Source organism: Taudactylus pleione, unplaced genomic scaffold, assembly GCF_031769625.1.
Source record: "Taudactylus pleione unplaced genomic scaffold, aTauple2 ptg000329l, whole genome shotgun sequence".
NCBI classification, from domain to species: domain Eukaryota; kingdom Metazoa; phylum Chordata; class Amphibia; order Anura; family Myobatrachidae; genus Taudactylus; species Taudactylus pleione.
Genome location: NW_028284730.1, coordinates 7,545,332 through 7,833,689, shown reverse-complemented (window position 1 = coordinate 7,833,689; position 288,358 = coordinate 7,545,332). Strand labels below are relative to the sequence as shown.

Genomic DNA, 288,358 nt, shown 5'->3' with positions numbered 1-288,358 from the left:
GCTGCTGCCTCTTTCAGAGGTGCTCTCCACCCAAGTGCCAAAAAAATTAATCCAATCAATCAATCAATGTGTTGTTTTTTTCTGTGTGTACGCTTTAGCCCCACTTATCACCAGCAACGTAGGTGCACAGAGGTGCTGCCTGTGTCGTTTATCAAGGGGCTGCTACCTCATTAAGGGGTTCTCTCCCCCCCAAGTGCCAAAAAAAAATTAATCCAATCTAACAATCAATGTTTTTTTTTCTGTGTGTGTGCGCATTTGCCCCACTTATCACCAGCAATGTAGCTGCACAGGGGTGCTGCCTGTGTCATTTATCAAGGGGCTGCTGCCTCATTAAGGGGTGCTCTCTCCCCCAAGTGCCCCCCAAAAAATTAATCCAATCAATCAATGTGTTTTTTTTTCTATGTGTGTGTGTGTGTGTGTGTGCACGTTAGCCATGACATCACAAATGCCTCAGCTGAGATTTGCATAAACATTTTCAAAAGGTGAAAATAGAGGATATGGTTTAAAAAATAGAATAAACTAAAGCAGCTAAAACTGCATTCTCTGATTATAGTGTCCCTACTCCCAGTCCCTACCCATGGCCTCTCTACCTGAATTTCAGCGAGTCAGAGGGGCAATTCCATGCAACCGTATTCCACAGTGCAGCTGCTCCTCCTGTAGCCCATGTCAGAAGATGTATAGGGGGTGTGGTGATGATATGGACTAAAATGGAGCTCACATCCACTAAAGTGGACAATGAATCCCCAATCTAACAGGGAACACAGCTGTAATTTATACACAACACAGGATGGGATGACGATATAGGCTTGGGTGATGGTATAATCTTCGGTGATGCATACATCATCCTCCACACAATATTAATTTGTCCCCGCTGAAATCCACCATTACACGTGCCTCTGTAATTTTTCAAGTAATTGACGGTAAAGGTCTTTCTCGTAGAATTTGTAGTTCATTTTGATGGACATCATCTTTTCCACACCTTGGGGAATAGTCTCAGGCAATCACTGACAAGGTTCCCGGCTATGCTGAAAACTATTTCTGAGTACACACTGGAAGGTGGGCAGCTCAAGTAAAGCAAAGGCAGTTTGTGTAAGGGCTTCCAAATTGCCTTTTTCCTGCCAGTAGTTATTTACATCTCTTCAGATCTGTGTGCATTGGGAAGACGAAACAATGTCTTCATCCCTTCTGGGATGAAAATCCACTCTCAGCAGCAGGCATGGCGCTCAAGAATTCTCAGGAAAGACACAATGTAAGACTTAAACCTTAAATCTGAAATGTTGCATTTGCTGCTCTGTTCTGCTTGTCCACATATCTGCTCTGGTTAAGTGGACAGTGAGTACAACGGCAGTTTGAAGGCCACTAAATGTGAGCATGTGGTAAGGAATATAGATTGCAAAAAAATGCCAAAAAATATGGTAGTTGCTCAAATCAGCTAATTGCATAACACAGGTGCTTGTAAAGGGCGGGGTTTACACTGAACACAGAAAAAAGAGATTTGCCCCCAGCACACTGCAGCAAAAACAATACTTAAATCCTACATGATAATAGAGATTTAGAGGTATTAGTTACATACATTTGCAAATATATGAATAAACGCAAGGCCAATCATCAAGGCTCCTCTATACTGGCGTCCGAAAAAAACTCCACATGGCACTATAAGGATCAGCACATCCTCCTAATGCTCATTCCCTTCATGCCTCTACCAAACTGCAAAAAAATATAGTTGCTCAAATCAGCTAATTGCATAACACAGGTGCTTGTAAAGGGCGGGGTTTTCACTGAACACAGAAAAACATCTTTTCTTTACACTTCACTATCACCTTTTTCCCTTTTTCGTGTGATGCCCTGGGCTGGAATTTTTTTGGGGTGCCTTGCTTCTCGGACGTGAACCCCTTAATGTTAGGGATGCCAGTATAGAGGAGCCTTGACGATTGGTCTGGCGCTTATTCATATATTTGCAGATGTATGTAACTAATACCTCTGAATCTCTATTATCATGTAGGATTTAAGTATTGTTTTTGCTGCAGTGTGCTGGGGGGCAAATCTCTTTTTTCTGTGTTCAGTGTAAACCCCGCCCTTTACAAGCACCTGTGTTATGCAATTAGCTGATTTGAGCAACTACCATATTTTTTTGCAGTTTGGTCGAGGCATGAAGGGAGTCAGCATTAGGAGGATGTGCTGATCCTGATAGTGCCATGTGGAGGTTTTTTGGGGTACCGCCAAGGTAAGTTAGCTCTCAGCTTATATATGTACTGTTATCATGCAGTACACCAATTGTAATTATATGACCCAGAGTGGGTGCTACCATTATGTAGCAATAATTATTTTGGGGTGAGCGTTTGGGAGTGGGGCCCCCGGGGGTGTTCTGACTGGACCTTTCTCATGGCATCACAACTTAATTCACATAGAATACTTTTATCACTTCTCTATTTGTTTGTATATTATTTATGTCATTTTAATTCTTTCTCATTTCATTAACACTTACTGATTTATCCTTACACATCTTTTCTTTACACTTCACTATCACCTTTTTTCCCCTTTTCGTGTGATGCCCTGGGGATGGCCCTTGGCTGGAATTTTTTTGGGGTGCCTTGCTTCTTGGACATGAACCCCTTAATGTTAGGGACGCCAGTATAGAGGAGCATTGATGATTGGCCTGGCGCTTATTCATATATTTACAAATGTATGTAACTAATACCTCTAAATCTCTATTATCATGTAGGATTTAAGTATTGTTTTTGCTGCAGTGTGCTGGGGGGCAAATCTCTTTTTTCTGTGTTCAGGGAATATAGATTGCAAGCTCCACTGGGGCAGGGAGTGATGTGAATGGACAAATAAAGCGCTGCGGAATATGTGTGCGCTATATAAATAACTGGTAATAAATAATAAATAACTACTGTATGTTTTTTTAATGTCCCTGTACAGGTTGGGAAATGCTTTTCATGTGGAAGCTTTGCAAAGGATTATTTAACAGTCAATTGTTTTGGAAAGCAGTAGCACTCTTCCTGGTCCCCTTCTGGGATGAAAATCCACTCCTAGCAGCAAAAGCAGGTGCAGGATTCTCAAGAAAGACACAACATAAGACCTTAAGGGGTAAATTTAATTTACTAAAGTGAGAGTTTTTAGAAGTGAGTTTTAGAAGTGATGTTGCTTGCCCATAGCAACCAATCAGATTCTAGCTATTATCTTCAAGAAAGTGCTAGGTAAATCTTAAGTAGAATCTGATCGGTTGCTATGGGCAACATCACTTCTAAAACTCACTTGTAAAAACTCTCACTTTAGTAAATTAAATTTACCCCTTAATCTTAAATCTTGCGCTTGTCCACATATCTGTGCTGGTTAAGTGGCAGTTTGGAGGCCACTAACTAACTGTATTTTTTTTTAATGTCCTTGTATGCTTTTTCATGTGGAAGCTTTGCAAAGTATTATTAAATGGTCAATTGTTTTTTTAAAGCACTACTAGAAGTCTTCCTGGACCCCTTCTGGGATGAGAAAATCCACTACCAGCAGCAGCACTCATGGTGCTCAAAGATTCTTCTGGGGCAAGGACTGATGTGAATGAGTAAAATATATATTTTGAAATGCCTCCACTTCTCCTTCATAAATTTACTTTGGAATAAAAAATTTTTTATTAAATTTACTTTCGATCAACCCTTCCTGTCCCTGCCTTCAACTACATACATACTACAACTCCCTCAGGCCTCTCTTGAATAATAAAAACATTTGTTTCCTGATGTGCCATTTTGGAAGTTGAACTGCCACGTGTTTGTGCTCACCCACTGCTGGCGCTTAGCTTAGTCAGAGAGCTAGCTTGGTGCAAAGTTTGGGCCTAAACTGGATGAAAACAATATAGTGAGCTGTAAGGTGGACAAAATTATTTGGAAATGACTGGAAATAAATGTTATTGAGGTTAAAAATACTGTAGGAACAAAAACAGGTCCATTTTATGTGATTTTAGCTGTTAAAAATCCAGTTCTAAAACCAAAAAACAGAAGGGAGGTTTTGGCAAAACCATTCCAGATCCAAAACCAGGGGAGATACAGATCAAAAACCAAAACACAGGAGTCGACGCACATCTCTAGTATTTGTGCCGCTGCTCTGTTACTTAGTTTACAGCCATGGCCAAAAGTATTGGTTTTCACAAAATTTGCGGCTTCAGCGTTTTTAGACCTTTTTGTCAGATGTTATTGTGGTATACTGAAGTAAAATTACAAGCATTTCATAAGTGTCAAAGGCTTTTATTGACAATTACATTAAGTTTATGCAAAGAGTCAATATTTGCAATGTTGACCCTTCTTTTTCAAGAACTCTGCAATCCGCCCTGGCATGCTGTCAATCAACTTCTGGGCCACATACTGACTGATGGCCACCCATTCTTGCCTAATCAATTGTCATAATTTGTGGGTTTTTGTTTGTCCACCTGCCTCTTGAGGATTGATCACAAGTTCTCAATGGGATTAAGGTCTGGGGAGTTTCCTGGCCATGGACCCAAAATGTCAGTGTTTTGTTTCCCGAGCCACTTAGTTATCACTTTTGCCTTATGGCAAGGTGCTCCATCATGCTGGAAAAGGCATTGTTCCTCACCAAACTGCTCTTGGATGGTTGGGAGAAGTTGCTTTTGGAGGATGTTTTGGTACCATTCTTTAATCATGGTTGTGTTAAATTGTGAGTGAGCCCACTCCCTTGGCTGAGAAGCAACCCCACACATGAATGACACAGGACTGATGGTAGCGCTCACCTTTCCTTCTCCGGACAAGCGTGTTTCCAGATGCCCCAAACAATCTGAAAGGGGATTGATGAGAGAAAGTAACTTTACCCCAGTCCTCAGCAGTCCAATCCCTGTACCTTTTGCAGACTATCAGTCCGTCCCTGATGTTTTTCCTGGCGTGAGGTGGCTTCTTTGCTGCCCTTCTTGACACTAGGCCATCCTCCAAAAGTATTTCCCTCACTGTGCATGAAGAAGCACTCACACCTGCCTGCTGCCATTCCGGAGCAAGCTCTGCACTGGTGGTGCCCCATCCTGCAGCTGAATCAACTTTAGGAGACAGTCCTGGCGCTTGCTGGACGTTCTTGGGCACCCTGAAGCCTTCTTCACAATTATTGAACCTCTCTCCTTGAAGTTCTTGATGATCCGATAATGGTTGTTTTAGGTGCAATCTTACTAGCAGTAATATCCTTGCTTGTAAAGCCCTTTTTGTGCAAAGCAAAGATGACTGCACATGTTTCCTTGCAGGTAACCATGGTTAATAGTAGAAGAACAATGATTTCAAGCTCCACCCTCCTTTTAAAGCTTCCAGTCTGTTACTCTAACTCAATCAGCATTGATTGATCTCCAGCCTTGTCCTCGTCCACACTCTCACCTGTGTTAACCAGAGAATCACTGACATGATGTCAGCTGGTCCTTATGTGGCAGGGCTGAAATGCAGTGGAAATGTTGTTTTTGGGATTAAGGGCCTGATTTAAAGATGGACAGAATTGCACAGCTGCACACAAGTGGCTGTGCAATTCCGTCCATTTAAAATGCAAATGCAGAAGGAGGTGTCACACGATTGCGGTCGATCTTCCATTGCCCAGGCTGCGGGAACTAAAGCTTGCGAGGACAGGAAGTCTGCATGCACCCATGCAGACTCTGGTCTCCTCCCTCCCAGAAAATGGGGACGACACGCTGCCAGGGAACTTCCCCGCTCTGCCTCCCAAACGCCGCAGCCTGTCAATCACTGGGACACGGGCTCGCAGTCGGAGGGCTGCACATGCGCAGTACACCTGCTGTGCATGCGCAGTCCTCCAACCATCGGAGATGTGCACTAACCATCGGGTTAGCGTACATCTCTGAATCAGGTCCTAATTTCATTGTCATGGCAAAGAGGGACTTTGCAATTAATTGCAATTCATCTGATCGCTCTTCATGACATTCTGGAGTATATGCAAATTGCCATCATAAAAACACTGAAGCATCAGACTTTGTGAAAACAAATACTTGTGTCATTCTCAAAACTTTTGGCCATGGCTGTAGACAGCCAGCCTTTGGCCTATGTTGGTGAACAATATTTTGAGCTGTGAGGTGGTCAAAATTGAGTGGAAATGACTGAATATTAATTTATTGAGGTGAATAATACTCTAGGGGGAAAAAAGGCCAAATTATGTGATTTTAGCTTTTTTTTTGTACATTTTTGGAAAAAATCCAAACCAAAACCAGTCATGGGGTTTTGGCAAACCCAAAACCAAACGACGAATTAGAGCCAAAACCAGCAAAAATGGTCAGGCGCACATCTCTAGTCACTCTTTATACACTTGAAAAATATATAAAAGTGCATAGGTAAAGCTGAATACATAAATTGGTACATTGTGCATTAATTAATACATCAGTAAATAATGTATATATGTTATTTTATTATTATGCAGAGAGAATATTAGTCATTCACATCAGCCCCTGCCCATAGGAGCTAAGACTAAATTACCTAAAACCAAGCTTGTCGACACTGCGGTGGCGGGGCTCGGTGGAGATGGATGGGACTGGGGGCGAGATGAGATTACTGGTATTGTGGAGCAGGGGGAGGAGCTATGATGATGCAATTCAACACGAATTATGTCATTGGTGACTTGTACCACCCACTTCACTGGATAGATCTGACGCAGTGCAGATAATGAAAGCCTGGTGCTGATTGGAGGTGCTCCATTCGTTTATAAATGAACAGGAAACTGAGGCCCTGATTCAGAGCCGGACGCTCTGACAGAGCGCCCGCTCTGAATCAGGGCCGGCCTTCTTGATTTTTAGAGCGGCCTCCTGGCCGATCGTATAGCTGTGGGTGACCACCCACAGCTATAGCGAGCGAACAGGAAGATGGTCGCGATGGTCAAGACCATCGCGACCATTGGACTTGCAACGAGACCCTTGTGGTAGGGTCTCGTTGCCGCAAGCCCTAGTGTGCTTTCGGCTCAAACAAAGCCGAAAGCACTCCCACTGACATCACTTGTGATGTCAGTTGGCCGGCCCCAGACGGTAGGCGTTCCCATGGGAACGCCTCCGTCTGGGCAGCCAAGTCCCCGGCACGCCCACCAAAGGGGGCGTGCTGTCACTCAACATCGACAGCACGCCCCCTTTGGTACAAGACCTGGAGCGACGGTGTGCCCATCACTATCCGGGTCTCGTGCATGCGCACAACGGAGTCGGCTCCATCGTGCGCATGCGCACTGGGCCACCATCGACCCACTTGCGAGCACTCAGCGCTCACGAGCAGGTTTGAATCAGGCCATGAGTGTCAGCAATGAGTCTGTCTGCAAGTGATATGTCACCTCTGTGGTGGTGCCTGGTTTCTACTAGGTGCTTCTGGAACCATATGGGTGTAATAGGTAAAAACAGGCAAATGCACAATATGGACTGACAGTGCCACCATCATGAGAACTGCAATCACTATTTTCTATGCGAGGTTGTTCTATGATTGGTTTCTAAGCCATGAGTATTTTATTCAAAGTGGGGCATACATGTGGCTTTGTTTTTACCAGGCATCTGTTATTCTCATTACAAATAATGCATGAGATTGTGGATGGGGGGCAAAATGATAGATTTAGGGAGTAGTTACTCAAATGATTAGAACATCCGCTCTTAATTAGAGATGTGCGGGTCTGGATTTCTGAAATCCGAACACACCCGAGTAGAACCGGGTCAAGGTTCAGATTCACTTTTGTGACCGAGTCCCGGTTTGGATCTGTTACCGCTGCGGAACTCGGATTTAAAAAACGAACTCTGGTTATAGATTTCGACATTTTAGCTGTTTTTATCGATTTTTATCCGAATCCAAAACAAAAAAACTTGAGGGTGGTTTTGCAAAACCAAAACACGAAGATTAATCTGAAACCAAAACACGGGGGTCCGCGCTCATCTCTACTCTAAATATCTAAATAAATCTACTCTAAATATGTCAGAGTATTTTGAATGTAATATTTATGCATCCTAGTCCCCAGCATTGTTATATTGTTAGGATTAGGGAACAGTTATGCATTCAGTTAAAGTCTAACAATTGTGATAAATTCACATCGCTATTGGTAAATATACAGCTGTAATAATGTTTTATCTACAGTAATAGTCACGTCAATCTCTTGTGCCCTGTATAGAAGTTCTTAGGAGTCGATTCAGACCCGGACGCTAAGATGCGCTCTCTCGCAGCCAAAAGGGGCTGGGTATGCAAATTCTGCGATCTCACTGTCTGGTGTAAGGACTCCCTTTATGTTCTTAGAGACTGATGGCAGAGTGAGCGCACGCCGGTATAAAGACGCCCACTTTTCTTTCTTAACACACTTCATCTCCAGGAAGTGTATGATTAATAGGAACCATCGAGAGCCATCGGAGCTGCACGCAGCGCTTGAGGTAGACCCTACCCCGCTGCAAACACTGCGATCACTGCAGGCTGAAATACAACCGAGTGACGCGTACAGTGACGCTTACATGATAATTATGCACACCCATAAAACTCTGTTTTGACGCCCAGACACGCCTGCGTTCGCAGCACCACTCCCCCGTTCACAAGCACCTTCCCCTGTTACCACCCACAAACGGCACTATCTGTCACTCAAAGTAGCGCTGAGCCTTTGTGCTACAAGCGCACGATTCCCAATCGCAGTGACTGATTCGCGCACTGCGATGCATACACAGATGGGCGATAATCGCCCATAGCGTGCGTCCGTAGCTTAGCGACCGGGTCTGAATCTGGCCCTTAGTCCTCCTACATTCTAGCCATATAAATATATATAGGTGATACGTTTCAATGGCTCAAACTACCACTAGAAATAACCACGGCAACAACTACAATAAAATAAAACAATTATGTATAAGGGCGCACTTCTCACATGAAATTCTTTTGTTTGTGCCCCCACTCTCTTTGTTGTGCATGGTAAAATTCAACATACGTTTCTTTTTCTTAATAACCCTTTTCCCAAGAAGAACCATGACTAAGTTCTACAAAAATATGTTATAGAGTTTTTAGCGGGAGAAAACAGGACTGTCCTGGCAAAATTCGGACGAATGGGACCACTAAACTTTACTGCCATGAACGCTGCGGCACAGCTAATCAATATACACACAGCCTGGCTGCTCTTGTAATAAAGAAGGTTAAATATACTAGCCATAGGGCATGTTTTTTAACACTTCTACTAAGCCAGGATTTCCAGTGTTATACGGTTAATAAAAGAGGTGCAGCGCCACTTGCTGGTCATAGTCTGTATTACAGCATATGTCTGACGAACAGCCGACTACAGAGAATGTAACACATGTACTGAGATCTAGGGGTCTATTTACTAAGCCTTGGATGAAAATAAAGTGAACGGAGATAAGGTATCAGCCAATCAGCTCCTCACTGCTATGTCACAGGCTGTATTTGAAAAATGAGAGTTAGGAGCTGGTTGGCTGGTACCTTATCTCTGTCGACTTTATTTATTTCCATCCAAGGCTTAGTAAATAGACCCCTTATTACCGTAATGTAAGTCAGGAATAGCAGTTGATGAACTATAGCTGCAATGCATTATGAAGTGGCGCCTATGATGTGAACAGCGAATGTGTTTTACTATATGATGCCACATTCTACAGCATTCATCATTGTAGTAAATACACCTTCATTATGTTTGGAATACTAAACAAGCAAACACTTGGAAAGCGCTAGACTTAAAGTGAGCCTGTCATAGAGGTGATTTTGTGGCAGAACCGAGCATGGACTTTACCAGGAACTAGTGAAATAATTTGTTCTTATAATTTGTTCCTATGGGGGCTAACAGAATCTTAGGGGAGGGGGACAGGGGGCTGAGAGGGGGAAGGGAGCGGGTAGTGCGAAAATCAGCTGCTGAGACATTGTCCTCCTTTGCAGCACTACTTAGGCAAGGGCATATTTAGGTGGTGGAGAGAGAGGAGATGGCAGGCAGCGGTTGTGGGCAGAGGAGAATTGTTATGAGTGGGGGTGATCACCCCCTGAATCCGCCCCCTTCACAGCATGCATAGTATTTTTTTAACATTATTTTCGAGGGGGCGTGCTTACGACCCCCAGTACCCAGGCACACCTAAACTCTCGAAGGCCCTGGGGTGGGGTAACAGCAAACAGCAAAGCTCTTGCCTAGAATCTCTGTAAAGATACAAAATTAAATCATAGATCTCTGGTGGCCCCCCCCTTCCCCCCAATCTCTACTGGCGTCAAAATCAGACCCTCAGATCTATGGGGGTGATGCAACTTTGGGTCCAAGAAGCAAGCAGCAGATGCTGCCCAGCTGTCTTGTTTGTGTTTAGAACACAAATGGAGCAGCCAGGCAGAATCCACTACCGGCAGCTATTGTGTGTGATGTGCGCATGCGGACAGCCAGCCCAAAACCATTAAGGGTTCTATTCCAGATTGGATTAGAAGTCTCTGACCTAAACATAAACATAGTTACGTAGTCAGACCACCACTAATTTTGGTTCTCAGTCACAACCCCACAAAATAGAACTTTGCCCATGGAGTTGACCAGGTATCGTCCAGTTATGACTCCCCAGGCTCTTGCAGCAAATGTGGATGTCTCTCTGGTTTTGGGTACTTGTGAAGATCCTTGTTCCCTTATCTGTTACTATAATGGGGATGTGATGGCTGAAACGGATACTATCAATCCCACATACCACTCCGTCAAGCTCCTTGATTTGAAAACAGTGTTGGTGGACTTACACTTGTGGATTCAGAATTACTGAACATGAGTGTAATCTTGGTGTTGTCCTGGCTGGTGGCATCTTAAACATCAGTTATCAGCCACAAACAAATCCTCATTCTTTCATCTGAGGAGCATAGTCAGAATCAGTCACTTAATTCCCTCAGAAAATCTGCCTAAAGTCATACATACATGTATCATCACGCCTAGACTACTGCAATGCCCTCTACCTGGGTCTCCTAGCAAAAGATTTGCACCACTTGCAGCTGGTACAAAATGCAGCTGGCAGGCTGTTTACTAACCAGCCCCGTTCCTGCCACATAACATCCATTCCCTTCACTGGCTTACTGACTTTCAAAGCAGCTTCTGATTCCATACTGCCCCACTTGCTTACTGCAGTCTGTAGATGAAGAACTATTAGCAGCACCTAGAATCTCTTAATCATTTGGTAGTTGAGCTTTTAGATTTGCGGCTCCCACTCAGTGAACTCAGGGGATCATTCAGACACGCTCGCGAGCGCAGGACGCTCGCAAGCGGGTCGATGTTACCCCAATGCGCATGCGCACGATGGAGGGAGCTCCGTCGTGCGCATGCGCGAGATCCGGACAGCGACAGCCAAGCTGTCGCTCCGGGTCTCGCACCAAAGGGGGCGTGCTGTCGATGGTGACTGACAGCACGCCCCCTTTGGTGGGCGTGCTGGGGGCATGGCTGCCAGATGGAGGCGTTCCCATGGGAGCGCCTACCGTCTGGGTCCGGCCCCACTGACATCACTAGTGATGTCAGTGGGAGTGATTTTGGCTCTGATAGAGCCAAAATCACTCTAGGGCTTGCGGTCACCGAGACCCTACCGCAGGGTCTCGTCGCAAGCCCGATGGCCGCGATGGTCTTGACCATCGTGACCATCTTTTTGGCCACTCGCATATGCTGTGAGTGGTCACCCACAGCTATGCGAGCGGCCAGGAGGCCGCTCCATTTTTAGGTAGGAGGGCACTGATTAAGAGCGAGCGCTCTGGTCAGAGCGTCCGGCTCTGAATCAGGCCCTCACTTCCTTGCACAGTTCGAGAGGCCTCCACTCTATCCTTCAAAAACAGACTCTAAACTCACCTGATAGTCATGCATTTATCTTTTAGTTCCTAAAAAAAATACAATTCAAATGCCTAGTTCTCTTTTCTGTAAAGCTTAAGCTTATTATGTATCTTATGTTTTTCAATGCAAATATAAAGCACTTTTGGGGAGATGTACTAAGCCTGGTGGGTGATAAATATTATGAAAGAAGAATCCGAAAAGAGAGTTACTGCAACAGTGACATCTGCAGGCAATCAATAGGTACTACTTTATTGGCATATCAATTGCGATGCAGCATTGTAACAATATAGTCTATTCTAAACTATCTTTTGTTCTGATTAAATAAATAGAGAACGATCATCTATATTTTTACAGATAAACAGATGTTTCAGATAATAGCTTTCCAGCCTCTTTAGCTGTCTGAAAGATAGAGTTACACCCAACTAGGCTTTTTATAGCCTTAATTGAAAGCTGCCATGATAAGACAAGGCAAAATTTTGAAACAAAACAGAAAAGGAATATGCCCGTGCTCGGTTTTACCCATATCATACATGGTACCAGCAGCGTGGCAATATTATGGCCATAAATGTATACAAAACAGAAAAACTTTTGCTAACGGCGCTAACAATAATATACTGGAAATGATATGTGTAGCAAATAAAACCAAGGGAATTTTGTCATGACTTGATCAAAGCATTTAAGCCTGCGGCCTGTATCTGGGAGGTGACTACATTTAACTGCAATGTAACGATGTTCTGGGCATATATGTTAGTGTAGGGACCTGCAGAAAAACAAGGGGTCCCTTGACGCTGGGCTGCAGGCTTAAATGCTTTGATCAAATCATGACAAAATCCCCTTGGTTTTATTTGCTACACATATAGATTTGCAGTATATTATTGTTAGCGCCGATAGCAAAAGTTTTTCTGTTTTGTATACACTTCTGGCAATAATATTGCCATACTGCAGGTTCCATGTATGATATGGGTAAAACCGAGCGTGGGCATATTCCTTTTCTGTCTAAAAGATAGACTCTGAAACTCAATGCTAATTACTTCACAGAAGAGTACAGCAAGTTTCATAATAACAGTCAGCAGTGACAATATCCTACAGCCGTTTCCAGGTGAATGCAGGGCTGGATCTGCCCAATTTGTCCGCCCGCAGAATGACCAAATTGGAAACTGATTCTGTTAATTGGCCCAGGAGCCAGTATATATAGCCAGCTATATATATATATACTAGTCACAAATAAGGGTTAAGTTACTTCTAAAAGCTGCCACTTACCAGCATTGTTTATTTTGCTATTAAAAGCATCACTCTTATAAACTCCGGACTTAAACACACTGGGAATCGGCAGCTTAGTAAACCCCATGGATTGAGTGGCAGAACAAGTATCCATTGTTCACATAAGTGGCCTGACAGCTGGACCTATTCAAACTTTACTGAGGCTTGTTAAGCCGGGTACACACTGGGACGATGTCCTTGCGATTTGGCCAAATAGTAACGACATATCGTGCAGTGTGTATGCGCGATATGCGCGCTCCCGCTCGGTACTATGGGAGAGACATCAAGACATCTCTCCCATCACCCACTGCAGGAGCCAGAAGGGGGAGATCATGAGTGAACTCTAGCCTGGCTCTGGCAGTGGGCGCAGCAGCCAATGAGAGTCTGTCTGACTCTCATTGGCTGCTGAAACATGCACATTTCCGCCAGCGCTGGTGGCGATGTGTGTGTAACATGGACTGCACTCACTGCGGTCTGCACTACACTGAGTGACTAGGGCGGGCCTGTACCGTGGCCCGGCAGCGCCACCCCGTGCCACAGCCCTGCCCTAGTTACGCCACTGCTAGTTACATAAGCATCAGGATTACAAAAGAACAAAAATATTTTTTCACATTTGTTTTGATAATAAAATATCATTCACTATTTGGTTTGATTTCATTTAATAGTTTTAACATGGCAAAAGGACCTATTAGCTTTAGACTTCAGGCTGCAATCAGCCAATCATAAGCACATAGCAATTATCATGAGTGTGTCTAAGCACCAGCAGTGTCAGACTGAGGCATGAAGGGCCCACTGGGGTAATGCAGTGATAGACGACCATAGCTAGGGGTGTGGCCAGCCTTCAGAGGGGCATGTGGCCAGCCTCCATACAGGCTTTGCTAACCTTTAGAGAGTTCATGGTCTGTGCCCCTTTAAAAATATATATACAGTATATATAGTACATACTGCTAGTGCATGCATGATAATGTACTAGATTAATAAGCAATGCATTGTATAAAATACACCATAGTGCAGTATAACATTATATATAATGTATAATTCAAGTGCAGTCTGGAACCTGGTCCCTAGAAAAGGGGATGGGCCCACCAGACATTGGGACCCACCAGGGGTTTCCCCTGTACCCCTGTGAACCAGTCCGACCCTGTGCACCAGCCTTCAGGCACCCACATGTGATAAGGCTTCTGACAGGCGTTACTGCATTTCCCAGTGGATCTGCTTTAGTTTGCAGTTACACAAACATGTCCTTCCTGTACCCTAACTAGGCTTCTACACAGCTTCCCTCATCTTTACAGCATCTGAAAACATAAAGGAAACACAACTACCAAATCTGCGTAAGGATGGAGGTGTACGCTCTTTGTGTAGACCCAACTTAGCACGAGCCCCTAGGCAGAGGAGAAGCGAGGGTGGTTCCAGTGGAGCACATGCTCCAGGCGCCTGCTCCGGCCAGGGCGCCGGTGATCAGCCACCCGACGAAGGGCATAAATAGATCAGTGCCTCCAGACAGGGGGCATGGTGTGGGAGCAGAGCTACGCTTGTGGCTCCGCCCTCACCATACCCCTCGTATGGATGCACTGATCTCTTTATGTGCTCAGCTCATCAGCAGGTGATTCCCTCCCCCCCCCCAGTCAAATGGCTGATCTTCGGTGCCCTTCAACAATAAGGAGGGGTGAGTAGATCTGGGTAAGGGGGAATATCTGTGTGTGTAAAGGGAGGGGAGCTTTGTTAGTTAAGTGGAAGAGGTTGGTCTGTGTGAAGAGAGGAAATCTTTGTGATGGGGAGAACTGTATGTGAAGGGGGGGATCTGAGTGAGAAGATCTGAGTGAGGGGGTAGTGCTGTGTGAGAGGGGACTCAGGGGAGGCTGAGTGAGGTGGAGAGCTATGGCAGGGCCTGAATGAGGGGGAAATGTTGTGTGTGTTTGACGGGAGGAGATATGCGTGAGAAGAAGGAAGATCTGACTGAGTGGGGAGAGCTGTGTGAGAAATTTATACACTGTATGTATGTATACATACATTAATATGTAGCCCCCGAGATGGTATTTTGTGTAGGACCCTTAATCCGGCTGTGGGACTGAACAGAAGGGAGGAAGGGTGGATCCACAGGCAATAACAAAGAGGTAGGAGGAGGCAGTCCCCTCCCATCATCACCCCCGGATTGTCCTCTTTTCCACCTACCACCCTGGCCCAGATGCAGAGCCGTAACTAGACTTTTTGGTGCCCTGCGCCAGAAAGAGCATTGCCCCCCCCCCCTCATTTTTCAAAGGGACATAATACAGCCAAAAAACGGGAAATGGCCTCATGGGGAAGGGCCAGGGAAGAGATAGGGGAGGCCAGGTGATGCTGGGGATGAAATAAGAGGAAGCTACAAGTGAGAATTATAATAAACAGAAATTTGACAGGGCCAAACAGTGCCCCCTGACCTGTGGTGCCCTGTGCGATGGCATTGGTGACACTACCCTAGCTACGGCCCTGCCCAGATATAAGCATTCCGGTTTGCACAGAGGAGAGAACATGGCAGCTGTGTCCCTGCTGCTGATGGGAGGCCTGAGCTGGGTGCTGATGCTGAGAGCTTGGGTCATGGCACCCATGACTGGGAGAAGCCTGAGCGGCGAATCTGGTGAGGTCACGTCTGACTGCTCTGACTCCAAATGCCAATAAGGGGCACTAGTATGGCATGTGTATAAGGGACACTACTGTGGCATAATGTGTAAAAGGGACACTACTGTGGCATAACATAAATAAGGGACACTATTGTTAGGCATAATGTGAATAAGGGGCATAATATGAACTGTGGGGAGTACTGTGTAGCATAATGTGAAAAAATAGCAAATTAATGGGCACTGTGTGGCATAACATGCATTGTGGCCATTATTGTGTAATGTAATGTGAATAAGGGGCACTATTGTGGCATAACATGAATAAAAGACACTACTGTGTGGCATAATGTGAATAAGGGGCACTACTGTGTGGCATAACAGGAATTGTGGGCACTACTGTGTAGCTTATTTTTTATTGGTGGAATTACTTTAGTGGGTTGGAATATATCTAGCCATCCATGACCCAGTTTGATACTGCCTCTAATGCTTTTTTTTTTTTCCCTTTAATTTACTCCTACATGCTTGACAGGCCCCCTACCTGGCACATTTTGGGGGTGGGGGCGTGGTAGTACACACATGCTCCAGGCTACATGCCCCTATGAGGTCACTAGACAGCATATACCAGTAGGTCTTGACGCCATGTAGGGCACAGGCGGCACAAATATAGAATATGTTTGATGCCTGCAGCAGAATTCAGGACAGAGCCAAAGCAGGTAATGGGAAATGGTGCAAATTTATGCCTCACTCTGTCTGCAAAAATAATGGATTATAATTATAAATTATAATTATAAAACAAAACTTTCTTGGTTAGCTCACTGATGAAATGTGTAATCATTTTCAGACAGCGGAACGACTAGGCCCTGACCTGGAAGCCATTGTCAGTAGACACACTGATAAGGAGATAAACCGATCAGCTTCATTGCACACACATGTTCTTCTATGTGTTGGCCTGACTTAGCATTTTTATTCTTATTTTCACTTATTTATGCACTGTTTTACTGTTTAACGCTCTATTGGAATGGTTACGCATGTGGAATCCATCATATGTGTTCCACATGTGTTTACAATCACTTTGTGGAATAATAAAATTATGGGATAAAACATTTTGATTTAATGCACAGGAAAAGTAAGCAACAGAGGGCACTTAAATACGCTGTCAGTGACATCTCAAATGTACATTTGTATAGGGCGTTACGTAAGATTTAGTTACCGGTCAGTATGTAAGAGGGCATATTTTAGCGACATTACAGAATTTCATTGTCGGTTTTCTCTGTGCTGGCTGGCTGGGAGTAACTAATTTTATGCTTGTGTGATACATAAATCAACTTTCAGTTATTATATTATGATAAATATAAAGCTCAATAGCCATTACACAGCTAAGTAAAACTTTCAGAACAGATCCCAAAAGACAATACAAATGCTCAAGGTCAAACTGTGGAAAATAAAAAAAAAAAGGTAAGTATTACAAGTAGCCAAAACAGGCAAAATAAAAAGCATTGTATTATTGAGAACCATATGTGGAGAATGATAGGCCAATTAGCAGGGGGTAGAGGCTATATAGTTAATTCCTTCCCCTCTTCCGGTATTGCATCAGTACACTTCTAAAATCTAAATGGTGACTTGGCCTGGAATCGGCAGTGAATGGGTCCGGGGAGAAAAGAAAATAATTTTTTATTACAAGGTCCCTGTTACAGTGACATATTCTGGCAGCAGAGTGAACAGAAACCGCAAAACAAAATATTAAATCTGGAGTAAAGGAAAAAACAAAAACTTTTTTTTCCTGTCAGCTGATGAGTGAACGCAGCTGAAAATGATTTTTCCCAATAAAAAGATGATTATTACTTAAGAAAAAAAAAAAAAAACATCTGTGCTGGACATTGGAGCTGCCAAATAACCCCCCATCTCTCCTTTCCCAACTTGACTCTGTTAGCAACTATGCAAAAACTTTTCAACCAGTCATTGACAAGGCCTCTTACTTAATGGGCAGCATTTATAAAGTACGTACTGTATACCGCAGGGTTACAATAATTATGCCGCAGCTCCCAATGTTATTTCATGTGCCTGTATTATCGGGGGTCTGATCACCTGGCACATCACAGTATCTGAATCAGACAGCTAAAGAATACAGATTGCCGAATAGAAATATGCTAATTAATGAAGTGCTACTCGGAATGTCCTGGATCCTGTACTGCACAGTGACTGGACTGCACGGTGTTTCATATCTCATATTTATGTACAGTATACTCGGATGTACGGCACAGATTCACATGAGAATAAGCCCATTTGAAAGTGACCCCGCTTGGAACCTCAGGAGATAAGGAATTCATTGTTGTACTAACTAAGCATTAAGTATAACACAAACTATGCAAAGTATTAAACTTTCTCCAGAAACCAAATTCTGGAGTGAGATTATTGTGAAGGAACATCCCATTTGAGCCAACAAGTCTCAATGCAGAAATTGGGAGTTTCATTGCCTATTAGTGTGATAATTATAAGCTCGGATACTGTTATTGATGTGCTTACAAAAACAATGCAGACAAAACTCATCTGTGTACACAAACTGATGTTATTTATCCTATGTGGGTGCCATTCTTTGTCAGCTATTTGCTAATTCTTACAACGCTGCTCATGTAGCCAATTTTCCAATTGCAATTAAAAGCCATAACAAGATGGCATAACAACTCCTGAACCGATTTTCATGAAAACTGCATTATTTTGCAGTGGAAACTCCTAGAAATAACCTGCACTTTGTTTCATCTCAATCCGTCAAATTAAAGCTGAGCAATAACAAAAACTAAATTTATTAACATCATCAATGCAAGAGATAGGCTGGTAAGGGGTGAGGTGGAGGGGGGTGTTTTGGGCACATGTTCACTTGAATAGGATAGGTTACATAGCAGTCTGTGCACAGGGCACACAGTGACATTGGTGTGAGTGGTGGGTGAATAGGATAGGCTACATAGCAGTCTGTGCACAGGGCACACAGTGACATTGGTGTGAGTGGTGGGTGAATAGGATAGGTTACATAGCAGTCTGTGCACAGGGCACACAGTGACATTGGTGTGAGTGGTGGGTGAATAGGATAGGCTACATAGCAGTCTGTGCACAGGGCACACAGTGATATTGGTGTGAGTGGTGGGTGTATAGGATAGGCTACATAGCAGTCTGTGCACAGGGCACACAGTGACATTGGTGTGAGTGGTGGGTGAATAGGATAGGTTACATAGCAGTCTGTGCACAGGGCACACAGTGACATAGGTGTGAGTGGTGAGTGAATAGGTTAGGTTACATAGCAGTCTGTGCACGGGGCACACAGTGACATTGGTGTGAGTGGTGGGTGAATAGGATAGGCTACATAGCAGTCTGTGCACAGGGCACACAGTGACATTGGTGTGAGTGGTGGGTGAATAGGATAGGCTCCATAGCAGTCTGTGCACAGGGCACACAGTGACATTGGTGTGAGTGGTGGGTGAATAGGATAGGCTACATAGCAGTCTGTGCACGGGGCACACAGTGACACTGGTGTGAGTGGTGGGTGAATAGGATAGGCTACATAGCAATCTGTGCACGGGTCACACAGTGACATTGGTGTGAGTGGTGGGTGAATAGGATAGGCTACATAGCAGTCTGTGCACAGGGCACACAGTGACATTGGTGTGAGTGGTGGGTGAATAGGATAGGTTACACAGCAGTCTGTGCACAGGGCACACAGTGATATTGGTGTGAGTGGTGGGTGTATAGGATAGGCTACATAGCAGTCTGTGCACAGGGCACACAGTGACATTGGTGTGAGTGGTGGGTGAATAGGATAGGTTACATAGGAGTCTGTGCACAGGGCACACAGTGACATAGGTGTGAGTGGTGAGTGAATAGGTTAGGTTACATAGCAGTCTGTGCACAAGGCACACAGTGACATTGGTGTGAGTGGTGGGTGAATAGGATAGGCTCCATAGCAGTCTGTGCACAGGGCACACAGTGACATTGGTGTGAGTGGTGGGTGTATAGGATAGGCTGCATAGCAGTCTGTGCACAGGGCACACAGTGACATTGGTGTGAGTGGTGGGTGAATAGGTTAGGCTACATAGCAGTCTGTGCACAGGGCACACAGTGACATTGGTGTGAGTGGTGGGTGTATAGGATAGGCTACATAGCAGTCTGTGCACAGGGCACACAGTGACATTGGTGTGAGTGGTGGGTGAATAGGATAGGTTACATAGCAGTCTGTGCACGGGGCACACAGTGACATTGGTGTGAGTGGTGAGTGAATAGGATAGGCTACATAGCAGTCTGTGCACGGGGCACACAGTGACATTGGTGTGAGTGGTGGGTGAATAGGATAGGTTACATAGCAGTCTGTGCACGGGGCACACAGTGACACTGGTGTGAGTGGTGGGTGAATAGGATAGGCTACATAGCAGTCTGTGCACGGGGCACACAGTGACACTGGTGTGAGTGGTGGGTGAATAGGATAGGCTACATAGCAATCTGTGCACGGGTCACACAGTGACATTGGTGTGAGTGGTGGGTGAATAGGATAGGCTACATAGCAGTCTGTGCACAGGGCACACAGTGACATTGGTGTGAGTGGTGGGTGAATAGGATAGGTTACACAGCAGTCTGTGCACAGGGCACACAGTGACATTGGTGTGAGTGGTGGGTGAATAGGATAGGCTACATAGCAGTCTGTGCACAGGGCACACAGTGACATTGGTGTGTGGTGGGTGAATAGAATAGGCTACATAGCAGTCTGTGCACAGGGCACACAGTGACACTGGTGTGAGTGTTGGGTGAATAGGATAGGTTACATCGCAGTCTGTGCACAGGGCACACAGTGACATTGGTGTTAGTGGTGGGTGAATAGGATAGGTTACATCGCAGTCTGTGCACAGGGCACACAGTGACATTGGTATGAGTGGTGGGTGAAGGCGCTGCTGCCACCAGTCTGTATAGCAATGCAGGTCCCATGGGCGACTCCTGCGACAGGGCACCTTAGCGAAATATTCTTACATAGTATACTTAGGGGGAGACGTATCAAAGCTTGGAGAGAGATAAACCTATCAGCTTCTGTCATTTTACAGTCTATTTGTCAAGGGCCAAAAGCCCTAAATGATGTGAAAACAGGTATTTTTCCAAGATTTAGGGCTTTTGCATATTTTTTAAAGCCCCCATGCTGCTGAAGATCGGTTTCACTAGGGCATTCTGCGATGCTTCTCCATTCAATATCACGAACACTGCCGTTGTTCTCCGATCGTGAACACCATCTCAGGTCAGGATGATATTAGCCGGGAGAGCCCGCAGGAAACTAAGGATTTATTATTAAAATAAAGCATTTGCTCGTTTTTTTTTTTTTTTTTTTTTATAATGTTCTCTTTGTTTATTTTTAGTTTTTTTTATTTTTCTAATAAACTCTATTTTTATGTTTGTTATTTTTTCATTGACTCTGGACCAAGAAGCGGGAGTCTGGGATTCCAGTTCCTTTGCTCATGCAGGAATCAGTAAGCTGAATCAGGAAGCAGTCGGGAAGCGAACGGACGAAAATCCCGACCACCGGCTTCTCGACTGTCTAATTCCGGCAAGTGTCTAATGACAGGCGACGAAATCCCGACGCCTGACATTAGACCTACACTGGGAGCCCGACATCCGGCATACCTATCGAAGGTAAGCCGAGCGCGGACAGCCGTGTGGGGGGACTTAGGGTTAGGGGAAGGGGGGTTTAGGGTTAGGCAACCTCGGGGGGAGGTTAGGGTTAGGCACCCTTTAGGCAGCGGGGAAGGGGGGGTTAGGTTTAGGCACTTAGAGGGGGTTAGGGTTAGGCACTTGGGGGGGAGGTTAGGGTTAGGCACCCCTAAGGGAGGGTTAGGGTTAGGGGGGGTTAGGTTAGTAAATAGAAAATATACTGCCGGGATTACGCTGTCAGGATTTGCGGCCGGTGGTAAATCACACCAATCCCAGCTGAATCACGCATGTGATTCTTTACACCAGGCAAGCGGTAAAACTACACCCATCACTGACAGCCAGTGTTCCCGACAATTTGGTAAACAGGTCGGTGGAGGAATTACTAAAATATCATGAACTTGAACAAACTGATAACATTACAGTGTATTATGGTTAGGGCTGCCATATTATACCAGACACGTGCAATTCACATGCCACTTGCTTCTACTTTATGACTACATATAAATACCATCACTATGCAGCCCTGCAGCATATATATATATATATATATATATATATATATATTTGGGGTGAGCGGGTTCGGATTTCTGAAATCCGAACCCCCCCGATCCCCCCCGATCCGTGGCCGATCCGAGTCAGGCTCGACTTTTCCCGCCTGACTCGGATCTGAAATCGAGGCAAAACGTCATCATCCCGCCTTCCTCGCGGGTTTTGGATTCTATATAAGGTACCCGCGTCTGCGCCATTTTCTCACTCGGCTGTGGACAGTGAAGAGGGAGGGTGGGAGTTAGGGCTGGCTGGGCTGTGTAGTGTAGTGTAGTGTAGTGCAGTGCAGTGTTGTGCTGTGCTGCGCTGTGCTGCTGTTGTCCATAGGGGCTGTGTCCACTCCTCCAGTCCAAAGTCCATAGGGGCCGGCTGGACTGTGTTGTGCAGTCAGTTGTCCATAGGGGCTGTGTCCACTCCAAAGTCCTGTGCAGTGTCCCAGTCCTAAAGGGGTCCTGTAGTGTTGTCCAGGGGGTACTCTGTCCATCAGGGCTGCTCCCCCCAAGTGCAAAAAAAATAAATATTTTTTCTGTGTTTGTGAATTGTGTGCACTGTGGCTGCACGTGCATCAACAAAGGAGCAGCGCCAAGCGTGCGCCTGTGTCCCATAAATAAAGGGCCGGCTGGCTTGTCCGTTAAAGGGTGCTGTAACCCCCACAGGGCTCTCCAAACAAAATAAAAAATTATTTTCTGTGTTTGTGAGCGCCTTAGCCGCACGTATATATCAATATAACATAAATGGAGGACCAAACTTTCTCCGATAAAAATAAAATAGGGAAAGATCAAGAACCACTTCCTCCTAGTGCTGAAGCTGCTGCCACTAGTCATGACATAGACGATAACATGCCATCAACGTCGTCTGCCTAGGCCGATGCCCAATGTCATAGTAGAGGGCACATACAATCCCAAATGACAAAGTTCAGGAAAATGACCTTAAAAAAAACATTTAAATCATCTGAGGAGAAACGTAAACTTGCCAATATGCCATTTACGACACGGAGTGGCAAGGAACGGCTAAGGTCTATCCCTATGTTCATTACTAGTGGTTCAGCTTCACATGACGATGGAAGCCCTCATCCTGCTAAAAAAATCAAACGAGTTAAGTTGGCAAAAGCACAGCGAAGAACTGTGCGTTCTAAGAAGATATCACAAATCCCCAAGGAGAGTCCAAGTGTGGTGGCGGTTGCGATGCCTGACCTTCCCAGCACTGGACGGGAAGAGGTGGCTCTTTTCACCATTTGCACGCCCTCTGCAAGTGCTGAAAGGAGCACCCACAGTCCACTTGCTGATATGCAAATTGAAGATGTCACTGTTGAAGTACAACAGGATGAGGATACTGGTGTAGCTGGCGCTGAGGAGGAAGTTGGCGAGGAGGATTCTGATGGTGATGTGGTTTGTTTAAATCAGGCTCCGGGGAGACAGTTGTTGTCTGTGGGATGAAAAAGCCCATCACGGCCATGCCTGGGCAAAAGACCAAACATTCCACCTCTTTGGTCTGGCAATATTTCTATCCAAATCCGGACAACAACTGTCTTGCCATATGTACCATATGTAAAGGTGAAATAAGTAGGGGTAGGCACGTTAACCACCTAGGAACATCCTCCCTTATACGGCACCTGCAGCACGTTCATAAAAAGTTACTGTCAAGTTCAGAAACTTTGGCTAAGACCGTAAGCAGTCCAGGGACACCTAAATCCCGTTGTCCTGTTGTATCCAAGCGCCTGTAAACCACACCGTCAACTCCCTCCTCGTCAATTTCCTCCTTAGACAGGATTGGAAGTAGTCCTGCAGGCCATGTCACTGGCATGACTGACTCTCCTATCCGGGATTCCTCCGGAGGATCCTGCATTGCTACGCCTACTGCTGCCGCTGCTGCTGTTGCTGCTGGGAGTCATTCATCATCCCAGAGAGGAAGTAGGAACACCACTACTTTTACTAAACAATTGACCCTCCAACAGTCCTTAGCGAGGAGGATGAAGTACGACAGCAGTCATCCTGAAGCAAAACGTATAACTGAGGCCTTGACTGCTATGTTGGTGTTAGACGTGCGTCCGGTATCCGCCATTAGTGCAGTGGGATTTAGACAATTGATGGAAGTAGTGTGTCCCCAGTTCCAAATCCCGTCTAGATTCCACTTCACTAGGCAGGCGATACCGAGACTGTACAGAAACATCAGAAAAAGTGTCCTTAGTGTCCTGAAAAATGCGGTTGTACCCAATGTCCACTTAACCACGGACATGTGGACAAGTGGAACAGGGCAGACTAAGGACTATATGACTGTGACAGCCCACTGGGTAGATGTATCACCTTACGCAGCAACAACAGCAGCTTCACCAGTAGCAGCATCTCAGAAATGCCAGCTCGTTCCAAGGCAGGTATCACCGGTTTCAGTAAGAGGCACACTGCCGACAACCTCTTAGAGAAACTGAGGGAAATCATCGCCCAGTGGCTTACCCCACTTAGACTCTCCTGGGGATTCGTGATATCTGACAACGCCACCAATATTGTGCGGGCATTACATCTGGGCAAATTGAAGCACTTCCCATGTTTTGCTCATACAATAAACTTGGTGGTGCAGAATTTTCTGAAAAGAGACAGGGGCATGCAGGAGACGCTTTGGGTGGCCCAAAAAATTTCTGGCCACTTTCGCCATTTAGCGACTGCGTGCCGAAGACTGGTGCGCCAGCAGACACTCTTGAACCTGCCCCGCCATCACCTGAAGCAATAGGTTGTGTTGCGGTGGAACTCAACCCTCTATATGCTTCAGAGGATGGAGGAGCAGCAAAAGGCGGCCAGTCAAGCCTATACATCCACCTATGACATAAGCAAAGGAGGGGGTATGCACCTGACTCAAGCGCAGTGGAGAATGATTTCCGTGTTGTGCAAGGTTCTCCAGCCCTTCGAACTTGCCACACGTGAAGTCAGTTCAGACACTGCCAGCTTGAGTCAGGTCATTCCCCTCATCAGGCTTTGCAGAAGCAGCTGGAGAAAGTGAAGGAGGAGCTAAGACGGAGCGATTCCGCTCAGCATGTGGGACTTGTGGATGAAGCCCTTCATTCGCTTTGCCAGGATTCCAGGGTGGTCAATCTGTTAAAATCAGACCACTACATTTTGGCCACCGTGCTCGATCCTAGGTTTAAAGCCTATGTGGTGTCTCTCTTTCTGGCCGACACAAGCCTGCAGAGGTGCAAAGACCTGCTGGTGAAAACACTGTCAGCTGAAGCGGAACGTGACACATCAACAGCTCCTTCTTCATTTTCTCCCGCAACTGGGGCTGCCAGGAAAAAACTTAGGTATCCTAAGCAACCAGCTGGCGGTGATGCAGGGCAGGCAGGACCAAGTTTGGACATCTGGTCCGGACTGAAGGACCTGGCAACAATTTCTGACATGTCTACTGTCACTGCATATGATACTGTCACCACTGACAGAATGGTGGAGGATTACATTGGTGACAGCATCCAAGTGGGCATGTCAGACAGTCCATACCTGTACTGGCAGGAAAAAGAGGCAATTTGGAGGCCCCTGTACAAACTGGCTCTATTTTACCTGAGTTGCCCCCCCTCCAGTGTGTACTCCGAAAGAGTGTTTAGTGCAGCCGGGAACCTTGTCAGCGAAAGGCATAGGAGGTTGCTTCCACAAAATGTGGAGAAGATGATGTTCATAAAAATGAATGATCAACTCTTCCAGTGAGACCAGCCTCCAGAACTTACAGAGGGACCTGTGGTGGTGGATTCCAGCGGGGACGAGTTAATACTCTGTGAGGATAAGGATGTACACAACACTGCAGAGGATGAGGAAGATGAGGATGACATCTTGCCTCCGTAGAGCAGTTTGTGCAGGGACAGATTAATTGCCAGCTTGTTTTGTGGGGGCCCAAACGAACCAATCATTTCAGCCACAGTCGTGTGGAAGACCCTGGCGCTGAAATTATTGGTTTGTTAAAGTGTGCATGTCCTGTTTATACAACATAAGGGTGGGTGGGTGGGAGGGCCCAAGGACAATTCCATCTTGCACCTCTTTTTTTTCTTTGCATTATGTACTGTTTGGGGCCTAGTTTTTCAAACTGCCATCCTGTCTGCCACTGCAGTGTCACTCCTAGATGGGCCACGTGTTTGTGCCGCCCACTCGTGTCGCGTAGCATAGTCATCCAGCTACCTCGGTGCAACCTTTTGGACATAAAAACACTATTGTGAGGTGTTCAGAATAGACTGGAAATGAATGGAAATTAAGGTTATTGAGGTTAATAATAGCATAGGAGCAGAAAAACTCACAAATTCTGTGATTTTAGCTGTTTTTATGCTTTTTTTCAAAAAAATACAGATCCAAAACACAAAACCCAGAACCCAAAACACGGAAGGGTGGTTTTGGCAAAACCAATCCAGATCCAAAACACGAAGAAAGATCCAGATCCAAAACCAAAACACGAAAGTGGCCGGTGCACACCCCTAATATATATATATATATATATATATATATATATATATATGCAGTGGCGGTTCTAGGGGTGGGCTAACAGGGCAGTCGCCCGGGGCGCTGGTCCCTAGAGGGCGCCACTGAGTCCCCAGAAGGTAAAAAAAAATAATGCCATAATAAAAAAAAAACAGCGCTGGACCCCCCCGCGTTGCCGGGCACCCGCTGATATTTGTTATCAGCGGGCACCCGGCTCCCTCCCTGCAGCGGCAGCCGAAGCTCACTCCAGAGCTCCGGCTCCCGCATAGAGCACTATGGGAGGGATGTCATGATGTCTCTCCCATAGATCCGTGGTGGAGCCGTGGTCGGACCGGACGGCAGCGGACGCAGGAGCGGGGCCTAAGGTAAGTTTTGTGTTTGTATTTTTTATTTTTCAGAAGGGAGGCATGGGGGCATTACTACTGGGGGCATGTCTATAAGGGGGCATTACTACTGGGGGCATGTCTATAAGGGGGCATTACTACTGAGGGTATGTCTATAAGGGGCATTACTACTGGGGTCATGTCTATAGGGGGGCTTTACTACTGGAAGCATGTCTATAAGGGGCATTACTATTGGGGGCATGTCTATAAGGGGCATTACTACAGGGGGCATTACTACTGGGGGCATGTCTATAAGGGGCATGTCTATAGGGGGGCATTACTACTGGGAGCATGTCTATAAGGGGGCATTTCTACTGGGGGCATGTCTATAAGGGGGCATTACTACTGGGGGCATGTCTATAAGGGGCATTACTACTGGAGGCATGTCTATAAGGGGGCATTACTACTGGGAGTATGTCTATAAGGGGTAATTTCTACTGGGGGCATGTCTATAAGGGGGCATTACTACTGGGGACATGTCTATAAGGGGGCATTACTACTGGGGGCACTACTATAGGGGGCACTAATGGGGGCATTACAACTTTGGGCACTACTATAGGGGGCATTCCTACTGTGGGCACTAATATTGGGGACATTATTACTGGGGCACTACTACTGTGGGCATTGTATTAGGGGCACTACTACTCAGTACTGTGGGCCTTGCGTATAAGGGGCACTAATTTGGGCATTGTGTAAAAGGGGCACCACTGTGTGTCATAACATGAATAAGGGACTAATGTGTGGCGTAATTTGAATTGGGGATACTGTATTATAAAGGGAATTACTGTGTGTTGCACAATGTAATACACAGGGCATTACTGCATGTGGCATAATGTGTTATACAGGGCATTACTGCATGTGGCATAATGTGTTATACAGGGCATTACTGCATGTGGCATAATGTGTTATAAAAGCCATTACTGCATGTGGCATAATGTGTTATAAAAGCCATTACTGCATGTGGCATAATGTGTTATAAAAACCATTACTGCATGTGGCATAATGTGTTATACAGGGCATTACTGCGTGTGGCATAATGTGTTATACAGGGCATTACTGCATGTGGCATAATGTGTTATACAGGGCATTACTGCATGTGGCATAATGTGTTATAAAGGCCATTACTGCATGTGGCATAATGTGTTATACAGGGCACTACTGCGTGTGGCATAATGTGTTATACAGGGCATTACTGTGTGTGGCATAATGTGTTATACAGGGCATTACTGCATGTGGCATAATGTGTTTATAAAGGGCACTACTGTGTAAGGCGCATTACTGCACATGGCAATTATTCGTCATGAGGGGAGAGCTTGGGGGAAGCCTAGCACCTTCATAAGTGCTGGGCACGCCCCACAGTGTGATGAATTGGGGGTGTTCCGCAAGGACACGCCCCCTTTCCGGAAGCGCGTGAGCTTTCAGCGCGCGCAGAGAAACGTCATCTAAAAAAAGGTTGTTTTTTTTTAGGGGGGCGCAACTGTGAACTTTCGCCCTGAGCTCCACAATGTGTAGGACCGGTCCTGTATGTATATATAAAACGTGCCTGGTTTTTCATGCTCCCCTGAATTATAACAAATGTCAACTATATTACTCAGCCTTTTCAGGCTAGTAATTAGTACATTACTATTCCAGCCACACTGATCATCTAAAGTACATAAGGCTACAACCGTAACAGAACGAAACCATGGCTATAAATTGTTTTGCGGCATATTCTAATCATGTTAGCTTGTCAGTGTGGTTATAATACCATGCAATGTAGCAATTACTGGCCTAAATTAAAAAATAATAATATATATATATATATATATATATATATATATCTACAGTAGCACAATATATGCCAGACAGATATAATCTGATTTATTTTTTGTATTGTTTTTAAATAAGTTGCTTGCCTTATGTTTGGTCTAAAATGGTGTTGACAGTAGACAAATCTGCTTTAGTATAACTATAAATAAATGTTAATAGTAGTCAGAGATATATTAGTGTGGTGACCCACAAACTGTGTTTGTCTGGTGTACGTACTTCCAGTCATTTTCAATTTATACTGATACAAATTCCTTCGGACGTGTCCACACAGTCTCCATGCCATTTAGAAGTGTCCTGGCTGAGAACGGGAGTATTACGCATCCCAGAATTTGTGACCATTTTGGTATATAGATCAGACATTAGTCTTAACTCCATAAAATGAATTCTAGAATAATTTGCTTTAGATATGATGTTACCATCGTCACGTTCACAAGATTAGCCAGCCGTATCTGCAAACCTGATTACTGCTTTTTTTAATCATAATGTTAACACATATTTAACGCCATATTTTATGATTGTTTTTTAAAATTGTGATAAAAACCAAACATTCTTTATCACGACTATTTGCGGCGATTTGGGAACGCATTTCTGGACTTCATTATTGCCCCTAGGCCGGGACATCTGCTCCGATAAGCAGCTCTCCTGGCGTATACTAAAAGCTAAACTTTTGCAGCTGCCCAGGCAGTGTTACTGCGAGAGCCAGGAGAGACGCGAATTAGGATCTCACTTTGCACTCAGGGAGCTCATTCCATAGGAAGATGGCGTTAGCATTCAGAGTCCGGCTCTGAAAACGTTTAGCTTTAGAGCGTTAAGTAGCACAAACACGTGTGCTCCGATTCTGCCTCCAATGCAGGAGATACGTATCTACAATATCTCCTGCATTATATTCTAATGTTAGTAATGATTCAACCCAGGGGCCTAAAGTGCACAGCGCTCGCAAGTAGCTCGATGTTTCCCCACTGCGCATGCGCCGCGTTCGGTGTGCGCATGCGTGAGCCCCGTCCAGCGACTGAAGTTCAGTCGCTACGGGGCTCGCTACAAGACGGTGTGGCTGTCGATGGTGAGTGACAGCTCGCCCCATTTTGTAGGCGGGTAGGGGGTTGTGGCTGCACAAACGAAGGCGTTCCCTTAGGAACACTTGGCGTTTGTGGGAGGCCCTACTGACATCACTACTGATGTCAGTAGTGGATTTCCTGCTTTATTAGAGCAGGAACTCCACTCGGCCTTGTGGTAGCCGAGACCCTACCACAGGGTCTCGTCGCAAGGCTGATGGTTGCAATTATTGCGACAGCCTCCTGGCCACTCGCACAAGCTGTGGGAGGTCTCCCACAGCTTTGCGAGCGGCCAAAAAAAAAAAAAAACATGCCCACAGACCCTGTGAGCTGCCTGCGGCACCAAGTGGGTCTGAATCAGGGTCTTTGTCCATAGACCCACAGTGCAGAGAATCCATAGTCTCACTCAGTGTATTGCAGGCAGTGATCTCTCCAAGGTCAGTAATATTAAGGCCCCCATACACGGTGCGATTTGCAAACTTTCCAATATCGTTTGCAATTTCCATTGATTCCTGAACTCTCCCGGTCAAACGATATTGTGCCCACCCAAGGAACGATTGTACAAATGACCAAGCGAAATAGATGGGTCGTAAACGATATATATCGTTTGCAGCAAACAACCTCACGATTCATCTGCCAGAATTGTAATAATGGGAGCGCTTAACTAGGGAATATAAAAGGCAGGCGTCATTTTAGGTCTGTGCACCATTCTGCTCTGTGACTAGTGAGGCTTGGTTTATACCTGCTGAACGCTGTACATTGCTATTGTGCTCTGTTTTGTTTTTTACTTGCCTTTAACAAAGTGTGTTCTATACGACATTCTATTCTGTCAGGGCCGGCTCCAGGGGTCGGAGCACCCTGTGCTGGCCCCCTCCAGTGTGCCCTATCTTTGCATGCGGCGAAGCCACGCGTGACCGAAAATGGGTGTGTGGCCTAATTACCATAGGCCCTGCCCCCTATGTGACATTATTAGAGGCGTCTCCTCTTCCAAATAACGTCAGGCTGGGGGGAGTCTCACTAGCTGGGCTTACTCCAGCCCTCTCCCGTCACTGAATGGATGACGCACGCATGTAAAAAATTGAGGTGGCTCCTCATCCACCTCCAGTATGGCTCTGTAGAGAGCCTCTGAGGATGTGGAGAGGTAAGTGGGACGGGGTGTAGGGTGGGATTGGGTTGGACCCATCAGCTGGTAGCTGGGTGACGGGTTTGATTGTGATGTAGAGGGCACAATCCTCTGAACTGACTACACAGTTGCCTGGGGCAGAGTCTTGTCGGTAAGCCTTGTGGTACTGGCCAGTTTTTTTTTTTTTCCCCTTATGACCGTGTCATATATGATCCGCTCAGCGTGTATCTGCTGATCCGGATCCATAGCCTGGAAACTACTGGCAATATGTGTGCCCAGATTATCAAACATGTCCGGGTTTTTTTTGGATGGCCTGCTCGACTTGTTGCAATAGTCCCGATGGCTGTGACTGGGTCTTGCGTCCATAGCATCTTCTTTGGGAAGGAGGCTGACTACATTCCGCCTCACTTTCACTTCTGGCAGACATTTGGGGGCTATAGCTTAGGTCTTGGTTAGGTGTTACAGACTGTTTGAGGAGAGAATAAAAAAACATACATCATGTTTTAATACTGTATATATTATTTTCTTTTTTTTATTCTAGTTCCCGTTAACGGTGGAGGAGGGAAAATCACTGGTGAGGAATTTGATCGGAGGTGGAATTTCCCAAACTGCGGGGAAACAATCGATGGGAAGCACATCCGCATAACCCCACCTGCCAAAAGCGGATCCTGTTATTACAACTACAAGTGATTTTTAGTGTTGTACTCATGGCGGTGGTGAACACCAACTATGAGTTCATCTTTGTGGATATTGGGAAAAATGGCCATGCTTCGGATGGTGAGTCCTTTAAAAATACCCGCTTCTATGAGAGGCTTACCTCCAATAGCCGGAAATTGCCCACAACAGCGGATACGAAGCACGGCCTTAACATTGTGTTTGTGGCTGACAAGGCGTTTGCACTACACGAACACTTGATGAAGCCGTACGCGCAAGGAAAAGCGGATATACAATTACCAGCTATCCAGAGCACGGCGGATTGTGGAGAACACCTTTGGCATCCTGAGTAATCGATTCTGCATATTCCATACCGCCATTAATCTCTGTGTGGAAAAAATTGATTGGGTCGCCTTGCCATACTGTTTCCTGCACAACTTTTTAAGGCACAAAACATCCATCCAACAAAGGACATCAGGCACAGCAATGCCAGATGACCCAAACCAGCCAGAGGAGAACGTCCAAATGCCCTTTGAATCAACACCAGCAAATCTGGAGTCAATGGGGGGCTAAAGAGGTCAGGGAGCAATACCTAGCCTAGTTTAATGGAGTGGAGGCAGTGCCATGGCAGGAGGACGGTCTCCATTGAACAGATATGGACAATTTTGGACTGTCGGACTTGTTGCAAACATTTGGCATAGTGTGTATGCACTGTGTCTGTACCACAAACAAAGAGGACAGTTGATACGCTTCCTGTGTGTCCTCTTCCTGCTCTCCAGGCACATTCTCCACCATTAGAGTTTGTGAAACTCTCTGTGGTTCCTGTTCGTGAATAAATCGAAGCAGGTCAAGGTGCCATAATGTCCTTGTGTAGACGTCTTCTGCCCCTGCTCCTGAAGCCTGCAAGTCCATTTGTTTCTTGTGCTCTTTTAGGTAGACAGTCCTCAGGTTTTGGATTCGGGCATTTACCAATTTCGGACATGCCTCATCGTGATAGGGCAAGCTGTACGTCACTAGGTCGTCTACGACTGCAGCTTTGTTCTGTTTGTTGCTGTAATCTTTTGTTTTTATTTTCCAAAGACATTCATGGCTTCTGTACAGATCCAGAAAGCCAGTAATGAATTGCATCTCTCACACTAGTCATCTCTGTATGAAAACAGAAAAAAAACTGTTTTAATGCACAGATTATTTTAATGTTTTTTTATACTGTTTTTCCTGTTTGAATGTTTTACCTATTTGAATTTTAAAAAATGTTTATATCTTTATTGATTGTTTTCTAAATACAATAAAAAATTATATTTAGTGTTTTAAATTTGTCATTGTTTTTTCATGGCGAATTTATCATCACAATTGAGTGTTTTTTTTATAAAATAATTTTTGGAAAAACTAGCTTGGTGGTACACGAGTTAATAAACATTTGTGGGGCAGTGGGTACATTGGTGGTGCAGTAGTTAATAAACATTGGTGGGGCAGTGGGTACATTGGTGGAGCAGGGGTTAATACACATTTGTGGTAGAGTGGGTACATTGGTGGAGCAATGGTTAATAAACATTGGTGGAGCAGTGGAATATATGGAATACAGGCCCTATGTATATACTCATTAAAAAATAAAGGCAAATCTCCTCGGACGATCCACGCTGCTGCTTCTCTCTCCGTCGTCGTCCACGTCGTCTGGCACAAATGGAGGAGGGGAGTGGCCAGGGAGATTGTCAACAAAGCAACCATCGTACATCGCATCCCTCATCATGCACACACGGAATGATGTGTGTCAAATCGTGAACTATAGGTCAAAATTTTTCTGCAGGTTCAAATGATCAGTGACGAGGAGGTATGACAGTGGGGGTGCGCATCGGCATCGTGATCATCCCCACACACGACACTTTTTACACGATTGGTCGTTCTGATTGATCGAAAACGGCCAAATCGCGTAAAAAAATCACATCGTGTATGGGGGCCTTTAGTGATGCTCAGGGGTAAATTTACCAAGAATCACGTTGGTCCCGATTTGTCCCGTTTTTCAACTTGGATACGATCAATCAAAAACTGACGGTTTTTTTTCGCTTTAAAAATTGGGAATTTACCAAGCTCCCGCTTTTGACATGATAGTTTTGATTGATGGTGTATTTGGTCGATCCTGTCCGTTTTGAAGTCCCGATTTCACTGTCCGAATTTCTCTCCCGAAGAAGCAGGCTGCATATATCAGTGAAATATGTGCAGACTGCTTGTTTATTTTTTTTTTATATTTTATGGATTAATTTTAAGAAAAAAATTGACGTGGGGTCCCCCCCAAAAGCATAACCAGCCCCTGACTTGTCAGCCAGGCCTGGTTCCAAAAATTACAGGGAACAAAACGAGTAGGGTTCCACTGTAATATAAGAACCAGCACCAGGCTGCAGGGGGAAAAAAATGCGTAGGGGTCCCCCGAGATCCTATGGAGACCAGCGTGAGGATCTTTGTTGCAGGTCATTCCTCACAGATTCTACTTGGACAAGTGGACCAACCGGCTGGTACAGGTAAGCATGTGTGATTGATGCATGTGTGTAATAAATCTTTACTAATCACGGTGTGTGTTCTGTCTTTATTTAACTATTTATTTTACAGTGGGGGTACGGGTGCCGGACGCCTGCTGGCACTTGTAAATCCACAAGTGCCAAAAGACAGGCATGCTGGCACCTGTAGTCCCATTGTAAAATACAATAGTTTTCTACTATTCTTCACTTTATTACCCCCGTACCCACCGCTCCAGGGGTGCGAGGAAGAGCCCCGGGCTTCAGACCAAGCCTGGGGTTCAGGACAGGGGGGACCCTTTTTTACGGGGGGTACTCACTTCTCCTGAGATCCCTGGCTTAGCCTGACCGACTTATGGTGAGAATGCTTTGGCCCTGGAGACCTGGTAATAGGGTCTCCAGGCTGTGGCATTACACCCCAGTCGTTTTGGGTCCGATGCTGGATTTAAATATAGGAGAACCCCTACGCATTTTTTCCCCCTATATTTAAAACCAGGACTGGCCCTGCAGCCTGGTGCTGGTTCTTAAATTATGGTGGAACCCTACTCTTTTTGTTCCCTGTAATTTTTGGAACCAGGCCAGGCTGACCAGTCCGGAGCTGGTTAGCCTTTTGGAAGGGGGACCCTACGTAATTTTTTTTAATAAAAATTAACCCTAAAAATGCAGGTTTTTATTAGAAAACATACGCAAATCAGTGTGATTTGTTTAGGGTGGAAGGCAACTCGCAGCTCTGGAAGTGGTGCTTTTAAAACTTCTATTAAGTCCCCGATTTGAGTGTAAAACGTCCGACTTTAGCAAAACGAATAATGGTAAAATCCCAATTTAGGCAGAAATACGTGAAAAGTACTTCTGAATTGATCCGATGGCGATATCATTTCTATTGTTCAAATGGACGAATTTGTGGCATTAAACCACCCGATTTCATCCCCAAAAGATGAAGAAATCACCGACTTTAATGATAGTAAATTCCCGATTTGCAAAAAAGTTATATTTTCACCCGAGAATGCAAATTGGGACCGACACGATTCTTAGTAAATTTACCCCTCATGGTCTAATAGGCCTTGGGATCTCAGGCCTGGCAGTGCAAGAGGCAGGCGGAAATAAAACACATCCTATTCTAGGGAAATGAGAGCTCTTTAAGAAAGAAAAACAGTGTGAGGAAAGCTGTGGGTATATCAGGATACAAATGGGCGGCTGGGGACGTGCATTCCACATGCATTATGTTATATGAGGGGCAGATACCAGAGAGAGCACCTGCAAAGCTTCAATTACATGCTTGTCCTGATCACCAGCATCCCAGTGCAGACATGCCAGGAAGTGCTCATGGTGTATATCAAGCATGCTGCCACGGGAGCAGATATGGAATATATCAAGCCGGGGACTAACGCTCACAACCCCCCGAAACGCAGCCTGACAGAGGCCTGAGAAATGAGTGCTGTGTATAAGTAGGAATATGCCATGATGCAATGTACAGCACTGCTGAGTATCGCAGACTGAAAATCCTGTATGGGGATAATGATTGATAATAAACATGAAGTGCTAGATAGTGATATAAGATCTCTCTATATGAATGATCACGCTGCACTGTATAATGATGCTGAGTATCTCTATACACTGATAGTATCATTATACAGTGCAGTGTGATCATTATCAGTGTATAGAGATACTCAGCATCATTATCCAGAGCAGTGTGATCATTATAAGTGTATAGAGATACTCAGCATCATTATACAGTGCAGCGTGATCATTATCAGTGTATAGAGATACTCAGCATCATTATACAGTGCAGTGTGAGCATTATCAGTGTATGGAGATACTCAGCATCATTATACAGTGCAGCGTGATCATTATCAGTGTATGGAGATACTCAGCATCATTATACAGTGCAGTGTGAGCATTATCAGTGTATAGAGATACTCAGCATCATTATACAGTGCAGCGTGATCATTATCAGTGTATAGATACTCAGCATCATTATACAGTGCAGTGTGATCATTATCAGTGTATAGAGATGCTCAGCATCATTATACAGTGCAGCGTGATCATTATCAGTGTATAGAGATGCTCAGCATCATTATACAGTGCAGCGTGATCATTATCAGTGTATAGAGATACTCAGCATCATTATACAGTGCAGCGTGATCATTATACAGTGCCGTGTGATCATTATCAGTGTATAGAGACTCAGCATCATTATACAGTGCAGTGTGATCATTATCAGTGTATAGAGAGACTCAGCATCATTATCCAGAGCAGTGTGATCATTATCAGTGTATAGAGATACTCAGCATCATTGTACAGTGCAGCATGATCATTATCAGTGTATAGAGATACTCAGCATCATTATCCAGATCAGTGTGATCATTATCAGTGTATAGACTCAGCATCATTATACAGTGCAGTGTGATCATTATCAGTGTATAGAGAGACTCAGCATCATTATCCAGAGCAGTGTGATCATTATCAGTGTATAGAGATACTCAGCATCATTGTACAGTGCAGCATGATCATTATCAGTGTATAGAGATACTCAGCATCATTATCCAGATCAGTGTGATCATTATCAGTGTATAGACTCAGCATCATTATACAGTGCAGTGTGATCATTGAGTATCTATATACACTGATAATGATCACGCTGCACTGTATAATGATGCTGAGTATCTCTATACACTGATAATGATCACACTGCACCATATAATGTTGCTGAGTATCTCTATACACTGATAATGATCAGACTGCACTGTATAATGATGCTGAGTATCTCTATACACTGATAATGATCAGACTGAACTGTATAATGATGCTGAGTCTCTCTATACACTGATAATGATAACGCTGCACTGTATAATGATGCTGAGTATATCTATACACTGATAATGATAACGCTGCACTGTATAATGATGCTGAGTATCTCTATACACTGATAATGATCAGACTGCTCTGTATAATGATGCTGAGTATCTGTACAATAACCAGCAATGAATATTTATGCTGGATGTTATGCTGCTCTTTACATTGATACAATATAAAATTATAATATTGAATATTTATATGCAGTGCATACTACCATAGGATGCACTGCATATATGAGTACTATTACTACTATGAGTACTACCATATGCTATCATCATGTTGCACTGTACAATGATGAGTATTTCTATTCTCCAAATAATTTTACATATTCTTTTAAACCAGGAGACCCCCGTCCCCCAATAGGCAGCACTGTCTCTTTAAGAGTGCTATGTTCAGGTTAATGTTGTAGTGCAGGAGTAGCAGGCTCGTGGATGTGTTACAGAATGTCACGCTTAATTTCCGTCCTGGTGAAGGTCCCTGCAGCCAGCGGGCCAGTTTTGCTTTCTACTATTCCCACAGTCTTTTGTTTTTTTCCCTTGCCTTCTTCCTGAAGGTCACAACGTGGAAAATGAATTACTGCATTTCCCAGGTTTTTGCCAAGAAAGTTAATTTTTCATATAAGATCCCTCTCCCCCTTCTGCGTAGCGTAATTCAGTCATGTTAATTCAACCATGTTACTCAAAGTCAGGAGAAAGTCTGGTCAATGTCATGTTTAAACTTTACCAGCAGGTCTAACATAGTGTTCTCTGTAACGTTATGTGGAGGTAAATGACAAAAAAAGTAGGTAAATATTCCCAAAAATACTTTAGAATAAAGCATTGGTACTCGAACTCTGTCCTCAGGACCCCATACAGGTCACGTTTTCCAGGTTACCCAGCAGGTGCACAGGTGTAGTCATTACTCACTAACCCATTTTAAAATATCCACAGATGGAGCTAATTATTTCACTTGTGATTATGTGAGGAGAACTGGAAAACATGCACTGTTTGGGGTCCTGAGGACTGAGCTTGAGAACCTGTGGATTAAGGCCCCCCATACGGGATGTAGTCCGGAAGCAGACTGTCTAAATGCCGACCGCCGGCTTCCAGACACTGGGACGAATGACTAGGGACGAATGACAGGCGTCTAAATGTAGACGCCTGTCATTTGACTGACGTCGGGAGACCGGCGCCTGGCATCCCGATCGAGCTGATGCCAGGCGCCGCAGCGGACAGCTGCGGGGAGGGAAGGGGGGAGGGTTAGGTTTACAGCTCCCGGGGGGGACTTAGGCACCCCCTCGGGAGGTTAGGCGAGGGGGAGGGAGGGAGGGTTAGGCACCCCCCCAGGGGACTTAGGTTTAGGCAGCGGGGAAGGGGGGGGTTAGGTTTAGGCACTTAGAGGGGTTGTTAGGGTTGGGCACCCTAAAGGAGGGTTAGGGGGTAGAATTAGATTAGCTGATATTTACCATTAGGATGATCGGGGATCAGGATTTCCTCCTTTGGCGGGCAGCCGCATGCGGCCAGCGGTAATACATATCACACCCCATCCATCAGCAATTGATTGCAGCAATCAATTTGCAATCGTTTGAAAAAGGGAAAGATTTTTATACACAATCGATTGCATCAAACGTGCAATTTGCAATCAATTGCTGATGTATAGGGGCCAATAGAGCAATGAAATATAAAAGTTTCCCTCTCTCTAAACCTTCACTTTCCAGGTGGGGTAATCAGGTGACCACCCTCAGGTGAGAGCAGTCGGCACCTGTCAGCTGGAAAAGTTTTAGCTCCTGTCACCTGGTAACACATGACTGTAGGGAGGCAGCGGCCAGGTGACATTTGGGAGGTATATTTCAAAATATGCACAAGTCATAATTTAAGTGTATCTAGCAGAGTTCTCTGCCTCCATATTCCCTATATGATATTAATATAATGATCACAAGTTCGGCCAATGTTAATGCCTCCATCAATATAATTCCACAGCATCCCAAGGTCAATGATAAAATGGGCCACTCTGCCTTTGGGCTATTAAGGTGGGAATCGTTAGTAATCCAGATATATTGATAGCTCCTCTGGTGATTAGAGAAGAAATGGAACATAAAGTAGTTCCTAGGGAATACATATATGTCCATCCTATGTACGATCCCTAAATCTGATTCGTCTGTGGTCACGTGCGGGGAAAGTTTTATAAACATGTCTAAGATCAATTAATGTAACCTTCACCTAAACCAGAGGTTCTCATCTCCATTGCCCAGGTTCCTCCAAATGATCATGTTTTGTGGATTTCTGTCATCACACAGAAGTGGGTTCATATATTTTGTTGGGTAATTATCCCACCTGCTTCCACAGACAGACATCCTCAAAACATGACCTGCTCGGAAAACTTGAGGGTTGAGGTTAAGAACCACTGACCTAAATACTTATACCCCTTTTTCACCAAAATTCCGAGTCTGACCTGGAGTTGGAACAGAGGGCCTGATTCAGACCCGCTCGCAAGCGGGTCGATGGTGGCCGCATGCGCGAGCCCCGGAGCGAGCACAAAAAGCACTTGCTCCGGCACTCGCATCCAAAAGGGGCAGCTGTCGATGTTGGGGCGGGGCGGGGGGGTGGCTGAGCAAACTGAGGCGTTCCTGCAGGAATGCCTCCATTTGTGGGCGCTGCCCTACTGACATCACTCGTGATGTCAGTAGGTGGACTTCCTGCTCTAATAGTGCAGGAAGTCCACTGGGGCTTGCGGCAACGAGACCCTACTGCTAGGGTCTCGTTGCATGCCCGATGGTCGCGATAGTCTTGACCATCGCGACCATCATCATGGACGCTCGCATAAGCTGTGGGTGGTAACCCACAGCTATGCGAGCGGCCAAGAGGCAGCAAAAAAAACACAAAAAAAAAAACACGCCCTGATTCAGAGCGAGCGCTCGCTTTTTGCGAGCAGCTCTGAATCAGGCCCAGAGTACCTATCCGGATCAGACCATGAATTTAGCCAGCGCAGACTCAGGATATTCCCGAGTCGGCGCGGCTCACACCGGAGTCGGTTCTGCATAGACCTGGCTTTCCCGGCGTGAAAGTGGACGCTTGGAGATGATGTCATCTCCAAGCGCCACTGAAGCCGGACCAATCAGCCAGCATGCGGCGCGCTCCAGGTCATCGTGACCCGGAGTGCACTGTTCTCACAGCAGGGTTTCACGGGCTACACCAGTGTTAAACCCTGCTATTGACCTGGGTTGGATTGCCGGGTCACTCGACCCGGCGATCTAACCCTCTCCCCTTTTACACCAGGGAGCTGCCTGGGTTAACCCTGCAATAACCCGGGTTTTAGCTCCGGTGTAAAAATATGAGATATGGTAAGAACTTACCTTTGTTATCTCTAATTCTACGAAATCCATAGGGTTCCACAGGATACCTTGGGGTATAGGTGATGACGTCAGGCATCGGGCACCATAGAGTTAAGCTTTCAGCCTCCCAGGATGCACTAGGGTCCCCCTCCTATACCCCGCCCCCGAGCCAAGGCATCTCAGTTACGTACCAAGCCATAGGCCGGAGGAGGAGAAGGAAGAGAGAAAAAAAAGATCTGGACACACACAAGAATCACATTCTTACCAGAGCGAGACGGAAAAACCGGTGACCAGAGCAAAGCCCATCTGCAGCACAGGTGCGACAGGGCGGGAGTCCTGTGGAACCCTATGGATTTCGTAGAAATAGAGATAACAAAGGTAAGTTCTTACCATATCTCATATTTTCTACATCAGGGTCCATAGGGTATCCACAGGATACCTTGGGGATGTCCCAAAGCAGTATCCTTTAAGGGTGGGGACGCTCCTGTGCTGAAAGGAGAATCCGCCGCCCGAAGGAAGCATCCTGAGAGGCAAAGGTGTCAAACGCGTAATACCTCACAAAGGTATGGATCGAGGACCATGTGGCAGCCTTGCAGATCTGGACTGCAGAGGCACCACGTCGAGCAGCCCACGAAGGACCCACAGACCTAGTGGAATGAGCCCTCACAGAGGAAGGAACCGGAAGGTCTTCATGAAGATAAGCTTCAGAAATGGCCATACGAATCCAGCCTGCCAAAGTTAGCTTTGAAGCAGGCCAACCCTTTTTACGGAAGCCATAGAGGACAAACAAGGCATCCGACTTCCTAAACGAAGAAGTGCGGTCAACATAAATCGTTAAGGCCCGCACAACATCCAAAGTGGCCTCACCCACTGAAAGATCAGGTGAGTTAAAAGCCGGCACAACGATTTCCTCGTTGATGTGAAAACTGGAAACAACTTTAGGAAGGAAACCAGGACGAGTGCGCAGCACCGCCCTGTTCCTATGAAAAATCAGAAAAGGGGGTCCACATGAGAGAGCCCCTAAGTCAGAAACACGTCTGGCCGAAGCAATGGCCAGAAGGAAAATTGTTTTAGCTGTCAGCCATTTGAGGTCCACTGAGCCCAGTGGTTCAAACGGCGGTCCCTGGAGAGCCCTCAGGACCACAGCTAAATCCCAAGGCGCCACCGGTGGAACAAAAGGTGGCTGAATTCTGAGAACACCTTGCATAAAGGTGCGCACATCAGGGATTGCAGCAATCCTACGATGGAACCAGACGGATAGGGCAGACACCTGCACCTTCAGAGACGCAAGGCGAAGCCCATGGTCCAGTCCCGCCTGTAGGAAAGCTAACACTCTAGACAGACGGAACTCCCGAGGAGCATAACCTCTCGGCCGACACCACTGAAAGAACGTATGCCACACACGATGGTATAACCTTGCAGAGGATGGTTTCCGAGCCCTTAGCATTGTTTGCACTACAGAGCTGGAAAGCCCCCTGGACCTTAACAGCCACGCCGTCAAAGACAGCCGAGTTAGGTCCGGGTGAAGACAAGGACCCTGTGACAGGAGGTACGGGTGTAACGGTAACCGCAGAGGAATGTCCACGGACAGTCCCTGGAGGTCTGAGAACCAGTGCCTCCGGGGCCACGCGGGAGCTATCAACAGTAGCGTCCCTCCTTCCTGTTTGAATGTCCGGATTACCCGTGGAAGAAGGGAAAACGGAGGCAACAGATAAGCAAACCGGAAAGTCCACCGGACGGATAGAGCATACACCAGAGACGCCTTTTCGTCTCTTGCGCGAAACCCGTACACCGGCAACTTGTTGATGTCCCGTGAAGCCAAGAGGTCGATCTCTGGAAGACCCCACCTGTCCACCAGAAGTTGAATGTCCTGGTGCAGAGGCCATTCCACCGGATGAACGTCCTGGCGACTGAGAAAGTCCGCCTCCCAGTTTAGGACTCCCGGGATGAATACTGCTGATATGGCCGGGAGATTGCGCTCCGCCCAAACCAGGATTCGGGACACCTCTACGAGAGCCGCCCGACTTCGGGTTCCTCCTTGCCGATTTATGTAGGCCACGGTGGTAGCGTTGTCCGACTGGACCTGCACTGGGTGACCTTGGAGAACCCGATGTGCCTGCTGGAGAGCATTGAAAACCGCACGGAGCTCCTAGATGTTTATTGGAAGCTCTGCTTCCGCCCGAGTCCACTTGCCCTGGAACAAGTGTGGACCTGTGACTGCTCCCCAGCCCCGAAGACTGGCATCCGTTGTCAACAGGACCCTATTCGCCACCCAGAACGGACGACCCTTGTTGAGATGGGTCGTCTGCAACCACCAGGCTAGGGACAGGCGAACCTCCGGAGTGAGCACCATCATCTGGGATTTTAGACTCTGAGGCAGTCCATTCCATTTGGACAGGATCAATTGCTGCAGGTCTGGAGTGAAACTGGGCATATTCCACCATGTCGAATACTGACACCATGGAGCCCAGTAACCTCATCGCCGAGTGCAGAGACACACGGCAATTCTGCAGACAACTGCGCACCCTCAACTGCAAGGCAGAGACCTTTTCCCCCGTCACAAAGATCCTTTGCTGTCCGGAGTCCAATAAGGCTCCGAGGTGCAGAATCCTCTGAGACGGGATCAGGGTGGACTTCTGCCAGTTTATCAACCAGCTGTGCTGTTGCAGTACCGCAATGGTCAGGTCCAAGTGGCGTAGAAGGAGCTCTGGAGATCCTCCCACCAACAGGTCCAAGTACGGCAACATGCGGACTCCCTGCAGCCGTAGGGAAGCCGCCATGACCGCCATCACCTTGGTGAATACACGTGCTGCTGTCGCCAGCCCAAAAGGTAACGCCCGGAACTGAAAGTGGTCGTTGCGGATTGCAAACCTGAGGAACTGTTGATGGCGTAAAAGAATAGGGACATGCAGGTAAGCGTCCTGTATGTCCAACAACACCATGTAATCCCCAGGTTCCAGCGCCAGAATGATGGACCGTAGGGTCTCCATCGGAAACCTTGGCACCCGCAAAGACCTGTTGAGTGCTTTGAGGTTGAGGATCGGACGATACGACCCATTGGGTTTCTGCACCAAAAACAGATTGGAATAGAAACCCTGGCCCCTCTGGGAGAATGGAACAGGCACTATAACTCCAGCCTGGAGCATAGTGTGCAAAACCTTCCGCAGTTCCAAGGCTTTGTTCCGGTCTGATGGAAGACCCGTGGTGAAGAATCGAGACGGGGGCCTGTGCCGAAAGGAGAGGGCGTACCCGTGAGAAACCACCTCGAGAACCCAAATGTCTGTCGTGGTAACCGACCAACACTGGGCGAACTGCAGCAGGTGGCCTCCCACTTTGGGATCCAGCAAAGGGAGGCCCGGACCGTCAGGCCACAGGCTTGTCATCTGGCTTAGGGGCCGGACGTCTGGTACTCTAGGCCTGTTTCCGGGGCTTGGCCGATTTTTTGGGGCCAGCCTGATGGGGAAAAGACTGTGCTTTAGGCCTACCCTGGGCCCTGTAAGGGGGCGGCGCCGGCTGTGTTACAGGGAAGGCGCACTTCCCTGGCATGCATTTAACCCCTGGGACGCCACAGCGCTACCGGCTCAGCCGCGGTCCGCTGTCCCAGGGGGGTAGTGGAAGCGCAGGTTAGGTACCTGGCTCCACGTTGCAGCCAGTCCCCAGGGAGCCCCCTGCCTGGGGACTCTGGACCATGTGTCAGCAGGGTCCCACCGCGGGACCCCGCTGCTTACCTGCTGCCCCCTTGGATCCGGCCATGGTCCCAAACATCTGGGGTCACCACTAGATGTGACCCCAGATGCTTACCAGCATCCCCGGATCAGTACCAGCGGTCTGGTACCGGCGGGGGTGTAGGGAAGACAGCATGGACGTCAGTACTGACTGTCCATGCTGTACATCCAGATGAGCAGCCACAGCTGCTTTGCAGAAAACTTCAGGGGCCATTCTAGCCCCCCTCTAAACGGGTGCATCCGACTCTGTCGGGCACCAAACGAAACTGGGATGCCTTGGCTCGGGGGTGGGGTATAGGAGGGGGACCCTAGTGCATCCTGGGAAGCTGAAAACTTAAAACTCTATGGTACCCGATGCCTGACGTCATCACCTATACCCCAAGGTATCCTGTGGATACCCTATGGACCCTGATGTAGAAAGGGGTATTAGATAGGCCATATGTAACGGGGTAGAGCAATTACAGACAACCCCCTAATTTATCTTGCTCTTTACTCTTTCTTCAACACAATCAGGGGAGGGCAACAGCCCAATCTGATCTATGTTGGAAGATGGTTTCATTGAAATCCATAACTGTAAATGTACCTATTGCTAAATGTACTTCCAATTAGATGCTAGACACATGGATCACAACATGCGTCCGAATTAATTTTGATGCAGAGTTATAAAGTTATAGAACTATAAGTAGATGATGGAAAAAAAAAAAAGTTTATATTAATGCAAAGTACACAGTAAACGTTTACAGCATTACTCTGTTATCGTTATTAAGATAACAGTCTCTGAGAGCAACATTTCCCAGAGATCTGGCGGCAGGGAGCAAGGACTGTGGATTACCATATCTATTATCTTGCTAATGAGAGTCAGGTGTTCCCCCATTATAAACATCCAAACACAGCAGCTCAATAAACAAGGAAACAAACTTACATTTATTTAGCTTATTTTGTGTTACTTGGGGAGAAAATTGATCATTTAATCACCTAATTAGTTGATCACATACTGTTTATGCATATTCTTGAAACTCACGTCAAAGTCAGACATTTACATTGCTGTACATGAGTTTATCCCCGTATCTGTATCATTAATGAGACTCTTTCCAGCTTAGAGTCTCACATCGGAGGGAAATGTTTTTCGAAAGACTGTCCACCCCCCACCTGCAGGCTCGTAAATATGTGTTATTATCTGGTGAAGGGTTATTTTCTGTGTTTTTATTGGCAGGGGAAAGATTTTCAAGCATTAAGAATAAACAAGAGTTAGAAATTGTCAGGCCGCATTCCTTTCCTGAGTTCAAGCCAGCGAGAGAACAGCGCAAGCAGCGGTCTGGGGAATTACTGTGTGTTGCTTTTGGCTGGAGTTTCTCTGGAAGCTTTTTCCATTCCGTCCCTGAGCAGTCAGAAAGGGTTTGTGAAATATGACACAATAAAATCCATTCATTACATCCGCCCCTTCTCGCCCTCTCCAAACAAAAATGGCGGCTGGCTTCCAAGCCTACACAGGGGGGCAGGAAAGTAGGGGTCAGAGGGACGTTGGAAGCGTACCAAAGTTAACACTGGGCTTGTGCATTTGGAGTTAGAATGTTCAGCCTGTCTCCCTCCCCAATGCACTCCATCTTACTTCCACCCTTAGCTCCCCCCCCCCATCTCTCCTCCCAGCCGCTATAAGTAGCTAATTGCTCTGTTCTGCACAACTTAGCAGAACGTTCCATTTCTCATACAAGTTCACTTGTGGGAGTGTCATACATGAAGCTGCAAGGATGTTCCCCAGAGGCCCGGCCTACATCTGATCCTGCTTTAAATTAAGCCCTGAACAGCCCTGCCTGCGCTGTTTCTCTAATGACATGAAGGAAGGCTGTACTACTACCCAACCTATGCAGTGTTGCCTTGTAATGATGCCTTCACATCCCCTCCTGCCTTTAGGATGGGGGGGGGGGGATAGTTGCTGCCCTTGTACAGTTTAACAATTGCTCAACATCTGAGAATCCATTTCCATTGACAGAAAATATTCCATGGCACGCAGCATCTTACAAATACATGCAGTGCCGGTAATCCCTTCCTGTATTTTTATATTAATGTCAATTTTAAACTCATTTTAAGGTGGACTTGTCACTATAAATTAAAAGGATATATCCAGTTAAAAAGGACTTGGCTTTCATTTCAATACCCCTTAATCATTTTCTTTTCTTTTTTTGTCAAACGGCAGCACCTGCAGTTTCTGGAAGCTGCCTGACTGAGGGGTAGAACTTACACCAGGGACCTGAGGAAGCCTCTCTAAGAGTCAGGTAGCCGTTATAATTACAAGAACCTTTTTCTTTGTAATGTGCATATGACACCACAATGATTAAAGCCACGTCTCATCACTTCTGTGTCCTGCTGTACATTGTTATCTCACAGTATGTAACCGGCTTATCACCATTCCCCTCACAATGCAACACTGCTGCTGTCAAGTCTAACACACCCACACTAAACTGCCAGTGCCTCCCCAAAGATCAGCACATCTCCTGAAATACTCTGTACTGGGCAGCAGGAAGACGCAGTGGTTAGCTTTGCTTCACAACAGCAATGGGTTTGATCTCAACCAAGGTTATATCTGTGCAGAGTTTGTATGCCAGCCTCACATTTGGGTGGGTTTTTCCCATGTAGGTTAAGTGAATTCTATAAAAAAAAACTCTGTATGTACAAACACATAGTAGAGAGTATAGATTGTAAGCTCCTCTTGCACAGAGACCGATCTGAATGATGAAATATTCCCCATAAAGCGCGATGACTATATAAATAACTGGTAAATAAATATTGCCATGACCATTCTAATTGGTTGATAGATCATTAAAAAATCACAGCACCCACTAACCTTAATAACAAAGAGGTGGAACAAACTCCAGTCAATGAAGAAACTGCTTATATTAAATAAAAAATAAAAAAAAATCTACCCTTCCTTGTAGCAGTTTCCGAATGTAAACTTTTACTGGGGCGATGGGTCTAATTTTGGAGGGACGTACTCGCCAGTTTACACCCCAGGAAAGAAACCGCAGCAATGGCTGGAATACTTAGTTCTCCCAATTACTAGAGCTTACTCATCAGTCTCATAACTATAGCTTCTTTGCTCCCCCACCCCCATTAGGTAAGACGCCATAACATCACTGTGACTTGCTCCTGATGGTCCTTCTTTACAGCTGCATTTCCTTACAGGCTGATGTCCAGCACGTCTATTGAAAGCCTTGACTAAGCCAAAGATCCCAACATTGAAGAGTGACTGTACCAGAGATAGAAAGATGGCACTTGTGGTCACAAGTGACTAGTACCAGCTGAAAGCAGGCAACCCATGTAACCAGCAGCTGAGTGATGCATACCACTTTGAAGGAGACAAAATACATAACTGGGCGTTGTGCTTATAAAATTTTGTCTTAAAACCACTGTTTCAATGAATACTGCTACCCTCTACATATAACCAAACAAAATCAACAATGAAGAGCTGTTATCCAGATTAATAAAGGTATTCTATATTAATAACAGCTATATATATAAAATGTGGGATGTAGTCACCATTCCGGCGGTCGGGATGCCAGCAATAGGAATCACGGCTCCAGAATCTCAACGGTAAGTATTAGGGTTAGGCTGCGGGAGGTGAGGGATTCTGACTGTTGGGATGCCGCTGTCGGTATTCTGACCACCAGCATCCTGACCACTAGGATCCCATACCCAACTTATAAAATGTATAAACACATGGCAGGTGTAAAGTAGTATACACACAAAAAACCCCAACCACAGAGACTATAAAGAGGCATTCACAGCTGACTGCAGTTTACTAATCCTGCACTCTCTTTTAAACCGCTTTATACTCTCTGTGGTTAGGTTTTTTATGTGTACTGTATATTACTTTACACCTGCAGTATTTTATACATTTTATAAATAGATAGTATAGAAAACATTTTATTGCTCTGGATAACAGCGCTCCATTATTATTGGTTCACTTTGGAGACGGTCTGAAAAGCTGGCTGGTCAAGTGTTAGACTTGCTCCATAAAATCTAAAATCACCCTTGAATGGATTGGCAATTAGTACAATGTTGAGGAAACCTCTCTTAGGTATTTCAAGGTGAACAGCCTCTTGACTGAGCTATCAAGGACTTCTAAAGTCCCTGAAGAAAGAGGTGTTAGCTAGAAATTCTACTGGGAAGGTGTCAGGTTGGATTTATTCGAGGATTCAGCCATGAGACCCTAAGGTCTGGGGGACCTCCCTGCAATGCTGGTTCTCTGAAGGCTTGGGAAGTAAACACTTACCTGCTCAAGCAAGCACCCTGCTAGCCTCCACAAGGAACAGAGAACTGTACTCTGGAGGTTTGACTAACTATGGGATGAGAACACTGAAAACCTATGGGCTTTAGATATGAGAAGCCTTAAGGGGAACTCTTTCCCTCTGATGCATGGAAAATCTATCTAAATTTGGCCCAAAGAGAGACACCTGCAGATAACAGCAGGAACTTTACAATCCTCACTACACTGTGTCCTACCTTCTAGTCCCCAACCCAGAATGCCAGTCAGTAACTGCTGCAATCACTAAAGCTGAACCGTAGCACCCCATGGCCCTAGATCAAAGCTCACACCATCTCGAAGCCTCAAGGAACCAAAGACAAAACTTTGAAACTGGGCCTGACTACACTCCCTTTGCCATTTGCTCAGACATCATATCTGTTTTTGGCCCAAAGTTGTATAGCACCAAAAACATGGGCTAAGGGTGTTCTCAATTCTCCAATCAATGCTAATCAACAGTGTTGCAGCATTTGGACTCAGAATGGTAGTGGTCAGAGATTATAGTGCTCCATTACCTTCTCCGGTGAGAGGGTGAAGAGTTTGCTGCATAGAAAGTACTGTCAGGTCTGGTTTACGCTTAGAAAAATAGGTCTCCCAGACCCTGAAGAACCAGGCACAAGTGACTGCCGACTTTCCAGATTTCGCATCTGTGGCTGGCTAGCACTAGAATACCCGTTATCTACAGGAATCTCAGCCAACAATGACGAGTAAGGCTCCTAGGGGTAAATTTACTAAAGTGAGTTTTAGAAGTGAGTTTTCAAAGTGATGTTGCCAATAGCAACAAATCAGATTCTACTTAACATTTAACTAGCACCTCCTAGAAGAGAATAGCTAGAATATGATTGGTTGCTATGGGCAACATCACTTTTAAAACTCACTTCTAAAAACTCTCACTTTAGTAAATTTACCCCCTAGTCTGATGGGTTTTATTTTTACACCGCTCTGCAGTTGTTACATTAGAAGGGAGCTGCTTCTATAACACAGCAGAGAAACCGAAGAGTGCGGCAAACATTCTCTGTGTGTATTGGTTAAACAGCAGATTAAGTGACTGTAGTCTCAGCTATCTGACCTACAACATATCACAAAGTTTATATGTAATCTGCGCTATAATGTGTGTTACAAAGCTGCTCGGCCAAAAAAATAGCAAATAAGAAGTAAAATGCTGAGCACTAATTAATGCAGCAGGTGTCAGTGGTATAGAGATCAGAAAGAAGAAAAAAAAAGCAGTAAAATAAAACATGCAAGATAAATTAAAAACATTCGGAACAAAAATGCACTTGTAATGTTGAAGCTCTTTTGGTGAAAGTGTGCTCCGGCCAGTTCAGCGCTGTGTAAGGTGACTAGAAGCTCGCCTTAATCTTACCCTGTGTCTAGCGAGGTCTTCAGACCTAAGTCCTGGTCCTCCCCGAGTGATCTTTTCGGCTAGAAGTGTAGCAGCTTCAAGACGCTGCGGCAGTTCCAGATGAAGTCACCCGCCATGCCGAAAACACTTGGCTGTGCTGTAATCCTGGCCTGGCTCATGCTTTAGCGTTCTGTAGGTTTTATTTTATTCATTTCACTGCTTTTTTTCTTTCTTGTTTCTGATCTCTACACCACTGACACCTGCTGCATTAATTAGCGCTCAGCATTTTACCTTCTTATCTACAACATATCACATTAGAAGTGTCCTAAAGATGTGGTGGGAGCTTCACCTGTCTGTAATGGAGGGAGAGGTAATACTTTACTTTGTACTACAGCTAGCAAGGCATTGTCAGGATGACACTGTACATTGTAAACCCAGGTGGTGCTCCAGTCTATGGAGTACTGTTATCACCTGTCGCAGGCCAGAGACCACAATGGGAGCAGTGCTTCTCCACACTATTAAGGATCAAAGAAAACAAATAATAATAGGTGCATAATCACTGACATTTTCAGGACAATTTTTTTTTATTATTATTAAATATGTGCAAGTTTAGAAAACACATGGTTTTGCATGCCACATTGTCTTGGTCGACGGTAGTGGTTAGGTTGGTGAATCAGTGTATAATTGGGATTTCAGATGTCCATCAGTGACAGTAGTTCGCTCTAGTTTTTAAACCCCCTTTCCATTCAAATAACGAGATCTGCATACATTTGCTGAAAGGCAAGTCCACTTACGGAACAGCTAACCCATTAATGATAGATTCATTTTACAGTGTACTTAATATGTTCACTGACAAATAATTAACTAAAAAGCAGATTCAGGTTTCTCTTCAGATTATTGTTAGTTGAAACAGTCAAATCAGACCGGACCACAAGAACCACTGAGGCTCCTTATTGGAGATGCAGTACGGTGCTTTCCCACTAAAACACTGCATGTCTGTGTGAGGTACATTTTTGGTACTAGATTTTTTAAGTTTGTGTGTTCAGTTGCAGTCATGACGGATCACCATCAAATGTGTCCAAGCTGTTCTGACGGCACATCGAGATTGTAGGTCCTCTGTACACAGCAACCATTAGGGACAAAATGGTGATCAACAAGAAGAAGTTGGGATTTGGATGTTTTTTTAAGTTTCCTTAACTAGACTTTAAGGGTCACTTCCCTTAATTAATGCCCCACCTAACATTTTCATTTATTCCCTGGTACGGTCCAACCATCTCTCCTACAAGCATCATTTGGTGACATCAGGAAATGTGACAGCTAGTGGCCTCCAAATATGACATCACTGACAAGGACTGTATGTGCCTCTAAGCAGAGGACCAGATTTACAATGCGGTTACTGAGAAGATTCCTGCTATTACGATACTGTTTATTAGGGTCTTTATTTTGAGAACATTTTAATTAAAAGGACACAATTTATAATTGCATTGATCAGAATTAAAAATACCAAAACCTAGAAACTTTACATTTAAGATGTACCTGTACCACTCTCTCGCTCACACTGAATAATTATATTACTAACAGCAATTCAAAAGACAAAACATTTAATAGAGAAATTGTAGACACACAAAAGACTGCTAAACAGACAAAGATAACTTTGCAAGAGCACAGCTTACACATCTCCCATGTATTATGCTCAGAGCAAAAGAAAACAAATATTACAGAACAGAGAATGTGAATAGGGAACAAAATATACAATGTCTGGTGCTTAATTTAACAATTCCTCCTGGAGAAAGCTGAAACAAATTTGCAGGAAGGAACCATCATACGAGTCATCTACAAACCAGTGTGCTCCTGTTTGGGATCTAACTTGTTACTGTAAGTTACTTGAGACCACAGGTACAAACCACTGCGTGAAACGCTGAGTAACCAGACAGAAGTCCCAGATACAGATTATAGAGTTTCAAGTACGTGGCCATAGTCCACAATATATCTGCAATACCGTCAGGTATAACCCCACTTAAATCATAGGAAGACATACATGTTCTATGTATCTGCAGTAGTGACATTGTGGCTGGTCAGGGCCCCAGCTGGAGTGATGCTGCAGTTTGATCTCCTTCGCTTTGTGTCAAAGAGTGATGCACTGTCTTGTAGGGTGGTGGTACACAGAGTTCTTCTCCGACTTTTCTTGGCTGATATAGGAATATGTTGGCTACTCAGGTTTTCCTTGTTTGGGTTAAGGATGGTGTTTTCCAGCAGCAATTTGGGGATTTCTGTGTGTATTACCACGGAACTTAAGGATTTCCTCCTCGCAGTCACCTCACTGCTCATGTTCTCCTGTACCCAGGACAACCCGACGCCGGAATCTCTGCGCAGCCTCATGCTGCGTCTCACCTTCTTTTCTCTTTGCGTGGACTGTAGAACCTCATCAATGGACAGATATGGGTCATTCATGCAGGAGGCTGGATCATTAACAAGATGTGGCTGCACAGCAGGAAGGTTCTCCATTGGTAAACTCGGCTCGGCGCTTACAGAAAAGATGGTGGATCTGCGACCGTTTCTTGAAGACCTAGATTTTTTGTCATTAGATATGACAGAGGTAGATGAGTGACTTCTGTCTCCTGTGCACAGTTGATTGAGCTTAGGAGACAGAACCAGGAAATTTGGGTCATCAATATTAGTCTTTAAAGTCAGAGAGCCGTGGCCAGCACCGTCTTCTTGCTTTATACTCCCTGATGACGACATTTCTGTGACTTCGGAATGTTCCTCTTCTGAAGTGCTTTTTGACACACGTTTCCGTGTAGTGGAAAGCCTCTTCGAGCTCTGCTTCACAACACGCGAGGTCCTGTTTGTGGTCTTCTCTTCAGACATTGAGTCAAGGCCACATGTCACAAGAGCAAACTTGCATGTCTCATCTTCCATTTCTATGTCGGCAGAAGACGGAGGACATCCATTGCTTACAGTATCAGTCTGTTGGGCCAAATCTGAGACAGCTGGAACTATTGGACCGTGATTTTTTGTAGGTGAATCAGTTTCTTTGACTTTTATGTCCTCCTGTCCTGGACCATTTAGTATATCTGCCACCTGATTGGCTTCTACAACACAAGTAGTTAATTTTTCAGTATCCTCTTCTTCAATCTTCCTAACCACATGATCAGAACACGAGTCCTCCTGCACAAGGCAAATATTATTTACTTGGACTTTACTATTCTTCCGAGGACCTCTGGTCTTTGGGAACTTCTTCTTGAACGGTTTACTTAAAGCTTTACCTGGTGAAGGGGGACAAAACTCTGTATCACATCACACCTTTCACTGTAAAGAGTCTACACAAAACAAGCACCCAATTAATTACAAAGTTTATAATGACATTACAGTATAAAGTAAATAAAATACAGGAGGAAACGTTACCTAGTGTGAGTACAGGTGTGGTGGATATACACTCCGGCAGCTCTGGGATTGGACTCAGCAGCGGTTTTTTGGAGACCATTTCTCGCTCCCCATAGAAAGGTTTCTGCTGAACAGACTTCTTGGGTCTCCCACGGCCCTTCTTGTCTTTTCCACCGGAAGATTTGATCTGTCGGGGTTTTTTTAGGAGGAAGATCACCATCAGTGAAATATCAGATTTCTTTATAATATCCACAACTAGGCGTTAAGCTACAGCAGTGGTTCTCAAATTCAGTCATCAAAGAACCATAACAATCCAGGTTTTAAAGAGATCCAATGCTTGTGCACAGATGGTATGATCCAATTACTAATTAAATCATCTGTGCTTAAGCATGGATATCGCAAACCTGGACTGTTCAGGATATCTTTAATTTGCACACAGAGTTAAGGGTCAATTCTCTTGGCCGTCATATCAGATTGTCACAATGAGGAGCTTGCTAGAAATGCTATCAAGTTAAAAATCTGTTCCAGGCAATTCGGGTCTATGGGCCTGATTCAGACCCACTCGCGAGCGGCTGTCCGCTCGCAAGTGGGTCGATGTTCTGGACTGAGCATGCGCACGACGGAGGGAGCTCCGTCGTGCGCATGCGCCAGACGCGACGAGCGAAGGAAAGTCCTTCGCTCGTTGTGTCTGATCAAAGGGGGCGTGCTGTCGATGTTGATTGGTAGGCGTGCCGGGGGCGTGCCTCCCTGACTGGGGCGTTCCCACGGGAACGCCTCCCGTCAGAAGCCGGCCCACTGACATCACTACTGATGTCAGTGGGAGTGATTTTGGCTCAGATAGAGCCAAAATCATTCCGGAGCTTGCGGTTGAAAACCTCAACCGCAGGCTCCGGCTCGCAGTTTCGATGGTCGCGATGGTCACGACCATCGCGGCCATCAAAATGCACGCTCGTATAGCCTGTGGGTGGTGACCCACAGCTATACGAGCGTCCAGGAGGACGCTCCATTTTCATGGAGGCCGGCCCTCATTCAGAGCGTGCGCTCTGCTCAGAGCGTACGGCTCTGAATGAGGGCCTATATATACACTTTACTTTTAACCAGATAGCCTACATTTCCCACTTAATGAAATAAAATAACAGGCACTTAGTGCAGCAGAGAACATGCAATTTACTGTTTGAATCTAAAATGTCTTGAGCACATAAGGTTTAGTTAATCTATTAATACTGAAGGTGGTTTTTAAGTGAATTTTAAATAGTCATATTTTTCATAAGCAATAAGTTATACTGTTTCAAATATCTTGAACATTGACTGGGTAGTACTGTATAAGGGATTTCTTCATTTTACAAATATTTGATAATCAAAGACTGCTCTGAATAGTCACTTTTATGCAGATAAAAGTGACCAAAAAATAGCAACACCAGAGTACAGTAATAAGCGCTAGGAATAATTGTACAATTGACAATTTAAATGAAAGAAAAGCAAAATGTTCTTTTTAAGATGATGACATCACAAGGATTATATTTTACAAATGCAGATGTCAGCATTTAAGGTATTGAAAAAGTAATGTGTAAGGACTGAGAAGCACTGTACAACCCTCCGCCCTCCCTCCCCACCAACAGATTTTGGTTTTTGGGCTGCTTGGTGGCCACAGTAGCAGCTGAAATGTCCTGAAGCACCATCAGGGAATTGGGTATATGCCCATCTGTGATTTACATGAGGCAAGCATGAAAATGTTAATATGATTTAATGTGCAAAGAAAGTGCAGTTACCCATAGCAAGCTACCTCACTTTATATAATTTAATGACAACACCCTGAATGGTTGAGAGACTGGACCAGAGCACCCCAGAGAACAGCTCTCTCACCCCATACATACTCTCAGGAAACACTTTCATACAACTGATCAGCAGGAACGTACATTCCCGGCTCGTTCTAAAAAGATGGCCGGGAAGTTACGTTTACCAATAGTAATATCAGATAGTGGCTATAAGAGGAGGCCTATAACAAAATAATAATGATATACATTTCATGCATGTCGACATCAGATACGGTATATGTGATTCACAACACCCATGAAGATACCTGCACCTTTTTGGCAATTACAGGCTTCCTGCTCTTTTTGGAAGGGTCTCTGTCTTTTGCCGTCAATGGAGCCTTGCTGGTGTCTGTTGTTTCAGGGCTGGCACAGGAAGGGGTTTCCTCAGAGATGCAGCACTGTAAAAATGCAGAAATTAAAAAGAACTGGTCACATTGGTATATGCCCCCTTCTCAGCTCCTTTACCTATGCAATTAGAGATGAGGTCTCGTCTTTCTAAATATTGACCATCACTGTCAAATTGCCATTCTGCCCTGAAGCATACATGAGATGTAGTCGGCATCCCGGCAGACACAATGCCAGCGGTCAGAATCCTGGCGTCGGAAACCAGATGTCTGCGATCCTGACGGTAAGTATTGGGGTTAGGGGGAGGCTTAGGGTTAGGCAGCAGGGGAAAGGAGGGTGGGGGGACATTTAACTACTGGCATGTATAGGGCATGCCATATCTATATACTACCAGCAGAGGGCATGTCATAGCTATATACTACCGGCAGAGGACATGCCATAGCTATATACTACCGGCAGAGGGCATGCCATAGCTATATACTACTGGTATAAAGGCATGCTATATCTATATGCTACTGGTATAGGGCATGCAATATGGGAATATTTATCTAATGTGCACTTAGCAGGATGCAGGGAAATACTCTGGTCACAGAGGTTAGTAAATAAACAGTTACCTTTTTTCTTTTGGAGCAACGAGTGAGTTTCCCAGCAGCAGGCACAACAACTAGCTCTGGAGTGATGAACGTTTCTAGAAAGACAATTAATGATATCCTAAATTGATTCGGGGACAGTAGAAAACCATAGTAACAACCATTGATCAGCCACCATATAGCTCATTTCTGCCATAGACCAGAATTAGGCACCCCTGAGCCATTGGTGCCATAGACCAGAATTAGGCACCCCTGGGCATCTGTCGGGTTTCTACCAGTCCAGCGTGCTGCACACACAGGAAATTAATAGGTCTCCATTTACCATTTGCAATATCGGTGTCTGATGCAGAGGCAGTTGTATTGATCTCCTCTGCAGATTCATTAGAAAACGGGTTTTCCTCCACAATCGAGCCAGTTCCATGCGTCACATCCATCACTTCCTCGCTAGGGATCATCTCATTCTTATGCCCTGAAAGCAGAGTCTGTTAACTAGAACTTCCTAGCGAGAAAAGCATCAGCCTCATGGTGTCTTATACATGACATACCTGGCAAGGACGATGATACAGGAGAGTCGTGGCTTTGGGCCTCCACTTCCTCGCTAGGGATCGTCTCATTCTTGTGCCCTGAAATCAGAGTCTGTTAACTAGAGTTTCCTAGCAAGAAAAGCATCAGCCTCATGGTGTCTTATACATGACATACCTGGCAAGGACAATGATACAGGAGAGTTGGGGCTTTGGGCCTCCACTTCAAAGCAAAGTGACAGTGGTTGAAGAGTCTCTTCCTGGACCGGAAACACAATAGACACTCTCATAAGAAAATCAAACAAACAGACTTCATATGGTGCACAGAAAGTCTGACCCAAAGGCTTAGGGGACAACTCTGCCTTATTATAGAACCTTTGAAGTTTCCGCAGTTCTTTCACAAATTAGTGAAATGTAAACTACTGGAAATCAAAGAGTGTTGTTTTGCAAACTAGCATTACCCCCATCCACAATCATAGCTCAGACATCAACGTTTATTCAAATAAACCAACAACCCACACATTGGCTATTAGGCATTAATAAAACTGCTCCAATACAATAGAAAAAACAACCCGTCTCATAGGTATTGCTTAACATGCTCCCACAAGTTTAATGTATGACCAAGTGATGCAGAAATCACCGATCTGCGCCAGCTAGGAATTCGCTAACATCGATTCATTATTAAAGTACATTTTATACACGGGCTGATACCTTTAGTGAACTAAGCCTACATTAGAATCCCTGTCCCACCTACACAGGTGAGCTCAAGTGCCAGGGATGTAGTCGGCATCCTGGCAGTCAGAATCCCGGCTCCAAATGCCGAACGCTGATATCCCGAAGGTAAGTACTAGGCTTAAGGATAGGCACTAGGGGGGGATGGTTATGGTTAGGCTCTGGGTAGAGGGGAGGGTTAGGCTGCAGGAAAGGTGGTATAGGGTACTTACCAGCTTACGTCAGGATTCCGACTGTCGGGACTCCGCTGTCTGTATTCTGACCGCGGGCATCCCGACTACCGGGATCCTGTACCCAACCCCACGTGACAGTATCATGGTAACCTGTGTAAGGCACATATTTTTCTGAGACTACTGAAGGCGAGTTACGTTAAGCAGACTGGCATAGCACTCGTTCAGCATTAGTCAAGTGTGTGAAGCAAATTTAGCAAAGTTTTATTTAGAACATTCATAATAACAATAAAGCCATATCGTCAACAAATCCTGTATTTGTCTCCATACGGCAGTGTCGTATATACACCACGAAGGATACAATTTTCTGTAATAGTGGCTTACTAATATTGTGAGTCTTGGACACTGTGTAGATGCCAGCTACCACCACGTTCCTTAATGGGGGGTATCCACTTGGCGATTTAGCCAAGTGATTGCATGATAACGACATCGTTATCGTGCTATCGCTTGCAAATCGTGCATGCATCTTGCATGTTTTGGTCAGAAGCAACCAGCGATGCACGTGCACCCTGGTCGCTTCCGACATCCGACGTCGCCCGTACTATCTCGTCAGGTTCAGCATGTGCGGGGATGAGGGATGTGCCGGGACTGAACGAGTGAACGTTTAGTCGAAGCACATCACTTGCTATACAAATGACAGCACGATTGCAATGTCGCAATCGTGCTGTCGTTTATATATCATCAAGTGGATACCCGCCTTCAGGCTCAGGTTTGGATTATGGGTGGTGAGAAGATAAAATGCAGCAGTCAGTGTATCCAATAGGGATGGTCACTGATCACGCTCTGGAACCTAACCTAATCTAGGACAATCCCAAGAACTCCCACAGAGCTGCACCTATTTCTTCACATAGGAATCTGCAATCACCTCATCTTGGTCATCAAAGTCTGGCTGCAGCAATGGCTGATACGGACTCTGGGCGTCTGCTTCCTGCGCAGCTGGACTGCCGCTATCTGAACTGTGGTGACTGTATGGCGTACTTCCCCGGCGAAGAGGAGTGTTTGCTGGCAGCGTCTTATCAAACACCTCAGGGCTCAGCTGTCTTCCAAATGTCACTCTCTTCTTTTCCTTCACTGAATCAGTAACTGTTTTTTTGAAGTGAACATTTTCCTCTAACTCTAAAACACAATAAAGAAGAAGAAACCTTATGACCATTTTGCGGTGGAGTGTGTCGGTCAGACACAGAACTGTCGAAGCTGGATAATTGGCTGAGACGAGATCAGCTTAAAATTAGATCGTAAAGACGCCATCTTGCGACTGGCCGCAAGATGCCATTTTAGAAAATGAGATCGCAAGACGCCATTTTGCGAATGGCCGCCCAAGCGCCATTTTAGGTAAACTCACACTTAAGTACATATGACGATATTACTATTAGCATCTTGCGATTGCATCTTTCACCATTTCTCATACACACATTAATGCGCACAATTGCGCTGGTAACTAGTTGCATATTAGCGAATGCATAAGATCCTGTATGAAAACGCTGTTTATTAGCTTCATGCGCACGCATCTGCCCCAAGTTAACTAGCGTCTTTATATCAAACCCCAAATACTTACACATTACATATTCACATAAAAGGTCTCATAAGCTTTAAAGTATAAGATTCAAGTTTGTTCATTTATTATAATTGCTGTGAAATAAAGGTTTAATACATGATAAGTATGCCGTGCTTGATATTTATACTGATCGGCACTCTTTCAACAACATTTTGATATCGTCAGTGTGAAGATCGCAACATGCATTCTCAACTTATGGACCGCAGAGACTTAAAGCACCGAAATGTGCATTATATGACCAACTGTTAGGATGTGCGTGAGGCAGGAAACCAGAGACATCCAGTTGTTAGAGGCTGGACTGTGTCTATTTGAATCAACCTGTTAAATGCTCTGCAACAGATGCATCCTCCTTGGGAACCAATGGCATCAGCAACAAGCCTCTCTATTGTGTTGTCTGTTTCTGTGAGAGTATAAACATGTGTGTTGTGACCCCAGTCTGAGTCTTCTTGCTGAATGCTGATAGACGGGGGTTTCTTGCTGAAGCCTACATCTGGCCCAGAACGCTGCGTATGTATAACTGTACTTGGGTCTGTATAATTCTTTGCGCTAAATTGTACTTAGATCATAGCGTGTAACTGACTGTACTTTTACTTGAAATATCACTTTGTGCTTTGGAACCACAGGTTCAAGGTCTGGAGTCTTTATTTACTATATGACTGCATACGCAAAATAGCGTCATCCTTAGAGGTTTATAGGCAGGATATTAGAAGGTATAGGCAGGAGTGTATAGAGGTTCTAATTCAATATCCTTAGAACATATACTGCCGCACTGCCTTATATGTGTGATCTTTTAAAGCAGCAATCACAGGGAAAAAACTGTTTTTTTAGTTTTGAACATAAATCACTGTGGTAGTTTATAAGCCGTATCATGCGACTACCATGGCAACCAGTCACATGAGGTAGTGAGTACAGGGTCTCTCTGAGTTATGTCTTCAGCGTGACCCCCCCCCTCCATCCTGCTCTAACAATACACACACACACGGGGGAATTCAATTGTTTACTCACGCCCGCAGCTCCCATCTAAAGTGATGAGTGCTATTCAATTGTTTGTGCCGCTGGGCTCAAGTATCGCGGACGCCAATTATTTCTGCTGCATCCTCCTGAGGTGGCGAGCTGAAATCCATCCAGTCGTGCTTTTGGGCGTCCAAACTCAACGCGCCCAGTAGATTGCATGAGTATAGTCGCTTTACGCAGCTAATCCTGGTGCATTTGGGCGCAACATAAAGATTAAGTAATGAGCGCACGCAGAACTTGAGTTCATCGGCAAAACAACTTGAATATTGACCGTAGGGTGTCCATCACTTACGGGCGCCCACAAACAAATTAATTCCCCCCAAAGGCAAAATAAAGAGATCTACAACAAAATCAATAACTGTTGGTACAAAATAAAAGTTTAAGGCATTCACCGTAGCAGCATCCAAATTCAATGTATAATCTTCACCTGTGACTTGTATAAGTGGAGTAACATTGGGGACTCATTTCCACCCCATATGTAACATTATTGTTGTTTATTGTGAAGCTGTTCCTGACACTTGATCCACTGCGTATTAAAGTCCTACAGTACAGTATATCGTTACTTGTGCGGCAGTCTTCTGCTATGCCCTATCATCAGAATAACATTACAAAAAGCTATTCACACTGGTGAGTTCAAAACTACTAACCCATTATATACATAAAAAGGCCCCAAAACTTATCACAAACCAATAAACCCACTACCAGGAACAAGAAGACAGCTTTCAACTATACAAAGCTCTACTAATATATGGACACATTTGCAAATATAATGACGTGTTCTAGTCTCTAAGTGCACATCCTCATATTTGTTTTAGGAGTGACACTATCATGTTGTATAATTAGTTTATGATTGGCCAGAACTTTTTGATATGTTGCCATGTAGATATTGATTATTTGATTTTACTGTTGCATCCATTTGCCACAATCTCAACAGCTGTAGGCTTTAAAGTCCAGGGAGCTTTATTACGGAATGAGTGAGAGATGAGAATTCAATAGAAAAAAAAAAAGCACCCGGCCCTCCAGAAGGAGGGCAAAAAGTGCCCTGCCCTCACAGCCTGTGGGTACAGTCTTCACCCGCTGGTCGCAGTGTCCCACGGGTGGAGAAATGTGCAGTGACCCGGTCACCGCCGGAGAGTAGACGCCGGGCGCATGCGCCCGGCATCTATTCTCCCTGTGTGCAGCGCTTGGGGGCTGCCCGGCATGTCTGTACGTGCCGGGCACGCCTCCAAGACTGACGAAAAGGGGAAGCATCTTCTAGACATGCCCCCTTTTCGGGTGCGCACACTAAGGTGCCCTCTCTAGCTCCGGCGCCCTGCCTGCCACTGGAGCTAGAGTGAACAATAATATATATATATATATATATATATATATATATATATATATATATATACATACATACATACATACATACACACACACACACACACACATATACACACACACACAAATGTCCTCACTGACCCATTCACTCTCTCATCCACGCCCAGCAGAAGCCCCTTGACCTAGAAACATGAGATTCAGGGAGTGTATTCCTTTCATGACATAAGCACCCGCTAAGCTGGTATTTTTTCAAGTGCTGCGTGACTGTATACTCGTTGTCTGGGTGGAGTGGCAGCTCCAGAGGTGAGGCTGCAGCATAGTCCAATATTCAAATAGGGGAGCCACACCGACTGCCAGTGATGTTTGGCAGCAGCCACTGCTAAGGATTGAACACTGGGTTTTTTCCATTTGAATACTTCACTTGTTTTGCATTTGGCTTTTTCATTTTCTCGAACATGGCAATTGAGTTTTTGAATGTTAAAAGTGGAGATGGTGGCTCACACCATTGTCCCCATCACAGGAGACAGAGCCTGCCTGTCCCGGTCCCTCTCCTGTATGACACACAGCTAATGGCTAGGGAGCCGCGTGAACTAATTGTGAGGCAGGTGGGGGAAAACTGGGAGGAGTTCTCCATCATGTCCCACAACAGCAGCTAGGAGAACTAAACCAGCTCCGCTGAGTACCTCCTTGACATGTCCCAACCCTTTACTTATGGTAGTTTATAAGAACTGGTGGCGGCTGGGCAAATTTTCGAGTACAGCCACAAACACACTAGACTATGGTGTATCCGCACTTACCAATGTCGGCTACGACACACACTGGACGATATAAACGATAATAGTTATCGTTCATAAAAATTGTCTAGTGTGTATGAGCCATTAGTCTTCGAGGTCAACCGCACTTAACACCAGAGGCAAAGAATAAACTAAGTATAGGAGTTAAGATGGTTGGAAAGGAAATTGAAATATCTAAGGTCTACCCAGGTGAAACCGGGTACATCAGCTAATATATAGTATCTAGCTGATGTATCCAGTTTCACCCAGGTAGACCTTATATATTTACGGTTTCCATTTCAATCTCAACTCCAATAACAGATTAATCCTTCACCTCTATAGTAATGAATCACTGCTATAGTAAGCCATTATCTTCCCTCACCTGTGTACTAACACATTCCACTCCCTCACCTCTGTAGTAACACATTACCCCCGCTCACCTCTGTAGTACCACCTTTCCCTCCCTCACCCGTGTTGTAATAGATTTGACATTCCCCCTCCCTCACATGTGTAGAAATACCATTCCTCCCTCCAACCGGTAGTAACACATTGCCCTCACTCACACCTGTAGTAACTTATCCCCCTCCCTCACCTCTGTGGTAACACATTACCCCCGCTCACGCCTGTAGTTTACACATTTCCCTCCATCTTCCGTGTTGTAACACATTCCTTTCCTTCACTCCGTAGTTAAACTGGGTACACACATAACAATATGTGCGCCCAGCGATGGGCTGACATATCGGGTGGGTGGTACACATTGCACGATCCAGTGCCCGACATGTCGTCACCAGCCGCATCCTGTTGCATGGGGTCGTCAGCCGGATTGTCAGATTGAGCTGCATGTAGGGCCGACCTGACAATACGACTGACGACCAAACGGGAGCACGCATGGGCAGACATATTGCATACACACTAGCGGATTTTGAAGACATGTCGAATCGGCCTAAATATCGTCTAATGTATACCCAGCTTAACACATTTGACATTTCCCTCCCTCACCTGTGTAGTAATACATTTTCATCTCTCACCGTAACACATTCCCTTCCCTCACTATTCAAATAGAGGAGCCACACCAACTGCCAGTGATGTTCGGCAGCAGTTGAGATGACAGTTGGTGTTTGAATTGAACTGTGCTACAGCCACGATGAGACAGTCAGGCAGGACATTACACAGGGGGAGGAAGCTTTTTAGCCCTCTTCACCCCCTTGGGAGTCGAATTTTGAAAACCCCTTCTTAGAGGGCACCTACGGCATGGAAGGAATATACTCCCCGATTTTTAGGTTTCTAGGTCCAGGGCTTTGAGCTGGCCGTTGATGAGTCAGTCAGGACGTTTGATATTATGGGGTCTATTTACTAAGCAGTGTTAGGAGAAGTGAAAAGTGATAAGGTGCCAGCCAATCAGCTCCTAACTGTCATCTCACAGGCTGTGCTTGGAAAATGACATTTGGGAACTGATTGGCTGGCACCTTATCACTTTTCCTAACACTGCTTAGTAAATAGACCCCTACATACAGTATTTCTTAGTGCTGATCTAATCTTTCAGCACTTAGGGGTAGTATTCACTAAGCCTTGGAGAGAGATAAAATGGAGAAAGATAAGTACATATATAATGGAGATAATGCAGTTCCTCACCATTGTCGGAGGATTCTTGTACTGAAAATAACACGCTGCTCTCTTCTACAAACCCATACTGTGGAGACAAAAATATAAATTTAACAGTAGAGATCCCGATGCCAGTCATAATCAGATAGCTAACACAGCCCAACAACAACAAAAAACTGTAGTTGCCAGGGAAAAGTAAACAAATCTAGGGCATTTGGCGTTCCTGAATTAAAAAATGAAAGTAGTTTTTTCGAATTGGCTCTAGTTCTTGAGAAAATGGATACCCTCAAGCAATAGGGGGGACTTAGCCATAATGTGTGCATATGGGATTACATGGGAACATTCCAGGTGTTCACTCAGTGATCATTCTAGAAGATTCCCCCTCTGTATATCAGTGACCAGCACCCAACCAGCTATCAGTTGTCTATTGTGTTTTACTTGTTTCTCTTCCTTGTATCTCAAAAATTAGAGCCGATAGAGCAAAAACGTTGTCATATTTGTAATCAGCACAACAAAGTTACCCCAAAATTGCTGTATATGATTGCCAATAAAATGAGTGTTGATCAATGTAATTATATAAAATAATATATAGTAAAGTTATTGCTAAGACATGACTGCACTAACCGGTTGACATATTTAAGCCTCTGTGGTGCCAGCATCCAGCTCATGCTACAATGAATAGCAATGCTCACTGTTCTATTCTACATATCATAATACCATACATATCAAAAGAGGAATAGCGTATAAATACTGTGACCTCTGGGTTTCCTGCTAACACAATAATACTAGTAAAATTCTGCGTCTGAAATTGACCTGTATAAGTGTATACATGGCCTATTGCTGGGGACTCACCCTGAAATCTCTCCTGGGGGTCTTTTTCAGTACAGGACGGAGGAGTGGGCTGGCTGATCTCTGGGGCTGATCCTGGTACAGAACGCTATCGGACTGCAGAGGACTCCGGAGATCGGCGAACATCACTTTCTTCTTACCGCATCTTGTAGATCTCGGCATGGAGGGGACCTCATCAGTCTGCACGTCTGCTGTGACATAAGCATAGGACACCAATCACATACCATACTGAGCTTTAATTACAGACTCCATGAAGCTGAGCTATGAGGGCCTATGACTCCTATGGTTCTTAATGGCAACTGCGTCCATGGTGAGAGATAGAGGACCCGATTCTGAGCCACACGCAGCAGCACCTATTGGTGGTCACCAGTCTACGACTTTATGCAAATGCCGCTACAAACTCCATCCCTTGTGTACATCAGTTCATTTGAATGTGCAGACGCCCACTTTGAGGGTCTATATATGGGCCATTAGAGCTTTGCAAAACAATGATGCAATAGTGATTCGCCCCGCCGATAAGGGCGGGGGAATAGTAATCATGAATCACATAGACTATGTTAATGAGGTTATACGTCAGCTGAGTGATGTGGAGTGTTATAGACCACTTACCTTTGACCCTACTGATAAATTTAAGAGAGAAATTGATGCTATTATTCAACTAGGTCATGCGAATGGTTGGATTGACGATTATACAGTGTGCTTTCTTAAACAAGATTTTCCCAAGGTACCTTTACTTTACATTTTACCGAAAGTACATAAGTCCCTTACGCAGCCCCTTGGTAGGCCTATTATAAGTTCTCGGGGGTCGCTCTGCCAGAGTTTGTCACAATATGTCGACTATTTACAGCCAGTAGTTCAGAGTACACCTTACTTTATTAAGGATACGTCTGATTTTTTGCAAAAACTATCATCTGTTGGCCAGCCACCAAAAGACTGTTTGCTGGTGACACTTGATGTCACCAGTTTATACACTAATATAACACATGCCGAGGGAATGGAGGCTGTTAGGGAGGTTTTGTCCTCCAGTCCACAGTATGTGGGTCCTCCGATTGAGTTTATTCTTTTATTGAGGGAGATTATTTAGCAAAACAATTATTTTTTGTTTAACAATGCGTTTTATTTACAGCTTAAAGGGACGGCCATGGGGTCAAACATGGCCCCGTCATTTCCTAATATCTTTTTGTATTATTTTGAGAAATTACATATTATGGCCAATCCTTATTTTTCACATTATATTCAATTTTATGTTAGATTTATAGACAATCTTTTCATGCTGTGGACTGGAGGAGAGGAGTCCCTCCAAGAGTTTGTGGAGTGTCTGAATCGGCTACCGGGATCTATTAGATTTACCTATAGATACAGTATAGAGAAACTGGATTACCTGGATGTTTGTCAGAATTACCCAGAGTAATTTCTCTACAGAAATTTTCAGAAAGCCTACAGATAAGAACACTCTTCTGTCAGCAAAGAGTTTTCATCTGTATCCCCTGAAAAGGGGTTTACCATATACTCAACTTATCAGGGTGGTTCGTATCACTTCTGATGCATGTCGTCTACCAGAGGCCCTGGAAAGTATGGGCAATAGGTTTATTGACAGGGGCTACCCGCATAAAGAAGTCAAAGATGCGATAAAGAGATGTCTTACTTTGAACAAAGAGGATCTTCTTAATCCACCACCTATAAGTGATAAAGATATGAGACTAGTTTTCTCGAGTACGTATTCCATCACCTCAGGGATCATTAAAAAAGCCATATTACGCCATTGGCATATAATACATACAGACCCAATTTTGAAGGATGTGTGTAAGCTTACACCTCTGTTCTGCTATAAAAGGAGCAGCAATATGAAAGACAAGATTGTAAGGTCTGATATTGGGGCCAGAAATAAATTCACCAGTAGATTGTTAAATCCACAGATTGGATCCTTTTGGTGTTCGGGTTGTGTTAACTGTCAGCATATGAGGATTGGCAGCGTTATAGTACACCCATCTAAGAGTACTGTCTATCGCCTTAAACACCGAATGTGTTGTGATACGAAATTTGTCCCTGCAATAAGATCTATGTGGGCAAAACCATCCGGATGCTTAAAGAGAGGATAGCGATGCATCGGTCCTCCATTAAGAAAGCCTATGTGAAAATTTAACCCAGTACACCTCCGGTTGCTTGACATTTTGTTACAGAGGGTCATATCATGAGAGATTTTGTCTTCATGCCTATCGATCATGTGCCACCCCTTCGTACAGGAGGCGATAGACATGGACTCTTGCACAGGAATGCAAGTGGATCCATAAACTTGGAACTATGGTTCCCCATGGACTTAATGAGGAGTTTACTTTTGCTCCATTCTTAAATACTTAAAGGCTTGTCTGTATTATAGGTTGATCCCCGTGCCGATTCAGTTTTTTCCTTTTGATGAGTTTATTTTGACTCCTCTAAAACATTGTTGAAATATTAACAAAATATTTAATATTTGTGCTGTGTTCCATGTACTGTGTGTCATCTGTTTGTCCCTTCATTAATGCTTTATTCTTTGTCTAGACTTGCAGCACATTATATATCTGTGTTATCTATACCTGTGTTGATAGATAATTATTGAATAATGTATCAGATATTTATATAGATGTCTTGTATAGAGACACTATAAGTTACTTGTTGTTAATATTTTTTTTGTGTATGTGTATCGGGTCCGCCGGCGTCATTTCCGGCGCAGGGAACCTTTGTGTCTTCCCTTCTGAGTTGCCGTGGAGTGTTGGTTCCACCTGTTGCGCCATTTCCGGTGCGACGGGTGGTGAGACACGTCACGTGCTTCTCTGGAGACGCAGGGATCCCGGTGGCCGGATGGCGCGGCTTGTGATCTGGTACAGGTGAGCTTCATCGGTGGGTGATTGGTAGGGGTATTTAGTGGTGTTTGTGGCACTATAGCTGGACAGTTCCCTGACGAAGGATGCGAAACGGCTGCTGTCAGGACTTATCGGGTTCATGAGCATGGCTCCCCGAGCCCATTGGAGGCTATTTACACTTGAAACTATATGCTAAGTATAGATTTTCATGCTGTCAAAACTAGATTATTAGCTGAGACAAGATCAGTTTAAAATTGAAGCGTGCGTGACGCCATCTTGCAAATGGCAGCTAGACTCCATTTTAGAAACAAGAATCTGCAAGACGCCATTTTATGACCAACGTCATTTCAAGTTACAACTCAAGAGCTAAGAACAGATGGCAATGTTAATCTACCAAGGGCAACTGGAAAAACAAGCTTTCTGAGTAAAAGTAAATAGAAATAGACAATGGGTAGTTTTACATACAAATTGGGAATCCCTGGATGCAGATAAAGTAAAAGTTGTGGCAATTGTAATATAATCCAGGCATTGATATACACAATTGGATTTGTCTGAATCCTAGACAGGATGGCCCCAAATTTCACAGCTTGAAGTAATAATACATTTGCATTCCACACAAGAGTCTAGGAGAACAAAATAGGTTTTTCCCTTTGGACACAGGAAAGGTGGGAGGGTCTGCTGACAGGACATGTAGAACTATCTGGCCCAGAATGCTAAAATGTTAAGAGACAAATGCACTCATCTTCATACACACTTTAAATATGTCTTTATATCAAACCCCGAATACTCACACATTTCATATTCACACATAAGGTTCCATAAGCATCAAAATGAATGATTTAAGTTGGTTATGTTAGTTTAAATGCTGAGAAATAAAGGTTTTTGATAACTAAGGTATTATACATGATAAGCAAGTTGTGTTTGGTCTTGTTCTGATGCATACGCCTTTTACAGCATTCCGGTATTATCGGTGGAGAGATCGCATCATGCAAACTCAAGTTATGGATCGCAGAACCTACAAGCAACAAAATGTTTTAACTGTTGGAATGTACAGAAGGTGTTACTAGAAAGATTCCCCTGCTGTTAGAGGCAGGGAGAGTCTATTTGAAGCCTGTTAAATGTGCTGTAACATATGCTTCTCCTCTGGGAACCAATGACATCAGCAAGAAACTTCCCCATTGTCCTGCTTTAGTCTGAGGGGGATAAAAATGTGTGTCTGGATACTGGTTTTTTAGTCCATGCTGAATGCTGTATGAACTGAAGGTCTCTTACTGATGTCTATCTCCGGGCCCGGAGGCGCAGCGTATGTATACTGTACTTGGGGTCTGTATAATTTCCTTTTGCGCCTAAAGTGTCTCTCTCTCTTTGTGTCTCTCTCTCTGTGTGTCTCTCTCTCTGTGTGTCTCTCTCATTGTATTTATTTGCGCTTATTACACACAGATCATAGCGTGTAACTGACTGTACTTTTACTTGTGCGTTGGAACCACAGATTCCACTCCTGTCTTTATTTGCGGTCAGACTGCGTACGCAAATTAGCGTTAATCTTAGAGGTTTATAGGAAGGATATTTAGAAGGTATAGGCAGGGGTATATAAAGGTTCTGATCCAGTTTCGTTAGTGCTATATGGCTATGTATCCCTGTTGGTGTTTTTTTCATTAAAGAAACCTTTTTTACTGGATGAGCTGGATTTGTCCCTATTTGGCCTTTGTTGCTATTTTCAGATGTTATCCGAGCACCCAATATGTAAATACTCATAGTGATGTGTGCGTCCTTCAAACTTTTTCTAATATAATATATATATATATATACATATATATATATACATATACACACACATACATACATACACACATTATATATACATATACACACACACAGTACGGATTGGAATGCCCTTACACGCCACCACTGGTCGCAACAGAACAGTGGGACATATGGACACTCTCGTGGGTGTAGGCCTCTGCCACTAGGGATCAATTACAATTGGGGGGTTCCATGGACACTGGGTGATGGGAGGTAGAGTTACAACTGGTGCCTATGGACACGGGTGTATGTCTCTAACCTTAATAACACACAATAACCAATTTGTGAGTGCTTTTATGAAGAAAAAAAAAAGGTCAGTGAAGTGGTGAAAGCTGGGAATTTAGGAGACTCACAAGTAAAGTCACGATTGCAAAATACCTTTTGTCATCCAAAACAGTGCATCAAAACTACTAAACATAAAATCATGAGCTGAGAGGTTACAAGAATTACAGTAAAGTTCCTTGGCCCCATGATATTATCAAAGAGAATATTTTGAAGTGGGCAAATGGCAATGTCCTTATCATTGAAGTGAGGATGTGTTCAATATCTTAGGGGGGCAATTCAGTTAGCAACGTAATTTATCATGACTGAAAAAAAGGGGAAACTTTGGGCTATTCAATTAGAGCCCCTTATTCTCGCCTGGTAAATTACCGCATAAACTCATGGACCCATGGGTGGAACATGGTCGCGTCACCTGCTAATAGGCTATTTAACGCAGATTTCTTTTTGTGCCTGCCCCAGTAAGAGCCTGTGGGCTGCCTTTGACTCTAACTTGAATAGCCCCACTGCTTCAATTGAATTCCCCCCCATAGTCTGTTACATTCATACACATGACAGTCTCACCCATGTTAATGCTGATATTATGAACAGCAGCATCCATCGCACAGCTGAGAATAACTCTGTTCTTACCTAACTTTCTGGATACATCAGTCAACAATCCAGAAGCCAGAGAACATTCCGTTTCCGAGACCATCTCTGGCACAGGGTTCTGATGGAGTTTCTATTAATGAAGAACACAGGATATGTAGTAACTCCCATCTCTTACGTTTAATAATCAGCTTCAGTAACAATAGTAGAAGCAAAATGAATTTTTCAAGCATACTTATTTGTGCCACCCAACTCTGTATTACAAATGTATATAAGAACACAGGAATGTACTATTTTATACCTGGAGGGAGGTAAAGAGGGAGGGAACCATCAGCAACTTTTATGATGTCTAAAACTCGCTGTAATATAATCAGCAATTAGATCATCATCATAGAGCAGCTGTGGTTCTGATGCAGCTTTTAGAGTAAAAGGGGCCCATACACTAGCGACGGATTGCCGCTTTCCTGCGATGCGGAAATTCCGGGTTGCAGGAATGGTGAAATCCAACATGTTGTATTTTACAGATTTACCGATCACGATCAAAATATGATCGAGATTTACAAATTGGTGAAATTTAACATGTATAATGTCACCGATCCTCCGATGGACATCGATGGCCGCAGGTCTGCATTTCCAACCCGGGGATCGGCGTTTCCGAACTGATCGCGCAATCTGTCGGTAGGTGTATGGGCGCTATATGCCAATAGAATAGGATATAGACATATGAGAGTGCTGTCAGCACAGCTGGGGTGAATTGGTCAAATTTAGCAGCACATTTGGTGTATAGTGTACATAGCACCCGACTGATCAGAAGCTGCACCTGTCCTAGCAGCCTGAATAGCAAAAAACAGTTTAGCCTTCTGGGACAGACAATTATAGCTTTATATAGACAATATTTGGCCGTTCACATCAGTCCCTGCCCCAGTCTATATTCCCACCACATGCACACACTAGAGTTAATTTATTTCCCCTCAGGGGCTAATTGTATATTTTTGGATTGCCCAAGCAAGCACGGGGAGAATATACAAACTCCACAGGTAGGGCCATGGTGGGAATTGAACCCAGGACCTCAGAACTGTGAGGCAATATTGCCAACCATTACATCATACCTGCCCACTCCCCGCTGACAGTAACTGAGAACAGCCTGGGGGCCGCTAGGCAGGGCTGCATGTTTAGCATTTTGCTAGAACACCTCAGGCACACTCATAGTGACGTTGTACAGTATGTATGCCAGAGATCAATAACAGCAACGTTACAGTGCAACTTTGGCATCTACATAGCAATAGTATTGACATAGTACATACCTGTGTATTCTCCAGTGGCTGTGATGCATAATGTACATGAGATACACTTGAGGTCTCAGGAACTATAGCATCACACACTCTTTTTCTTTTCTCTGGGGGCTGGGAAGTCTCCTCCCAAACATTTTCTGCAGATTATTAATTACACATGAGAAGTTATCAATCTAGATGCAGAGTTCAATCTGGTTTGTGCTTTGTGCACTGCACTTTCAGGATACAAGAAAAATGGATGTAAAGTAGATCAACAGAGGAGATCTTTAAACTACCAACTATCTGGGCTTAAAACAACAAGGGCTATGATTTTATAGCATAGCAGCGATTACATTGCATAGGTAAAATCTTAATAGCTGTTATAAGTTGTTTTAAACTTGTACTATGTTACAAAATGATAGTAAATAAGTGTGGTATACGGACCTCACAATGTTTAGATTTGAGTAGGACCTTTTGCTGTGGGAGGAGGGTTGTTTGTGAGGGGGTGGGGGCTGTATAATGGATGCACACGTTTGTAGTGTAGGCTGCTAGGCCATTTAGGATGCTTGAGTGTTTCGTATAAGTGTTTAGTTCTAAAGTGCCAATATACCGGCGTTAAACAGAAAGTAAACGTACTGCAAACCAATACCACTATAGATTGACTACATTAAAGCCACAAATTGAGTTCACAAAACCTCAACAACAAACACCTGCTGTCTGCATACTCTGGTCACTCTACACTAATCTCCCTGTTTGGACACTGCAAAACTTTTCCACTTCATCTGTAAATACTTGTATTTGTACTTTCAGCCTTTCAAAAACATCTGAATGCGCATCTGAGCCCATGTCGTTTTGCCTTCTATACACTTGATAGTCCTGTCTGAATTTACCACTTAGCATTTTATTATTTACTACTCTTTATTTTTAAACATCCTACATTCTTTACCTACTTTCTACTCCTGCGTCACTGCCTTATTGCACTGCCTCTGTGTCTGCCTCCTCTACCATGCTTTCCTGCCCACCACCTATTTGTACACTTGCCCCCCCCACCCCCCTCCCTATTCCCCAAGTCGGCCACTACGACTCCTCACCCCTGTCCCATACCAATCCTCTTCACCGGGTCTCACCTTCACCCGAGATCCACCCCACCCCCCCTCACACACAACCCAGCCAATCTCATCCCTCCCATTCTCCTGTGCCCTCTGGAATACCAGGTCCATCTGTAATAAACTTAATTTCCTACTCTCGACCTTCTCGCCATCACCGAAACCTGGCTCACCCCTGCTGCCCTCTCCTTCACCCTCTCGGTCAGACCTGACAACTGCCAAAGAGGCGGAGTGGGCATCCTCTGATCCCTCAACTGCGCCTTTTGCATCATCTCACCTTAGCTCTCCCTTTCTTTTTCCACAATCAAGGTCCACCCTATCCGTCTCTTCTACCCCATTAATCTCCATGTTGCGGTTATACATTGTCCCCCAGGATCCTCCTCACAATTCCTCAACAACTTTGCTGCCTGGCTTCCCCAGTTCCTCTTCACTGAGCTCCCCTCTATCATCCTTGGCGACTAACATCCTCATTGACATCACTAATCCTGCATCCATCAATCTTGCTCTTTCCTTGTCCTTTGGACTTTCTCAATGGACCTCCACCCCCACTCACTGTCCTGGCCACTCCCTTGACCTTGTCTCTCCCATCTGTGTGCTCTCTCTGACTTCTCAAACTCTCCCTTCCCCCTTTCTGGCCACCATCTATTCTCCTTCACTCTCTCATCGCCTCCACTCCTCCCCTCGCCCAAAGCCACAGTAATGAGTCACAATCTCGAGACTCGTGACCCTGCTGTCCTGTCCGCCTCACTTGATACTCTCCTCTATCAACCATGGCCGGCCTCCTTCTACGTCGTCACCCTCACCTCCGCACTCGACTCTGTTGCCTACATCTCCACTGTCCCCCCTCCACCGTTCCAAACCACAACCCTGGCACTTCAAACTGACCTGGTTCCTGCAAAAATGCTCGCGCTCAGCCGAGTGCCTCCCTAGGAAACCTCGCTCTCTGGCGGACTTCCTCCACTTCAAGTTAGTCTTCCTACAGCTCGGCCCTCTGGCTCGCCAAGCAATCCTTCTTCCAGTCACTCATCTCCTCTCAGTCCCACAATTCCCACCACCTCTTTGGTACCTTCAACACTCTCCTTCGTCGTTGTCCCCCAACTCCCCTCCCATCCTGCTCTTCTCCCTGTACACTTCTTCCCTGGGAGAACTCATCAGTTCCTTTGGCCTCCAATACAACCTCTATGCCTATGACACGCAACTATACCTCCAATCTGCAGCTAGACTTATCTTCCTCTCTCAAATCTGCCACTCTCCTCCGCCAAAACCTGCAATGGCTCCCATTCCCCTACAGAATCTTCAAACTCCTCAACCTCATATACAAGGCCCCCCTCTAACTCCACTGCTCCCAACATCTCCAACCTCATCTCCTTACATACTCCCTCCCGCACCCTCCGGTTGGCCACTGACTGTTGCCTCTTCTCTACCCTGGTTACTGCATCTCACACATTCGAATCCAAGATTTTGCCTGTGCGGCCCCCCTTCACTGGAATAAGCTCCCTCGCTCTATTAGGCTCTCCCCAACCTTGCATAGCTTCAAATGTGCACTGAAAACCCACCTGTTCATTAATGCGTAACCCTTCCACCATATAACCTTATTACCAGGTCACTCACCCCATCCTCCTACCCTATCCACATACCCAAGCCTCATGTAATCTGTCTGTCTCTCCTCTCCCCTAGATTGTAAACTCCTAGGAGCAGAGTCCTCCTCCCTCCTGTTCTCACAGACCTCTTCTCTAACATCTCAACGACAGCCTTCACCTACTCATTGGTCATTTAGCCCAGTATTCCTCTCGCTCAAAGCCTTTTGTCTCTTCCAGCTGCTCTACTCCTGCTAGTCGTGCTGTCACTATTGGAGACAGGTTCCCCCCTTCGCCAATTACTCCTTCGCTGACACCTTGCTTCCTGGCTTTATTGTGTACTGAGAATTGTGGTACTAACAGTTACTTGTGCTCTGTTTATGTTTCAGTTACTGTATGGTAACTGTCTGTGTACCCTGTACTGTCCTACCGTTGCCCTATGTACGGCGCTGCGGACCACTTGTGGTGGTAGAGGTATGTATGTATGTATGTATATATATATAAATAAAGAAGGCAAATAAGCTGCGGCACCCGGAGACTGGTTTCAAATAAATATATTAAATAGTGTAACAAGATTAAAAAAAAAATATTACACACACACACACATATACATACATACATAAACACACACCTCTATCTCCATTCTACGGGACTTGCTACAAGTATGAAACCATTGGCTAATAGATGCTTCAGTGATCTCACCAGTTCCTTACTGTATGTCTAGGTTGCGTACTTATGAATATTGGAGCAGCCCTGAAAAAGGCCACCCCCACTGAGTGTAGATATCAGGTGCACTCATGCAGGCTAAAATTAAACAGCTTCTGTTGTTGTTTTCCAGCTCACCGTTTTCTTCCCCCTCAGAGAATCCTGGGAAGGGGATTTTTTCTTCCCTCTCCTCAACTGCCTGGAACGCATTTCGAAAGGCAGAGATTTTGTCTCGGAGCACAGAATTCCGCGGAGAAGTGAAGGGGTTTGCCTGGAAGTACACAAAACCCATAATTGTTATCAAGGTTGATCAATAAACCATTTTCGACACTAAAGCCTCCCGTGACAATGGTATATGCCAATGCAATGAGTTCAAGCCTACTGACAAAGGCGGCCCTTTTCTACCACTGCATTATTATAGTAGACGCACAGCAAGTGGGTAGTAGCTTCACACTGGCCAAGTCTTTAAGCACCAAAATCTCTTAGTACCCACTGGTTACAATTTGCTGGATACTGGTAGAATTGTAGTATGGAAAAGATGCAATATATAGAATTCTGATCGGTTGCATTAGTATAAAAATTGTTCATGTCACCCAAATAGTGTCTGTTCCGTTATTGTATAATCCCTTTCTGCAGCATAAAGACCATCTCAGTCTGTGAGGGGGAATATTGATTATAGCCAATCCATTTAATTTCTGCACTATTTGTGGGGAAACTGTAAGCCAATTCATACAATAAAAAGTAATTGGTTTATAAAAGAGGACTTCTGTCTTACCTGGTAAGTCCTTTTTTTTCGAACTTCATAGGGGACACAGACAGAGACCATGCGCATAGGGTGGAGCAGGAGGGGTATACAATCGGGAAACCGGCTGCCTTAATATCCCGGCAAGGGTGTAATGCCAGGCGTCTAGATGCCTGACATTTCCCCGACGCCGGGAGACTGGTGCCAGGCATCCCCATCGAAGGGATGCCGGGCGCTGCGAACGGACAGTCGGCGGGGGGGGGGGGGGGGGGGTCAGTTGGAGGGTTAGGTTTAGGGCACCCACGGGGGACTTAGGGTTAGGCACATATGGCGATATTACTATTAGCATCATGCGATTGCATTTTCACCATTTCTCATACACACATTAATGCGCACAATTGCGCTGTTAACTAGTCGCATATTAGCGAATGCATAAGATCCTGTATGAAACCGCTGTTTATTAGCTCCATGCGCACGCATCTGCCCCAAGTTAACTAGTGTCTTTATATCAAACCCCAAATACTTACACAGTACATATTCACATAAAAGGTCTCATAAGCTTTAAAGTATAAGATTCAAGTTTGTTCATTTATTATAATTGCTGTGAAATAAAGGTTATTTGGTAGCTAAGGTTTAATACATAATAAGTAAGTCATGTTTGATATTATCCTGATCTGCACTCTTTCAACAGCATTCCGGTATCGTTGGTGTGAAGATCGCAACATGCATTCTCAACTTATGGACCGCAGAGACTTAAAGCACTGAAATGTGCATTATATGACCAACTGTTAGGATGTGCATGAGGCAGGAAACCAGAGACAACCAGTTGTTAGAGGCTGGACTGTGTCTATTTGAATCAACCTGTTAAATGCTCTGCAACAGATGCATCCTCCTTGGGAACTAATGGCATCAGCGACAAGCCTCTCTATTGTGTTGTCTGTTTCTGTGAGAGTATAAACATGTGTGTTGTGACCCCAGTCTGAGTCTTCTTGCTGAATGCTGATAGACGGGGGTTTCTTGCTGAAGCCTACATCTGGTCCAGAGCGCTGCGTATGTATAACTGTACTTGGATCTGTATAATTCTTTGCGCTAAATTGTACTTAGATCATAGCATGTAACTGACTGTACTTTTACTTGAAATATCACTTTGTGCTTTGGAACCACAGGTTCAAGGTCTGGAGTCTTTATTTACTAAATGACTGCGTACGCAAAATAGCGTCATCCTTAGAGGTTTATAGGCAGGATATTAGAAGGTATAGGCAGGAGTGTATAGAGGTTCTAATTCAATATCCTTAGTTAGTTTATACTTACCTTAGCGACGATCGGGATTTCCAGCGCTGTCGGGCTTCCGCTGCCGGGAACTCTGCTTTTGTCAGCCAGGCGCTGCCGGGAATCGAACTGCCAACCATGCGGCTGGCGGTATTTCATACAGATTCCGCAGGAGGAGTCCAGGCACCAACCAGTTCAACTTCTTTTCCCAGCAGCACCGGGCTCCTCCCCCCCATACCCCGCCCCCAGCCTCAGGCAGGCTAGTTAAGTTAGCAAGCCAAAGGCAGGAGCGAGGCAGAGCAGAATAAAACTGATCTACACATCCTGGTCCAACACCCCAGAACGCTAAAGGAGGACTGGAAACAGAGTAAAAAAAAAAAAACACTGCCAGCCCGGTCCATCAGGGTGGGCAGTCTGTGTCTCCTATTGAGTTCGAAGAAAAGGACTTAACCAGGTAAGACATAAGTCCTCTTTTCTCTTCAGTCCATAGGGAACACAGGCAGAGACCATGGGACATCTCAAAGCTATCCCATTATGTGAGGGGACGTGCCAGAGCTTCGCTGAGGACCCCTTCGGCCAAAAGGCAGTGAAGGTGCCAAATGAACAGAACCGGACGAAAGTATGGGTGAAGGACCATAGGGCCTCTCTACAAAGCTGCTCAGCCGAGGCACATCTGGCAAGTCACCCAAGAAGTAGCCACCAATCCGGTGAAAAGATCTGACTGTAAAGACTGAACAGGAAGGACTGCCATCGCTGAAGTGTGACCAAACGGAGCAACTGTCTAAGTCCCATGTGGTAACCGGCCTGTCTCGATTACAAAATACGTAGAGGACAGAAACGGGGATCCGTCCCACATAGAACCCGAGCCCTAACCACAAACATACGGAGGGCCAGTACAATCCAAAGAGGCCTCCGCAGAAAAATAGGTGCCTGAAACGCAGGGACCAAACAGTCCTTGGTGATGAGAAACCAAAATGCTATCATAGGAAGGTAGCTTAAGCAAATACAAAGACCAGCCTGCTCCCAGTTAAAAAACCACAATGGGGAGGGACAGGACAACTCACCCCAGAGAAACGCTCGCCGGGCCGACAGCATAGCCAGCAGGAAAGCAGACATCCACGTAAGCCAACGAATGTCAGCAGAGCCCAAGGGCTCAAAAGGGCTATGACTGAAGAGCTTGAAGCACTGACAGTCGAAAGTCGACACCGGCCAGATGAGAACGCAACTCACCTTCAATGCGCCGTGACTGTGGGTTGTAGTTGATGGCAGTCACATTATCGGATTGAGTCTGCACCGGACCATGCTGTAGGAGCAGCAGAGCCAGGCAGAAAGCCCAGAAGATTGTTCGGAGATCCACAAAGTTGATCTGCACTCGGCTCACGGAAGTTGTTCATTAACCCTGGAAGGTTGTACCCAGTGTGGAATCCCAACAGGGGTGACCCCAATCTAAGCGGGACGTCTGGACCACAAGAGGAAGAGCCGAACCTTCCAGGAAAGGTGTGTGACCTGTTCAACAGAGACCATCCTTCATATGAAGAGGCCGGGAGTGAAACTAGGCATACTCCGCCATGACGAATGTGGAGACAAACGAGACCAGAATCTGAATAAGAGTGTATTGACACTCAGCGATGACTAAAAACTTTGTGAATCCTGGCCTATAGGTCCCAAGCTCTTCTGGTGAGAGGAAGACCCGCTAAACCCTGGAATCCACAAGGCCCTCAGATGGTACATCTCCTGTGACGTAGTCCAGGTGGAATACATCCTATTGATGAGCTTTCCGTGGGACTGGAGGAGACCTATTGAGAGACTGATGTGTTCCTTGAGAACATCTGGAAACCATACAAGGATCAGAAGGTTGTTTAGAAAAAGTAGAAACCTGATGCCCCTGCAGCGGAATTGATTAACCACGACTTTCGTGAACAGTTGAAGGGCCCTGGAAAGACCAAATGGCAATGTCTGAAAATGCTCCTCTTGGACCGCAAGCCTGAGGAAACTCTGGTGACTGGGCCAGATAGGAAACTGCAAATAGGCCTCCCGAAAATCCAAGGAGGCAGAGATCCCCCAGAGCCAGTGCCAGAATGATGGATAGACTCCATGCGGACTCGCCAAAAAGCCTTTGAGGATTTCCTGGTGAAAAAAAGAATAGACTGGCAGAAAAGTCCTTGCCTCTCTAAGGGCACTAGGACACGCATGCTGAAGGCCAGCAGGGAGTGAACAGCGTACCCCAGTGTTTCCGCCATGTCTGGACGGGAAAGCCTATGGAAAAAATAGGATTTGGGGCCTTTCCTGAAAGGCTACGGCATAGCCCCAGGAGAGAAAACCTCATCCTCAGGCATCCTACTCGGTCGCCATCCAGGTGATAGAAACCGCAAAAGTCAGCCTCCCACACTGGGACCCCTCTAGGTGGAAGTCTGCCTTATCAAGCGCCAGCCTGTCAGTTTGCCTGGAGATAGGCTAACTGGTAGCCCGGGGTCTTGTAAGAGTAACCCGGAGAAAAGTTGGACCTTGGCCCTTCCCTCCGATGAAAGGAGCGAAAATTAGAAATTTGCGACCTATGTCACAGAAGGGAGGAAGGTCTTACTGGAAGCTGACATAGTGGCTACAATTCTGTACAAAACGGGATCTCCATGAATGACCTGAAAGCGAAGGAGCCCCTAAGGCCTTCCTAAAGGCTCAGTCAGCGCGCCATAAATTAAGCCAGAGAGCTCGCCTTACAGCCACCGAGGATGCGGACATCTGAAAAAGTCAGGACACCATTATTTATTGTTGCCTTTCCTATACAAGAGGCCACCCTCTGACGTTCTAAGCTGACGCAGCTCATTCCAATGGGAAACTTAGCTAAGGCTCTCTGAAGAGCACCCGTCCAACCTCTAATGGCTTCAGCTTTCCAAGCAAAAGTCAGAGCTGGATGCGCAATAGTGCCTGCAGAATAGAAGACTTTAAAGGGAAGTTCCATTGTCCTGTCAGTCGGATACCAAGGGATGCTGTATTTGGACTAGGAAGGGTAGTGTTTTTGACCAGATGGCCCATGTGAACATCCACTGAGGAGGAGGCTCATTATGCCTGGTCCACAGCAAGTAGAGAACTGGGGTTCCCGACTATAGATAGACAGTAATTAGATAGACAATGTCTAGATAGAAACCAGATATTAGACAGTCAATAGTTAGACAAGGATAAAAGTTCAACACGGAAAAAAAAAGTCAGACACACTAAAGTTAGACATGTAAAAAGTTCGACAGATACAAAAGGTCGACAGGGTCAATAGTTCGGCATGAAAATGATCAACACAAAAATTGTCGACAAGTACCACCGGCGTCGGTGGAGCGGCAGTGCAGACGTGATATAGGACTCCTAGCGCTGCTCACTCAAATAAAAATAGTACTATAAAGAAACAATAAAGAAAAGAAACTGGGACTGCAGAGCAGTCTCTAACATGTCTGATACAAAAGAAGGGGGAAGTAATGCGCTAATCTACAATAATCTGATTTGAGTTATTGCAGCTGGGTGTAAACGAGGGCACTACAACTCCTCATTATATATAAGGGGTACACAAAAAAGAGGTGAACATAAAGCGCATATAACAGATTAAAGATATGTAAATGGTGTCTAATACTTCAGTAAATATTAATTATAAAGTCCATAGTTGAGTTGATCCAGAACAACAATTAATAAACAAGTCAAATATAGATGAATTGGTCACCACAATTTAACTTACAGCTAGTGGTAAATGAGATAAATTTGGTATGCGATATGTATTTTAACAATTACCATGAATTGGTCACCACAATAATTGGTGACCAATTCATGGTAATTGTTAAAATACATATCGCATACCAAATTTATCTCATTTACCACTAGCTGTAAGTTAAATTGTGGTGACCAATTCATCTATATTTGACTTGTTTATTAATTGTTGTTCTGGATCAACTCAACTGTGGACTTTATAATTTATATTTACTAAAGTATTAGACACCATTCACATATCTTTAGTCTGATTTATTGAGGCGTTATATATGCGCTGGATGTTCCCCTCTTTTTTGTGTACCCAGTCTCTAACATGTGCCTTGCTCCTGCAGAACACCAAACTGAACTTGCCTGCCTGAGGCTGGGGGCGGGGTATAAGTGGGGGAGGCGCCAGGGCTGCTGGGAGAAGACTTAACTAGCTGGTGCCTGGACTCCTCCTGCTCCACCCTATACCCTTGTTCTCTGCCTGTGTCCCCTACGGACTGCGTAACTTCAATCTGTACCTAAAAGGGACATATTTAATAAAACAACGCAATTACAACCTTTGTCCTTAGTTCAAGTTCACACCACATTCATAATCAATACCCTACAGTCCGTCACTCAACCCTGCCCCCTGAAATGTTAAGGGCTTGATTATATACATATTAACAGCTATATACAAGTCCTTTTTTTTTCTCTCTTTTACACATAATTAATCCTTAATTATCATTATTGTTATCCTTTATGTATATGGCGCCACACGAGGGTCTAGTGCCTTTCAAATTACATAATTATAAAGTTCAAACAGAACAAGAAAAAAAGGGCATGCTGGGCATATACTGACAGATAACATGTGTAGTGTTCCTGCTAGACAGCGGGCAGGGCAGTGTGCTGAGAGGCCGATGTGTGTCGATGGTACGAATGTTTACGCAGAAGAGCGAGATTGGACGCATATATGAGAAAGCAGCAGTGGGCGCCTTTATGCCGGCCGGGCTTTGGCAAGCATTTGTGTATTTTAGCAGCTGCGTTCCATATGGATTCACAAGTAACTTTTCCCTCCTGCGTTGCACTGCTGCCCACGGGTGAGGAAAGCTGTAAGGGCAGGGCGCATTTTGCCCCTTTAAAATTGGGCAGGGTGAGGCGCCCCGCTAAAACAGCCTAGCGGGAACACAACATATGTATCTCACAGCCTGAGACCAGCAGATATCTGGCCATACACTGTAAGATGTTTTATCTGCGCTCCTTCCCTGGGGAGGAGACATTTCCCCGTTCCTCCTCTGAAGGAACATGGGAAATATTCAGGTGTCCAGCCCGAAGCTGACGGCTTGCAGTCCACAAATTATCGGATCTGTTGGACATGCCGGATGATTCAGCATGTCGACAGACGGATAATTTGTGGTCAATTGTGGAAATACATTATACAATTATAATTGTACAGTGTATGTCCAGCATTACAGTACAAGACATTGTAGAACATATGATTCATTGCTGCACATGCAGTAATAATAACTAGAACAGCAGTGCCGGAATCCAAAGAATCTGTGCCATTGTTGGCAATGGGGAGGAGATGATGGTATAAGTGAGAGAGGGAAAAGCACATGAGAGCTTACAATCTATAGGGGACGGGGGTGACAGAGAGAAGAGAGTGTACAGCATAGAGTGGTAGGTTAGGATGTCATTATTATATTGTGTTAGGACATAATTATGAATACATTCGGTGCTTGTTTTTTGTTGTACATTGCCAAGGATGAATGTATCATTTACCATGGGGTCAGGCTCACTCTTCTTCAGGCTTTTCTGCAGCGCGATCTGCCGGATAAGGAAGTTCATTTCAGGTGAACCACGGACACCAATTGTAGATCTGCGACGATATTTTCTCAGGGATTTGGGGGATTTTCCTGCACGTGAAATAAACTAAATCAGACTAACTAGGATTCAGCAAATCAAGATTTCCAATAAGAAGCTTGTGGTATAAAGTTCATTATTGCATACTGGCAGATGACCGACCTCAGCTTAACTGGAAAAAGTGAGCCTAGGGGGTAAATTTAGTAAAGTGTGGGTTTTAGAAGTGATGTTGCCCATAGCAACTAAATTCTAGTTAACATTCATCATTCACCTTCTAGAAGATAAATAGCAAGAATATGATTGGTTGCTATGGGCAACATCTCCACTTCAAAAACCTGCACTTAAGTAAATTTACCCCTAGGTATCTTAAAAAACTAGATGTAATATAAATAGACCGCCCGCTCCTATACTCTGAATAGAGAGAAAATGGCACTGCAGAATATACAATTTATTGTATCACAGACCTGTGAGACAGAACTGGCATGTTTCTTGGCAGGACTTCACCGACTTCTATAAAGACGTTATAATGACTACTAACATAGCTCAGCCACTTCACCTGCTACCAAAGCTGCCTAACCAGCACTAACTTCCTTAAGACTGTTAAAAGACCACAAATAGTTAATATGGCACAATATCCATAAGTCCAAAATGAGATGCAGAGTCAGTAGATCAGCAATCAGCCGGAACCACAGTATCTGAATGGGTGATGTCAAATAACTAAAATAAACCTCTGACAATAAAAGGCTCAGTCCTATAGAAAGAGCTGAACTGGCAGCATTCACAATGAGTTTGGGTTCAAAACAGCACAGGAAAGGCAAAGAAGAGACAAAATACTATCTCCTAAATTCATTCATAGCCTATAAAAAAACTAAATAAAGATAAAAAAGAAAAAAACAGGATTTTGGTACTTACCGATAAATCCCTTTCTCCGATTCCACAGGGGACACTGGAGTTCAAGACAGTGGGGTATAGACGGTGGTAGAGTAGAGCCTGGCACCTTAAATAATTTAGAAGTGTGACTGGCTCCTCCCCCTCTATGCCCCATCAGCCCCAGTTTAAGAACTGAGCCCGAGAAGAGACGGAGGACAACAGGAAAACGAGGAGAAGGAGAAGACCACAGAACGGAACAAGACCGACTGAAGGAGAACAGAGGAAACCACTGCAGGGAATCATGCAGTCACACAACCATAGAAGGAACGAAACAACTGGCAGGTATGCAGCGCTGGGCGGGCGTCCAGTGTCCCCTGTGGAATCGGAGAAAGGGATTTATCGGTAAGTACCAAAATCCTGTTTTCTCCTTCATCCACTAGGGGACACTGGAGTTCAAGACAGTGGGGACGTCCCAAAGCCAACCTCCTGGGTGGGAAGCGCTGAGAACATGCCAACCCTTTGGCCAACCGAACAGGGACCGCCAAGAACCAGAGGTTCAACGGAAAGGCAAGAGCTGAGGATCAAATGTCGTGTGCCAGGAGACAATCAGAACTCCCTGCGGAACAGACACAGAAATACCACAACTTACAGCATAAATAGAATGGAATAAGCGGCTAGCGAGAAAACACCCTCAGGTGAGAAGCATCCTAACGCTGTAAGCTCAGCTGAAAACAGACCAAGCCGGACTGTTGGGAGCAGAGAACTCCAACCCGAATCCATATGAGAAGGGCAGTAACCCGAGAACAAAACTCGAGAAAACCGTACCAGATTCAGAAACAGAAAGCTGCAACAGTCGCAGATAGCAGAATACCAGCACTGTTGGACATAGTCATAAAGATACAAGTAGAACGATACCAATCTACAGAAACAGAGCTGATCCTGTCCACAGACTCCTAACAGAGTATGCAGAGAGGTAAAAGACAAGGCCGAACAGTCACCATAAACCATTCTGGAAGTCCAACTACTACAAAGTTGTAAACCAGCGGAAGGGAGAGACCATAGAAGACTCCGAGTGGAGATCACACTGGGAATGAGGCCGAGGCAGTTTGAGAGGATTGAGATTACAATACCTGTCAGAGGGTCAGACAGCAGAACAACCCATTCTGAAAACAGAGTAGAAAACAGCGACTGAACACCTGCAGTCGAAAAGCAAATCACAGCCACAAACTTCAAAACAACAGACAACTTCCAACATGATGGAAGTGCGTAGGCAGTACCAACCGCTGGCCTGAACATAGGGTGAACAACCAGGATACCCTAGTAGTTATAGAGCACGGATGCAACAGCCACGCAGGAAGCTACCAATATAGGGAAGCATTCCATACCACAAGGCTAGAGCACTAGGACAACCCTGAAGGTACCAGTCAGGTACCCGTCAATGTGATGAAAACATCCACAGAGACTGAACAGGAAATCCACCAGGCCCCCTGCGTAGGACATATTGACTGTCACACTTTAATGTAAAGATGTGCACTAGACCCTCAAAGCGCTTCAGTCCATAATCCCAACAGATCTAGTAGAAGAGTGTCACTAATCTCAATGTTGAAACTATGCACCAGGGAAGCTCTAAAGTGTAGAGCCAACTGATTAAAAAAGCAGATGGCTGCTAGGACCGCAGCTAGGGTGCATAAGGGAGAAAGCGGCTATGCAATGACAGGTTGAGCATTAGTGGGGTAAGCCCGCTTACCTGTGAGCGGCCAAAAGCCCTCTGGACGCTATGTAGAATGTCACTGACCTCTTTCATCTCACAGCAACCTGCCCCGTCAGGTATAGGGAATAGCTTCAGTGGGCTAAGACCCAATGCTCTACAGCACGGACTTCAGTCTGGAGATGTTGCAGTAGAAAACACTGTATAAACTAGCAAAATGTTAGTGGAGGCAGGAAGGTTGTTCAACAGGACTCTATACCTGAGCTTGTTATATTAGGGATGTGTATCCATATAGACATTATACCTATACCACAAAACGGTCTACTAGTTTAAGTATCAGTACATTAACACTTATAATGGAGAAGTGTGTATTACGCCCATCAATCTAATAAAATCCAGGCCTGACCCTGCCTATATCGGCGGGGGCCCTAGGCCTTCATGTAATTTAACAAATGAATCCCTGATTACAGAATAGAACCTGGATTCTCTATGTACAGATAGAATGTACCTAGGGGCCCTTTAGAGACTCATGTTATTGAGATATGTGACAAGACAATAATATGGAGTACCGGAATCTATACTGAGAAGGGTACCTGTACATAGACAGAGTGCATTAGTTATCCCAAGAAAGGAAGGGACATATCTGTAGTGATAACCAATAGGGTTAAAAACCAGGTTTTGCCAATTATTAGAAATTATGCATACAAGTAATGGGAATATATCAGTATATATACACCCGTACATATAGATAAACATAGTTGCATAAGAAGGCCATCTCTTTGAAAGAAAGAGTAGTGCCAACATAGCAAGTTAACTTGTCAGACTCCGGCATCGGGAGATCAGCATGCTATATTTATATATATGTCCTGCTATATCCTGCATTCTCAGTGTCTTATAAGTTTGCTACCAAGTGCAAAGTTAAAATAATCATAGATCACCCTAAAGGGGGGCGCCATAGATAGGGACTAACAAGAAGGAACTATAACCCCAGAAGGATGGAAGTACATATCTTTATATACAAGAAGGCCCCAGTCATGTATAGGGTTCATAATATAAGCAATGTCTATCACTATGTAAGCTGCAGAACATGACTCTAGTCTACAGAGCCACCATTTAATATATATATATATATATATATATATATATATATATATATATATATATATATATATATATATATACACACACACACACATATATATATATATACACACATACACATAGATAAGCTGACAGCTTTGGTAATCGCAGGCGGCTTCCCATCCGTGGAAATATAGGTACGTACACACACCCACATACAAATCCTTAGGGAGAGATGGTGTAAAGCGGAGTTATTGTACCAACTACTGGATGAGGAGAGTCCAGACTTCAATTGCAGAATCCTTCTTTTAAATAAGCTAAGTACCAGACATAAAACTGATAACAGATCCTACCTCTGCCTTATAAGGATAAGAAGCGATATATATATCTCCACATATGCATACCTACATAGTAGTACATAGATTAGTAGGTGCGATAATATTTAAAATTAGAACATGAGCAATACACGTATATGCTCTATAGCAGGGCTTAGTATAAATACATGTGGCTTACCTCAACGCAGGGAGACTGCTCAAGTGTTGCGTGTAGCCATCAGCCTGCTACGGTGTAATGGGCAGGATATTTTATCAGTGTGCTGTCCCAGACTGGTATCGAACCTGGGACCCTTCTGTTACTGGAGTGCTCGCCTTAATCAGTTGAGCTATATATGTGTGCAGAAGAGTAACAATCCACAAACTTAAGGGATTACTGTCCCCAAAAAGTGAGCTGTATTCTAACAGAGCCTCCCCAACATATTAAAAGGGAGACCTGTCCCTTGGGAAAAACCACAGCGCAATCCCCCAATCTAAACAGGGGATAAAGGCCTGCTGTTGTTATTAACACAGCTAAAGAAGTGGCCGTCCCGGCCTCTAATGCTGGGCCACAGGGATGGTAAGCCCAATATGGGATTCTCGTTCCTGAGAATGGATGATTCGGGAGGACCTGACCCAAGGCCTGCCCCCTCAGCCAACGCTGGGTTGAGACCCAACCCAATGGAGAGTTCTCCTCACCCACAGATATCGTTTCAATATTTTTGTATATGTGCTGCCAAAGCGTGCACTGGAACATTGTCAACCTTGCACAGTGTGCTAATTAACCTCTCTGGAATAAGGCTTGTCCATAGACCACCCGATTAGCAGAGTAGAAAAAAGGTATACACTATATATATCTATCTATATCTATCTATATCTATATATATATATCTATACATATACATACACACACACATATATATATATACATACATCCCTATATGGGATTACATATACATCTACATACACACACACACACAACACGTACATTGTAGGCGCTGGGACACGGGGAGCGATCTGCAGAAGTGACAGAGATGACTCTTACACTGCGCTAGGGTAAAGTTATACCGCGCTGTGTGCGCAAAATGTCCATGCTAGCCTGGAGGAGTCCCGGCTAACATAAGCTGTCCCCTCAACAGAACCGCATAAAGCGGAGTCATAGTGCACCTGCTAAGCGCAAGTTTGAGGGAGGGGCAGCAAAAGGCTAGACATATCCATCAGAGCAGCAGGTGTTAGGGCAATGAGCTATACTGCTGTGGAGGGCGCCGAAGCGGCTTAAACACAAGAGCCCCGAAGTAGCTAGCGCCGGAGCTTATACATTAAAGCACCGCCTCAGCAGACTAACAGCTACGCTGTTATAAAACACACACAAGCACAGGGAGAATATACAAACTCCACACAGGGCCATAGTGGGAAACAAACCCATGACCTCAGTGCTGTGAGGCGGCAATGCTAACCATTATACAGTCTGTGCTGCCCTGTTAAATATATACAGGCTGCCTCAGTGCGACTGGCGCTGTACCTACAGTGAGAGCTACAGCGCTTTTCGTAAGTGATAGCGCAGTCAGCCGTCTGTCACTTACCTGACCTACAGTTAACGGAGCTTCAATACACATCTCCCCCTTGTGGGGGGAAGGGCAGGAGACCCGGACTCAGCCGGCGGCGGGACCCTTTTCTTCCCCGAGCAGGAGTGAGTCAGTGCTGTGCTACACAACGGACCCTCTTAATAAAAGGGGGAGTTGTTTATATTGTAAGCTGTCCCCTCTCCTTAAGAGGGAAGCGCGCTCCCTTGCCGGCGCTCTTCCGCGCTGCATACTCTTAAAAGAACACCTCTCCTGCTAAGCAGGAGAGGAGAGCCTCAGCTGATGTCCACTGCTCCAGTGAAATGACTCAGCGCTGTGCTTGCCGGCTATTACTGCTGCGGAGCAATAAGGGGGAGAACCCTTACAAATGGCGCCGCTGTTGCAGGACGCGCCATAAGTGTTTGTTTAGGGCGGGTCTCGACGCCGGGTCCGTGCGCTGATTAAGACAGCGGGACTTAGTAGCCACAGCAGCCCGCCATGTGTGAGGAGGGCAAGCGCGATCGGCGCTGCTAACGAGCTCTCCTATGCAGCAGCGCCGACAGCCGCGTGGTGCCCACAGCGCGGCAGTGAGGAGGAAACCCGACTAAAATAGGCGCCGCTAGATTGCATGACGCGCCTCCAGCAGCCCCAGCGACGACCGGGGCTGTAATTTGCGCCCTCGCTGGTGACCCCCTTGTATCCGAAGTCGGGGAGAGGGTGGTGCGGGGCAGGGGAAAGTCGGGCCCTCCTAACAGTGACAGTGTCACTGAGCCCAGCTATACTTCCACTGCTCCTGCTAATCAGGAGCAGTGGTCATACTTACAGCTGTTGCGGCCGGGAAGCTGGGCTGAGGGGGCGGAGAGGAACCCGGACACATGCCGGTGTCAGCAGTGGCGGGTCTTCTCGGGGTCCGATGACTCCTTTGTGTGTGCCCCCTCCTCAGGGTCACCGGACACAGGCTGCAGTAGCCGTGTGGTGCCCTTCCCGGCGGCTCCCACGTAGCAGGCAGACTGCCACAGCAAGCAGCCTGCCTGTCCTCAGCTGTAACTGTTATAAAAATTAAAAAATATGAAAAAGGCTCTCTCGGGCACATTCTAAAAACTGGGGCTGATGGGGCATAGAGGGGGAGGAGCCAGTCACACTTCTAAATTATTTAAGGTGCCAGGCTCTACTCTACCACCGTCTATACCCCACTGTCTTGAACTCCAGTGTCCCCTAGTGGATGAAGGAGAAAGTATAAAAGCTGAATAGATTTCTCAGTACACAATACAACTGGGAAGGTGAAGGCCATCATTGAAGTGCCAGAGAAGAGGGCTGTGAGACAGTAGGGAGGAGGACCTTGCTCCTAGGAGCTTACAATCTAGGGGAGACAGACAGATGACATGAGGCACGAGTGTGTAGATAGGGACCCGAGTACAGTAAGTAGGCAAGGTAGAGATGGCTGAGGAAGGATGGTGTGGAGAGCGACCTGGTGACACGGTTATGTGGTGATATGTGGTCAATATCCAGACCGTGGGGATTCCGGCGCTCAAAATGCCAGCGCCGGCTTTCCGAAGGTAATTAGGGGGGTTGGGTTAGCATTAGGCACTAGGGGGAGGGTTATGTTGCAGGAAGGGGGAGGTTATGTTTAGGCACTAGGGGGGATGTTAGGGTCAGGCATCGGGGAGCAAGAGTTAGGGTAGGGAGAGGGGGTGGGCTAGAATACAGACCGACAAGTGTCTGTATTCTAACCCTGTTGGGATGCCGGCATCAAGATTCTGACTGACGGCATCCCGTACCCATCCCCTAAGAAACGACCAAAGCCAGTACAGGCACACTGTATTGCACCTCTGGGGAGGGGAGGGGGGTGCGGAACGCGGATAAGTTGAGCCGTGCATTAGATATAAAAAGTCAGACAATTATTATTGGATGCAGTTCTCCCTACAGCATATTCTGTGCAGTAAGATTACATGCTCTCTGCAATAGATCAGCTTTATTTCAATAGTGACCAGGTGGTGGTGCTCTGTCAGGTCTGTTGTAGTGAATGTTGTAGGGGGCACTGATCAATATCCATGTATAGCGATACGTCTCCAGACTACACTATTTAATGACACAGAGCAACACTGTGTGACATCTGCAGAGAATGACTCCCTATAGACAGCGTAACATCTGCAGAGACTGGCTATATGACTGTCTGTATTCTAACTCACGTTAGTAATGAGCACTCACTCTTATACAGTATTACAAACAGGTCTGCAGCTCCCACATGTATCCCTCGGCCACTGTAGCTGGCCACTCAGGGTGCTGAACAGAGTTTCCCAATGAGGCCAAACACGTAGGTGTACAATAGGAAAAAATATCAGATGGCGCTGTCTGACAGCTGCTGGTTCAAGGAGGATGTCACTCTCCTAGCTAATAGAAAACCACAAATAATGAGAGAACCTGCGCTACAGATAACATACATAGACCATAATAAACAAACAATGATGTGAATGTGAATATATCACTAGGCTTAAGTTAATTTAGGAGGTAATTTCACAAATCTCAAGTATATAAAACATAAATATTACCAATAGATAAATGTAAGGCTTGACTGACGGTATAAATATATCATTTAATGTGCATGTTTAATCATGCCAATAAGAACACATTAGTGCACAAATAATTCAATAAAACAGTGTCATACGATTGAAAAATGAATTCATGCAAAATAAAATCAGATGAATAAAAGTCACAAGGGTAGGAATGGGAAAACTCAGTCCATGGGCCAGTAATAATAAGTCAATGGTATTCCTCAAGGGATGGGATCCGGAATAATGTCCAGCTATATTGAAAATAATTACCAACTTGAAGGAGGCAAAGGTCCTGACGAGTAGGTGAAGTACCCACAGATGGTGAGGAACCTGAGACACCGTGGTTGGAGAAATGGAAGAAGCCGGTCCGGAGTCCACAAGCCACGACAAAGTTTCCAATAGTAGAATGGAAACCACATGCGGTGGGGGGCTAGACGCATTTCCCTGCGGTAAACCCGCAGCTTCCTCAATAGCATAACCTATACATATACTAAGTGACTTTTATTCATCTGATTTTATTTTGCATGAATTCATTTTTCAATCGTATGATACTGTTTTATTGAATTATTTGTGCACTAATGTGTTCTTATTGGCATGATTAAACATGCACATTAAATGATATATTTATACCGTCAGTTAAGCCTTACATTTATCTATTGGTAATATTTATGTTTTATATACTTGAGATTTGTGAAATTACCTCTTAAATTAACTTAAGCCTAGTGATATATTCACATTCACATCACTGTTTGTTTATTATGGTCTATGTATGTTATCTGTAGCGCAGGTTCTCTCATTATACGTAGGTGTACAAATTGCACAGACCGTATTTGGAGAACAGTCAGAGTGGGAGGATTCCGTAGGAACCGATTACAATGTTTAATTTCCAGGAAACCGCACATAGGTTGGATCACATTTGCAGCAAATTACCTGCATACTTTAGAAGGCTTTCACTAGATATCCCCAGGTCATCCACAGTGACTGTAGAGAAATCCATTGGCGTAGTACAGGCTTCCAGCTGATCTGAGCTCTCACTGTCTCTCCTGGGTGTGAGAAAGGTCCCAGCTCCAGCTGCGATTCTGGTTGTAGAGCCACTTTCTGGCTGCAAAGAAACAGAAGCCCCAGAAGGATTCCCCAGACCTGCTGATGTGTACGGGTCACTAACATCAGCTGGTGCATCACAGGCGTTGCTGATACTGTCTCTCTCTGGCATAGTCACTTCACTCTTTTCCTCCTTAGCAATATTTTCAAACTCAGCAGGAGCGATATTTTCTTTGGACTCGTCATTGCTGATGTACTTATGATGCAGCCCGCCAGGAGAGATCTGCTGGTTATACGAAACAGGTATCTCCTCTTCTGTTACTACCTGAAATAATTGCTCTTCATCCTGTGGAGCCAATATGGGGATCTCATGCAAAACTTTCCTTGTGGCCATTACCTGTTCACCTAGAACAAGAACAAACATTCACTAAATATATAAATATTCATACAATGAATATGAAAAATATAATTGAAGAAAATACATTCGGTTCATATTATGTCACACACTAGTGCCCACAATTAATATTATGCCACACAGTAGTGCACCCAATTCATGATGTGCCATACAAAATAATTTGTTGAGAAGTTCCCTTTTACCTCAACTGATCAATTTAAAAATAATAATAAAATGTAAGTGCGTTTGTCATGTCGGGCACATTATATTAAAAAAAAAAAAATAATGCTTAGACTGTAATTGGCTAGGTAATGTGTCAGCACTGAGGGCCTGATTCATAGCCGCTCGCGCTGTGTTCGCAAGCTGCCCGATGTTCTTTGTACGCGCATGCTTCGTTCTGTGCGTGCGCGAAGTACACACTGCAATCGCAACCCTCTCGCTTGCCCAGCAAAGGCAGCCCAGGGTAATGAGTGACAGGAGAAGCCGTTTGTGGGTGGTAACAGGGGCAGGACACGAATAACGGGGGGGGTTGGAGATGCGAACGCAGGCGTGCCTGAGTGTTTCAACACCGTTTAAGAGGCATGAATAATTAACATGCAGCGTCAAAGTACACGTCACTTACCTTTTTCAACACTGATTTCCTCGCAATGCTTCCGGTAGAGTAAAGCTACCTTAAGCACTGCATTCACAGCCAATGGTGCTCGATGTACCAATGTTTTAATACACTTCCTGGAGATGATGTGTTGCTTGTGAGTGGCTCTACCTGTGCGATTGGGTGTATGCATACACAAAGTGGCCGCTCGCTAAGACAATGGTGGGCGTGCTTATGCCTTGGCAAGTGATCGCTTCCCGTGGCGTCACTTTGACAAATTTGCATACGCATCTAGCGAGCATATGCAGATAGCGAATGGGTCTGAACCAGGCCCTGAATGCGAAGATATATGTCATCTAATAGAGACTGTGGTAAATGCCTGTTCAATGTGTTACACTATAAAGCATATCATGGCATGACTATGTTCGTGTTCAAAAACGTGACACCCCAACTTCCTATGTTCTGCAATACTGTACAGCAGAGGTGGCCAGACTTTTACATTCGGTAATCTACTTTTAAAGCTAAAAACCTTTCCTGATCTACAGAGTTTAAAATAAGGGGAGTAGCATGCAAAAAGGGGGCGTGCAAGGGACATGGGGTCTATTCTAGCGAAATCACAGAGTTTCCCCAATTCAAATTACGCCACACAGCAGCACAATCTTATCCACATTACACTGCATAGTAGTGTCCCTTATTCACGTTACAACACACAGTAGTGCCCCTTATACACAAAGCCCACTGTAGTAGTGCCTCTTATGCAACGCCCCCTGTAGTAATGCCCTTTATGTAATGTCCCCGTGGGTAGTAGTGCCCCCTGTATTAGAGGCTGTTATGCAATGCCCCCTGTAGTTGTGCCCATTATGCAGTACTCATTGTAGTAGTGCCCCCTGTAGTAGTGCCCTTTATGCAATGCCTCCTGTAGTTGTGCCCATTATGCAGTGCCCCCTCCCAGTGTAGAACAGACCCCTGTGCAGTACTTACCTGACTTCATGCTGGGCACTGCTCCCGCTGTCACTCCCGTTGCCGCTGACTGCAGGATCTAACCAGATCCAGCAGGCGCGCAGGCTCCTCACATCGCGGGTGACGTTATCCGAGCACTGCGTCACTGGGAATGCTGGCCTCTGAAGCGATCAGACAGGTATTGCCAGTTGCTGCAGGCAAGTTGGTTGCGAGCTACCGGTAGATCGCGATCAACGTTTTGGCCAGGCCAGCTCTAGAGATAAGCAGGTGTTGAGGTGGCTCACCTCTTCTTCACAGCAGCATACCCCATAGCCGGCAGAGGAACATGTGTAGTCGCTGCTCCTGGCTTGTGCGGGCAAGGGTTGGAGGATCGCCGCTGGTATTTGAGTGGGAGTTCAATGCTGTTGTGTGACTGAAAAGTAGAGATGGATATCGGAAGCTGATGGTTAACCATCAATTTTCCTGATTCGATTAAATTGCAGGTATTCGATGATTGGCAGCTATCAGATGCAGCTTTCCGGTGTCTATCTGTTGGCTAGCTGAGCCCGGAAGTGGTGCCCGCAGCTCAGATAAAGTGAGCATGCGCAAAGCTCTGAATGCTTCTGCGCATAGTAAAACTATTGATGGTTATACCACTAAATGGTTGCAATGCGATGGTTAGTAGATTTGATGTTGGAAACTCGCAACTATTCAATGCTGGGCTTCTGATGTCAATCTCTACTGGGAAGCACCTCCCAGGGCTCAGTTATGTCTGGGCGTCTGGCCCTTTGCCATGCCCATCTCACCATGTGCGGTGGCTTCCAGACTGTCATTGGTGTCTGAGAGGCCACAGCTCTGAAGTGGTGCATGGCACAGTTCATCAGTCAAAAGAGGGGCAGGGACCCTGCCAAAACAGCCCAGCAGGAACACAACATCTCTCAGTCGCTATGCCACTAGTGGTTCAATGAGAGTAACTAGGTCCTACACAGGAACTGGCACATTAGCTAAGGGGCGTAAAGACAAAACCAGGAGCTCATTCTCTATGAAAAAGCATCTGATTGAGGGCGAAACATGTCAAAGGTTGCTTCCAGACTTACCTGCTTTATGAGCACTTGCTTAATCAGGTGCTGGGCATTGGCCACCACTACTATTGCTGTTGGGAAAGGTGAGCTGCACTTTTATGCAAAGTACCATTGGAGGACATGAGGCAGCTAACACACCGATTACCTACTACCAGTGCACACATCAGCTGAGAAGTGTGTGGTAAAAGGGCCACCTCCAACAGACGGATTTGAGAAAGGCGAGCCCCCGGTGCAGGCCAATTACGACCAGCGGATGGGTCTGCTTTGGAATACAGATTATAAAGACATCTGCTGCACTCATTATTAGGCCGGGAAGAGAAAGCAGCACCACATCGGTGAGGTGACGGAGGATGGACTTTCAGCCTGCAGACTCTCCCAGTGCACTTTTTGCCCGGCACAGGGACATCTGCATCCCAATAGCTCTGATACAGCTTGTCGCTTGGGGGAACTTGGGATAAGTACCTTTTTTGCACATAGATCCAGTGCATCACCTGTCCATCCTGGGACTTGCAGTTCCACAAGGCTGAATTCCTTAAAGTTGATCTTGCAAGCCTCATTTATATTTATATCAATCCAATGAGATTAATGTGAAGTTTTACTATACTATTGAGAGGTTATTAGTTTTTATATGAATACAGATGATATTGTCCATGTTGATTCTTTAGCTACTGTACATTAATATATTTCTATATATTGTGTCTTGGCTTACCTTCCATACCTGGAGTCTACACACTCATTTTTAATCTTGTTATTCGCACTGATCCATTGGACATAGATTGGATGGAATATTGTGGTTGAATTGTGTCACCTATTCAACATTTAGGAACTAGCGGCTTATTAGTTATTACATTTAAAATGATTTATAATATCACATACTGGAGACTTTATAATACCCTTTAATAGCGCCAAGGAATTCTTTGGTTTCTGTATGTCCTGTGTGACTGGATCATACAGCTCACAAAGAACCGCTACAATCTATCTGGACCAATATGCAATGCGTAGCACCCATCCTTGTGCATCACTGCCCACTTCCCTATAGAGTGCAAGTTTACGAGCAGGGTCCTCTTACCGCCATGTCTGTCTGTTATTACCCAGTCTTATTTTATTACTGCTAGTTACCAATTGTAAAGCACAACAGAATATGCTGCGCTATAGAAGTAAATGATATTAATAATGATAGATATAAAATGAATTATCCGCGCTGATTATATATATGTAGCAGCTCAGTTACAGATAATGGTTAATAGAACGAGCGCAGTGAGTGAAAAGGTTCGATTTATGTTTTACTAGCCCTATGTCAGAATGTTGCAAAAAATTAAAATATAAATAAGATACAAATATAATGTTGCAAAAAATTTGAATATGAATACAAATAAAGATAGATACAAGATAGATTAAAAATGTTTAAAAGCACAATAAATGCACAAAAAAAATGAAAAGTAAGGTATATGCTGCATGAGTTATGTTTATAGCCCTTTTGAAGGGTTAAAAGAGAGTCCCGGTCTGTAATGACTCGTCATCCATAGCCGCGAGTGATTACACCAGTCAGACTCACGCCGGAACAATCTCAAAGGCAGCACTATTGAGAAGACCCGCTACACACCACCGGATGCCAGGAGGTGAGACAGGGCCAGTTTAGTAGGGATAGCTCGACCCCCCAGTAATTGCGCTCCGAAGGGGTCTTTACTCTCAGACGATAGACCGGGACTCTCTTTTAACCCTTCAAAAGGGCTATAAACATAATACTCATGCAGCATATACCTTACTTTTCATTTTTTGTGCATGCATTGCGTTTTTAAACATTTTTAACAATCTTGTATCTATCTTTATTTGTATTAATAATGATGCATATAGTACACTGCCCTCTGTATACGACATACTCATGATGCATATAGTACACTGCCCTCTGTATATGACATACTCATAATGCATATAGTACACTGCCCTCTGTATACGACACACACTCATAGATAGATAATAGAGAGATACACAGATGTACCAGAGGCAGCACTAGGTATAGGATAACAAGCGATATGGTAAGAACTTACCTTTGTTATCTCTGTTTCTACGAGGTCCTTAGGGTCCACAGGGCCTTCACCTTGGAGTATAGGTAGGCTGGGCAACCAGTCCGGGCACCACACAGTTAAATTCCTTGAGCCTCCCAGGATGCAGCAGTGTCCCCTCCTATACCCCGCCCCCCCGGCCAAGGCACCTTCAGTTACGTTACCAAGCCAGAGGAGGAGAAAATAGAAAGGAGAAAGTCCGGTACACACAAGAATTCCCTACTACTCAGACAAGAGACACAGAAAACTGGCGACCAGAACAAGACCCTTCTGAAGCACAGGGCGGGTGCCCTCTGTACCCTAAGGATTTCATAGAAAAAGAGATAAAGGTAAGTTCTTACCATATCTCTTGTTTTCTACTTCAGGGTCCTTAGGGCCTTCACCTTGGGGATGTCCCAAAGCAGTACCCTTCAAGGGCAGGGACTCTCCTGTGTAGAAAGGAGAATTAGCCGCCCAAAGGAAGCATCCTGAGAGGCGAAGGTATCTAAAGCATAATACCTCACAAAGTTCTGAACCGTAGACCACGTGGCCGCCTTACATAACTGAACAGCCGAGGTGCCACGCCGAGCTGCCCACGAGGGACTTCGTAGAATGAGCAGTGACCGAGGGCGGAACAGGAATGCCCTCATGAACATAGGCCTCGGAAATCGCCAAACAAATCCAACGGGCCAAAGTTTGCTTATTGGCCGGCCAACCTTTTTTGCGAAAACCGTATAACACAAACAAACAATCCGATTTCCGGAAAGAACAGGTGCGCTCCACATAAATGCAAAGAGTGCGAGCCACATCCAACGTGGCCTCACCCGCAGACAAACCAGGAGAGTGAAAGGCCGGGACAATGATCTCCTCAATGTGGAAACTGGATACCACCTTATGGAGAAAACCAGGGCGAGTCCTAAGAACCGCCCTATCTTGATGAAAAATAAAATAAGGGGGGGATGAAAGAGCCCCCGAATCCGTCACTCTTCTGGCAGATGCAAAAGCCAGAAGAAAAAAAGACTTTAGCCATAAGCCATTTGAGGTCCACTGAGCCCAGTGGTTCAAATGGGGGACCCTGAAGAGCCTACAGCACCACCGCCAAAGGGGGGCTGAATGCAAAGAACCCCTTGTATAAAGGTGCGGACATCAGCCAGAGGAGCAATCCAACGCTGAAACCACACCGACAAGGCAGACACCTGCACCTTCAAAGAAGCAAGGCGCAGACCCTTATCCAAGATCGAGATTCTGCGATCCCGCAGGCAGGTGCGAATCCTTGCCTGTAACACGGAGATCTTTTCCTCCGTCAGAAAGATCCGCTGTTGCAGAGTGCCCAGTAGAGCTCCGAGATGAAGCATCCTCTGAGATGGTGTTAGGGGTCGTCCAGTTGATCAACCATCCGTGATTCTGCAACACTTGTATAGTTAGTTGCAGGAGATGGTGAAGTACCTCTGGAGATCCTGCCAGAAGTAGCAGATTGTCCAGGTAAGGTAGGAGGCGTACCCCCTGCAGGCGCAGGTGTGCCGCCGTTAACGCCATGACCTTGGTAAACACCATCGGGGCTGTAGAAAGGCCAAACGGTAAAGACAAACTGATAATGCTACCGCAAATCGGAGAAAGTGCTGATGAGAGACCGCTATTGGGACATGAAGGTAGGCATCCTGGATGTCCAGAGACACCATACAGTCCCCAGGTTCCATAGCCAAGATAATGGAACGCAGGGTCTCCATTGTGAACAGAGACACCCTCAAATATTTGTTCAGAGCCTTCAAGTTGAGGATAGGATTGTATGATCCATTCGGTTTTTGCACCAGGAAGAGCTTGGAGTAATAACCCATCCCCCTCTGGGGTAGCGGGACCGGCACAATAACCTCCTCCTGGAGCATGGATTGTACAATCTTGTGAATTTCCAGAGCCTTCTCTGGATTTGAATGAAGATCCGTGGAAAAAAATTGATGGGGAGGTCTTTTCCGAAAGGAGAGGGCATACCCGTGAGAGACGACTTCCCTTACCCAAGTGTCCGAGGTGGTCTGAGACCAACACTGAGCGAACTGAAGAAGTCGGCCTCCCACCTTGGGGTCCCCCAAGAGGAGGCCCGCCCCATCAGGCTGTGGGCTTGTCGTCAGGCTTGGTAGTCGGATGTCTGGTGCTCAAAGCCGGTTTCCTAGGCTTAGAGGGATTCTTGCGCCCTGATGAACTCCAGAAGGATTGGGCCTTTGACTTATCCAGAAGCGGATAGGACCGAAAGGACGACGCCCCTGACCCCGAGGTGGACGGAGCCGAAGGCAAGCATGCAGAATTTGTCGCTGCCAGCGTGTCCACAATCTTATCCAGAGCCGGCCCAAACAGTACCTGTCCATTGTACGGAAGACATTCCAGGCCCCTCTTGGAATCCGCATCTGCTCTGCAAGATCTGAGCCACAAGGAGCGACGCGCAGACACCGCTGCCGTAGAAATCCTGGAATTAAGTAAACTTACATCCAATGCTGCCTCATTTATATAAGTAGCCGAATCACTGAGGTTGCCTATCAGAATGATCTGCTTGCTGGTAGCCCCGGAAGAAAGAGGCTTCCAAGGCATCGGCCCATTTTTCCATGGCCCTAGCAACCCAGCGCACTGCCATTGCAGGTCTGGCGACCCCTCCAGCGAGAGAATAAATAGATTTCAGACATACCTCCACCTTGCGGTCCGTAGGATCCTTTAGAGAAGACATCGACGGCGTAGGCAGAGTCGCACTCTTCACTAACAGTGTCACGTGGGAATCCACCTGAGGAGACTCCCATTTTGAAAAATAATTGTCAGCAAAAGGGTATGCAGAAGCCAAACATTTTTGCGGCTGAAACCTTTTACCAGGAGCCTTCCACGCTTCCTCTAGGTGATGAACTAACTGACCAGATAAAGGAAACACAGCATTAGTGTTCTTAACACTCTTGAAACAAGCATGCGTAAGCTCAGTATCTGCAGAAGTCTTGTCCTCAATCACGATGATCTCCTGGACCGCCCGTATAAGTCCCGGGATATATATAGACGACTTAGCTTTAGTCTCCCTGGCGGGAGCTTCAGTGTCAGACAAATATAGGATTTCCCCATCATCTGAGGTAACATCATCCTCGTCATACTGAGGCTAGGATGACAATAATGGCCTTTTCGCGTGCATGAGCGGGGATTCCTCCGTGAGGAAATTAACAGCCTTAGGAAAATTGTCCACCCAACTAGGGGCAGGGGACACCTGAGGTGCAGGTAACAGCTGACTCTGTCCCACTACCATCTGACCTGGGCTCCCCTGAGAAGGGCCCGGTACCATCGGCTGCTGTGTGAACCCCATAGAGGGGTACACAAGTGGAGTCGATAGCCGTCCTGCCAGGATAGACACAGCTTGAGCCAGGTTTTTCGTCCAAGGAGGCTCTTGCGGCAAACAGGCCTGAGAAGGGCTAAGAAGCATACATGTAGTACATAGGCCCCCTCTCTCTGCCTCTTCCTCCCCAATACTGCTGCCTTACATCTAATGCAAGAATATAAGGCAGGTGCAGCAAGCTGCACAGGTTCGTCATCACCTGACATGATAAACGGTAAATAGACACAATGTATGCGACACCAAACACAGACTTGGTCTAAACACAATATATCCCACCCCTAACTATGAGGGTCAATTTTCTGGGAGAGGAAAAACAGGGATAGCTAAAATGGCTGACAGTAATAGAAAAGAGACACATCCAGCAGCACTCAGCAGACAGTGTCTATCAGCGCTTCTAGTCAACTATCCAGGCACTGGACCTGGTAGGACCGCGCTGTTACCTGCACCTCTCAGTCCAGAGGGAGAGGTATGCAGGAGGGGGACCTGGCTCCACCGCTGTCTGAAGCTCTTGGTCTTAAAATGGCCACCGGAGCTCAGTCAAGAGGAGGAGCCCAGCAAAGAGTGCACTTCTGGCGCTCAGCAGCGGGGGAGGAGCTGTCTGTAAACAGGGAAAGCATCCTCCCCCGGCCTGCAATTAACCCCTTGCGTGGAACACCCGACTCCGTCCGAGCACCGACGAAACTGAAGGTGCCTTGGCCAGGGTATAGGAGGGGAGCCTGCTGCATCCTGGGAGGCTCAAGGAATTTAACTGTGTGGTGCCCGGACTGGATGCCCAGCCTACCTATACCCCAAGGTGAAGGCCCTGTGGACCCTAAGGACCCTGAAGTAGAAATATATACAAATAGAGATATACAGATATACCAGTATAATCAGAGGCCGCACTATGTATAGGATATATATACCAGTACAACCAGAGGCCGCACTATGTATAGGATAGATAGAGATAGATAGATATATAGCGTTCCCGCTAGGCTGTTTTAGCGGGGCGCGGCGCCCTACCTTCCTTCTGGAGGGCAAAAAGCACCCTGCCCTAACAGCCTGCAGGAGCCGTTCTCACCCGCGGGACACAGTGTCCCGCGGATGGACAAACATGCGGTGATCCGGTCACCACCGGAGAATAGACGCCGGGCGCATGCGCCCGGCATCTATTCTCCCTTTCTGCAGTGCTTGGGGGCTGCCCGGCATGTCCGTAAGCACCGGGCACGCCCCCAAGTATGACGAAAAGGGGACGCGTCTTATAGACACGCCCCCTTTTCATAACCACGCCCCCTTTTCGGGCGCGCGCACAAGATTGCCCTCTCTAGCTCCGGCGCCATGCCTATATATATATTAGTGTTCACTCCGGTGGCAGGCAGGGCGCGGGAGCTAGATAGGGCAACCATGTGTGCGCGTCCGAATAGGGGGCGTGGTCACGAAAAGGGGGCATGTTTACAAGACGCATCCCTTTTTTGTCATACTTGGGGGCGTTCCCGGCACTTACGGACACGCCGGTAAGCCCCCAAGCGCTGCAGGAAGAGAGAATAGATGCCGGGCGCATGCGCACGGCGTCTATTCTCTGGCGGTGACCGGGTCACCGCACATTTTTCCACCCGCGGGACACTGCGTCCCGCGGGTGAAGATGGGCACCCGCAGGCAGTGAGGGCAGGGTGCTTTTTGCCCTCTAGAAGGAGGGCAGGGCGCCGCGCCCCGCTAAAACAGCCTAGCGGGAACGCTACATATACATACACACAGGTTGAGTCTCCCATATCCAAATATTCCGGATTACGGAATATTTTTAGTATGACTGAGAAAGTGAAAGTTTTGCTTTCTGATGGTTCAATGTACACAAAATCATTAAAATACAGTATACAATAACCTTTAGGCTGTGTGTATAAGGTGTATATGAAACATAAGTAAGTTTCATGTATGTACACAAACTTTTTTTGATGCTCAAAATTATTAAAAATATTGTATAAAAAGACCTGCAGGCTGGGTGTATAAGGTGTATATAACACATAATTGCATTCTGTGTTTAGATTTCGGTCCCATACCCAAGGTATTTCATTATAGTATGCAAATATTCCAAAATACGGAATATTCCGATATCCAAAACACCCCTGGTCCCAAGCATTTTGGATATGGGAAACTCAACATACATACATATATACCAGTATAACCAGAGACCGCACTATGCATTGGATAGATATATATATATATACACACACACATACACACACACACAGTCAGGTCCATAAATATTGGGACATTGACAGAATTTTCATATTTTGGCCTCTATTCACCACCACAATGGCTTTGAAATGAAACAAACAAGATGTACTTTAACTGCAAACTTTCAGATTTAATTTGAGGGTAATTACATCCAAATCAGGTGAACGGTGTAGGAATTACAACGGTTTCTATATGTGCCTCCCACTTTTTAAGGGGCCAAAAGTAATGGGACAAACTAAACAATCCTAAATCTAACTTTCACTTTTTAATACTTTGTTGCAAATCCTTTGCAGGCAATTACAGCCTGAAGTCTGGAACGCATAGACATCACCAGACGCTGGGTTTCATCCCTGGTGATGCTCTGCCAGGCCTCTACTGCAAATGTCTTCAGTTCCTACTTGTTCTTGGTGCATCCCTTCAGTTTTGTCTTCATCAAGTGAAATGCACGCTCAATCGGATTCAGGTCAGGGGATTGACTTGGCCATTGCATAACATTCCACTTTCTAGCCTTAAAAAACTCTTTGGTTGCTTTTGCAGTATGCTTCGGGTCATTGTCCATCTGCACTATGAAGCACTGTCCAATGAGTTCTGAAGCATTTGACTGAATATGAGCATATAATATTGCCCGAAACACTTCAGAATTCATTCTGCTGCTTTTGTCAGCAGTCACATCATCAATAAATACAAGGGAACCAGTTCCATTGGCAGCCATACATGCCCACGCCATGACACTACCACCACCATGCTTCACTGATGAGGTGGTATGTTTTGGATCATGAGCAGTTCCTTTCCTTCTCTTCTCATCACTCTGGTACAAGTTGATCTTTGTCTCATCTGTCAATAGGATGTTGTTCCAGAACTGTAATGGCTTTTTTAGATGTTGTTTGGCAAACTCTAATCTGGTCTTCCTGTTTTTGTGGCTCACATCTTGGTTTACATCTTGTGGTGAACCCTCTATATTCACTCTTGTGAAGTCTTCTCTTGATTGTTGACTTTGACACATATACATCTACCTCCTGGAGAGTGTTCTTGATTTGGCCAACTGTTGTGAAGGGGTTTTTCTTCACCAGGGAAATAATTCTTCTGTCATCCACCACAGTTGTTTTCCGTGGTCTTCCGGGTCTTTTGGTGTTGCTGAGCTCTCCGGTGCATTCTTTCTTTTTATGAATGTTCTAAACAGTTGATTTGGCCACACCTAATGTTTTTACTATGTCTCTGATGGGTTTGTTTTGATTTTTCAGCCTAATGATGGCTTGCTTCACTGATAGTGACAGCTCTTTGGATCTCTTTTGGATTACTTTTGGCCCCTTAAAAGTGGGAGGCACATATTGAAACTGTTGTAATTCCTACACCGTTCACCCGATTTGGATATAATCACCCTCTGAAATCTGAAAGTCTGCAGTTTTAAGCACATCTTGTTTGTTTCATTTCAAAACCATTGTGGTGGTGAATAGAGGCCCAAATCTGAAAATTCTGTCAATGTCCCAATATTTATGGACCTAACTCTGTGTGTGTGTGTGTGTGTGTGTGTGTGTGTGTGTGTGTGTGTGTGTGTGTGTGTGTGTGTGTGTGTGTGTATGTATATATATATATATACACACACACATACATACATACCAGTACAGCCAGAGGCCGCACTATGTATAGGATAAAAAACAAGAGTAATATGGTAAGAACTTACCTTTGTTACCTCTGTTTCTACGAAGTCCATAGGGTCCACAGGGTTGACCTTGGGGTATAGCTGAATCTGGATCCACGGGCACCACGCAGTTAAAGCTTTCACTGCTCCCAGGATGCACTTGGGTCCGTCCTCTATACCCCTCCCCCGAGCCACAGGCACCTCAGGTGGTAAGCAGCCAAGGCCGGAGGAGGAGACTAAACAGAGAGAAGGAAGACTGGAACACACAAGAAACCATACTCACAGAAATGGGAGACGGAAAACCGGTGACCAGCCACATAGCCCATTTGAAGCCAGGTGCGTCAGTGCGGGCGCCCCGTGGACCCTGTGGACTTCGTAGAAACAGAGATAACAAAAGGTAAGTTCTTACCATATCTCTTGTTTTCTACTTCAGGGTCCATAGGGGTCCACAGGGTTGACCTTGGGGTTGTCCCAAAGCAGTTCAACTAAGGGCGGGGACGCTCCTGAGCAGAAAGGAGAATCCTGCGCCCGAAGGATGCATCCTGAGAGGCAAAGGTGTCAAACGCATAAAACCTCAAAAATGTCTGAATTGAAGACCAAGTGGCTGCCTTGCACAGCTGAACAGCGGAGGCACCACGTCTAGCAGCCCAAGAAGGACCCACAGACCGAGTGGAATGAGCCTTAACAGAGGCCGGAACAGGTAAACGTTCCTGTAAGCCTAGCGGGAACGCTATTATAGTTTTAGCGGGGCGCGGCGCCCTGCCCTCCTTCTGGAGGGCAAAAAGCAGCCTGCCCTCCAGGTGGAGGGCAAAAAGCGCCCTGCCCTAACAGCCTGCGGGACCCGGCATCTATTCTCCCTTTCTGCAGCGCTTGGGGGCTGCCCGGCATGTCCGTAAGCGCCGGGCACGCTCCCAAGTATGACGAAAAGGGGACGCTTCTTATAGACACGCCCCCTTTTCATAACCACGCCCCCTTTTCGGGCGGGCGCGCGCCTTGGTCGCGCGCACAAAATTGCCCTCTCTAGCTCCGGCGCCCTGCCTGCCCACGGAGCTAGAGGGAACACTATATAAGCCTCCCTAATAACAGAACAAAGCCAACGGGCTAATGTTTGTTTGTTGGCAGGCCAACCCCTCTTATGAAAACCAAAGAGGCAAACAAGGAATCGGACTTTCTTACAGAAGCCGTCCGATCAACATAAACTCTGAGAGCACGGACAACGTCCAACGAAGCCTCACCAGCTGTAAGATCAGGAGATTGAAAAGCTGGTACCACAAGTTCCTGATTGATGTGGAACTTAGAGACTACTTTAGGCAAAAACTCAGGACGAGTGAAGCACAGCCCTGTCCTGGTGAAAAATTAGGAAAGGGGGACTACAGGAAAGTGCCCCCAACTCGGATATCCTCCTGGCCGAAGCAATTGCCAGGAGAAACACAGTTTTCAGTGTTAACCACTTGAGGTCAACGGACTCAAGAGGCTCAAAGGGAGGTCCCTGCAGGACCCGAAGAACCACCGCCAAGTCCCATGGAGCCACTGGAGGCACAAAGGGAGGTTGAATTCTAAGAACACCTTTTAAAAAGGTGTGATCATCAGGCAGTGTAGCGATCCGACGTTGGAACCATACAGACAGAGCCGATACATGAACCTTCAGGGAAGCAAGACGTAAGCCCAGGTCAAGACCTGACTGCAGAAATGCCAAAATCCTAGAAACCCTGAACACCTGCGGATCAAAGTTTCTGGACTCACACCACTGAAAGTAAGTGTGCCACACTCTGTGGTAAATCCGTGCAGAGGCAGGCTTACGCGCTACCACTGTGGTAGCGTTGTCCGATTGCACTTGAACTGCTCTTCCGTGAAGAACAGTGCCTGACGACAGTAGAGCACGGTACACTGTCCGCAGCTCTAGAACGTTTATGGGAAGGACGGCTTCCTCCGCCAACCAACGGCCCTGAAGAGACAACGAGCCGGTCACTGCCCCCCAACCCCGGAGACTGGCATCTGTCGTAAGCAGAACCCAGTCCGGGATCCAAAAGGGGCGACCCTGGATGAGATGAGCTGACTGAAGCCACCACGCCAGAGACCGGCGCACATCCGGGGACAAGACCAGCATCTGAGAACGGATCCGGTGAGATAACCCGTTCCACTCTGAAAGAATCTGCCCCTGCAGGGGCCTGGAATGGAACTGGGCAAACTCCACCATGTCGAATGTCGACACCATGGACCCCAGGACTCTCATTGCCGAATGGACCGACACCCTGCCACTGCTCAGGCAACTGTGTATCCTCAGTTGTAGGGAAGATACCTTTTCCGGAGTCAAGAAAATCCTTTGTTGACAAGAATCCAGAAGTGCTCCCAGATGGACCATCCGTTGTGATGGGATCAGAGATGACTTCTTCCAATTTATCAACCACCCGTGTGCTTGAAGACAAGCAATGGTCAGGTGGAGATGTCGAAGAAGCACCTCTGGGGAGCTTGCCAGCAGCAGAAGATCGTCCAGGTACGGCAGCAGCCGTATACCCTGACCCCGAAGGTGGGCAGCCATAACTGCCATCACCTTGGTGAACACCCTCGGAGCCGTGGAAAGGCCGAAAGGCAACGCCCGAAACTGGTAGTAATGGTCCAGGATAGCAAACCTCAGATACCGCTGATGTGCCGGTGCTATGGGCACATGGAGATAGGCGTCCTGGATATCGAGGGAGACCATGTAATCCCCGGGTTCCATCGCCAGAATGATGGAACGTAACGTTTCCATCCTGAACTTGGGAACTCTGAGGTATGTGTTCAGAGACTTCAAATTCAGGGTAGGGCGATGAGAACCATTGGGTTTCTGCACCAGAAACAGAGTAGAATAATACCCCGTCCCGTGCTGAGACTGCGGAACGGGAACAATGACCCCTGCTTGTAGCAAGGATTCTATAGCTACCTGAATCTGGACAGCTATGGTCTTGTCCAGAGAAGGACTCGTGCAGAAAAACAGGTGGGGCGGCCTGAACTGAAAAGACAGTGCGTACCCCTGAGAGACTACTTCTCGAACCCAGGCATCCGTGGTGGTATTGCGCCAACACTGGGCGAATTGGAAAAGTCAGCCTCCCACTCTGGGGTCCCCCAGAGAGAGGCCCGTCCCATCAAGCAGCAGGTTATCCTCCTGCTTGGAAGAAGGGTCGCCGAGCACTCCATGCCTGCTTCTTGGGCTTGGGTGCAGCGTTGGTCACCGAATGTCTTGGGAAGGACTGACCCTTGGCCTTACCCTGAACCCGAAAGGACCGAAAAGCAGAGCTCCTCACTTTAGCCAGCGCAGAGGCGGAAGGGAGGAAAGCCGACTTGGACTTAGCCAAGGTATCAACTATCTTGTCCAAATCTGGACCAAATAGCAATTCTCCATTAAAAGGCAAGGCCTCTAGACCCTTTTTAGAGTCTGCATCAGCCCTCCAGGGCCTCAGGCACAGGGACCGCCGAGCAGACAGTTGCAGCCGAAACCCTAGAAGTTAGCAGGCTGGCATCCAAAGACGCTTCCCCAATATAGGAAGCCGCATCCCTCATCTGTCCCACTATCTCTGGATATCTGGAGCATCGTCAGTAAAGGTATCCTCCAAGGCATTGGCACAGTTCTCAATGGCTTTAGCCACCCTGGGACGGGCGAGCCACCGCCCCGGAAAGAGTAAATGGACTTCAGACAAGTCTCCACCTTCCTGTCCGTGGGATCCTTTAAAGAGGAAATAGACGGCAATGGCAGCGTGGCGCTTTTGATCAAGCGGCTGACGTGCGAATCCACCGCCGGCGGAGTCTCCCATTTCCTGCAATGAGCTTCAGGAAAAGGATAATTTGACGCCAACCTCTTCTGAGGCAGAAACCTCTTACTGGGTAATTGCCAGGCCGCCGCCATATGATCCGTTAATTGATCAGACAGGGGAAACACATTCGAAGTTACCTTGGCTTTTTTAAAATTAGGGAACTTCGACCTAGGAGCCGGCGCATCATCCTCTATATGGAGGATAGCCCGCACCGCCCTAACTAATGCTGGAACATTAATGGAGAACTTAGCCTCCACCTCCTGCCCCATGGCATCAGAGTCAGAGTCCTCATGGATCTCTCCGTCATCTGAGGACACTTCCGAGTCCGACAACTGCGCAGCCAGTGAACTCACGACAGGACGATTGGACGTCCTTGGTGGCACATCACTTTGCAACATCGACTGAAACGCCGAGGATGAGACCGCCAGACTCCGTACAGAGCTGGAGAGAACATCCACCCAAGGTGGAGGAGCCGTCTGAGGAAAACTCTGAAAAGGCACCACAGACTGCTGCATCACAGGAGGAGACTGGACATACACAGGCAGTCCAGAATAAGGACCCACAGTCTGGGCCCCGGGGGGAGACTGCAATATTTGCGGAATACCCGGGGAACAGGGGATGGTGGGCTGGGGCAACGCCCTAGAAGGGTCCGTTGATGGGACCGATAACCGGTCCGCAATGGACGCCAGCACCTGTGAAAACATCGCCCAAGGAGGGTCCTGTGATACAGGGGGTTTAGAGGGGCCCGGTACCAGCTAGCACCGCCCGCACAGACCATCCTGAGATAAATCCTCCCCATCAATTCCAGCAGCACAGCGTCTGCAGGAAAACAACACAGGAGCCACGGAGTGCTCAGTCCCCTCATCAGACATGATACCGTAAATACACAAAAAATACGTATCACCAGAGGAATAACGGTGTTAACGCCCACGCACTCACCAGTATGCAACACAAACAGCCCAGATATGGTACTGTGTAGCACACAACAGTATGCGACTGACCCTGCAAATACGTGATTTATATAAGTGAGGGTATCAGAAAAACGCCCTTCCCCCACACACCTGCCGGGCCGTAGGAGAAGGAAAGGGATAGGTATAAGCTGACAGTAAGTAGAAATAAGTCACAGACAGGCAGCACTAGCAATAGTCACATACAATGCAGAAAAGTTATACTCACGGCACCTTCCGCTACAATCAACCACCCAGATTCAGTGTCTGGGAGGGCTATAGCGCTGTGTACACTGTCCTTTAGCAGGGGAGAGGTACGCAGGGGAGAGGTACACAGGGGGACCGGTCCACTTGATACCGCCTGGGAGTCTGCGATGCCTGCCAGTAAAGATGGCCGCCGGAGACCTCAGAGGAGGAGTGGCCGAGAGATAAGAGCAGCTCAGCGACGCCAGACTGCGTGTTGAAAGGCGCGCTGAGCTGAGGAGCCGCTAGACAGGGAAGGCTGCCTCCCCTGGCTAGCATTTAACCCCTGGGTTGCCGGTCCCGCTTCCAGCCTTTCACCCTGGTGGTCTAGCAGACACGCGGGGTATTCCTCTATAGAGGGGGAGCCCGCCGCCGCTGCTAGCGCCTCCGGTCTGTCCCCAGAGACCGGAGGCTTCTGACTGCATAGAAAGTATCCGCGGGCCGCCGCACATGGCGACCCACGGCTTACCTTATCCCCGGCGATCCGGCAGCAATCACAGGGAGTCCCCAGAGCCCGGCTAGTACAGACTCTGGGGTCCCACCGCGATCCCCAGATCTGTACTGGCGTCGCGGCGCCAGCGGGGAGGAGCGGCAGAGTGGACGTCCTAAAGGACAGTCTGATGCTGCCGCTCTGATAGTGTAAAAAAAAAAAAAAGAAGTAAAAAAATTAAAAATTTTCTCTTTAAAATAAAGCTATGGGGCTGTTCCTGCAGCCCCACTGCGACAGGGTGACCAGACCGGCCGGGCACCAACTAAAACTGAGGTGCCTGTGGCTCGGGGGCGGGGTATAGAGGAGGACGGACCCAAGTGCATCCTGGGAGCAGTGAAAGCCTTAACTGCATGGTGCCCGTGGATCCAGATCCAGCTATACCCCAAGGTCAACCCTGTGGACCCTGAAGTAGAAATACATATGTACCAGTACAACCAGAGGCTGCACTATGTATAGGATATATATATATATATATATATATATATATATATATACACTGTCAATTTATCTTTATACCACTGTAGTATCTACCATTGTTTCACACATATACCTTTTATTTTTTTTTATATATTCATACTTTATACTAATTCTCAAGTCTTGCTACTTTAACAGCTCTATACTCCTTATTTGGTTATAATATACTATTGTAGTTGTGCCTTTACATCTTCCAGCACTGTTCTTCCTTTTATCTGATTTTGACCTGTACTGCTCCCTCATCTCACACTCATTACTACTACTGACTTTTTCCCCAACTGCCTCATCTACACGATGTCTCTTCTCTTATACTCCTCCCTCACTCAGCTTCTACATTATTTTCTCCTCTACCACCAGTTTTCACCTCTTTTCTCCATCCATAGTCCCCTCTACGTTCTCCCCCTCCTGTCTCTTCATCACATATAAGTCTCTCAACTGCATCTCCTACAACTCCAGTATTATTCACTACTCTTCCACCATGGTCCTGCTGCACCACCACTAAACCCTGCACCCTCTCTTTTCTCCAAGTTACCTATCCTCCCCCCCCCCCCCCACACCACACTAAACCTCCACCTTACCCACCACCTGCTGTCACCCTTCCTCATTCAGAAGCCAGCCACATAACCCCACACTCCTTATCCCCCTTCTCTAGATCAATATCACCTCCACACTACATCAACCCTAATAATCTCATTCTCCTCTTAACTCTGTCCCTCTCTCCTGTTCCCTCTGGAAAGCCAGTTTTGTCTATAATAAACTGGTTTCCGTTCATGAGCACTTCATCTGCAATGCCTTGATTCTTCTTGCCATCACCAAATCCTGGATATAACCTTTCTGACACCACTGCTGCTGCAAAATTCCTCCATCACTTGGCTTCCTGGCTCTTAATCTTCAAATGGGCCCTCAAGACCCATTTCTTCCTCAATGCTTTCCAGCGCTCATCCACCACTCTATGCTCCCCATCTGTGTCACCCCTGTTTGTCTGACCCTCCCCTCAGAATGTAAGCTCTTGCGAGCAGGGCCCTCTTTCCTCACATGCTTCTTCTTGCCTTACTTTTCCAATGGCACCTAAAACTTGGTTACTGACACCCTGCTGCTTAACTAGGTCTTATGCAGCATTGTTTATAAATCATGTCCTGCATTGTCTGTACTGTTATTAACTGTCTTGTGTGCTCATTTGTTTCTGTACTTTGTAAGGCGCTGCGGAACCCTTGTGGCGCCATATAAATAAAATATGAGATATGGTAAGAACTTACCCTTGTTATCTCTATTTCTACGAAGTCCATAGGGTTCCACAGGATACCTTGGGTATAGGTGTGACGTCAGTCGCAGGGCACCAAAGAGTTAAGCTTTCAGCCTCCCAGGATGCACTAGGTCCCCCTCCTATACCCCGCCCCCGGGCCAAGGCACCTCAGTTAGTTACCAAGCCATAGGCCGGAGGAGGAGAAGGAAGAGAGAGAACAAAGATCTGGACACATACAAGAATCACATTCTCACCAGAGGGAGACGGAAAACTGGTGACCAGAGCAAAGCCCATCTGCAGCACAGGTGCGACAGGGCGGGAGTCCTGTGGAACCCTATGGACTTCGTAGAAATAGAGATAACAAGGGTAAGTTCTTACCATATCTCATATTTTCTACTTCAGGGTCCATAGGGTATCCACAGGATACCTTGGGGATGTCCCAAAGCAGTATCCTTTAAGGGTGGGGACGCTCCTGTGCAGAAAGGAGAATCCGCCGCCCGAAGGAAGCATCCTGAGAGGCGAAGGTGTCAAACCTGTAATACCTCACGAAGGTATGGACAGAAGACCACGTAGCAGCCTTGCAGATCTGAACTGCCGAGGCACCACGTCGAGCTGCCCACGAAGGACCCACAGACCTAGTGGAATGAGCCTTCAGAGAAGGAGGGACCGGTAAGCCTTCATGAAGATAAGCTTCAGAAATAGCCATACGGATCCAGGCTGCCAAAGTTTGCTTTGAAGCAGGCCAACCCTTTTTACGGAAGCCATAGAGGACAAACAAAGTGTCCGACTTCCTAAACGAAGAAGTGCGGTCAACATAAGTCCTTAAGGCCCGCACAACATCCAAAGAGGCCTCACCCACGGAAAGACCCGGTGAGTTAAAGGCCGGAACAACTATTTCCTCGTTAACATGAAACTGGGAAACAACTTTGGGAAGAAACTCGGGCCGAGTGCGGAGCACTGCCCTGTTCCCATGAAAAACCAAGAAAGGGGGTCTACAAGAAAGAGCCCCTAACTCAGAAACACGTCTGGCTGAAGCAACGGCCAGAAGGAAAACAGTCTTAGCTGTTAGCCATTTAATATCCACTGAGCCCAGTGGTTCAAACGGCGGTCCTTGGAGAGCCCTCAGGACCACAGCCAAATCCCAAGGCGCCACAGGTGGAACAAAGGGCGGCTGAATACGGAGAACACCTTGCATAAAGGTGCGCACATCCGGGATTGTAGCAATCCTACGGTGAAACCAGACAGATAGGGCCGAAACCTGTACCTTCAAAGAAGCAAGGCAGAGCTGGAAAACCCCCGGGACCTCAGCATGGCCGTCTCAACAGCCACGCCGTCAAAGACAGCCGAGTCAGGTCCGGGTGAAGACAAGGACCCTGAGACAGAAGGTCCGGTCGTAGCGGCAACCGCAGAGGACTGTCCACGGACAGACCCTGAAGGTCTGAGAACCAGTGCCGTCTGGGCCACGCGGGAGCTATCAACAGGAGCGTCCCTCCTTCCTGTTTGAATTTCCGGATTACCCGTGGAAGAAGGGAGACCGGAGGGAACAGGTATGAGAACCTGAACGTCCACCGGACGGACAGAGCATCCACCAGAGACGCCCCTTCGTCTCTTGTGCGAGACCCGTACACCGGCAACTTGTTGTTGTTGTGCCGGGACGCCATGAGGTCGATTTCTGGAAGACCCCACCTGTCCACCAGTAGTTGAAAAACGTCCGGGTGCAGGGACCATTCCCCCGGATGAACGTCCTGGCGACTTAGAAAGTCCGCCTCCCAATTTAGCACTCCCGGGATGAAGACCGCTGATATGGCCGGAAGATTGCGCTCCGCCCAAACCAGGATCCGAGAGACCTCTACGAGAGCCGCCCGACTGCGAGTTCCTCCTTGCCTGTTTATGTAGGCCACGGTGGTAGCATTGTCCGACTGGACCTGCACCGGGTGACCCTGGAGAAACCGCTGTGCCTGCAGGAGAGCATTGAAGACCGCACGGAGTTCCAAGATATTTATTGGAAGCTCCGCTTCTGTCGGCGTCCACCTGCCCTGGAACAAGTGTGGACCCGAAACTGCTCCCCAGCCCCGAAGACTGGCGTCCGTTGTCAACAGGACCCAATTTGGAACCCAGAACGGACGTCCCTTGTTGAGGTGGGTCGTCTTTAACCACCACGCAAGGGACAGGCGAACCTCCGGGGTGAGCACAATCGTCTGGAACTTCAGAGACTGAGGCAGCCCGTTCCACTTGGACAGGATCAGGTGCTGCAGAGGTCTGGAGTGAAACTGGGCGTATTCCACCATGTCGAACACCGACACCATGGAGCCCAGTAACCTCATCGCCGAGTGTAAGGACACCCGGCGGCTGTGCAGACAACTGCGCACCCTTGACTGTAAAGCAGAGATCTTGTCCTCCGTCACGAAGATCCTTTGCTGTCCCGAGTCCAATAAGGCTCCAAGATGCAGAATCCTCCGAGACGGGAATAGTGTGGACTTCTGCCAGTTGATTAGCCAGCCGTGCCGTTGCAGCAGTGCAATGGTCAGGTCCAAGTGGTGTAACAGGAGCTCTGGAGATCCTGCCACCAATAACAGGTCGTCCAAGTACGGCAACATGCGGACTCCTTGCAGCCGCAGAGAAGCCGCCATGACCGCCATCACCTTGGTGAAAACACGTGGTGCTGTTGCCAGGCCAAAAGGTAACGCCCGAAACTGGAAGTGGTTGCTGCGGATTGCAAACCGAAGGAACTCTTGATGGCGCAAAAGAATAGGGACATGCAGGTAAGCATCCTGTATGTCCAATGACACCATGTAGTCCCCAGCGCCAGAATGATGGACCGTAGGGTCTCCATCCGAAACTTCGGGACCTGCAAAGACTTGTTGAGTGCTTTGAGGTTGAGAATCGGACGATATGACCCATTGGGTTTCTGTACCAAAAATAGATTTGAATAGAAACCCTGGCCCCTCTGGGAGAATGGAACAGGCACTATAACTCCAGCCTGGAGCATAGTGTGCAATACCTTCCGCAGCTCCGTAGCCTTGTTCCGGTCTGATGGTAGACCCGTGGTGAAGAATCGAGCCGGGGGTCTGTGCCGGGAGGAGAGGGCGTACCCGTGGGAGACCACCTCCAGAACCCAAGTGTCTGTCGTAGTGAACGACCAACACCGGGAGAACTGCAGCAGGCGGCCTCCCACCCTGGGATCCCCCAAGGGGAGACCCGGACCGTCAGGCCGCAGGCTTGTCATCTGGCTTGGGGGCCGGACGTCTGGTACTCCATGCTTGTTTCCGGGGCTTGACCGATTTCTTAGGGCCAGCCTGTCGAGGAAACGACTGTGGTTTGGGCCTGCCCTGGGCCCTAGATGACCGAAAGGACGATGGTCCAGAACCAGAAGGAGCAGCGGCCGACGGGAGACAAGCAGATTTGGCTGCCGCCAGCGTGGCAACAATCTTATCCAGATCAGGACCGAAGAGAACTTCTCCGGTAAACGGCAACGCTTCCAGACCTTTCTTGGAATCTGCGTCCGCCTTCCAGGATCGCAGCCACAAGGTGCGACGAGCAGCTACCGCTGCTGAAGAAATTCTAGACACCAGAGTACTAATGTCTAGAGCCGCCTCGTTGATGTAGGTGGCCGAATCACGGAGATTGCCAATCAACTCCGCCTGTTCGGCCGGACAGTCGGATTCAAAAGCAGCCTCTAATGAATCCGCCCAGCGCTCCATCGCTCTGGCAACCCAGCAAATGGCCATAGCCGGCCGTGCTGCCCCCCCTGCAAGGGAATAAGCGGACTTCAGGCAGATTTCTACCTTGCGGTCCGTAGCATCCTTAAGGGAGGACATGGATGGCATCGGCAATGTGGCACTACGGACAAGACGGGTCACGTGAGAATACACCTGTGGAGGGGATTCCCACTTAGCAAAATAATTATCCGCGAACGGATAAGCCACCGCCAGGCGTCTCTGCGGCTGGTATCTTTTGCCAGGTTGTTTCCACGCCTCCTCTAAATGGTCCACCAACTGACCCGAAAGAGGAAAGACTGTGGCATCGCCCTTCACATCTTTGAAAAAGGCATACTTAGATTTAGCCGCTGGGGGAACTTCGTCCTCAATCACCAAGGCTGTGCGGACCGCCCGAATAAGACCAGGAATATATACTTTGGACTTAGCATCAGCGTCCTTAGTATGGAGAGGTTCCTGATCGTAAGGATCCAGAATCTCCCCATCATCAGACGTCCCTTCGTCATCCTCATAAGGAGCGGACAGAGACACCACCGGCCTTTTATGAGGCCACATCACAGACTCCCCTTGCAACACATCCGACAAGTGCTGTACAGAACTCGTCAGGGAGTTAACCCACGCTGGCTCCTGAGAACCCGGGAGCGGGGAAATAGGGAGACTGTGGGGTACCACCAATTGTCGTGGGAACCCCTGCATGGGTGACGACACCACAGACTGCTGGGACAAACCCATCGGAGTAAACGCGGGCTGCAGAGCTAACTGGCCCACTAAAGCTGTTAACGCCTGAGCGAAACAAGCCCAGGGCGGCTCCTGTAGCGGTGCTGTAACCGTAATAGGCCGCGCCATGGACAAACACTGCCGGCAAAGGCCCTCCGCGCTACCCTCCCCCTCCGCTAACGGTACTTTGCACGTGGTACACTGTAGCCGGAGGGGAAAATCACTTTCAGACATGATGGCACCACGTATGTGACCTCTCTCACCAATTAAGTATTAAATAGGCGAGAGACCACCCTGCAGCACAGCACCGCAAGGGCTTTAGCAGAAAGAACAGGGACAGTAATAAAGCTGACAGTTTAGAGAAGAAAAGTTACAGGCAGCGCTAGCACAGTCACATACAATGCAGAGAAATAACAATTCCTGCACTAACAGCGCTGATCACTCAACTACACAGACACAGGGCCTGGTAGGACACAGCGCTGCATACACAGACCTGAGCCACAGCGGAGGAGAGGTATGCGGGGGGACCCAGACCACGATGCTTCCTTCCAGACTTCCAGCAGCGTTCACCATGCGTTGCAGAGAAGATGGCCGCCGAGGAGCAGAGGGAAGCTGGCCTGGGGGAGGAGCGCTGACACAGGACCAGTCAGCACAGTGCAGAGAGGGCTGTGTGCAGCGGGCTGTGAGACAGGGAAGGCGCGCTCCCCTGGCATGCATTTAACCCCTGGGACGCCGCAGCGCTACCGCTCTGCTGCGGTCCGCTGTCCCAGGGGGTAGTGGAAAGCGCAGGTTCAGTACCTGGCTCCACGCTGCAGCCAGTCCCCAGGGAGCCCCCTGCCTGGGGACTCAGGACCATGTGACCAGCGGGGACCCACCGCGGGACCCCGCTGCTTACCTTTGTCCCCCTTGGATCCGGCCATGGTCCGGAACATCTGGGGTCACCGCTAGCTGTGACCCCAGATGCTCACCAGCATCCCCGGATCGGTACCGGCGGGGGTGTAGGGAAGACAACATGGACGTCAGGACTGACTGTCCATGCTGTACATCCAGATGTGCAGCCACAGCTGCACTGAAGAAAGCTTCAGGGGCTCTTCTAGCCCCCACTCCGACAGGTGCACCCGACGCCGGCCGGGCACCAAACTAAACAGAGGTGCCTTGGCCCGGGGGCGGGGTATAGGAGGGGGACCTAGTGCATCCTGGGAGGCTGAAAGCTTAACTCTTTGGTGCCCTGCGACTGACGTCACACCTATACCCAAGGTATCCTGTGGATACCCTATGGACCCTGAAGTAGAAAGGATAATAATAATACATATATACCAATACAACCAGAGGCTGCACTATGTATAGGATATATATACCAGTACAACCAGAGGCCGCACTATGTATAGGATATATATATAGAAATAATACATAAGTACCAGTATAACCAGAGGCCGCACTATGTATAGGGTATATATAGAGATATACCAGTATAACCAGAGACCGCACTATGTATAGGATATATATAGAAATAATACAGATGTACCAGTATAACCAGAAGCCGCACTATGTATAGGGTATATAGAGATAATACATAAGTACCAGTATAACCAGAGACCGCACTATGTATAGAAATAATACAGATGTACCAGTATAACCAGAAGCCGCACTATGTATAGGGTATATTTAGAGATATACCAGTATAACCAGAGACCGCACTATGTATAGGGTATATAGAGATAATACATAAGTACCAGTATAACCAGAGGCCGCACTATGTATAGGATATATATAGAAATAATACAGCTGTACCAGTATAACCAGAGGCCGCACTATGTATAGGGTATATAGAGATAATACATAAGTACCAGTATAACCAGAGGCCGCACTATGTATAGGATATATATAGAAATAATACAGCTGTACCAGTATAACCAGAGGCCGCACTATGTATAGGATATATATAGAAATAATACAGCTGTACCAGTATAACCAGAGGCCGCACTATGTATAGGATATATATAGAAATAATACAGCTGTACCAGTATAACCAGAGGCCGCACTATGTATAGGATATATATAGAAATAATACAGCTGTACCAGTATAACCAGAGACCGCACTATGTATAGGATATATATAGAAATAATACAGATGTACCAGTATAACCAGAAGCCGCACTATGTATAGGGTATATTTAGAGATATACCAGTATAACCAGAGACCGCACTATGTATAGGGTATATAGAGATAATACATAAGTACCAGTATAACCAGAGGCCGCACTATGTATAGGATATATATAGAAATAATACAGCTGTACCAGTATAACCAGAGGCCGCACTATGTATAGGGTATATAGAGATAATACATAAGTACCAGTATAACCAGAGACCGCACTATGTATAGGATATATATAGAAATAATACAGCTGTACCAGTATAACCAGAGGCCGCACTATGTATAGGATATATATAGAAATAATACAGCTGTACCAGTATAACCAGAGGCCGCACTATGTATAGGATATATATAGAAATAATACAGCTGTACCAGTATAACCAGAGGCCGCACTATGTATAGGATATATATAGAAATAATACAGCTGTACCAGTATAACCAGAGGCCGCACTATGTATAGGATATATATAGAAATAATACAGCTGTACCAGTATAACCAGAGGCCGCACTATGTATAGGGTATATTTAGAGATATACCAGTATAACCAGAGACCGCACTATGTATAGGGTATATAGAGATAATACATAAGTACCAGTATAACCAGAGGCCGCACTATGTATAGGATATATATAGAAATAATACAGCTGTACCAGTATAACCAGAGGCCGCACTATGTATAGGGTATATAGAGATAATACATAAGTACCAGTATAACCAGAGACCGCACTATGTATAGGATATATATAGAAATAATACAGCTGTACCAGTATAACCAGAGGCCGCACTATGTATAGGATATATATAGAAATAATACAGCTGTACCAGTATAACCAGAGGCCGCACTATGTATAGGATATATATAGAAATAATACAGCTGTACCAGTATAACCAGAGGCCGCACTATGTATAGGATATATATAGAAATAATACAGCTGTACCAGTATAACCAGAGGCCGCACTATGTATAGGGTATATAGAGATAATACATAAGTACCAGTATAACCAGAGGCCGCACTATGTATAGGATATATATAGAAATAATACAGCTGTACCAGTATAACCAGAGGCCGCACTATGTATAGGATATATATAGAAATAATACAGCTGTACCAGTATAACCAGAGGCCGCACTATGTATAGGGTATATAGAGATAATACATAAGTACCAGTATAACCAGAGACCGCACTATGTATAGGATATATATAGAAATAATACAGCTGTACCAGTATAACCAGAGGCCGCACTATGTATAGGATATATATAGAAATAATACAGCTGTACCAGTATAACCAGAGGCCGCACTATGTATAGGATATATATAGAAATAATACAGCTGTACCAGTATAACCAGAGGCCGCACTATGTATAGGGTATATAGAGATAATACATAAGTACCAGTATAACCAGAGGCCGCACTATGTATAGGATATATATAGAAATAATACAGCTGTACCAGTATAACCAGAGGCCGCACTATGTATAGGATATATATAGAAATAATACAGCTGTACCAGTATAACCAGAGGCCGCACTATGTATAGGATATATATAGAAATAATACAGCTGTACCAGTATAACCAGAGGCCGCACTATGTATAGGATATATATAGAAATAATACAGCTGTACCAGTATAACCAGAGGCCGCACTATGTATAGGATATATATAGAAATAATACAGATGTACCAGTATAACCAGAAGCCGCACTATGTATAGGGTATATTTAGAGATATACCAGTATAACCAGAGACCGCACTATGTATAGGGTATATAGAGATAATACATAAGTACCAGTATAACCAGAGGCCGCACTATGTATAGGATATATATAGAAATAATACAGCTGTACCAGTATAACCAGAGGCCGCACTATGTATAGGGTATATAGAGATAATACATAAGTACCAGTATAACCAGAGGCCGCACTATGTATAGGATATATATAGAAATAATACAGCTGTACCAGTATAACCAGAGGCCGCACTATGTATAGGATATATATATAGAAATAATACAGCTGTACCAGTATAACCAGAGGCCGCACTATGTATAGGATATATATATAGAAATAATACAGCTGTACCAGTATAACCAGAGGCCGCACTATGTATAGGATATATATAGAAATAATACAGCTGTACCAGTATAACCAAAGGCCGCACTATGGATAGGATATATATAGAAATAATACAGCTGTACCAGTATAACCAGAGGCCGCACTATGTATAGGATATATATATATATAGAAATAAAACAGCTGGACCAGTATAACCAGAGACCGCACTATGTATAGGATATATATAGAAATAATACAGATGTACCAGTATAACCAAAGGCCGCACTATGTATAGGATATATATAGAAATAATACAGCTGTACCAGTATAACCAGAGGCCGCACTATGGATAGGATATATATAGAAATAATACAGATGTACCAGTATAACCAGAGGCCGCACTATGTATAGGATATATATATATATATATATATATATATATATATATATATATAGAAATAATACAGATGTACCAGTATAACCAGAGGCCACACTATGCATAGGATATATATATATATTATAGAAATAATACAGATGTACCAGTATAACCAGAGGCCGCACTATGTATAGGATATATATATATATATATATATATATATATATATATAAATAATACAGATGTACCAGTATAACCAGAGGCCGCACTATGTATAGGATATATATAGAAATAATACAGCTGTACCAGTATAACCAGAGGCCGCACTATGTATAGGATATATATATATAGAAATAAAACAGCTGGACCAGTATAACCAGAGGCCGCACTATGGATAGGATATATATAGAAATAATACAGATGTACCAGTATAACCAGAGGCCGCACTATGTATAGGATATATATATATATATATATATATATATATATATATATAGAAATAATACAGATGTACCAGTATAACCAGAGGCCACACTATGCATAGGATATATATATATATATATATATAGAAATAATACAGATGTACCAGTATAACCAGAGGCCGCACTATGTATAGGATATATATATATATATATATATATATATATATATATATATATATATATATATATATATATATATATAAATAATACAGATGTACCAGTATAACCAGAGGCCGCACTATGTATAGGATATATATATATATATATATATATATATATATATATATATATATAGAAATAATACAGATGTACCAGTATAACCAGAGGCCACACTATGCATAGGATATATATATATATATATATATATATATATATATATATATATATATATATATAGAAATAATACAGATGTACCAGTATAACCAGAGGCCGCACTATGTATAGGATATATATATATATATATATATATATATATATATATAAATAATACAGATGTACCAGTATAACCAGAGGCCGCACGACGCTCTCACCTTCTTCCCAGAAGCAAATTCAAATCTGCCGCCGCGCCGTGTGCCCAGATAGATTCCTCCGCCGACACTTAAAATAGTTCCGCGTCAGTCGCCAGTTACTGGGACATAGCACTTTGCTCCAACCGGTGACCCTGGTTCATGGAGCAGGCACGAAGGGCAGAACATACACCAGGTCCGGTACAGGACCAGCAGCGCGGCGTGACAGGAGATAGTCTGCGGACGGATACCCATAGGACTAACGGTTACAAAGTTTTTTTTCATTGCTGCCAGTTGGCGATACATGGCGCATGCGCAATCAGCGACTGTGTACCATAGACGCCATATTTCTTGTGGGCACATGAAATGTGAATTCTACTATATGCTTGAAAGCAGCTAGCTCCACTTCCGTAGATTGGACCATGACGTCAACAGTCAGTGTCCAACGTCATTCCCTACCATTCAAGTGGGCATAGAGGGGGAATATAACCATGTGGCGAGTCTATCCTATTTTACATATAATAACTATACTAGTAATAATGTAGTAGTTACTTACGTTATCGCAAACTGAATACTTGGGGTAACAGTTCTCGAGGATTGTTGTAGCTATATTTTCTCCACTGTTTTTCCTGCTGACTGTCACTGTAAACTAAGTAAACCAAGAGTGAGGATCTCAGACAGCCAGAATGAAACATGGAGCCTCTGAATGCAGTGTGCCATTTTCCAATATGGCGTTTGTTAGTAACGAATGCCAGGCTGTCAATGATGTGTTACAGTTCTCGCCCCTCCAGACAGCTTTCCATCCTCACCCAATCGGCTTCTGGGTGGTGGTTCCTGGCTCCTCCCCCTCTCTGTCACGTTGTTGCTCAGCTCCCTGCTCTCTTCCGGGTTAGCGGGGCAGGTAGACGGGGAGCTGCCCGGACCTGTCACCTGCTGGGGGGAGAGCCGAGTATGAGGAGGGTGACCCTGTTCGTGAGGGGGAGCCCCCGGCTCGGCAAGGTGAGTGGCCGCCACAGTGACCTCAGTACAGCAGGAGAACGGAGGGGGTTGCAGAGTAATATTATTCCCTGCCCTGCCCCCCGCTGCCTACAGTGTGCCCCCAGTGTCTGCTGCCCTCTCCGTGTGCCCCAGTGCCTGCTGCTCTCTCCGTGTGCCACTGTGTCCTTCCCGTGTGCCTGGTGTTCTTCCTGTGTGCCCCAGCGCCACCGTGTCCTTCCAATGTGCCCCAGTGCCTGGTGTTCTTCCAGTGTGCCCCAGTGTCACTGTGCCCTTCCAATGTTCCCCAGTCCCTCCGTGCCCTTCTCGTGTGCCCCAGTGCCTACTGCCCCTCCCGTGTTCTTTAGTGCCCTGTGTCCCTCCCGTGTACCCACCCTACCCTGTTCCTTCTGTGTGCCTTAGTACCCCCTACCCATCTGGTGTGCTCTCCTGCCGTATGCCCTAGTGCCCCTTTCTTGTGCCCCCCTTCCCCCTTGTGTATATGTGTTGTTTTATTTGTTAGTTTTTTTGCTGTTTCCTATCTGTTTATAGTAAGCACTGACTGTATTGTCATGTTGCTAGTGTTCTATATGTGTACATTGAGCTTTGCTTTGTAAGCATTTGTTTCTGTATGACGTGTCTTCTAACAATTATATGTCCATCTTTGGCCACTTAAAATGTCACAGGGTATTAAAGTATCCTATACGTTTGTCTTTTTGCGTCTTTTTTGTGTAATTTGTACTAGACATCAAGCACATGCTTTAATTTGTAACGTCCGTCCTGCTTCTATCGTAACTTGTCTCTATAACGTGCCTTATTCAGTATAATCACCTGTGACCACTTCATCTCTCGATGGCAGGTTGTCTCACTGCATGGATCAGCAATCTCAGATCTTCTGTCCCTCGCCAGCACAAAGTTAGGAATCCGCGCAACAAGTGTATACAATGATAGAGGAGGACAGATTGACGATATCGCCCTGATCAGGTATTAAAGGCCCTGGCCTAGAACTATAATGGGAGGCCGGCTCATGTCATCATTTTACCACATAAGTCCTACTCTTTTATTTAATTACTGGTAGAATCCATTTTTGTGTAGCGCCGTGGTGCTTGCATGCCTCGCACACACACACATTAAGGGGCTCATTTATCATTGTATATTTGAGGTTTAATCCCCGAAAACAGGTGTTTACCCCAGATGTATGAAGGAGGGGCCGCAGCAGATGTCTCCGATACCTGCTGTGATCCCTCCATTCCCGCTGACAGCCGTTTCCCCCATAGGTTTCTATGGGAGGGTGCGATGCTGCCAAATTGACCAACTTCCGGAATGTCGTCACAAAGCTTACCCTGCAGTGTAGAGTACTATGAGGTCTATGTGCTAAGCCTTGGACAGAGAAAAAGTGGATGGAGATAAAGCACCAACCAATCAGCTCCTGTCATTTTTCAGACACACCCTGTAAAGTGACTGTTAGGAGCTGATTTGTTGGTGCTTTACCTCCATTCACTTTTTCTCTCTCCAACAAATCAGCTCATAACTGTCACTTTACAGGGTGTGTTTGAAAAATGACAGGAGCTGATTGGTTGGTACTTTGGGGTCTGTTTACTAAGCAGTGTTAGGAGACAGAGTGAAAAGTGATAAGAAAGTGATAAGGTGCCAGCCAATCAGCTCCCAACTGTCATTTTTCAAACACAGCCTGTGAGATGACAGTTGGGAGCTGATTGGCTGGCACCTTATCACTTTCTTATCACTTTTCACTCTGTCTCCTAACACTGCTTAGTAAATAGACCCCTATGTATTTAATGAGTTTTCCCACAGACACCCATTTTATTTTACTGTGTGTTAATGCTGCTCTGAGATCGGCCTGGAACGGCTCCCTGCAGCCAGTCAAGAGTTTAAGGGGCAGTGCCGGCCCAGGGTGCACTGCATCCCTGTTACGGCACTGATTGTTCAGACTTTTCATTTTTTAGTGATGTGTACATAGGCTGGTGCATAGCATCTATTTGTGGGTTTTATATTCTATTTCATGGTGTCATTTAATGTATATAATTTTGTTTATACCTTGTTTGTCCCAGAGATGATGATGTTTTGTACGTGTGTGATGGGGAGCCTTGCACAGGTGAGTGGATGTACCCGTTCTTCAGTGTACTGTAGCATTAGAATTCTGTTACTATTCTTTTCAATATAGATCTAAACATAAAATGTTTACATTATATATCAGTATTAACTGAAATGTAACAACATTCCTTGGATGTTAGAACTTATTTATTTTTTATTTATTTTGTAAATTCTTTAAAAAAAAAAAAAAATCATGATCGTGGCAGCGTTCAAAGAACAGCCCACATCTCAAGACACTGATTTGAATCAATAAATACATAATTTTATTTGTGAGACTCTTTAAATGAATTTGGTTAGAATTTTTAAATAAAAACTGTTTTAGGGTACTCTGTTTTTTTTTTTGTTGTTGTTTTTTTGAGCTTATAAAGTCTCATGTAGATGCAAATGGTACAAAAGAAAAAAATTACCATGATTGTACTATTTTTTTTTTTTAGCAATTAATACCGCTCCGCCCCCTCCCCCAATAAATTTGTTTCCCACCTGTACTTCCTTATTTTTTAAATTTTTATTTTGATACCTGTTGAGTAGTTTATGCTAGGGTAAGACATAGGGGCTAGCAGTGAGGATGGGTTCATTGTTGTTAGGATATGTGATTGGTGTGATGATCTTACTGAAAGTGCATAGCTCTGTGAGGACAGTATAGTATGTTACCTGAGGGTGATGATGTGGAATTATTGGCTACAGACCACATGGTAGTGCTCCTAACTAAGCATGAATTTAGGGAGTTTTCTCTGGCATCCAGTGACTGCGTGGTAGTACAAAAAAAAAAAATGAAAGTTATGCAATAGATACTAAAACTTTATGCTTACCTGACATGTCAGGGGTTTTTTGTATATTTTTTTTCCTCCTTTCCTGGTGTGTCTGTGTTTTTGTTTTGTTTTTTTGTTTGTTTTTTTTCCTCCTAATTGGAGGCAGCCTCACATTAAATGTATGTGTTCAGAATTACATAATGTAAAACGTTAAGGGGCTTCTGACCCAGCACCTGTTATCATGGAGGTTCTGAAATCCGGAAAGTAAATAATTGCTGTTGCTAGGTTATGATATCCTACTCAGACATGATCACCAAGTGTCTAGTCACTGAGAGGAGCACTGCTAAACAGGGGAGGGGGCAGCTTTTTAATGTGTTTTAGTAGATTTTAGGCACAGTGCTCTGATTTACAGAGAAAACCCATGTCCGGGAAAGCATAACTCCTGAGCAGACAGTGAATAGATCCAGTGTGTCTGGTTTATTGAAGTGACCAGTCTGCTTGGAATATTGTTGACTTTCCCTCATGCTTGATCTCCTTCCAGATGATCAGAACGAGCCGATGATCACAGAGCAGCTGACTGGGGGTCACACAGACTGGCTGACGCTGAATGTGGGGGGACGATATTTCACTACTACACGGTAAGGGGTGCAGCAAAGTAAAGTGGGTTTGCTAGAACGCCTCTGGATGCGGAAAGGAGGGAATTGCTGACTATATAATAGCGAAAGACCTAAGTGTATGTAAGTGGGTCAAATAAATCAATGGGGAATTGGAGACATTTGGAATTAGATCGGACGCCTCTGAATTAGTATGATAGTTCGCTGAATTTTGTTACCATGGTCTTTTTCTGTTTCATGTGTCTCTGTAGGTCCACGCTTGTCAGCAAAGAGCCCGACAGCATGCTGTCACACATGTTCAGTGATAGAGGTTTGTTGTGAATAAGTGGGAACTGAAGAAGGGTGAGGGGGTAAATGGGGACCGCTATTTTGTTAGTATAACTCCAAACTTCTCCTTTCCTTTAGTATTTCTGCATTGAAATTCTTCTACTATTCTCTTTTTCTCCCTCTTACACGCACTGTCATTTTCAGCCCATTGAGACCTATCCCACCCTAATGTTGTCACCACAAATACATCCTGTGACATCTGACATACTCTACTGCTAAGCAATGCCTGCAGGCTGTCGTGTTGTGAAAGTGTTATCATCATATGTGGATATGACTGAGAGCAGAGCTTTGTGAGGAGATAATGACATTGCAATACATAGAATAAAAATGACTCTGAAGCCAAGCTCAATGATGTATACTCTTAGCTATATAGAAGCTAGGAAATGACTGCAGCATGAAAACTATTATATGTTCATTTCTCATCAGAGGACACAAATGACTGATAAAGACATAATAGAGCTACTGTGCTATTTAAGTCTGATTCTGCAAGACGTGCTCCTTTGTAAGTCTCCCTGAATACACATAATTACATAGAATTCCTGATCTTTTGGTTGTCAGATGCCTGGGGCAATAAGAGGGACCATAGAGGAGCATTTCTCATAGACCGCAGCCCCGAATACTTTGAGCCGATTTTGAACTATCTCCGCCACGGCCAGCTCATCGTCAATGACGGAGTCAATTTGTTGGGTAAGCGGTTTGGGGTAACTCCCTTCAGTTTAGTTTGTATCCGTGGCTTTCATAAGGCGAATCTAACCAGGGATTTGGTTTCTAGGAATCTTGGAGGAAGCCAAGTTCTTTGGTATAGATTCCCTGATTGAACATCTGGAGTTGGCTATAAAGGTGAGCATGGTGGATCCATTTAATATACTTATATAGAGCTTTTTTTTTAAGTATGTGGAAGTCCCTGGGATTGTTGTATAACATTTATGTATTTACTTCTGCTTTTGTATTTTAGAATTCGCAGCCTGCAGAGGACCACTCCCCTATTTCTCGGAAAGAGTTTATACGGTTCCTTCTTGCCACCCCAACCAAATCAGAGCTTCGTTGTCAGGTAAGGAGTAAGAGGAGATCATCTAGAAATGGGTAAAATTGGTGACCGCATAAATGTACAGCACTGCGTGATAGGCCAGTGCTTTAAAAAAAAGTATTCTTTGTAGAAATACTATACAATTTGTCATTCTAATTTAAACTTCTTCACAGTTTTCCAATCACCCGCTTCACCAGCGGCATCTCCTACCCTCTTAGATGAGAGGGGCTAGCGCAGTAGGAAACCACCCTGGCCTGGTCCCGGTGCCTGCTGCGTATTCGATCCGACAGGCGCCGGGACCTGCACATGCACATATCACCGGCTTCCAAAGGGCTGTATCGTCTGCAGCCCCAAGGAGCCGGATAGGGCTGGCGGAAAGGAAGCCTCTCTCTGCTTTAAGCAGCCCGGACTGCCAGTCCCAGGGGGAGGAGACACCTCCCCCTGAGTCTGCCTGTTGTTTATTTGACTGGCAGGTAGCGCTTCCAATGGGAAGCCACTGCCAGTCACAGTATAGCCACTGACTACACTGAGGTGGTGGATGTTACTGGAGGGGCCGCAGCCCCTATGGAAAATCCGCCACTGGTCTTCACCTAGATTGGTGGTGCAATTGTTTGTGTTATAGGGCCGTATTCGATTTTAATGCATCCGCGATAATTTATCGCACTTTTATAGTGAGAAACGGGAGAAAAGTTTTCTGCATCACAGACCTGGAGAGAAAAAAATGCAAAATCCCTATTTTTGCCTAAAATTGTGTGTATTTTTTTCAGAACCCTTTAAACTCCCCCCTAATGATAAATGACCACAACAAATTTTTTGTAAAAACCATTAAAAAAAAGCCTGCTGCGAACACGTGCGATGTTTAAAACACTTGTCGCATCCATACGGCCCCCCGAAAAACCAGACCCAATACGTTTTTTGACAAAGTACAAAACTTACTAAATATTTTTGTGGTAACTTATCATTAAGGGGGGGTGTCCATAGGGTTCTGAAATAAATCGCCACATTTTTAGGCAAAAATAGGGATTTAGCTATAAAAGTGAGATAAAAATCGGCCGATATTATCAACGCTAATTGAATACGGCTAATAGTCATCAATCACCCTCTACTCATTGATTAACTGTATTCTTCTGGAACATAAGTGCTCTAACCAGACTTCAGTCCGAGGTGTGGCTACATACCCTCCTGGTCATTGCAGGGGGCATGGTTACACCTCCCCTGCACTCCCGGGCCCTTTAAGAGGTCGGGGTAATATGTACCCGTTCACCACAACTCCCGGTGCCCCTGATTTGTAATAGAAAGGTTATTATTATACAGTTACTGTACTTGTATAGCACCAGCAGATTCCTTTGCGCTTTACAATTGAGATAAAAAAAAGTAATAAAACAAGTAGTAAGAGAGGTAAGAGGGTCCTGCTCGCAATCTTACAATCTATAGAGTTGTTTTGTTTTAAATAAATGCTACTGCACCCCCAACCAGGGGGAGCACATCCTGTTTGTCTCATCCAAATATTGAGAGATGAGTATGTAATGTTCATATTGCAGGACATTATGTAGCTTCTGTAAAAGAGTTAATATAATTCTCTAGATTAGAAAACTCCAGTTTATCATACAGTCGCCATGGGTGTATATATAATGGGTGCAGGATGCGCAGTGCACATGGGCCCCTGGGTCTAGGAGGACACAGTACTCCCTACACCCATAGATGATACTATGCCCAGCAGCACAGAGATCACCAGAGACCTGCTCATGCACAGCAGAGAAATCACCGTGCAAATGGCGCCTATGGCATTTCACTGGAGATTGGCGCATGCGCAATAGAACCTGGCACAGTGCCAGAGTCTACTCAGCGCATGTGCTGGCAAGAGAACGGGGGAGCGCGTGGAGATGGCATACCACCCCCCTCCTCTCTTGAACCATCCCTGATAATTGCTGTGGTTGGAGTAAGTAATGTAAAGCAATCAAAGGCGACACTGTGGACCAGGAACAATGTCGAATAATACCCAGAATGTTGGTTTTTAATGGGACTCACTGCACATTACTTGACTTGTTCAGATTGTGCTAGATGACTTCACTAGAATTGCCTAGAGTGGAAGTTTCTGACGGTAAACATAGTGGCTGTTTCATACTTCCAACTTGCCTATCTGAGCCAACCTATCTGTTCCTTATCTGGTTCTTCTTACCAGAGCTTACAATGGTAAATATAGTGTTCATTCTAGCACCCTGCACCTGACGACACAACCCGTGCAGTTCCTCTTTCCTGCCTGGGGTGTTGCTCTCTGCTGTGGTGCTTCTAGCACACTTTGGTATGTATCTTTTTGGATCAGCAGAGTGTGCTAGAAGCACCAGAGCTGAGAGAGGCACCCCAGACAGGAAAGAGAATAGCACGGGTTCTGACAGATGCAGGGTGCTAGAATGAACACTAAAATACTTGTTTGGAGGATTGTCCAAATTGCCTGAAAGCCTTTCCTGCTGCTGTGTGAGCTGCAGTGTTTTGTGTTGTATGTATATTTTTTGACAATGTGATCGACTCGGGGGACAGCTAGAGCACAAGTACTTTGTCTACCTATGTATGTAGTTCTGAATCTGTTGCCTGTTTACTCTGCAGGGCCTGAATTTTAGCGGAACTGATCTCTCCCGTCTGGACCTGCGGTATATAAACTTCAAGATGGCGAATTTGAGTAACTGCAACCTGGTTCAAGCCAACCTCTGTGGAGCTTGCCTGGAGCGGGCAGACCTGTCTGGGTCTGTACTGGATGTAAGGACATGTGTCTGTTCCTATAGAACTTGGCAGTGTAGTGGGTGTTGCATAAGTGGGGAGGATTGTCCCTTGTAGAGGGGTGGGTGTGTGTGTGTGTGTGTGTGTGTGTGTGTGTGTGTGTGTGTGTGTGTGTCTGGCTCTTCAGCTGTTGTGGGGCTTTTTGTTTCTGCAGAGCTACAGGGATGCCTGCCCTCTGCTCTAGATCAAGGAAGGTAACCTGGCAAATAAGCAGCAGCTGGAAATCTCATGATACTGTACATTATTGCAATGGGTTTTGTTGTGCAGGGCGCTAATCTACAAGGGGTGAAGATGCTCTGCTCCAATGCAGAAGGAGCCTCATTGAAAGGCTGCAACTTTGAGGACCCATCTGGCCTGAAAGCAAACCTGGAAGGTTAGCACCCAAGCATATGTATAAAGAAGCATGGTTGCAGAGAAAACAGATGCCCCTATCTAGTGTCTGCATTTAATAATTCTAATTAGTGTTTGAGCCATTCTAGGATTCTCATTTTACTCTTTGCCTCTATCAGGAGCTAATCTGAAAGGCGTTGACTTGGAGGGCAGTCAGATGACTGGGATAAACCTACGGGTGGCAACCCTGAAAAATGCCAAGTTGAAGAACTGTAACCTGCGTGGTGCCACCTTAGCGGGAACAGACTTAGAGGTAACATGGCCGGCACAGTATCTTTTGAGCGGAGATTAAGGGAGTTATTCAGTGAGTGGCAATGGCCGCAAGGTGCTGACATAGCGGCGCACAGGAAAATCTGTTATATTAGCGCTGATGTGCGCAACTGCACATGGCAACCTCACATTGTTGCTGATTGAGTATCCCCTAAAAAAGTGCGTATAAATTTACACGGATACCCCTCTGTTTGGACAATAAGGTAGTCGCTGATTTCCTGATATGCGTCTTCTTCTTCTCATTCTGTACTAGAACTGTGATCTCTCCGGGTGTGATCTCCAGGAAGCCAATCTGCGGGGATCTAATGTAAAGGGCGCAATATTTGAAGAGATGCTGACTCCACTACACATGTCGCAGAGCGTCAGATAGACTTTTACCATATATATCATTGAGCGCCTGAGCCTCTGACTGCCGGTGTACTGGAAATACCCAGCCCATTCCCTATACTGTTGGGGCAGTTCTATTTAATCTCTATGCCGTAATCATTTAGTTTACTCTCACTGACCTCCTGTGATTGGGCGACACGTGTAGCGTGCTAAACGCTCCAAAGACCTGCTTCCTCCATACAGAGTAAATGGATCTTGGAGAGTTTCTTTGCAACTTCCGTATTGTAGCAGGAACAACATATTTGTGCAACAGCAGCACATCTGTCCGTCTCAGTCTTATTATTGCAGATGTTAGGCAGATAGACCCTGTCCATCATCAGCAGATGGTAGCGTTTAAATTCTGCTTCTTTTTCTATTGGCTGTTAAGCAGTCACCTGAGCTGCAGTATTTTGTTTTCTAGACCATTCTGAGGTTTGCAAAGTACGTATACACACTGCATGCAAACTTGTACTCTATGCACCTACAGCTCAAATTGTGTAGCACAAAATGTATAAGATTACGAGGGGAGCTCTATGGTTCTAGGCTGAACCGAGTTCAAGTATAATATGGAACCTCTATAGAAAGATTGATTTTGAAGTTCTACAACCATGTAGCATATCTGTGGGAAGACAAGTCCCAACATATTTGTATTGTCCCCCTGACCTGCGGTCCCTGGCGTACATTGCACTGCACCTACAGCCGGTCTGGGGTTACCGAGTGCCTTATAGCATCTATCATAGCTGCTCCTGCAGTTATTTTTCAGTTATGCAAAATGACAATATAAAGTGCTGAACTGTTATCTGTCTATATACAATAAATATTTTTTTTAATTATTTCATTGTTTGGTTTTATGTCTATTCTCTTTCTTATAGATCTGTCCAATCTTTTTATGCTTCTGTTGGATCTGTTTAGTTGTATTTCCTCTCTGGATGACAGGATGCTGTGTGACTGCTAAATGTAGTATATCTGTCATGTGGTCCTGAGCTGTCCGTGGTGGGGGAGGCCGGAATATAACATAACTGGCCTTGTGTGATGTCTACAACAGCAGCGCTCTGTAACAAAACAAGTGGACTTAGACTGAAAGGTGATCACTGTGGGCCAGATTTAGCAAAGCTTGGAGAGAGAGAAAGTACCAAGCAATAAGCTCCTAACATTTTACAGGCTATGAGCCGTATTCAATTAGTTTTGCATCGGCGAGAAAGTTTCGCCTGCCTGACTTTTCGCTGCCTTCGCATGTTTTGGACATGAAAACTTTTTGTGTGCGCTCCCGATGTATTCAATTGTCAAACAGGATAAAATGGGACCCGGCGAATGTGAAACAGGCGAAAAGTGCAGGATGAATGGGGGGAATCCCTCTGTACCCCAGAAAAAGTTGGGCTGACTTCGGAAATCATTATGGTAGTTTACTGTTAGCCCTAATTGAACTAGTTAGAGTATTTAAGTGGTGGTAATTGCCCTAAACAGACACACTTTTTAAAATTTTGCCCCAAATTTCAAAGGTGTTTTTTGGGGTGTTCCTGGATTTTTTTTTTAACTTCTTCTTTGGGTGAATTGTCGATTGGGGGGTGTACCAAGGGTTTTGAGTGGTGTCCCAACATCTGCACCCTAAAATATTGATTTTGCACTTTTTTTTCACCTGCTATTCTGTGGAGAAAAAAGTATCACCTATTTCAGTGCCTTGACTTTTCGTATAGGCGAAAACGGAGTGGAATTGAATACAGAGAAAATAAAAATAGGCTAAATTTTCGCCAAAAAAAACAACAGCTTTTTACTTTGAATTGAATACGGCCCTATGTTTGAAAAATAACAGGAGCGGATTGGCTGGTACTTTATCTGTCTCCATGCTTTGATAAATCTGAGCCTACAGTGCATCCGGAAAGTATTCACAGCGCGTCACTTTATCCACATTGTTCTGTTACAGCCTTATTTCTAAATAGAATAAATTCATTTTTGTCCTCAAAATTCTACACACAATACCCCACAATGACAATGTGTAAAAAGTTTTTGTTTTGTTTTTTTAGATTTTTGCAAATGTAATAAAAAAAAAACACTAAGAAATCACATGTACATAAGTATTCACGGCCTTTGCCATGAAGCTCAAAATTGAGCTCAGGTGCATCCTATTTCCACTGATCATCCTTGAGATGTTCCTACAGCTTAATTGGAGTCCACCTGTGAAAAATTCAGTTGATTGGACATGATTTTGAAAGGCATACACCTGTCTATATAAGGTCCCACACTTGACAGTGCATGTCAGAGCACAAACCAAGCATGGTCCAAGGAATTGTCTGTAGACCTCCAAGACAGGATTGTCTCGAGGCACAAATCTGGTGAAGGGTACAGAAAACTATCTGCTGCTTTGAAGGTCCCAATGAGCACAGTGGGCTCCATCATCCGTAAATGAAAGAAGTTCGGAACCACCAGGACTCTTCCTAGAGTTGGCTGTCCATTTAAACTGAGCGATTGGGGGAGAAGGGCCCTAGTCAGGGAGGTGACCAAGAACTCGGTCACTCTGTCAGAGCTACAGCATTCGTCTGTGGAAAGAGGAGAACGCTCCAGAAGGACAACCATCTCTGCAGCAATCCACCAATCAGGCCTGTATGGTAGAGTGGCCAGACAGAAGCCACTCCTTAGTAAAAAGCACATGGCAGCCTGTCTGGAGTTTGCCAAAATGCACCTGAAGGACTCTCAGACCATGAGAGACAAAGATTGAATGCCAGGTGTTCTGTTTGGAGGAAACCAGGCACCGGTCATCACCAGGCCAATTCCATCCCTACAGTGAAGCATGGTGGTGGCAGCATCATGCTGTGGGGATGTTTTTCAGCGGCAGGAACTGGGAGACTAGTCAGGATAGAGGGAAAGATGAATGCAGCAATGTACAGAGACATCCTGGATGAAAACCTGCTCCAGAGCGCACTTGACTGCTCATCTTTCAGCAGGACAACGACCCTAAGCACACAGCCAAGATATCAAAGGAGTGGCTTCAGGACAAGTCTGTGAATGTCCTTGAGTGGCCCAGTCAGAGCCCAGACTTGAATCCAATTGAACATTTCTGGAGAGATCTGAAAATGGCTGTGCACCGACGTTTCCCATCCAACCTGATGGAGCTTGAGAGGTGCTGCAAAAGAGGAATGGGCAAAACTGCCCAAAGAGAGGTGTGCCAATCTTGTGGCATCATATTCAAAAAGACTTGAGGTTATAATTGCTGCCAAACGTGAATCAACAAACTATTGAGCAAAGGCTATGAATACTTATGTACATGTGATTTCTTAGTTGTTTTTTTTTTTTAATTAAATTTGCAAAAATCTCAAAAAAACTTTTTACACGTTGTCATTATGGGGTATTGTGTGTAGAATTTTGAGGACAAAAATGAATTTATTCCATTTTGGAATAAGGCTGTAACATAACAAAATGTGGAAAAAGTGACGCGCTGTGAATACTTTCTGGATGCACTGTATAGCCTAAAAAAGAAACTGTGACTACACCATGCTACACATGACACCTGTGAAACCCACCTAATGTCCCTTGAACTAGGCATACATGAACAAATTGACAACAGTAGAGTTGCTGTGTCGGTGAGAAGTGCACTTTATACATCAAAACTTCATTGTGACACTTCTGCTATGTAAAACTGTCCCTCACTCTCCATAAATGGCGGCCTAGCAACAGGTCTACTAATGTTATTGTATAGTGTTGATCGCATTTCATGTTTAGGTCGAGATACATGAAACATCGCACTCGGGAAGCGCTGCATCCCGCCGGTCTTCGCATGCATGCCAGTATTAGTAACGCCGGTATGCATGACAATCACCACAAAGGACCGCTCTCTCTCTTTATGATGGAGGGACTTCCGGGTCTATCTGCGCTGCGGGGGGTTGCTGGGAGGGATCCGATTGGATCCCTCTCGCAGCATTCTGCGGAAAGCGGCCTATAGGCTTTTATGGGACATCGCCGTCAGTAAGATGGCGTTACGCATCACAGCCAAGGCCCTGATTGCATCACATTCCGGGGCTTGGAGCATATGAGAAATGCATTTCTCACCTTGCTGCATCCCGCCCTTAGAGTTTTACTATTATTTTAGATTTATTATTATACCCGCTGAATAGATCTTGTACACACAATATTTTATGAAATTGAGCACTGTGAGTCAATTTTATTTGTTTATCGAGTCAATCAAATAATTTATTATTTACAATACACTATACAGAGATTTAATGACAAGATTCCTCCAGAGTATATGCCTAGAAGTCAGCCATCCACACACACAGCCTGTGTAATTCATGTGTTGCTTATTAAAGGGACTGATCTGGCAGCCTTGGTGCCCTGTCCAGCTTTCTCCCACTTACTTACCTTATCTCCTTGAGTTCTGATTCTTCTCCCCTGGCAGACGCTGCTCCTCATGGCCCTGCGGCTCCACCGACCTCTCCCTCCAGCGGCGTGGCATGACGTCTCGCGTGCCAAATCCGAATTAAAGTTTATTGAACACAGGTTGGTGGAGCCGGCTCCTCTGCTCGTTCTACTTAATGGGGACCTGGTCGGCAGCGGTGGCCGTAGCAGCCAGCGGGCCCCCCTCTATTGCTCAAGGGGGTAGTGCTGAGCTGCGGGCGGTGCAGCGGCGGTAGGAGTGCCCCCCCCCTCCCGTTCTGCCAGTCTGAGCATGGGACTCGTCCGGGCAGCCCCCCCCCCTTGATGGCAGCCCTGCCTACCAAGGACTGATAAACGTATTGTCAGCACTTAAGATATCAGTGGTCAACCACCCTCTAATAGCCTGCGATACGCAGATATTTTATTATCAGAAAATTTCTGATCACGTATCAATTTATAAAGATATTTTACAGTCATATATATTTTTTTTTTTTTCCACAACACTTTTGTACATGTACCTTTAGAGAGTTTTCTACCCACTTACGGCAATGCTTTGCTGAACAGAGCAGACACTATAAGAAGCTGTCCATTGATATTTCATGTTGCTAATATAAGGGCATAGGGAGTGATAGCTACAGGGCATAATCTCCCAGGAAATTATATTATCGTAAGAATATGTACACTGTATTATTTATTATTTCACATGTTCTTGTCCCCCAGCAGGGTTTAATATCTTAACATAAATGTGGTCACTGCCTAATGGTATGTAGGGAAAAAAAACAAACAAACTTATGATTGGATGTCTGGCTAGTTAATAGCTGGACAGCGAATCAGAAGCAATTATTTGTTTTAATTGATTTTCAAAATATAGATGGGGGAGGAGGAGGGCTGGGTAATACAGAGAGAAACCATCACAGGGAAAGGAGATATATATGAAGGAAATGCCTCCGCTATATCTATAACATTTTACTTACTACTGTATAACATATGAATGCAACCAGATGAATGTAATATATACAAGTCTCTTCCCAAATATCATGCCCTTACCTCAGTGGAGCCAGACTAAAAACAGACATTGGTCTGAAGGAAAAGTAAGAATCGTATGTAAGTCTGAGGTAGGGGGAGGAGTGAGTGTTCATCACTACATCTACTGTATGTAAAGTATCCTCCATTCCTCTGGTGGTATATTTGTGTCAACTGAACCACTTAATGAGTGGGGGGAGGCAGCGTAGGGGTACCCCATTGTTTCTGCCTGAAAGCGGCATTGGACCTTTTACAGCAAACACTGTGTTCAGCATCGTTTGTTACTATAGTTGAGCTATGGCTGCTTTTGCAGGTTTTAGAATTTGACCAAAAATATATTTGTGCGGTATGTGTGACAATGATAATATCAGCTGGGCACCGGTGTAACTGGCTATTTCCCATCTGTAAGATAAGACACAGCAAATCAGGAACTTGGGGGGGTGGGGTGGTGGCTTGATTGTGTCTTAACTTGAAGCTAATAGTCGTACAGCTAATAATTACCTATTTTTTTTTTAAATCTATTAATTTATTGGATGGCTAGGGCTTTTCATAACAAGTTGGGGTATATTTACTAAAGTAAAGCTGGCCACACACTAGAACAATTTACATCCAACCAGCCAACTTGTTGATTGGTTGGAATGAAAATCTGGTAAGGAATGAGAGTAAATGATGATCAACAATTTGCTTGTAAATGCCAGAAAACAGATGAAAATGACGTCAGACAAGTTTGTTAAATGTTTGATCTAAACAATTTGTTCAAACAACAGTTTTTATCCATTTTCCGGCGTTTGGGAGCAAATTGCTGATTGTCATTTGCTTTCATTCCTTACCAGATTTTCATTCCAACCAATCAACAAGTTGGCTGGTTGGATGTAAGTTGGTCTAGTGTGTGGCCAGCTTAAGAGTTTTTAGAAGTGGAGATGTTACCCATAGCAACCGATTTAGATTCTATTTAAAATGTATCTAGCACCTTCTAGAAGATAATAGCTAGAATCTGATTGGTTGCTATAGGCAACAGCTCCACTTCTAAAAACCTGCACTTTAGTAAATATACCCCCTTGTGTCCATTAAAGGTGAGAGTTTTTTCCTCCACTTCCCATTGCATTGCTTCTGATAAAGCAAGAGACTGGACAAGTAATAATTTAGGGACTTTCCATTATTTTTCTCTTTTCATTTTACAGAACTGGGGACACTACTTTTTTAACTTTATGAAAATGCTTGCACAATTGTATAACTGTTTATTATAATGGGGCTCTAATATAGTTCTTTATAAAGTGGGCAGTACTTAATATACTATAAGAGAGCAAAAGATGATTATTAATTTTAAACAGGGCACAACATTTTTTACTATTACCCTTGTGCCCACAGCCCACGAGTACAAGGAAGGGCCCAATGCTAGTCCGTACAGGTCACGTCATCTATAGGTGAGGGGGAAATGCTGCACCTTTGTTGCGCCCGAACCCCTCAAGGACCGAACTCAATGCTGAATAGTACAGACCCATTATTGATGGAAGGTGGTGAGCCCACTCAAACTACTGGCGATGTCCGACCTTTAAACCCACAGCACCTTCCCTCCACTGGATAATACTGCGATTTGCTGCAAATATCATAGGCTAATTAATTACATTTCCCCCAAGGCTCAGCCGACGGAAAAGGTGGATTTTGTCAATATTAAAGAGGAAAAAGTGGCAGCATTTATTCTGTATCTGACTGTATAGCTGTGGAGAAAGGGCAGGAGAAGTCTGACATCACACATAGGTAATGTGCTTTGGTGACAGGATAAAGGATTATTCCAGACAAAGACACTGGAGGGGAGTAGTGGAGCAGGTGTTGGAGAAAATCCAAGGAGCACAGTATTACATGTGATACATATTAGCTGTCAAAGCACCATCAGGGAACAGGAGAGTGGAGGAAGGAAGGAAAGCATTGGGAGAGCATGTAAGGCAGTGTTGGCTAACCTTGACACTCCAGCTGTTATGGAACTACATAACCCAGCATGCACTGCTACAGTTTTGCTATTAGGGCATGCTAAAACTATGGCAGGGCATGCTGGGATATATAGTTTCACAACAGCTGGAGTGTCAAGGTTAGCCAACGCTGATGTAAGGTGTAGGAACAAGAACAGACAGGGTATTGGGAGGGAATAGCTAGGCATGACCTAGGGCAGGTGGGTATAGGGATGAAGATGTCACCAGAAGCAAGAAGGAGAGGAAGAGGGAGGGAAAGCAGTGTGATTCTGATTAGATGTAAAAATGATTAGAAAGCAGTGTTTAATTACATGGAATTCAGGTTGTCAAACAATTGTGTGATGTATAAGCACAGGGAAATGTCTGTGTAGGAGAGACAAAGAGCAGGTGGGGTGCGCTGCTTCGTGCCGCTCGGGCCGGTGCTGCTTGCGGTGGCTGCTTGGAGATGATGTCATCTCCAAGCGCCACTGAAGCCGGCCAATCAACGGCATGCGGCGCGACCTGGGTCATCATGAGCCGGGCCGCGCCGTTTACATTGCAGGGTGAAACGGGAACAACCCGTGCTCAACCCTGCAATCAAGCAGGGTCGGATCCCCAGGTCACTGGATCCGGGTTGATCTGTTTACACCGACTAAAATCCCGGGGTTATGCGCGTTCACATGCATCAACCCGTGATATTTCAGTCGATGTAAAAGGGGTATAAGTGAGCAGCTAAAGTGTGCAGTGTAAATGGGCGTAACTGAGTGGCAAAAGTGTGTTTGTACCAGGGGCGTTTCTAGAGAAGAGGGGGTCCGTGTGCAGTCTCCGACACGGGCCCCCTCCTCTCCGTCTGGCAGCCCGCTGCGCACTGAGTGGTGCGCGGCCTGTGCCGCACTTATAGACTCTGGGCACTAGAGTGTGCCCAGCGTCTATAGCGCATACTCAGGTCACCGGGAAAATGGCCACGGTGGGTACGCACATCGTATAGAGCAGTGGTTCTCAAACTCTGTCCTCAGGACCCACACAGGTCACATTTTCCGGGTCACCCAGCAGCTGCACAGGTGTAGTCATTACTCACTGACACATTTTAGATCCACAGGTGGATCTAATTATTTCACTTGTGATTCTGTAAGGAGACCTGGAAAACATGCACTGTTTGGGGTCCTGAGGACCGAGTTTGAGAACCTGTGGTATAGTGTGTACCCAGATTCAGTTAGGGCAGTGTTTCCCAGTTTCAGTCTTCAGGGACCTCTAATACTGGATACACGCTGGACGATATATCATTCATACAGCCGCCAAACCATATATAGTTCTGAGCATTTGCTCTTGTGTACACAAGGTATATTTGTGAATGACATTTCCACAGATCTATTGTATCGGCCATTCAACACGGCAAATATGGTATATCTGAAATAAATTTGGTTAACATCTGCATGTGTGTACAGACGAACGACCAACCCATATGCTGACCACAGGAACCAACGGCAATGATATCACAACTGAGCCGGGTTATTTAAATGCCCACCCAGTTGTGATGTCTGGCCAGATATCTCGTGCGGCTGATTGGTAAGTCTGTATGGTTACCAAAATCGTACGGTTGGCCAAGTATGTACCCCACATAACAGTGCATGTTTTACAGATCGCCTTGTTGGATCCCAGGTGTTTTCATTACTGGCTGACATTTTAAAAGATCCACAGGTGGTGATAATTATTTTCTTTGTGTTGCTGAGGAGATTTGTAAAACATGCACTGTTTAAGGTTCCCGAGCACTCTTGGGAGACACTGAGTTAGGCATATCGACGGAATTGCGGGACGTACTGAGTTGTGTGCAGCGCCGTAATTAGACATTTTGGTGCCCTGTGCCAGAGAGAGCATTGCACCCCCCCATTTCTCATAGGGACATAAGAGAGTGCACCTGGAAAACGGCCATGGCATCATGGGGAAGGGCGAGGAAGAGATAGGGGAGGACTGAAGATGCCGGGGATAAAAGAAGAGGAAGCTACAATTGATAATGATACTAAACAGGAAAACTGTCAGGCCCAAACAGCGCCCCCTGCCCTGCAGTGCCCTGTGCCATTGCACTGGTCGTGCTACCCTAATTACGGCCCTGGTTGTGCGTATGCAAAGATACTTCTGATTTCAGGCGCGATTCTTACACCTAGAATCGGGCTGGTGCACCCTGATAATGATAGTGGCTGTCTAGTCCCATGCACACAAGCCAGTATAATTATAGGCAACTCTAATCAGACCCGACATCCGTTGTAGGGGGGCCAATCCTGCCTCATTTTTTCAAACCCACGATTCGAGATTGAAAAAATCTCATGCCAGCAGCCCACAGCACACAGACTCCGCGGGGAGGGGCTCTACAAGGAGGCGGGCTGGTGTGTGGCTGTGCAACATGACCTCTATGACATCACATGCAGCCGCACAGCCGTAGGAGGCCCTAGGGGCAGTGGGTCTCATTCAGAGCCGCTTGTAAGCGGCCGCTCGTTCGTTCCGAGCGATGTTCGCACAACTGCGCATGCGTACGGTTTGTAATACGCATGCGCGAACCAGTCAGTGCGGCCAGAAATCGTGTGCTCGCAATATAGCGAATGCCTGCTAATTTGAGTGACAGAGGGAGGTGTTTGTGGGTGGTAACAGGGGAAGCTGCTTGAAAACGGTGAGTGGAAATCAGAATGCAGGCGTGCTTAAAGGTCAAAACGGGCGTTTTAAGGGTGTGCATAATTAATACAGCCGCGTCATTGCCCACGTCACTTGGTTGTTTTATAGTCAGAACTGCTCGCAAGATTGCGGTAGGAAAAACCAACCACAAGATTAGCGAGCAGTTCATTCGCCGTTCGATTAATCTAATAAATAGCGGACATGACGTATGATGCGAGCGGCCAGGGGGCGTTTTTTCCAAAATTACGACCGCAAGTTTTGTTCGCTCGTTCAGACATGGAGGCGTCAACATACCGCAAAGAGCGAACGGTTCATTTGAATAGCCACCCCCTTTTTCAGAACGAGCGAGCGCAAATAACGTCCGGCTCTGAATCAGACCCAGTGTCTGAAGTGACGGAACTAGTGTTGTGCGCCACCCCCGGGCTGAAGACAAGCCATGCCAAGCCACGCAGTTCAGTCCCGGGATTGAAATCCAGCCATTTTTTACCGTGAATCCCAGGATCCTGCCAATCCCGATCCCGGGATTAGCTTCCCTAATCTGTAGTACGTTCCTCAAATCCTTTTTTCACACAGAATGAGAATGGTTAATAAATTCATGACTGGTGGAGAAAAAAAACAACATGACACCACTTGCAAAGCTTTAAATGGAGTTCCCTGCTGCTGTAGAATTAAACCAGATTACACAGCAGGAACTCTGAATTTACAGTGTCAACGTGTTCTCATCTCTGTGTGAGCTGTGTTTGTCCTGCTGTATAAATAGGAGACAGTCAGAGATGCTGCCACCCGGCCAAACCTGACAGACGTGCAGCCCGTCCACCACATGAACAGGTAACCGCATGCTCTCTCAATTGGACAAAGAGGGACACGTAAGATTTGTTCTAGACAAACACTTTTTATGTGTTCATAGACATTGGCATATACCTCAGCGCACCCTGTACTTGTAATAATAATATGCTGTGACTTATGACACTTCTCATCAAACTCCACCAAGCAAACAACATGTAATGAAATAGCAAGCGGATGACTGAGCCATTAGACGTGCTCTCTTCCCTCTTGTCTTAGTCATTTCAGCCACTTGGTGAGTTGGCTACTCTGGTAGCATCGTGTAAATGGCCCCAAAATGAAATTGATAAGATGATTATTCAGCATATGGGCTGAAGATGAGCAGTGTCTGCTTGGTCCCTGATATGTGTTGCTAAAGTAGAAGGTGACTCTGGCTCATTTATCAATAATCACATAATGCAATCTGGGCGCAATATTAGCGCCCAAAATCGCATTGCAGTATGTGATAATACCGACAGACTGTATCAAATACCACATGCAGGGACAAGGGCACCGTATCAGCGGTCTCTTCACTCCTCCATCGGGACTCCTGCACATGTGCAGTCTACTGATCATGCATGTGCGGTGGCCATTGCCAGGGAGGGTTCTAGAGGTAAATTTTGAGAAGAGTAGCCTATAGGCTAGAGGTTCCCAAACAGTTCATGTTTTAATTAGTAACTCGGTCAATTTGATTTAGCCACCTGTGCTCAACCATGGATCTCTCTAAAACCTGAACTTTTGGCGTGCCTTGAGGACTGCGTTTGGGAACCTCTGCTATAGGCTACAGCGCTAACACCACCAGTCTTTAGATCCGATATCCGAACTTGCGATAAAACCCAAATTGGGACTCCGTTCTACTCGGAACCCCAAAGTGATCCAAGCCGGGACTCTGTTCAACTCGGAACCCTAAAAGTATCGGCTGATCTGCTGCATAATTGTTTAGGTGTGTATGCAGGAGCGTTAGCCGATAAATGGCTTGAACCGCTCCTGCAAACAGTTGGAATGGGAGGTCGCATCTTATGAGCAGTGTTATTTTAAGATGACCGAACTGCCGATCCATTGAAGAATATACACAGTGAGCTAGAAATAGCTCTGTGTGTAAAGGATAATTGCCCTGAGGATCGGAGTGTTTATCTGACCTGCTGAGTGATCAGCATAGTGTGTACCAGGCTTAAACTGCTCATAAAATGTGACCTCCATATTCTAGAGTTTGCCTGAGCAGATTACGGAATATATCAGCTAACGCTCCTGCACACACACCTATATAATTATCGGCCTGATCAGCTGATACCAGGTATCCAGCCCGAAAATGGTATAGGTGTGTACCTAACTTTACCCAAACTTGACAGCTAGCTGTAATGCTGAAAAGGTAGGGAAAATGTCGGGACACGAAGCAGAACTGCTGGTACACTCCTCCGATTGAATAGTAATGTACTTTGAGGTCTTTAAATAGAAAAATATGGCCAATCAGGGGCATAACTAGAACTTTGTGGGCCCACAGCAAAATTTTGAAGGCCCCCCCACCGACTCGGGTTTACACCAGTGTGGGTACCCCAACCACTGGGATGCCAGTTACATCCCATATGTATTCTATATACATACATTATATATATAATATATTATATACATACATGGATTTATGTACAGTATATACATGTGTATATTATATATATATATATATAATGTGTGTGTGTGTGTGTGTGTAAAAAAGGGGGAGAAAAAGCAAGCGCCTGATAGTCTAGTAGTAAAGATAACCATTCAGAATTGTGTTTGTCTCCAATATATATGTGTACCCTGTATACGCTTGTTATGTAAGCGTCTCATGTAACATTTGCGCCAAACACGAGACTCCGCGTCTAGAAGTTTCACTCCTGTAACACCTCTGTCCCGGACTCAATGTATGTCACATATACAATATTCTGGCACCTGAAGCTACTGAAGAGGATAATCCAGACACCTACGTTCAGTCCCATGAGCAGAGAGCTTGACTTTCAGAAATTCACTCTTTTCCTGCCCCCTGCTTTATACAGCCGGTAATATCAACCTTATAAAGGGGGACGGGGGCCGCGATGACAGGACGCGTCGGCACGCCCCCGCTCCGCCTACTTAAACCGCCCTCATCCTCCCTGCTGCATCGACTTGGCAGCCACCTCCCGGAGGGGGTTAACAAAATGTCGGTAAGTATGATTTGGCACCTTTTTAAAACCCCCAGTTTCCATTTTTTAGGGTCCAGGAGTATTTCCCAAATTTTTCATGCACTAGATTGCTTTTTGTAACAGAGTTCACTTTTGCAAACTTGCATCTAATTAGCTGCAAAGGGGGCCAGTTGCTGTTGCAACGGCGTAGAAACAAGGGCAACAGTACTTCCAACCCACAATTCCTCCAGCAGAATTTAGATAAATCTGGCCAAATTTAATGTAATTTAGCTGGAGAATGACAAAATCATGTATAAGTTTAAACATAATTTTGGAATGATTTTATACATTTGGCCAGTTTAAAGATATTTGTAAACAACCCAATCCATTTCTCGCCAGTAAGGGAGATTTGAAGTTCTGTCTCCCATTTAATTTGAATCTCTAAGCTCTTGTCTTCCATAGAGGATAGACAGAGATACAGCTTTTATGATTCAATGAAAAGAGTTTGGAAGTTATATAGGAAGGAGGGTCTGACAATTCGCAGATTTGGAAGATATCAAATCTCTAATTTGAAGATATTTGTAAAAGTCGTTGGTGGCAGGGGCAGAAGTATGGGAGACAATGGAGGCGCCTGCCGCCGGGCGCCAGCACTGAAGGGGCACCTCCTCCATCACCCACAATATGGTCACCCCATTTAGGGCTGTAAATATGGAAGATAGGGGGGCACTAAATGATAACTTGCCTCCGGGCATCTGGCAACGCCACTGGTTGGTGGGTAGGAAATATTGTTCCCGAAGCTGGAGGAACGACTTAAGATGTTGGTTGCTATATAGATTCTGGCCTGTCATTATGCCACGCTATGACCAAGTATATAAAGATACATTGGGAATTAATTTAGAGCCGCTAATATAGAAATGAAAGAGGTTGGGAGAGAGACCTCGCCATAGAGTTAAATCATCTTGTCCCAAACCACTAGAGAATCTGATATACTCTTCAGTCTAAGGGATTAAGGGGGTCTACTTTGGGAGTCCGCCTATAAAAGATCTGTTAAGGGAAAAGGCACACAAATGGAGCACTCAATATAGGGTAGTCTACTCAAGGTAGAGGGCAATCCAATCTCTTAGTTGGGCTAGAAGGTAAGCATGTTGATAAAGTTAAAGATTAGGAGCAGCCAAACCACCCTTTACATCTAAATAAGCAAACCCTAAACATTCTGGGTCTCTTGCCTTTCCAGAGAAAAGATGACAGCAGAAAATTTAGTTATTAAACTAACAGGAATTAAATAGGGTATAGTCATGAAGAGATTTCAGGAGTAACATAGGGCCTGATTCAGAGCCGGTCGCTATTTGCGCTCGCTCGTCCAGAAAATAGGGGTGGCTATTCAAATGAACCGTTCGCTGTTTGCGGTCTGTTCACGCCTCTAGGTCTGAATGAGCGAACAAACTACGCCCCCTGTCCGCTCGCATCCTACGTCATGTCCGCTATTTATTAGATTAATCGAGTACATCGAACAGGGTATGAGCTGCTCGCTATTCTTGTGGTTGGTTTTTGCTACCACAATTTTGCGAGCAGTTCTGGCTATAATATAACCCCGTGACGTGGTCAATGACGCTGCTGTTTTAAATATGCACACCCATAAAACGCCCGCTTTGACCTTTAAGCACGCCTGCGATCGGATCTCCACTCCCCGTTTTCAAGCACCTTCCCCTGTTACCACCCACATACGCCTCATCCTGTCACTCAAATTAGCAGGCATTCGCTATTTTGCGAGCACATGCATTTCGGCCACACTGACTGGTTCGCGCATGCGTATAACGATCCGTACGCATGCGCAGTTGGGCAAACATTGCTCGGAGCGAACGAGCTGCCACTTACGAGTGGCTCTGAATCAGGCCCATAATTTTTTACTGAAGCCGTATGTCCTAACCAAGAAATCTCATAGTTGGCCCAGTTCTTAGTGAGAGTAATAAATTGTAGGAGTAATGATTGGTAATTACAGGGTATGGTGTCCTGTAGCTGTGCAAGTAACTGTATACCCAGGTATTTGAGGCGGGAAGTCATAATGATATTGTTTCCGAAGAGTGTGTAAAGAATTCTGATCTATACCATACGCTAAAGCTTCAGTTTTTTAATTTATAGTAAGAAACTGCTGAGTATTCACCAAGATTATCATGGAGAACAGCTAAAGAAGAATTGAGTTTTGTTACCAATAAGAGGACATCAACAGCAAATAAACAGATTTTATGCGTAAAAGTGTCAATAGAGAGACCCTGAAGGGAATTAGAGGCTCTAATTTTTTTCTGTTAAGGGTTCTATGGCTAATGCGAATATTAAGGGGTACCATTAGATATGTTAAAGGAACCTGGACAAAAACCCATTACTGAAAATATGAGCCGAGTAGTTATTATATAATGTTAGAATCATCTTTAGGAACAATCTGCTAAAACCAAATCTGCCAAGGACCCTAGCCATATATAACCAGTGCAATCTATCAAAAGCTTTCTCTGCATCGAGAGAGAGTAAGGCCATCGGCACAGGGATAAGAGCTTCTAAAAGGTTAAATACTCTTCTGGTGTTGTCAGGTGCCTGTCGTCGCATGACAACCCCAACTTGATCCTGAGAGATCAGACCAGGGAGGAGATGGTTCAACCCATTGGCCATTATGTCTGGTTTCAGGATTGTAATTATCTGGGCCTCCAACATTTCTTTTGGAAATTAGTTATGAGATACATTATTAAGAGTTTGGTCAATAGAGGGACGAGGTGGCACAGCTCCAGACTAAAGGCGGGTATCCACTACCCAACAGTGAAAAGACTCAACGATATCATTATTGTTCAGTCATTCACTACACTGCAGGGTTCCCACACTGAACGATGTCGTTCAGTGCAGGCACAATCGATCATCTGCAAACATGCTGAACCTGACAATATCGTCAGGTTGACCAGCATGTTTGCACGATGATAGATGTCTAAAAGACCACATTTTCAAACGATGTTCAAACAATTATCGAATGATTATCGTTATCGATATCGCTAATTTTAATCGTCTAGTGGATAGGCACCTTAATGGTGCTTGGTTAGACCAAGATATAGGTAATTTGCTAATACTGTAAATATTCTTGAGGGACCATTTATCTGACAATACTAAATCAATACTAGAGTAAGATCTATGAACTGAGTAATAACAGGTATAATCACGTACACCAAGGTTTATTTGCCCTTCTGCTCCACTGGAGGTTTCTGTCCTCCCTGAGCTCGCCTTAGGACACCTGCGTTACGATTTGACAAGTGTACCGCACCAGTTTCTTTTATGTTTCTTTTTGTCAGTATGTTTTCTATCTATCCTTGTTTTATCTAAAAGCAAAAACAATACTCTATTTAAACTTGAATTGGCGATAATGATTGGAGGACAGAGATAGAACTTGTTTCACTGCTGAGATTGTTAAAATCGCTTATATACAGTATAGTCTTGCCCTGCTCTGCATGTAGAAGAGTCTCCAGCTGAATAATGTAGGGGTGGAAATGGCTATAAGACTGGGAACACCTTCCAAAATGAACTTTTTTCACTGCCACCATCTTTTAAATAATCTGTCCTTAAAAATTAAATCTTGTTTTCCACCGGACACACATTCCTGTGTCCGGCAATGCTGGTCTCCTTAGCACATGTGGGACCCAGCGATCCATTGAGAAGCTATGTTTTGGGTTTATTGTCCCAAATATTTTGCTATGGGGAATAGCATTTGAATGGAATGTCTCTACTGGTAGAGATCATATTCTGCCAATAACTGTGAGAAGGCAGAGGCTAAGGAACGAGCTGCAGACTGGGCCAGTGCAATGTTGAACCTACCAATGAGAAATAAAGCACAGGTATTGTTAATATTAACAATAAGAATAGCTATGTCACCTTTTTTATAGGGACCACTGGAAGCACAACAGGTTGGAAATCGGTGGTTTGTAACAGGGGGGAAGTGCAGAGGGAAATGAGACTCTTGTATTGCTACAATATCTACTCAATTGTTCAGCAAAATATTTCAGAGTGACACGTCTTTTATTGGGTGAATTAAGGCCCTTAACATTAATACTTAAAAACTTAACCATGACGGTATGTCAAAAAAGATATGAAAGCCATCCGGAATATCCCAAAGTAGAAAAACCATAGTGCCCGCGTGTATGCATAGGTATTACAAATAAAAAATAGGGAGCAAAAAGTGAAGAACAACTGGGGAAAGAACAAAAATAGCATCCATTAGGGAGCTAGAAATGTTGTCACTAGGAAATCATGACTAAATAGTAATGGGGGTAGGACTTGGGATTGAACCATCCCAGCACCCCACATAGCAAGTCATATAATATAACAGTTGGCTATAATAAACATATACAGTAATAAAACAGAGATATTTGACCACATAAGGGTATGGAGCAGTGAGACTAAAAAACACAAAAAACTATAATTATAGTCTTGAACCACTGCCTCTGACTAATCCTATTGGAGCAGGAGACAAATATTAATCAGTGTAAAGAACAGATAGAACTCTGGAAATATATTCTATAAAGAGAATAAAGAGCTAGCCTCACTCATGAAACTCAAGATATAGAACACACTAAAGGTGTGCACTGTGTACATACTTGGCGATTAGGAAAGACAGTACGATTACGACATCGTAATCGTTCAGTCGTTCCTGATCCCCTGTAGTGCCTAAACTGAACGATCAGTCGTTCAGTGTAGGCACCCTCCATCATTTCAGAACATGGCCAATCTCTCGTTATAGGCAGATTGGGCTGCATGTTCAGACGATGGACAATGTCGGGAATGACCAGCGGGAGCGCGCATCGGGCGCATGGCACCGGGTGGCTGGTCAGCTGAGTAAGCCTCAGATTACTCAGGCTGGCCAGCTTGCAAGCCCAGCAGACTGCATATGTAAACACTTTCCCTGGGCTGGCCACTCACGGAAAATGGGGCACACACCCTGTTTCCGGGAACGCCGGCTGCACCTGCCCCTTCATTGCCTCTGCTTGTCAGTCAAGTAGAGGCATTCAAGGGTTTGCGTTGCGTCTTAGCAGGACCCATTCTGCACACTCGCAGAATGGGTCCTATGCACACACAGATTCTCGATAATCGGGAATCTACATTGAGCAGTGCACTTGTGTGTACTGCTGAATCAGGCCCTTAGACATAAATATTATTACCTGAAATGTTATTACATGAAAGCCTGTGTACAGCTATATGTCCAGGTTTTTAAGATGGCGCCCACAGAGCCTGCAGATTGCATGGAGCCGGAGGGAGCCAGGAGTCTGTGAGACAGCCGCCGGGAACCAAGTCTGGCAGCGGAGTTCCAGTGCGGGTGGACCATCTACATACATTTTTTTTTTTTTTTTTTAGTTCCACCTTAAATGCTTTCTCTGGGGCCTTAGGACCCTCTTTATCACAATCCCCATTTTTAATGCGAATGTGCTAAAAAAAAAAAATGTGCCTACATTCACAATCTAAATATAAATATTTCCACGCCAATTTAGCAATAATCTCTTGCCGGGAGACAGGCTCCAACAAGAGCTTACGCTATCACTTTGCTTCCCTGGGTCCTACGCAGCTAATGACATGCGCAACTGTCGGCCAGCACATGCATCATCGGGAGCCTATGGAGGGGGAACTGGAGGATACAGTAGCCCAGAGACTAGCGCCATCTTCAGATGGCGTTAGTAGTCGGGGCCAAGCTCCGGAATGCAATGCAAAGCATTCTGGAGCTTGGTAAATCCTACTGCATAGCAACCCCATAGAATCTTATGGGAGCTGTTTTGTGGTTGGAAATCGTGGGAGATAGTGGAGATAGCTGCTGCCGTCCCTCTATGTTAAATGGTGGGGATCCTTAATATTTGTGGTACCAACCCTAAAACTGCTGTTTTTGGGGAATATACCTCCAATATTGATTAATAGATATGCCCCTTAAACTGACAATCACAGAGACTGGTTAGACAAGTGTTGAGCAGGGCGAGAGCAGATTACAGACAATGCAACCTGCAGAACACAGAAACCCCTGTCCAAATATAGAATTACTGATCCTCCACTGTGTCATATGTAAAACGTTTTCTGTGGAAACCTACATAACAGATAAAAATGCAGATAGTCTTGTTATATTTCACTGATGTTATCTCACCCAGGTATCAAATATCCAGTATATTCATAGTTTCATACACACAGGGTAAGATTTTCAGTGTATAGTAATGGAGAGTATTGGGATGTATCAGGGAAGGGGAAGGACCTCTCAGTATACAGAACATTGCGAATGATTCAGCAGAGGACGGAATTGCAGCAATTCCATCCGGCTAAAATGCAAATGCAACATCAGGCGTCTGACACGTCCTTGCTGCATCTGCAGTCTCAGCACTACGACCTAGGTCTCACCATTGCAACCATCTTGGCTGCCCCTTTGGCCAGGCTGTGTAAGCTGAAGCTTACTGCAGCCTGGCCGGGTCCTGGCAGCCTGCAGGGCTAGGAAGTCTGCGTCTATGGATGCACTCTGGCCTTGGCACTTCCGTAAAGTGGGGGCGAAGCTTCCGTGTCCTGAAAAGCAGATCGTCCTCGCCACCCCACACCGCCCCGCAAACGCCTCTGCCTGTCAATCAGGCAGAGGAATATGGGGCCTGCATTCGTCCAGTCACGGAGCTTGTATAATACACAGTGCACACAGTTGGCTAAGTCCAGTCACGGAGCTTGTATAATATACACACAGTGGGCTAAGCCAAGTCACGGAGTTTGTATAATACACTCAGTGGGCTAAGCCCAGTCACGGAGCTTGTATAATATAAATAATACACTCAGTGGGCTAAGTCCAGTCACGGAGCTTGTATAATACACACAGTGGGCTAAGCCCAGTCACGGAGCTTGTATAATACACACAGTGGGCTAAGCCCAGTCACGGAGCTTGTATAATACACTCAGTGGGCTAAGTCCAGTCACGGAGCTTGTATAATACACAGTGCACACAGTTGGCTAAGTCCAGTCACGGAGCTTGTATAATACACACAGTGGGCTAAGCCAAGTCACGGAGCTTGTATAATATAAATAATACACTCAGTGGGCTAAGTCCAGTCACGGAGCTTGTATAATATAAATAATACACTCAGTGGGCTAAGTCCAGTCACGGAGCTTGTATAATACACAGTGCACACAGTTGGCTAAGTCCAGTCACGGAGCTTGTATAATATACACACAGTGGGCTAAGCCCAGTCACGGAGCACACAGTGGCAAGAAGTAGAACTACTCTCTCTAACTAATCTAACTCTAATCTCGCTTTTCCCCTCTCTATCACTACCTAACTAAGCGTGACTGTTCCGTCTGGATACAGTCACGCGAAATGGCGCCGACAGCCAGGCGCTGCGCCTTTTATAGAGGCCAAACGTCACCCGTCTCTCGCGAAGTCTCGTGAGAATCCAATGCCGGACGGGTGACGTTCGGCCTCGAGGTGGAATCCGAGTCAGGCGGGAACACCCGAACTTGCGTTCGGGTGGACTCGGATTCCACCTGTTCGGAGCGGTTCGGATTCCTCAGAATCCGAACCGCTCATCACTAGTTATTTGTTGAACAGGCTCATTGGAAATAGTGGTCTAAGGGGCCTATTTATCAAATCGTCATGAATAGACCCATTTGATATTGTGCCACTCCCAATAGATCCTTATTAGACCAATTTCGGAAACAAAAACGCAACCAAACAAAAATAATAATGCAGAACAGAGGGCCTGAGTCAGCAAGGAGTGCTATTCTGCTTATACGCACGCAATGCAGTTTCTAATATCAGCGGAGATATATAGAAGTTTGCATTCGCATTGCAGTCGCAGCCTGACATAAAGACGCCACTTCCCCTTACTCACATCTGTATACTTTGTCAACATAGCGAAACAATCGGTAACATCGAGTAACATCGGACCCATGTGCACAATTAAGGCAGGTCAGACCTCACTAAGGAATTGCTTACTTCAGCGCACGCTATGAAGCCTCGGGCTGCGTGTGGTATCACAGTGGATAATTTATGCACGCCCATGCAACGGCGTTGAAATGCACTGGCACGCCTGCGTCTTCGCCAACCATCCCCCGTTACCACCCACAAACAGCACTTCCTGTCGATCATTCTGCCATGGGTCTGCGTAGCCTCTGCGATCACAGTCCCGATCGCAGCATCTGGTTCGCGCACTGCGATTCGTATGCATGCACAGTGTAAATGAATTGGCCAAAAGCGTGCGTATAAGCAACTGCGTTCCTTGCTGAATCAGGTCCAGAGACTGCGGTCCCATCTGCACATAATGTGTCTCAGGCTTCCAGTTCAGAGTCAATAAAAAGCTAATATATAACAGAAAAATAAATATATTGTTAGAATTTTTTTTTATATTTATTATATTATTATTTACTAATGGTGACAACGCTTTATTGTGCTAACAGCATTTTCTCCTACATTGCTCCTTACAATTGCCATCTTGAATTGGTGATAATGCCTTTTGGGGATCCTAGATGGCCATCAACTTAATGTCTCTCAAACAATCTGTGCTATGCCCTAGCGTTAGTGAAGGTGTGCATTGCAAGGGCTCGGATGGCCCCTCGGGGTCCTATCCTTGGCGACTGGGTTATACTGGTGAATATACTGTCGCACCCAAGAAATTTATATATACGAAATAGTAGCAATCTCCTTGTCTCCCTGAAGAGTATAGTAATCCCCATGATTGCATATTATCCCCATTATGAAGCTGATATATACCGTGCATCCAGAAAGTATTCACAGTGCGTCACTTTTTCCACATTTTGTTATGTTACAGCCTTATTCCAAAATGGAATAAATTCATTTTTCTCCTCAAAATTCTACACACAATACCCCATAATGACAACGTGTAAAACGTTTTTTTTTAGATTTTTGCAAATTTAATAAAAAAAAAAAAAAAACTAAGAAATCACATGTACATAAGTATTCACAGCCTTTTGATCAATACTTTGTTGAGGCACTTCTGGCAGCAATAACAGCCTCAAGTGTTTTTGAATATGATGCCACAAGCTTGGCACACCTATCATTGGGCAGTTTTGCCCATTCCTCTTTGCAGCACCTCTCAAGCTCCATCAGGTTGGATGGGAAGTATCGGTGCACAGCCATTTTCAGATCTCTCCAGAGATGTTCAATTGGATTCAAGTCTGGGCTCTGGCTGGGCCACTCAAGAACATCACAGAATTGTCCTGAAGCCACTCCTTTGATATCTTGGCTGTGTGCTTAGGGTTGTTGTCCTGATGAAAGATTAACCGTCACCCCAGTCTGAGGTCAAGAGCGCTCTGGAGCAGGTTTCCATCCAGGATGTCTCTGTACATTGCTACATTAATCTTTCCCTCTATCCTGACAAGTCTCCCAATTCCTGCCGCTGAAAAACATCCCCACAGCATGATGCTGCCACCACCATGCTTCACTGTAGGGATGGTATTGGCCTGGTGATGAGCGGTGCCTGGTTTCCTCCAAACAGAACGCCTGGCATTCACGCCAAAGAGTTCAATCTTTGTCTCTCATGGTCTGAGAGTCCTTCAGGTGCATTTTTTGCAAACTCCAGTTGGGCAGCCTTGTGCTTTTTACTAAGGAGTGGCTCCCATCTATCCACTCTACCATACAGGATTGATTGCTGCAGAGATGGTTGTCCTTCTGGAAGGTTCTCGTCTCTCCACAGAGGAATGCTGTAGCTCTGACAGAGTGACCATCGGGTTCTTAGTCACCTCCCTGACTAGGGCCCTTCTCCCCCATTCGCTGAGTTTAGACGGACAGCCAACTCTAGGAAGAGTCCTGGTGGTTCCGAACTTCTATCATTTACGGATGATGGAGGTCGCTGTGCTCATTGGGACCTTCAAAGCTGCAGATATTTTTCTGTACCCTTCCCCAGATTTGTGCCTCGAGACAATCCTGTCTCGGAGGTCTACAGACAATTCTTTGGACTTCATGCTTGGTTTGTGCTCTGACATGCACTGTCAAGTGTGGGACCTTATATAGACAGGTGTATGCCTTTCAAAATCATGTCCAATCAACTGAATTTACCACAGGTGGACTCCAATTAAGCTGCAGGAACATCTCAAGGATGATCAGTGGAAACAGGATGCACCTGAGCTCAATTTTGAGCTTCATTGCAAAGTCCATGAATACTTATGTACATGTAATTTCTTAGTGTTTTTTTTTTTTTATTAAACTTGCAAAAATCTCAAAAAAACTTTTTACACGTTGTCATAACGGGGTATTGTGTGTAGAATTTTTGGCATGAGTGAGATAATGAAACCATTGATTTTTGATGGTTCAATGTACACAAACTTTGTCTAAAGCACAAATTAATAAAAATATTGTATAAAATGACCTGCAGGCTGTGTGTATAAGGTGTATATAACACATAAATGCATTCTGTGTGTATATTAGGGTCCCATTCTCAAGATATTTCATTATGATATGCAATTATTCCAAAAAACGGAATATTCCATTATTCAAAATACCCCTGGTCCCAAGCATTTTGGATATGGGAGACTCAACCTGTACATCCAAATTTGATCATTAGTATCATTGCCCTGCATTGGATATAAGGTAGAATGATCCCTATGGTTACAGGCGTTTTCTGAAAAGTATCGCTGTGTTTTCATGAACAAGTAGATCTTATTTACATTTGAGACTTATTTTCATTTGTATGTAATTCCGTTTATGACACGCCTCTGTATCAGTACACGCCCACTTTACCACCGCGCTTATAGGAGCTGCTTTCACAATCTCCCTGAAATGCTTTTTCAAAAGTAGGCAAGTATGTCTTGAGCATGTCTGGGGGCCCTGGATAGACTCCCCATATAGCTCTGCATCTGCATCTATAATATAATACATCTGCGAGCCCGTCCACCGCTGGTCCTCTAATAATATCCTATAATGTTGCTCACTAGATATTCCGGTTCTTTAAATTACTCCTGTTTAGATCTACGTGTTTTTTTCTTCCTTTGTTCTATTGCACTCTTTATATGCGGACATTGGGCCTGATTCAGCACAGGAGGGAATTGCAAAGCTGCACACAAGCAGCTTTGCAATTACGTCCTTGCAATTATGGTAATGCAGCTGGAGGCGTCTTTACTTTACTTACATTACTCATCCCTTTTACGTCCAAGGACGCAGCATCGGATAATCTGCAATCACATCGGCCAGCTGAGTGAAGCACGGGGTCACGCAAACCGCCACTGCAGATACAACAAAGAGGCCAGGAAATCTCCATCAACCAATAGAGATCCTGGCCTAATCCATCCCCCCCAATGGCGACAACTAACCTCTGGTTCGAAAAACTGAGGCTGTCGCCGCCCCCTCCCGCCTATGAAATGGCAGCAGACTGTCAATCACTGACAGACTGCTGCCGGACTGCGTGCGAACATGCAGGACCCATACTGCACATGTGCAATACAGATGCGACTCCTGCGCAGATTCCCGACCGTTGGGAATCTGCATTCAGCAATGCACTGCTGAATAAGGTCCATTGTTTTTTCCCTGTCATTTCTTGTAATCCTCCTACTATTTTGTCATATATATTGTATATTCATTCAATGTCTTGCAACAGTTTCTTTTATGTTTCTTTTTGTCAGTATGTTTTCTATCCTTTTTTTTTTATCTAAAAGCAAAATCAATACTCTATTTAAACTTGAATTGGCGATAATGATTGGAGGACAGCGGTAGTACTTGTTTCACTGCTGAGATTGTTAAAATCGCTGATATACAGTATAGTGTTCCCCTGCTCTGCATGTAGAAGAGTCTCCAGCTGAGTAATGTAGGGGTGGAAATGGCTATAAGACTGGGAACACCTTCCAGAATTAACTTTTTTCACTGCCACCATCTTTTAAATAATCTGTCCTTAAAATTAAATCTTGTTTTCCACCAGACACACATTCCTGTGTCCGGCAATGCTGGTCTCCTCAGCACATGTGGGACTCAGCGATGCATTGGGAAGCTATGTTTTGGCTTTATTGTCCCAAATAGTTTGCTATAGGGAATAGCGTTTGAATGGAATGTATCTACTGGTAGGTTTTCGATTGCTTATGACTACAACTGTCCCCGTATGTTTGTGGGTATTAGAGATCATAAGCTCCACTATGGCACCTACTGTTGGAGTAGCACATGATCATATGTTTCATTTTCAACTAGGGCCATATCTGTGTGGAGTATGCTTGAACCCTCATTTGTCAGGTCGCTAGCTATTGTAGTCAGTTGCTTCAGGTGCTGTCAAGAGAGCTGAATGTCTGTGAGCGGTTGAGGCTACACTGTATGCCTGTCCAGCAGCCACTGAGAGCTCCGAGGGGGCAGGGCCATACTGTATGCCTGTCCACAGCCACTGAGAGCTCTGAGGGGTGGGGCCACACTGTATGCCTGTCAAGCATCCACTGAGAGCTCCAATGGGGAGGGGGCCACACTATGCCTGTCCAGCAGTCACTGAAAGCTCTGAGGGTTTGGGGCCACATTGCATGACTGTCCAGCAGCCACTGACAGCTCTCAGGGGGTGGAGCCACACTGTATTCCTATTCAACAGTCACCGAGAGCTCTGAGGGGGTGGGGCCACACTGTATGCCTGTCCAGCAACCACTGAGAGCTGTGAGGGGGGTGGGGCCTCCCCTTATTTTTACTCTGCAACTGTGGAGAAAGAATTTAGGCTGATTATTTTATAGATAGAGGTGTGCACCGGCCACTTTTCATGTTTTGGTTTTGGATCTGGATCTTTCTTCGTGTTTTGGATCTGGATTGGTTTTGCCAAAACCACCCTTCCGTGTTTTGGATCTGTATTTTTTTGAAAAAAAGCATAAAAACAGCTAAAATCACAGAATTTGTGGGTTTTTCTGCTCCTATGCTATTATTAACCTCAATAACCTTAATTTCCACTCATTTCCAGTCTATTCTGAACACCTCACACCTCACGATAGTGTTTTTATGTCCAAAAGGTTGCACCGAGGTAGCTGGATGACTATGCTACGCGACACGAGTGGGCGGCACAAACACGTGGCCCATCTAGGAGTGACACTGCAGTGGCAGACAGGATGGCAGTTTGAAAAACTAGGCCCCAAACAGTACATAATGCAAAGAAAAAAAAGAGGTGCAAGATGGAATTGTCCTTGGGCCCTCCCACCCACCCTTATGTTGTATAAACAGGACATGCACACTTTAACAAACCAATCATTTCAGCGCCAGGGTCTGCCACACGACTGTGGCTGAAATGATTGGTTCGTTTGGGCCCCCACAAAACAAGCTGGCAATTAATCTGTCCCTGCACAAACTGGCTCTACGGAGGCAAGATGTCGTCCTCATCCTCCTCATTCACCGATTCCTCACCCTCTTCAGTGTTGTGTACATCCTCATCCTCACAGAGTATTAATTCGTCCCCGCTGGAATCCACCACCACAGGTCCCTCTGTACGTTCTGGAGGCTGGTCTCCCTGGAAGAGTTGATAATTCATTTTTATGAACCTCATCTTCTCCACATTTTGTGAAAGCAACCTCCTACGCCTTTCGCTGACAAGGTTCCCGGTTGCACTAAACACTCTTTCGTAGTACACACTGGAGGGGGGGCAACTCAGGTAAAATAGAGCCAGTTTGTACAGGGGCCTCCAAATTGCCTCTTTTTCCTGCCAGTACAGGTACGGACTGTCTGACATGCCTACTTGGATGCTGTCGCCGATGTAATCCTTTAACAGACAGATGCACGCTTGTCGCAGCTGCTTTGAGGATGCAGGTGCGGCTACTGCGCATACATTTCACACACAAACATAGAAAAAAAGAAGATTATTTTATTTTGGTTGGAGCGCACTTTGGGGGTTACACCACCCTTTAACAGACAGACGCACGCTTGTCGCTGCTGCTTTGAGGATGCAGGTGCGGCTACTGCGCATACATTTCACACACAAACATAGAAAAAAAGAAGATTATTTTATTTTGGTTGGAGCGCACTTTGGGGGTTACACCACCCTTTAACAGACAGACGCACGCTTGTCGCTGCTGCTTTGAGGATGCAGATGCGGCTACAGCCCACACAATTCACAAAGACAGAAAAAAAAGGAGAATTTTTTATTTTTTGTGGAGCGCACTTTGAGGGTTACACCACCCTTTAACTGACAAGCCAGCTGGCCCTTTACTTATGACACAGGCGCATGCTTGGCTCTGCTCCTTGGCGCTGCTCCTTTGTTGATGTACGTGCAGCCACAGTGCCAGTGGCGTAAGTTCATCCCAGACGCCCGGAGGCAAGTTATCATTTAGTGACCCCCCTATCCCCCATATTTACAGCCCTAAATGGGGTGAATATATTGTGGGTGATGGAGGAGGTGCCCCTTCAGGGCTGGTGCCCGGCGGCAGGCGCCTCCATTGTCTCCCATACTTCTGCCCCTGCACAGTGCACACAATTCACAAACACAGAAAATAATTCCTCCACCATTCTGTCAGTGGTGACAGTATCATATGCAGTGACAGTAGACATGTCAGAAATTGTTGGCACGTCCTTCAGTCCGGACCAGATGTCCAAACCGGCCTTTGACTTATGACACAGGCGCACGCTTGGCGCTGCTGCTGTGTTGATGCACGTGCGGCTACTGCGCATACATTTCGCACACAAACACAGAAAAAAATAAATTGTTTATTTTTTGTGGAGTGCACCACCCTTTAACAGACTTATGGGACACAGGCGCACGCTTGGCGCTGCTCCTTTGTTGATGCACGTGCAGCCACAGTGCACACAATTCACAAACACAGAAAATATTTTTTTATTTTGTTTGGAGTGCACTTTGGGGGTTACAGCACCCTTTAATGGTCAAGCCAGCTGGCCCTTTAATTATGACACAGGCGCACGCTTGGCGCTACTTTGTTGATGCACGTGCGGCTACTGCGCACACAATTCACAAACACAAAAAAATATATTTTTTTATTTTTTTTGGAGTGCACTTTGGGGGTTACAGCACCCTTTAACAGACAAGCCAGCTGGCCCTTTACTTATGGGACACAGGTGCACGCTTGGCGCTAATTTGTTGATGCACGTGCGGCTACTGCACACACAATTCACAAACACAGAAAAAATATATATTATTTGGAGTGCACTTTGGGAGTTACAGCACCCTTTAACGGACGAGCCAGCCGGCCCTTTACTTATGACACAGGCGCACGCTTGGCGCTACTTTGTTGATGCACGTGCGTCTACTGCGCACACAATTCACAAACACAGAAAAAATATTATTTTTTTTTTCACTTGGGGGGAGCACCCCTGATGGCCAGAGCACCCCCTGGACAACACTACAGCACCCCTTTAGGACTGGGACACTGCACAGGACTTTGGAGTGGACACAGCCCCTATGGACAACTGACTGCACAACACAGTCCAGCCAGCCCCTATGGACTTTGGAGGAGTGGACACAGCCCCTATGGACAACAGCAGCACAGCGCAGCACAGCACAGCACTACACTACACTACACAGCCCAGCCAGCCCTAACTCCCACCCTCCCTCTTCACTGTCCACAGCCGAGTGCGAAAATGGCGCCGACGCGGGTACCTTATATAGATTCCAAAATCCGCGAGACCCGGAATGCGGGATGATGACGTTTTACCTCGATTTCAGATCCGAGTCAGGCGGGAAAAGTCGAGCCTGACTCGAATCGGCCTTGGATCGGGGGGGTTCGGATTTCAGAAGTCCGAACCCGCTCACCCCTAATTATAGATGTTAAAATATAAAGCATTTTGTCGTTAGTTTTCTTCTGTTATTGCAATAGTTGTACTACTGCGATATTTGATGATTTGCTCCGAGAATCCGCAAGTCTTACCATCGATGTTCACCCCTTGAACTATAAGGAACAGCTGGAGATGGGGTTTTTTCGCACTGTAATAAATAGAGCCCTTTCTCTAGTACATTATTTCCTGTTGCACAGAATGTGACACTGGAATTTCCCATCATTGTTTACATGTTAGCCCAGTCCATACTTGTGTAGGCAAATACTAACACATCATCTATTTGGGATTTTTCTGACTCCTTAAACTCTCATTGAAAAGCCAGCACAAGAAAGCACCTTCTTGTGAGTTTGTAAAGATGGTGACTTTACGTATAGCTCAGTGCTGAGCTATCCAGTCTCGATGGGGCCAGTTTACAGGTGCATATATGGGAGTTTCTTGGTCATTGAGTAGCTCTACTATGTGATACACATCCCAGGTTAATAGAGCACAAACCGTGAAACCTCGTCTAGTGGTCCAATCAATTAAGAGAGAAAATCCAGACAACACATGACCAGACACTTGCACTATAATTCATTATCTATAAATCATGTGTGTTAGAAAGCAGTGCGCTCCTGCACTGTCTCCTCGCTATGCATATATGCTGGGCACTAGGGCCCAGTGTCTGCAGGGAGGTCCATCCTCAAACCTGATGTTCTACTGTATATACGACTGCAGTCATCTTAGTATTGCGTGTAAGTGACATGGAGGGAGACAGAAATCTCTCCCAGTGTATACCCACATAAGGCTGTGTCAACGGGATGACGGCACTTGGGATACCAATGGTCAGAGGGCCTGATTCAGAGGCGCACGCTATTTGCGTGCACTCGCTCTGAATCAGGGTGTCTCCATTTATTTTATTCCGGCCTCCATGCCACTCGCACAGCTGTGGGTGACCACCCACAGCTTGTGCGAGCGGCCTGGCGATGGTCGCGATTATCGCGACCATCGACATTGCAAGGAGACCCTTGTGGTAGGGTCTCAGTACTCGCAATGCCTAGTGGACTTCCAGCTCTAATAGAGCCGGAAGTCCACTACTGACATCACGAGCGATGTCAGTAGGGCCACCCACAAATGGCAGGCGTTCCTTCGGGAACGCCTCCGTTTGTTCAGCCACCCCCCCTACCCACCTACAAAATGGGGCGAGCTGTCAATCAACATCGACAGCGGCCCCGTTTTGCTGCGAGTGCGCACTAGACCACCATCGACCCACGTTCGTGAGCGGGTCTGAATCAGGCCCAGAATCTAGATGCAGGCATCCCAACAGAGTTAGGTTACCGACACCTGTTGGTAGGTACCCTAACCCTCCCCCTCACCTCCCTCCTCAGTGCCTGAACCTAAACCTCACCCTCCCTCTAACCCTGCTAGTTACCTTCGGGATTCCAGCGGTCAGGATGCCCGTGGTTGGAATATTGACCGCATCCCGTTTAAGAATCCTGCAAGCAGAATACACTCATCGGCTGATGATCTGTATAGTACCCTATTCCACTCCATTACCAGTGTGCATATAACAGCAAGTACAACTGTAGCCGTTATCTACCAATTAACCAATACCACTGGTTACAGTATGAACAGCCCAGTTACTTAGTTTGAGTCATCCGCTGGTAGTATCAACACCTGCCCATACAACATCCTCTCCCTTTCCTCTCATTTAAAAAACATCCTAGAAATGCACTATTTTGTTAAAGTGTAGCAGACTATCCCTAACTCATTATTGTTTTCCTCTCTGACCCCTCCATGATGTATCCTTCCCTTTCCCCTTAGTAGGTAAGCTCATACGGTCAGGGCCTTCTTGTCATCCCCCTAGCATGTTACCAGTGCTCCGCTCTCTTTTCTTCTACTCTCCTTCAGTGCAAGCACCCTGCTAGCCCGATGCAGGGGCCATGGGACAGGGACAGTGCCTCCACCACGGCTATGGGCCCTAGGCATACTTGCCAACTCTCCCTCATTGTCGGGGAGACTCCTTGAAATAGTAGCAATCTCCCTGTCTCCCTGAAGAGTCTAGCAATCTCCCTCATTTCATCCTTACCCCCATTATGAAGCTGTTATTTTAAGAAACAGAGATATATACATTCTAATGGGATCATTAGTGTAATTTCCTTGCATTGGTTATTATAAGGCACAATGATCCCTATGAATTTCTGTAAAGTATCAGTGTGTTTTCATCAACAAATAGATCTTACTAACTGCTTTTGGGCTGGGTTTACATTTGGATGTAAGTCAGGTTTAGGACACGCCTCTCAGATTTATCAGTACACGTCCACTGTAACACGCGCTCATAGGTGCTGCTTTCACAATCTCCCTGAAATGTTTTTTCAAAAGTAGGCAAGTATGGCCCTGGGTGACGGCACCACTCGCACACCCCTGGTTATGGCCCTGGTAGTAAGGATTGTTTTTACTATGGTTTGCACTACAGCTCGTGTTACAATAGTTGTTGTATATTATTCTCTGTTACTTTGCGACACCTTATAAATAAAAGTTAATAATAAAAACTGCGGCAGGCCTCCTGCTTTGGTCACATTACAGTGCAGGAATGTGGGGTGAGTACTCCAAACTGCAGGGATTACCGACATATAATTTTTGTTGTCCTGCTAGTTGGGGGAGAAGTCAGGAATTAAATAATTTGTGATTAGATATACTTACTGTGTTCCCATTGCCTGTATACATTGCGGGAGGCATACAAAATGGCGGCCTCCATTGTGCGCAGGCAACACTTAAAGTAGCACCACATTTACTAACAAGAACCTCATATATGCAGCCGGGGCTGGATAAATAATAACATTACAGTATATTAATACATATATCCTGGTTTCACGTTTCAGGATGAATCGCTGTACAGCAACCAGTCTGCTCATTGGCATTGTACTTCTATTATCTGATCACGTCAGTCACGCTCAGCACTGGTCCCATGGGCCATGGCCAGGAGGAAAGAGGGACATTGAGAGTCTTCAGGACACCTATTCAGAGGTAATAAAACATAGGTTGTACAGGGTTATGTATTATGTGTTACAGTGGCCCTACCTCCCTGCGTAAAACCAAATACAGAACTCTTTGAGTAATCATAATTGAACTATTTCCCTGTACAGCTGTTAACTGTCCATACTGTACTTAGAAGACAACCTCTGAGTCCTCAGCAGAGATTTTTTGTTAAGTGTGAAAAATGGACTCAAAGGATCTGTTTTTGCAAATATGACCATTGTCCTATCCCTAATCATACATTAGATGAGCTCTCTAACACCACATATCACTGACCTGGTATCTCTCTCTCTGCCAAGCCTCTATCTTCAGCAAGAGCATGAATCCCTCTTCAGCCACATAGCATTACATACCCTAAGTCACTGGGCTGTACTGACCAGCATGAATAGCTTTCCAAACTTGTCAGGTTATAAAATTGAAGTGGGGCAGATGGCTGTTGTGGCTGTGGGATCAGGCATATGCAAGGGAGATTCAAACCTGTATATTATAACTGGAGATGTGCGCCAACCCCCATGTTTTGGTTTTAGATCCGGATTCATCTTCGTGATTTGGTTCTGTATTTTTTTAAAATAAAATATATATTTTTTTAAAAACAGCTGAAATTACGTCATTTTGACCTGTTAGCATGCAATACAAAACCTGGCTTAGGTTTTTGAATCCGAGTTCCAAACTGCAGGAAGATCCAAATGGGACTCTGTTCAACTCGGTACCCCAAAGTGATTCCAAACGCTGTTCTAGTTGGAACCCCTAAATTCGGTTGTTGTCTGTTCTCTGAGAATCGGATCCGCACATAACTAATTAGAACTACGTAGGTTCAGTGAACATATGGTTTTCCCAGTTTGTCTGGTGGGATGTAGAGGTGTATATCTCCTGGACACACGCCTCTATTTGACTTTTGGGTTAGCCAGTCAGCCAGCTCTATCTTGTTTTCTTTCATCTTAGGCCTCTGAGGATGAATCAGCAGGTGCAGGTTACATAATAACTGCAAAATACATGTAGTGCAGATATAGCAGGTGTAGTTTTGTACAGTTACCTCTCTCAATGAAAATAAATGAGGTAGAACTTTATTTGCATCTCCCTACTTTGCACTCCTGCACAGTTCACTAAAGTTTATTTAGACAGTACAGTTACTTGACACAAGAGCTGACATTTTCAAGCAGTCGGACTGCCACCCTAGCACCCAAACCGTTCCGGTTGCCTTAGCTTATTCATTTCCACATTCCTGACTCTCAGCATCATCTCTAGCTTCTCTCTCTCTCTTTGCTTTCTGGAGGCTCCTTCTCAGAATTTAGATACACTCGATCAGTGGCAGCATCTCTGTAGCCCAGGCTGAGGGTAACACAACTGTAAGGTTTAGCATCAATCAACTGAAAGTGTCCAGAAACTCAAATATTAGTCCATCACAGGCTCATTTCTGTCCAAGCCATGTGCAGCTACAGTAGATATTTTTTTTCCTCTTTTAAATGCACCAGCGTCATCATTTCTAAACACTTGTCTCCCACGAACACTTAAATACCTCTCAAATCAGCAAACATGCCCACAGATCACTTGGGGCATAGCATGATCACAGATCACTTGGGGCATAGCATGACCACAGATCACATGGAGCACAACATGACTAGCATTACATTCATGATAGGATTGTAGTATGTGAAGGTCTATTTAAAAAGGGGTTGGGTACAGGATGCCAGTGGTCGGGATGCCGGCGGTCACATATGGATAGAGGCATCCCGACAGTCAGAATTCCAACCCAACTAGGTAAGAACCCTAAGCCCTTACCCTCCTCCCTTGCAGCCTAAACCTAATGGGGCTGTGTTCATGCCATATGGATCGAGTGATGGAAAGCGTAGGGTGAGCCATTGTAGCCTATTGGCTACAACATCCGAAGGATCCCTCTCCGATAGGGTCTACTAGCGCATGCGCATCACATCAGCTGGGTCAGAGTCTGGATATTACAGAGCTGTTCTGACAAGATGTTGATGCAGAATTCTGGCGGACTTAATAGTCCATGATGAAATCTGTTAATGTTGACATAATGTGCGGGATGTACTAAGCATCGCAGCTGCGATGCTGTACATTCCGCCACTTATCGGGTACATATCGATATTAGTTACGCCAGTATGTACAGATATGTCCTCTTGCATCTTTGCTCCATATGCCATGTAGCTCGCCATGCTAGTTGCGCCCTACCATGGAGATGTATCTCACAGTATGCTGCAGTAAAGCGCAACAAAACATGCTGAAGCACTGGAAAAGCCAGAGTGTGTAATACAACTTTCTGTCCACCAGTTTACTGATTAGCTGAAAGAAACGGTCATTACACCAGTGGTTCTCAGACTCGGTCCTCAGGACCCCACACAGGTCACGTTTTGCAGGTCACCCAGCAGGTGCACAGGTGTATTCATTACTCACTGACAAATTTTAAAAGGTCCACAGGTGGAGCTAATTATTTCACTTGATTCAGTGTGGAGACATGGAAAACATGCACCGTTTGGGGTCCTGAGGACCGAGTTTGAGAAACTGTGCATTACACTATTCAGTAGTACTGGACTGTGTTTTGTCATGAATGAAGGATTAAATAAAGACACAGCAATTCAAGTTCAATATTCTTAAAGAACTCTACCGAACTCAATACATTGCTCCCAACTACCCATCACCTGGCATTTCTATGCTACTGTATGCCACCCAACTGCATTTTATGCTAAACCGCTATTGACATTGTACAGTATTGTACACTTTACCTGCTATAAAGTCACACATCACATCACATACACAACAGGTGTGGCTCTTGATACGGCTGGCATGTATGGTCGAGTGGTTAAGGAGAGCGCCTTACTGAGTGGGCACTTCAGGTTCGAAGCCCGGAAAGGAACAAAGTCATTTTGAACATTGGTATTTTTTTTTTTTTTTTTTTAATCTTCACTATTAAAAATAAATCATTTGGTTTGTGAGTTCTGTCATTTATAAAAATACCTATCTGTGTTGGCCAGAAGATGCACAACTAGCATTAAATAAATACAGAGCAATTCCAGTTCAATACTCAAGGAACTCTGATTAAATCAATATATTGCTCTCAGCTTTCCACCACCTGGCATTTCTATGCTACTCCATTAGGAATGCGAAAAGTAGCCCATAGGCTTCTATTGCATAACGCCATCTAAAGATGGCATTACCCACCAGGTCCAAGCTTGATACATATGAGAAATGCGGACAAACCCCCATAAACTGCATTTTTGGGGGGTTTGACCGCATTTTTGCCCATAGTACTTCCTGCCCAATAACTGCTATCGTTAATGTTTGAGCGTGCTAAGAAAAATTATTTAAAATGTTGCTTGGTGCATGATGCCATATATTCTGTAAACATATCATAACCATTACATTAATGATTGATGTGATATCCGCAATTTCACTGAATGAGTTTGTGAAATTAAGCTATAATTGTTTATTCATAGGTGCCAAATGAAGTTTCCTTATTCACAGAACCACAACGCCCCGAGTGCTCCATCCCACAGAGCAGGCTCAGCCTTATGAAAGGGGCTTTGGTGAGTGAGTCATTACGGACAGTAACTTTTATTTATCTTGTACTTGGCATAATTTACCTGGCAATTGAGAGTGGTGTGAGGTTATGACTTTATACAGTCCTATAATTATAACACATAAGAGGCGGGCTGTCATGACCATAATATCACCACGTCTTGCCATTATGTGTATTTTATTCAGCCTGTCCTATTGCAAAAAGAAAATGGGCAGGATACAGCAACGTGAGAAATGCGGTCAAACCCCCGAAAATACAGGTTTGAGCGCTTTTCTCATATGCAACCAGTCCCGCAATGGCTTGGATACAGTGGGTAACGCCATCTTCAGATGACCTTACTCTATGGAAGCCTATGGACCTATTCGAAGAGTGCTGTGAGAGGGATCCAATCTGATCCCTCTCATCAAGCCCCTCTGAATGCGCAGAATTACACCAGGAGGACTTCTGAGTCATAGACCCGGAAGACCGTCATTCGCAAAGACAGCGCTTACCCGGAGAGCCGTCCTTTGTGATTTTGTTCATGCATACAGTCGTAATTAACGCCGGCATACATGCAAAGAGTGTGTGATGGGTCAAGCGTCCCGCCCAATGAGACAACTCTGAGACCGTGGTTACCGGATGCCTCCAATCCCTTCCGCCGTCACATACAGAAATGTCCTCATTAACAGAATTACACACCTCCCACAAGACTGGCATGGTCATCTTCTGACATAATTGCTTGGCTAATAAACTGGGATTATCATAGACAAGCAACATATGACGTTTTAATTCCTCAAGGTGTACAATACTATCTCCGTATTCAATTAGATCCGCAAAAAAGTATCGATGATTGCGACTTTTCACCAGGTGGAAACCTCTCTCCTTATTCAATTCCATCCGCTTTTCGCGTACGCAAAAACGCAATGCAATGTAATAGGCGAAAAAGATTCGCCTCTGAATAGGTGGAGAAAAAAGTGCAAAAGCTATTTTGGGGTGCAAACGTGGGGAAACCACTCAGCACCCTTGGGACAGCCCCCCAAAGGATAACTGAATAAAAAAAAAAAAACAGTAAAAAAGTGAACAACCCAAATAAGCACTTTGAAAATGGACGCGAAAAAGTGCAAAGTGGGGGTACAAACTTAAAAACTAGCGAAATAGACTTTTGTGGGGTCTGCAAGTATGGATGAGGTGTTTTTTTTTTTATTGCAGGTGCTTGCTGAATGTGTGTTTTTTAAAACTTTACTTTAGTGACTTTAAACCATGCTAGCACCCATTTTCATGTACCCCAAATTTGACAGGACTACTTATTTTCACCAAAAAAACTGCTTAATGCCATTCTTCACCACTTGTGCAAAGATGCTAATTAGAAGAAATTGACACACCTTAAGTACCCCAAATAGCTTTATTAGGGCTATTCGGGGGCATGTACATTGATCCCCAATGTTAGTGCATCTTTTAGGGGGTGTAAAGTAGATTTCCCCAACTCTGACAGCACTTCTCGCCTGGTTTGCTTCCCCCGGGTTGCGTTTTCACGTCTTCTGGAATTGAATACGGTGAATCGCGGGTACGCACACAATAATTTTCACAGCTAAAATACGTGATGTGGGCGAAAAGTCCGGCATGCAAAACTTTATCGTGTACGCAAAACTAATTGAATACGTGCCAATGTCAATAGCGGTTTAGAGTGTATTGGGGCTGGGTGGCATACAGGAACTTAGAGGAGAAGGGAGGGGGAAAGTGTGGAGCAATACATAACGTTGAGCAGAGTATTGAATCTGAAATTATCTGTTTTTATGAAAAACGTCCTGTACATCTTCACCACAGGCTTTTTTACATACTGTAAGGCCAGTTTGCTGTGCGGTACGGACGGCCTTGTGAGGTGTACAATACAATGTCTATAGTGGTTTAGCGTAAAATGCAGCTGGGTGGCATACAGTAGCATAGACATGACAGGTGATAGGAAGTTGGGAGCAATGTATTTAGTTCGGCAGAGTTCTTAAGAATATTGAACTTGAATTGCTCTGTCTTTATTTAATACAGGGCATGTGTCTCTAAGCCAACGCTGGTAACTCTTTATTTAATCCTGTATTCATGACAAAACACAGTTCAGTACTACTGTATAGTGTAATGAATGACAGGTTGCGTCAGCCAATCAGCAGATGGCACTTCAAAAGCATAATTGGCTATTTGACGCATGCACTGTGCAGTTTAGGAAAAGCGACATCTGGTGGACAGAAAGTTGTATTACACACTCCAGCTTTTCCAGCGCTTCAGTACGTTACGTTGCGCCTTACTGCAGCATGATGCGACTTAGAACACTAAGCAGCGGCATGGAAGGGCAAGACTAGCATGGCACGCTACATGGCGTAAGGAGCAAAGATGTTGCAGGACACATCTATATTAGTATTCAGACTCTAGTAAAACACACCGTATAAAGGGTTGGGTACAGGATCCTACCGACAGAATTTTGTGTTATAATCCTTACCCTAACCCTCATCCTCCTCTTTGTTGCATCATTTACTATCTCTCTCTTTATATATCAATGCAGTCCTCTAATTTCAATGTGCTTCTGCTGATCGGAGGAGCTTAGACCATGCCCATTTTGTCAGAGGAATTTTGACACTCCATATGTAATATGTATGTAACTCAATGCTGGTACTCTCATTGGTAAATAAAATGTGGTGATTTTCCGGTTGGAAACATACCTAAAATTACCGGAAAGGTCAGCCTTGGGATCTGAGCAGAGGATAGGATTGGATACATAATGGGGGGGTTTAATGAAGCCCTGATGGGCTGCTGTGCGCATTTCATGAATACAGTAGATGATACAGAAAACATCATTTATATTTGCTGGCACATAAGCAATGATTAGTACCAGTGACTACCTCCTATGGAGATACATCACAAAACGATCCCCGCCTGCATAATGGGAAATGTTAATAGTAAGAGATCAAACTGAATACAATAAATGTTTAGACAACTTTGAGGCGGAAGGTCCAGCTGTGAACAGTTCCATAATTACTCAGTACATACAAATCTCTGGATTACCAGCATAGAAAGCATTAACATAAAGGCGATATTTCCAGGACACAGATAGCTGTGGGACTCATGTCATTTTGTGTATTACAGATGAGCTGGCTGGAAGAAAATAATGGCAGAAAGAAGATATGAAGAGATCAAACAGCTTCTGTGACTGTCGCAGTTTAATCAATAAATCACAAGATGAGATCACAGTGTGTCCTGTCATATTTACCTGCTGAGTACTAGACTGGCTGGCCTGATGTATACTTTATATTATTACCACCTCAGAGAACCATGTTATTCTCCAAGTTACTCCTGAGATGAGCTCTTTGTGCTGTGTCATTTAACCAATTAAAAAAAAAAAAAAAATGTGTATATATCTCTCTCTCTCTCAAATGTAACCTCCTTTCTGCTGGACTGTAAGCACCAATGGGGCAGGGACTGATGTGAATGGGACATTTTCTCTGTACAGTGGTGTGTCATTGCTAACACATATAAAGACATTACAATAATCCACTAGGAACCAATGACATCACTGAGGCATGAAGTACAATGGGTCATTTTCAAGCTGAATCCAGCAGTATTCAATTAGGTTACCAAAATTCTAATAATGTAAGACAATACCACAATAACAAATGAAATAAAAAAAAAACAACTAAATTTATACTCCGCTTCGGGGAAGAATCGAATGGTACCAATTATCAAAATACAACTTTTCATAACTTTGGACCAGCAGAAAGGCTGGGTACACACGTAAAGATTATCTGTCCAACCATCCAACTAGTTGATTGGTTGGATTGAAAATCTGGTAAGGTATGAAAGCAAATGACAATCAGAAATTTGCTCCCACAGCTGGAAATTGGACAAAAACTGTTGTTTGAACGAATTGTTTAGATCAAACATTTAACAAACTTGTCTGACGACCATTTTCATCTGTTTTCTGGCATTTAGGAGCAAATTGCTGATCATCAGTTACTCCCATACGTTACCAGATTTTCATTCCAACCAATCAACTAGTTGGATGGTTGGACAGAAAATCTTTACGTGTACCCAGCCTAAGTTCTTGGCACTGTAACATATCCAATAAAGTTATACCTTTTAGTTATTCCTAAAATTCCATGACCGAGAGTGCCCTATGGGGAATTTTCTTTTGGTTTTGAAGCTTTTCAAACCCAACTAGCTGCAGTTCTTGTCTCTGCCAATGTAAGCCGTAGAGCTCACTTTATACAGTCAGATCACCACACAAATAAAATCAGGTCAAACAATAAACTGAATACTCAACAACAAACATGTTACTCAATAGAACTACAAAAAATCCAAAGACATATTTTATTATTTATTATTTAACCTGATTAATTATAATGCATTTGCTGGAGAGTATGAGACACAATAACACAATAGACAAACACACAATGTACAACTTAAATTCAGCTACAGTATCTGACCAGTCACAGGCAAACTACACCAAATAGACTAATGCACACACAGCAGGGTTATAGCTTGTTTAACTGTAACTCTGATTAGGTAGTGAAATGTATTATTTAACCCTATATTGCCATATTGTTTTTAAGAAACATTTACAGAAACTAGAATGCAGCCACTTGTATTTTGCAGTCACTACCACACAGGTTTGTCTGCCTAATGGGCATAAAGACCCCCCTTTTCCCCCCTCCCACATTCTGAGGAAAGGGGTGACCTCCTGTAGCCAGGGAGAGACCACACCCTTTCCTCAATTAAGACCAGCTAAGGTATAAAAACCTGGTAAGTTTAGTTTGTCAGTGGTAATGTGAGAGAGAGGATGCACCTTTAGCAGCTCTCTCTATGCTGGGCAATTTGAACCATGCTGGAAATACTCTGCTCGTTTCAACTGCTGTTTTATGTAAGCTGAACTATTGTACCTGAACTGTTGTTTGCCTTTGTGTAAGAAGCCATTACACTGGCTCCGCCTTTTCAGTCTGGAATAAAAGCTTACTTGTTTGCAACATCTCAGTCTCCCATTGGTCGCCCGGGACTTACCATCTACAAAGACCCTTGTGGATTGCCGGCCCAGATATAAATTTGGGCATGGAGTTTAGAGGTCTCTTCAATTTACAGACTACTTTCGCCTTAGGTGCACCTTCTTCACCGTTTTTTCTCCCAATATTCTGCTTGTTTTAGCATCATAAAGGTCTTAGACGATGATGACTGAGGGAGTACAATGCATCAGGAATGTCTGCATTACTTTTTTGTTGTCATTATGATTGTTGCACCTAAAAATGCTCTTTGCAATATGAAGTGCGCCTAGACACACATCCAACTGCTATTCCATAAACTGGGGCAACTCTGCATTGTCTACATCCTCTCTCCTCAGTGATGTCACCGACTCCTAGCGGACAGGCTGAATTCTCACTCATTTAGTTTCAGCCTATATTATAGCCTCTCGTAAATATTAATATTACCTCACAGATATCACTAGTTTCTAATAAATGAATAGGGCCCATGGTCATGAATATATATTGAAATCCCAAAATGACTTTACACGTCACTGTGTCCTCACATACCCAACCTCAGTACGCCATGTGGCGCGAGAACCCTGCTGCAATTGAGCTGCTAGGTCCAGTGTGCGCTTAGCGTTTTTCATGTCTCTTTTTTGCAAATGGAATGCGACAATCTGCTTCCTGAGACCGCACTGATTAATTTGATAGGTGACACTTGTATATGTGTGTGTGACTTAAGGGGAGATTTCTCAAAGTTTGAAGAGAAAGTACCAATCAGCTCCTGACATTTTTTAATCACAGCCTGTAAAATGGCAGGCAGAAGATGATTGGTTAGTATTTTATCTCTCTCGATTTCATTTCTCTCCAAGCTTTGATAAATCTCCCTCTTAAATCGCGTATCCACTAGACGATAAATTGGATGATTTGAGTGGTAACGATATTGTTCATCGTCCGTAATATCGTTCAGTGTGTATGCCATCAACGACCAGCGATGCGCGCTCCCGCTGGTCATTGACATCTTTCATCGCCCGTACGTGCAGGGTAACCTGACAATATCGTTAGGTTCTGCAAGTACGGGCATGAGGGAGGGTGACGTCACTGAACGATATTGTGAACTATATCGTTCAGTGTGGCTGTTTGTTGGTACCGCAGCAATAGTGTATGAGGGCACATCTGTAACTGGCTCTTTATGAAATACACAATTCCTGTCGTTTATGTCACAGCTTTCTAATATCTATCTATCCTTCCATCCATCCGAAATACTGGTAGTAAACTTACTGGGAGCTGTTCTCACTATAATCTCTATGCATGCAACTGTATTTCACATCCTTGTCCACTAGGTGGAGTTTCATTTCCAGCCGTTTGAAAATCAGCCTTTTATATTTTTTTTCAAAGATCCAACAGTCTTCACAATGAGAAACCCAGAACAGTGCCTAATACTGTATATATGCCGATGAGACAGAAACCACCTGTGTGTACAGATCACTTTCCGTTTGCTTTTATTCTCATAAAAAGGCAAACGGACACTATAAAAAGGGGTAGATGTACTGTACCAAACTTTGGCGAGAGGTACAGTGGAGATAGAAAGTACCAACCAATCAGCTCCTGTCATTTAACAGGCTGTGTTTGAAAAAATGAGGTGCTAATTGGAAGATACTTTTTATTTCTCTCCACTTTCTCTCTCTCTCCAAGGTTTGATACACCTCCCCCTCTGTTCTATGAAGAGGGCGGCCAAATAGCAACTGGCAAAACATTTTTACATTATTTTTTTAAACACTGGCTAAATTCATGTAAGCGGCTGAGTGAGGCTAAAACTCATTGTTCTAAGTCAGTCCATCCCCATTGGGTTTCTTCCCTGCGCTGCGGTAATGTTACCCAGGCCGCTTCTTGTTCCATTTCTGAGTTTGCTGCATTTCATCACTATAAGATTCACTGAATTATCTCTTGGGTACATATCAAATGCTTACAACGCAGAACCCATCAATGCTGACACTGAACAACTTGAGTTCAGGTTCTGCAGGGAGCGTACGGCACAGGCACTAATGCCATGATAAATAATAACAAAGTTTTCTTTCAGCAGATTTCAATTATCACAAATATTTCCCTTAGGAAGTAAAATATGAACACACCAGAGGCGTAACTAGGGTCTTTGGAGCCCAGGGCACTTTGAAGATCGGCGCCCCCCACACACAGGAATATATATATATGTGCGCCAAAAGAATGGGTATGGTCAGGATGCAATATGGGAGGACTGCCGGGGAGGGGCTGTGCACTTCTGCTGCACTCCCCCTACAGTCAGTCCAGCCAGCACCAGCAGGCACACTTCCCTGCTCATTAAAGTAACATCAACAATTTTGGTCCAGGCACAATGGTGGTGGCGGGGGGAGGGCGGTGCGGGTACGATGCCCTGGCCAGCGGCGCCCCCCTCTGCTGGGCATGCCACGGCACATGCCCCGCTCGACATCCCCCCTAGGTTATGCCACTGGAACTCACGCGCACACACTGCAAATGTAAATTTAAATGATGGACAATTATACAGCATACACTGTTCAATAATCTGTCCTTTCATGTAAGAGGTTACAAATGTATATATAATATCTATGTATTTATTATAAATAATTTTTATAGCACACACATATTCCACAGTGCTTTACAGAGAATATTTGGCGCTAAGGTGCTAAGTTCGAATCCTAGGTATGACTGTATTTTAGATTAATAAGAATGTGAAGTAGCTTCATATAGTTAGAATTCAAAGCCTTCCCTTGTAATAGCAGATGGCTCCATTGGTAAGCTGTCTGACTGCAAAGCGTGAAGTGACAGGTTTGAGTCCCAACTACGACTGCATTTTGAAATGTGAATATGACTGAAGGGGAGGAGATGTGATCAGACGCAGAGGAGATGCTGGGACTCACAGAGCAGGAAGCTACATATATATACCTTACACGCTCCCCTCTGCTGGGCCTACCACAGCGCCCAGGGCACGTGCCCTGCTCTCGCAACTGCTGGCAAGCAGTGTTGTACGGGACCTGGCTACTCACTCACGCCAACATATCGCGCTGCATGGAGTATTAATGCTAGATGAGCAATATCTTCTTAATGGAAAATGTCTATGAGGGCTGTAAAATGTGCTTCTCACCAAGGCGAGTGCCCGGAGGAAGAGTTGGTGTTGAGCTGTAGCACACATGCCTGGTATTTGGATGTATCATCCTCCCCTTGTGCAGCACACTCTACACCCCGTCATTTCTGAAGCAATGATACTTTGTATGTAAGCAATGCAGCAGGTCCGGAGCTCACTGTACATAAAGGCCACAGTGATTTCAACCTGTTGATACATTCATTTCCCACCTATGCTGTGTAGATGGACCAACCACAGCCAGTACTACTTCTATGCTAACCTAGGAGGCCGACTAGGTCATCATGGTTAATGGGAAAGTCTAAGACATTGAGGGGGAGATGTATCAAGCATTGAGAGGTAAAATAGAGTAGTTGCCCCAAGCAACCAATCACCCTTCTTACGGTCAAGTTCAAAGACTGTGCTAGATAAATGACAGTTAAAAGCTAATTGGTTGCTTTGGGCAACTTCTCTACTTTATCTCTCTCCAGGGTTTGATACATCTCCCCCTGAGAGAGTGACAATGTCTTTATGGAGGGATAGCAACATGTTTGTAATGGGCTGGGAGTGCTACGCTGCGCTATATCATCACAGACCAGCGGCACACTGGACCCCGGCCCCACTCTACACAAGGTAGAAATAAAATAAATCAGGTCATCGGGAGGCCAATGGTACGTGTGTGTCCGGCCCCTGACAACAGCCCTTTAACATATAGGATAATAAATAACAAACTGCATACAGTGAAACACACACAACCATAACATAGGTAGAATGTAATACAATAGAATATGCAAAGACGCTTAGATTATTTCATTAACGCTTTCTCCTTTTAGTGTTTTTCTTTAATTGAAATTTCCAAGACCAGCTATGATGTGTCAGTCTTATGCCAAATATGGCGGCACCCACTTTTATTTGTTATCAATGCAAATATATATTTATATTAAATGTACAAATAAATTACAGCATATTTGTTTTACTCTCCATTCAATGGAGAAATAGAGCGTAAATGATCTCTTTTGAGGAGTGATCTGGGAGAGGAGTACAAAATACAGAAAAACTATGGGAGGTTCTAGACTGAATTGATTTAAAGAGCCATTGACAACCTGAAATATAAGTTGATACGGTATTAAAAGGCCTCAAGTGACAGTTTACATACTATAGGGGAGATATATCAAACCTTCAAGAGATAAAGTGGAGAAGTTGCCCATAGCAACCATTCAGCTTATACTTATCCCTTATCTAGTGTACTTTATAAAATTACACTTAGAAGCTCACTGGTTGCTATGGGCAATTTCTCCACTCTCGAAGGTTTTTATACATCTCCCCTATGTCAGGTACGAAATTCAATGTTATCCAGCTCACTAAAAAGACAGTTACCTCTGTAAGACATTTTATATTCGGAAAGTGTCTCTTCAGTGCTCTTCCATATAACTGTGTGTATATTTTATGCATAAACCTTCATATCTCAAAATAGCTTTAAAATATCTTTAGTTCTTGTTTTAACTTTTATATTTACACGTGTTATGAATATCACTTTCACATGTAGCAACCTGCACTTTAGGTCAAGTGGTCCTTAATTAAGGCCATAAATACTGAGACAACTCACAACACAAAAGTACAAGTTTAAAAATAGACCATAAAACAAACCAAGAAAAACACACAGCAATATAAAGACAGAATGTATGCCCATGTCTGGCTACATAAGACCATCTGATGGAGGCACTTGCATTGCATTAAATCAAAGTTGAATTAAAAAACAACGCATTTCGCATCCGCTGAAGCTGTACGCATTTTGAGGCGTGCCAATTTATAAATACTTGTCTATTATTTGCCCTCTATATTGTTTTTATTTGGGAATTTTTATTATAATAAGTATTTTTTAATTATCTTTAAATAATTTCAGGTAACTTGTAAATATAATTAATAGACTTGACACTCACCTAAGGCATTAGGTGAGCGCCAACTGATATCTATAATATACTTAAAATTACCATTTTGTTCCGCTATATTGAACAGATTATGCATGAATTATGTACACTGCCGTTGTGTAATAAAAGCTATCCTTAGCAAGTAGTACTAAAAATGTAAGCTTTAAAACAAAACCAAAAAGAAAATGGTGTGCTGAAAAAAAAGAATGCTTGGTGGCGATCTGCTACAATTGTATCAAGTTCCCATATGTACAAAACGTAGTTCAATTAATAACATTTAGGGAAGTTATCCTTATGAATCACCATTATGCCTCTTCCTGATTAATACATAACTATTAGTTTTTGAGGAAGTCTCTCGAGTTTCCAAATCAGTATCTTGGACATGTTCCTAATGTACATTCCAACGGTAAGACCTTCGTTTATTGTAAAACAAAAGGTCAACATAAATGCTACTGCTCCATGCGACGGAGTGTGCGATGTCCAGCTGGAGTGCATTACTCTGCTCCATGCGAGTTGGACCCCCGGTAATCAAATTTGATAGGAGAGTCTTGGACTCTTGGATCCTTGGTTGAATTATCGGTCTTTGAAAGGGGGTTGTGCGAGCTCCAAAGTCTCAAGAGCTTATTATATGGTCCATCGTCATGCCACTGTTACATAATAGTGATCTATCAATTTCCAGGTTCCTGGAAGACACTGGGCTTCCTGACCTTTGGAGGTGGGGTGGGTGGCTTTGCTTCATCCCGTCTCTGCAGCAGGTTAGTAGTGATCTAGGGGAGAAATCCAAAAAAGTCTGATTGTCTGAAGTAAATGTCATGCCACGGAAATATACACCGTCCGGGTGTCACTTACCTCTGCTGAAAGCCGTTGGCTGCCCTCGTTGGATCTGCTTTTCGGAGGTGGTGGGGGAGGTGACCCCATAATCTGTGCTGCCATGTCACCATGAGTAGAAAGTGAAGGGAAACCTGTACGAGCAATGGCCAATACATCACTTGTGCATAAGACTTTCAATGACTAGTAGTCGACCTTCTAAATAGTCTACACGAACTCACACCTTAAGGGCTAGTAATGACTGACATGTCTTTGAAAAATCCCCATTTTAGCTGTAATCAGGTGTAAAAGTGAAGATGCACCAGTGATAAGTGAGGCTAATACATATTTTTATAAAAATATATATATATATGATTTTTATATACATACATACATACATATGACTTCTCTACTACACATGCACAGATCTCTGGGAAAATGGTGCAGGTTTCTGCAGCGCTAGGCGGAGAGGTAAGTATAGTGGTTGGTAAGTGGGTGGACATTTTATTTTTTAAGTAACTTTCCAAATCTAAACTTAAATGTCCTTTAAGGAGAAATATAATATAGCCACTTGAAGTACCATGTTTTTTTTTAATACTATCACCCAATTAATGAAAGCATGTTTTATATTCTTAAATTAGATGTTTAACTTGTCAGAGTTACATCACCACCCACAGAAGCAATAAAGAACTTATCTATAGCTTGCACTAGAGCAATGTAACACGTAACTACAACTGGGGCACACTAAATAAGTGCACAAATCCGATCCGAACACTAGATTTTAACAAATGACAAAAAAAGATATTGTATATTACCTTAGTGCAGAATAACATGAGGTGCATTCTTTACATTAGAACATAAAAGGTAAAAGCTAAATGTGATCCATGGAAGAAAAATTTGTTCACATGAATAGTAAATCTCGGATGGTTTAAAGCTGTGCAATATACTTACTATGGGTTCTCGGGGTCCTAGGTGTGATGGGAGAAAGTGGGGTGGCCGCTTGGCTCGGTGACCCTGTGTGGAGGCTGAGGCGTCCATCGGTAAACTGCAGGCTCTTTGGGCGCTGGGACTTGATGGGTAAGCTTTGGGAACTCACCTGCATAAGGAAATTGTATATCTGGGTGATAAGACTTCGTTCCTATTACCCACCAACCGCTCAAATATCCTCATCCCTATATCTCACCTCCTTCTCACTGGGACGGGCAGTAATTGTTTGAGATTGCCGAATGTTCTGCTTAAATTTCATCACTCGGCTGTCGCCCTCTTCTCGGTCACTGTGCTCTTCAACGCGAGTAATGAGGGATCCGCGGCGAGAAGGAACAGGCTCGGCAATTGACCTGCAAGTAAAAAGTAAATCATGAAGAACATGTCATGACTTACAGAGCAACCAGGTAATCATTTAAGCATGTACTAAGCATCGCATCCGCACTTATCGGGTACATACAGGTGATAATATAGCCAGTATGTATCCAAAAAAATCGCAAAGGACAACTCTCCCAATAAAGAGCAGTCTTTAGCGATAGAGGGTCTTCTGGGTTTATGTCCCAAAAGTCCCTCTGGCGTCCTTCTTCACATGTGCAAAGGAGGCGTGCTTCGCTGGGGGTGCTGGGTGGTATCTAATTGGATCCTTCTCAGGAGGGGTTCTAAAATAGAAGCCCATAGTCTAAAGATGGCGTTACATTCCGGAGCTTGGGCCCGGTGGGTATTACATTCTAGAGCTTTGTACATATGGAAATGTGGGCAAAACTCTGAAAACAAGGGTAGGTAGGGAAGGTATAAAGGTCTTCGGGAAAACGGAGTCTCACCTACCCTTCTGAGCCTGGTCTAGAGCTGCCACTTCCTGAAGAGGAGGAGGAAGACACTGTGGACAACCGTCTGAGCGTGGCGGATGTGATATATGGGACTACGACAGAGCCGGCACGACTCAGCTTCCTATCTGTCAAACTGGAGGGCTGTAGGAAGGCAATGAAAGGCTGGGTTATTATTCTCATCTGCTGCGTTGTTCTTCTGTTTTCCCATTCCCCAAATCTACTGCTATTCTGTCCTACTAAAATGCCCGCACCAGGGTGATCGTCCCATACAGCTTTTCCACTTTCCCCCTCATATCCTGGAAACAGGACACCAGTCTGTTATGAAGAGGCCGGAGGTTGTCCGTCAGCTTCTCTCCGTGAATTCTGATCCCTTGGGCCAGGAGAGGCATCTGGATGTAGACAGTGAAGGTGAGTAGGAGATGGAGAGAGACATTTACTGAATGCGATACCAAGGTCGCAGCAATGACAGCCACAGGGGACTAAAACAGCTAATAAACAAGACGACGGCAGCAACATATCACACTACCCACTGGTACTAGGTTTACTCATTTGTTGTAGATTAATTAATACCCAGCAAAAATACATTGACAAAAAGAAAGCTCTGAAATTGTGCTCAATGCGTAATCTAGACAAATATAAGACAAACTGTACATAGACCAAGATATAAATCGTAGTCAGTGCCTTTCGGGTTATCTGGACTCATGCAAACGCATATAGGAACCAGCCCTTACCTGTAGGGCAATCAGCTGTTTGAGCAGCTCAATCTTGTCCTGGTCTGCAGGATTTTCCTGGAGGTAACGCTCAGTGAAGAAAGCCTGTAAGAAATACAGGGAGGAGACAGGGAAAAGGGTTTGTCAAGGACACGGAGACACGCTGGCAGGCACATGAAGAGGAACAAAGGACAAAAATTTGTCCTAAATCTAAAACACAGTTTCCTTAAAAGGGAACGTGGTATATCTGACATATACACGCACACACACACTGGAGGAAGTCATCTTGTAGGATACCAATAATCAATTCATTAGCAAATAGAGACACTAAACACAGGGACTGCCTCGGTGATCCTAACCCACCTTTTCATAGTTAGCGAATCCTCCCATAACCGCTGGGTCTACAATACCATTGAGCAGCATAGAGAGTGGGTGCAGTAGAAGACTATGGTCAGCCCTGTGCTGCTGGACCAGATGACTGATCTTCTCATTAGTCAGTTCCATCGTCTCAATGGCGTTTTGCAGTGGACTGATCTCTTCCTATGGAGCAAGAAGGAAATACATGAATAGTAGGCAGTTTCCTGATTACAGTGGCCATACCCTAGTTTATTGCTGTAGTGTCACTAATGACACAAGGAAGAGACGTAACTGACTGTAGCATAGAAAGCCTCTCCTGCTGTGACCATATAAAAATGACAGCTCCTTTGTAAATGCTGATATTAGCAGCAGTATTGGTCAGTAACGCACATAAACTGAGCAATAGTTGAAAACATAAGGGGATTATTTGTATTCCACATTAATTCCTTCTCTCCTATTGCAGTACACCATATGACATGTAATGTTCCTCAGGACGCAATCAGTATGCAATACCAACAGATGGGATCCAGGCGGTCAGAATCTCGACGCTTGGATCCCGACAGGGTTAACATACCGACACTTGGTGGTCGGTTTGCTAACCCTCCCCCTCTCCCTACTCTAACCCTCCCTCCCTGGTGCCTGTAAGCGTCGGCATCCAGACCGCCGGGATGCCGAAAGCAGGGATGGCCCCTTAACTCCTCCTGTCACTCAGAACGTTCCCCTGCTCCCCTCTTCAGTTTTCCAGCAAGCAACAAGACCCACCCCATAGGAGAAGATGATAACACAGCCCAATATTCCTGGGTGTGTTGGTAAATGTCCCCCGTTCAATTTATAGAATAAAAAGGAAGTAAAAAAAAAAATGAATAACTAAAAGTAGGAATATGAAACAGAGCATCCGATCACCAACACTTGTGTATCCTGAGCCAGTAAATCTGGAGGCAGTGCATCACTCCAGTGAGAGAAATGCCGCCCCCTTTGAGTCTTTAAAGGATGCCACCACAAGTCTGAGACTATCTTAGACGGAAAGTACAGGAACTGGTGAGAATGGGCTGCCAGGTGGGACACACACAAGGTGGAGTGATGGCCAGGACAGGAGGAACACATTACCTTACAAGAGAGAAGGCAGAAAGTGCTTACAGAATGAGGAGAAGGTCAGGCTGGGAAATGAGAAGGTGGCAGAATGGGACCTGCTATTTGGGAGAAACTAACATCTGTGGTACTGGGCGAGCTCACAGTCACGGTTTTCTTCAGTCCCCATGAAAATAAAAATAAAACTAGAGACAAAAAAAGCATCAGGAGTAAAACACTTGGGGCCAAATGTAATAGGGTGAGAGTTTAGCAGTAAAATGTATTTTCAAAACAGGAAACACCTGGGGGAGAGTTTAAATCTTGAGAGTTTTTTGAGCCTGAATAACATGCAAGTTTGCACCTTCTGTGACTTAATTAAATTGGCTGAGTTTAAAAATGTGACAGTTTTCTCTCACCCTATTACATGTGTAATAATAAGAGAATATCACTACCCTGCAATGGCTAAGCCAAAATTTAGGGGCTTACATAAAAGTAAATATAGTTATAGGTAAAATGTACAGTCATTAAGAATGGGCATATGTTGGCAAATCATTTGTATGAAAGCCTTGTACTGAAGGTTTATATTTTAACTACACGACAAGGATTTAAAATATTACAACACATTTTGAAAAAGCAGTTCCACGTCTTCAGAATGAGCCTTGAGCTGGGTACACACTGGAGCTACCGGCAATCGTTCCGACTTTCCCTATGATTGAGCGTACACACTAGAAGGATGGAACGATATATCGTTCTGTCCTTCCGTACCATACATTAAGTCGCATGTGATATTGTCAGTTTTGATGTGCAGCACGTCAAAACTGACGACGTCGCTAGCGACAGCGGGAACCCGCATATTGAGCGTACACACTGAGCAACGTAGGCGATTTGTCGTTACGAAACTGCAAAATGGCCCGAGCGCTCCAGTGTGTACCCAGCATTAGGTGCACAACAGAGTGCTACTTACAGTCTGAAACTGTTTTACTTCAAACCATTTCAGCATCCCGGGCAGTTTATACGCTGTCGTGAACGTGGTCCTCTCGATCCACATTGTCTGAGGTAAAGGAAGACACACAGAACATCAGATAACAATAGATCTAGAGAGCGTCAGTATAAATTATCCACCTGGGACACACAGAACCAATGGGTTCAGCCTTGCTCATGAGAGAGACGTTTTTTTTTTGCAAAAGTAACTAGCGGTTAGTAGAAATATCTTTTTTATACAGCAGCAAGCTGGGGAAACTGACTAACTGGGATTTTTCAAAGCCAGAAGGTTAGCGCAGCTGGTAGAATGAGCCATCACCTGGGATAAGTGTTGGTTTTGCATAAACACGAGCAAGAATAAGGATACAGCCTGTATATAGGAGATACTGATGGAGTGAAAGTTGCATTTGGCACACTCCCTAGTCTCTGTGAGAAATTAGCAGGGCACAAAGGAAGCAGAACCTAACTTTACTTGTACAACTAATTCATTTCCCGAGCAGATACCATATATAATGGAGCTTCCTAAAGATGGAAGTACAACCATACACAATGGCAAGAGCAGTCCTGAAATAACTGGAATTGGTGACCGAGGGGTCTATGTACTAAGCAGTGATAAGTGACAGGGGATTTCATAAACATTTTTTTTTTTTTTTAAATCAAGTGCATTTATTAAAACATAAGCAAAACATCTCTCACTCCCCAAAGCAGGGAAAATATAATTAGAAGTAGTGATGTCATCAGTTATAATGGAACAAATACTTTATACCATTCTAGCATTATAATACACAAATGATGTTAATATATGTAAACTCCTGTTGATAATAGCTCTGTATTCAGTGAGTTCTGAGGTCATTAATTCATTATTCATTGGTTAAGAACGTGTATTATAAGGAATGATGTTCCCCTTACATTTTTTATTTATTATATTATGAGTCACCTCAGATATCTGTAATCTGTATGTATATAAGAACACAGGCTACAGCCTTGTGCTGCTGTATACTGCTATAGTTCCGCCTCCTCCAGCCCACCTTACCCGGCCAGTCATGCAGGGAGGCGCTGGGCTGGAAAGGTGCGGGCACCCTGCTCCTTCCCTACAATGGCAGCCGGAGGCTGGAGCTCACTCCTGAGCTCCGCCTTCCGGTTCCTGCAGTGATTGAAGGGAGAGACTTCATGAAGCCTCTAACATAATTCCGAGGAGCACTGGAGCAGTTGGACAGGGAATGCAGGAGCGGGGCTTATTGTGTGTTTATTTTTGTGTAAGGGGCACTACTACTGGGGACACTACTAATGGGGGCATTACTACAACTGGGGGGCATTGCATAGGGAACACTGCATAAGGGGCACTACTAATGGGGGGCACTACATAAGGGGCACCATTACTGGGGGCATTGCATGAGGGGCACCACTACTGGGGGAATTGCATAAGGGTCACCACTACTGGGGGCATTTTATAAGGGGCACTACTGCTGTGGGCATTGTGTATAAGTGGCACTAATGTGGACATTGTGTATACTGTGCGTCATAACATGAATAAGGAGCACTACTATGTGGTGTAATGTGAATCAGGGGCACTATGTGTGGTGTAATGTGAAGATTGTGCTACTGTGTGGCATATAATTTGAATTGGGGATACTATTGTGTGACCACGCCCCTTTCTTTTGAGGCCATGACCCTTTTTGCGGTGCGCACCTACAAAGCGCACTGTCCCTTATTTGAAAAAAGGGATGGAGGGCACCAATTTATATATTTATAGTCTGCAGGAGGGCGCCGAGGATGGGGTGGGATGGGGGGGTTGAGTTCCACCATGTAAAGGGCAGACTAGATGGACCAAGTGGTTCTTATCTTCTGTCAAATTCTATGTTTCTATGTCTCTTGGACCACTTTAAGCACTGATTATATGACTATATAATACATTCATCTATTATTTTTTGTGTTTTCATTATTTGTGGGTTTTTATTATTTTTTTAATTAGATATATATTTCTTTTAATACATCTTACAAATTACAATACTACGTTATGCCTTTTACGTAGTTAAGGCACTCTTTATTTTAGGAAATATTCCCTGGTATCCGGTGGTCCAGAAACCATCCAGTTATATTATTTCATACAAGCACAACAAGTATTTATTTGTCATATGACCACGAGTACTCACCGCAAACTCATTGTCGGGGTCTTTCTCTCCTTTTCGGAAGGGTCGGGAGTAGGAAAAGCTCTGAACCTCATTGCACCGATAGTAACTGCAGTGAAAGACAGAAATTAACCAGTGAACTTGCTACCCAGAGTGCACAGGGAGCAGCCACGTTGGACCATGTGATGTAGAGAGTTCGTACCTGAGAATCTGCTCCGGCACCAGCTTGTCCTTGTACCGAGGTGGGAGGTTCATCTGTGGTTTGACACTGAAGCACTGTACATCTGGATGATGTATGTAAGGACATAAGCAGACAAAAGGCCAAATACAGGTAGACAAAAGGCCAACAAAGACACAAAAACATATACTAAAAAGACCACCAAACACACAGTGTAACTGCTACCTACCAGGCACTACATGTAAAGAAAAAAATATATAGAAGTATTGACACAAGGGTGAAATCCCTTCCCCCCTCCTCCTTTTATGGGGGGGTTGAAAGAGAAGCACTTAAATTGCATCACCATATCAGAATTAATATATTCAAGCCCACACCGATCATATGGGAGTATGATTTTGTTACTGCACACCAAACTTTATGCTTTATAGGCAACTGGACAACATTGCAGGGAGCTAATCCAAGATTTACATAGTTGATAATACATACCAATACAGTGCACTCAGCTAGGTACAGACTGGAATGATTTAATCCCCTAATTTCTGGGGGTACTTACTGGTGAACTGATCTGTTCTAGCATTGTCATTAGGTGCTGGTTTATGAGAAGAAGTTTTGTCATTGTTCTACTATTTAACAAAATGTGTGCCCCCTCAGAAAAATGTCCTAAAATGTTTTCACAGATTTGCCCCTAAATATGTGATTACTACTATCTGGAATGCAGGCAGCGTATAGGGTTGGCTGTTTTTTAGATGAGATATGCGCCCCACTTCCCACATATTCGCTTTCAGAAAACTTGAAATCATTGGCTTGTTTATGCCTTGCTGTAGCAACGGGATCCGGTCAAGATCCCAGCAAAGGGGATGTCGGCATTTCAATACTGGCGCTGGAATCCCGACACCTGTCAGAATCCCGACCATTGGCAATCCCAAAGGTAAAGGGTTAGGCACTAGGGGAGAGGGTTAGATTTAGGGTGCAGGGAGGTTAGGTTTAGGCACTGGGGGGGAGGTTAGGTTTTATGCACTGGGGAGAGAGGGTTAGGGGGAGGGTTAGGATACTGACCAACAGGTATTGGTATCCAAACCCTGTCGGGATGTCGGCATCTGGATTTTGACCGCCAGGATCCCGTACCAACTTCTATTACATACATAGCTTTATTTCTCACTTGCTTTAATGTAAGCACTGTAGTTTAATGGCCCTTGGACATGACACAAACCTGCTCTGCAAAAATAGTTGTACCCAATACATTAAAGTGTAAAACAGCAAAACAAATACAAAAAAGAAAAACACTGCAAATCTTAGAACCCCCCATGCATTGCATTGGATACATTGTTTAGGTGAGTTTCTGATCTCATCACCAGGCAGGGAGCTGCTGGGGAGCTTCTCACTGTTGGGAAACTGAGTCAGAAGCCAAAGGTTGAAGTCCTCCAGGCGTTCGTATTCTTTTCCCCGGTATATGAAAATTTTGTTCTGCAGGAAAAGCCAAACATTCACTACATACACTTCAGTCTAGTGCTGAGCATACAGATATGCCCAGCTATATCCTTGCCGCTCTCGCGATTCAAGTCGTTCCACGCATAGCGTGAGATGGGCGCTCGCAATCAGATACGCGCACTACGTACGAGACTCCATAGGAATGCATGGTGCGAGTGCAGTGCGCACATGCAGGCGCGGGAATCGCATTGCGCAATGCATGCACACGTTTTTTGTGGCGCGATCAGCCACAATGTATACTGTTCAGTTGACTGCCAAATTGAAAATCATCTAATTGAGTCGATAACTGAACAGTGTATTGCCGCGACCGAACAGTAATTATCGGCCTGTCCAGCAATGTCCGAAAGATCTGATAATTGGTTCTCCGATTTCAACTGACATGCTGAAAGCATCTAATATCGTTCCCATAATATGACCGTGTACGGCAACAATATCGGATGTTGTCAGCATGTCAGATAGTTGGTCTGGTGGCCTGACAGACTTTAATCTGAAGGTGTGTGCCCAGCATAAGGACCACTACACAGGACAGTAACACAGGATGAGAGACCTTCCCCAATAACATAGAGGAAGCAGAGGTCTCAGGGAGAGGTGGTGTAGAGGACACAGTAGGTTAAGGCAAAACAAAAAAGATGAAAAAGGAGACATTGGATGACAGGCACAACACGCCCACATGTAGGAGGAACAATGTGTGTCGGCATCTTACCCGCAGGAAAGAAGGGAACCCCTGTCCATAGTAGCCCACCGCAAAGTACTCCGGCTGCAATCTCAGGGACTGCATGATGTTCTGGTAAAAGCCGGCTTGCTTGTTCTGGGGGTACAAAGAGATCAGTTAGGGAGCAGGTACAACAACTTTATAGGTATGTAGGTAAGAGAGGGTAGAACATAGGCAGGAGGAGACTTCTGCCTCTCCAGGGTTGGGGCCAGGTTGGCCCAGCACACGATGAATGCAAACTATTAGTACATTATAATGGAGGAAATTGGAAAAATTACTAATTTAGTAATTACTGATCTTTAGTGATTACTGATAAAAACCACTTGACAGACGTAAAACTCTACAATTAATTTGTGTAACCCATCAGTACACCTCCGTGAAATCATGTATCCCAAGTCCACATAATCCATCTCATACTTCCCTTTGTGTGCTACAACCTGTAAAACAGTTATAGTAACCTATATCGGCTTCTTCTGTTAGTTGGGAACATAGTTGTATTTTTGTCATAGCTCGCCATGGGGGAGGTGCATCAAATCTTCTAAAGAGAATCAAATCAACCAATCAGCTTTGGTAATTTTATAGAAAGTGCTAAATAAATGATAGCTACAAGCTGATTGGTTGCTATAAGCAACTTCTCCACTTTTTCTCTTTAGAAGGTTTGAGACAACTGCCCCATCCCATGCAGCAAGTTACGTGGAGCATGGTGCAACTACAGCGGCACAAAGGAGGAACACAAGCAGCTGGTCATGCATCACTCACCAGCAGGGCCCCGAGAGCCGCATAGTGGAACATCTGGTTCTCGTACATCTCTATCAGCTCCTTGCTGCGTATGATTGCCTGTTCCCACATCTGTAGCAGACAGGAGAGGAGCACAGTCACAAGGGCAGATAGACTACTGCACAGTGTGTGTAGTACAGAATCACCTGGGTATACTCACTTTGCCCTTGTCAAAGAAGGATATGATGTCAAGATAGAGTTTTTCCTTCAACTCCTGCTGCGTGTACACCGTGTAACTACCACGCTGCAGCCAGTGAGGGGCACATGGCTTATCACACCACTAGAGGGAGCCAAAATACGATCATCACCACAAATATGTACGGAGAGGTTTTGTGTGTGTGTGTGTGTGTGTGTGTGTATGTGTGTGTGCGCGCGCGTGTGTGTGTGTTAGAGGGTTCAGCACCACAAGGGAGGAATTAATAGATCTGTATGGATCTCTCACCTGCAGCAGCTCGGCATGAAGTAACAGGGTGTATGCAGCTTCTGTATAATTCTCCTTGCTAAGGTGCAGGTCTCGCAGCTTGTACACATACCTGAACACAATACACACTGACAAGTTACAACTGAGAGGAAACGGCGACATCTTCATCACCTAGTAACACAGGAGTCCTGGGCCTCATACAACACCTGCCTCGGACTATACTAACCTAATGTAAATATCCTCCCTCTTCTTCTCTTTGTAAAAATTCTGTTGGAAAGTAAAAAAACACACAGCATTACCAAACAACAGTGGGAACAGGATGGAATGATCTAATTATGTGTAAATACGTACGTATGTGGGTTGTTCTCCCTTTACGTTGTGATTGTGCATTTATGGTGTATAGACTGCGTTGCATTTTAGTTTTCTCAGCTGATGTTATGCTTTAGGATTGGTCAGCTACTGTAGAAAATGAAGGGCTTGGCTCTTACCAGCAGGTTGACTGTGCAGCTCATCCGGTTCTCCTCGCTCTCATCGTTGGCAATTGTGCGGTAATCGAGGAGGTTCTCCAGCAGGCTGCTCACCAGGACCGTGAAAATCTCCCCAGAGCTGGAGAGATACTTGTGTTTCCGGCAGTTTTCCAGCAAGCTGGGGATAGGTGGAAATCAGGAAGAGTCGGGGGAGGTTGGAATTAATATGCACACGCTTTATATATATAACTAAACTCACAGTTTCTCTAGCAGGTCCTTGTACTGCCTGTCCCCTCGTCCTCCTTCCACCTCCTGATCCAGGCGAGTGATCAGCTCATTCTCAAACTGCAAACAAAGGTGGAGGCGGACAATGGTCAAAGTAAGCATATGCACAATAGTTGGAGAGTGCTGGAAAAATATGGCTAATTTGCAGATGGAGCTCTGAACCATCAGTCGGTAGGTCTAAATCCACCACTGCTCTAATTTCCGTTCTAGATCACCTGTGGTAGACATCAATTCCATTCTCTACTAAGTATTTAGGAGGTCTATTAACTAAGCAGTGTTAAGAGACAGAGTGAAAAGTGATAAGAAAGTGACAAGGTGCCAGCCAATCAGCTCCCAATTGTCATTTTTCAAACACAGCCTATGAGATGACAGTTGGGAGCTGATTGGCTGGCACCTTATCACTTTTCACTCTGTCTCCTAACACTGCTTAGTAAATAGACCCCTAGCTCTCCTACTATACACAGATCTACGACAACAGCTTGTCCACTCTGGTCAGGAACTGCTACCTCCTCTAGTCACTCTTTTACTTTTGGCCACAACCCAGAACCCCCCTCACCCACCAACCCACTGTGCCCAGACAGTTACCATGTGGAAGTGACCACTCCCACTGAAGTTATGTTCATGCTGCATCATGTCGAAGAAGATGGGAATGGTCGCCTTGCGCAGATCTGGTTCTGGAGTGAGAGTCACCTCAAGGATTGGTCCCACCATTGAGGGTATGAATTTAATCTTGTGAGGCCCTAAGAGAGAGATGGATGTATAACATACGGCCATTAATGGCAGTGCATAGGGATGTTTACATGAAAAATGCTTGAATTCTAAAGGGGCTATCCAGCTCTGTCTCTTCCACTGTAGTGATTCAGTGAGTGTCCTTCTCCCCAAAATAACAAAATTGCCTGATTAAAATCGCTAGACCAATCCATATCAAAAGGGGTGAGAGTAGAGGGTTGTTGGAACCACAGAACTAGACTGGATAAGGGTCATTCCATGTCAAGTGCCCCAATTGTGAAGATCGCCCCCACCTACTGATTGTGCAGTGTGGTGTCGGTGACATTTGCAGCCACCCCCATTATGGGGGCCGTAATTTTGCTACTATTGCATATTGTGAACTAAAATTTCCCCAAAGTTAGTCTAAAATATATGGCAACCTTCATGTAACATTTCATCAAAAGTGGAGATGGTCAGGTGGGTACCCCTGTTCCACTTGCCATGGAATGACCCATAAGAGTCACACTCATCCAATCAGGTGTTGAAACTACTACTGCGTCCACATACGAAGACGACATTGGACAATTCCAGCTCTTTTACATTAAAGTGGAAATCAGATATTAAATGGTTGAGATGTCCCAAGATAGATAGCCGATGTCATATATTATATTTTTTTATATTCTATATATGGCCTATACTGGTATATCATGTATCTCTCACCTAGGTTATACCACATATCCCTGATCTTCAGGCCAATCTCCTTTCTCATGTCTCCGTATCTGCAGGGCAACAAATTCATTATCCACCAGGAATAGACTGTGCAACACATTACTAATACTAAACATCAGAGATTTCTACTCAGAGATTTCCCCAAAGTCTGACCAGAAATGTGCAAATCACGCTTGGGTCCATTGAAGTGGATACCAGTTAATCAGTGACGCTTCCCTGCTTCCATTTCTGATAATCACTGTATATTACTGTGGACTAGCATGCGACAAAAGTAACTGCTAGTAAATAAAAGTGGGAACAGAGAGAGTCCAGTCCAGAGGATCAGAAGAGACCAGTTCTAATTCAGTGGGCCAGAAGGAGGCCCGGTCCAGTGCAGAGGGAGGCCCGGTCCTGAGTTCTTCCAGGTAACTGCATTTGCTATTACTTCTACCTGTGGCCGATTGATGAGAGCCATTGGGGACCCATTTAGGTCATTCCTTCCTATTTCAAGTGTCCACCTGGTCTCCAAATAGATAGACAGACTACATTGCTACAGCATTTCATGCTGCTACCTCATTTCTCCCTAACTCAGTACATGGGTTAATTCAAAGAGTGTAATTCCTCTGATCGTTGTGTTCTCCAGTTCCTGATGACTTCCTTACATGTCTTTGTAGGACCTTGTAGGACATTAGTCAGTTTAGGGCACGTGTCTGTCGGTCTAAGTGTAAAGACTACACACATTTCGTCCCTGCCCAAAGGGACCCTTATTAAAGCCAACACTGATACAAACTTCAAATCGTTGAGAAGGGATGCTTTTACTGCCTCATTACAGGTATTATGACTGTACAAATAGCATTTTTATATAAAAGAATAATGAGAACTGCAGAATCCAGGCAGAGCTTGATATCAGGAAGCTGGCGAGACATTGCACAGATTAGACATCATCTCTTATACAAAGGCTCCAATGGAAGCAGAACGCATGCATAAATTCATGATTACAGGGGATGCAACAAAATACTTATTCTATATTCAGCACAACTGGTATGAGAGTGGCTAAGATGCTGGTCTTCCACTCCAGAGAGCAGATAGTTAATATAGCAATTGCAGAGTTAAAAGATACCCAAGAACAGCTAGTAGTAATCAAGCCCACCATGATAAATGGATGTGTCAGGGATTTCTGTCACTCCAATGAGAGATGCCTAGTCACTTTAATGTCAAAGCTTGCTAAAGACCCTACTGATTGTGGATCATATAGACAGGTATTATTCATTAACATGAATACTAAACTTCAGGCAAAACTTTCTTCTGCTAGGCCTAACTTCCACTCTATGCCACAGAGGACCCAGGTCCAACCCAGAGGACTAGAGGGATTTATGCCTTGGGCTTCCACAGTCTATTTATCATTAAATAGAGGCAGATCTCTGTGATGCTCATTCGCTCTCCATCTCTAAAGCCACTGGCACAGGATATAGTAGATGGCAATTCATCCAGAGTGTAGTTGGAAAATTGAAGAGAAAATAGTTATGAAATGTCCTTTCATTTCTTCAGAGAGAGAGACACACACAGAGCGCGAGAGAGAGAGGCACAGGGAAAGACACACACACAGAGAGCGACAGAGCGAGCGAGAAACACACACAGAAAACAACAGAGAGAAAAACACACTCCGAGAGCAACAGAGAGAGAAAGAGACACACAGAGCGAAAGAGAGAGCAAGTGAGACATTCAGAGAGCGACAACACACACAGAGCGAAAAACATACAAACAGAGCGACAGAGAGACACACACAGAGCAAAAGACACACACACAGAGCGACAGAGAGAGTGAAAGAGACACACAAACACAGAGAGTGACAAAGAGAGAAACACAGAGAGAGCGAAAGAGATAGAGACACAGACAGAGAGCGACACAAAGAAAGAGAAACACACACACAGTGACAGAGAGAGAAACACACTCCAAGAGTGACAGAGAAAGAGAGACACACAGAGAGCGACAGAGCGCGAAAGAGAGAGCGAGTGAGACAGAGAGTGACAGAGCGAGAGAGACAGAGCGAAAGACACACACAGAGAGCAACAGAGAGAGAAAGACACACAGAGAGTGGCAAAGAGAGAGAGAGAGACACACACACACACACAGAGCGACAAAGAGAAAGAGACACAGACAGTGAGACACAGAGACACACACAGAGAGCGACAGAGACACACACAGAGAGCGACAGAGAGAGAGCGAAAGAGAGCCACAGAGAGAGAGACAGAGATAAAGACACACACAGAAAGAGCGACAGAGAAAGAGAGAGACACACACAGAAAGAGGGAGAGAGCGCGCTCCAAGTGTGAACCACGTTTGGCCAATGTTTTTTTTTATGTATTTTTTTTGTGGATGTGGCCTTTTCAGTGTATTTTATGTGGTTCTGTTTTTTTAATTTTTTCTTATATTGTTCTGGCTTTTTCTTTCCCTTTAATAGTTACCTCCATGGTGATTGTGTGCATGCGCTTTTACATGCTCCTACAAAAATCATAACAGAGGCTGGCACAAGGCCACACCCCTTTTTGCATGTGCAGGGCGCACACATGATCTCGGCTCTTTGACATACCTATAGATATTTTTGGGCTCTTTGACTCTGAGTGGTTGGCCACCCCTGAATTAGGAGGTCACATTTCTGAACTTCTCATCTCATATGTTTGTTTAGAAATGTTATAATGTGAATGATGTCACCTCAGATATTATTTCATGCATCCTATAAATTCTATCACACTCAATTCATGTCAGCCCAGTGACCAATTCATTTCAGGATATATAAACACAATGCATAATGTTTTAAGTGACCAGTAATGTTAAACAGACCTGTACGTTATATTTGTTTATACAATGAATAACTTGCTAGCAATTACTGTAATGCACCTTCAGATTAGCTTCCTTTAATTTCTATCTTCTGCAATTTGTAATCTATATTAACCCTGACAGAAGCTCCTCAAATAATATGCAGCAAAGTGACCCAAGTTCATTTTAATAAATTAGCCTAAAAAAGGCTTTTCAGAAATATGACAAAAAGAACATTTGCAGATTGGTATTATAAATATTTTACTAAAGTTTTGTTAAAGAGAAGACTGAAGATCTATTTGTACAAAGTAAAACACGCACGTATACGTTATATAATCTTACTTGCACACGATCTTGTGCCGCTTCTCCTGCGAGAACTTGTGCAGCTGCAGAGACTCATGAGTTAATAGTGATACAGCCAAGTGGAAGAAGTTATTCCAGAGCTGAGGGTGAGATAAAGGAAGAACTGTAGAATAAGTCCTATATATGTTTGGCCGGATACACATTAAATGACCAGTAATCTTGGACCATACACATTAGACGATGTGCCTGATATATCGTTCCAATCCGTCTCAAAACAATATATCGGACAAATTATCGTCTAATTCAGTGGTTCTCAAACTCGGTCCTCAGGACCCCACACAGGTCACATTTTCCAGGTCACTGTTTGGGGTCCTGAGGACAGAGTTTGAGAACCTGTGGTCTAATGTGTACACAGCCTTACATTGACTTCTGGCGCATAAATATATACATACATACATACACACAGAATTCCATGACGTGTGAATAAACCATATCCATTAAGGTTTGTTTGCTTTGATTTAATATTTCTATACATTTTTAGGAATACATTTAAACTCTTTATATAAGTAAAGGTTAAAAGTACTTAAAAATATTTCATACATAATCTTACACCTTTGGCCATTATTACATCTTATATTACATAAAGAAAGTACAATGAGAACTTGTGTTCAGATGGTGCCCAAAAAGCATGCAGTGAATACAGGCGTATATTAAACATAATCCTCCTAAATTACCTGGTCATTGGTCATAGTGAGTTCAGGCATTATACCACCCTGTATGGTCACAATGTCCCCCGCATGGCAGCATAGACACATTATTGCACAAGACAATCACCTAATGCCATGTAGCCCCATAGTGCCAGCCTTTAGCCTTGTGGCACCCTGCAGCCGAGTTGCCAAGTTCGTGTCAGAATAGAATCTTCTATTGACAGGAACAGAACACAATGACTTATTATTTCACTCAGGCCATTATTAGATACATCCTGGCACCCAGTTTCTCGTTCAGCTGAGGCTATACGCTTGTGGTTTCATTATACAATTGTCCCATTCACAAACATCTCATTGTCCTGTTTCCATCCTACACATGCAGTTACTGCTCAATGACTGCCAAGCAGCAGGGTACGCCTGTCATTTACACATCTGCTGGCTGAATGCATGCCCGGGAGCAGGGTTCTTTTGCTGCTCAGCAGGCTAATGTTGGCGTTACATGAAGTTTCAACACCGCTACAGATGATTTGTAGCAGGTGAGTGCTTGTCACACATATGGACAGACATTTTTAAAGATCCTGCAATGGTTGGGTCAGGTATTCCCCTTTGGACATCCTCAGTTCTGCATAGCTTCTAACATTGAATGCTCCCATCCACTACAACCTCTCCCGTAACGAACACTGATGGTTACTGTACGAGTAACAGAGCAGGGGTACAGGAGTGCAGTATACTGCCCTCTAAGGGCGAAACACAGCCTACTGTCTGTGTTCCCCCCCCCCCCCCTAATAGCCCTGAATCAAGGGATTTACCGGCAATAAGAAAATCCACTTTTACCCGCTAGTAAATAACTCACACTGTTCTGACAATCCACATTTAGGGGCCTATTCATCATCACTTAATTTTCACAAAAGCAGGTGAAAATGCACATTTTCGCCTACAATTGTAGAAGTTAAGTTATCGGGCCATCCATCAAGGAAGTAAAGCAGGAGATATCCTAGATATCTCCTACTTACCTCCCTTTTGCGGAATGGCCCGCTGTCCCCATAAGCTAGTATTCAGATGGTGAATGCTCCTGCTCCGGTATCGCAACTCGCTCCTTCCCTATGGGAAGGAGGTCCAGGTTGCGATGAGGAATCCTTCCGCCAGACGTCGGGGCTCTTGTGCGCATGCGTGATCTGTAGTCATGCATGCACAGTCCCGTCACCGCGCCGGAGCAATGATTAATTGCTCGGTAGCCGCAGTGAGTCAGAATGTTAATTATCGGGGTCTGGACCCCGATAATTAACATCATGAATAGGCCCCTTAGTAATTTTTCCCAATGACTACATCTTAAATCCAGATGGTGGAATGTCCCATTGCCATCCCACTATAAGGGGGAAAATACCTAGGAATGAAAAGCCTCTTTTAGGTTCTTCCTACTCAGAGCAGCCTCTGCAGAATAGGAAACTTACACTTGACCTGTTGTCTGCTCTTCAAAACCTGGTGTGTTGATGCCTCAACCAAGAATAAGTTACCAACTTGTCCGAGAGCGCAATCTGCCCCCACAAAACAGGCCAGAATAGTCCTATATATAGACCATAAAAGTCATATAGAGCCTGATTTATTCAAAGCTCTCAGATCCAGGCTCATGTCCAAATGTCAAGAAAACTACTTTTACATAATGAGACCAAAATACACACTTCAGATAGTTACAACATCTCAATGTAATACTGAATGACACAGTCAATAACCTCTGTTATAATAGATTCTCACCTGCAGTTCAAAGTTGGTCTGATCAAGGAAGAAATTGTTCAGAACAGCAGAAAATCTGTTCATAGCTCGAAGGAACACCCTACAAGCAAAATGTTTTATTTAAAAATCAGTGACACCTTACTACTCCAGACGTCTAATACACGTACACATACATACTGACCAGTAAGGGGATGAGAGAAGGAAGAAATTGTGACGGCAGTGTAAGATGGAAGAGAGTAGAGTTAGAGGAAATTTAGGAGAACCTGAGAAGGACAGGCAGCAGGCACCCACTTGTTCTGTGTCATGGTCATCAGCATCCAGTCTCTTGGGAACACTTGCTTTCCAATTAGGTCTTTGAACATGATGAAGGTTTCCATCAGGAAGTCCTACACGAGCAATAGGGCGAGATAGAATGAAAAGTAAGCTGTGGAGCAATGAGATACCGGGAGAAGGTGAACATGTGGAACAATATTTGGCTGTGATGGGAACCTACAATGATGTCTTGGCGAGTCTTGAAGGTGCTGATGTAGTGATCATAGTGGTGATCTTCCATTTTTCTGAGGACAGCTGTCATACAAGCTACAAAACGACCCTAAAGAAGGAAATCAGATATATTTTCCTCTTAAGCTCGGTCTACTCGATGAAATAAACACACCCAAAGTCTATCATACTTCCATGACATTTAGTACCAGCATACCCTAACAGAGACTGGGATAGTACCAAATGCTCTGTCTTCTACTCAGTGACCCACACAACACGGTCTTACTATGTGTGGAGACTGACGACTCATCCCGATCACTGTCCGATTTATCCTCCGAAGAAGACGCTCCATGAGGAGTTGAATGTGTTGGGCAGAATCACCCTGTGCAGATACGAAATAAAAAACAATTAGACAGTTCTCCATAGAATTTATCATTAGTCCAAGTCAGAAAGGAAGATGCCAATGTCCAAATCCTCCATAATTAAATTAAACAAATCATCGCCAATTGCAGATTCTTCCTGCTGTATAAACTATTTCCAACGCTTCTCTCACCAACAACCATCTCATGGGATGACCTCTTACTTCTCCAACACTCCATCTCTCCTTCACCTTGTTGCCTTCATTTGTCTGATCTTTGCACCAAAATTCTGTATTCTCACTCCATACACACTATTCATTTACTGTACTCCCTTCCCACCCCCTTCCCCATTACTCTGCTATTCTCCTCACTATGACACAGTATCTCTACTGGTGTCTTATCTACCACTTCCCTCATCTCACTCACCGCCTCTTTGTTCTGGAGAACTTCCAATATATTGCTAAGTAGCTGTCCACTCGCTTCATGGTCTGGTTTGTTACAATTGTCATCCAGCTGTCCACTTAGTTGGTCAATGAGGAGAGGCAAAATGGCATCTCTGCACTCTGCAAAGATGAACGTCAGTGTCACATAACATAGTTTGACTTCTTGGAAAAAGCAAAGGTGCATCCAGTCAAACGTTACCCATCAGATAACACAACTACTAGACAATCCAGTTTTCCATCTTCTCATCATGTGTGTGTAACAAGCTGTCAGGCATTTTATTTAACTAATCCATGCTTACCTGGTTGTAAGAAGAGGTCACTCTCCACAACTTTACACATGCAGGTCAATGTCTGGTGAACAAGCTGGTCACTGGGGACACTTTCCATAAATTTGGTAAAGAGGATGCTGTAAGGTAAATCAATATTTCATGGTTTATGCAAAACCTTACATTTACTTAAGTGAACAGAGAGTTTTCTGCTCGATGGGATCAGATTATAATCACTGCTCCCAACAGATAAATTACCTCAGCTCCACAGGATCAAAAACATTTTTCAAGTGATTTATAATTCCCGGAAGATACTTCAAGGCAGCTGCCTGCAACAGAAAACGACAACGTTTTATCAATAGACAATTCTACAGTAAATTTCTCTAAAGATCCCATGGCCTGTTCTGGCTTCAACAAAATGGCCTACCTAGGCCGTTTCTCTGGTAACACACCTTAATCTTCACAGCCTCCTCTAATGGCCGGTCCATCAGTTCATTAAAGGACAGGAAGAGCTGACGTATCGAGTCGTTGAATTGGTCATTCCCCTCACCCTGACCATAAAACCTGTAAGCACAAGGATTGAGGGATGGTGTTACATATCCTTTACTAATACGCCAAAAAGTACATTGTAATCTACTGATCCATGTGTCATAGATATCATTGTTATGTTGTGTGGCATCAGCATGAGGTTCCTGTTCACATAAACTGACAGGAACCCTGGAGAGACCCACACATATGCTGCCACCTAGCCCAGTGCGCTGGATGCTGCAGGCCTAAAGCCATAACTGTTCTAGTCCGTGTCAGCTTCAAAGCATTGACCTACAGATTTTAAACCTTAAACACAGACCTAACCATGCACATTTCAAACTTACAGTTTAAAGACCTCAAAGTAGTGTGATATGTATCAAAACTTGGAGAGAGAGAAAGCAGAGAGCGATAAAGTACCAACCAATCAGCTCCTAAATGTCACTTTACATGCTGTGTTTGAAAAATGACAGTTAGGAGCTGATTGGTTGGTACTTTAGGCCTGATTTAGGGTAACCTGTAGAATTTTTAAAGTTTTAAGTATTCTGACTCGAAGCGACCTTCCTAGTTTTGTAGGTTTTACTTGTATACGTTTATCTACAATGCTTCTTGGACACATTGCTTATTTCTTTCTAGCTTTCTTCTGTGCTTTTCAGCTATGTATTAATATCATAAGGGAGATTTGCTGTGCACCCTGAATGGCAGACAAAGCCGGATCAGCTTAGTATCATAACCAAGGGCTGGTAACCTAACCACCTCTGCCCGATTAGAAAGATATAGATAAAAAGCATAGAAAAAAAAGAAAAGGAAAGGTCATTTAGTAAAAGCTGAAGGAGGATGTGTACAAGCCAACAAGGGAAAGTCATCTGCTGGTGAATTACCCATGGAACTACTTTCCCAATATGTTATTATAGAATACATAAAATAAATAAAACACAAGTGTCTGTAAGCACAGAGAGAGGCTCACCTGAGGTAGAGGTCTCGGGACTGAACTATAAACCTGAACAGGTACTTTACAGCTTTTAGGGATGAGAAGAGCATCTCCCTGTGAGAGGGGTCATCTGCTCTCCTCACGTACCAAGTCAGCACCTTCACCAACTTTCTGCAGATACACAAAGGATCCCGGTCAGTCATTCTAGTCTGGACACTCGTTACTGAATTACTGTGGCATACGGGGAGATCCAGAAAGCCTTCTAAAGTGAACACGCAAAGAAGTTCCTATAACAACCAATCAGCTTCTAGCTATCATTTATCAAGTATATTCTATAAAATGATAGCTAGAAGCGCATTGGTTCCTATTGCCAAATTCTCCATCTGCCCTCTTTAGAAGGTTTGGTACCCCTAAACCTCCCAAAAGAACTGTATGCTTGAAACTTTGAATGCTGTTAAATGTGACATATTCATGAGAAAAAAAAAAGTTATCATAAATATACAGTATAATGTTTATACAGTATATGACTATTTGTACATCCTTGTATTTATTTTTATCTGTTGGTATGTTTACAGTCAGGTGCATAAATATTGGGACATTGACAGAATTTTCATATTTTGGCCTCTATTCACCACCACAATGGCTTTGAAATGAAACAAACAAGATGTGCTTTAACTGCAGACTTTCAGATTTAATTTGAGGGTAAATACATCCAAATCAGGTGAACGGTGTAGGAATTAGAACGGTTTCTATATGTGCCTCCAACTTTTTAAGGGGCCAAAAGTAATGGGACTATCAACTCAAAAGCTATTTCATGGACAGGTGTGGGCTATTCCCTCGTTATTTCATTATCAGTTAAGCAGGTAAAAGGTCTGGATTTGATTCTAGGTGTGACATTTGCATTTGGAATCAGTTGCTGTCGACTCTCAATATGAGATCCAAAGAGTGGTCACTATCAGTGAAGCAAGCCATCATTAGGCTGAAAAATCAAAACAAACCCATCAGAGAGATAGCAAAAACAGTAGGTGTGGCCAAATCAACTGTTTGGAACATTCTCAAAAAAAAAGAACGCACCGGAGAGCTCAGCAACACCAAAAGACCCGGAAGACCACGGAAAACAACTGTGGTGGATGACAGAAGAATTATTTCCCTAGTGAAGAAAAACCCCTTCACAACAGTTGGCCAAATCAAGAACACTCTCCAGGAGATAGGTGTATATGTGTCAAAGTCAACAATCAAGAGAAGACTTCACAAGAGTGAATACAGAGGGTTCACCACAAGATGTAAACCATTGGTGAGCCACAAAAACAGGAAGACCAGATTAGAGTTTGCCAAACAACATCTAAAAAAGCCATTACAGTTCTGGAACAACATCCTATGTACAGATGAGACAAAGATCAACTTGTACCAGAGTGATGGGAAGAGAAGAGTATGGAGAAGGAAAGGAACTGCTCATGATCCAAAACATACCACCTCATCAGTGAAGCATGGTGGTGGTAGTGTCATGGCATGGGCATGTATGGCTGCCAATGGAACTGGTTCCCTTGTATTTGTTGATGATGTGACTGCTGACAAAAGCGGCAGAATGAATTCTGAAGTGTTTCGGGCAATATTATATGCTCATATTCAGTGAAATGCTTCAGAACTCATTGGACGGAGCTTCACAGTGAGATGGACAATGGCACGAAGCATACTGCAAAAGGAACCAAAGAGTTTTTTAAGGCTAAAAAGTGGAATGTTATGCAATGGCCAAGTCAATCCCCTGACCTGAATCCGATTGAGCATGCATTTCATTTGATGAAGACAAAACTGAAGGGAAAATGCCCCAAGAACAAGCAGGAACTGAAGACATTTGCAGTAGAGGCCTGGCAGAGCATCACCAGGGATGAAACCCAGCGTCCGGTGATGTCTATGTGTTCCAGACTTCAGGCTGTAATTGCCTGCAAAGGATTTGCAACAAAGTATTAAAAAGTGAAAGTTAGATTTAGGATTGTTTAGTTTGTCCCATTACTTTTGGCCCCTTAAAAAGTGGGAGGCACATATAGAAACCGTTGTAATTCCAACACCGTTCACCTGATTTGGATGTAATTACCCTCAAATTAAATCTGAAAGTCTGCAGTTAAAGCACATCTTGTTTGTTTCATTTCAAAGCCATTGTGGTGGTGAATAGAGGCCAAAATATGAAAATTCTGTCAATGTCCCAATATTTATGCACCTGACTGTACATGTTGTTTTTCTGTAAATCAATAAAAAAATACTTAATTAAAAAAACTTAAAAAAAAACCATTCATTTTCAGTAAATTTTGAAGTTTCACCAGGATTATTCCTTTTTTTGTACATTTGTTAGAGACAAAATCTAGAGATGTTGCAGTGTGAGATTACATTTCATGTCAGTACTGTAAGCTCGCATATATTCTTTCCACAAATATCTAGAATTCAGTTAGGAGCTGTCTTCCTTTAATCTCATTTTTGTCTTAAACTACAGTATTTCCAGAACTAAAATGTAATTACGTTTCCAATATTGGGCTAAACACTTTCTTCCAGTCAGGAAAGTGGGATTTATTACCTTTCTATGTAAGTGCACCAACTTTCATGCAAAAAGTACTGAAATAATTTCAATTATTGCTATGGTGATGTCGCCATAGACGGCCGTAAAAGCCGATATCTGTAGGCTGCAAGGAAGTATGATACTGCAAAAATACACGTGGAAATGGCCATTCAAAGGGAAGTGCTGCAGAGAACACTGGCAATTTCTACGGAAATGTTAATTAAAATAAATAAATATATAAATAGTAACTATTTATTGTTAACACCCTTCCCCTACCAACTATTATGTGATGCCAGGGATATCCTACCCCCAGCTCCTCTGATGGTCACTCTCCACACACAGGAGATAGTAAATAGAAATAGTTTAAATCTCCACTCCATCAACACACAGATGTCTGTCCAAAACGAAATGTCAGACGTTTAAATGAGAAGGGGTCTCAACATTCATAGAAAACTTCCTTTAATGCACTTTTGCCATTTACTGTCCTGATAAACAACAACAGATCTGCAGTACTGATACAACAGTCTACTAGGCTCCGGTGAGTATCCAAAAGCAACAAAACTAAGATGCAAATCTACCTGGAAGTACACCTTGCCTGGATGTGGAATTCCCCTGTAAGAACCTGCAGTTTAGTACATATGCATAGAAGTCATTGAGAAAAGGTCTCATGTTACACACACACAATACTCACTCATAAGCCAGTGTCGTACTGAAGTGCTTTGTGATGTAGGTCTCCAGGACCGGATTAAAGTGCTGAAATTTAATATCTGCTATCAGTGAAATAATGAAAACCTGGAGAAAAAAAAAAAAAAAAAAACACAGATTGAGAGGAAGAAAAATAAGGAAAAAAAAAAAAAAAGGATTCACTTTGTTTACCTGAACCATTGAAGAGAAGGGCAGAGTTTCCCAAACTCTGCCATTGCAGTCCAGGTTTTAAGGATATCCATGCTTTAGTCCAGATGGCTAAAACAAATTGACTGAGGTACCAATTAAGTCATCTGTGCTCAAGCATAGATATCCTTAAACCCTGGACTGTAATGGCGGAGTTTGGGAATCTCTGTAAAGTGACAGGAGCCGATTGGTTGGATCTCTCTCCGAGGCTTAGTACATAGACCCCTGTGTATCTTATCCCACAATCATCACTATCTCACCAGTGCATCAAACACCAGCACGTCACAGCTCTCCTTGTCCTGTGTCTCCATCATGATGTTGAACAGCGCATCCAGGGTGTCCTGCAGAAACTGAGGAGAAAAGAGAGTAGACTGAGATACGGGACAGGATTCAAGACAGTGGCATCCCGACAGTCAGATTCCCGACACCTTGAAAGCAAGTAGGCTAACATTAACCGTTTCCCAAATCCTAACCCTCCCGCCCCCGCAGCCTAATCCTAACCCCCCGCTCCCTGCAGCCTAACCCAGGGCCAGTTTTACATATAAGCTGGTTACACCGCTGAGTAGAGTGCCACCTAGAGGAGGGCGCACTGACCCGGCCACGGCCAGTGACATGCAAAGCACCCTCCGGGCAAACGGTGTCACTGTGACACCGCTGCCTGCACAGGCGCGCCACAGCGCTCAGGATGGCGCCCGCTGACGTCGCTGCCAGACCAGTCCCACACCGCCAGTCACTGTTAAGGACAGCCTGGAGCCAGCAGGTAAATCTGAGTGGGTCGCTGTAATGGAGGGGGGCTGTGAGGATATCGGGATTTCGGCGCTGGTATTCTGAGCACCGGCATCCCGACCGCCAAGATGGTAACTACATCCCCCCACAAAGAGACTTCTGTCTTTCTTAAAGTTATCCACCTAAAAGTACTGACTCTATGGAGCACCTCCAGCAGCCCAGACAATCGCCGCGGCCACGCTATATCGGTTCTGAAATTATCAGCCCTAAAACTACATTCTTTTTTTTAAATAAATGATTAGGATTCACCTGACATTCAGCATAGAAAAATACTGTCATAAAAAAAATCTCTGAGAGAATTGAGTTTTCCGCTTATCGCTCACCTTCATGATCTCCCCTCCGTCCACCTCCATGAGGTGGCGCAGTGCTTGAGAAACAGGTCTGGGGTTAGAGCGCCAATTTAACAGGCCAAGTAAATCCACTGGGGAGAAATGAGATACAAGAGACGTGACATGGCTATCTGTTCCCAGTGCTCTGTACTCCATACAATACGCATCCTGCCCCATTCTGGATACGTGATCTCCCCTCACCGTTCTGTGTCAGTTTGGTGGAACAGATCAATGTGCTGATCTGGAAACTGTCTTTAGTGGGGGTGAGGCTGGTGTGTCCTCTTGGGGAGCGCATCTCTTCTTCCTCCTCTTTAGTACCGGGCAGTGATAAATATAGCTTGGCGTCCTCAGACTTCTTACTGTCACCCTAAAGTTAACATAAGAGTCTCAGCACCTTCTCATTTATCAAAGCAAAACTTAATCAGCGATATTCGTTGAAATGTACACAATAAACTTTGCTTAAATGAAGATCTCACAGGAACACCGTCTCTCTATAAAAATTATTTGCTTTGATCATATCAATTATCATCACCTTATAAAGGATGAGGTCATGAGGTCCATCTCTCAGTGTTGTCCCATCTTGGTTCATCAGCCTGACAAAAGCCACTCCAAATACCTTCTCAGACTTGTCACGAGCTGGGATAATGGAAAAGCAGTTCACAAAGACACTAAACATTTCAAGAGCCATCAGAACTGAGGAACCTAGAGATAATGATCATGGCAGAAGCATTTCCTGTTATACACACCAGACTTCCTATATGTAAACCTAGGTACACACTAGGGGCCTGATTCAGAGCCGGACGCTCTGACCAGAGCGCTCGCTCTGAATCAGGGCCGGCCTACCTAAAATTGGAGCGGCATCCTGGCCGTTCGCATAGCTGTGGGTGACCATCCACAGCTTATGCGAGCGGCCAAAAAGATGGTCGTGATGGTCTTCGGGCTTGCGACGAGACCCTTGCGGTAGGGTCTCGTCTGCCGCAAGCCCGGAGTGCTTTTGGCTCTATCAGAGCCAAAAACACTCCCACTGACATCACTAGTGATGTCAGTGGGGCCGGACCCAGACGGTAGGCGATCCCATGGGAACGCCTCCATCTGGGCAGCCACGCCCCCCAAAGGGGGCGTGCTGTCAATCACCATCGACAGCATGCCCCCTTTGGTGCGAGACCCCAAGCGACGGCTTCCCCGTCGCTCGCCGGGTCTCGCGCATGCGCACGATGGAGCAGCCTCCGTCGTGCGCATGCGCATTTGGGTAACATCGACCCGCTTGCGAGCATACAGCGCTCGCGAGCGGGTCTGAATGAGACCCTAGGTCGACCCGCCGACCTATCTGATGATTGGTAAGTGTATACACTTACCAATTGTCTGCCCGATGTGCCGGACTTGACGGCTCAATTGGGCAGGCATTTAAATTTGCCCATCCAGTTGAGCTGTAAGCACTGCCGGGTCCATGCAATCGGCGGGTCACCCGTACACACCAGATGACCGATATATCCTTCAGATGGAATCAGTATGTAAAGCCGGCAGTCAGGGTGCCTCCTGTCAAAATACCGACATCGGCATCCCGATGGTTGGTATCCACACAGAGGTCGGCTAAGTATACTTACCCTCCCCCCTTCTCCCCCTAACCCACTCTTCTTATAGCCTAACCCTAACCCTTCCCACCACCCACCCTAACCCTCCCAGTTAATGCCTAAACTTAAGTCTCCCCCCTTCGTGCCTAAACCTAACCCTCCCTCCTTAACCCTAACCCCCCCTCAGTGGTGCCTAACCCCAAAACCTAACGCTAACACCGCTATGCTACCTAAACCTAACACTCCCGCCCCGCGGATAACAGACTTACTTCGTTCGGGCTGGCGTCTTGTTTGTATTACGGTGTCAGGATTACGATGGGCATCTGTATTTCGACACCTAACTTAAGTCCCGTGTCGGGCTTTCATCGTCGGGATTCAGGCGGTAATTACATCCCCATTCAGCTATATCAGCCATCTACTGTGCTGCACAGCAAATCGGATATATCTGTGAAAGACGTTGTTCAAGGACATATCCGCTGTATACACCCGGTGATACACTATAGATATTTATTGCCCGTTCAATGAAACGGACGATATATCCATCAGTGTCTACCCAGCTCAAGTCTACTGACTTATGGCAGCTTCTCTTGCTGCATAATGGATAATAGCTTACACAAGGCCACCATATTGCTAGGCTAAGTGAAAAGAACATTTTAACCAGTCGTAAGATATAATAAAATTGTGTGACCATGTAATATGCTATAATTTATAGGAGAAAATAAAACTCACATTCCTGAGAGGAACGGTGACGAAAACTGAAGCGCAGGTGGCAATGACTGACGTCCTCAATGGGAACAGAAACCTGTACATACATAGAATTATAACATATATAATAACCAGGAAAAGTAAAGACATACTGGAAAGATAAGAAGATGGTAGTGAGAGATGAGAGGAAATCTGATGCCATTCATTGAATTAACTATGAATAAAAAAATACAACAGCACATTTACTAAAACTGGTGCACATGGGAGAGGTAGTGTTGGCCATAGCAACTGAATTACATGTTTACGTTTCATAGTATACTTAGGGCTTCGCCTGTTATCGCTGCAAATCAGAAGGCGGCTAACTCGATTTTTTACTAAAACTAGCCCCGCCGAGGAGAATGAACGTCAATTCAAACTTTAATAACAATTGGAAAGTATTGACAGCGCTCGCGTCCGGCTTCTCACTGGACTTCACATGAGGAGAAGCAGATACCGGCAGCTGCTGGTGATGGTAAGTGACCTCTCTACTTAGTAATAGCTGAGTTACTTAGCACTGCCATAGGTGCCTATGGGGTCTATGTACTAAGCCTTGGATGGGGATAAAGTCGACCGAGATAAAGTGCCAACCATCCAGCACCTAACTGTCATTTTTCAATCACAGCCTGTGACATGGCAGTTAGGCTCTAATTGGCTGGAACTTTATCTCTTTAGTACATACCGAGGAGCGATATGTACGGGATTTTTTTAAGTCTATTTCATTTGGCCCCCTCATCTCCCCTTAGTATTTGGAGACTTACTTTTAGAATATTAAATAAAGTTGATAGGTTGGTTTGCAGAGCAGCTCATTCTCCCCCGTGCACCAGCTAATTTTAAAGCGCACAAATATTAGGCCGCGCTTTTCAGAGAATACTTTGTCATTCACATCAGTACCTGCCCCAGCGTGTCACATGGGCAGACATACACAATAGTGTCACTGTTTTGTCAGAATCCAATTAACCTCTCAGTATGTTTTTGGATTATGGGAGTAAACCAACCCGAGTATCAGGAGAAAACCCACACAAACATGGAGAGAACATACAAAGTCTACACAGATAGGGTCTTGACTGGAATTGAACCCAAGACCTCAGTGCTGTGAGGCAGTCATTTATTTTTAACCATTATGCCAACTGTGGATAACTTTGCTGGGATGTTCTGCTATAAAGATGATGTCACACTTTAGTAAGAGAACAGTTTTTTCCCCACAAAAACTGATGGTTAGGGGGTATATTTACTAAAGTGCAGGTTTTTAGAAGTGGAGATGTTGCCCATAGCAACCAATTAGATTCTACTTATCATTTAACTAGCACCTTCTAGAAGATAATATCTAGAATCTGATTGGTTGCTATTGGCAACATTTCCACTTCTAAAAACTCTCAGTTTAGTAAACATAATTTTATACAGTGCTTTTCGCACTGTATGAAAGCAAAAACAAAGGTAAGATGGTAGTTTTACTATGCGCTCTCCGCCGTAGTGCTGCAGGGAACTGCTGCCCTGGCTCAGCTTGTGATTCAGCGCACAGAACAAAGCCTTATACTCGTTATTGCTACCTCCCCATGTGTCACAGCTCCAATGCTTCACAAGAGCTCATCAGGCTGAGGCACAGTAAGAAGGCACCACCCACCTGGGTGTGAGCATAACACTCCGGCATAATGAGGGCGTTTACATACAGCGTGTGCTGCTTTTCTGCACTCTCTCTAGGAGGAGGGGGCACAAAAAAGTCTGTAATATTCTTATTATTTACCATCAAACAATATGTAAACACTTATTTATCTAAATAGTCACCAATCTACCACCCACGCTGCAACATTTTTTTTTAAACACAACGGTATTATACATATATACACACAGTTCAAGATATCCTGCATCCTTTTACAATTGTCTTCATAGTCCGACAATAATGACCCGATACTCTTGAGTGTAATCTGAATAGCTGGCACAGCTACAGCAAACATGTTGACAACTAAACCATACAGAAATGATGGTACAAAGGGAAGGCTACACTGATAGTCCTCTGTAGTATCACATGCATGAATAGCAAGGCTAGTACATCGCAGATCATCACTAAGATCATCACTAACCTTGAACGTTTCATACCAACATGGTTGTTTGACCTGATAATACACAACAGATTTATATTCCGGAAATCCCTCCTGTCCGGCCCCAGGAATTATGGCTTTCTGAGAACAATAAGATCAGTATGGTAAATACCAATTTTGCATATCAGGTCCAGACAATGACTCTCTAATCTGTGAATTAGAGTCTGTTGTACATTAATTGTGTGGTATAAAAAGAGAAATCTTACTTCTAGCAAAGCACCATCCTGGTTATGGACAGATATGGTCACTTCCACATTTTTAGGGGTTTTCTTCTTGCCCTTGTCAAACTCTCCCTGAATAAGAGTGACATATATATCATTCCGGACATCTCCTGCAAAGGATCAGAATGGGGACATCAGTCGCAGATTATCAACCAACACTCTAAGGGAGCATTCTGCATAACCGGATGAAACAAGTATGTACCAGGCAGGATGATCTCTGGGAAGCCCATTTTCCGGGCCACAGCAGTAGATCTGTCTACTAGGTGAGAGTACTCCTTCTGCACCTGATTCAAGTCTCCAGGAAGGAGCTTTAGGGAAATCCAAAGCCCTGAGAAGATGGAGGGAGAAAGGATACATCAAAGGAACAAGTCACACACATGGGATTACTAACTACCAGTGCTATTTTTCTGCGGTTCCTGAACCTCTCATTAACTATGAAGTAATGTCCTGGGCCAAAATGTGTTTTTCATAAGATAAGTTTTAATAATATATATTAATATACCATACCCTGCCCCTTGTGGTTTGCGTGGCCATACCCTGCCCCTTGTGGTTTGCGTGGATATACCCTGCCCCTTATGGTTTGCATGGCCATAACCTGCCCCTTGTGGTATGGGTGGATATGCCCTGCCCCATGTGGTTTGCGTGGACATATCCTGCCCCTTGTGGTTTGCGTGGACTGGATGCAATCGGGAAATCGTTTGTCTTAATCCCGACAGCCGGCTTCCCGACTGCTTTATCCCGGCGAGGGTTAAATGACAGGCGTCTATATCTAGACGCCTGTCATTTTCCCGATGCTGGGAGACCGGCGCCCGGCATCCCGATCGAAGGGCTTCCACTGCGGGAACTCTGCTTCTGTCGGCCTGCCTCTCCCGGGATTCGAACTGCTAGCCAGGGGGCCGGCGATATTTCATACCGATCCCGCGTGGACATACCCAGCCCCTTGTGGTTTCTGTGGTCAAACCCTGCCCCTTGTGGTATGGGTGACCATACCCTGCCCCTTGTGATGTGTGTGACCTTACCCCGCCCCTTGTGATGTGTGTGACCATACCCTGCCCCTTGTGATATGTGACCATACTCTGCCCCTTATGGTTTGTGTGGCCATACTCTGCCCCTTGTGTTATGTGTGGATACATCCTGCCCCTTCTGGTATGTGTGGCCATAACCTGCCCCTTGTGATATGTGACCATACCCTGCCCTCTGTGGAAAGGGTGGCCATACCCTGCCCCATGTAGTATGGGTGGCAATACCCTTCCCTTTGTGGTATGTGTGGCTATACTCTACCCCTTGTGATGTGTGTGACCATACCCTGCCCCTTGTGGTGTGTGACCATAGCCTGCCCCTTGTGATATGTGACCATAGCCTGCCCCTTGTGATATGTGACCATACCCTGCCCCTTGTGATATGTGACCATACCCTGCCCCTTGTGATATGTGACCATACCCTGCCCCTTGTGATATGTGACCATACCCTGCCCCTTGTGATATGTGACCATACCCTGCCCCTTGTGATATGTGACCATACCCTGCCCCTTGTGATATGTGACCATACCCTGCCCCTTGTGATATGTGACCATACCCTGCCCCTTGTGATATGTGACCATACCCTGCCCCTTGTGATATGTGACCATACCCTGCCCCTTGTGATATGTGACCATACCCTGCCCCTTGTGATATGTGACCATACCCTGCCCCTTGTGATATGTGACCATACCCTGCCCCTTGTGATATGTGACCATACCCTGCCCCTTGTGATATGTGACCATACCCTGCCCCTTGTGATATGTGACCATACCCTGCCCCTTGTGATATGTGACCATACCCTGCCCCTTGTGATATGTGACCATACCCTGCCCCTTGTGATATGTGACCATACCCTGCCCCTTGTGATATGTGACCATACCCTGCCCCTTGTGATATGTGACCATACCCTGCCCCTTGTGATATGTGACCATACCCTGCCCCTTGTGATATGTGACCATACCCTGCCCCTTGTGATATGTGACCATACCCTGCCCCTTATGGTTTGCGTGGCCATACTCTGCCCCTTGTAGTATGTATACCCTGCCCCTTGTGGTTTGCGTGGACATACCCTGCCCCTTGTGGTTTGCGTGGACATACCCTGCCCCTTGTGGTATGGGTGACCATAGCCTGCCCCTTGTGGTATGGGTGACCATACCCTGTCCCTTGTGGTATGGTGTGACCATACCCTGTACCTTGTGGTATGGGTGACCATACCCTGTACCTTGTGGTATGGTGTGACCATACCCTATCCCTTGTGGTTTATGTGGCCATACCCTGCCCCATTTGTGGTTTATATGGCCATACCCTGCCCCTTGTGGTTGATTTCCTTGGCCGCGATCACCTTGTTGTAGATGGTGGGGAGTGGTTCATTCTCAGCCAGTACTCGGGACGTACTCAGAGGAGACATGATGAGCTGCCTCTGGCTGATGTAGGTCTCCTTAGCCATCCTGATTAGAAATATATGATCAGACATAATTGCAATTTCTAATCACACAAGCGTAAAGCTTGCTGGTCTCTAAAGTTTAAGGTAATGGGGACTTACGGATGAAACGGAATAAAATGTTGCTTCTCCTCATCATCCACCTTTCCATGAATTACGTCTGATATGTCCATCACTGCAACAGAAAAGCAGACAGACTGTCCATGTGGAACTGACAAATAAGCATTACTTTACCATGTAAAGGTTATCTGGATGTTTCTAAGTGTAATGGAATGGTTACCTGCTACACCAAATGGTCTCCTTAAGCCAAATGTGTGTTTCTTTCCATCCTTCATCTCCATGCGTCCTACGCGCACAATCTGACACACCAGGCTGATCCGAGGACGTATCAAGTCCAGACTGCTAAGGTCCTGAAGAGAAGAGAGGTCAAAACTAGAATGAAAAACAAAATGGAAGTGGCTCAAGTCAGCAAGGAGAGGACTAAAGGTCAGAGAGAAGAAAGTTATATGCAGGTACTAAATGAGAGTACACTGTACATTGGTGGGTAGAGGACTGAAGAGCAGGCGTTAAAGAGATGTAATACCTTGAACTATGAGTAAAAGGAAAATAATGAAAAGACAAGACGGAGATCAAGATCTGTAGGGTGTATCCAGAATAATGTTCTAACATTTCTGTTATTTAGATGATGACTGTATTCTAAAACAGAAAGAAACATCTTTGGAAGAAAATCACAGGTAGTCAGAAGGGAGGATATGTCATATAGAAAGCAGGCAAGAGTGTAGAAATAGTGGAAGAGAGATACTTGGGGACATTACACCTGGTTGAGCATAAGAGAATTTGGGAAGTATATGGAGAAGAAGAGAACAAAACTGAGGAAATATGGAGGGTACATCATGTCAGAATTGATGGGCGTATGAAAGTTTGGTGGTGATGATAATTGGTGGAGAGGGAACATAGGTTAGAGAACAAAAGTGGTTTGAGAAAGTAGAGTTTTAAAAACTAAGGTTATGGGAGGCAGGGAGATGAAAAGTGGTGAAGGATGGGAAGCAAGGGAGGTGAGAAGTGGTGGAGGCTGGGAAGCAGGGGAGGTGGGAGGTGACGGAGGCTGGGAAGCAGGGGAGGTGAGAAGTGATGGAGGCTGGGAAGCAGGGGAGGTGAGAAGTGATGGAGGATGGGAAGCAGGGGAGGTGAGAAGTGATGGAGGATGGGAAGCAGGGGAGGTGAGAAGTCATGGAGGATGGGAAGCAGGGGAGGTGAGAAGTCATGGAGGATGGGAAGTAGGTGAGGTGAGAAAATGTGGAGGCTGGGAAGCAGGTGAGGTGAGAAAATGTAGAGGCTGGGAAGCAGGGGAGGTGAGAAGTGATGGAGGCTGGGAAGCAGGGGAGGTGAGAAGTGATGGAGGCTGGGAAGCAGGGGAGGTGAGAAGTGATGGAGGATGGGAAGCAGGGGAGGTGAGAAGTCATGGAGGATGGGAAGCAGGGGAGGTGAGAAGTCATGGAGGCTGGGAAGCAGGTGAGGTGAGAAAATGTGGAGGCTGGGAAGCAGGTGAGGTGAGAAAATGTAGAGGCTGGGAAGCAGGGGAGGTGAGAAGTGATTGAGGATGGGAAGCAGGGGAGGTGAGAAGTGATGGAGGATGGGAAGCAGGGGAGGTGAGAAGTGATGGAGGATGGGAAGCAGGGGAGGTGAGAAGTGATGGAGGATGGGAAGCAGGGGAGGTGAGAAGTGATGGAGGATGGGAAGCAGGGGAGGTGAGAAGTGATGGAGGATGGGAAGCAGGGGAGGTGAGAAGTGATGGAGGATGGGAAGCAGGGGAGGTGAGAAGTGATGGAGGATGGGAAGCAGGGGAGGTGAGAAGTGATGGAGGATGGGAAGCAGGGGAGGTGAGAAGTGATGGAGGATGGGAAGCAGGGGAGGTGAGAAGTGATGGAGGATGGGAAGCAGGGGAGGTGAGAAGTGATGGAGGATGGGAAGCAGGGGAGGTGAGAAGTGATGGAGGATGGGAAGCAGGGGAGGTGAGAAGTGATGGAGGATGGGAAGCAGGGGAGGTGAGAAGTGGTGGAGGCTGGGAAGCAGGGGAGATGAGAAGTGATGGAGGATGGGAAGCAGTGGAGGTGAGAAGTGATGGAGGATGGGAAGCAGGGGAGGTGAGAAGTGATGGAGGATGGGAAGCAGGGGAGGTGGGAGGTGATGGAGGCTGGGAAGCAGGGGAGATGAGAAGTCATGGAGGATGGGAAGCAGGTGAGGTGAGAAAATGTGGAGGCTGGGAAGCAGGTGAGGTGAGTAAATGTGGAGGCTGGGAAGCAGGGGAGGTGAGAAGTGATGGAGGATAGGAAGCAGGGGAGGTGAGAAGTGATGGAGGATGGGAAGCAGGGGAGGTGGGAGGTGATGGAGGCTGGGAAGCAGGGGAGGTGAGAAGTGATGGAGGATGGGAAGCAGGGGAGGTGAGAAGTGATGGAGAATGGGAAGCAGGGGAGGTGAGATGTAATGGAGGATGGGAAGCAGGCGAGGTGAGAAGTGATGGAGGCTGGGAAGCAGGGGAGGTGAGAAGTGATGGAGGATGGGAAGCAGGGTAGGTGAGAAAATGTAGAGGTTGGGTAGCAGGGGAGGTGAGAAGTGGTGGAGGCTGGGAAGCAGGGGAGGTGAGAAAATGTGGAGGATGGGAAGCAGGGGAGGTGAGAAGTGATGGAGGATGGGAAGCAGGCGAGGTGAGAAGTGATGGAGAATGGGAAGCAGGGGAGGTGAGAAAATGTAGAGGTTGGGTAGCAGGGGAGGTGAGAAGTGGTGAAGGCTGGGAAGCAGGGGAGGTGAGAAAATGTGGAGGCTGGGAAGCAGGGGAGGTGAGAAGTGGTGGAGGCTGGGAAGCAGGGGAGGTGAGAAAATGTAGAGGTTGGGTAGCAGGGGAGGTGAGAAGTGGTGGAGGCTGGGAAGCAGGGGAGGTGACAAGTGGTGGAGGCTGGGAAGCAGGGGAGGTGACAAAATGTGGAGGATGGGAAGCAGGGGAGGTGAGAAGTGGTGGAGGATGGGAAGCATCGGAAGTGAGAGGTGGTGAAGGCTGAACACTGCAATTTGAGGTGACATGATCTTAATACCATCATATGATGACTGGATGGATAACCCTGCGAATATGATGTTTGGCTGACCACAATGTTTATTTTGATCAAGTTTCTTGGACAGAAATTAACACTTTCAGTTTTTACAGAAGAAAGTGACTGTTCTTCATATTTGATTATTAATGCTGACTCCAGACAGCGACACTGTGTCACCAGGAGACCCATACAAGGTTGGGGAGCTTTTGTTTCCACACAGTTATTACTGGTTTTTAAATCAGTATTAGGGGGAAAAACATAGTTTGGTTGGGGTTGGGAGAAGTGACTAGATGAGGTTTAACGGTTTGTACAGTAACACGATACTACCAAATGCTTTATATATCTAACATGGAATCCTGTAGTCATTCTAAGTACTCTATGTGGCAATGGCCTACAGATTTAGTTATTGAAGATGTAGACAAATGCATTTTTAGTAAAGTTAATACATACAGTATAACTTGGGCGATCTAAGGATACAGTATGTACATAGTCTCATCAATTTCTCAATTAAGCTCTGATGGTGCCCTGGTGGCTGAGTGCTCAACATTTCCACCAGTTTTATCACCAGTTACACAATTCCTACACCATAGAGTACACTTCGCTTGCCATACCTCCAAAAGGGCCAAATTAAGGTTCTAGATGCCCCATTCTCCCACATGTTTAGAAATATCAGGATTGGATAACCTTATTCTCCAGTGGTAAAGATGCAGGCCCTAACGGTTCCCTGCTGAATCACACTCGCCATCTCTACCCTTTGTTTTCATATATGCACTTATTTTGTCTGTCTTGTAGATGCCAATTTAAAGCATGCTGTGTTTTCCCAACTAACTACCAGCCACTCAGCTCCTGTCATGTTGCAGGCTGTTTGAAAATATGACAGTTAGGAGCTGATTGGTTGGTAGTTTATCACTCTCCAATTTATCACTTTCCAGTGCTTAGTACATCTGCCCCAGAATGTCGGCATGTACAGAATGTCGACACTCAGCACATCGACACTGACGTAATGTCGACATCGGGAATGTCTGCATCCGATTTTATGATTAGGCTGCAATTAGAGTTAGAGTAGGGTTAAACGGCACCATAACTAGGCACAAATGCGCACTGTGCCGGCCCTCTGAGCGCCCGACATTTTGAAGACGCACAGTGGATGTGGGTCGGGCAGCATCGGGAAGTGCAGCACTGACATGAGTGTCTGGAGGATGCTCCTATTGACTCTATAGGCTGCTTGTCTGAAGCGTCTGGTGCCACCCAGAGGACCTGCTCTCTGTGCGGTATCACCGGTTGCCCAATCCTAGTTATGGCCCTGGGGTTAGATGAAAAGTGCAAGCAAATTGCATTGTCGACAGTCACAATGTCAACATTAAGTGAATATCGACATTCAGACCATGTAGACATTTTGGTGTCGACTACCATACCACACCCCTGAGGACAGTGTCACCAGTTAATATTCTCACAGTTGAAAAATTATTTCAGTCCAATTATCTTATTGGGGGGCTAATTGTTTTTTGCGTAATCTGTGGGCTTTGGGGAGTGATAAAGTGGAGAGAGCTAAAGTACCAACCAATCATTTCCTGTCATTTATCAAACACATCCTGTAGCATGGCAGTTAGGAGCTGACTGGTTGGTACTTTATCTCTCTCCAAGGCTTACTACATCTCCCCCAATGTCTATTGCAGGCAGAGCAGAGCGCAGAAGGATAAGAGACAGATCGGTACTAAAGTTGAGGGGAGTATTATGGGAGGATCAGAGATACGTGTAATGGGAGGAATACTTACAGTGAATACTGCCTGCAAGTTATTTAACTTCTCTATTTCTTTAGGCATTCCAGAACTACTCCAGCGCACCAGATAATTCTCACTGCAGGTGAAGACACGATGCTTAAAATCAGCACAAACCCTTCAACATGTGGCCAAATCTGGCAGCATTTCCGGCAGCCCTCTCACCTGATGATGTGGGAACTGTCGGGATCATATAGGCACATGAGCAGTTCTGCATCCTCTCCCATGTTACATACAAAGTTCTTGAGGTTTATGTAGAGGCTGTATGTGTGAGCCACATGTAGCATGGCTGGGCTTCGGCAATCCAGGGGCTGCAGCTGGGACTGAGGGGAAAGGAGAAACAGATATGACAGATGTAGCATACACAGATATACTCATAGTACTTCATGAGCAGACATTGGCATGTGTAAAAGGTGGTACAGGGGGTCATGGATTACCTTGTCCCCCCTCACTCCGGGACATACACTACTCACATGGACTCACCTGACCACAAAGGTGAGTAGTCTATGTCCTGGTGGGAGGGGGGGACGGGGAAGTTTATGACCCGGCAGAGGGGGAAGTGCCGGCTTCTACTCATGACTATGTGAGCAGATCTCTTTACCGTCTCCTCCTGGATCTTCTCATCGATTCGCCATGACGCAGTCTCATGGGAGCGGAACAGTGCGATGATGCTGGTCTCGTCTGGATCCAGGATGATTCCATTTTCATCTCTGACCACAAGATCCAACCCCAGGATCCTGTCCGGTGCATAGAAGATAATAAAGCGTAAATCGCTATGAATAATACCAATACAAATATGACATCCAGCAGTAACATCAAAATCCACTGCCCTTCAGTCATCTCACCGATTTCCATAGTCAATCTTGGCTGTCACTTTTTTCCTGAGTTCCGCTAAGTCATCCTTAGGTAGCGTGCCAGACATGATCTGCGAGCGCCATTCCATGAGCTGTGACATCATGTTTTGTATCTGGCTGAAATGTGGCCGCTGGTTGTACTGGAAGAAACACACAAGCATTGTGGCCGTCTCACCTGAAAAATGGTTCATTATACTGCAGACTACAGCGAGCGTGAAACTCACCACATACAGCGAATGCCAGAGGACCCCCCATTCCCGTAGTGTGACCGTGAGCTCCTGTACCAGAGGGAGCTCGCTGAGTACCGCTGGCTCATGGTGCCTGTAACAGAGAGGTATGAGGCATCACATGTAGCACGGACTGTGACTAGTAGGTCTATACATCCCAGGGCAAAGCTGTTTCAGTAATAGGGTCTGGAGCAGGGGTGGGGAACCTATTTTCTACCAAGGGCCATTTTGATATATATTAAATCATTTGCGGCCCCGGTGCAGCCCACGCCCCTTCCGTGTGACGTTACACAGGGTGGGGCCACAATCTCCGGTGATAATAGCAATCCCTGGAGTATCCTAACTCCAGGCGGCACTGCTGCATAGATTCTGGCTGCAGGGTGCCATTCTAGGCACCCTGCTAGCGAGAGGAGGCAAGCAGAAAAAAGCTCAGAGGGCCAGACCAAATGATTCCGACGGCCTTATACGGCCCCCGGGCCTGAGGTTCCCCATCCCTGGTCTAGAGCACAAGTACATCACTTGGGCATCAGGACCAAAACCATGGATATTTTTGTGTGTGCTACCAACTAATACAAAAATTGTGATTTGTTTTTTACATGACCCAAATAACCAGGCATTACCATTGATAGTGATATATATTATATATATATATATATATATATATATATATATATCTCACAGCAGTAAATGAAACAGAACATTACAAAATAAAGCGTAGGTCATGGAGAGGAGTCATTAAAAAACTGAAATAAGACAAATTAGATGGCAGATCCACACTATGGGGCTGATGCAGAGCTAGACTTGCGCCTGTTTGCGGAGCGTATGTTTGCGCACCCCAGAATTGAATGTATGCAAGTATGGGTGAGGCAGAGGCATTTCAATCACATCTACACTTATGAATGAATGGGCATAACTGGGCATTCTCACATAGCAAAGTTCAGAGAGAGCATGACGATGGACCTGCGGGCTATGCAGACCTGGACATAACTATAGATACATCTGTTTGGAGATTTATCTATGTCACCTAATATAAGGCTGGGGAAAATGCGCACTGCTGATGACGACTAGTAGCCAACCCGGCATACAGACAGTCGCCATCAGGCTCTATGGGCTTTTGAGTCAATACGTGAATCACAGATTATCACGGTGGCTTCTGTGTTCTACCTCTACTGTCCTGCTCCCCTACCACACATCCGCCTAATGCAAGGCAACGCATCAGATGCTGGGCATATACAGTAACCTTATGGCAGTAATTGTGCACTTTACGTAGCTACAGGAAGTGAATAAAGAATATGAATGTATATCAGATACTAATAGCTATTTTGCTTGTCCTTTAATGCTCAATGCTGTCGTTTTGGAACTGCCTCTCTCTATGCCAGCTTATTAGGAATTATAAGCAGCTGCATAAATGTATCTTATCCCCTTATCCTAAGAAGATGCAACACTATGCATAAAAAGTATTTATCATGAATAATTCACTCCTTTCTAAAATGCTTTCATAGGCCTCCAATAAACAACAATTACTTTCTCAGGCTTTTCTAGAGCTGGGTACGCAATAGACGACCTGTGTACCCAGCAGACGGCAGATACAACGAAACGACATATCATGCAGTTTGTACACAACACACGATCTGGTGAATGACCGCGATATGTCGTTCCTCTGCCGCATCCAACTTCATGGGATCGTCAGTCAGATCTTCAGATTGAGCACCATGTGCGGCAGATCTGAGGATGCGACGGACGACCCAGTTGGAGTGCGCATAGTGCATACACACTGGACGACTTGAACGATTTGTCGACAAATCGTTTAAAAAATCGTCTAGTGTGTACACAAGCTTAAGTACTTAAGGCCTCGTACACACAGGTGCACATGATTATATCATATGGGCATGTAAAAGAGCAATTATCCAGAGTTTATTTGGTCGACATGCTCCTCAGTACCAGTACTACCGACATGCAATCACTGAGAGTACTGGGGCAGGTGTTTGGACATTAAAGTGGCAGCACACTGAATATGTATATCATTTACTAAGAGGGATTAATGATACCAAATTGGGTGCTGCCTACTACCTGGCTGTTTTTTTTTTTGCTTGACCTATCATGCAGTTTTGAAAAATTTTATATTTGCTGGAGTAAATGTCTAATTAAATGTCAAGGCACATTACTTTGCATAGCATTACCGAGTTAATCCCAGAACAATAAAGCTGTGCCCTTGCCTATGCATTAAGCATTTTTGAAGTTAGCTGTTGGTAGAGGGAGAAGTTTCTGTGACAATTTGCTCACGTGATCCTTCAGAGCCAATGTACTGATTGCTGGCAGCTTGATGATGTCACAGGATGTTTCTTAGAAGCAGTGAGCATTTAAATATTATATCATGAATATTCATAGCTGCGATAAAGACGGCTGTGAGAAAACATGTAAAGTGGTGTATACAGTATATATAAACAAAATATACAGTTGTGACGCACAGTAAATGTAAACATGTTTAGTTATGTGCAGTCTGCTCAGATATCTGTTTTGTCAAGTAACAGGAAGTGACAGGTCCGCAGCCATAAATATACACAAAACCGATACAGAGGTATTAACCATACTCACCCTTTGGCAACAGTCACTTCTTTTAGATGAATATACGTAGATGGGAATATACCCTAAGAAGACAAAAGGGACAGAGTCAACAAAGATCTGTTGTGTACATTGTGTGTAGGTGATGAAAACATATTAAGGGTCATTTACAAATGCCAATACCACTGTGGGACGCTATGGTTGGTTAATTCTCTCTCTCACAATTTTCATAAATCTTCCCCTAAGGACACACCAGATGCTGCCATACTTCCTGGAGATGGCAGCCCCGCCCCCTCGGCGTGACATCATGCGTTCAGAGGGCAGGGCCGGCACTGCTCCAGCACTGGCGGGGGTTTCAAATTTTGTGCCTTTTTGAGAACCATGCTTGATCAAGGTAGCAGCATGGGTGTAACCCGACCATTAAGCATGGTACGCTGGCGTGCACCCTGCACGGTGCAGAGTATAAAATTGAAGTAAGGAGAGAGGGAGGGGAGAGGGAGGCACTGGGAGGTGCACGAGAAACGTGCAGCTTTCCAGCTGTAATCAGGTCTGTCTGTCCCTTGGCGTAACTACATAGGTGCAAGGCAGGGCCGGTTCTAGACATTGTGGAGCTCAGGGTGAAAATTCCCAGTTGCGCCCCCCATCCCCCCCCCCCCCCAAAAAAAAGAAAGAACTTTTTTTCAGATAACATAACTTTATGCCATATGCAGTAATGCCCTTTATAACACATTATACCACACGCAGTAATGCCCTTTATAACACATTATGCCACACGCAGTAATGCCCTGTATAACACATTGTGCCACACACAGTAATTACCTTTATAATACATTATCCCCAATTCAAATTACACCACACAGTAGTCCCTTATGTTATGACACAAAGTGGTGCCCCTTTTACATAATGCCAAAATTAGTGTACCTTATACACAAGGCCCACAGCACTAGTGCCCCTAATACAATGCCCACAGTAGTAGTGCCCCTTACACAATGGCCCCAGTAGTGGTGCCCTCCATGCAGTGCCCCCATTAGTAGTACCCCCAGTTGTAATGCCCCCTATAGTAGTTCCCCCAGTAGTAAAGCTCCACAGTAGTAATCCCCCAATTAGTAATGCCCCTATAGTAGTTCCCACAGTAGTAATGCCCCCATTAGTAATGCTCCACAGCAGTAATGCCCCAAATAGTAGTTCCCCCCATTAGTAATGCTCCCCAGTAGTAATCCACCCATTAGTAGAGCCCCCATTAGTAATGCTCCCCAGTAGTAATCCCCCATAAGTAATGCCCCCTATTGTAGTTTCCCCATTAGTAATGCTCCCCAGTAGTACTGTCCCCATTAGTAATGCCCCCTATAGTAGTGCCCACTGTAGTAATGTCCCCAGTAGTAGTGCCCCCATTAGTAATGCCCCCAGAAATAATGCCTCCTGTAGTTATGCCCACCTGTAGTTGAGCCCACTAGTAGTAATGCCCCCTATAGTCGTCCCCCAGTAGTAATGCCCCTACAATCGTGCCCCCCAGTGCTTCCGAATGAAAAAAAAAAACACTGGTCAAAACAAGGAGGACTTTGGCGCTAGTTGGACGCGGCTTAATTTATGCCCAACTACCAATCCCTCATTTTGTACAGGAAGACAGTATCAAAGCTAAAAGCAGACCAGAGTCTATATTACGCTTGGCAACAGATCCACCAATTCTTCTATGAGCTCTAATTAGGAAGACTGGATGAACAGATTCCTCAGACAGTGGGAATCACAGGTAATATGGCATTCCGGCTTCTGGTAAGGAGGGATTCCAAGACAAATTATACAGAGGAACAGAATATATTACTGAGGATGTACAAAAGTGTTGTTACCTAATGTAACACTATTGTCAGTTCTTCCATATGGCTAACTACTACCATGGTATATATTAGGCCGCAACCCCACTACCTGCATTAACAGTACCTAGAGGTCCCTCTAAGCCATACAGGTCATGACCTCTATGCATGGAGATTCACATTTCTCAGTTTCCATTCAGCAACCACTATTCTCACATATATCCACCTAGCATCTGTTCTCTCAGCATAGACCAGTGGTTCTCAAACTGTGCGCCGTGGCACCCTGGGATGCCTCAGGACACATGAAGGGGTGCCCCAGGTTGGTGGTCCAGCACCAAATCAAAATATTTATGGTCAATGTAATGTAAATATGTGGACAAACAGAAGCGCAAACCTGTCCACCACCACATAACTGAGCCTAAGGATGACAGGTAAGCATAATTTACTTCACTTTACTTCATTTTTTTCTGAATTTCTCAACAACAGGCTTAAACTTAGGGGTGCCGTGAAAACATTTCTGATACTCTAGGGCACTGTGATTCAAAAAAGTTCGGGAACCTCTGGCATAGACCATGAAGCCGAAAAGTTATTCTTATTCGCTTAGCGTTCTACCATATACAGCTGGGAGAAGGGTCACCATCTGGTCATGGCAGATAAGCAGGAAGAAATAGAATAAGCAGCAGGGCGTCAGCTACCAAGTTTTAGGTGCCCTTGTGGGGAAGTTTGGCGCAGATGATCATACGAGTGAGGGAAGGAGAAGCACACAAGGAAGTAATTTAAGTACAGCTTGTTAATGCTTTATAAAACATGCCATTATACTTTGTTTCCTCCAGTTAAGACCGGTTCTAATACCTTGGTTAATGTATTATGGGTAACTACTAACAATGTTAAGCTTTGTATAACTAACTACTACTGTATGTTTGTTATTATAGGTTTGTGATGCTAATTCTCCGATTAACATCCTACTCCCCTCTCTGTCCGCCACCTTACAAGCTTCCATCCCTTCTACCTGCCATTTCCCCACTCTCATTCCTTCCGTCCTACCCTGTCCTTATTCCCCTGTCTCCTCATAGCATCCAAACTGAAAAGTATAATGCATCTTTCATATGCTCTCTGGTAAATGTGCAAATCCCCCCAGTGCACCTTTTCGTGCTCACTGTATATTAATAGGCCGTCACAGCATCTGTAGCACCTGACAATCACCTAGCACTGACAAACATGAAAACCATATACATAGTAACAGGAGTGGGGGTGCAGATGAGCAGAATAATAAATGGATGGATGCATTTAATACAACAAAATGCAGAAAACATTCAGCATGACAGAAATAGACGAGGACAACAAAGAGTGGTGTGACACGAGATATGGGGTAGAGGGCCTTTGCCCATCAGAGCTTACATTCTATAGGGAGAGGGCAGTGAGAGAGAATTGGAGCAAAGGGGACACTGAGCTTCACGGTACTGGCAGGTGGGTAGTAAGTAAGGTGGAGTCAAAGTCGCAGGAGGGTGGCTTGAACTGGTGATAGGGTAAGTTGAATGGGGTAAGGATTTTGGAAAGGGAGAATGGGAAAGAAGGGGAAAGGGGTAAGCAGAATATGAGGGAGTAGAAGATGATGGGGCAGTGTGGAGAGACATATAGGGGCCTATTCATCATCACTTAAATTATACAAATTTAGGTGAAAATTTTATTATTCACCTGCTTTTGTATAAATTAAGTGTCACAGTTATTCATTATTCATGTAACGCAGGAGATATCTCCTGGTTACAAATGTTCATCGATAATTTCCATATTCCCCATACTATAGTACTATACAGTCCCCATACTATAGTACAATGCAGTCAGGGTTGGACTGGCCCACAGGGGTACAGGGGAAATCCCCGGTGGGCCCCACTGCCTAAGTGCCCACCCACTCCTCTAGGTGTTACTGTAGGTTCCAGACCTCAAATCATGCATTGTTACTGTATTAGATGGTCAGTTACCTGGTGGAGTAGTACCACCGATCAACATTGGTGCTTGGTTCTTTTCTATAAAAACTACAACAAGATTTGCCTATTGGTTAGCAAAGCATCTGTGGTGGCTGGCCACACCCCTTGACATGGACCCCTACCACTGCAATCCCCAGGTGGGCCCTTCATGCTCCAGTCCAACACTGTATGCAGTCCACATACTTTAGTACTATACAGTCCTCATACTATAGTACTATACAGTCCTCATACTATAGTACTATACAGTCCCCATACTAAAGTACTATACAGTCCCCATACTATAGTACTATACAGCCCCCATACTATAGTACTATACAGCCCCCATACTATAGTACTATACAGCCCCCATACTATAGTACTATACAGCCCCCATACTATAGTACTATACAGCCCCCATACTATAGTACTATACAGTCCCCATACTATAGTACTATACAGTCCCCATACTATAGTACTATGCAGTCCCCATACTATAGTACTATGCAGTCCCCATACTATAGTACTATGCAGTCCCCATACTATAGCACTATGCAGTCTCCATACTATAGCACTATGCAGTCCCCATACTATAGCACTATGCAGTCCCCATACTATAGCACTATACAGTTCCCATACTATAGCACTATACAGTCCCCATACTATAGTATAGGGATGTAGAAATTATGAAATTCTTCAAGTTAAGGAAAAGCATTTTATTCAGAACTTGACAGTGATGCTGAACGCCACTCTGAGATGGCGCACAGCATCTGATACAGTAGAGGGATCTGAAGAGATCCCTCCCTGCTGTGTTCACTTACATTCCTGATGCTCCCTCACGGCTCCCAGAGCAGTCCTTCCGTGAGCCGGTGTGGGGCGGCGGGCAAGTCTCCGGCAGCAGCTTAGACGAGTAGGTTCCCCCGCACAGCAGCGGCGATGTGCAGCAAGTCTCACCAGGGGGGAGCCACACAGTCTCTGGCGGCCACAGCGGGGGACTTATTGCATCTAGCAGGTCTCAGCGGGAGGGGGGGGGGAAGGGGGAGGCAGCGTCGGGGGTAGCCGGCAGCTTTACAAGGAAGGGAGGGGGGGGACAGATGCTGGCAGGGTTAGTTGGAGGGAGGGGGTCTCAGTCTCTTCGCAGCCTGTTTTTCTGCTTGAAGACAGGGAGTGAAAACTGAAGAGGGGACAGGAGAAAAGTCTATCACTTCTAAAGAAAAATGCTTCATAGAAACAGCAGTTTTCGGAAGTGATAGTTTAGGGCAGGAGGCATGATGAATCGCAGCGAGTTCAAACCATAATTATCACAAGTGATAATTATGTTTTAATGAATAGGCCCCATAGAAAGCAATGTGTGTGTTACAGGTAGAAACAATGGTAAAACAGATAATGAACAGAGTGGACATATTGCAAAATGAGATAGGCCTGAGACATATTGTAATAATAATGCTATAATATATAGGGCTCTATTTATTAACATTATTTTTACTAAAATAAAGTGAAAAAGGGTGTTTTTTTCACACCCTTTTCACATTATTTTAGTTTCACCTGTAGTTACTATGGGGCAATTGGAGTAGAATTAGTAAAATTCTACGCCAACCCCTAGTATCACTTATTTTTAGTAAAGCAGATCGCATTTCCCATAATTGTAATGGGAAATGTGATCCGACCATAGTTACTAAAAATAAATTGTAAAAAAATACCGGGGGAAGCCCTGTGATAATAACGCCACCTGGAGGTGGCGTTATCCAGGGTCTCTCCCGGTTACCGGGCTCCCACTCTGCTCTAACAGGGAAAGCAGAGCCGGGAGCCGGTACCAGTAATCAGCTATGTTGTCTAAATAGACCGCAAGCTGATTGCTGTAAAAAAAAAAAAAAAAGAAAAAAAAAAAAAAAATGAAACTTTTTTTTTTTTACTTACCTGACTCCAGGGACCGGTGATCGGGCCTCCGGTGATGGCTCCTCTACGGTCAGCTGGTCTCCCACAGTGCACTGCTGCCCGGTCATCAGGTGATCGGGCCCCAGTGCAGTATGGGAGATCACCTGATCGGGAAGCCCGGAGAAGATCACCGGAGGCCAGGAGGATGCAGGTAAGTGTAATGAAGGGAGAGGGGGTCGCGGGGGTCCGCGATCGCGGGGGCGGGGCTTAGCACCGGTGGGGGGCAGCAGCGACGGTGGGGCTGGCGCATGCGCGGGCTCTTAGTCGCGGTATTTTTTCCGAAAATACCGCAACTAGAGTGCGGATGGGATCCGCAGGGACAGAGCTTTATCGCAAGCTCTGTCCCTGCAAGGGATTTATAGTAAATCCCTGTTATATTGCCTGAATTCGCAATGCGAATTCACTCGGTAATATCACACTACAATCCGCATTCAATATGCGGAATGTAGTAAATAGAGCCCATAGTGTTACCCAACAATAGACAGAGAAAGCATATGAAGTTGTTGCAGGAAGAATGAACTGGGGATGCACAAAGATGCAAGTGGTGCAAGTGTTTGTGGCCTGGTAGTGGGTCAAAGTCCAATCTAAGGGCCTGATTCATAGATGTATGCTAATGCTATAGCAGCTGCACGTTAATATGCAAAGGTCACAGGTCACAGGCACCGAGGATTGTATTAAGACACCTGCCTGCGACTTTACAAATCCAAGGATCTGCGCACAAAAGACACAGCGTCAATCGCAGAACACTAGAATATTGCTGTTTATTATTACTGTATTTTATTGGCTATCACGTGTTTTGGATAGCCAACAAAATAAATCCGAAGTTGCGATAATTTTTGTGAAAAATACCGAGTAAATCCGAACCCGCGCATCTCCTCCTATAGGAGGGAGCGAGCTGATATAATTCACCTTCAAGTTATTTTACCACTACCAACACCTTGCCGGGGCTAACAAGTTTTGCAGACCGTCATTGGGAGTCAGCTCTGAGTTAGAAAAAATAGGGACGGGATTCGGATACACAGCAAGGTGTCCTTCATGCCCTATTATATGTTACAGGGGAGAGATTCACAGGGACAGAGCTTTATTACAAGCTCTGGTTCTGCCTGCGATTATTCAATCAAATCGAATGCAATCGTTATTTTCACATCACAAATGCAAATTAATTGCAGTTTGTGATAAATAGGCCCCATAGTTGTGATCATTTGCTTCCTATTCTTTCATGCCAAAAGCCCATGAAACATATGAAACCTCTCTTATGGAGACCATGCAGGTGTCTATGTGCTTCTTGATTGCTAGCAACAGAGGTCCCTATTGGCATCTTGATGGCTCTTCTTCTATAGAAGTTTTAACACAAGAGGTTCTAGAAGCTCACACACATTTCTTTAATATGAATCAGGGCATACAATACTTGCACCTTCTTCCAGGGTGCCAGAGCGTGACAAATTGGGAGTTAAAAGTCCCATAACGACGGACAGAAGGGGTTGATATCTCGGCAGAAGCTTGAAGACAGGAGTGGCTAGAGCAAGCCTAAAACAACATGTGGCACTACAAATACCATCATGATCTGACAGTTTATAGTGGTCTAGAGGTTATGACTCCCGCGTCTTTTGTCAAGGATCAGAGCTTAAGTTGAAGGGCTTTACAAGCTTCCTTCATATCCAATATTTGTAGGTCTTGGGACATTGTGCCCCCCCGAAAGCAGCAGGGGGACCACTTGTGCACAGGGCCGTAGCTAGGGTAGTGCGGCCGGTGCCATCGCACAGGGCACCACTGGTCAGAGGGCGCTGTTTGGGCCTGTCAAATTTCTGTTTATTATCATTCTCACTTGTAGCTTCCTCTTATTTCATCCCCAGCATCTCCTGGCCTGTCCTATCTCTTTCCTGGCCCTTCCCCATGAGGCCGTTCCCCTTTTTTGGGTGCATTATGTCCCTTTGAAAAATGAGGGGGGTGCCAACACTCTTTCTGGCACAGGGCACCAAAAAGTCTAGTTACGGCTCTGCTTGTGCAGGGCCGCTGCACTATCACCAGTAAGGGAAGCCTGACTGCCCAGGGACTGGTTTAAGAAACCTGGTATTCATAATGATTAGCTTCCCAAATTTGTATAGCTCTTATAGGACTATTTACTACAATCCGCATTTGTAATGCAGCTTGTAGTGTGATATTACCGACTGAATTCGCATTGCTGGACTCCAGTAAGTGTTTTTTTTTCTACAGTGTATCAGCGTATGGTCTGTTTAGACCACACAGCTGATCGCTGGGACCAGCTCCGGGCTCTGCTCTGCCCGTTAGAGCGGAGCAGGAGTCCGGTAACCGGGGAAGACACTAGATAACGCCACCTCCAGGTGGCGTTATTATCACAGGGCTTTCCCCGGTAGTTTTTCACAATTTATTTTTAGTAACTTTGGCCAGATCACATTTCCCATTACAATTATGGGAAATGCGAGCTGCTTACATTATTTTAGTTTCACCTAAAGTTACTATAGGGCAATTGGAGTAGAATTCATAAAATTCTACTCCATAACCCTAATTATCACTTATTTTTAGTAATCAGATCACATTTCCCATAATTGTAATGAGAAATGTGATCTGACCAAAGTTACTAAAAATAAAATGTGAAAAAATACCGGGGAAAGCCCTGTGATAATAACGCCACCTGGAGGTGGCGTTATCCAGGGTCTTCCCCGGTTATCGGACTCCTGATCCGCTCTAACGGGGAGAGCAGAGCCCAGAGTCGGCCCCAGTAATCAGCTGTGTGGTCTAAACAGACCACACGCTGATACACTGTAAAAAAAAAAAACTTACCTGAGTCCAGGGACCGGTGCTCGGGGCTCTGGGTGATGTCTTCCCTCCGGTCAGCTGGTCTCCCATACTGCACTGCCCGGTCGTCACCTGACAGGGTCCCAGTGCAGGATGGGATGTCAGCTGACCGGAGCCACGGAGGACATCACTGGAGCACCGATCACTGCAGGTAAGTGTAATTAAGGGAGAATTGTGTTGCTAATTGTTACTTGTGCTCGGTTTATAAGTTGGTTACTGTATTGTAATGTAATGTTCTGTGTACCCTTTACTGTAAGTACGGCGCTGCGGACCTCTTGTGGCGCTTTATAAATAAAATGTAATAATAATAAAGCTCTGTCCCTGCAAGAGATTTGTAGTAAATCCCTGTGATATTGCCTGAATTCGCAATGCGAATTCAGTCGATAATATCACACTACAATCTGCATTACAAATGTGGATTGTAGTAAATAGAGCAATTAGTGATTATGTTAATTAAACTACATATTTCTTAATATAGACATTTGCCTGGGTATGAAAATACCTTGCCAGGCCTACGATACTGGGACAGGTGATTGGCTGAAAGGTGCCAGAGTAAGAGTGTGGAATTGTTGCTGGTTATCATTTATAATTCTAAAGTCAATGTGTAAAAGGGCATCTGCAAGAGTGCAAATGCTGCTTCATCACATCACAGGCCCTGTATATGAATGTGTACTTTAAATGGGTAAGTGCATACATTACAGGTCCAATATGTCAGTATGGGGAGGAGGAAAAACAACATGGTGATAGTTTGTTAAACAATCTGGCAGGGGAGGAGAAAATTAATTTTGCTAGTTGTATTGTACAGGTGGGCGGACAGCGGTTTCCTCCTAGCAAAAGGGCTTTCACTTCCCAAACAGTGAGAGGTGCCAAAAACCCAGCCTAATCCCTGAGTTATAGAGGGAAGCATTCTGGAATGTAGTAAAAAGTCACAGTGTACCTGAACTTGTATAATTTATTTGTCATAAAAAAGTCTAAATAGAGCATTTCACTTTTCTTACAGAAGATAAGATTATGAAGAATGAAGGGGATATTCCTGAGCATGTACTTTATAATGACATTTTTATTCTGTTTGCACAGTGATTACAGGGCTGTTTTCAAAGACTGGAAATTGGGAGTGTGCACCTAGAAATTAACTTGATTGACAGTGTCACTTTGTTGTACTTCTGTAGTCTGTAATAGTTACGCCGCAGTATATTCTAGTGATTACTGTATGCAGGGCCGGATTAAGGTCTGTGGGGGCCCCTGGGCAACAAATTTGTGGGGGCCCCTATATACCACCATTTCTTGTCACCCAAGGATTTTTTTTTCTTTCTATTCACCTTAATGCCCCCAGTAGTAATGCCCCTCTTGCAATGCCCACTGTAGAAGTGTCCCTTAAGCAATGTCCCCAGTAGTAGTGCCCCCAGTAATGGTCCCCCCTATGCAGTGCTCCTTAGGCAGTGCCCCCTGTAGTAGTCCCCCCTATGCAGTGTCCCCTGTAGTAGTGCCCCTTATGCAGTGTCCCCAGTAGTGGTCCCCCCTATGCAGTGGTCCTTATGCAGTGCTCCCAGTAGGGGTCCCCCCTATACAGTGCCCCCAGTAGTGGTGGTGGTCCCCCCTATACAGTGCCCCCAGTAGTGGTTCCCCCTATGCAGTGCCCCCAGTAGTGGTCCCCCCTATGCAGTGCCCCCAGTAGTGGTCCCCCCTATGCAGTGCCCCCAGTAGTAGTCCACAGAGTCCTGGCTCTTCTGTACTACAGTGTGGGAGAGACGTCATAACGTCTCTCCCATCACCCGATGCGGGGGAGCCGGAAGGCGGAGCTCATAAGTGAGCTCCAGCCGGCTCCCTCAGTTGATGCAGCAGCCAATGAGAGTCTGTCTGACTCTCATCGGCTGCTGTAACATACACACAGCTGCCGCTGGCAGCTGTGTGTATGTCACTGTGTAGTGTGGCTGCGCTCACTGCGGTCTACACTACACTAGTGGAGGGGACACTAGCAGCAGGTGCAGACAGCGGCCGCTAGTGGGGGCCCCTCTGTGTGTGGGGGCCCAGGGATGACAGCTCCTGTTGCCCCCCCCTTAATCTGGCCCTGACTGTATGATCTATTGCTTTATTTACTTAGCTTTTATCATTAATTCCAATGGGGTTTCCAGCATCTGCACCTACAGTAGGTGTAGAAACATAGTTGAAAGTAATAAGAAAAACTCCACAGTAGAACATCTTAAGAGATCTCCAATGAGTTCCTTCAGGAGACAACTATGGAGACGGAGACAACTATGCTCAGTACTGCACTAAAGGAGAGATGTATCAAAACTTCGAGAGAGACAAAGTGGAGAACTTGCTCCTAGCAAGTATTCAGCTTCTGTCATTATTTATCCGTCTATAAAATGACAGTTAGGAGCCGTTTGGTTGCTATAGGCAACTTCTCCACTTTCTCTGTCTGGAATGTTTGATACATCTCCCCCCAAAGCTAATGGCAGTGTTCACACCTTCTAAAAAAAAAAAAAAAAAAAGAGGAATGGCACCCACAGGACAGATAACAGCGTTGTCCAGTAGCAAATCCACAGTGGAGTGACTGATCGCCACTCCTATGGTTTGGCCACAATCTTACATCTTCCATTCGCCACCCAGCATTGTGGCCGGGTGTGGATTAACAGATAAACAGTAAAAAGGTAGACAATGTCCAGATAGACCAAATGTAATAGGGTGAGAGTTTAGAAAATGTGAGAGTTTAGCTTATCAGTAACCTCTCACTTTTTATACTCGCCCAATGTAATAGAATCCGATGACAACCTCATGATTTTAGACTCCAAAAACTGTCACCATTTAAACTCTCATCCAGATGTTTTCCAATTTGGAATATAAACCAATGTGAGATTTTACTGCTAAAGTCTCACATTTGCTATACTCTCATCCTATTACATTTGGCCCCAGATGTTAGACATCAATAGGTCGACTTGGACAAAAGGTCGACACACTAAAGGTCAACATGTACAAATTGTCTACAGGGTCAAAGGGTCGACATGAAAATGGTCTACACATTCATTTTTTTTTTTTCCCTAATCTTCAACCTAACCCTCACCATCGGGGTAGGTGCTTGACCCTAACCGTCCCTTCTAGTGCCTAACCCTAACCGTTGGGGTAAGTGACTACCGCTAACCCTCCGGTAAGTGCCTAACCCCCCCAAAATTAAAATCATGTGTCAACCATTTTTGTGTCGAGCACTTTCATGTTGACCTTTTGGCCTTCTTACATGTCAACCTTTTGTCTCTGTCGGTCTTTTGTCCCTGTCACCTATTTACTGTCTAACATCTGGTGTCTATCTAGACATTGTCTACCTTTCTACGGTCTATCTATAGTCCGGCACCCAGTATCGTGGCCGCAGGCACATCATTCACAGATGTGCCTTCCAGCACATTTTCATTACATATAGTTTTCCCCTCATGGCTCTGGTACAGTTGGCGGTCTCCAGGGACGGAGGTGAAGTTGACCTTCTTTGCAGCAGGTAAGATGTGATGGGAGCTCTTAGCCCAAATGGATCTTCTTGATGTGGATATTACAGCTCAGGCAATTCATGTTGCCTTTACTGCCCATCATTTGCATAAATCCCTGGGGTCAGGTAGCTTTTCAGACAAACACTAACATTCATCAGCCTGATATTTTCCCTGCCCTTCTTGAACTCTTCCGTCACCTCCGACATAAATCAATCTGATTACTCTTCTTAAAATCTACTTATACCAGTGTAAAGGACCTCCATGCAATGGCCTCCTACTGGCCCATTACCCTCCTTAGTTTAGATTTAAAACTTCTAGACAAAATCCTGGCCTATAGGCTGCAGTTTATTCTTTCATCGTAATTCAAGAACCACCAACTGAAAAGTCTTCTTTTATGTATACTAGAAACATAAAGCATATTCTACACTACAGATATAAATGTAACCAATATACATCTGTACATTTCCCGTACTAGAAAATCCGGGTTTCGGCAATGGTGAGGCAAGTTATCCGTTCACTTCGTGGAAGGAGTTTGGTATCCACCATAATCCACAATTCATAGACAAAAGGGCAAAATCCACAAATGATGCTTTCCTGCAAACCTTTTCGATACCTGGGAAAGTTCCATTGCCATTCTTTTGTTTCTGAGTGTATCTGGCAGTGTTTGCATTCCGCTACTTGGCATGAAACGCGTGGTGGTGACCACCTATTGATCTCTTAATTTCTGACCAAGTTTACTCTAGGTCTATGTGATGTTCCCGACGTGCCTCATGGAAGACCTGTTGCCAATAAATTTGTACATTTGAACTGGTTTATTGGTACCTTGTTGTACTGCATATCTTTTTGTTTGATTTTTGATTATACTTTTAGTCTCGATATTACTACAGATGTGTGCCGACCCCCGTGTTTTAGGTTTTGGTTCTGGGTTTTTTAGAAAAAAATAAATAAAAATAGGTCAGTGCCCGAAATGTTATATAGAGCATGCCAAGTATATTCATGCTTTCTTGTCATGCCCAAAAATAAAATAAAAAATTGGCAAAAAGTACTACTATTTATCAATCATAATTTTCACCTATTCCTCTATTGTTTGCATGTTTTTATGGGGCCAATTCATCATCGAAGGCCGTATGCTTAGAACTTGCTGCGAGGGATACTTTAGTATCCAACTCGCAGTGGGGGAAGCCTGACACCGGAGCAATTCATCATTGCTCCGTTGAGGGGACAACTGCTCCGAAAAGCTATTGTCCCCGTGGAAAGTACCGCAGCTACTTCTGTAGCTGCATTACTTACCTGCTCCCCGTCGCCCCGGCAACGCATGCGTGACCTCAGGTCTGCGGGAGGGTCAGGTCAACCACTATTGTGTGTATGGGTCCTATGGTTCTCCATGTTTCCGCTGTCCTGCCAGGTATAAAGGACACAAGTAAAGGGAAGTGGGTGGTATTATGTAGTGCTGGGCGTCTGCCTATTCTGCTGCGATTGCCGTGCATATGCATTAATTAGCATATTCTCGCAGCGGCCGGATTAGTGCGTCTGCATCCGTACATTCCTTGCTGAATCAGACCGTGATGTCTTTATATGTTTCACATCTTTTTTTTGTGAAGTCTTCAATAAAATGCTTTAAAAAAAAATAAAAAATTGATAAGTTTTTAAAAACAGCTAACATCATGTAATTTTTGCAATCCAAAACTCGAAATTTTGGATTGCAAAAATTACATTATGTTAGCTGTTTTTAAAAACTTAAAAACAACTCGGATCTGTCCGGATCTCCTCAGGAGATCACAAGCGCAATTCAGATCTGTCCAGATCATGAAATTTGGTTGGATTCAGATTTCAGCCAACAAACCATCCCTGAGGGTCTAGTGGTGTCTTACCTTCCCCCAGCAGCAGTGGCAGCTCTTGTGTGTTCTTCCGGGTCCCGTCAGTGTGCGGGAGTTCTTGCGCAGGCATCTGAGGAGCGGCGTTCCGGTAAGTATTATTCCCCTCTCTCTTACCCTGAGCCCTCCCCCTTCCTCTAATGCCTAACCTTACCACCCAACCCCCTCTCCACCGCACGCAGCCTAGTCCTAACCTCTCGGAGTAGCATAACCCTAACCGTCAGCTTCCTCAGAATGTGAACATTGTGAATATGTTAACGTTCTCAGCACGTGGATATGTTGTCTGTCAAAAGTTCAGACCATGTCGACATTCTAATGTCGAATTTGTGGTGGTGTCACATGAAAAAGGGCCAGTGTGAAGAGGGTGATGTAAGCGGGATGTAGTTATATTGTCGACATTTACAATGTAGCTATGAAGTTGACATTTTCCTCATGTGCAGAATGTCGATATTCTGCGCACACCGGAGGGTGGAGGGTTAGGCTATGAATGGCGAGGTTAGGGTTAGGTACTAGGGGGAGGTTAGGGTTAGGCTATGAGCAGGTCTGGTTCTAGACATTGTGGAGCTCAGGGCGAAAGTTCCCAGTTGCGCCCCTTCCCCCTCCCCCCCCAAAAAAATACTTTTTTTTAGATGGCGTTCCTCTGCACGTGCTTCCGGAAAGGGGGCGTGTCTTTGCGGAACACCCCCAACTCATCACACTGTGGGGCGTGCCCAGCACTTACGAAGGTGCAGGGCTTCCCCCAAGCTCTCCCCTCGTGGGGAATAATTGCCGTGAGCAGTAATGCACCTTACACAGTATGTCTTACACAGTAATGCCCTTTACAACACATTATGCCAGACACAGTAATGCACTTTATAACACATTATGCCACACGCAGTAATGCCCTGTATAACACATTATGCCACACGCAGTAATGCCCTGTATAATAACATTGTGCAACACACAGTAATTCCCTTTATAATACATTATCCCCAATTCAAATTACACCACACAGAAGTCCCTTATTCATGTTATGACACACAGTGGTGCCCCTTTTACACAATGCCCAAATTAGTGCCCCTTACACAATTACCCCAGTAGTGGTGCCCCCCTTGCAGTGCCCTCAGTAGTGCCCGCAGTGGTAATGCCCCCATTGGTAATGTCCCCTATAGTAGTGCCCCCCTATAGATGTGCCTCCAGTAGTAATGCCCCCCTATAGCCATTTCCCTCAGTAGTAATGCCCCCCTATAGCCATGCCCCCAGTAGTAATGCCCCTTATAGCCATGCCCCCAGTAGTAATGCCCCTTGTAGCCATGCCCCCAGTAGTAATGCCCCTTATAGCCATGCCCCCAGTAGTAATGCCCCTTATAGCCATGTCCCCAGTAGTAATGCCCCCTATAGCCATGCCTCTTAAAGCTATGCCCCCAGTAGTAATACCCCTTATAGCCATGCCCCCAATAGTAATACCCCCTGTAGCCATGCCCCCAGTAGTAATGCCCCCCTGTAGCCATGCCCCCAGTGCTGGTGCTTCTGACAGAAAAAAAAAAAATAATTAACATACAAACAATACTTACCTTAAGCCCCACTGCTGCGTCCGCTGCTGTCCGGTCCGACCGCGGCTCCACCACGTATCTATGGGAGATGTCATTATGTCATGACGTCCCTCCCATAGTGCTCTCTGCCGGAAGCCGGAGCTCAGGAGTGAGCTCTGGCTTTCGGCTGCTGCTGCAGGGAGGGAGCCAGGTGCCTGCTGATAAATATCAGCGGGCGCCCGGCAAATACAGTCTCCCTGCGGCGGCGGCTAGCAGGGGGAAAGCGGTGCTGGTTGTTTTTCTTTTATCAGAGATTTTTTTTTTGCCTCTCTCCTGGGGACTCAGTGGCGCCCTCTAGTGGCCGGCACTCCTGGCGATGGCCCTGTTAGCCCGCCCCTAGAACCGCCACTGGCTATGAGTGGTGAGGTTAGGCACTAGGGGGAGGGTTAGGCTAGGAGTGGCGAGGTTAGGGTTATGCACTAGGGGGAGGGTTAGGGTTAGGCACTAGGGGGAGGGTTAGGCTACGAGTGGCGAGGTTAGGGTTAGGCATTAGGTTAAAGGTTGGGGTTAGGCACTACGGCAGGGGTAGCCAACCCTGGTCCTCGAGAGCTACCAACTGCATATTTTCCAGGTCTCCTCACAGAATTACCAGTGAAATAATTAGCTCCACCTATGGATCTTTTCAAATGTGTCAGTGAGTAATGACTACACCTGCGCAAGATCTAGGTGGTCTGGAAAACCTGAACTGTTAGTAGCTCTCGAGGACCGAGGTTGGCTACCCCTGCACTAGGGGGAGGCTTAGGCACTAGGGGGAAGGTTAGGGTTAGGCACTAGTGGGAAGGTTAGGCACTAGGAGGAGGGTTAGGTGCTAGGGGGAGGCTTAGGGTTAGGCACTAGGGCAGGGGTGGCCAACCAGTCGGAGGCAAAGAGCCAAAAAAGATATGTAGGCAATCAAAAGAGCCGATAGCATGCGTGCGCTGTAGCCGCGCGAGCAAAAAGGGGCGTGGCTTGTCACAAGGCCATGCCCCATTTTTATGCGCACACGCCTTTGGTATGACATTTGCAGGAGCATGACCTTGTGTCACACCCCCGTTTTTAGTCACAGTGAGGGCGAGCCCAGGACATTGAAAATAAACATTTTACATAATCTTCCCAATATACATTTTTCACTGTTGAAGTGAAAGAAAAAGCCAGAGCAACAGAAAACTTTGAAATAGCCACGTTCACATAAAATACATATTGAAATCAGAACCACATAAAATACATTGAGAATGCCAGTGCCCAATATGCTGTGCCCCCTGTAGTTGTGCCCCATATGCAGTGCCCCCCTGTAGCTGTGCCCATGATGCAATGCCCTCTGTAGTTCCCCTTCTTCAATGCCCCCTGTAGTTGTGCCCCTTCTGCAATGCCTACTGTAGTTGTACCCCATATGCAGTGCCCTCATGTAGTTGTGCCCATTAATCAATGCCCCCAGTAGTTGTGGCCCTTATGAAATGCCCCCTGTAGCTGTGCCCATTATGCAATGCCCCCAGTAGTTGTGCCCCTTCTGCAATGCCCCCTGTAGCTGTGCCCATTAATCAATGCCCCCAGTAGTTGTGGCCCTTATGCAATGCCCCCTGTAGATGTGCGCATTATGCAATGCCCCCAGTAGCTGTGCCCCTTCTGCAATGCCCCTGTAGCTGTGCCCATTATGCAATGTCCCCTGTAGCTGTGCCCATTAAGCAATGCCCCCCTGTAGTTGCGCCCCTTCTGCACTGTCCCCTGTAGCAGTGCCCATTAAGCAATGCCCCCTGTAGCTGTACCCCTCCTGCAATGCGCCCTGTAGTCGTGCCCCCAGCACTAGCTCCCCCCCTATGAAGAATCTTACCTTCGAGCTGGCACCGCTCCACGACGTCAGGGCTCCCGAGTCCCGCCGCCGCTGCTGCTTCCGCCGCCTGCTGGATCTAACTGGATCCAGCAGACGTGCGGACTCCTCACATCGCGGGTGATGTCATCCGCGCACTGCATTACTGGGAACCCAGGCCTGTAAAGCGATCAGAGGCTTTAGAGACCAGCGTTCTCAGTAACAATGGGGGTCTGCCGACCCGCTAGCTGGGAGCCGCATTAGAAGCTCAGAAGAGCCTCATGCGGCTTGAGAGCCGCGGGTTGGCCACCCCTGCACTAGGGGGAAGGTTAGGCACTAAGAGGAGGGTTAGGCACTAGGGCAGGAATGGCCAACTTGTGGCTCTCCAGTTGTTGTAAAACTACAAGTCCCAGCATGCACTGCTTCCATTTTGCTATTAGGTAATGCTAAAACTGTGGCAGGGCATGCTGGGATATGTAGTTTCACAACAGCTGGAGAGCCACAGGTTGGCCAGGCCTGCACTAGGGGAAAGGTTAGGGTTAGGCACTAGGGGGAGGGTTAGGGTTATGCACTAGGGGGAGGGTTAGGCACTAGAGGGAAGGTTAAGCTGCCCACACACATAGCGATATTTTACACGATTTTCCAGATTTCGACGAATCGTGATGACAAATCGTGTAAAATATGCCCAAATCCCCGCAGGTCGCACATTGCATCTTCAGATCTGCCGTGCTGTAGGGCAGATTTGCCAATCTGGGACACAATGCACTGGATGCACAATAGATCTTAAGTCAGTTGGACATTTTTTTACTCCAAATCGTGACCACGGATGCCGGGGAGCTGCCTTGGCAGAGTTCAGGGGAAATGGTGCACGATGTTGGATCGTGAGCACATCGCTGTGTGTGGGGGCACCTTTAGGAACAAGGACTAGTACTACTCACCACTGGAAGTGCTGCTGGATCCGCAGGAAGTCGTTCTGACGTCACCACTAGACCCAGAAGACACCGCCCGACCCATGCTAAGTTACCACTAGACCACTAAGAATGTTTTGTTGACATTCTAATCAAGTCGACATTTCATCAGTGTCAATATTACAGCCATCTAAACAATCTAACAATGCAGAGAAGTGATGTGATACTCCTATAATACTGGTGTCAAACATATCTGTATATGAAAAAAAAAATCTAATTTTTTATTTTATTTTATTTTTCAGTCTGGTGAACGGTGTGTTTCAGTTTAGATAAAGTCTGCTGCTATACAAGACTGGACTTTGGCCCAGATCAGGGTTGTACTAGCTATCTTATCTGTTATATATGTTGTCAATTGCCACACCTACTCAGCATGTATATCCCATAGTGTTCCTCTTCTGGTTTTTCACCCATCTAACTATATACTGGCTGTCATGTTCGCCGTCCGGCTTCTTCCTGTTTTCACTCCCAGATATGGTTGTGGAGTGCATTTTCCTACTGATCTTTGGCAAAGTAATAAACTTCTTTAACATCAGTCAAGAGTGCTGTTCAGGTATTTACAGGGACATGTTGTGTGTTCTTTCTTCCAAGGCAATCGCACGTTTTATACGTGGTCTCAGCAACCATACAAAATCAGTATATGCATCCTGGCAATTGGCAGAATCAGGGACTCCCAGTGTGGTGCAATTATTTACATTGCTCTCTGTGTTTATCGAGTTCATCTTTGCATAGACACATAGTGAAGTTTACTTAAATACCTATACAAACACACTTTATGAACACAGTGTTCCTACAGAGATTCCTAAACCCTAATAGAGAAGAAAATATAACAAAAGAATTGTAGAGAGGATTTACGGAAATATTTATCAATATTATTTTTACTAAAATAATGTGAAAATGGGTGTTTTCACACCTTTTTCACATTATTTTAGTATCACCTGAATGTATGCAAGTGCTTTTGGAGGAAAATTCACAAAATTCTCCTCCAAGCCCTTACATTTTTTTTAGTAAGCAGATCACATTTCCCATACTTGTAATGGGAAATGTGATCTGCTCAAATTTACTACATGGTACAAAAAAATAGTGGAGGGAACCCTGTGAAAATAACGCCATCTTCAGATGGCGACATTATGGCTTCCCTCCAGTTTCCCCTACTCCAGTTCTGCTCTGAGAGATAGAACAGAGCTCAGAGCTGGCACCTGTAATCAGCCATGTGTGTCTAACTAGACCACAGGCTGGTTACTGTAGAAAATAAAAAGTTAAAAAATAAAATAAAACTGACCTACACGTGCTGCAGCCAGGGATCAGTGTCCGGCTCCTGTGATCCCAATCAGCTGATGCTGTGAACCTCCCAGCCGGCATCTCTGCTTACAGCACTGATCAGCTGACTGGGGTCCCAGAAGGAGCCAGACACTGGTCCCTGGCTGCAGCAGCTTGCAAGTAAAGCTGCATACACACACAACGATTTAGTTAATGAACGATTTTAGTAAACAAATTTCTCCCTTGAAAAAATGAACTAAAATCGTTTACTAAAGTTGTTCATTTACTATGTTCATTTAAATGTAATGAACAATTTTTTTGAACTACAAACGATTTTTGCATATTCCCTTACTGAAAATCATTGAGTTGACAAGTCTGACTGAACTACAAACGTGAACTCGCATGAAGGAAAATCGTTCATCGTTTGACTCAGAAAGTGAACGATTTTTACAAACGATTATCATTAAACGATATCGTTTAACAATAATTGTTCAAAAAATCGTGTGTGTATGCACCTTCATCTGAGATGTGGTTTGCGATATGGAATATTATATATATATATATATATATATATATATATATATATACACACACACACACATAGTATATAGATATATATATGTAGGCTGAGTGACACTTACAATTATGTGTAATACAAGAACCCCACCTAGGGGCATGCATAGACCGTCCTTCAGAAGAGCATCTTAAAATGGTTTCTGTATGCATTTTATACACAATAAGCTGCGTTTACGAGCGCATTCAACTGTGTTTTTCAAACATGCGTCTGTGACAAGACAGGAATTTACTTTGTTCAAGCCCAGCAGCTGTGGAAACTTTAACACTTGTTAACTCTATATAGGTTAATATTAGTGCGTGTATTTGTGTAACAGAGAATCTTGACTTCAAGCTCCACTAGGACAGGAACTTCTGTGTGCAACTGCGGGTGTATCTGCATGCGAAATGCTACGTTACAGTGTCACAGCCACTGACACTGTAATGTAGCATTTTGCATGCAGATACTTCAGATGTTTATTTTTGATCATGTTATGATATATGACTGAGTTTCTTCAATTGCAGCATTGATGCTATAGGATGTAGTTCAAATCCTGACAGCGGCAGCCCGGCAAGGGTGAAGATCCCGATCATCCCTAAGGTATCGCTAACCTAATTCCCCCCACTAACCCTAACCCTGCCTTAGGGGGTGCCTAACCCTAACCTCCCCCCAAGTGTCTAACCATAACCCCCCCCCTAAATGCCTAACCCTAACCTCCCCCCAGGGTGCCTAGCCTTAACCCCAAGTCCCCTATCCTAACCCTAAGTCCCCCCAGGAGCCCTAAACCTAACCTCCCCCCGCGGCTGTCCACGCCCGGCTTACCTTCGTTTGGTATGCCGGGCATCGGACTTCCAGCGTACGGTTAATGACAGGCATCAAGTTTTCGACGCCTGTCATTAGTACCATGCCAGGATTAGAGAGTCTGGAAGCCGGCAGTTGGCATTTAGACCGTCGGCTTCCAGACTACATCCCATGCTATATAGCTGGCTCCAGTGGAAATTGGTAGTATGCCAAAAACCTGTGAGAAAGCTACAAGAGTATCATTTTACTTATAGTCTGAGCAAAGTTGATGACTCATGCAAGTTCATATTAAATCCAGAGCCTGTGTTTGGATGCAAGGGCATAATTAGAACTTTGTGGGCCACATAGCAAGATCTTAAAAGGGCCCCCCCAGAGGTAAAAAAACATATACATTTGCCCCCACACAGAGCCCATTCATGTTATGCCACACAGTAGTGCCCCTTATACACATTATGCCAAGCAGTAGTGCCCTTTATACATTATGCCACACAGTAATGCCCCTTACACATTATGCCCCCCACAGCAACTCCCCTTCCCATTTCCCTCCAGCAGCCTCTCACCTCCACCTGTGTGCCATCAGCAGCCAGGCGGTGTGGACTTGGGGCCGGGCCGCTGGCTTAATACAGCTGGTGCACCAGCAGGAAGCAGCAGACATGGACAGACGGCGCCAGCACAATTTGAATCTAGTGCCGTTCGGGAGCCAATCGGAGCCATCAGGAACCATCACTGCTGATTGGTTGCTAGTCCGCGTGCTCTGATTGCCTCACGAACGGCGGTGCTGTCTCTTCATGACTACCTGTCAGTGCGCCAGCTGTAATGATCTGGCAGGCGAGCACCAAATTAACATCGCTGACACCCCAGCCCCTCTTCACGGCCCTGACTGGACCGGCCCACCTTGTGTGCGTGACTGGGTGCAGGGGGAATGGCGGACCACAGAGGCAGCTTGGGCACCATAGCAGCCACACACAAGGTAGTTATACTGCATGAGCAAGGTCTCTCCCAGGCAAATATTTCAAAGCAGACTGGTGTTTCAAGATGTGCTGTTCAAGCTCTTTTGAAGAAGCACAAAGAAACAGGGAAACGTTGAGGACCGTAAACAGGATGGTCGGCCAAGGAAACTGTGCATCAGATAAAAGACACATCATACTTACTTCCCTTCGAAATCGGAAGATGTCCAGCAGTGCCATCAGCTCAGAACTGGCAGAAACCAGTGGGACCCAGGTACACCCATTTACTGTTCGGAGAAGTCTGGCCAGAAGTTGTCTTCATGGAAGAATTGCGGCCAAAAAACCTTTGACGTCGAAACAAGGCCAAGCAACTCAACTATGCACAAAAACATAGGAACTGGTGTCCAGAAATATGGCAGCAAGTGCTCTGGACAGAATAGTAAAAATGTGAAATATTTGGCTGTAAGAGAAGGCAGTTTGTTCGGTGAAGGGCTAGAGAGCGCTACAATAATGAGTGTCTACAGGCAACAGTGAAGCATGGTGGAGCTTCCTTGCAAATTCTGGGCTGCATTTCAGCAAGTGGCGTTGGGGATTTGGTCACTATTAATGGTGTCCTCCATGATGACAAATACAGGCAGTTACTAATCTATCATGCAATCCCATCAGGGAGGCATCCGATTGGCTCCAAATTTATTCTGAAGGACAACAACCCCAAACATAAAGCCAATGTCATGAACTATCTTCAGCTTAAAGAAGAACAAGGAGTCTTGGAAGTGATCATATGGCCCCCACAGAGCCCTGATCTCAACATCATCAAGTCTGTCTGGGATTACAGACAGAAGGATTTGAGCAGGCTCACATCCGCAGAAGATCTGTGGTTAGTTCTCAAATATGTTTGGAACCACCTCCTTGATGAGTTCCTTAAAAAACTGTGTGCAAGTGTACCTAGAAGAATTGATGCTGTTTTGAAGGCAAAGGGTGGTCACACCAAATATTGATTTGATTTAGGATTTCTACTTTGCTCATTCACTTTGCATTTTGGGAATTGATAAAAATAAACTATTAACACTTTGATTTTTTTTTAAAGCATTCTGGCCCTCATTCAGAGGCACTCGCAAAATGCGAGCGGTCGCTCTGAATGTGGGTGGCCGCTTGGCTTTTGTATGTATATATATATATATATATATATATATATACACACACACATACATACACACACACATCTCACATACACAGCAATGTACTTCAGCGCAGATAATCCTATAGATAAAATTTCAAGACGTATTTGCGGCTTTATCCTTAAATTTCCTCTTGCCAGGAGGATCCCTGAATTTCTAAAAAATGCAGATAGTAGGAATAGCACACTCGTGAGAATAGTATAAAAAGTATAATTTTACTTGTAATAATGCTCACATACATCAAGGTTAAGAACTTTGGGCCTGATTCAGAGTCGCTCACAAAAAGCGAGCGCTCACTCTGAACCAGGGCCAGTGCTTTTTTTTTTTTTGACCCGGCCTCCTTTTGCGAGCGGCCAGGTGATGGTCGCGATGGTCATGACCTTCGCAACCATCGGGCTTGCAACGAGACCCTTGTGGTAGGGTCTCATTCCCGCAAGCCCCAGTGTGCTTCCTGCTCTAATTAGAGCAGGAAACTCACTACTGACATCACGAGTGATGTCAGTAGGGCCGCCCACAAATGGCAGGCATTCCTTCGGGAACGCCTCTGTCTAGCCACCCCCCCTCCCTGCCTACAAAACGGGGCGGCTGTCGATCAACATCGACAGCCACCCCGTTTGTAGCGAGTCCCGGAGCGAGTGAATTTCTCAACCTTCATGTATGTGAGCAACATTACAAGTAAAATTATACTTTTTATACTACTGTCACGAGTGCGCTATCCCTACTATCTGTATATATATATATATATATATATATTTTACACATATATGTTGACCAACCTGTTCTTGATATTGCTAACTTTTTTACTTTACTTGTCTGTGTCTTGTGTTATTTTCATTTTATTTGTAGTACAGTTTACATAATTTTGCTGACTAATGGTTGTGCTGCTTTGTATGAGCCTTTGTTATGGTACATACACACGTAGCAATCAGCCTGTGATACGATATTACTGGCTGATCGTCCTGCACCCTCCCTGATGTGCTGGATGATCGATATCGAACATCCAGCACACCACCAACTCAACGACGACTATAGCGACCCGCGATATAGTTACTGCTCGATATCGAGCAAGTTGACCGGCATGCACGGCCGATGGACGATATCGCTATCATCCATACGTGCCCGTGCATCGCTGGTCGATGGTGAGTTGGTAGGGACCATTTAAATGAGCGATTTGAACAATAACGGTAACGATAACCTTATTGTTCAAATCGCTTATTTAAATTGCTACGTGTGTACGCACCATTCGTTTGTGTATCTTTAGGAGTTTTTCATGACTCTAGATATATATGGAGAAGTTAACTGGACAGCACAGACTAGGCATTTTCTATAGGAAACATTTGATTTGGTTAGGATTCCGTTAAATTACAAGCTTTTATTTTGTGGTAACAGCCCAACAGCTTTAGGTACTGAAAATGGTTTAATTACATTTAATCTATGCACTACACAGTTATTACTCCCAGGACCCATTTTGATAGTATATTTAAATTTATAAATTACTACTAGTATCCGCAAATTTATGGCTAAAGGTTTTGTATGCAGTTAAATCCTAAAATATGACTTAAATGCATCCCAAATTTATATAGTGTCAAGATTTGGCTTAAAAAAAACAAAACAGTTTTATAAATACTAAAAATGTTATAGAGTCCTGAATCTTTAGACCATGGAAGGGTTTTTGATAATCACTTATTTTTTGCAAAGGCCATTTAATTCCTAACCTAGATCATATAAGAGTAACACAATGTTGCTAAGGTAAAGACAAAACTCATCCTCTGCAGATTCTTTCTGATAATTCAATGAGTGTAGATAAGTCGCCTATATATTCGGGTTCAAGTAGAAAGTGATCAGGACTGGTCAGATGTCTAAAAAGTGAAGTACTTAATAACACAAACATACAAGGGAGAAATTAAATTGTGTAATTTTCCAAGTCAAGTTATCTCTGGCACTAATTGACGACTAGGATATCAACCACCCATCCAATATTCAATGCTTGATTAGTAATGTGACAGAATAGAGAAAATGGTCTTGGATGGACAGAATAAACAGAGTACAGATTATTTCCTTTCCATGAATACTGAAATTCTTTATAGTAACAATAGCAGTATCTCAATCAGAGAAAGGCTGAAACAGAGTACAATAATATAGTTTAGAAAGCCAGTATATGAAAAGAAAATCAATCTTCGTAATTACGAAAGCGCTGCGGCCACATTAGCTTAATTAAATTATTCTAGTTTTCATCACATCTTTGGCAGACCTGGCTAAATAAGTCGGGAAGTACTGCAACATCTGAGCTAAGGAATGGCAGCGAGCCATTGTAAGGGAAAGAGACATAAAAAGATAGCAGCAGATTGGAGCTTTTAGTGGCTTTGTGATTGAATATTAAGATGTGTGGTCTGAAAATAAAGGTACAGTAGCATAGGCTAATGAGAACTCCACCCTGAGTGTGCTGCATGGAGAATCCGCATTGTGGGTCTCATCTGTATTTGTATTACATAATAAATGGTAATTGTGAATTGGGGTGAGGCAAAAGAGGATACCGCAATGGAAAAAAATAATTTCTAATGTCACTAGTTTATTGTGCAGTGAATGTATATTGTGCATTCAGAATATATGTCACTTTGCCTCCTGCAGGAAATACGGGATGCCGACTGTCTAAATACCGGAGCTGAAATCCCAACAGCGTCGCGATCCTGGCACCAGTATCCCGACCGCCGGCATCCCGAAGGTAAGTATCGGCAGTTAATGAAGGATTAGGGTTAGGCACTAGGGGGAGGATTAGGCACTGGGGGGAGGGAGGGTTAGGTTTAGGGTGCGGGAAGGGGGAGGTTAGGTTTAGGCATCGGGGAGGGAGGTTAGGTTTAGGCACCGGGGAGGGAGTGTTAAGTTTAGGGTGCGGGGAAGTTAGGCTTAGGCACCAGGGAAAGAGGGTTAGGGTAGGGGTTAGGGTTAGCGCTAGCATACTTATGGGTGTCGGGATTCTGACTGTCGGGATGCCGCTGTCTCTATTCTGACCAGCGGCATTCCGACCGTCGGCAATCCATACCCAACCCAGGGAACACACACCTGTCAGGTCAATTCTCTTTGCAGTCAGTTTGTGATAAAGGAAAATAGAAATGTATTTAAAAAGAGATCCCACCATATTTCCAAACCAATACAAAGCTAACAAGACATAGTTCCTGGTCTTATTTATTAATGTTGCATTTAGGTGTAAATTTCCACTAAACTTTAGTGATACAACTTTCAAACCCCAAAACCCGGATATTACCCGGTATGTAATGCACGGGTTTTATTTGCTGGTCCAAGTCTGTAATCCTCTTCACACAGAAAAGCAAATTGCCAGATCGAGCTATAGCAGATCAACCCGTGTATTTCTTCTGTGTGTAAGTGACATCCTGGGTCAAAATTCCCGGATCTTCAATCCTGGCAAACATTAGGGTTGAAGTCTCTGGAATTTTGACCCGGGCTGACCCTTTCACACAGAAAAAGGACCAGTGTTGATCAGCAAATTACTGGTATCAAATACTTGACCTGGCAATTTGTTTTTCTGTGTGAAAGGGGTATAACAAACACCAAGATCGACAATAAGGACCAATTACAAACTGCAAACCATGTAGACGTGACGTATTAAGTTTGTTCCAAGATACGTACAGACACTTTAGAAGGAGCAATGCTATTTTATATGCTTGGTAGCCGTGACTTTTCAAGACCAAGAGCAGCACATTAAAAGTGTCATACAGCTGTTGAAAGATCTAGGCCAGTGGTTCTCAAACTCGGTCCTCAGGACCCCACACAGGTCACGATTTGCAGGTCACCCAGCAGAAGCACAAGTGTACTCACTGACACATTTTAAAAAATCCACAGGTGGAGCTAATTAGTTCATTGATTCTGTGAGGAGACCTGGAAAACATGCACTGTTTGGGATCCTGAGGACAGAGTTTGAGAACCTGTGATCTAGGCACTGCACATCACGTGGTAGGCTTAAGAATCTTACAAAACTTGGAGACAAGAATTGTCACTATTGATCAGCAAACATACATTGAAGCAGTGACGTTACATGGGAGTGCCGACAGCACTGGGTGTCACCCTCCGAGGAGGTTATGCCAAAATTCTGGTTCCTCCGCAGTGACCAGGAGCCGGGCACTGCACTGTGATGTTATTGCATCACGCCCGGCTCCATGTCACTGAGGAGGAGCTTGCAGTGCGGGGAGAGTCTCTGGAGGTAGCCCGGCATCTCAGGGAGTGACGAAACCGAGGGACATGCAGTAAAGCCACGCCCCTTCCTTACGAGCCCAGGCCCTTTCTCAAATACGCATGGTGTTATTTAGTGCACCAGGTGTCACCGACGGCAATGATGCCACTGCATTGAAGCAATACTTCACTGAAGTACAGTATGTCAGATGCAAAACCAATGAATAGTTCAACTGACAAAGGCATTACAGTGACCATAGCCATGTTACCAAGTGGCGAAGTAGAGATAGAGGACATGAAGAAGGTTGCTTACCAAATTGTTATTGGTAGTTTATTGCATGAATTTGTTGGAACTTATCCAGATGTCACACGTGCAGTGAGCCGGGATGCAACATTGAACTGTAGTTAAAAGAATCTTCAAATTCCTGAAAGGTTCCTTAAAATTAGTGTTTAGCTGTCACGGTCTGGGTATTATGTAGATCGGGCTCAGGACCCTTAGGTAGAACTGACATGCATAGGAAATGAGGTGGCTTAATGATACTTTGGCTCATGGGTATGAACAGGAGCTTAGGAACACTAGTGACAGTGTAGGAACCACAGACTTGTGATAAGCATGGATACTGGACTGGAACCAAAGTGAACAAACCAGGTCCACTGGGCAACCCTTCGTCTAATGACATGTGAAGGCCAGTAAGACCAGGAATATATTCCAGCAACAAGGGTGACCTCCAGAACTCAGAACAGTACAGTACTGGTAGATAGGAACTCAGAACTCAGGCCAGGAATCGGAGTCTTATGTAGTAAGAGTACAAATTGTGGAAGCTGCAACTCTAGTTCTGCTCTAACTCAAGGCCTGGAACTGGGACCAGTGAGGGTCAGGATAGGTGATACAGCTTACTGGACACCTCAGTGCACAGACCATATACTGCACACTGAACCTTTGCCCTGGAACCAGCACTTTTCTCTGAACCAGCCCAAGACAAAGCACACAGTGCAGGAAAACCAGAACAAAGTCAGCACAATAGTATAACCTGATAATCACTAAGCATAGAGTACAAAACCATAAGTTACTTGCATGTACTGTCTCAGCGGTATGATGGAATAAAGAACGCGGCTGTACTTGCCGGCTCTGCACTGAGGAGTAACAAGTTGGTATGCAGTGTGGAACCTGCCGTACTGATAGGTGACAATACACAGCGGCAGATGGAAGGCAGTATACTTGTTGGCTGAGACAAATTGGTTGGGACAGGTCTGTATACAGCGTGGGAGCTGTGGTGCTGACAGGTTACGGAACACAGCAGCAGATGGAAGGCAGGTCTGTAAGCAGCGTGGAAGCTGCGGCTCTGAAAGGTGACGCTAAACAGCAGCAGGTGAAAAGCAGGTAGTTGTAAACTCGCTGGCTGATCGGAGTGGAAGAAGCAGCAGATGGTAAATAGTAAATTCACGTAGTAGCAGATAGAGTCACAGAGAACACGATCACAGGATACAGGATTAAACCTGGAGCCTAGAACTATCCTGGGAGGGAACACGTTGTTCAGGCAATGGGTTGCTAACAGGAACTGGTTTAAATAGCAGGTGGTGAATAGCCATTGGTCTAGCTGACCAGATGAGCACACAGGTGCATTAGTTAATCACAAGAGGCATCCCTGGGATGTCTTGAAACTGAAATAAACGAATGTCTGAGTCTGAAAGGAATGCTAAGACCCCGATTCGTGACATTAGCAAGTCTGGAAATTCTATGATTCTATGCTTAAACCTTTCTGTGATGCTGACTGGGGATCAGATAAGGATGACCTTTGTTCGTATACGAATATCTGTGTCCAGCACTGAGGCGGAGTATATGGCATTTACAGAAGAAGCTATGGAAGCATTATACCTTAAAAGATTTAATTCACAAAAAGTGCCTTTAAGTCAAAATTAGACTATCAATGTGAAGTGTGACAGCAAAATTGCAATTGACTTGTACTACAGCACTAAGCACTAGAGATGTACGATTTTTCTGAAATACGAACACACCGGACTTAGAGGGTCCGAGTCGAACCAAGTCCCAGTTCGTAATCACTTTAGGGTTCCGAGTCAAAATGAGTCCTGGTTCGGTTCTGTAGTTAGTTCGGAACTCGGATTTAAAAACCAAACTTGGGTTTTGGATTGCATGTAAACAGGTTTAAATTACATCATTTAGCTGTTTTATTGATTTTAATTAATTGATTTTTAAGTAGGGATGTGCGCCGGACCATTTTTGCCAGATTTGGATTTGGTTCTAATTCGTCGTCCGGCTTTGGATTTGGATTTGCCAAACTGCGGTGACTGGCTTTGGATTTGGATTTGGATTTTTTTACAAAAATTGACAAAAAAAGCTAAAATCACATAAATTGGTCTTTTTTTTCTTCCTAGAGTATTATTAACCTCAATAACATTAATTTCCAGTCAATTTAGACCATATCACAGCTTATAATATTGTTTTCAACATTATTGGCCAAAGGTTGCAGTGAGCTGACTGGTTACTAAGCGACAAAGCAGCGGCACAACGACACAGACACCACAGTATAAAGCACATCTATGACACATTGCCACACAGCAGTGGCAGAAATGAAAAGTAGGGCACCCACCCAGTGGGGTACGGCCAGCAGAGTCATAGTACTTGTTTACAAAGTGGGCTACGGCCCTAGGAGTCACAGTGCACAATCTTATTAGCATTACACCGCACATAGGGCCTGATTCACATTACACCATAAAGTAGTGTCTCTTATTTATGTTACGACACACAGTAGTGCCCCTTTTACACAATGCCCACAGTAGTGACCCTTTTACACAATGCCCACAGTAGCGGTGTCCCTTACACAATGTCCCCCAGCAGTGGTGCCCCCTATGCAGTCCCCTTAGTAGTAGGGTCCACTATGCAGTGCCCCCAGTAGAATGCCCCCCAGTAGTATGCCCCCCATTAGCAGGCCCCCCCCAGTAGTATGCCCCCCATTAGCAGGCCCCCCCAGTAGTATGCCCCCCATTAGCATGCCACCCAGTAGTATGCCCCCCCAGTAGTATGGCTCCCCCAGTAGTAGGCTGCCCCAGTAGCAGGCCCCCCCAGTAGTAGGCTGCCCCAGTAGTAGCCCCCCCTGTAGTATGGCCCCCCCTGTAGTAGGCTGCCCCAGTAGCAGCCCCCCCCAGTAGTATGGCCCCCCCCAGTAGCAGGCCCCTCAGTAGTATAGCCCCCCCCAGTAGCAGGCCCCTCTGTAGTATGGCCCCCCCAGTAGTATAGCCCCGCCCAGTAGCAGACCCCCCCCAGTAGTGCAGACCCCCCCAGTAGTATAGCCCCCCCCCAGTAGCAGGCCCCTCTGTAGTATGGCCCCCCAATAGTGCAGATCCCCCCCAGTAGTATGGCCCCCCCAGTAGCAGACCCCCCCCAGTAGTATAGCCCCCCCCAGTAGCAGGCCCCTCTGTAGTATGGCCCCCCCAGTAGCAGGCCCCTCTGTAGTATGGCCCCCCCAGTAGTATTGCCCCCCCCCAGTAGCAGACCCCCCCCCCCAGTAGTATAGCCCCCCCCCAGTAGCAGGCCCCTCTGTAGTATGGCCCCCCAAGTAGTATAGCCCCCCCCAGTAGCAGACCCCCCCCCCAGTAGCGCCCCCGGACCTTTGACAAGTAAAAAAATAAAATAAATAAAACTTACCTGATTCCCCGCTCCCGCGCCGTCCGCTCTGTCACACGCTGAGGAGGGAGCCGGAAGACGGAGCTCATGTGTGAGCTCCAGCCGGCTCCCTCCGTGCAGCAGCCAATGAGAGTCTGTGTGACTCTCATTGGCTGCTGTAACAAACACACAGCTGCCGCTGGCGGCTGTGTGTCTGTGTCTGTGTAGGGCAGACCGCTATCACTGCGCTCTGCCCTACACGCGAGGAGACCTGATGTTGGATTCTCTAGTGAGAATCCGACATCAGGCGGCCGCCGTTCGGCCCCGAACGGGGATCCGAGTCAGGCGGTGAACACCCGAACAGGGTTCGGGTGGACTCGGATCCCCAATGTTCGGAGCGGTTCGGATTCCACAGAATCCGAACCGCTCATCTCTATTTTTAAGTAAACCAAATCCAAACCAAAACACTTGTGGATGGTTTTTGAACCAAAACACGGGATCCGCGCAGATCTCTACTAAGCACCCTGGACGGTCCAAGCACATTGCTATAAGACATCAGTTTATCAGTGAGCTAGTTGAAAGTGGATCTATTAGTGTAACACTTGTGTCAAGTGAAGATAATTTTGCTGATATGCTCACAAAGGGACTAATGCCACACTTACTAGTCTTGCTTCTAGGGAAATGTGGACTGGAACTTACTTGACATGCTGATATGTTTCACTGCTTATTTGTTGCATAACCCTTATGTTTTTGGTTACAGTATGTGTACAAGTTAAATGTGTTTTAAGGGACCGAAGACAGGCTGTAGTGAGGGGGGGGTGTTGGGAAAGAGTCTGCTCCAGCGCCATCGCCTGTATGCTCCTTCACTGAAGCAGGCCAGCATCCATTACCAAGATGGCCGCCAAAGGGGTTACTGCACATGCACAGCCACACCATCTTTACTGTGCTGAGCATTGCATTGCTCCACGGACATGTAGCATTGAGCTCTGGGTGTGAGTACCTATATTATCACTGTATTACATGACTGGATGGTCTGCCAGTGATCTCCACGGTCTCAGATTATACCGCTGTTACTGTCTGTACCCCTTCAGTAAACTGCAAGTCTGGTTAAGGAACTAAAATCTAGATTCACATTCTGCTGGTGCTTATTGTTATCCTCCTATGGTATCATATCAATAACACATATCAAGTTATCAACAGTTTCCCCCAAGTTTGTGATGTAGTCACTGCACCAGGAAACACCACAAAACCAGACCTCACTAGGTAGAGAGTAATTTACACCACATCAAGGAAGAAATTCTAAACCACCAGAAACTGACACTCTATGAAAGTTTGTGCTCAAGTGGTTGTAAAGGTTTAAATCTCAGTAAATATGCTCCTGGGTGCGCTCTGATGAGCATTTAAGAACAATACTGTGTGTAATACCCCGACAGGTGTATTATAAGTGTAATGTGAGGTTTTCTGATTTTACCAGATTGAAATGGTTTGCTCGATTCCTCTTGGGTCAGAGGGGTAAGGAGGGTTATCCACATACAAATAAAATTAATAATTTAGCAGGAATACTGGAACTTAGACTTACAGGATGAATAAATGGTTCCACACAACCCTCTCTACTCTGAAAACACAGTAACACTTTACAACATAACAGTTTATTGTACAGGAAACTGGGTCTGGTACTATTGGAATTCAAATGTTAGCATCCCACAAAGACCGCTATTACAGTGACATATTACCTGTTCTGATACTGTAACATTTTACAACATTAAATTCAGCTTTGTACCATCTATTCCTAGGTGTAACAGTAATTACTCTGAACTCAATACACTATACTCCTATCAACAGAACTTAGGGCCTGATTCAGACCAGTTCACTAAGATGCCTACTCTCGCTGCTGCCGATGGTATGCAGTGTGTATGCATTGTGCGTATGTGCATATCTTAGCAAAAGTTCACAATGCATTGCTCGCTGTGCATAGACAGCCCAGCAGGGTGAGTGACAGGGGAAGCCGTTTCTAGGTGGTAATAGGGGCTGGCCATTAAAAACGGGGGAGTGGAGGTGCAAACACAGGCGTGCCAGAGCATCTCAACGGCGTTTTAGAGGTGTGCGTAATTATAAGACAGCATCATAGTACATGTCACCTGGCTTGTTTTTACACTGAAGTGTTCGCAGTGCTTGAGACAGGGTATGGGCAAACTCAAGGGCTGCGATAGCATCCGATGTACCGATGGTTGCATACACTTCCTGGACATGACGTGCACAAGTGGGCGTCTTAACACAGGCTGGTGGGTGTCTGCATACACTATGTGATCGCTCTGTAAGAAAAAATACTGGGCGTGCTAATGCATTGCTGTGTGGTAGCACTGCCTACGCAATTTGTATACACATTGTGCGAGCGGCTCTGAATCAGGCCCTTAGTCCGGGCTATGCTAATTCCCCAATAGAGTCTATACTTGTTGGCCAATGATGCTGTCGTCGGTGCACATACAAGGAAGTCAGCAGATTTGCAGTTCGGGGAGAGTTTAGCTCAAATAAACTTTGTGTTGTTTGCAAAAGTTGTAACCTGACCTCTTTTACTATCGCGATCTGAGGGTTATTATAGGAATTATATTTGTCTGTCCTGAGGTACCCCTTATTAGGACTTATGGTGCAGTCCTGGCTGGTCTCACTTTGTGCTGAACTGGTTCTCCTTTCTATGCGAGTGCAGCTTGACAGGGTAATATGCTCTGCTACCAGTAGTTTGTGCAGGGTGTAAGCAGAGTACCGTATTCGGTGTACTCGCTGTTCCCCTGGCAAACTCATCGGCACTACAGTGCTCTGCAAGCTGGCAGCTCCATTTGTCACTCAGTGGCAACCGAACCTCCTGCCTCCTTGGACACTCACCAGCCGGGAGGGAACAGATTAGTCCCGTCAGACTGACCTCCACACCCTGTCACTGCTCTCCACTGCAGTCACAGCTCCGCCCCAGCACTATCCTGGGACTTCTCTCTCTATCGGCGGTCACCGGAACGTGACGCGCACAGTGCCGCGCATGTTAGCAGCGCAGTCTGCCATCATCTGCTGTCTCAGGTGAGAGTGCTGCGTCTCACCGCTATCCTCCCTCTCCCCTCAGTCGGCACCACGGTTAGGGGGTCTGTGGCAGTTCAACTGTCATCTCTGCTGCACATGCCGGCTTCTGCCCACCAGACCCAGGCATCCGAAAAGTTCTGGCACTGCAAACCGCATGCTATAAAGAGTCTTATGGTGCTGGCCACTGAAGTGGGGTGGGAATAAATTGTCCATTACCCCAAAACAATAAGTGCAGAGTCCAATATTCTACATTAAATGCAAACAGTCCCTTTTAATACAATAAATACTCACATAGCTGCTTAAGACTACCCAACAGACTAGTGGGGTACCACATGTGGAATCTATTTACACACTGCATATATGACAATGACAACTGTGGATCCCAAACGTGGTCAGTAGGAGGCGGCATTTTTCGCAGTGAAAACACAGCATTCAAATATGTGCATTTGGCTTCACCCTCTGTTGCATTATTATTCCACACATGAACACACCGTGATGATTGAATTGAAACCCTGAGTAAAAAAAACACACTAGCTTGTGAAATGTGTACGTAGCTGCACTTATGGTCCAGATTGAGGAAGTGACCATTACGGTAAGCAGAAGTGAAAACATGTATTAATAGAATGTGTGTATTAGGATAGGTGACATCGTGCTGATTAGCGTCAGGTTATCATTTACAACTGATGAGCGTTAATGAAATTACCTACAGAACATTAGAGGAAACCAAATAGCTATAGAGAAGCCAATGTCAGCAATGCTAGATTTCTCAATGTTATACTTATTATACGTCCCCTCTCTGTGCACCAAGATATTTATTCTAAGAAGCAATTTTGCTTCCACGTCTGTTTTGCCCGGGTACGTCAAACACAAGGTTGCGGAGAATACCCAGACCGGGAGATCTACTACATGTGTCCATGCTTTACTTCCACCAATCACGTATATAGTTTCAGCGTTTCTATGGAGATAGGAATAGAGCTTCGCCAGCACTGTGAAAGGCCTGAATTTAAATAAGTCTATCATAAAGTATTAATAGGTAATTCCCTTACCACTGGAGGGTGCCAGGATTAGGGACTATGGGGTAGATTTACTAAGCTTGGAGAGAGATAAAGTATCAACCAATCAGCTCCTGTCATTCTTCAAACATGTAACATGGCAGTTAGGAGCCGATTGGTTTGGCCTTTGGAGTCTATATACTGGTACTCATCATTACACACCCCTCTGGTGGGGTCCAGTGATGTCCTCTTTGTCAGCGGCATTCTCTACTCACCTTCTGGCAGCCCATTGCTACCAGTGATGGCTACTCTGTCATTCGCACGCGCAATGGTCAGTCTCCGCATGTGCATGTCTGATTAGTCTGGCGGAGTCTGGGCAGTGCCTCGAAGGCTCTGCTGAAGCCAGAAAGGCTGCTGCTCCCCATTGCCAGCAACGGGAACTTCATCCAGACATGCCGACATTCTGGCTGCCCATTCCGGGAGGGGGCAGCCAGATCGGCAAAATCAGGGGTGGCCGGCGCTTATGGGCGGAACTGGGGGCGTGGCAATACGATTGCGTCATTTTGGCCCTGCCCCCGCTACACAATGCCGATAATCCCGGCACTGTGAAGCAGGGATCGGGGCCAAAATGACGTGATTCGGGGTGAATGGCGTCACAGGCCCCCCGCTGCTGGGGTTTTTCTTGTAATTGCGTTGGGGGGCAGGATGCGTCAGCAGCTGCCGGGAGACTTGCCTGCCTTCCCGGGAGGCCGGGAGCAGCACCCAGTTTTCGGGAGGCTGCCGACCAAATCGGAGGGTAGGCAAGTATGACCTCATCGCTCCCATCATCTACAGCTCTAAAGATGGTGAGAGCGGTGAGGTGACAAACTTTAGACAATCTTAGATTACAGCTGTTTCTTAAATACAGAAAATACCAGAAATTAGTGATCTGGTACTGGCCATAGCTTGAGAGGCATTAAATATCAGACACTAAAGAATGGGCCCTGCACTGCGCGCTGGCCACCAGGGAGCAGGATCTGCACAGCGCGCTGGCCACCAGGGAGCAGGATCTGCACAGCGCGCTGGCCACCAGGGAGCAGGATCTGCACAGCGCGCTGGCCACCAGGCAGCAGGATCTGCACAGCGCTCTGGCCACCAAGGAGCAGGATCTGCACAGCGCGCTGGCCACCAAGGAGCAGGATCTGCACAGCACGCTGGCCACCAAGGAGCAGGCTCTGCACAGCGCGCTGGCCACCAGGGAGCAGGCTCTGCACAGCGCGCTGGCCACCAGGGAGCAGGCTCTGCACAGCGCGCTGGCCACCTGGGAGCAGGCTCTGCACAGCGCGCTGGCCACCAGGGAGCAGGCTCTGCACAGCGCGCTGGCCACCAGGGAGCAGGCTCTGCACAGCGCGTTGGTCACCAGGGAACAGGCTCTGCACAGCGCGCTGGCCACCAGGGAGCAGGCTCTGCACAGCGCGCTGGCCACCAGGGAGCAGGCTCTGCACAGCGCGCTGGCCACCAGGGAGCAGGCTCTGCACAGCGCGCTGGCCACTATGTATCCTTCCCCGTTCCTCCTCCAACAGTACACCCATCCCTAAGTATGCAACCTCTCACAGGCAGGGCCTTCCACCCTGAAATTAGTCACACCCACCATGTCAGCAGTGCTCCCTCCACTGTCTCCTCCCCTTCAGCCACTCTAATTATCTGATTACCCATATGTTGGGTACAGAATCATTTAGTGTGGTATCGACTCCCACCCGCGCCTTAATAAACTATGCTCCTGCTAGCTTTAGCGAGTTGCCTTTCTCATACCTGTATGTCTGTCCTACCCACTCTCTGCTGTTATTTTCACGCTTGGTAGTGTGAAATGTTTTTAGGTTTACCCTGTGTGGCACTGCGTACACTTTATGGCCCCGTATACATAAAAGTTAATAATAATAAACATAGGGATCATTCTAAATGCTACAATTTATAATACAAGACAAGACTGTATATAAGAGTTTACAATTTTGTGACAATATTTAGCACATATCATAAAAGCCAATAATTTACAATGCAAGACTAAATAAATGTTATGATTACCCAAAGACTTGTCGATCTAAAATAATTCTCTTCTAAGGATCGCATTAGTAATATAGCGAAAGTCTTTGAAACCGCCAGGTATTTTTCTATATGTTATTCCCTATGTATGCAATTGGAAGCATGACAAAGAAAATTATATTATTTTCCAGAGTGCTAGAAAAGGTATATGATGGAACAGAGTGCATTAAAACCATGCTTGCCGATATTCTGATAGCCCCCAATACCCCCCCCCCCCCGGGAGGGGGCAGCCAGGTCGGCCAAGCAGGGGGTGTCGTGCTGCATAGGGGGGGCGTGGCCGGGAATATTTCCTGATAATGGGGGCGGATCTGGGGCGTGTCTGAAGATTCACATCATTTTGGCCCTGCCCCCGCTTTATCTGCATTATGAAGCAGGGGGCGGGGTCATGACGACACAATTCAGTGGTGGTTCGTCGAGAAATTGCGGGTGGGGGGGGGTAAATCGGCCGGGGGGTTTTCTTACTATTCCGGGGGGGTGGGGGGGGGGGTGGGCTGTCCAGTATAGTTTGCACTATTTGGAAAACGATTGGCTATGTTCCTGATACCTCACAACAACAACAATTTAATCATACCGAGCGCTTAGAAGTAGAATCATTGCATCATGGTGAATCATGTAGTTTGTTTAGTTGGTTAGGAAGTCTAGGAAGACAAATTTATGATCACATCTTTGTGTGAGTTTGTTTTCATATAATTTGCTTGTCATGTTTAGCAAATGATGACTTAGTCATATCTGTAGTACATTAACAGAATATTCTGTAACACTTAACTTTATGCAAATAACGCAAGCTGTAAAAGCCACTGATTTGTGTCTGGCCTCGTGAGTATTAATATTAAATGATGAGCAGGAAAAGGCTAAATAGATAGGAAGGTGGAAGTAGAACTGAATAGATATATCTTCATCAGTTTAAGGGAGTCTGTAATTGGGATAAAAACATTGGTAGTTGGTGTCTAATAGAAATGGCATGCTTGTAAGAGAGATTGTGCTTAATCAGCTAGAAGAACCTTCAGTGCTGCAAAGATGGCACTTTATTGATCAAAGTCAGTGACTTGGAAGGAGGTACTGAGGTTTATAGTAATATAGGGCCTGATTCAGATGTGGAAGGTATTGCACAGCCACAAGGAAGAGTCTGTGCAATACCGTCCAACTAAAATGCAAATGCACCTGGAGATGTCTGTAGGAATTAGACACCTCCTGTATTGCATCAGAGATCCGAGTGCAGCGTCTGTAGAGAGGCCAGAATATCTGCAGCCTACGACGCAGACCCTGGCCTCGGCACCCGTATGAAACGGGGCAACACCCCCCCAATTTCCACGAACGCAGCCCGGCGCCATCCCCTTCCCCAAACGGCCACAGCTTGTCAATCAGTATGCAGCTCAGCAGGCACTGCAACCGTGATTGCAGGACTCGTTCCGCACATGCGCAGTTCCCCGACCATCGGGTTAGTACGTAGACCATCAGAGTTATGTACTAACCTTAATCAGGCCCATACTGTGTATTATGAGCCACTTCTAAATGACAGAGTAATTATAGCTGTTTTAACATTTAAGGAAAGGGTACAGATTACGCTTAACCTTAAAAAAAAAAAAAAAAAATACGTTGTTTTAAAAACTTTAATCCCAAATGCTGTAACTGCTCCTAATTGCCCTGACAGGGAACAGAGCAATAGTACAGCAATGGTACATGCAATGGTACAGACCGTACTATTGCATGTTACTGTAATATTATTTGGTCGGTTTGTTTTTTGAATATCTAACTGCAAATCCCCTACAATCCTGATGTTAAACAAGCGCTTCTGATGGAATGCTTGGAAAATAAACACAGTTCTGCAGATTATACGTTGAGAGCACATAGTGAGAGGAACATACAATTACAGAAATGAATCATCACAAATAGATAGACGTACAGAGAGTCCATATTATGTGGTGAAGCAGCAAAAATAAAACTATTCATGTCGGCTTCATTTCATTGTTTTTCAGTGTTCATAAACACACAGACGGCATTTAATCATCTTAGACGATTTTCCTATGCTAGCATTTATTTAAAAACAAAACAACAACTTAAATCTAAATATGAAATTGGCTTAAACAAAAGGAGCTACTAATACCATTCACAAATGTATGTGTCCTCAATCACGCCCCTTAGCTATTAGATGTGCATCCCCCTACCCTGGTACAGGGGCATAGCTTGGGCAGAGCAGGAGTACACACATATTATACACACAATGTAGGTAGCTCGGCACTTCACTGACATAAATATGTGCTCTGTTGCCCTCTGGAACCGAGTAGATATATGTCACGAGTAAGAAACACAATTCACCCTGCCCGCACATTGGCCACAACGCCTGACCAGGCACACTTCAGTGCTGGAGGAGAGGGGTGTAGCACCCGCCTGCCCCAGGTGCCATGGCTCGATGCTATTCCGATGTTTGGGTATCCCCCCGGACCTCCGGTAGACTGGGTTGATCTTCCACAATCCGGTCACTTCTAGTGAAGTGGGAGGTATGGGGAAATATACCGGGTCTGTAGGGGGGGATCGGGGTTAGTATGATGTTATTCAGTGCATTTTGTCATGACAGGAATGGGGCCCAATGAGTTGAGGAGCCTAGCCCTGCCCCCGGAGCGGTCATCTTTTCTCTATGCTTCTCCAGGAGAGGAGAACAGTATCAGCAGCATGTAGGCCTCACCATCACACATAGGGCCTGATTCAGAGCCGGACGCTCTGACAAGAGCGCTCGCTCTGAATCAGGGCCCTCCTACCTAAAATTGGAGCACCTCCTGGCCGCTCGCATAGCTGTGGGTTACCACCCACAGCTTATGCAAGCGGCCAAAAAGATGGTCGCGATGGTCAAGATCATCGCGACCATCGGGCTTGCGACGAGACCCTGCGGTAGGGTCTCGCTGCCGCAAGCCCAGGAGTGCTTTTGGCTCTATCAGAGCCAAAAGCACTCCCACTGACATCACTAGTGATGTCAGTGGGGCCGGACCCAGACGGTAAGCATTTCCATGGGAACGCCTCAGTCTGGGCAGCCACGCCCCCGGCACGCCCACCAAAAGGGGCGTGCTGTCAATCAACACCCCCTTTGGTGCGAGACCCATAACGACGGCTTGGCCGTTCGTTATTCGGGTCTCGCGCATGCGCACGACGGAGGCGCCTCCGTCGTGCGCATGAGCACTTGGGCACCATCGACCTGCTTGCGAGCGCTCAGCGCTCGCGAGCGGGTCAGAATCAGGCCCTCAGTGTATAGAACACTGGAGGAAAAGAGATGGAACCTCATGGATTCAGTGACAGCAGATGTTTTATATTGCATTATGGAACTTTTGACATCTACATTCCTAAACAGTGTTGTAAGTCTACTCCAGTCATTTTCCACAAGGTTACCCCCTGGCAGACCATTTGCGTTATTTGTACCCTCAACATTTGTAATGAATATACAGTAATTATTATATCAAATGTTTAGTCACCTCTGTATATAAAAGCAATTAAGGTGCTACAAATAAGATTGAAATAATAATAGTAATAATGACTCAATAATAGAATGAATTGTACATATAAGATTATCTGGGTTTAGCAAAATCCAGATTATTTCTGATTCAGACCCGGTCGCAAGCGCTCGCAACCGGGTCAATGGTGGCCCAGAGCGCATGTGCACAACGGAGCCGGCTCCGTTGTGCACATGCGCAAGACCCGGATAGTGACGGGCAATCCGTCGCTCCGGGACTCGCACCAAAGGGGGCGTGCTGTCGATGTTGAGTGACAGCCCGTCCCAATTGGTGGGCGGGCCGGGGGGTTGGCTGCCCAGACGGAGGCGTTCCCATGAGAACGCCTACCATCTGGGGGCAGCCCCACTGACATCACAAGTGATGTCAGTGGGAGAGCTTTCGGCTCTGTTTGAGCCGAAAGCTCTCTGGGGCTTGGGCAACGAGAACCTACCACAAGGGTCTCGTCGCAAGCCCGATGGTTGCGATGGTCTTCACCATCATCATGGCCGCTTGCTATAGCTGTGCGAGCGGCCAGGAGGCCGTTCTAAAAAAACAAAAAAGACCGGCCCTGATTCTTAGCGAGCGCTCTGTTAGGGCGACCGGCTCTGAATCAGGGCCAGTGTCCCCTAATGTCAGAACATGTGACTATGACATCAGCTTGTGATATGTTTTACCATATAGTAACCATTTTAAAGTTAACAAATGTAATCATTAAAGTTAAAAAATGAAAAAGTCTATTCCTATAATTGTTAGGACATATCATAACTTTTAATAAAATATGTGTGACCTGGGTCGTTCAGAGAACAACGGGAGCACTGGGAGGCGTGGTCAAATCTAGGAGGCGTGGCCACACTCATTCCCCCAAAAATAGCCCTGAAAAATACTATAAAGAGGCACTGCAAATGGGTACATTTATCCCCCTTGCCAGCTGAAGTGGGCCCCTGCTGGTCCCCTCCTACAGGTCCAGGCCTGGGTAGATGGTACCCCCCACCCCCCTCTCAGTTCCCCTGTGTGATAAATATATTTTTGTAGGAAGCACCAATGAACACATCACTGTATTTTCCTGCCTGTTATCAGGGCCCTACTGTGATGCATGAGGCTAGAGATCCCCAGGACACTGCTTTCCCTATGTGTCTAATGATCACCCGGATGTCCTCCACTGCCTGGGTACGCCAGGTTAAGAGCTGGTGGTCTACACTAATCTCAGTTTGATTTCCACATGGACACGAGTACTGACTATTAAAGCATAGAGTACACACAAAGATCAGGATAACAGTACTGCAGAAAGGACAATAGGGAAACGTCATCTGTGAGGTATGCACCTGTACAAGCACAATAAATTATCATATACATGTTACTCATGGACTATGGGGTCAATGTAATATGTCTTGGAGAGAGATAAAGTGGATGGAGATTCAGGACGAGATCCATCAAACCTTGGAGAGAGATAAAGCAGCTTTCCAGATTCCAGCGGGACAGTCCAGTTTTTTGGGCACTGTCCCACTGTCCCACCCGCGGGCCGTAGTGTCCCGGCAGTCGGGAGGTCGGGGACACTCAGGCACTGCCGCAGCTCTGCTAAGCAGAGAGCAGTGGTGCCGTGAAGCTGACTGGATTCCATTCAGTGCAGGGAGAGGGCTGAGGGCAGCCCAGCAACTGACGGAGTGCTGGTTTCGCCCCCAGCATGACGTAAAATGGGGGGCGTGACTTGAGGACACCAAACTATGTGTACCGGTACGATATATCGGCCCGACATGTTGTACAGCGGGTACACATTAGAACTATGAAGTACGGAGCAATCCCTTGTTCCTTCCTTCATTACCTACAACGGTACTGCATGCGATATGGTCCAGTTAAACGCGCAGCACGGGCGACCAGACGATATTGCATGCGCCTGCAGGAGCGCGCATATCGGCCGTAAACACTGAGCATTGCAACCAATTTGTTGTTCCGATTTGAGCTGAAACTACATATCGTGCCGACATCGGCTAAATGTGTACCCCGCTTTAGAAGCCAATTGGTTGGTACTTTCTCTCTCTCCAAGATTTAATACATCTCACCCTAGTCACATAACATTAGCACGTATTATGTATTCTCTAACAACAAGACACTGTCTCCATGGTTTCCCTTTTTTTTTTTTTATTTAGTATTTTTTATTGAAAATGTTTTCCAATATATACAATATAACAATAAAACAAACAAACAAAGTAAAACACAATAATTATCACACATCAAAATCGTAAAACACATCCATCACGAATATAGAATACCTACACGGTTTACCTAGTATAAAAATGTACACAGTATATTTGAGTGTATTCACTAAGCCTTGGAGATAAAGTGGAGAGAGATAAAGTACCAACCAACCAGCTCTTAACTGTCACTTTTACAGGCTGTGTTTGAAAAAGGACAGTTAGGAGCTGATTGGTTGGTACATTATCTCTCTCCGCTTTCTCTCTCTCCAAGTCTTAGTGAATAGACCTCACTGTATTAAGTGCACATATAACCAACATTCAGTAAAGGCAGCCATTAATAAGGATCAAGTGACATCAGTGAGCATAAGGCACTTTGAGGTCTATTCATGAAGCAGAGAAGACCCCTTATTAGCTGAAATCAAGGCTCTTCTCGGCTTCGTGCTATTCATGGTGTAGTTTACCGTGGAGAAGTGTATTCATTCTCCAGCTCAGCTTTCCATCTGACGACGGCGTAATCTGTACCGCAAGCCGAACAGAGCAGGGAAGCTGCATACTTCCCTGCTGTCTGCCAGGCACCTGACGCTGGCTCCACCCCCTTTTCCCAGCGCCCATTGTAGCAGGTCTGACCTGACCTGCTGCTCTCGGATGCCGGGGCATGCATAGTGAGGAGCAGGCATATCGAGCTCCCGATATGTCTGTCTTCTCACTGAGTACAGGTATCGTGGAGGGGCCGGATACCGCAGGAAGTGTAAAATTATATCACATCGATCTGATGCTATATATTGTGAGCCACTTCCTGTTGTACATCAGGGATGGGGAACCTCAGGCCCGAGGGCCGTATAAGGCCCATGGAACCATTTGGTCTGGCCCACTGAGCTTTTTTCTGCTAGCCTCATCTGGCTAGCAGGGTGCGTAGAACGGCACCCTGCAGCCAGAATCTATGCCAGTGCTGCCTGGAGCATCCTTAGGATGCTTCAGACGGTCACACTGCTGCCCTTACAGCTCCCTGAGGATGCTCCGGGCATTGCTGTAATCACCAGCGATTGTGGCCCTGCCCCCGTCTGACATCATACGGAGGGGCATGGCCTCACCGGGCCCGCAAATAATGTTCTATATATCAAAATGGCCCTCGGCAGAAAAAAGGTTCCCCACCCTTGTTGTACATGAATAGACCCCATGTGCTTCTCACCTCAGTGAAGTCACCAGGCCACAATATGGCTGCCTCCAGTGTGAGGGACAGTCACATTTAAAACCAACTAATCTTTTATGTTATCATGTGCTGCTCACTACCAATCAGATCGCTCACCTTCTTTGATTTGTTCCTCCACGTGACTCCTCTATACCAACCTGTAAAAAATAAAAATACATTGGAACATGTAGCAACAAATTGAGACAGATCTCTATGTTTTTATCTAACTGCTAATACAATAGGGATCATTTCCTATAAATGCTTTGTAGGAAGTTTTCCCTAGGAACAAATAAGATATTTACTTTTATTCACATGATTTGATTGCAACATAAATGTCCCCAAAAAGTTTTTTCACACAATACTTATGCAGTCACAAACTCCGAACATGTTTGGTTGGCATTCCTTGTGTGTATATTATGGTCAAACAACTGTACATGGCAGCAGGCTTCCATGGCACATAAGGGGTTAAGCCTTGCAAGACAAGAGCCACTGTACACAATGACCACATTCTGTCCAGTGAAGGGAGTGGGTGGAGATGTGAGATTTCTGCACTGAGGCTGAAGGTCACTAGAATCAATGGAGTTATAAAGGAAAAACTCCACAGGCTCATTTCTGCCATAGTTATTCTCCCTCTACATAAGCATTATATGGTACAATGTGCCCTTCAGCTGTATATCAAATGGCTATTACAAGTCTTCAAAAAGCTCTGCGGCCATATAGAGAAACAAGCATGCAGTGTGTTTTAATATTGATTGAAAAAAAACAAAAACATGATTATTATTATTATTATTATTATTAATAATAATAATAATATTTACAAACAATTTCTTATTCATTGGACATTAGCCTTTATCCTAATTATTTTGCAAATAGGCCGTTATTAAAAACCACCCTATGGAATAGTCAAATGAATGAGTTCGTTTTGCATCTGAGGGCACCTCCATCCCCCAGCGGATGGTGTTAGCGCCATACTTTCAGTGACTGTCACATCAACAAACGTAGGGACAGCAATAGCAATCAAACATATTTATCACATATTCGTTAAATTATATTTCATAAATATAATAATGCCTATAGGTGTTTATCTTCTTAAACCCCAGTTTTCTGGGTTGAGTATGGGTTCCCGCCGGTCAGAATACCAACACTGGCATCCCGAAAGTCAGAACCACGACACCCGTAGGCAAGTATACTACCACTAACCCTAACCCCTAGGGTCATTCCGTGTCAAATCAACACACTGATTTTACCTCACCAGCTCAGATTTTGTTAAAATTTGGTATACGGAGAGTATATATGTAGTCTAAGAATAATACAAATCATTATTTAAATATCTCATGCCATTTCCAAAATATGTAAAGTTTTCAAAAATCTGACAAACGCACAACCAGCATATTTTCTAATCACCATAACAGCTCTCCTAATTAAGCTAGAGAGGTGGGAGTCATTTTACTGTGTTTTTTTTACATTTTGTATTACTCTTACACTACATATATACTCTCCATATACCAAATTTTAACAAAAACTGAGCTGGTGAGGTAAAGTGTGTTGATTTGACACGGAATGGCTCCCTACCCTAACCCTCCCTCCCCAGTGCCTAACCCTTAACCCCGATACTTACCTTCGGGATGCTGGCGGGCGGGATACTGGAGCCGGAATCCCGACGCTGTCAGGATTCTAGTGCCAGTATTTAGAACGTCGGCATCCCGCACGACTACATCCCCAATTTTTCTTTTTTTTTTCTTTTTTATTAAGAAAAGAAGGCACTGAAAAGGAACTTTAAAATAAAACTTATCTTATGGAACATTTGTTAGCAGCTCCTTTCTCAGAAAGGAATTTTAATATTATATATATATATATACACACACACACACGTATATTTATTTTTTTCACCTGTTACTGTATTCCCTTTACTGTAATATTAAATACCTTCACTGTCAATCTGCATAACACTCATTTATCCCTTTACATAACAACATGCAGTAGTAGACTGCCTAAAACATGTGCTGTCCTGTTTATATTGTACAGGCCTGATCGCTAGTCTGACAGCGGCAGCTGGAATGGGCACCTGGTAACTCATGCAGGTACATTTCCCAAGCTCAGGCCTCTGATTGTTTAGGGGCATAAAACCAACAAAACAATGGGACATGAAGTCTTTTGCAGGGTATATTTGCCACCATCTGCTTCGTCTTAACTGCTAAGTGCTGCAACACCATTATATCTATTCCAAAATACTGTAAAGTGAATTCTGGACAAGTCATACACCTGGAATAATGGTGTTTATACTGGGCCTACAGTATATATAAGTCGCTAAAAAGTCACGCAACGCAGGCGTCTCATGGGTGAGCGTACAGTTGCAATTTAGAAGCACAGTCTCAAATGGCCTGGGCGTCTGTGGGCGGTGACTGGAAGATGTTATCGGAGTGTCGCGGGCGTATCGCTGAACTGGTTGAGAATTCAGACGCTTAATTGCGCACATTAGAGGCCGTACTCTGTCTGAGAATCTGCACATAGGATGGAACTGAGGGAAAGTTTCAATGGTGCGACCGATGGTTGCGTCAAAACAAGTAACCAAGCGGTATTTCAGTGTCTAAAGATGCTCAAATTGGGCGTCTTAGCCCTTGCACATGCCGATGCACGGATGTTCACCAAGATAGGGCTTGTAGCGGTATTAGCATGAAGTTGCACACTACACCAGCAAAATACACAGACGCGGCAGAATCAGCGTCACAGTGACAAATCTGATGGCTGAATGACCAGGTGTGGATGAGTACATTTCTCAACCTGTCCTAGGGGTGGACCAAACATTAGCAGCACAAGGGCCATAAACACACATCTATGGAATCATGAAGTCATTGGTTGTTCCAGCATAAATTATAAAAGAAATCTGATCAGATCTTTTTATAGCTCAGGACGATGGTCAGTGAGACTCAACCGCGTTGTGATCAGGAAACAGATGGGTCATGTTCATATGCAGCCAGTTCCTTACATAGAGACGAAAATCGAGATGGATATTGACTGTAATCCACTCACCCTCATATGTCTCGAATATCTGCACTGTGTCCCCCACCTGCAGGCTCAGTTCTTCATCATGTGTTGCTTGGAAGTTGTAAATGGCTGAAAAGAAGGTAAAATACAGCATTTAATTTACCAGATCCAAGTGTAACATCAAAAATAACAATAAAAATAAATCATTAGAAATGAGAAACAGGTATATACCTGTTTCTCATAATACGGGAGGTACACTTCCAGCAAGCACTGGGGAATTTCTGTTTGAGGAGCTTCACAAAATAAGTAAATAACTTCCGTGGGAACAGCACCGACTAGATTTTCTGTCCAGTTCAAGCAGCTCTATTCACCTTAGCACAGCTCCACATCCTGAGTGACATACTGAGGCCAGGGGAAGAAAGGACCTGTCTTATATGTTCCAAGCTAGAAAGCTAACAGCTTGCTATAGCTGGCCATACGTGTACCCCTCATATGTCACACGTCACACTTATAAGGAAAGTTCTGGTCAGGAGAAAACAGGGTTTGTGACCAATAAAAAAAATCTACAGAGGGCGAACAGGTCATTTCTGTTTTATCATTTTGAGCAATTGCATGGTACTACTTCTTATGTTCCCATGCCGACTGACTCTACATGGTTCTGCGGTGTACCATGTAGATTCTGTATACAGCAGTGACGTGCGGTGAGGTAAATGGCTGGGGAGACACTGGCTAGTATCAGAGCCAGAATTACAGATACATGTATGAACCTGAGGGTTCATGTGGGCACTGTACAAAGGTACAACAGTATATAGTGCTGGAAATTTGGTGAGTTTTGATCAGGGATGTGTAGAAATGGTAGACAGGGGAGGCAGTGCCTCACCTGTCATAGAGGCAGTGCCTCACCTGCCATACACTTTTTATTTCAGAGTTTTGACTATAAAATGTATTAGAATACAAAAAAGATGTTTATAATATTTTCTTATTTTTATAGTAAAATTTTTGGAGTATACTGAAGTATGACAGGAAAGGCTCTGCCTCACCTGACCGCACATCACTGGTATACAGCCATTTGGTATAATTGTGTAACATTAGTAAAGGACAAGGCCACTTAGCCTCAAAACTTATATTCTCAGATAGGAATATGAAAGCAACATTATTCCGTTACTGTTAAAGTGACTTCTCAGTTAAGTATTACGTCCCCCCTCCTTACAAGTAGCACAGACTCCTCCACCATCTTTACAACAGGATTTGAAACATGTCAAAGAGATAAGGACGCACACATCTGAGCAACTGTGACATCACTTGGCAACAGGGCAGGGGCAAGTCCTGAGGGACCACTAGGTGGCACTACCCCACCCACCACTTGGAAGGGCACCCCAACCATGCTGCCTCTTACCTTGGCAGGTAGGAGATAGGGACAGCGTGCTCAGCTCTTTGGACTGGGTGTATGGCGCTTGGCAGTGACATCATAGCCAAGCAATGGATGCTATTTATGAACGATATGGACGATAACGTTTTAACGATGGATCGTTCATGTTGTCCAGTGTGTATGCAGTGAACGATCAACGATGCGTTAAAGATATATCCCCAGTCAGCTGAACATGCAGCTCAATCTGGGGACATCGTTAACAATGCCATGCTTCTGAATCACACACATCGTCTCTTGTGTTTAAGCCTTAACATGGACTTAGACGAGCAGCAGCCAGTATCAGCAGCCAGTCACATGTAAGAGGCTGTGGACTGGTTTTCATTCATGCCAGCAGCCAGGACTATGTGCGGGGGCAACACCCGGGCATTAACATCCCAGGATTCAGGACATTTAGTGTTTTCTGTGCCACCTAACCTTTGGCACCAGAGGCTAATGGTAGCAGCCGCCCTGATAGCGCCTTTCCCTGCATATGAAGCAACATTTGGGTCATTCCATGTCAAGTGGACCAATTTTATAGATTGTCCCAACCTGACATCTCCAATTTTGATAACATTTTACATGAAGGTTGGCATGCGTGTCGGACTAACTTTGGGAAAAATTGAGTTCACAATATGCAATAGTATCAAAACTATGGTCCCCGGAGTGGGGGTGGGTGCAACCTGTCAAAATTAGACATGTCAGATGGGGACCCCTGGTCCACTTGACATGGAATGACCCATTTTTGTACCACAGCAAGCTGCCAAGCACTCTCCCTCATAACATGGCAAACTGCATCAGAGGAGTGTCAGAGAGCATGATTGGCATATATAGTTCCAGTTATTATATCTATATTGTTCAGCTCATTAATACACGGCCTTTACTGCAAATTCATAGCTTTACTTGCTGCCAAAAGCACAATAAACTACTATTTTAATCCCATCCACTAGGTGATCATAGAAGATGTAGGGGCTTATTTACTAACTGATGGTCCTCCCAGCCGGATTTAAGATGGCAATAATATTAAATGTAATTCAATAGTGTTCTGCATTTAATATTTCCCTTTTAAATCCTACAGCCAGGTGGTTTTGGCAGTTCACAGAGAGAAACTAAAATGAAATTTAATACAATCTGTATGAAAATAACAATGTGATAACATTCATCCTCCACCCAATGAACACTTCTAAGCACGCACCCTCCTTGTTTCCAGTTCTCTATCTTTATAATGTATTTTACTTTCCAAAAACTTCCTGTGTTGGCAGTCATTAAGCTGTGATATGGCTGTTATTACCCAAATCAATGGAAGCAGACAGAAACAACTTAGCAGTGAATAGACGTGACTCAGGTTTCCGGCTTTCTGTGTGCAAATGAAACACCTCTGAACTTTACTCTACATGTGAGCGAGATAGAGAGGCAACAGAGACAACGTGCGACATCACCGACAACCATACCTAGTGATATTTATGGGCCTAGTTAATTACGGATCGTAATATTGCGTCCACACGATAGTATGCTAATCCATTGCGATCACAATCCAAAGTCAGCGCTGCATAAGGACGCTCACTTTACTTACCAGTCATCCGTGATATTTAGCAGAATAGCGAAGCCATCGATACAATCGAGTACCATCTCAGCCTCGCGCACGCTTGCACAAGCCCCGACCTTACTCAGAAATTGCTAACAACCACGCATGCTATCATGTCTCAGGCTGCGTAGGGCATCGCAGTGGCTAATTTAAGCATGCCCCTGCAACGCCGTTGAAACGCACTGGCACGCCTGCGTTCGACCGAACACCCCACCGTTACCACTAACAAACGGCACTTCCTGTCAATCATCCTGCGATGGGTCTGCGTAGTCACTGCGATCACAGTTCCGATTGCAGTGACTTGTTTGCACACCTGCCCTGCAATGCATACGCAGTACGCAACAATCGGCCGTTTGCGTGCGTAATCGCAGTTGCGATTAGTAGTGGCCCTATGTTAGCACAATTAGTGCACAGTCAGAAGGAAGCAACGAAGGAAGCAAATATTCTCAGTTTCACATGAATTTGGAGCATTCAAACTCTTCAGACCCTAATGCAGAGGTTCCCAAATTCGTTCCTCAAGGCACCCTAACGGTCCAGGTTTTAAAGATTATTATTATCATTTATTTATATGGCTCCACAAATGTTCCGCAGCGCCTTACAAAGTGCATAAACAAATTGTTGACAAGCGACTTACAGAACAATACAATACAGGACATGGATAATATATATTGCTACATTAGCGACCATATCACCCAGATAAGCAACAGAACATAAGCAACCAAGTGTTAGGTGCCCTAGTGGTGAGTAAGAAGTAGATGAAAGTAAAGTAGGGAGCAGCACAAGAGAGTAGAGGGCCCTGCTCGTAAGAGCTTACATTCTAAAAGGGAGGAGAATACAAACAGGGTTGACACAGATGGGGTAGATGGGGCGGAAAGAGCATGTGGCAGAGAGTTAAAATGATAGCTGGAAGGCTTTGATGGTGTAGTGGGTCTTGAGAGCCCGTTTGAAGGATTGCAAAGAGGTGGAGAGTCTTATGGGGAGTGGGAGAGAGTTCCAGAGGTGGGTAGCAGTGCGGGAAAAATCTTGGAGGCGGGAGTGGGAGGAAGTAATCAGCTGGCATGAAAGGCGGCGTGCATTATTTAAATGAAGAGAGCGGAGAGGAGAGTGAAGGGAGATGAGATCAGAGATGTATATGGGGGAAGATTGGGTGAGGGCTTTGTAAGCAAGCGCGAGAACCTTAAATTGGGTTCTAAAAGGGAAGGGGAGCCAGTGGAGGGCTTGTAGGAGAGGGGAGGCATTTGGAGAGGAAGATAAACCGTGCAGCAGCATTACGGATAGACTGGAGAGGAGAGAGATGGGATTTGGGGAGGCCAGATAGGAAGAGATTACAATAGTCCAATCTGGAGATGACCAGTGAGTGTATGAGGGTATTTGTAGCATCCTGGGTGAGATAGGGTCTGATCTTAGAAATATTTTTGAGATGGAAACGACAGGACTGTGAGAGGTCCTGGATATGTGGTTTGAAGGAGAGGGATGAGTCCAGGATAACTCCAAGACAGCGCACCTTGGGACTAGATGAGATAGTTATTCCATCAATTGATAAATAAATAGTGGGAAGTGAGGTTATGTGGGAGGGTGGGAAGACGATCAGTTCTGTCTTAGACATATTAAGTTTAAGAAATAGCTGGGACATCCAGTAAGAGATAGCAGAGAGACAGTTGATACGAGATACGAGTCAGAAGATAGGGGGAGAGATCAGGGGAGGAAAGGTAGATTTGAGTATCATCAGTATAGAGATGATAATGGAGGTCAAAAGAGCTGATGAGTTCACCTAGAGAGAAAGTATACAGGGAGAATAGGAGAGGTCCAAGAACAGAACCTTGGGGAACACCTACTGTAAGAGGCTGAGGGGGGAAGAGGAGTCATGAGAGGAAACAAAGAAAGAAAGATCGGACAGAGAGGTAGGACGATAGCCAGGAGAGGACAGTGTCACGTAAACCAAGGGAGTGAAGGATATGCAGCAGAAGAGGGTGGTCCACAGTGTCAAAAGTAGCAGAGAGGTCAAGGAGAATGATAAGAGAGTAGTGGCCCTTGGATTTGGCAGCAAGGAGGTCGTTGCTGACTTTCGTGAGGGCAGTTTCAGTGGAGTGGAGAGAACGGAAGCCGGACTGAAAAGGGTTAAGGAGGGAGTGGGAGGAAAGAAAAGCGGTAAGGCGTTTGTAGACAATCCGCTCAAGGAGTTTGGAAGCAAAAGGGAAGAGAGAGATGTGTTGGTAGGTAGAAAGAAGGTTAGGATCAAGGGTAGGTTTTTTAAGAAAGGTGGAGACAAGGGCATGCTTGAATGCAGAAGGAACAGTGCCTGATGGGAGGGAGAGGTTAATGAGGTGCACAAGATGGGAGCAGGCAGAAAGAGAGAGGAAGCGGAGGAGGCGGGAGGGGATAGGATCAAGGGGGGAGGTGGAAGGGGGGGGGGGGGGGGAGGACCAGATGAGGGCAGTTGGTAAAGTTGATTGGGAGGGGTGATCTGGGAAAGGAGGATTTGGACAGCTGGGGGACTGGTTGGATATGATGTCCTGACGTATGGAATCAATTTTAGATGTAAAGTAGGTACCAAAGTCAAGGCCAGAGAGCAAGGAGGGGAGACGAGGAGGGGGTGGGCGAAGGAGGGATTGAAAATGGTGAAGAGACGCTGTGGATTAGAGGACTGAGAGGAGATGAGGATCTTGAAATATGACTGTTTAGAGAGGGAGAGAGCAGCACTATAGGATGAGAGCATAAATGTGAAATGGAGAAAATCTGCCTTAGAGCGTGATCTTCTCCACTGTCGCTCGGCGGTTCGTGAACACTTTTGCAGGTATCTGGTGCATTTGGAATGCCAGGGTTGAGGAGTAGATCTGCGAGTGTGAGTAGTGATCGCCGGAGCAACAGAGTCCAGAGCAGAAATAAGGGACTCATTGTATAGGGAAGTGGCTTGGTCAGGGCAGGAGAGAGAGGATAGGGAAGAGAACTGAGTCAAGCAGGGAAGATAGTGTCAATGTTACGTTAGTGATGGTGGCTTTTGGAGGTAGAGGAGGGGAAGGTGAGAGGGACAGGTTAAAAGAGATAACCATGCTTGGGCATAGGAGACTTAGGGTGCATACACACCTGCACGATATCGGCCCGATTTGATCGATTTAGCCAAATTGGAACAACAAATTGGGCATATCGTACAGTGTGTATGCCCAATCTGCGCATACCCGCGGTCGCATGCGATATCGTGCGATAGGCTGTGCTGCACGGTTAATTTGACGATATCGCATGTGAGCCTGTACATGTTAATGAAGGACGGAACAGTGATTGTTCCGTCTTTCATTAAATCTTTCAAGTGCGTACCGGCAATTATGCGATGTCCAGGGTGAAGGCTAATCGCCCTGAACATCAGCAAAATTGCCGATCGTTTAGGTGTGTACCCAGCCTTAATTAGTACTACAGTCTTTTGATTTAACTATCTGTGCTCAACCATGGATATCCTTAAAACATGGACTATTAGGGTACCTTGAGAGTCGTGTTTGGGAACCTCTGCCCTAATGTTGAATAGTTTTTGCACCTTGCAATTCAGATGGCCAGAGTTAGGTTGCTTTAGAAATGCACTGGATGATAGAGCTAGATGTCCCGATTAACATCCCATCAGAATATTTTAAATGTTCAATAGAACATCTTAACAACTGGTCATGAGCAACATAAAGCTCAACAAATCGGTCAATGAAAGGTTAGATGCCTCTAAGCTTAAATACTCTCTCTCTATAAAGCGCCATTCCTTTCTACTGCCTCATGCATCAGTGATGCTACTAGCTCCTAGGAAACGATTAGGCTGCATTCTAATTTATATTAGTTCAGCCCATATAATAGCTGTCTTCTGTCATAGGCAATGGGTACACATTTGTTTTATTGCCAATTCAATTATTCATAACATACAATTTCTACTACATGCTATCATACAAGCCACTTACAGCAGGAATGTTTATGCCACTGACACTACACACAAATGGAGAAAGATTCAGAAGTAATTCTAGCAGTTTGAAAAGAAAAATGGGCACCGACAGCCAGAACAAATTCACCATAAAAATCAAAAACATTGAGGCCTTGGAGAATTAGCCAAATACTCATCCAATGCAGAGATAACTGGGCCTGTTACAAAATATAATTCTGTGCAGAAGTAGGCAAGCTGTAGACCTTCAAAATGTGTATGATGAACTACAATTGCCAGAAAGAATTGTGAGCTCGTGTTCATTCTAGCAGTCTGCACCTGTCACAACTCATGCAGTTCCTCTTTCCTGCCTGAGGTGTCGCTCTCCGCTCTGGTGCTTCTAGCACACTCCGGTCTGTACCTCAGCAGTTTGTTGCATCAGCTAACTGTGCTAAAAGCACTAGAGCAGAGAGTGACACCCCAGGCAGGAAAGAGGAACTGCATGAGTTGTGACAGGTGCAGGGTACTAGATTGAACACTATGAGCTACTAAGAACTATAAGATTAAGGGGTCTAATTATAATGATCTTATTGCAGGAAACAATAATGGCGCCCAAATTTAACAAAATGCACCCGCAGGGACAGTGGCTCTGACAGGTGCCCGTCCCTGTGATGTGCTGGAGTGAAGTGACAGCGTTAGGGGCCTCTTCCCTCCTGTGCATGTGCAGTCTACAGACCACATTGCTAGTGAAGGGTTCCTATAGAACCCTCTCCCGGCTAGTTAAGAAACATGTAGCCCATAGACTACAGCGGCTTACGTCATCTTCAGATAAATCTCACAGCATTGCATTCCTCTAAGAAACCTATGACAGTTGGGGTACTGGTGGAAATGGAGGGCAGAAGCAGATACCGTAAATATCTGCTGCGATTCCTCCTTAGTACATCTGGGGGATACTTAATATTTGTGGGTGTTTTCTGGAAATGCACCGAATATATTGAATGATAAATGGGCCCCTATCAGAGTTGAGTATAGCGAAGGAGAAATTTTGCAACGCAGAAGGTGATACAATGATGAATTCCATAGAAAAGCCATTTATTATTATTAATAACAATTACTTATATAGTGCCAACATATTCCATTGCGCTTTACAATTGGGAAATTTCCTAATTTGGTATTTCATGGAAAAGGTGAATAGAGCAAGGACAGTGACGGTTACTTCATTCTACTATGGTTTGGAGGTAGTAACGTAAAGACAAAGTGCTCAATCCAATTAACTTGCCCCTGCACACCAGGGGGGGGGCAAGTTGGCGTTGCAACGGCGTGTAAATGCCGGCCTACCTAGCGCCAGATTTGTGGTATTTTGTGGCCCTATGGGGCTGCAAACAAAAATCTGCGCGAATCCGGCGATACTGTAAGTGTGGCATATACCTGCAGTTATACTCGCACCTGCGAGATAATCACGGGTAATTAAATTGAACCCAAAAGGTCAAGTTCTACCGCTGAAACGTGAAAGTTTTTACAGTAGATAATGAAACGGAGCAAATATTTCATGAAAATTTTAGTCGTCTACACGTCAACAGCTGGAAAGACACAAGATATCCGAACCTGAAAGATCAACAGGTTATTATCTCATATTCCACCCTGCAGCTTACACCTGTTTGTAAATGATCAGAGGACATGATGGACACAGAAAGTCAAGGTAAACTACACCCTGGGGCGGCCGTATATATAGACTATGAGACTGGAGGCCTCTCCGAGTCCCACACAGAATACACTGCGCCGCTAGAACCTTGGGAGTGGGTGTGGCCTGGTGCTTCAGGTGCAGGATTAGTTGAAGTAACTGCCAGCCTTTTGTACTGTACCATAGTGCTGGCTCTATACTGAATGAATAGGTGTGCTACTTTGTATATTAACCCCTTTGTATACCCTAAGTTTTTGTTTTAATCAGCAACCAGCTGTGTGACCTTTAAGAAATAAGTAATGTTTTTATTTGAGAATTCCACATTTAAGAAGACAGACTACATGACATTTACACACATATCCTGTGCATATTTTATGCCATGTGTTCAATAAAGCTACTGGATACACTAACCCGCAATGATAAAGCAAGGACAGGTGGAAATACAGTGTGGTGTAGACAATAATCAGTCATATTACAATGTAGCTGATGTAAAACAGCTGTAACGTGTATTTTATTAAGATGCAAAAGGAAAAAAAAAGGAAAAAAAAATAAAAATACAGAAATCCTATTTTCTGATAACAAATCAGGGTATGTTTTATACACAGGTACTTATAGCAAGTTGCAATGCATAATGCTAGCATACATAATGAACAGCACATAGCAGAAAGGTCAAACTTAGTATGCACAGTAGTAATAATAGTTTCTCAAGGATGCAGTGAGGTTCTGCACGAGTTAAGTCAGAACATCCAGAATTGTCAGTTTCAGAGATGTTCTGAAGAGCTTGCAATCTAATTGACGACAAGCAGTGCACTGTAGAGCTTTCTTTTAAAAAGTGATTCATTAGTGACAGTAAAGTGTTGCAGATAGGATGAGACTCACCCACTCCAAACTTCTCTCTCTTTGTGGGAATCCAACGGGCCATATTACATTGGGGTCCAGTGTAGTAAAAGTTATCACCAGTTAACGTGCAGGGCTCCAGCCCTCCCCCTGCTGCTCACTGCACTCCACCATGTTCCGTGACTCACAGGGACTCAGGGAGGGGTGCTGGGGGGTAGGAGTGGTTAGTGGTGCAGCAGAGGGGGGTAGGAGTGGTCAGGGGCACAGCAGGAGCAGGGTTGGGGTAGGAGTGATTGCTGTAGGGGGCATGAGTGTGTAGTGGAGCAGCAGCATGTGCAGGAGTGCTATAGGGAGAGAAGGCAAGATGTGGTCATTTAGCCCCCTGGTAAGGACGTGGATGTGAGAGTGGTGGGAGAACAGGAGGGTATGGGGTAGGACTGGTTATCTGAGGGCAGCAATCAGGGGGCACTGCTGCTGCGCGCCTGGCCGAGGTGTGCTAGGATGGCAGAGGAGTCCTGGATATGGGCTAGGCTCCTAGTGCAGCAATGTTGTGGCTTGAGTCGGTAATATGTGATCCCGGACACATTGCTGGAGGCTGCTCTGACCCTGGGATCTTCTCCTGGAATGTAACAGGGAGGAGGAGACAATAGTGCTGAGAGTGTAGAGACTATACCGCTGTTGGCCACTAGAGGGAGCTCAGCTCTATGAGGATCTTTACTGTTATTGGGCTGCATGATACTTAAGTTATAACTATTTGTTTCAGAAATAATAGCTGTCTTTCCCCAGAGTCAGTTCTGTCCGCTCCTTCATAATATTTGGCTTCTATTACCTATCCCCCTAATGCCACTGTCACAATATGCAAATCGCAGAAGATAAACACATGCAGCAGGTGGAGTATGTGGAACTATAAAGATGTACTTTCTTTATCTAAAGTGCTCATTTCATTATTTAAACATCAGTATGGATTTATGTTGTTTAGGGACATGTGTATCAAACAATGGGCATTATTCAGCTTGGATCGGAACTGCGATTGCAGAGGGTATGCAGACCCATCGCAGAGTGATTGACAGGACGTGCCGTTTGTGGGTGGTGATGGGGAGTGGTTGGCCATTTCTATGGGGACTGCTAAATTTTTTAATTTACCAAGCTCCAGAATGCAAAACATTCAGTAGCCTGGCCCCAGTAGCTTTTATATGGCTGCAATCCGCTAAAGTTTCCGGGAGAGGGATCCGTAGCGCAGTCAGGTCCCAAACCCAGAAGTAAAGTGATTGCAGGAGCCAAAGCTATAACTAGACTTTTTGATGCCCTAGGCCAGAAAGCACATTGCACCCCCCCCCCCTCATTTTTCAAATAAGGACATAAAGTGTGTGTTCTGAAAATGGGCGTGGTCTCATGGGGAAGGGGCATCACAAATCTGATTTGTCCCGTACAATGATGAAGGGGTACCGATCCCTTTGTACCACTGTTATCCAGGTGTCACTGCCAAATACAGTGTGAATCCAATGGCTGCAGCATACTTGCCTACCCTCCCGATTCGCCTGGGAGCCTCCCAAAAACTGGGTGCCGCTCCCAGCCCCCAGAAAGGCAGGCAAGCCCCCCCATGATTCCAATAGAAACCCCCACAGCGGGGTAATCTCGGCATTGTGAAGAGAGGGCGGGGCCACGATGACGTGATCGCCCCCAATGCTGCATCGTGGCTGTGTCACTCCCCTTTTCTGCCACAACCCCCCCTCCCACCGTGGAAGCCTGACCGCTCCTTCCCGGAAGGAGGGAGCTGAAAGTCTGCAGGTATGGGCTGCAGGAATTGTATTATGCAGTATATCTCACCAGCTGTGGATGTAGGAAAGTGCTGGTGATGCACCTGCAGCAGGATTTGGCCATCAGAACAGCTGTGATCAAGCCAGGAGCCGGCAGTGTAGGTATAGAAAGAGTGCTGCTTGTACTGTATATGCAGCAAATATCAATGGTGGGGAGGTCCGTGTATGTAACAGCGCCAGAAGCTGAACTTGCTGGTAAAGGTATTTGTGGTGTGTATGTTTGACCACCGGATGTGAGCCTAGCGGTTCAAATCCCGGCGCCGGCAGCCCAATGGAGGAGATCCCGACAGCGGAGGTAAGTTTACTATTCCTAACCCTCTCCCCCCCCTAACCCACCTTTAGGGGTGCCTAAGCTAACCTCCCCCCATAGTGCCTAACCCTAACCTCCCCCAGTTAGTGCCTAAATGTAACCCCCCCTCCCTGCAGCATAAACCTAACCCTCCCGGGGGGGTGCCTAAGGCTAACCTCCCCCCCCATGGTGCCTAATCCTAACCCCCCCTTCCCTTAGCCTAACCCTCCCAAGGGGGGGGGGTGTAACCCTAAATCGCCCCGTGGGTCCCTAAACGTAGCCCCGGCTACATGGATACATACCCCCGGTGTTGGACGATCGGTCCAACGTCCTGTCGGAGTTCCGGCATCTGGGTTAACATAGGTGTCGGTATTTTGACGCCTATGTTAGATTCCTTGCCAGGATTACACTGTCGGTATTGAGACCGGCGGCCATGCGTCATCCGCCGGTCTCAAAACTACATACCCTGGTAACACCTGGGTCGGGAATCAGTGGCTGTGTTTAGGGCTGCCATTAGAAATTATGTACATAGGCATCACATTTATATACTTTCAGAATAATCCAAGAAAATGGATTTGGACACCAATCCTCTTATACCACATTCATGCAGTTATAACTTGAGAGCTCCTTGTCATTCAGTTAAATTATCCTTTATATTAAATCACAAATTTTTTAACAGTCATACCCTGCACCTCTCACATTGACAGGCATTTAACACACATTTCTTAATACTGTCATACCAGGTACTTGAACCCATTACCTCTCACATTGCAGCCAGACACCGTAAGGGGCACATCCACTAGGCGATATTAACGAGCGATTGCATGATTATGACATTGTAAGCGTGCAATCGCTCAGTAATCGTGCACAAATCGTGCATGATTCGGAAACAAACCGATGCGCGCTCCCACTTGTCGTTTCCGACATCAATCATTGCCGATAACGACAAATTGACCATATTCGGTGATGATGGAGGGTGCCTACACTGAACAACTGATCGTTCAGTGTAGGCACTGCAGGGGATGGGGAACGACAGTAGGATTTCGATGTCATAATCGTACTGTCGTGTACCCATCTGCTAGTGGATGTGCGGCTTTACATATGGTGCTATTTGCGTCTGCAATTAATATCTGCAAATTGTAACTACATGAAGCTACTTTAATTGTCAGGTTAAAACCATTGCAAATAGGCAGATGTATGTACAGCCATGGCCAAAAGTTTTGAGAATGACACAAGTATTGGATTTCACAAAGTCTGCTGCTTCAGTTTTTATGATGGCAATTTGCAAATGCTCCAGAATGTCATGAAGAGTGATCAGATGAATTGCAATTGATTACAAAGTCCCTCTTTGCTATGACAATGAACTTAATCCCAAAAACAACATTTCCACTGCATTTTAGCCCTGCCATAAAAGGACCAGCTGACATCATGTCAGTGATTCTCTCGTTAACACAGGTGAGAGTGTTGACGAGGACAAGGCTGGAGATCACTCTGTCTTTCTGATTAATTTAGAATAACAGACTGGAAGCTTTAAAATGAGGGTGGAGCTTGAAATCATTGTTTTTCCTTTGCTTTGCACAAAAAGGGCTTCACAGACAAGGATATTGCTACTAGTAAGATTGCACCTAAATCAACCATTTATCTGATCAGTATATGGGAAAGATTAATAATTTGGAGTTGTGCACCTGAGATTTGTCTGTTTTTGTGCCTGCAATTTGTCTCATCAGGTAGCACCTCCCATTATATATATATTCAGGGTATGCAGTCCAGAAATCTTTCCCATATATTCTATTTAATGTGCTTTATTGCACACCTGAGGGAAAGGAGATGCCCTCAGTCTGGATTAGCACCCCTACCTTAGTGGTTTAAAAGCATAGAGTCTTGTAATGAATATGCACACTGGTAATAGGCACAATTCTAGGTAAGTCCTACAAGTTTTATATACTGTAGTGCAACTTTGGTTCATTTTTGGGGCGTGGGTCCCCCTGGATTGCCTTTGTTGATCTGTTTCAGGGCACTGCATTATAACACATTTTAACCCTTCACTGTTTGTTTATTATATATGTACCTCACTTTTTATTTTCATTCTTTATATGCAGCAGTAGCTGCTCCTAACTATCTCTTTCACACTGCACTTTTGTTACTATGGCAGTGCCCTGGGGTGGCTTAGCTGGGCTAGTTTGGGGGTGTCCTGCACTCTGGATTTGAATTGTAGTATGTTAGGGACCTACCCTACAGAGGTTACCTGGATATGGTGGGTAGGCCCATAATCTTGGCCAAGATTATGCTAAAAACCTCTATTGATTGCAAAATTGTATTGCATTTATATATTATTTATAATTTGGAGTTGTGCACCTGAGATTTGTCTGTTTTTGTGCCATTTATCTGATCATCAAGAACCTTAAGGAGAGAGGTTCAATAGTTGTGAAGATGGCTTCAGGGCACCCAAGAACGTCCAGCAAGCGCCAGGACTGTCTCCTAAAGTTGATTTAGCTGTGGGATCGGGGCACCACCAATGCAGAGCTTGCTCAGGAATGGCAGCAGGCAGCTGTGGTGAAGACCTTTGGAGGATGGCCTGGTGTCAAGAAGGGCAGCAAAGAAGCCACTTCTCTCCAGGAAAAACATCAGGGACAGACTGATATTCTGCAAAAAGTACAGGGATTGGACTGCTGAGGACTGGGGTAAAGTTATTTTCTCCGATGAATCCCCTTTCAGATTGTTTGGGGCATCTGGAAAAACGCTTGTCCGGAGAAGGAAAGGTGAGTGCTACCATCAGTCCTGTGTCATGCCAACAGTAAAGCATCCTGAGACCATTCATGTGTGGGGTTGCTTCTCAGCCAAGGGAGTGGGCTCACTCACAATTTTGCCTAAGAACACAGCCATGAATAAGAATGGTACCAAAGAGCAACTTCTCCCAACCATCCAAGAACAGTTTGGTGATGAAAAATGCCTTTTCCAGCATGATGGAGCACTTTGGCATAGGGCAAAAGTGATAAATAAGTGGCTCGGGGAACAAAACATCGAACTCCAAGCATTGATTACACAAGAATGGGTGGCCATAAGTCAGTATGTGACCCAGAAGTTGATTGACGGTGAATTGCAGAGGTCTTGAAAAAGAAGGGTAAACACTGCAAATATTGACTCTTTGCAAAAACTTATTGTAATTGTCAATAAAATCATTTGACACTTATGAAATGCTTGTAAGTTTACTTCAGTATACCATAGTAACATTATTGATTCCTGCCTATCTATACACTCTAAATGTTGCTAAATATCGTTATAGGTCGCACAAGAAATAATTGCTTTCCAGACTTGGATTGTGGTTCCGAAGCACAAAAAGATATTATTCACCAAAAAAAGCAGATAGTTACATGCTGTGATCTAAATACAATTAGCGCAAAAGATGATACATAAACAAGGTACAGTCTCCGTCAACAGAAAGAATATGATGACTGACTAGCAGGTTCAGGGAGCTTGCATATAATCCCTTGCAGAGATAGGCAATACAATAGAACAAGTTGGCATAATCCCATTGCTTCTTCTTCCTGGTTCTGTTACGATGCAGTTCATAGGTCAGTTTGTATTGTAATAGTTCAGCCTCCAACAGCTCTTTGTGTCCATTTTCCCGCTGAATAACAAATCTAAACTGGCTGCATTACAGAGTACATTTTAATGCCTAACTCTCTATGATCCATAATTTGCAGACACATGTTGCGATTTCTTCACCAATGGACCGGAAATCTGCAAATACACAGTGGTTTAGAATGACACCAAACACGGTCTGCTTATCATGTACTAAATCTGAGATCTTAAATACAGTCGCTTCATTACATATTTAATAATGAATAAACCTTGAATATTAACCTTAATGCTAGGGAACTTTTTTATGTAAGTGTAAGAATATTGTGTAGTTTCGCTAATATGTGTGTGCGTTCGTGTTTTCATGCAGAGGAAAAAGGTGCGCTGTGTGTTTCTATTTATAATTGCAACTGTATATCTATGTGCACGCATTGTGGATACCCATGTGATCGTTTAAGTGTATATATATATGTACATATACACATACATACACATATATACACACACACATATATATATATATACATACACATATTCACATACATATATCCTCAAACTGGTCATTATTTATTTTACTTCTGTCTGGACTAAAGGAATGACAGACAATGGGGTTTTGTCCTGTTCATGGATGGAGCAAGCCTTGGAAAACAATCTGATAATTTTAACAAAAGGCTCCCCTCATACAACTTAAATACATCAGCATTGGAAATTTGTTAACAATAGCTACATGTCTGGCAATTGTTTATTAATCTACATTTAAGACACTTCAATTGTGCATATCAGTGTCTGGGTTATATTTCAATTGCCACAGACATACTGTGTATATATTTGAAGTAAACACTCACAGTATCTTTGTGTATTCTTGATTATTTGTCACAGACATGTCTACAAGACAAGTCTGTCATCACTGAATATATGAAGTCTTTAAATATATACATTTACAGTATATGTGTATCCGTGCGTATGGGGTATGATAGGGTTTTAAACAGTATGCAGTGGTAATGCGATCGCACGATGCTAATAATAGCATATTAGCATAACACACCATGGTTTCATGCTGACGAAGCAAGATGGCGTCGTCAGAGGCAACCTAAAATGGCGTCGCTCGATATTCATTTTAAGATCTGGTCTCAGCCAATCATCCTACTTCGACAACATCTGACAAAAAGGTCTAAAAACACTGAAGCAGTAAACTTGTGAAAACCAATACTTGTGTCATTCTCAAAACTTTTGCCCATGGCTGTAGTGTGCAGCCACACATCCAGTCCCCTGCAGCCACACATCCAGTCCCCTGCAGCCACACATCCAGTCCCCTGCAGCCACACATCCAGTCCCCTGCAGCCACACATCCAGTCCCCTGCAGCCACACATCCAGTCCCCTGCAGCCACACATCCAGTCCCCTGCAGCCACACATCCAGTCCCCTGCAGCCACACATCCAGTCCCCTGCAGCCACACATCCAGTCCCCTGCAGCCACACATCCAGTCCCCTGCAGCCACACATCCAGTCCCCTGCAGCCACACACACTACATAGATCTGCTCAGCTGCAATGCTGATTATTATTATGTTTTTTTATAATTCTTTATTTTGAATGGTCAAAATAGAAATAAACACTGAAAAAAGGGCAACGACCCCGATACAGACCAAAAATGTTAAATACAATAATAAGCAAACTAAAGTCAAGTGACTAATGGAAGGGAGAGAGGACTACAGGGGGGTTAGGACAAAAGGGGAGGGGGGGGGGCATGAAACCATAACACAAGGTCCCATTCGCAAGCAATTTCATGTGGCCTCAAAGTGGGGAGGGTGATGTCTAGGAAGAGGGCATAAAGCTGGGAAATCAAGCCCGGGGGAGAGTAGGAAACAATAATATGAGAGGCCAGATAGTAGAGTTTAATGTCAGGAAGACCTCCTGGAACCGACCTCCCCATGGGCTCAGTATTTGGACACTCTCTGTTTCATTTGGAAGCCCTTGGAGTTCTTTTATGTACTGCTAATCCTGCTCTTCATGCTCACCTCAGCCAGCGGTGCACTCCCTCCCCCACTGCCGAATATAAAGGAACATCTTGTGGCTGTCGGTCCACGTCTGGGGTTATATCCTGGCGCTGTGCTTACCATCTGGAATCAGCTTGATGAAAGAATGGAACCGGCACAGGGTAGAGGAGGTAGAGGTAAGTGCTGGCCACTAATATAAGAACTGAGACGGTGCAGGCATCTTAATTACAAAGTTAACTTATCCAAGGATCAACTTTACTAATCACATTATTACATACTTGCCTACCCTCCCGATTTGGTCAGGAGCCTCCCGAAAATCAGGTGCCGCTCCCGACCTCCCGGGAAGGCAGGCAATTCTCCCGGCTGCCGCCCAACCCTCCTGTCCCCCCCGCAATAACCCCTGCAACCCCCGCAGCGGAGGGGGGGGCGGTGACATGATTCGCGTCATTTTGGCCCCGCCCCCTGCTACACAATGCCTATTTTATTGGCATTGCATAGCGGGGGCGGGGCCAAACTGACGCGATCGCGTGACCCCGCCCCCACCATGCCTTCAAGTGATGTCACCCGCCCGTCAACTCCCCCTTGTCCTGCCGATCTGGCTGCTCCCTCCCGAAAGTCGGCAGGTATGCATTATTATATTAGCAGGAGTACAGATTCCTCTTTTTTCAACTATTTAGGGACTTTCCTATGCTTTTTTTTCAGCCGCTGCAAGTGATGTGATGAATTGATACAATACTGATAAATTAGTTCTCTGTACTCCTAAAAACACTACTAATGCTGGGCATACACGGCCAGATAAACAGACATTTTATCTGGCAGCCTGCCAGCCGCAGAAGTCGCCGGCATACACTGTGAGAGAAATCTCACAGTGTATAGCCCGACATCCGCGCTCCGCCCCCGGGGGCGGAGACATTTCCCTGTTCCCTCCGATGCGGCCGACAGTTTAACCGCTAAATATCGCATCGGACGGGCATGCTGGACAATCCAGCATGCCCGACCGAGCAATATTTAACCCTCGGTTGGCCCCCCACACGCTACAATTATCGCTGCGATCCGCCGATATCGGGCGGATCGTCCCGATAATTGTAGCGTGTATGGCCAGCATAATGGAGTCTGTCTTATTTACAGTATGTATTGAAAATTGTTTTAACATTTGATGTTTTCCAATTATTTTTACTAGATGTTATTTTTAAATCTTTAAATAAATATTATAATTAAGCGCTCTCTTTGAGAAATATATATCCCCAGGATTTGGCTGCAATTCGTGGTGGTCTGTGGTTCCAAATAAAGCGGACCAGGGCTTTTTGAATATTAATGAGGAATAAAGCGTGGACAGAAATGGGGAGGGTCTAAAAAAGAGCCATTTTGGTATAATATTCATCTTGACAGCTATAATCCTACTTCCAGGATGTCAGATTGGTCTGCATTCTGGAGAACAGAGGTGGCACATTTTCACGAATAAGAGAATCATAGCGGGAAGTCAGATCCCCAAATACTTGATTTATTTTTGGTTGCCATTTTAAGGTAAAATGAATCCTGAGGTTCTCGGCTTCCCGGGGGGGGGGGCATGGAGCAGCATGGCTTCTGACTTGGAATTGTTAATCTTATAGCCTGAGACAGTGCTGCAAGACTGGAGAACTAAAAAGTTGGGGAGAGAGATCACTGGTTGAGTCAGGGATAGGAAAATATCATCTGCGAAGAGAGAAATCTTGGGATTGGTGTATCCCACTTGCACACCTTGTATCTATGAATGGGATCTAACTTGAGAAACAAGCGGTTCAATTATAATAACAAATATCAAGGGGGATAGGGGGCAACCCTGCCGTGTGCCATTACAGATGCAGACTGAGCCCTTCTGGTACCATTGATCAGGACTGTAGCAGAGGAGACAGAGGGGCTAATTCAGCAGTGCATGCAATCTGCACATGCGCAGGACCCATTCTGTGAGTCCTGCTAACACGCACGCTAGCCCTTGAATGCCTCAGCCTGATTGATAGGCAGAGGCATTTAAGTGGCAGTGCGGGGGCGGCCAGCATTCCCGGGAACGGGGCGTGTCTGCCCCATTTTCCGGGAGTGGCCAGCCCAGACACTGCATGGACGTACGTAGTCTGCTGGGCTTGCAAGCTGGCCAGTCTGAGTAAGTTGAGGCTTACTCAGCTGGCCGGCCTCTCAGCGCCGTCCACAATCGCAACCATCGACCACCTCTGTCGCAATGCTGGGATTGGAAATGCAGCAGGGGATGTCATACATGCTTGCGTGCATGCATCGTATATCTATAGCCTGCGTGCAACTTTGCAATTGTGATCCTTGCTGAATCAGGTCCAGAGTCCAGTGCCAGGAGACCAGTGAGGAAGTCACCCGACATGCCAAAGGCTTCAAGAGCAGCCTTCATGAAACTCCAGGAGATCCTATCAAATGCATTTTCAGCATGAAGGGAGAGTAGGATAGTAGGGGATCTCCTGGAGTTTGAGATATGGATAAGATCAGAGCCGGCCTTAGCCAAATTAGTGCCCTAGACCACATTTTTGCTGGTGCACCCCCCCCCATACATGTGGGATTCTGAAAAGAGGTGTGGTGGCATGGGAGGAGGTCTGGTCTTGCTGTGCTCCCATCCCATGCAGCCTTATACCCCCCTTATGTCTCTCAGTCCAGCATCTTCTTACTTGTGTAAAACTGTTTATAATAAAACACTTTTTTTCTGTAACTATATGCCTCCGCTGTCTTCTTCTGGGCACTCCTATTCAGGTTCTTGATGATCCCCTCTCTGTGTCAGGTTCCTTTTCAGCCGACTGCCATGGCACTGGCAGCAGAATGTCCGGGCGCGGGCCCGACAGAGCTCTCGACGGGCCTGACCACAAAGGGGCTCATGAAGTTACACACAAGTACATTTTGTGACTGGATCTTGTGTGTTCTCACATTACATATGCTCTGTAGCCGAGAGCCTGCATTTACAGGCGATTTAGAGGCGTATGCAACTCAATTGCATCAGTGGCTTAAATGGCTCGTAGCTGGGCACCTACACCTGGGCTACATATTGTAGGTGTGACAGCAGAATGGCGTGCTATGCAGAGGTGGGATGGCGCAGTCACCATATGGGCGAAAATCTAATTTTACTCCACGCGCACAATGTGGATGTAAATACGTTCAACCTTCTTATAACTTTATGTCATCCCCAAAATGGCTGTCTCCAATATGTCTAGTTTTATGGGACAGTCAGAGTAGTGGTGTGGCCTCTCCATAAAAGAGACTGTCATAAGAATGCCATTGTCAGTGGCCTATTGGGGCATGATCTGGTGACTTAAGGAATTGTGGGTCACCTTAACAGATTCAGAAAGCCCTGATGTATGGGAAGACCAGATAGGCCTGGCTGGGTAAGGGTTGCACATTGGTAAGACTGGTACATTTTCTTTTGTCAGCAAATAAAATATTAAATAGCATATTAAATGCTGATAGAAAATATTTCTTTTATAGGCACAATGAGGCTGCTTCAGAGATGTTGCAAAATGCGTGTAAATTACTTAATTACAATAATCTATGCACGAATGGCAAAGAAAGCACCAATCAGCATCGATGGCTGTTTAGGGATGCTCCAATCACAATCAGTTGGTTCGCTAGTGCTGGAGACCACTATCCTCATCACCCATTATATGCACTTGCCTCTGACCACCGCAACTTCTACTGCTTTCTTAGGTGTATATGTCTTTTTTCTATTTCCATGGCGTCAATTCAGTCGGAATATCCTGTACATAGGATAACCATACATTGTGTATCTTCCTGCTCACGTTATGGGGCTATGAGGTAATATGCACAATGTCGGGGCGATGATGGGTGCTGTTGCAGGCGTACAAATGCCATCACCAGCATCGCTCATAAATAGGTTTCAATTGAATTGCCAGCCATGTGTCCACAATTATGCCCATACTGTACTTGTCTTGTGTAAGAATGCCCCCCTCAATCCCATTCAGGCACATGTGCGCTTCATTCCAGGTATATGCAGCACAAATTCCTGTAAGATACACTACGCCAGCTGGCTCAGCACTCACTCTGCATTGCTGATGAGGGGGAATAAAAGGACCACAGAACTGCAACACAGGTCTAAAGGGAGCAAACATTTCACATGCAGATTTGTCTGCATTTTGCCTGATTCAGAGGTGCATGAAATGTGAATGTGAAGCCGATGTTCTCGTACTTGAGAAGTTACTGGTAGGTGGCCCGAAGTGAACACAGTCTCATGGGCGTGTTATGGGCGTGTCATGGGCATGTCAGTTAAAGTGGTTGCATAGTCAGATGGAGGAACTGCACCTGCCATAGGGCTGATGCAAGTGACGATGGTTTGCCGATGATGGCCTGTGGAGAACCACCGGCGGTGTTACAGCATGCAAAGGCGCTGAAAGTGGGCGTATCAGGGCTAGATCATCCAGACGCAGGCTACTGCACCAGTGGAAGGACTGATACCAGCATTTTCATATTATCTCAGCCGCAACTCCGGCAACAGACATGAGCGGATGCCATTCAAAGTATCCACCTTTGAATGGCCCCTAGCTGTGTCTCTAGGCTCCCAGAAGACTCATTGGGGGTGATTCAGAGGTGGATGCAGTTTCAGTATTGGTGGCGACTTTTGTTGCAGCCGATATTGCGTCTTTATGTTAACACCACAGCCCATCGACGTCCCATTGAGATGCCCACGGGCAGCGGCGCAAATCCACCAATGTGCATCTAAAGACAGCGCACCATCAGCTGGACCATCAGATATTGCTACTGTCTATGGTAGGCGCAGAATGTCTGTGTGTGTCCATGGCTGCCTGTGTCAGTGCAATGGCATCTTTAGAAGCAGTCACTGACTCTGACGCACCGGCGGATCTTAGCCACCCCAATCCCGTTACCACACATAAATGCACATTGAAATTGCTTTGGATCCCCGTGCAAGTTCGATCTAGCAGTAAACACCGATACACATGCACAGAGACCGATGCTTTCCCTGCGTCTGACTCAGAATCACCCCCAATATCTGCTGGTTCCTCACCCAGGTGCTGACAGGAAGGACCGCTGACATATTGGTGACCTGTAAGCAGCATATATTCCGGCTGGGGCTACATAAAAAAAAGAATTACTTACTGACAATGCATCACAATAAGCAATAGAGCTCATCGCAGAGTACAGTGAGGGCCGTCTACAGCATCTAGTCACCCACAGCTGGCCGAGAAATAGCATCTAGGATTTGTAGCCAGAAACATTCTACATCCCCTACCAGGCAGCTGTGTTATGTTATTTCTCTTCTCAGACACAGATACCAACTCTCATTTATTTGACTAGTTCTGGGTTTATTGAAAAATAAATGACAAATAAAAATAAATAAATGCACAATAAACAAAACACAAATGACAAAATATATAATCAAGAAAAAATATAAAAAAATAAAGATAGAGCCTTGTTTCTGCTGCCTTGTTAATAACATCAAAATGGGGCCCTGTGCTGGGGACAGGAACAGGCCTCCACTGGTGAGCAGCAGGAGACAACACTATAATGCAAGGAATAGTGATAGTGTGTATATCAAGTTATCAAACCCAGTAATATATATACAGCAGCTTCTGATGGATCCAGAAATAATTGATCCAAGTGCTACGAATCAGATGTCCAATCTGCCCTCAAAATAAACATGAATTGTGTAACGCTCGGCAGCCTAAGAAGTTGTCGCTCTTTATTAATTATAGCCTCCAGATTGGAGGTACCAGTAATTGGGGTGGTTGCAATGTACACGTGACATTTGCAGAACCTCCATCCAGTCTGTCTTGGATCGTCTTCCAAAAGAAATTGGACTATGAGCCTGATTCAGAGACGTACGCTAACGCGATGGTTAGCGCATGTCTCCGATGATTTGGGGTCTGCGCAGGACCAGTACTGCACATGTGCAGAATGGGTCCTGCGATCTAGCTTGCTTAAGGGGAGCAGCATTGGTGTGGCTCGCGACCGTTCCCGGAAAAGGGTGTGTGATGCCCCCATTTTCCAGGAGGGACAAGGCCAGGGTCTGCATCGGTGGATGCAGATTTCCTGGCCTCGCAAGTGACCAGGACCCGGTCAGGCTGCTGTAAGCTTCAACTTCTGATGGTTGCGATGGTGATGCCAGGCTGTGACCTCGGTCACAGCACTGGGATCGCAGATGCAGCGAGGAGGTGTCTGTTTCCTATAGACACCTCCTGCTGCGTTAGCATTTTAGATGGACTGAATTGCACAGCCACTTGTGTGCGTCTCTGTAATTCCGTCCATCTCTGATTCCTGCCCTATGTTCGCAAACCCACTGGCTCCATATTCTTTATTTATTACTACCCCTGGTCCTTCCATTAAGTCATATACTTGTAGCCTCTAAGCCTCTTCTGCATCTTCATACCAATACCGGACCCAATATTAGACAATTTTCATGTTTTGGAAACCTGCTTCTCACTCAAGTTTCCACCACTGTCCAAAAGCCTAAGGGGTTTATATACTAAGCCTTGGAGAGCAATAAAGTGGATGGAGATAAAGTACCAACCATTCAGCTCCTAACTGTCACTTTACAGGCTGTGTTGGAAAAATGACAGGAGTTGATTGGTCGGTTCTTCATCTCTGTCCACTTTATCTCTCTCCAAGGCTTAGCACATAGGACCTCATTCAGAGGCGGTCGTTAGTTGCAAGCGGTCGCTCTGAATCAGGGTGGCCGCTTGCATCCTGAACGGCCGCCTCCTTGTCGATCGTTAAGCTGTGGGTTACCACCCACAGCTTAACGACCGACCTGGTTAATGGTCGCGATGGTGATCACCATCGCAACCATTGGGGCTTACGACCAGACCCTAAGGTTGGGTCTGGGCACTCGTAAGGCCCAGGGAGCTTTCTGCTCTGATGGAGCAGGAAGCTCCCCACTGACATCGCTGATGATATCAGTGCGGCCGCCCACAAAATGGTAGGCGTTCGTAAAGGAACGCCTCTGTTTTGGAAACCACCCCCTGGCCCGCTTACCAAACGGGGGCAGCTGTCGATCAACATCGACAGCCGCCCCTTTGGTAAT

The 288,358-nt window shown here is 45.3% G+C and overlaps 4 protein-coding genes across 10 annotated transcripts; 2 read left to right on the top strand and 2 right to left on the bottom strand.

The window, feature by feature from the left end:
- Nucleotides 1-50,744: 50,744 nt before the first annotated feature.
- CDCA2 (cell division cycle associated 2) lies at nt 50,745-121,127 on the bottom strand. 4 transcript variants are annotated; one of them, XM_088443379.1, is made up of 16 exons: nt 120,927-121,127; nt 90,815-91,330; nt 81,721-81,854; nt 74,361-74,493; nt 70,868-70,992; nt 69,606-69,696; nt 64,057-64,244; nt 63,235-63,292; nt 57,806-58,056; nt 56,157-56,238; nt 56,003-56,080; nt 55,780-55,926; nt 55,482-55,555; nt 54,789-54,920; nt 52,730-52,895; nt 50,745-52,590 (listed from the first exon to the last, which is right to left on the bottom strand). In XM_088443379.1, the coding sequence occupies exons 2-16, from the start codon at nt 91,317-91,319 to the stop codon at nt 51,368-51,370; spliced, it is 3,387 nt and encodes a 1,128-aa protein (XP_088299505.1). In that variant the 5' UTR covers nt 91,320-91,330; nt 120,927-121,127; the 3' UTR covers nt 50,745-51,367. The 4 variants fall into 4 exon arrangements, with proteins under 4 accessions (XP_088299505.1, XP_088299504.1, XP_088299507.1 ...); XM_088443378.1 differs by lacking the exon at nt 120,927-121,127 and adding an exon at nt 120,395-120,638; XM_088443381.1 differs by lacking the exon at nt 120,927-121,127 and adding an exon at nt 120,395-120,638 and having other exon boundaries at nt 54,795-54,920.
- A 41-nt stretch (nt 121,128-121,168) lies between these two features.
- KCTD9 (potassium channel tetramerization domain containing 9) lies at nt 121,169-130,808 on the top strand. 2 transcript variants are annotated; one of them, XM_088443383.1, is made up of 12 exons: nt 121,169-121,369; nt 122,205-122,329; nt 123,415-123,458; nt 124,748-124,844; nt 125,072-125,130; nt 125,706-125,834; nt 125,920-125,987; nt 126,103-126,198; nt 128,779-128,928; nt 129,217-129,322; nt 129,459-129,592; nt 129,863-130,808. In XM_088443383.1, the coding sequence occupies exons 1-12, from the start codon at nt 121,322-121,324 to the stop codon at nt 129,977-129,979; spliced, it is 1,173 nt and encodes a 390-aa protein (XP_088299509.1). In that variant the 5' UTR covers nt 121,169-121,321; the 3' UTR covers nt 129,980-130,808. The 2 variants fall into 2 exon arrangements, with proteins under 2 accessions (XP_088299509.1, XP_088299508.1); XM_088443382.1 differs by lacking the exons at nt 121,169-121,369; nt 123,415-123,458 and having other exon boundaries at nt 122,241-122,329.
- A 9,938-nt stretch (nt 130,809-140,746) lies between these two features.
- Nucleotides 140,747-168,388, top strand: GNRH1 (gonadotropin releasing hormone 1). Of its 2 annotated transcripts, none has more exons than XM_088443236.1 (4): nt 140,747-140,801; nt 161,504-161,648; nt 165,110-165,199; nt 168,301-168,388. In XM_088443236.1, the coding sequence occupies exons 1-4, from the start codon at nt 140,794-140,796 to the stop codon at nt 168,340-168,342; spliced, it is 285 nt and encodes a 94-aa protein (XP_088299362.1). In that variant the 5' UTR covers nt 140,747-140,793; the 3' UTR covers nt 168,343-168,388. The 2 variants fall into 2 exon arrangements, with proteins under 2 accessions (XP_088299362.1, XP_088299363.1); XM_088443237.1 differs by having other exon boundaries at nt 140,781-140,839.
- A 5,732-nt stretch (nt 168,389-174,120) lies between these two features.
- DOCK5 (dedicator of cytokinesis 5) lies at nt 174,121-274,237 on the bottom strand. Of its 2 annotated transcripts, XM_088443376.1 has the most exons (52): nt 273,682-274,237; nt 264,291-264,374; nt 261,378-261,418; nt 217,564-217,616; nt 214,966-215,062; nt 214,733-214,881; nt 214,489-214,624; nt 214,053-214,210; nt 213,885-213,966; nt 209,304-209,433; nt 209,126-209,198; nt 208,888-209,030; nt 206,766-206,891; nt 206,549-206,673; nt 206,325-206,423; nt 204,232-204,304; nt 202,464-202,567; nt 202,133-202,298; nt 201,926-202,023; nt 201,077-201,166; nt 200,617-200,717; nt 197,414-197,548; nt 196,374-196,485; nt 196,180-196,250; nt 195,955-196,061; nt 195,639-195,775; nt 195,140-195,235; nt 194,867-194,965; nt 194,665-194,759; nt 194,395-194,473; nt 191,975-192,075; nt 188,828-188,886; nt 187,985-188,139; nt 187,374-187,459; nt 187,136-187,292; nt 186,874-186,914; nt 186,669-186,759; nt 186,387-186,506; nt 186,209-186,298; nt 185,441-185,545; nt 184,572-184,713; nt 183,274-183,355; nt 183,096-183,180; nt 180,926-181,012; nt 178,900-179,076; nt 178,558-178,641; nt 178,078-178,215; nt 177,825-177,967; nt 177,199-177,352; nt 176,967-177,111; nt 176,058-176,170; nt 174,121-175,975 (listed from the first exon to the last, which is right to left on the bottom strand). In XM_088443376.1, the coding sequence occupies exons 1-52, from the start codon at nt 273,722-273,724 to the stop codon at nt 175,877-175,879; spliced, it is 5,556 nt and encodes a 1,851-aa protein (XP_088299502.1). In that variant the 5' UTR covers nt 273,725-274,237; the 3' UTR covers nt 174,121-175,876. The 2 variants fall into 2 exon arrangements, with proteins under 2 accessions (XP_088299502.1, XP_088299503.1); XM_088443377.1 differs by lacking the exon at nt 180,926-181,012.
- Nucleotides 274,238-288,358: the final 14,121 nt, after the last annotated feature.

Coding starts and splice junctions, on each gene's coding strand:
- GNRH1 (XM_088443236.1), top strand. Junction 161,649..165,109: donor TTCAGGACACCTATTCAGAG/GTAATAAAACAT, acceptor GTTTATTCATAG/GTGCCAAATGAAGTTTCCTT. Junction 165,200..168,300: donor GCCTTATGAAAGGGGCTTTG/GTGAGTGAGTCA, acceptor TGTGTATTACAG/ATGAGCTGGCTGGAAGAAAA.
- DOCK5 (XM_088443376.1), bottom strand. CDS start 273,724: ATGGCCCGTTGGATTCCCACAAAGAGAGAGAAGTTTGGAGTGG. Junction 209,031..209,125: donor CATTTTATTCCGTTTCATCC/GTAAGTCCCCAT, acceptor ATTTCTAATCAG/GATGGCTAAGGAGACCTACA. Junction 178,642..178,899: donor GATTCGCTAACTATGAAAAG/GTGGGTTAGGAT, acceptor TATTTCTTACAG/GCTTTCTTCACTGAGCGTTA.
- KCTD9 (XM_088443383.1), top strand. CDS start 121,322: ATGAGGAGGGTGACCCTGTTCGTGAGGGGGAGCCCCCGGCTCGGCAAG. Junction 124,845..125,071: donor CGATATTTCACTACTACACG/GTAAGGGGTGCA, acceptor GTGTCTCTGTAG/GTCCACGCTTGTCAGCAAAG. Junction 125,835..125,919: donor TGACGGAGTCAATTTGTTGG/GTAAGCGGTTTG, acceptor TTTGGTTTCTAG/GAATCTTGGAGGAAGCCAAG.
- CDCA2 (XM_088443379.1), bottom strand. CDS start 91,319: ATGGCCACAAGGAAAGTTTTGCATGAGATCCCCATATTGGCTCCACAG. Junction 58,057..63,234: donor ACAAGAATCCTCCGACAATG/GTGAGGAACTGC, acceptor ATTGTGTTTTAG/AGTTAGAGGAAAATGTTCAC. Junction 52,591..52,729: donor CACACCTGTACTCACACTAG/GTAACGTTTCCT, acceptor CCCCTTCACCAG/GTAAAGCTTTAAGTAAACCG.